Here is a 288,358-nt window from a genome sequence, read left to right as displayed (position 1 = left end):
AATTCTACCAAAGACGCCTAGAAATAAAGCATCTTAAACCGGTGTGCAGGATTTTAGACCCAGAGAAACTTTTCATATCCTCCTGAATAGATTCTTTTTTAAAAATATGTTTTTATTGATTTCAGAGAGGAAGGGAGAGGGAGAGAGATACTCATCAATGATGAGGGAGTCATTGATCCGCTGCCTCCCACACGCCCCCTACCAGGGATCGAGCCCACAACCCTGGCCAAGTGCCCCGGCTGGGATTTGAACCGGGAACTCCTAGTTCATAGGTCAGTGGTCAACCACTGAGCCACACTGCCGGGCCTGAGTTGATTCTTAGAAGGAGCTGCTACTTGTCCGCACTCTCGTCACCCAGGGCTGACCATTGTTTCCTCATTTCTGCCAGTGGTGGGTGGGCCTTCCTGAGGCCGTCCTCAGTGAGAGGAGCGAGCAGGGCAGGTGGAGAGAAACGAGTTGGCTTTAAAGATGTTGTTTCTCTGATTTTTTTTTAAAGGAAATGCTCACTGTACACATGAGAGACTCCCAGGCTGAGAGATGCCGTGGCAGTTGAGATGCACCTGGGAGCTCCTAACTGTTCCCTGCCTCCGCCTGTGGGTGAGACAGCAGCCACTGCCCTCAGCCCCCACGGCCCCCACAGCCCCCACGGCCCCCACGGCCCCCACGGCCCCCACAGCCCCCACACCCCCCTCAGCCCCCACGGCCCCCACGGCCCCCTCAGCCCCCACAGCCCCCACAGCCCCCACGGCCCCCACACCCCCCTCAGCCCCCACGGCCCCCACACCCCCCACGGCCCCCACGGCCCCCACAGCCCCCACAGCCCCCACACCCCCCTCAGCCCCCACGGCCCCCACGGCCCCCACACCCCCCTCAGCCCCCACGGCCCCCACACCCCCCTCAGCCCCCACAGCCCCCACACCCCCCTCAGCCCCCACACCCCCCTCAGCCCCCACGGCCCCCACACCCCCCTCAGCCCCCACACCCCCCTCAGCCCCCACGGCCCCCACAGCCGAGCCAGCACAGAGCTGGTCAGGTCTCCCGCCTGTCTCCTCCCCGCCAAGGGCTCTTCCTCTCCAGGCCCAGGCCTTCCCGGCCTCTGGTGCCAGCTCTGCCCTTCCCACCCCAGGACGGGACGGGACCAGGTGTCCTCCTTGGTGTCGGCTATACTTCTGCCTTCCAGGCACACTGTGTGTGGACCTGCCAGCCCTGAGCAGGCTGCCTCCCCGCCGGGCAGAGAGACACCTACTGCCCACAGCCCTGCCTGCCTTCTGTTTATGAGTCTCAAGGTCCAGCCTCTGCCCTGGAGCCCCTCATGGAGCTCGGGAGTGAACCAACCTTGCTCCATTCACAAAGAGAATGTTAAAACCTTTGGGGCATGAATGAATGTGTGTCTCTGCAGCCTCCTTCCCACCAGGTAAGCGTCTGGCCGGGCTGTGCCGGCTCAGCCTAAAGGGGTCTCTGCGCCACGTCCCTCTCCCAGCCTCCCGGGCCAGGCCACGCTGCGAGCAGAACTGCCAAGGCCCACTTCCAGGTGAGGAAGCGGAAAAGCAAACAACGGGAGTCATGCTATGAAGCATAAATGTATGAATAGTGTCCTGCATTTCGCCCAGTTAGGTCTTCGTCCGTTCAAAGAGGAGGCCAGGTCCAGCGGCCCTTTCCTGGCAAACTGCCTTCCAGCCGTGTTCCCTGAGGGCCATTCCTGGCCGTGGGGGGCCCCCTGGCCAGCGCTGGGATTTGAGTAATCACAGGTCCCAGCGGGGTGTGTGGGAAGGTGTGTTGTTTGGTCTGGCTCACAGCCCTTGACACTCTGTTGCTATTTTAAGCAGATCCCACAGCCTTTCATTTGCTTCACTAATTTCTCTAAAATAGAACTGTTTATTTGTGGGTCAAAATTGAGGAAGCTTCTTGTTCATCACCAAACCGCTCTTTGGCAAGACTGGAAACAAGGCAAGCCCCAGAGCCCCAGAGGGCTTGGCACATGGCGAGCGCTCGGTCAGTGTTAGCTAAAGAGAAGTCGCGTGTTGCACTCTGACTCCCCAAACCAGTACAGGCCACTCGGTAAATGGGTACCTCTCCTCCTGCCTTGCCTTCATCTACACTCCCCTGTCTGTGTTTTCACCGTCTGCGTGGTGTTGCCACACAAATGTATTGTTTGAGGTAATGGCACGACAGACAGTATCTATTTCCTCATTTCTGCCAGTGGTGGGAATTATACCAGCCGTTGCTATTATCATCACATACCCTTCAATCTCAGTAGCTCACAACATCAGTTCTCACTCCTGCTACGTGTCCATCAAAAGTTGGGGGCTCTACTCTCCATGGTTTTTACTCGGGGACACAGGCTGGGGAGCGTTGCTGACTATTGCAGCAGAGGAGAATGATATGGTGAACCACATGCTGGCTCCCACAGCTGCTGCCAGGGACTTATATACACAATCACTCCCAGTCACATTTCAGGGGCTGAGGTATGTCACATGACTAAGACTCCCCCAGAGAGAGGCAATGAATATTTGGAAACAGAGTACTTAGGTTTGTGCTAACAACTAGTTTAAGTACATTTTTAATTCACACAACATTAAATTCAGCCTTTTAAAAGATACAATTACATCATTCTTATGATATGTACAGAATTGTGCAACCTTAACCACTAGAGATTATGGCTCACACCATTCACATCAATATCATCATATTTTCATCACCCCCCAAAAAAGGATCTCCATATCCGTTAGCAGTCACTCCATACTCTCTCCTCCCCACAGCTTTCACTGTTACTAGGCAACTACTCATCTGCTTTGTTTCCATGGATTTGCCCATTCAGGACATTTCACATAAGTGAATTATCTATACTACCTTTCTGTTTCACTTAGCATAATGTTTTCGAGACTCATTCATGTTGTGGCATGTATTAGTACTTTATTCCTTTATTTTTGCTGAATAATATTCCAGTATATGGGTACTCCACATTTTGTTTATCCATTCATCAATTAATAAACATTTGAGTTGATACTAGTTTTTAAAAAAATTTTAATTGATTTTTAGGGAGAGAGGAAGGGAAAGGGAGAGAGACAGAAACATCAATAATGAAAGAGAATCTTTGATTGGCTGCCTCCTGCACGCCCACTACTGGGGCTCAAGCCCACAACACAGGCATGTGTCCTACAGGGAATCCAACCATGACCTCTTGGTTCCTGGGTCTGCACTCAACCACTGAGCCACAATGGCCAGGCTGATACTAGTTTTTTGCTGTTGTGAATGATACTGCTGTGAATACTCGTGTACACGTATCTATGTGGACATAGGTTTTCAATTCTCTTGGGTATATACTTGGTAGAATTTCTGGATCATATTAACATTCTGAGGAACTACCAAACTGTTTTAAGTGTCTGTAGTATTTTACAATCTCACCAACAATGTATAGGGTTCCAATTTCTCCACAGCCTCATCAACATTTATTATTGTCTATCCTTTTTATTTTAGGCATTCTAGTGGGTGTGAAGTGGTATTTCTTTTCTTTTTAATATATTTTTTATTGATTAAGATATTACATTTGTGTCCTTGTCCCCACGTTACCCTCTACCCCCCACCCCCCCCCCACCCCCGCTCATGCCCTCACCCCCCCGTTGTCCATGTCCATTGGTTAGGCCTATATGCTTGCATATAAGTCCTTTGGTTGATCTTTCCCCCTTACCCCCACCCTCCCCTACCTTCCCTCCAAGTCCCGACAGTCCAATCAATGCCTCTCCGTCTCTGGATCAGTCCTTGTTCATCAGTTTATGTTGTTCATTATATTCCACAAATGAGTGAGATCATGTGGTATTTATCCGCTCTCAAGTTCCATCCATGCTGTGGCAAATGGTAAGAGTTCCTTTTTCTTCTTCCTCTTCTTAAAGAATACCTTTCAGCATTTCATATAATGCTGGTTTGGTGGTGATGAACTCCTTTAGCTTTTTCTTATCCGTGAAGCTCTTTATCTGACCTTCTATTCTGAATGATAGCTTTGCTGGATAAAGTAATCTTGGTTGCAGGTTCTTGCTATTCATCACTTTGAATATTTCTTGCCAGTCTCTTCTGGCCTGCATGGTTTCTGTTGAGAAATCCGCTGACAGTCGTATGGGTATTCCCTTGTAGGTAACTGACTGTCTTTCTCTTGCTGCTTTTAAGATTCTCTCTTTATCTTTTGCTCTTGGCATTTTAATTATGATGTGTCTTGGTGTGGTCCTCCTTGGATTCCTTTTGTTTGGGGTTCTCTGCACTTCCTGGACTTGTAAGTCCATTTCTTTCACCAGGTAGGGGAAGTTTTCTGTCATTATTTCTTCAAAAAGGTTTTCAATATCTTGCCCTCTCTCTCCTTCTGGTACCCCTATAATTCTGATGTTGGTACGCTTGAAGTTGTCCCAGAGGTTCCTTACACTATCTTCATATTTTTGGAATCTCTTTTCTTTTTTCTTTTTCGGTTGGGTATTTTTTGTTTCTTTGTATTTCAAATCTTTGACTTGATTCTTGGGATCCTCTTTTCTGCTGCTGGATCTCTGTAAATTATTCTTTATTTCAGTCAGTGTATGCTTAATTTCTAGTTGGTCCTTTTTCATGTCCTCCATGGTCTCCCTATACTTATTGAGGGATTCATTAAATTTATCGGCGGTTTCCATAAAATTCTTGAAAAACCTTATAACCGTGGCCTTAAACTCTATATCCAATCGTTTGCTTTCCTCCATTTCTGCCATTTGTGACCTGTTTCTTTGTCTCCGCATTTTGGCAGCTTCCCTGTGTTGATAGAGTGGCCCTGTGCGCCAGGTGTCCTGTAGGGCCCAGTAGCTCAGCCTCCCCAGTTACCTGGGGTGGACACTCTTGGTGCACTCTTGGTGCCTTGGTTGTTGTAGAATCACTGGGAGGAATTGACCTCCAGGCCAATTGGCTGTGAGAATCAGCTGTGTCTAAAGTGGGAGAACTTCTGTGCTGAAGACACCCTTCTGGGGCAAGACTTGCTTCAGTGGGGCTTTGGTGCTCACTGAGTCTGCTCCCTGAGTGCGTCCCTTATGGATCTGAGGAGTTGCAGTCTGGATGGACCCCCTCTGACCACTGGGTACAGTGGCTCCTGGATCTAAGGAGGTGCTAATTCAGCCTCTGCCTGAGGCCACACAGCAGGAGCCACGAAGAGGCTCAGCTGTGAAGCAATGCAAGCCGCTGCGGGGCCTTGGGCCTTCTCTTGGAAGTTCCAGGTCTGCCTGGTTCGGCTGCAGTTAGGTACATTCACATGCAAAAGCCTCTGCCACAGCCTGGGTGGGGCGGGGTCTCAGGGAGTCAGAGGGCGGAGAAAGCAGCCATGGCCGATTCTCCGCCCGGAGTCGCGCGTCTCAGTGTTCCGGTAACGGCTGCAAGCACCTCTGAGGGAAAGCCGCCCTCAAGTTCGCTCGCTGCCGGACAGACCAGCTTCTCCCCGTGTGAGACCTGGGTCCCCAGAGACTTCCCGGAACCGGAGTTCAGAGCCGTTGGGAGTTTGTGATTCAAAAAGACAGCCGCGTCCTCAGGCGCCACCCCCTTTCCTCGCGCGCGTGCGCGCGCGCGCGCGCGCGCCGTACCTCTGCACTTCACCTCCGCAGCGCCTCTGGCTCTCAGCGTGCTTTTCTTTCCTTCTAGTTGTAGAATTTACACTCAGCCAGCCTTCCTGTTGTTCTGGATGATGTTTGCTCAGTCCTTTGTGGTAATTTTCAATTGTTGTGTGAGGCAATAATTTCCCGGTGTTTACCTATGCCGCCATCTTAGTTGCTCTCGTGAAGTGGTATTTCAATGTGCTTTCATTTTGCATTTCCATAATGACTAATAATATTGACCATCTTTTTATGTGCTTTTGATCCTTTGTTTATCTTCTTTGGAAATGTCTATTTAAATCTTTGCCCATTTTAAATTGTTTTTTTTTTTAATTGTTAAATTGTGAAAATGTAAGCCGTGAAACCATAAAAATCCTAGAAGAAACGATAGACAGCAAAATCTCAAGATATCTCTTGTAGCAATATTTACAGATACATCTCCTAGGACAAAGAAAATTAAGGAGAAAATAAACAAATGGGACTACATCAAAATAAAAATCTTTGGCACAGCAAAAGAAACCATCAACAAAACAAAAAGGGAGCCTGCTGTATGGGAGAACATATTTGGCAATGATACATCTGATAAAGGGTTAATATCCAAAATATATAAGGAGCTCATACAACTTAACAGAAGGAAGATGAACAATCCAATTTAAAAATGGGTAAAGGAATTAAATAGACACTTCTCCAAAGAGGACATATAGATGGCCAAGAGAGATATGAAAAAATGCTCAAAGTCACTGATCATCAGAGAGATGCAAATTAAAATGACAATAAGTTATCACCTCATACCTGTCAGAATGGCTATCATCAACAAATCAACAAACGACAAGTGCTGGAGAGGATGTGGAGAAAAGGGAACCCTAGTACACTGCTGGTGGGAATGCAGACTGGTGCAGCCACTATGGAAAACAGTATGGAGTTTCCTAAAAAAATTAAATATGGAACTCCCATTTGGCCCAGTGATCCCATTTCTAGTAATATATCCTAAGAAACTCAAAATACCAATCAGAAAGAATGTATGCACCCCTATGTTCATAGCAGCACAATTCACCATAGCTAGGATCTGGAAACAGCCCAGGTGCCCATCAGCAGACAAGCGGATAACAAAGCGGGGGTATATTTACACCATGGAATACTACGCAGCAGTGAAAAGGAATCTCTTACCCTTTGAGACAGCAGGGAGGGACCTGGAGAGTATCATGCTAAGTGAAATAAGTCAGACAGAGAAAGACAAGTATCACATGATTTCCCTCATGTGGAATCTAAATAACAAAACAAACCGATGAACAGAGTGGATCCAGAGACATGGAAGCATGGAACAGAGTGCAAAATCTCAGAAGGAAGGTGGGGGAGGATGGGTGGTTGGGAGGTAATAAACCAAAGACCTTGTGTATATATATATATATGCATGGCCCATGGACACAGACAATGGGGTGGTGATGGCCTGGGGGAAGGGATGGGGAGAGGCTGAAGGGGGTCAATGGGAGGAAAAAGAGAACATATGTAATATTTTCAACAGTAAGGAATTATTTAAAAAATAAAAATTAAGCCAGTAATGGCAATAAATAAATTGCCAGAAGTCTTTATGTATTCTGCATTTAAGTCCCTTATCAGATATATAATTTGCAAATACTTTCCCATGAACTATCTTTTCACTTTCTTTTTTTTCTTTTCAGTTTCTTAATGGTGTCCTTTGAAGCACAAAGGTGTTTAATTTTGATTAAGTCCATTTTGTGTATTTTTTCTTTGGTTGCTTGTGCATTTGGTGTTACAGCTAAGAAACCATTGCCTAAGTTTTCTTCTAGGAGTTTTATAGTTTTATTTTGGAATAATTTTAGATTTACAGAAAAGTTACAAAGTGTGGGGAGCCACTATAGGGTTAAACCTCGGACTGACCTGTTGGCAAAGTCACAAACAAGTCCCAGCTTAGAGGGCACAGTCCTCTTAAGCATAATTAGGCTTGACCTTATGAGCTCCCTAGATCTTACCTGGGAAGCTAATGGGCTGAGGGAAGTGCAGAAAGAACAAGAACAAAGACAAGTGAAACTCACAAGAACAGTGTAAACAAGTGAAACTCACAAGAACAGGGTAACTTTGGTAACCACTACCTTGTTTACCTCTGACTATAAAAATAAAGGCTCAGCTTGCCTGGGGATCTTTCTCTATGGCCTCAGCCAGGCACAGGAAGATCCACGGAGACTAAAGAGAGCTAGAGAGTTCTGAACGCTGTCTCCGTGTAAAACATTCTTTGCCGACTCCGTCCACACCTTGGGGAACCCCTGGACCTGCTGGGGCTGGACCCCAACAACAAAGATTGTACAGAGTTTTCACACAACCTTCACCTAGCTTCCCTATGTCTAACATAACTGTAGGACACTTGTCAAAATAAGAAATTATTGATGGTACTGTAGTTTTAACTAAATTACAGACTTTATTCACATTCCACCCGTTTTTCCACTAATGTCCTTTTTTTTCTATTTCAGGATTTAATTCAGGATACCATATTGCATTTAGCTAGGTACTTTTAATATAGTAAATAATTTAATCCTCAAAACAATATAATATCTTTTCGTTACAAATGAGAAAATGAAGGCATTGGAGAGCTTAAGTAACTTTTCCAAGGCTATGTTGCCAGTAAGTGATGGATTTGCTCTTATCTTCATCATTAATCCCAAATTCTAGGTAAATTGCACTACATCCTCTGGTTGCCTCCCATGGAAGAACCAGGGGAGTTAAATTTTGTGATATGTTGGTAGCCTGAAAATGTTTTTATTCTCTTTTACTGATAGTTTGGGCAGTGGCAGAGACTGCCTGATGTCTGCCAATACCTTTGGCTTCTGAAATTTCGCAATGATGTCCCTTCATAGGGCTTTCCCCCACTCATTGTGTTGGGCCTTCCCTGGATTCTCTCAATAGGGAGACGTATGTCCTTTAGATTTAGGAATATTTTTCTTATCTCTGTGATAATTTCCTTTCTCATTCTGTTAGTGAGCTGTTGGGGCCACGGCCACTGGGTTTTTGCTCCTCTAATTTTCTTGTCTTTTTCTCTCCTGTTTGTATTATTTGTTTATTTAGTTTTTCAAAATTGGGAATATAGGTATACATTGTTATGTGACCTGATTTTTCATTATTATTATTTTATTGTTTAAACTATTACAAATAGTAGTACATATGTCTCCTTTTCCCCCATTGACTTTCCCCCAGCCTCTCCCACCCCCCAGCACTTGCCCTCACCCCTCTAGTGTCTGTGTCCATTGGTTATGCTTATATGCATGCATACAAGTCCTTTGGTTGATCTCTTACCCCCCCCCACCCTCCTCTGCCTTCCCCCTGAAGTTTGACAGTCTGTTCAATGCTTCTTTGAGTCTGTATCTATTTTTGTTCATCAGTTTATGATATTCTTTATACTCCACAAATGAGTGAGGTCATGTGATATTTATCTTTCTCTGACCGGCTTATTTCACTTAGCATAATGCTCTCCAGTTCCATCCATGCTGTTGCAAATGGTAAGAATCATTTCTTTTTTATAGCAGCATAGTATTCCATTGTGTAAATGTACCACAGTTTTCTAATCCACTCATCTGTTGATGGGCACATAGGCTGTTTCCAGATCTTAGCTATTGTAAATTGTGCTGCTATGAACAAGGGATGCATCTATCCTTTCTGATTTGTGTTTCTGTTTTCTTGGGATATAGTCCTAGAAGTGGGATTAGTGGGTCAAATGAAAACAGTATGGTGTTTCCTCAAAAAATTTAAAAAATGACCTGATCTTTAAAATTTACCATTTTCTACATATTTTAAGGGCTGTACATCATATAAACATTATTTAATATGTTTAACCAACATTCTGTTGTTGGGCATGTGTTCCTTATCATTGCCGTGAAACTGCTTTAAAGTAAGCTTGACACCATCTTTGTTTCCTTGTGATATAGTACTTAAAGTAAAACTCCCAGAGTAGAGGAGATATATATATATTTAATACTTTTTTCTGATACATATTGCTAATATACCCTCCACAAATTAACATGTTCACTAGTAATATAAAATAATGTTCTTTTTCCTATAGAACATACTTTTGGAAACAATAATCTAATTTAAACTAAAGTTGTATATTCATTATAAACAGAAACTTGTGATATTAAGCAACATTTGAGGGATTTTTCCCCTCTAATCTGAGAGACAGCTTCAGATATTATCATATTCATAAAATTATCCATATATTTTCACTCTTATGCATCCAACCATTCTTAGGATAAATACTCTGGCTTCCATATAGAGTTATCTTTTCTCTGGCTTAGCCGAGAGCATCACTGTCCTAGAGCCATAACACGTAGGGATTAGATGAGGGTGGTCGGGCACTGAGAGCTTTCAAACACCTGGTGATTTATCATTGGCTGAATTTAAAATAAGCTGATTTAAATGTCGAAAACTCATAACCAGGACTGCTGGGTAGCCAAGAAAACCTTAGTAGGATTAATGAAAAACCCAAATTTGGAATGGCCACCTAACCCTTCTTCTATAATTTTTTTCTTTGCCTCAAAGGCTTTGCTAAGAAGAAACCTTATTCTTTATGGAGACATCTGAAATATTTCTAAAAGAAATGATACGACATTTGGGTTTTACTTCCTAAGAGTGAAGTGGAAGAGGGGAGTAGTGAGTAGAGAAATAAATGAAACAAGTTTAGCCATAGATTTACTATTGAAACTGGCTGATGGATACATGGGGTGCAGTTTACTATTCTATTTGTGTATGGTTGATATTTTCCAGGAAAACAAAACAGAACAAAACAATAAAACCTTTATTGCATTCAACTTATGGAAAAACTGAGTTGGACTATTAGGTCTGGCGATTTGAACACAGTCTTCATGGCGAGATAACATCTCAGATGTGAGTTGGTTCCTGGGAGGCTCACTTACTTCTACAACCATGGTCAGTGGCCTAGACTTTTATAGCTCCCAAGCCAATTTCTTGCTAATTTCTACCCAGAGCTTAGTAATGATGTCTCACTTTAAGCAACTAATTAAAAAATACAAATTCAATCAAGCACTGGGGTGCTGGAACTATTCTAGATATCTATAAAATGTTAACTAAGCCCTGCTGGTGTGGCTCAGTTGGTTGGGCATCGGCCCATGCACTGAAAGGTCGCTGGTTCAGTTTTCCGGTCAGGGCACATGCCCAGGTTACGGGTCTGGTCTCCAGACAGGGTGCATGCACCTTTTAACTAATTCATAACATTATAACAATGTTATATAAGTAACTTTGTGTAATTACTGCCATGAATATCACAAATACTTCATCCTGTAGAGTGAGGCAGGAAGTAGCACTACTCAAAGTTACGACTTCTGGGGGTGTTAATTAAGATTTTATTGTGATGTTAATATTTTAAAATTTTTTACATTAAGGTTATGTTCATGTTGAATCTAGTTGGAATTATTTAGGTGTTCATTGTACTATTCTTTAAACTTTATATTTTCTTCATATTGAAAATATAAAGCTGGAAACGTATTTTGGCCACTTTCTATGAATATGACCCTTAGGGTCTCATGTGTGTGCTACTCAAACTCAAAACAATTTCTTCAGGGAAAGCTTACACCTGACTTTGGTTTTCCCTTATAGGTGATAAAGGCCTTTTTATACAGTCAGCTGTCCTTTGGTACCTTGACTCTCAAAACAGGTCAAATTCTACCCTTGAATTGTCCATTAAGGCATATGAGTCTGAATTCAGATAACTCAGAGTAGCTGCATTCCAGAATTTAGCTGAGAGTATAATCTCATCCTGTCATCCAATATTTATTTAAAATACTCAGTAGGGCCCTAACCGGTTTGTCTCAGTGGACAGAGCATCAGCCTGCGGACTGAAGGGTCCCAGGTTGCGGGCACATCCCTGGTGGGGAGTGTGTAGGGAGAAGCAATTTTCAGGGAGGATTATTGAAGCTTGCATCCGTTTATGAACGTTGTCAGTCTAGTCTAAAGCATCCATGGGTTAAACCAGACCAGTAGACAGTTGGCACCTTGCCAGACAGTGCTGGAGTTTCCTAAAGTATAATTTTTACCAAATTGTACTTTTATATGAATGTCAACAATATATATTGAGTGTTGTGAGAAACAACAACTTATGTTGCATCTATTTTAAGGATGTATGAGAGCATTGCTCACTTCCTTCACACAGTAACCATTTTTTTTAGGATCCCAGAGAGAAATACTATATCTAGTCTTGGTACCAAGAATAGTTAATAGAAATAGTTAATCTCAAATTTATGATGAGAAAGAAAGGAAGAAAGGGAGATAGAGAGAAAGAGATAGGGAGGGAAAGAAAGAGAGAGAGAGAGAGAGAGAGAGAGAGAGAGAGAGAGAGAGAGAGAGAGAGAAGAAAGGAAGGAAGGAAGGAAGGAAGGAAGGAAGGAAGGAAGGAAGGAAGGAAGGAAGGAAGGAAGGAAGGAAGGAAAGGAAAGGAAGAGAAAAGAAAGAAAGGTAAGGTTCTAGCTGGTTTGGCTCAATGGGTAGAGCGTCGGCCTGTGGACTGAGGGGTCCCGGGTTTGATTCCAGCCAAGGGCACATGCCTGGGTTGCGGGCTCGGTCCCCAGTGGGGGGTGTGCAGGAGGCAGACAATCAATGATTTTCTCTCATCATTGATGTTTCTCTCTCCCCTTCTCATTTCCTCTCTAAAATCAATAAAATATTTTTTTAAAAAAAAAAAAAAGAAAGGTAAGGAAGAAAGAAAGCACATTTCCACCTACCCTCTCTCTTTCCTCAGAGAATCCTAAGCAAAAGAGATAAATTTTCATTAGAGAAGCATGATAGAATATCCCAAAATCAAATGCCTTTCTTTGATCCAAGCTGCAAAATGATTCCCAAGCCAGAAGTAAAAATGTCTTTGAGCAAAAAGCAGATCAGTTTCTTCTGCAACTGGTAGAATATGTCGATGCTCCAAAACCCTAACCCCAGCCTCACATGACATGAGTGTCAGATTTCTAGCAGAAACTGTGCTGACAGGTTGTATTAGCCAGGGTTCTCCAGGGAAACAGAACCAATAGGGTGTAAATATAAATGAGGGAGGTTTATTATAGGAATTGGCTTACTCAGCTACAGAGGCCCCAAAGTGCCACCATCTGCAAGCGGGAGAACCAGGAGACCAGTGGTGTAATTCATAGAAGGGCAGGGCAGGGGTGATGGTGGTGGTGGTGGTGGTGGTGGTGGTGGTGGTGGTGGTAGGGGTGTGTCCAAGGCCCGAGAATTGGGAGATCCAATGTCCACAGGCAGGAGAGGATAGACATCTCAGATCAGGATGGGTGGTAGGGGGCCCTGACCAGATAGCTCAGTCGGTTAGAGCATTGTCCCCATACATCAAACTTGTGGTTTTGATCCCCGGTCAGGGCACATACAAGAATCAACTAATGTTGCTCAATGGTTGAGCATTGACCCATGAACCAGGAGGTCACCGTTATATTCCCAGTCAGGGCGCGTGCCCAGTTGGTCAGGGCACATGCCCAGTTGGTCAGGGCACATGCCCGGGTTGCGGCTCAATCCCCAGTAAGGGGCCTGCAAGAGGCAGCCGATCGATGATTCTCTCTCATCATTAATGTTTCTATCTTTCCCTCTCCCTTCTTCTCTCTGAAATCAATAAAAACATTTAAAAAGAAAAGAATCAACCAATGAATGCATAAATAAGTGGAAGAACAAATTGATGTTTCTGTCTCTCAAAAAAAAATCAATGAAAATTATTTTTTTAAAAAAAAGATGGGAGGCGGGGGATATGAATTCACCCCCCCCCCTATTGTTCTATTAGGGCCCTCAGTAGATTGGACGATGCAGCCCTGATGCCGTCCCCACTGGTGAGGGCAGACCTTCTTCACTCAGTGTACTGATTCAAATGCGAATGTCTTCTGGAAATACCCTCACAGACGCAGCAGAAATGTTTTCCCAGCTCTCTGGACATCAAGCTGATACATAAAATTAACCATCACAGGGACTAAAGAAAAGTCCCCGTGTGCCAGGCCCGATGGCATCTCAGAGGTCTGGGATACAAGACAAATATTCTTTATTCACTGTCTCCTTTATTCACCTTCCCTGCTATATTCACTTCTTGGCTGGTTGAAGGAGAGCAGAGTACCCCCATATCCTTCTCTGTACCCACATATGGCATGGTACATGACATTCAGCCAGTGTTTTGTGAATACTTGTTGAATTAAAATGAATTGTACAGTTGAGTCCACAAACCTCACCCTCCTGTGGGACCACCGTGCCAGCACTGCATCCATCAGGCCCCAGCAGCTGCGTCTGAACTCAGCCTCCACACTGGTCACCAGGTTGCTGTCTGAGGCAGAGTTCATTCTGTGCTGTCCTTAGTGTTTCCTTGTTGCCGCCAGGGCATTCTCTCTCCCATGAGTGAACAAAGGGACTGTGAGGTGCACAAGCTAATCCCTGACTTGTACAGAAGCCCTGCTCATTCTTTCATCAGACAGGGTGTGTGTGTGTGTGTGTGTGGTCTGTGAATGTGTTTTAATTAAAGCTCAAATGAAAGCTCATGTGGCCCCTACACTGCTTTGGCCCTTACCTGGCAACAGGAACAGTTAGAATACTTCAGGAAGGCAATGACCCTTGGGCACCTCTCCACCAGCCTCAGCCTCAGTGCTCCATTTGATGGGGACTAGGCTGTGAGGGTTGGAAGTGATCTTGGGAAGCCCAGACCCCAAGGACTCCTGTGGTAGATGAGGCCTGTGAGCCAGGGAAAGGAGCCTGAGTCTCTGAGGAGGCCTGTCTGATTGGGGATGTCGGAAATTTATATTAAAATGCTTCCTGGCAAGTCCTGGGCGCTGCCTGGAGTGGGCAAGCGACTGCTCCCACTGTGAGGCCTTGAGGCCTACCTCCTGGACCCCGCCCAGGGTCTGCAGCCAGGTTTGCATCTGAACTCTGTCCTCTGGCTGTGTGATCCAGGGAAGGCAAGCCGTCTATTTCCACAGGCTGTTTACCGGGGTGGTTGGAGACCATGTATGAAAGGGCCTGGGAGAGTGCTTGGTGTATCGTGGTGACTAACGGTACACACCTCCGCTGTGCTTTACACCTATCAACCTGTTGAATCTGTGCAGTGCAACAACCTAGGAGGCGGCGGCTAATATTGTGACTTTGTTTACAGATAAAGAAACTGAGCCACAGAGACGTTAAGGCACTTGTCTAACAATAACAAGTGACAGCAGGATTCCCAGCCTGTGGCCATCTGGCTCAGAGTTCATGCCTTCAATTACTACGTTAGGCTGCTACTCGGTTATTACGGTGTTTAAGTTTTTCCTTGGCAAAGGTGTAATTATTACAGTCATTTGGGAAAATAATTTGTCAATATGTGTTCATAAACTTTAAAACAAGTAAAAATAGCCCAGCCAACTTGGCTCAGTGGTTGAGCATTGATCTATGAACCTGGAGGTCACAGTTCGATTCCCAGTCAGGGCATATGCCTACATTGCAGGTTCGATACAGGAGGCAGCTGATCAATGATTCTCTCTCCCTATCCCTTACTCTCTGAAATCAATAAAAATATTTTTTAAAAAGAAACAAGTAAAAATAAAAGGTTCCTTTGAGGCAGAAATTCCACTTCTGGCAATCAATCATAAAGAGAGAATTATCTAATCTAATAAAAGAGAAACATGCAAATTGACCATACCTTTGCTATGCCCCAAGCCACACCCACCAGCCAATCAGAGCGACTATATGCAAATTAGCCCAACCAAGATGGTGGCCGGCAGCCACGGAGCTGGAGCAAGCAGGAGGCTTGGTTGCCCCGGCAATGGAGGAAGCCAAGCTTCCTGCATGCCCTGGCCAGCTGTGGCCTCCGCTGAAGGCAACAAAGTTTCAATTATAGAAGATAAATAAATCCCAGATACCTGCTTCCAGCCAGCCTCCACTGGGAGCTTGGGTGGCTGGGGGCCGTGGCCAGACTGCAAACAGCCATCAGCACCGCACCCAGGATGGCCACACCCTCATGGGGTGAGGGTCCCTGCTGGGGGCCTTGGCCAGCCTGCAAACAGCCATCAGCCCCTCACCCAGGCTGGCCAGGCACCCCAGTGGGGACCCCCACCCTGAAGGGGCTGTGGCCAGTCTGAAAACAGCCCTCAGCCCCTCACCCAGGCTGGCCAGGAACCCCAGCGGGACCCTCACCCTGATCTGGGACACCCTTCAAGGCAAACCAGCCAGCCCCACCCATGCACCAGGCATATAATAAAAGGATAATATGCAAATTGACCCTAACAGCAGAATGACTGGGAATGACTGGTCCTATGACACACACTGACCACCAGGGGGCAGATGCTCAATGCAGGAGCTGCCCCCTGGTGGTCAGTGTGCTCCCACAGGGGGAGCTCTGCTCAGCCACAAGCCAGGCTGACAGTTGCCAGCACAGCAGTGATGGCGGGAGCCTCTCCCGCCTCCTCAGTGGCCCTAAGGATGTCCGATTGCAGCTTGGGCCTGTTCCCCGCTGGCAAGTGGACATCCCCCGAGGGGTCCCAGACTGCGATAGGGCACAGGCTGGGCTGAGGGACCCCCCCTCCCCCCCCTCCCGAGTGCACAAAGTTTTGTGCACCGGGCCTCTAGTACATACATAAAAAACCCAAATGCAGGTTTAAAAAAATCACAGCATCATTTATAGTAGGCAGAAAGAGGAAAAATCCAACAGTCCAGTAAGAGATGAATAAAAAATCATAACACATCATCTAAATGGACAATTATACAATATGACCATAGTATGCAAAATATACAACTAGACTCTTTTTTTTCTTTTGGGGAAAAAAAAACACCCAAAATAATACTGGTGCTTTAACTAAGGTGGTAGGATATGGAAATGTGTTTTAAATTTTTCTTTCATCTACTTTTCTTTTTTAAAAAATATAGTTTTATTGATTTCAGAGAGGAAGGGAGAGGGAGAGAGAGATAAAACATCAATGATGAGAGGGAATCATTGATTGGGGAACAAGCCCACAACCCTGTGAGCTCCTGCTTCCGAGGTCACAGCTCAACCACTGAGCCACTCTGACTGGGCTCATCTACTCTTCAAATGTTCTATCATGTAGCTGTGCTGCATTCAGCAACTTGCCAAATGCTGTTTCTGGGCTTCTGATAATGCCAGATAACCTCACGCTGCCAGGTTAGAAGCTGGCAGCAGGGGTAAGGAAATGTGTCTATGCTGTCCCCCTGGGCACTTGCCTCTGAGGGAGAGCGTAGGCTGAGTCTCCCAGACTCACAGCTGGCCGGCCTGCGGTCTCCAGGAGCCTTAGCTCTAGGCATAGGGTCAGACATGCCCTCCAGAGGAGTTGTGTTTGGTGAGTCATTTTAAAAAGTTACAATATATAGGCTTTACTGCTTTAAAGTGAAGTGTTTCATCTGAAGTAGGGTAAAATGGTCACCACACATCCTGGAGGAAATGATGAAAAACTTAAAAAGAAAAATAATTTTACATGTTCTCTCTCATTACATTTTCCATTCACCAAGTAACATCTACTCCTCCCACCCCATCCCCCCTCATAAAAGTTCATGCTGGGTCTGTTTCTATGAAGTGTCATCTCATGCAGCCCACACATAAGATGACGCTTTATTCAGTCAATCTGTTCTTAGGAACAATGTAAAAATATATATGTGGGGAGGTTAACAATTTTCTTATTTGAACTCTGAACACTAAAGCTAACAGCCCCCTCCCTCTTCGGATGTTTGAAATCCTTTCTGTAAAGTTTAATTTAAAAATTTTATAGCAATAGTGTATATTTTATAATGTGTCAAGATTTAAGTATAACGGTCCCAAAATGTTTATTGAAAGAAAATAGTACTTTTATTATGTTTGAAAGGTTCCGAATATAATTACGAGACTGGGTTTTACTCATAGTGTGAGTCTTATACTAATTTGTTTATCTCCAAATTTCTCCTTTACCCCATTTCCCAATTATTGCGCGTTAGTAAAAAAGCATTACCAACTTTCCATAAATGATGATACCATCAAATCTTATTCTGACTTATAGTGTCATTTAAATTTTATTTTGATAGCCTGCTCCTTGTAAGAGTAGAAGGGAAACAATTATATCACCTAACATTTGAGTTGTCATCACACAGTTATCATTCTGCATTTATTCTCCTTGAATTCATACAATTTAGAAAAAAATATATAACTCATTTCTGTCTACCTATACCCACAAAGACAGCTCATCCAAAGACAAAAAGTAAATAGGTTTTTGATACCATGAGGACAAAACCATGGCAATATGACAGGGTGTGGTCACTGTCTAACAAATACTTCATGTGCATCAAATAAAGACTTGTTCTATGTCTGGTCTTTAATAAAAATCTAGCTTTTCCATAGTTGATTTTTATAATCTTTTAACTGTTTGTTAAAGTGCTATAAATTCTCTTGGCTTATGCGTTACATAAACATGCTATCCAAAACACTTTTTCTGGTATGTATCAAAGGCCTTGAAAATATTCATTGTTGGATCCAGAAATTCCACCCCTAAAAATATGCCCTAAAGAAGCAATTTAAAATGTGGGCAAAGCTATATCCAGAAAACATTTTGTTCCGTTATTTAAAACGGTGAAAAATGAAAACAAGCTAAATACTAAGACAGGGCGATTGAGTAAATTATAGTAATCTAGCTGATATAATCCTTTTTATAGCAATCGAGAATGATGAAAGATAACAGAGCAGGGAAGATGATTGTCATGATTTTTATTTAAATAAATGTTACTATAAAATAGTTTTTGTTCAGTTGAAGAAAATTTGAAAAATAAAGAGAACAGAAAGAAATATTGTACTCAGTGAAAAAAGCAGATTACACATTTGTACCTACATGATTAAAATTATGGGTGTTTTTTTAAAAAAGAAGCAGAGCAAAAATACTGGAAAGCTATTGCACTGGAGTTTCCTCTTTTCTTTCTTAATCGAATTACACCTAATAAAATTTACAATGAGCCGAAACCGGTTTGGCTCAGTGGATAGAGCGTCGGCTTGCTGACTGAAGGGTCCCAGGTTCGATTCCGGTCAAGGGCATGTACCTGGGTTGCAGGCACATCCCCAGTGGGGGATGTGCAGGAGGCAGCTGATCGATGTTTCTCTCTCATCGATGTTTCTAACTCTCTATCTCTCTCCCTTCCTCTCTGTAAAAAATCAATAAAATAAAAAAAAAAATTTACAATGAAAACATATTTAAAAAATAAACCACCACCTTCATATAGAAAAAATCTTGTCTGGCTTACAGAGGACCTTCATGCTCAGTCCCACCCTGTGGTCCCGCCCCCCTTTTTACAGTGTTTATTAAACATTGATTTTACTTTCCGTGTATCTCCCATAGCTACTCTTTAGCCTGTAGCTCCTGGTATTTGACACATGGAAGGCATTTCCTGTTTAAAGATGGGTAAACTAAGTCCTGAAACAAATAGTTACTCATTTAACTCCCCCCGAATAAATTCATAGACTATCTAGAAATGAAAATAGATCCTTCGTTCATTTTATCTGACCTTTGATTAAAATATATATATATATATGGTCTCCAAGTCCCTGCAAATTGCTGTAAGGCGGTCTGCTTATCTAAAGTTGAATAAATCAAAGCAGGACACGGAACAAGGAGGTTAAACCTAGGACACCCTTCCTGAGAGCACTCTTCCTTCCTAGGTGCCCAGAGGAACCTGTGAAGAGTGGCAATCAAAGGACTGTCCCATGGTCTTGCAAGGTAGGCAGGTATTCTGACTTTACAAGTGAGAGACTGAGGCTGGGAGAGTTGCGCTGAATTCCTCAAGGCCACAGGGGTGGTAACAGAGGTAGATACCCACAAATGATTGCCCATGAAAAGCAGGGACTCTTTCCCCTCCTGGTAGCATCACTGAGCCGATCAAATGAGGCAAACATTACAGAAATGTATGCTGGATGGGGCACTACCGTCTCTGGGATTCCTGGATCACCTACTCTTCCTGTGCTTCCCCCAGATAGAGCAGAGATGGTAACTGTAAAGCTTTGTGGAAAAAATAAACAAGAAACTGGTAATATCCTGTTACAATTTTCTTTTTTAAAATAGCTCAGATCTTTTATGGTAGGGAAACTCTGATCTATGAGATGCTGCTTGAAATAAATGGGCCACTGGCCAGAACTTGGAAATGTTAGCCATATAAAGAAGGTCATGTGTTATTTGGCACCTATGGATACATTATTATTATTATTATTATTATTATTCAATCTTTAATTTCTTTATTGATTAAGGTATTACATATGTGACCTCATCCCCCCATAGACTCCCCCCACACACACACACACACTCATGCTGGATACATTATTATTGTTATGTAATAGCAATTAGTAAATTACTGACAATACTGGTAAATTCAACATCTTTTTTTGGTGAAAGTCAGTATTTATAGAAAATTATGCCCAAGCCTACATTCTGTCTATGATTAGATTTATTTCGGTAGGGATTCTTTCTAGCTTTTAAAAATGTGCACTTGGTGTATGGGGTGGGGTCTTATTCTCTTTACTCTCAGGTTAGTAGTAAATGAGGGGTGGTTTGGAGTTATGGGAAATCAGGTTCATTCTATCATCATTTCCAGTCCGGCCTCCTGGCTCCTCTCTTGGAAAGTTTCTTAACCTCTCTGGGTGCCCCTCTTCTTACTTTTCTCTCTGCTCCCCCTGAGTGTGGGAATCACATTTCAACACTATACACATGCGAAATGACCTGATCTTGCTAGTTAAATATTTCAATGTGTATTTCTTCAGTTGAGTTGGTAATACAGTCACATGGTTCAAAACATATAAAGGGGGATCTGTCGTCATCTTCCTCCCACCTGCCTCTCCCTGGATGTTCTTGTCCCCACTTTTATTTTGCAAACTCAGAGGTTGGAAAGGGCAAACAAAGCAAGCCAACTAGATTTAATCTGAATGAAATGGATGCTGTGCTGGGTGATTAATTGCCCCCTTCATAGCCTCCCCACCCATGTTTTCTAAAACCTTAAACAGAAACACTCAACTAAACTACTAGTCACAGTGCCTTCTTAAGAAATCTTAACTTTGAACTTGCTAATGTGCAAAGAAAATGGTCTTTAAGATTTTAGACCTTGGGCCAAGACAAAGCACACAAGAAATAAAAATTTTAAATGCACTTAATTTTCCTTTAGCTAATTCAATATTTGTAATTCTTTTAATTGAGGTTGATTACCTCTGCATTTATTTATAAAAGGGTATGTTGAGTAAAATAATAGTAGTGTGAGGGGGACAGCTAGACACATAATTTAAGCACTTGTCACACAGTAGGTGTGCAATCATTGCTGTATAAAATACAATTTATTAAAGCATGCTTAAAGCACTGCCTTGGTAACCAAATATTTTCTGCAAATCTTTAGATTTACAGTGCAAATTAAAAATCACTTTAAAAAGCATTCTCTAGGAAAAGGGCTCTAAGGGACTTTTCCCCCCATGACAACTTTTAGTTAATATAATACATGCAAAAATTGAGGAGCACTATCTCCTTCTCTGGGTATCTAACACTGGAGACTTATTGTGCATGAAGTAGTGACCAAAATCTAAGTCACCCATTTAGGAAAGCAATGAGATTACACGGATATCCACCCTTACCAGGGGAGGGTTTATGCTTAGATGCACACAACAGGCCACACTATAGATCATGACATACAGTCTAGCGCTGGAGGTTGCTGCATTTGTTTAATTTATGCGTGAGATTTTGGCTTTTCCCCCATTCTATTAATAGAATTAACCAATTAATGCCATTTATTCATTGACTCCATCCACAGACATTTGTTGAGACTACCAGGGACTTAATGTAGATTCAGATGCCCGCTCTCATGGAACACAATCCCGGCGAAGATTAAATTTTAATAACCATCAGGTATTGCTCTTATGGCGCTTTACTGTTCCCCTTAGGACCAGGTGCCTGGATGTGACCTCCGGCTGCGGCAGCGCCCGCGCCTGAGATCTGGCTCTCCCTGGCTTTACTGGGCAGGGCGGGGTCTGCAGTTTCGCAGCTCAGACCACCGGAAATTTGCCGCAGGCAGAGCGCACCGGGCACCACGCGGGGGAGCGTGGCGTGGGGAGGGTGCGCCCTCCAGTCCAGCCGGGCGCCCGGGGGACGCGCCGCCAGCGCCCTCTCGGCCCGGGGGCTCGGCGCTCGCCCACCTTTTCCAAATTTAACCATTACCTAAATCCGAAGGGAAATGAGCAAACCTCTCGGATTGGGTGTCAAGGTATTTTCAGCCTCGCTGGGCGTATTTATCCCCAAGTGTTTCCACAACAAGCTATTTCGGGGCCGCGGGGCAGGTTTCGCTCTGCGGACGCCGCGGCCACTCGCCGGGCTCCAGGCCGGCGGCACCGCGGGCGGGTGATTCACGGCCCCAACCCCGGGGCGGCGCAGCCCAAGCGGGCGGCGGTGTTGGGGGGCGGAGGGGGGGGTCCCGGGCCAGATGGGTCGGGAGACTTCGGAGCTGGGCTCTGCCAGTCCCGACGCTCCAGTCAATCTGTGTCCTGAATCTGTGACTTCTTCTTGCCGCGGAAGTCTCCCAGGAGCCAAGAATAGTTCATTTTCTTTCGAGTCATTCCTAGTGTCTGAGTCCTTCGGGTCTCCCCACCCCCGCCGTCCCACAGAGAAAACGGGGAGGGGCGCTGGGGAGGGAAGCTGGAAAGGCCCGGTCCCCTGTCCAGCTAGTCCCTTGCGCAAAGGAAGAGCGCGCCCCGCCGCCGGACTCGGGGGTGGTGGGGGGAGGTCTGAGAGGGCTCAGCGAGTTACTCCTTAACGCTCAGGAAGTGAAGCTTGTGGTTTTGGGGGCTGAGCTCCGAAGGAGATGAGAGAGAGAGAGAGAGAGAGAGAGAGAGAGAGAGAGAGAGAGAGAGAGAGAGAGATCCGTCTGGAGAGCAGCTCAGTTTGAAAACTCTCCGAGCGCGGTGCCCGCGCCTTGACCCCGCAGGTAGGTTCGCTGCTCCTGTTTTGCACGTCCCTCCCTGGCGGGGGCGACCACGAAAACTGGCCGGCACGGGCACTGCCGGGGCGAACGGAGGGCGCCGCTGGGGTCCCACCCTCCGTGGGCAGCTGTGCGGGAGCGCGGAGAGCTCTGTCCTCTGGGTCCCGGCCGACCCGCACGGCAGGGCTGGGGACACGCGCCTGGACGTTTGCAGGGGAGCGGGATCTACCCGGGAGGGAAACATCTGCTGGGGAGGCGGCGGCTGCTGAGCTCTGTAGGCTGCCCGCTCGGTGCCTCCAGCTCCCGTCTTCCCAGGCCCTGACCGTGAACAGAGGCCCTGCGGACCCGCGTGCGCTGCGAGGGCCGCCCCGCCCCCTGGCCGCCAGCTGCTAAGCGAGGTCGCCTTCCCACGCGCTCAGTGCTCGGCCCTACCCCCCGCCCCCCACTCCACCCTCCCAGGAACCCGCAGAACCAGCCAGGATGCGAGAGAGGCGCGGGGCTGTGGCAGGGGCGGGGAGGCAAGCTTCTCGCCCGTCGGATCCCGCGCGGCCCCGGTCAGTCCAGAAGAGGGGACGCGGACACCTCAAACCCTGCCCCGACCCCCGCTGTTCGCCTCTACGCCAACGGGTACTCAGGATGCAGTAGGGCCCGCGGGACCGTTTCGCCTCGTTTACCTTTTCCTTTTAGTTTCATGGTTGTTTAAGGAATCGGGTTTTTTGCGTTCGTAGTGTGTCATTACATGGTCGAAGGGCAGCTCACGCCGGGCGCAGGGAAACACTGAAGCAACAGAACTGCGCCTCAGCTCAGTCCAGCACCCCGACCCTCCGGGCCGACCCGGTTGGAGGCGGGAAGCACCCTCACCCCTAGGGGGCCTCCTGGAGCTTAGGACGCGGGAAACGTCGATTGGGTTTATGCTACAAGTCTCAGCCTTCTTTCCTCCCAAGCCCGTCCCCACTCCTCTCCCGGGGAAGGAGACACGGTGGGACGTGGAATGCCCTCCAGGGAACGAGTCCCCTAGAATTACGTTTATGCCCGGAGCGCCAATGGGCAGACTTAGACGGCGTCCTGCGTCCTGCCCTGGGAGCCGCTGACGTCTAGTCGGGCGGTCTAAACCTCGTAAAGCGCAAGGACCATCATCATCCCCAGAGCCCCGTTTCTGAACTAGCTAAGACCACGGAGCGCTGTCGCTCGAAGCGCCTGCAGCTCACAAGTGTACCCAGCCCCCATCGCCTTCACCCCGGGAGGAAGGCAGATTCATTTTCTCCAGACCTCCTGAGCCACCCTAGTCCCGCCCCCGGAGAGAGACCCGAGCAGTGCAGAGGCGCTACCCCGCCTCCCCGCCTCCCCGCCGGGCTCAGGTTTCGACCCCGGGATTAGGTGAACTGATTGGGGGGTTAATGAGAGCGGCAGAGCGGGCAGTGAGCTCTCTCCCAGGCCCGCGCGCGGACCTCGACTCTCCCGCGCCCACTGAACTGTTGGTTCTCTGCGGGCTCCTAGGAGGACGCCGCGCGCTTCTCAGCCAGCGCGCGCCGTTAGGGCTCGACCTCCCCAGGACAAGGTTTTTGGTGAGCAGAGTGGAAAGTGGTTTTCCCCGGGACTTGGTTTCCAAGGTTAGGTCTCCAGGGTCCGGGGTGTCTGGCCCCGGACCTTGCCTGCTTTCGCCGCACCCACGTCTCCAGGTTTAACTTTTTCCCCGCGTGGAGCATTGAGTGTGGGACGAGTAAGATTGCCAGGATGCGAGTTCCTCCCAAGGCCGGGCATGGTCCTCTGCCACTTCCCCCGCCTCCCCTTCTGGTCCCCCTGCTCTCCTACCTTCTTTCTCGGACCTCTGCTGCCCCGGTCCCCCTCTGAGGCCCGCCCCGACCCCAACCCTCATCCTGCCCAGTGTGCCCCGCCCCTGCCCCCCTTCCCTCCAGTTTGTAGCTGGTTCTCGAAGGGCTTGGCTACTTGCCTCTTCCGGGTCCTCGACCATCGACACACCCCCAGTCCCTAAATTTGTCCTCGCGCCCCCGCCCTCGTCTCCAGCCCGAAAGCAGAGCCCAGCGGGTCGAGTTGGAATAAGCGGCCCGTTGGGTACTCGGGCTCCTGGGAGGCTTTGCTGAACAGTGTTGCTGGAGAAGGGGAGGGGCCGAGGGGCGTGGGCGAGGCAGAGGAAGAGGCCTGAGTCCCGGCCGGGGTGAGCCGTGGCGGCGGCGGCGGGCTCGCGCCACCTGTCCGAGTGCCACCTGGTGAGCGTGGCGCAGCGGGGCCAAGCCCCTCCTCCCGCGAGCCTGACTCGCTCCTCCCTGGCACGAGCTCTATCTCTGCTTGGCTGCCCGTTCCCGGGCCCGGAGCGTGCTGACCCGGTTTCCACCCGGTTCTCCTCTCGCAGGTCTCCGCCTAGCTGGGGCTGAGCAAGAATTCGGGGTGACAGCGCGGGGACGGAGACGCCAGTGGCCCTTGCAAACGGAGTGGGGAGCGCAGCCCGCCCCACCATCATGCCGCGTTCGTTCCTTGTTAAGAGCAAGAAGGCTCACAGTTACCACCAACCGCGCTCCCCGGGACCCGACTATTCCCTCCAACCGGAGCACGTCCCGGCGCCAGGCGGAGCAGGTGCGGGGGGCGCGCGCGGGCGGGCGGGGCTGCTCCCGGGACGTAGACCCCGAGCCCCCAGCCACACCAACCCCCGGGAGCCGGGCAGGGAGGCCCAACGCCCCCTTTGCCGCCTGCTTTGGTTTCTCTCGTCCGGGTTTTATTCCGGGCTTGTCGCTTCGGTTCCACGACCTCCCTGCCCTCGCCCTCCGATCCGGGAGGGGTGCGGGCCAGGGCCGGGGAGAGAGGAGGACGCCCGGGCCTTGCGGTCTGAGGAGCGCCACTCCAGAACCGTCGGGCCCAGCCAGGCCCAGCCTGAGCACCGATCCCGCCTCCTCTCCGCAGGCAGCACCTCGGGCGCAGCGGGGGTGAAGGTGGAGCCCGGGAGCCGTTTGTCTCCCGAGTCGCAGCTGACGGAGACCCCCGACGGAGCCTCCGCGTCCCCCGGCAGCAGCGAGGGCAGCGGCTGCGACCGCAGCTCGGAATTCGAGGACTTTTGGAGGCCGCCGTCGCCCTCCGTGTCTCCGGGTAAGGACCCGCTGGGAGCGCCAGGGTCCGGGGCGCAGGGACCCGCGCGGCTTTGGGCGCAGAAATGCTAACTGGGCGGCGGAGGGTCCTTCCTAGAGGAGGCAGAGTTTTCGTGGGGGATAGGGCCGCAAGGGAGGCACCCGACTTTCTGGGACTGTGGCAACCTGCTTGTGGGACGCGCTGCGTGGACCCGAGGTGGCGGGACCCGGGCTGTTCATCCCTACCCGGTTTGTTTGTGCAGAGTGGGTGGGTGAGAAAAAAAAAATAAATGAGTCGTCTCCAGCGTCAGCAACGTCGACATTTCGTTTTCAGGCCAGAGTTCATTGTTTAGAAAGAGCTGGGATCCCAGAATCCAGAACCCCGAGTCTCCAACAAATGGAGACCAGGGAAGTCTGAGAGGAAAGTGTCTTTGGCTTTAAAATGTACTCTCGCTTCCGCGGCGTGGGGGCCCCCCGCAGAGCTGGGCGCCCAGCGGGAGGAACCCATCCCGGATGAAAATCTCGGCCCCGTGCTAGGGTCTTCCGAGGCGGGATTGGGGGCCCGTTTTATTTTTTTGTTCTGCCTGGTCGCTCCAGTTCTGGGGACCAGCAGGCTGGTTTCATTTCCATCGGGGCAAGTCGAGTTTCGAGAAAACTGCGTGAGAGCACATCGGGTGGGGCCTGGGGAAGGAGAGCGCAGACCAGCCGGACCTGCCAAGGGTCGGTTATTTAAGGTTGTATTTACTAGTTTTAAAAGGAACCTCCACCCCCACTCCCACCCCCGCAACACACACACACACCCTCCCGCACTCGGTGCGTTGACTTGGTTAAAGACGGAGCTCCAGCGCGTGAGTCTGGGGGCCAGCAAGCCGAGGTTTCTTCTTGGCTGTGCTGGACACCACCCGCAAGGTCTGGGCACCGCCGCCTCTCTCCCTCGGGAGCTCGGAGTGCTGCAGCCTCCCTCTGAAGCGGTTGGCTCGGAGAGGAGTCTGCGGTGCCTGAGCAGATTGGCAGGTCCGTGTGCACTTACAGAAAGTCTATGTTGGGGATTTGGTTTTTAGCAAGATTCTTGTTGGTTGGGGTGGATGCAGAAAGCTATGAGTTTGCAAAGTTATTCCCCTTAGAGTTGGTGGCTAAACCTTAGTTGTAAATTGTTTTCTAAGAAATTTGGATTTTTCTTTTTCCTGTCAAACTATGATGGAAATGGGAGTAGTATTTGGCAGGCAGTTCAAGCCCCAAATTCCCTTCCGGCTGCTCCTTCGTTACCTGCACTGGGTGAGCCCTTAATACCTTTAAGGAATGTAACGCCTTCCCTTTGCAGTTGTTGCGGTTGTTTTCCCAGGAAGGTAGGTCTTGGGTAGGCCGGGCCACATTTGATTGGGCCTCTCCTTCCCTCCTTATCAATCTCAGGAACGAAAAGGGACTGAGTGGGGACAATCAGGGCCCGGGTAGCGCCGGAGCTGGGTCCTCTGCCCACGAGTGCTGCCCAGGCCGCCCTCTCCTCCCTCACAGCTCGGCTCAGAGCATTGATTGCGCACAGGCAGCGAGGCGCGCCTTTCTCTGTGGGAACACCCGGTGCGCCGGCGGAGCCGGCAAAGACCCTCTTAACCTCGTGCACTTCCGCTGTCCTGGCACAGAATGACCGACCTCCTCGCCCGATGTCGTTTACACGATCTGTTTGCCGCCTCCAGCGGTCCTCGAGGCCTCAGGGACCGGGACTGCGTTTTATCCTGCGGGCGTCCCTGGCATCTAGCGCGGCAGCGGGCGCACGGGGTGCTGCACAAATGCTGGGGGCCTGGCAGGCCGTGTTAAGCCTGACCGGACGCCCTCTCGTGTCTCCTCAGCCTCGGAGAAGTCGGTGTGCCCATCGCTGGACGAAGCTCAGCCCTTCCCCTTGCCCTTCAAGCCCTACTCGTGGAGCGGCCTGGTGGGTTCTGACCTGCGGAATTTGGTGCAGAGCTACCGGCCGTGCGCGGCCCTGGAGCGCGGCGCAGGCCTGGGCCTCTTCTGCGAGCGCACCCCGGAGCCAGGCCACCCCGCGGCGCTGTACGGCCCGGAGCGGACGGCGGGCGGCGCGGGGGCCGGGGCGCCCGGGGGAGGTAGCGCAGGAGGCGGCGCGGGCTTGGGGCTCTACGGCGACTTCGGGCCGGCGGTGGCCGGGCTGTACGAGCGGCCGACGGCGGCGGCGGGCGGGCTGTACCCGGAGCGTAGCCACGGGCTGCACGCGGACAAAGGCGCTGGTGTCAAGGTGGAGTCGGAGCTACTGTGCACCCGCCTGCTGCTGGGCGGTGGCTCCTACAAGTGCATCAAGTGCAGCAAGGTGAGGCTCCCGCGCTCCCGGCTGGGCCTGCCCAGCGCTCGCGCCCCCAGCCCGCCCCCAGCCCGCGCCCGCGCCCCTGGGCCCCTCTCAGCGACCTTTCCCCCGGCCCACCCGCCTCAGGTGTTCTCCACGCCGCACGGGCTCGAGGTGCATGTGCGCAGGTCTCACAGCGGCACGAGGCCCTTTGCGTGTGAGATATGCGGCAAGACCTTCGGGCACGCGGTGAGCCTGGAGCAGCACAAAGCCGTGCACTCACAGGTAAGCGGGGCGGGGGGCGGGGGGCGCACGACGGCCTCGCACGATCCTGCTTGGGCTTTCGCGTTTGGAGGTCCTCAGGGTCTCTGCAGCCCTGGCCCCTCTCCACCTGGTGGTTTTCTCTTTCCGTATCCCTGGCTGCCCTGTCTCCTCGGCCATGTCCCCTTGCCGAGGTGGGTAGGAAAATGTGGGTGGCCGGCCGCCTCGGCAACCCTAGAGTTTGGTGTCATGTCACTGGGAGCCTCCAGAGCGTGATCCTGATCATTACCTTGAGTTTGAGGAGCGTTTGTATGCACCCTTGCCGCTGATATGTCGGATTTATTAGCTCGGCTTCATTCTCTCAGCTAATCTGCATTGACCCCCGGCCATTTAGAGCATCCAGTAGCATTCTTGTCCTACTATGCTTTCATTGATTCGTTTAAAATATTTGTCGCCCAACTTACAGGTGCTAGGCACATGCGAGTGCTATAACATACCGGGTCCCTGACACAATGCCCCCACGGAGATTACAGTTTAGCCGAGAGACAGAAGGTAGATAAGCAAAGTAGTGCGAAGTAACTATGACAGAACAATGCTTACGTACAGATACTTATTTACTGAAAAGAGGATTCTCTCATCTCTCTCAACATCCATGGCTGGCTGGAGGGAAAGGGCATCTCAAGCGACTGAGGTCGAAGCCTCCTGTTGAAGAGGGTGGAGAAGTTATTATAAATGGGTGTCAAAAAAGCAGGGTGGGGATACAGTTTTGCCCTGGGGCGTGGAGGGTTGTGGGTGAAAAGTGTTTGGGTAGAAAAAATGTTAAAGGGGAAGAGGAGAGGGGTGGGGAAGGTAGAAGTTGGAAGTGAATGGGAAGGGAGAGGATACGGGGCTCAGGCTATTCGGAAAGGGAGTCTGAGAGAAGGGAAAGCCCTGGTTTTGAGTCAGGTCCGTGGTAAGCAGAATGGCAGCCTAGACGACTGCAAGCAGAAGGCCACACGTTTGTCTCCACAGGAAAGGAGCTTTGACTGTAAGATCTGTGGCAAGAGCTTTAAGAGGTCATCGACGTTGTCCACACACCTCCTCATCCATTCAGACACCCGGCCCTACCCCTGTCAGTACTGTGGCAAGAGGTTCCATCAGAAGTCAGACATGAAAAAACACACCTTCATCCACACTGGTGAGCTAAGGCCCTTGGCTTGTAGGAAACACCCAGTGAGGGATAGGGTGGGGGCGGGGGGAGGGGTACGTTCCTCCCCCTGAGGCCAATATAATTCACCATCTTTGTGGGAGTCTGCCCCCTGGAATGAGTGGCAAATGAGGCCTAATCACTGCAGAGTGTGAAAGAAAGCAAAGCAGATTCTCTGAGGTTCATTTGCATACATGGTTCTCCCCAGAGGGGGCCTTGATTTGGGATTGTATCTGAAGAACCACTAGGCAGGTCAGCTGCAGTTCCCCTATCCTTACAAAGAATATTTTCCTCTAATTTAGCAGCTGCTCCAACTGCTGCCTGCTCTGGGTGAAATGGGAAGCCCCAGGGTCCTCTCAGAGCCATTGCTCTAAATGTTTACCTAGAGATGGAGGACTTTCTCTAGGGCTCCCACCCAGCCTTTTGGGGGCAGGATTTATGTGTGGCCTCTTGGCTGCATTTTTAAGAGTCTGAGAGCTTATTCTAGTGAGGAGGGAACAACAATGGTAAATATGACTGCACTGTCTGCTAAGCACTTTGTAAATGCGTTACTATTTTATGCTCACAACAACTCTGGGAGAAAGAGACTATTCTTTATTCCCATTTTAGAGATGAGGGAAGTGAGGTCTGTAAGGGTTCATTAACCCGCCCAGGGTTATGTTGCTAGCAAGTGGCAGGGCCAGGACTTACATTCTGCTCTGTCTGACCTCAGGTGTCTGAGCTCTTGACCACTGTTTATTGTATTCTATTTTCAGAGTCGTGGGGGTTGGTAGATATAAAAAGCTTCTATTCGCTTATTGCCCTTTTAAGAACATCAGCAAGTTCACGACATAGTCATGATAATTCTTTGTCTATTACAATGCTTTATAATTTATAAAGTGCTTTTAAGTCTGTCACTTTACTTGATCCTTACTGCCGTCCCATAAAGCAGGAGCTGAAATCACCACCCTGGAATTTAGAGAGATGGGATGATTTACCAAAGGTCAGGGCCCATGAAATGCTCTGGCTTCCAGTTCTGTACTGTTTCCCTGAGGTTTGGATTGTGTGTAGGTGGCAGTTTTAATGCCAGGAGCACTCTCTTTAATAGTCCACAAGACATTAGAACCAGAAATCTGACTACTTTATTTCAGAATATGAATACTGATTTAAAACAAATTGCCATGTGTCCCAAACACCTACCATTAATGTTTACAGATACGCGTGAGCACTGTAGATGGCCCCGCCAGAATGCGCAGAAAAACAGCCCATTTTAACCATGCCCTCTTGCCTGAAATTTCCATGTAACCCACTCCTTTTAGTAGAGGCATTCAAGACGCTTATCAAAATGCAACTAAGATCTCGACTGAATGGAACAGTAAGCCCTTATCAAACATTTACATTATAGCTAGAATTCGTTTCTCAGATTTGTTTGACCCTAAAGGGATAGGATACATTTTGATGGGTGGTTCCTTATCAAGGAAATCTGAAGCAGGAAGACAGAAAGAGGTGCAGCAAGAGGGACTGAGGGTTTCTCAAAAACAAACGTCATCTCTTTTGCATTTTTTCCAGGGTCCAGCCCTATGCCATGCTGAGACTATTTGGAAATCCATGCTATTTCCCCAAATGTTAAACCAGCTCATGAACTGGGGGAAAATACAAAACTTTTTCAATGGTATTTATTAATCTATGGTGAAGAGTTGCTAGTATATAAAGAACCCTCTGATTAACCTCGTAAAAAGAAAGTAAAATCAAGATAGAAAAGGATCAGCTACCTTAAGAAATACTTTGTGGCCCTAGCTGGTTTAACTCAGTGGATAAAGCATCGGCCTGCGGACTGAAGGGTCCCAGGTTCGATTCTGGTCAAGGGCACATGCCTGGGCAGGAGGCAGCCAATCAATGATTCTCTCTCATCATTGATGTTTCTATCTCTCTCTTCCTCTCCCTTCCTCTCTGAAATAAAAAAAAAGGAAAAAGAAAGAAATACTTTGTGGCCCAAATGTGGATTTTAAAAAACAAGACTTTAAGAAATCCCCATGCTTCAGATGCAGTCTATTGTCCTTCAAGAGCAGGAAAGAAGGCAGGCTCACTGGTCCATACAAACCAACACCTGCTTGGAAACTCAGATTTGAAAACTTCCTCTGAATTAGAACAGTCACATGGTTTGAAGAGCCACCCCCACCCTTCTCCCCAGCCCTCCTGCTGACCATCTGCTGTGGGAGCGCTCTGCTTCTAAAGTCACGGGAGTCCTCCCAGGGTGGCTTCAGCTGTGAGCTTGGGGAGGACACGTGGCCTTTGCTGTTTCCGTTTAGCAGGAAACGGTTTGAGGCCTTTGGCTGGGAACCCCCACTCAGAAAGTCTCCCTTTCACCTGGTGCCCCCCTGGCTCCCGGGGACTTGCGTTGCAACATATCACCCTCCACGTCACGTGAAGGCTTTAGACCGGGTGCTGCCAGCTGCCGTCAAGAGCATGTGGGTCACAGAGAGTCCCCTCTGGCTTCATCACAGACTCATACTTCCTCCCCTCCCCCCTCCATTCCTGCAGGTGAGAAGCCCCACAAGTGCCAGGTGTGCGGCAAGGCCTTCAGCCAGAGCTCCAACCTCATCACCCACAGCCGCAAGCACACAGGCTTCAAGCCCTTCGGCTGTGACTTGTGTGGGAAGGGCTTCCAGAGGAAGGTGGACCTCAGGCGGCACCGGGAGACGCAGCACGGGCTCAAATGAGTGCCCTGGCGGGCCACACACAATCACACAACACTAGGGAGGGTGGCCTGCCCACTGGCCAGCAGCCACTTCTGACTTCTCAGGCCCCCGAGGCTGCAGATCCCACCTGGGTGATCCCCCTTCACCTCACGTCCGGGAGCCCCTAGAGGGGATGTTACCTTTTCAAGGTTCATCCAGGAGTGGGATCCAAATGACTCTGGGTGCCTTGGACACAGGGAACAGCCTCTCGAAAAGTGAAGTCTTGTATCTTGGGACCCTCTGTCCTGCTCCCAAGACAGGAAGGCCCTTCAGGTTTCTTCACTCCTCCTCCTGCCCCACCCAGACACTTGTGTGGAAAAGGAGGAATCACTATTTACAAGGTGGACACGCGTTAATGCCGTTGTCGTTTTAACTCCAGAATGAAGAAGGAGTGTTTTTATTTTCATTTTGGGGGGTCCGCTGACCCCTTTCTGTGAGGTGCTGCCTGTAAATCTTGGAGGAATCATTTCTCCCACTTGAAGACGGTTTCAGAAACTGATTTGGGGAAGTAGTTTCATACTTTTGAAGTGACAAGACACACTGAACAGCCTGGCCCCAAGAAAGAGTTCAAGAACGGTGGACTTGGTGATGAGAAGAGATTAGAGGCCGGCGAAGGCTTCATCAAAGGCTTCATCGGGGAGGAGGTGAAAGCACAGAGCAGCGCCCTTACAAGATAGCATCCATTTACTCAGCAAATGTTTGTTGGCCACCCGTTACCATGGTACCAGGCCCTCGCTGGATACGGGGGAACCAGATACCAAGGTCACGCCCCGGGCTAACAGTCACACCTCCAGTGGCTGGGTCTGTTCTTTTCCTCCGAAGGAATTCCGAGAAGACAAAGCAGAATCGTGAACCTTCCCTTCTGACCCCTTTGGATTTTATCAACCACAAACAAAATATAACTGAACAGATACTTCAGAGATGTGTGTGAATACTCAGTTTTTTACTGTTCAGTTGAATTTTTTTAAAAGATGCCTAAACTAGCAGGCGTGGGGGAGTGAAGGCTCTGTCTTCAACACTTAGCCCTTCCACGTGCACCATGGAGAGAGAAAAAAATGCTATTTTCCTTTGGTGAGGTTTATAAATGTTTTTTAGGTATTCTGGAGTGCATTATGTTTGTTCATACATATTTATTAGAGTGATGTTTTAAGTTAATAAAGTATTGAGACGCTTACATAGTGGTTTTTTATTTTTATTTAGGTAGGGGATTTGTGGAAGTCCTTTGGTTTAGTCTGTAGGGGGAGTTGGCACTGAAGTAAAGCAGACGAGCCACCATCCAGAAGCGGGTGGAATTCAGTTGCTCTGGTTTTCCGATGCTTCTTTTCTTTTCTTCTCTGCCTCAGAGGGTCTTATTTCTTAATAGAAAAACGAGGCGCACAATACGAGGCTCCCACCTTGTAGAGTCTCTGACAGTCGAGCATGTAAAGGGTGTCCCAAAATCCACACCAGAAGTAATTTTGATAGAAAACACAGGTTTATAATCAAAAATTGTAAATTTTTTATTGATTCATAAAGTATACAGTATAGGGTTATGCATGGAATAGGACATCAGGTAAATGGCCTTCACGGCTTCGCTGGCACATACGCAAAGCCGTGGTCTTCATTGGACTTCATTGTCCCTGCTCCTGGGCCATAATTGGTACTTGGTAATGCTTATCAAATTGAAGGGATTGAAATCAAAGGGCAACAGATATTAGAATCTGATTCAATAAACCAAGTAAAATTAGGCTTTTATTTTTGTTGTTGTTATTGTTAATGCTCACGCAAAATTCAAATCTTGTGTGAATTTCGGGACACCCTTTACATAGGCTCTTTTTCCTGAGAGTTTCAGAAGGAAGGACAGAGGGTTGCAAGATGAATAAAGAAATCACAAGCCTGAGGTCTAGAGATTGAGTCTTAATCGCAGTTGTCACCAACACACCATGGGACTTGGGCAAATCCTTTGACCTCCCTGATACCAGTTTCCGTGACTATAAAATGTAGATGTGGTTGTATCATCCCAGTATAACCCTGACTACTTTGATTCTGTGGAGATTGGAAAGATGGTATCTGAGATTGGTTAGCTGCTATGCTCAAGGTAAGTTACAAATGTAAAGATGCATGAGGGGCAGGGAAATTGCTCTCTGGGTTATTTCTGGCTCTATCCACCTACGGGAATTTCTTGCACAAATCAATTCCTTAAACCAGAATAAGGTGCTGGCCTGAATCCCAACTACCTGTAGCTTTTTTAAAACATCTCCAGCCAAGGTATGCATGACTCATGGTGACCACCATCAGACTGTCCATTTCTGTTCAAATCAACTTCACACATACTGATCGAACACCTAGTATGTGCCTTGCACTGTCCTCAGTGCTGGGATACAGAGGTGAGCGCAGTATCTTGTGGAGCTTTATTTATTTGGTCACTGCTGAATCTTCCAGAACAGTGCCTGGCACACAGTAGGAGATCAATAAATATTTACTGTCCGGCCAGTGTGGCTGAGTGGTTGAGTGTCGGCCATGAACCAGGAGGTCATAGTTTCTTGATTCCTGGTCTGGACACATGCCCAGGTTGTGGGCTCCATCCCCAGTAAGGGGCGTGCAGGAGATAGAAGATCAATGATTCTCTTTCATCATTGATGTTTCTGTCTCCCTTCCTCTCTCTGAAATCAATTTAAAAAACACATATTTAATAAATATTTGCTGAGATGTTAACTGAATAAGCAGACAATGTAAACTCCTGCTTGCTCCAGGCTGGCTCTGTTCCTTACAGCACAAAAGGAAGAGAAATTGCAGGAAATAAACAACAGATAGGACTCTGAGTTGGTGGGTCACGGGGGCTTTGACGCTGCTTTTTTCCAGTTTCTCCAAAATCTCAGTCCTCCATGTCAGTTTATTCTCATTCAAAATTTAAATTTGTTTGGTCTATAATACAAGTTTAAGATAATTTTCCAGAACTGTTGGGTGAACAGTTGCAGTATCCAGGAATCTCTTCCTAGTGTCCTGAGAAGCAAAGTTCTCAGTGAATAAATACCAAAAACTTCCTTTCCACAGAATTCACCATGTACACTGGTTGAGAATTTCCAACCTGGTTTGAAAAGTAAAGAAGGTGCATGGAGAGGTAAGTAGAACTGACTGAAATCTAGTTGTTTGTTTAAAACTTTTGGTCCATTTTCATAATCCCAGTTTATGCTATACATGAGGAGTTTCAATTTTTATGTTAACAGTGTGCCTTTTTTGGGGGGAGGGGGGGAGGGGAACATACCTTGATATCCCCAGTGCAGAATCAAAACAAATTACTGTGCCTGGTACTGTGTGAAATTTGAAGATTGCAAATATCTCTCTTAATGTTATTACTTGACTCCATTAAAAATAGATTGTGAATATTCCATGTCACATTATTCATGAGGCAGGCCCTATGTCTTTTGTCTGCTGGAGTAACAGTAGAAAGGGTAACAGGAGACACCAGAGCACACCTTTGTTTCTTTCACTAAATTTTTAATAGCCCCTCCAGCCAGCCAGTTGGTGAAGCTCAGCGCTTGCATAAAAGTGGAAAAGCACAGCTATCTCACAGAAGACCAACTCTTTCAGTGGCTAATTCGAGTTTGCCTTCATCTACACCAGAGATGATTAAATTACCTATCAAGTGTGCTGAGCTATCAGGATTCAGGCCACCACGTAAAAGGTGAATTTCATCTGATTGATTTGAGACATGAATGGAACAACTGAGTTTTAAAAGCCCCGCCTTCGTTAAAGGCACAGCAAAGTATCTCCCGGGGGCCAGTCCTTGACTGCAATTGCCCTTGAAAATTGGGTGGCAATAGTGATTTGACCCTAGTCATATTGTTGTGTGCCTGTTTGTTTAACTGGATTAACAGAAAGACATACATTCAGTGGAAGGCCCGAAAGGACTCGTCTACTGTCCACTGTGCATGTCTAGAGCTCTATTTGTCTAAATCTCTGCTGCTATATTATTCCTGACACTTGTCAGGAAGTCCATGATATAGTTCATTCATTGAGTCAAATTTTAAAAATAAAAAATAAATTTTACCCCAAACCCTTCTAGCTTAAGTCCATATTTTTTCCTTAATGTCCTTCCTGATAGTTACCTACGCATGTGTAGATGCACATTTTACATTTTTACCGTGATCAGGGTATTTACAGTTTATGTCTAGATAGCTCTCTTATTTATAATATGGACACATACTCAAAATTGAAATACGTATTTATATTTCACAATGAGAACTTAGACAATTTTTTTGGTTAAGATTTATTGAAATCTGAGCATTTCTTAGGAATTTTATCAGCCATTAGCATAAAGTCTTTTCTGAAGTTTTACCTTAAAGTTATTTACTTTTTTAAATAAAACATTTCAAGCATATGGGAAATTACAGAGCATAATATAGTAACCATCATTCTACCATATTTCTTCTGATTTTATTTTTGAAATAAAATATTACAGGCATGGTTGACTATCTTCTGGAAAATGTTCTTCCCTAACCTCATTTCCTTTCCGCTTTCTGCAGAGGCATCCACTATTCCAAAGTTGATACATGTTATTGACATGAATATTTTTATGCCTTTCCTTACATATGTCACCATAAATAATATGTAATACTATTTAGCATATTTTAACTTAATACAAGTATTATTGCAGAGTATATATACTTCGCATCTTACTTTTTCCCCCCCTCAACACTTTGTTTCTGAGGTTTATCCATGTTGGTACATGAAGTTTTGATCATTTATTTTAACTGCTGCACGTAGAACGCCATCGCAGGATTACTTGGTGATTATTTATATATTCTGTTGGAAGAGTTTTGATTATTTCCAGTTTTCCCTACCACAGTTCTGAAGTGAGCAATCTTGTACTTGTCGCCTTGTAAAGAGATTTTGTTAGGATATATTCCTGGAAATGCTGGATATTACCAGTGTTCTCCAAAATAATGATATCAATTTATATTTCTACCAATAGTATAGGAGAATTCCTTTTGCTCTATCTTTAAGCATTGGTATTGTTAGACTTTTAAAATGTTTGCCAATCAGATGGATGTGAAATATTATAATTTGCATTTTCTGGTTGCTAGTGAGGTTGACTATCTTTTCATAAGTTTATTGGCCTGAAAGGTTTCCTTTTCTGTGAATTGCCTATTCATGTACTTTATCCATTTTTTTTAGTTGGGTTGCTTGCTTTTTATCAATTTATTTAAAAAAAATATATTCGAAGTACTTACTGTTTTGTTAGTTAAGTGTGTTGATACATCTCCTAATCTGTAACTTGCCTTTTCACTTCGGTTAAAGAGAGAATTTTTTAAAATTTTCTTTAGTGTTATTGTAGTCAAATGTATGAGTCTTTTTCTTTATGCTTTTTATAGCTTAAAAAAAACTTCCTTAGTTGGTGGTCATAAGCTCACCCCCTGTATTTTCTTCTAGAAATGTTAAAATGCTTGCTTATAATATTAGCTTTTAGTCCACTTTTGTGTATATGATGTGAAATAGGATCTAATTAAAAAATTTTTTTCCGCCGAAGCCGGTTTGGCTCAGTGGATGGAGCGTCGGCCTGCGGACTGAGGGGTCCCAGGTTCGATTCCGGTCGGGGGCATGTACCTGGGTTGCGGGCACTTCCCCAGTGGGGAGCGTGCAGGAGGCAGCTGATCGATGTTTCTCTCTCATGGATGTTTCTGGCTCTCTGTCTCTCTCCCTTCCTCTCTGTGAAAAATCAATAAAATATATTTTTTAAAAAAAATTTTTTTTCCCACATGGATAACAATTATTCCAACATTATTTATTGCAAATTACATCCTTTTCTCTGAGTTTGTAATGCTCTGTCATATGTCAAGCTCTGTACAATTCTGTCTGTGGACTTCTTGATCTTTTCCACTGGTCATTTTGTCTATGTCTATGCAAATGCCGTAGTGTCTTAATTAAACTTATAATAAAATCTTAGTAGCTAGTAGGGAAGGTTTCCCTCTGACTTCTTTCAACCTCTTCAGCAAAATCTTGGCTACATCTGGCCCTTTACTCTGGCTTGTGAAAACCTCTGTTGGAATTTTTATTTGTACTACATTTATTATTTAACTGGGGAGAACTGAAATCATTTTGATATTGAGTCTTCTCATCCATAAACATGGTACATTGTTCATTTATTTAGGTCTCCTTTTATGTCTTTCAGTAACATTTTATAATTTTGAAATAATTTTTTTTTTCTTGTGTGCGCATTTTTTGTTCATTACTCTCATAGTTCTGTCTGCTGCTGTTGTGTGGGAACAAAGCTATCATTTTTTTTAATATGTTCATTTGTATTCTGCAACTTTGTTGCACCTTATTTTTGTTTGTTTCAGATTGTTTTAGATTTTTTTATGTAAGAGAATCATAAAGTATGCAAATAATTGAAGCTTTGTTTTGTTGTTTCAATGTACTCTTCTTCACTAACTGTGAAAGCCATGACTACAGTGAGTAAGGGGAGAAAGTAGGCATCCTTGTCTTATTCCTAACTTCCAGGGAAATGCTTTTAATTTTTCACGGTTTTGTGTGATTTTGGTATATACCTTAAAAAATAAGGTTAAGAATTTCTGTTTCTCTTTGGTAAAAATTTATTTTTGTGTGCATGGGTATTTAATTTTATTGTATGATTTTTGGGCATCTATTGAGAAAGTGTTATTTAGTTTCTAAATCTTATGACTTTTACTAGAGGCCTAGTGCACAAAATTCATGAGTGGGTATGGTCCCTAGGCCTGGCCTGTGATCAGGGCCACCTTCCCTGGCTGCTGGCAGCTGGCCTCGCCTCCCCTGCTGCCACCCACCACTGGCTCCCCACTCGACATCTAGTGATCAGAACCTGCTGACCAGGGGGAGGGACCAAGAGGTCGGGCCGTTCCCGCCCCCACCGTTGGTCACCTTCTGTGTGTGGGGCAACCGACGGGGCAGGGGCCTTGGCCTGGCACCGCCTGCATCCCCCACCACCCACCCCCACTTTCCCATTTGTCATTGGTTTATGGGAGCCTGCTGGCCAGGGAAAAGGACCAAGAGGTGGTCAGTGCATCTCATAGTGACTGGTTGAGTGGTCGTGTGGTTGTTTCGCTGTTAGGGTCAATTTGCATATTACCCTTTTATTATATAGGATTCTTTAATTTGTAAATATGGTGAATGACATTTATAGATTTTTCTCTTTTTATAATATATTGTTATTGATTTCAGACAGGAAGGGAGAGGGAGAGAGAGAAAGAGAAACATCAATGATGAGAGAGAATCTTTGATTAGCCATTTCCTGCACCCCAACCTGGGGAACCAGCCTGCAACCCCAGGCATATGCCATGGCTGGGAATTGAACCAGTGACTTCCTGGTTCATAGGTTGATGCTCAACCACTGAGCCATGGCAGTCGGATGACATTTATAGATTTTCTAATGTTAAATTATTTTTGCATTGCTCAGGGTAACAGCTCCAACTTGGTCATTTTGAAAAACTATATTGCTGATTTGGTTTGCTGAGGTTTACTTAAGATTTTTGTGCTTATGCTTATTAATAAAAGTGGCTTATAATCTTTCCTTTTTATTGATTTTATTAGAGAGAGGAAGGAAGATAGAGAGATTGAGAGAGAGATTTGTTTTTCCACTTATTTATTCATCGGTTGATTCTTTTATGTACCCTATCTGGGAAATGAACCCACAACCTTGGCGTATTGGGATGCTACCCTAACCAATTGAACTACCAGGCCAGGGCGCTTATACTGTCCACATGTGGTTTTGATGTTAAGGTCTAACTCATTTCAAAATGAATAGGGCAAGATTTTCTCTTTTTTCTGTTTTCTGGAACAATTTGTGGATTCTTGGAATTATATGTTCTTTGTTGTTTGATAGAACTCATTTGGGCCTCACTTTTTTTTTTAATATATAAAAGAAGACAAAGGGGATGGTACATGACTTTAAGCTTTCATGACTCTACGAATATTTAAGTTTTCACTTTCTTTATAAATCAGCTATAATAGATTATATATTTTATAAAATGTTCTGTTTCTTACTAGTTTTCAAATTAATTGCCACAGTATTTAAAAATTAGTATGAAAACAGTATAAAGTAGAATAAAAATCATAGTATTCTGATTTTTAAAATCTCTACTGCTTGGCCAACTTGGCTTGGTGGTTGAGTATACACCTATGAACCAGGAGATCATAGTTTGATTTCCAGTCAGGGCTCATGGGTTTCAGGCTTGATCCCCAGTGGAGGGCATGCAGGAGGCAACCGATCAATTATTCTCTCTCATCATTGATGCTTCTCTCTCTCTCTCTTTCCCTCTTCCTTCCTCCCTGAAATTATATATATATATGTATTTTAAAAATCTCTACTATTCCTCTAATTATATTTAATAGTTTATTGTGATATTATTTACGTGTGCCTTTACTTTTTTCTTGATTAATTTTGCCAGAGGTCTCTATTTTATTAGTTTTTGCAGCATGTTTGCATCATCATTTATTTCTATATCTTGTTTAATAAGATTTCCTACTTGAAAGATGTATTATTTAGAAATGCATTTAAAATTTTTAATCATTTTCTAGTAGTTTTTATTCTTTTTTTGATATATATTTATTGATTTCAGAGAGGAAGGGAAAGGGGGAGAGAGAAACATCAATGATGAGAGAGAATCATTGATCAGCTGCCTCCTATACTTGCAACCCAGGCCTGTGCCCTGACCAGGAATCGAACTGTGACCTCCTGGTTCATAGGTTGATGCTCAACCACTGAGCCACATTGGCCAGGCAGGTAATTTTTATTAATGAATTATAATTTAATTACACTTCGGTTGGAGAATATAACCTGCATGATATTAATTCTCTCCTAATTTTTGAGATTTATTTTGTAGCTTTATCTATGGTCAATTTTTATGGAGAATGTGTGCTTGAAAATAATGTAAGTTTTCTAATTGCTGATGATAATATGGTTATCCCAACTTTCCTTTGATTGTTTTTTACATAGTATTTTTTCTATTCTCTTATTATAAATCTTTCTATGCCCTTATGTTTTAGGTGAGTATCTTTGTAAATAGTATCAACTGAATATTGTTTACCTTTTAATGTTTTTCAGACATGACTTAAATATAATTTCTAATCAACACTTTAATTACTGATACAATTTGATTGTGTGTGTGTGTGTGTGTGTGTGTGTGTGTGTGTGTGTAGTAAAGTACCTGATCACACACACAGGAGAGAAAAGTATTCAATTACTCTGGCAAAAGAGTAAGATACTACTTTATTCAGCCAGTTCATTTTCTGGTATTCGAGGAAGGATCCTAATTTGCAAGGTTTTTTTTTAAGCCTGGATCTGTTGTAACTGTAGAGGAGAAACAAAAACAGGAAGTTAGATTTGCTTCTTGATTCTGGTTTTACAAACTTCATTGAGAATTTTTTATTTTTGGTAAATTAGGAAGCATAGTTTCAATTCTGTCTTTTAACATGAATTAGACAATTTCCTAGGTTGCCCTTTCTGAGAAGTAGAACTGGTTGGCATGCCTATGTAAGATTTTGCTGCATTGGCAATTCCTTAGTTGTTTGTGGGGTAAGGAAGGCTGATTGGATATCTCCTATGACTTTTTGGAAGAGCCAGGAACCATCCTTTCATTACCTTTTGCTACACCTGTCCGCACATCATTTCTTGGAAATACCTTCCCAGAGACTTCACACGAACTCAGCTTCCTCTTTCCTTGTTCTGGAACTACAGTTCAGGGGACTCTAACGTAACACGTTCTTAACTCAGCCAAAGGAGTTCCACCACAGTATCATATTTTGGCATGCCATCTTTCTGACTTACCTTTTGCATGGTTATTGGTTACACCATGTGTTTAGGCGCTAATAAAAATGTATAAAATAAAAATTTTTTAATTTAGATGCAATCAGATGAATTCCCATTTTTTTCAATCCAAAAGTTCTCTGATTTTAAGTCCTTCCTTTCTTTCTAAGAGTTTGCCATCTAAACTGACAAATGTAGAGGCACATTGCTAGTGTGTCCTTTCACTCAGAAGAAAGCTAACATTAGGAAGTTGTGGAAAAGAGATCCAGACCATTCCATTCATCTGCTGCCCAAGGATGGAAGCTTGTGACTGGCTGGTCCATCTGGAAATCTATCTCTCCATCTGTGATTCTGAGAGGACAGGAATAAGCAATTGTAGTCAGTGGGTGTTTATGAGTTTGTGTCAATGGACTGTGGTTTTATGTTTATACCACATATAGATGATTACATTAAAAAAATCAGATTATAGCAAAGTCATACAACACCAAAACTTAACTTTTATTTAATGATTCACAAGTCGAGCTTTAGGTCATTATTAGGTATGTAGAAACACTGATCAAGATAGAGTTCTCTGGCCCTGGCTGGGTAGCTTATTTGGTTAGAGCGTTGTCCTGATACGCCAAGGTTGCAGGTTCAATCCCTGGTCAGGGCACATAGAAGAAGCAACCAATAAATGCACAAATAAATGGAACAACAAGCTCTCTCTCTTTAAAAATATCAGTCAATAAATACAAAATTATGAAGAAAAGATGGAGTTCTCTGGCTGACAGACAGCTGAATACATATGCTGTTATCAGACCCATGAAATAGTGGGTAGTTCTGACAGGGAGACACATTGCAGTCCTAGCAATAGTGCCAGAGGTTTAGCTGATCCCAGGGCACCCACAAACTTATGCATCAGTAAGGATGCCCTACTGTCCACATGGAGATTTCTTTTTCACTTGCTCACTGTTGGCCCAAAACTGGGATGTTCAGGTATGGTTTTGCTCAGTGGATAGAGCGTCGGCCTGCGCACTGAAGGGTCCCAGGTTCGATTCCGGTCAAGGGCACATGCCCGGGTTGCAGGCTCAATCCCCAGTAGGGAGCGTGCTGGAGGCAGCTGATCAATGATTCTCTCTCATCATTGATGTTTCTATCTCTCTGTCCCTCTCCCTTCCTTTCTGAAATCAATAAAAATATTTAAAAAAATAAAGAGCACTAGTTGCTGTAAGAAATAACTTCAAAATCTCAGTGGCTTACACAATGCAGTTTATTTGTTGTTGATGTCACAGTTGGTTTGGGTATGCTCAGGTTGCTGCCTTCACAAGTGATTGAGAGATCCCAGATCCTTGTATGTTGTGGTGCTGCCATCTTCTAGAGATTTCTTGGAATCCTCTGCTGGATTGTCTGCATTCAGCAGGCGAATGAATGAAGATAGATAGTGTATAGAGGATCAGATGGACTTTTATAAAGACAGACTGGGCAACCTGGATGGTGTGGCTCAGTGGTTGAGCATCGACCTATGAACCAGGAGGTCACGGTTCTATTCCCGGTCAGGGCATTGCCTGCAGAATGTTTTGTGTTTTTTTTTGTTTTTTTTAAAATATATTTTATTGAATTTTTACAGAGAGGAAGGGAGAGAGAGAGAGAGTTAGAAACATCGATGAGAGAGAAACATCGATCAGCTGCCTCCTGCACATCTCCTACTGGGGATATGCCCGCAACCCAGCTACATGCCCTTGACCGGAATCGAACCTGGGACCTTTCAGTCCGCAGGCCGATGCTCTATCCACTGAGCCAAACCGGTTTCGGCATGCAGAATGTTTTTATCTCTCTCTCTCCTTCTCCCCTTTTCTCTGCAATCAATAAAAATGTGTATTTTTAAAGACGTGTTTAAAAAACCCTCACAAAGACAGACTGGGTAATTGATAGATCACTTCTATTCACATTTCATTGGCCAGAACACCAACAGGTGATCTCTGTGTAACTGTAAAGGAGTCCTGGAAATGTAATTTTCCTTTGTGTCAAGCAAGAAAAAATGGGACTGGTGAACATCTAGCCAATCTTTTCAGAAACCTAACTAGCTTTTAAATTTGGGCTTATTCCCTCTCTGAGCCTGTTTCCTTTTTTATGAAGAGAGGAGGGTAGATTAATGCTCTCTAAGGGACTTTCCAGCTCTGACCATCTAAATTCTATAATTGTCCAAACCCTGGCTGGGCCCTGGAAACACCCAGCTCGGACATGATCTCTCATACTCCAAGAGGGAAGAACAATGATCAGGGTTCCCCCAAGGATTTTCTAGCTCCCACCTGCCTATACCTGCAGCCTCTGGGAAGTTTGTTTATTTCCTGAAGTTCCCTGGAATCAAGATGATCCTGTTTCCCAGGGTGTAGTCTTAACCTAGGTCATGGTGCCAGCACCCCAAACTCCTCACAGGGTGTGTGTGCAAATACTAATGTGGCCAGGAAACGTCCTCCTTATCTCCTCTTTCTGTTCTCATGCTATGAAAAGTGATGTCCCCTTGGGCTCCTTCCCAAAGACTCTAGGGTACCAGCAGAGAGAAGCCAAGGCCAGATGGTCTAGAAAAGGGCTTCACCAATGGCTGGGCTGTGTCAGACTGTGTTCACAAGTTACCTTCTTTTCTGTATTTTTGGATGATTTGTAGTTTATTTTCTTGTTTATTATGTGACTCCTTATTAGATACTAGGGTCTTCAGTAAGATCTTGTCTTCTTTATTTACTACTGCATCCTCAGGGCCTATAACAGTGCCTGGCATAAAGTAATTATTTTTTGAGTAACCATAACTTGAAATTGTTTAATTTCATTTAAGTTCAGAGCAATAGGATTTCTTGGGGGAAGTATGTTAGTAAGTACATCTATCTATTTACCTACTCAGTAATGTTTTTATCTTACCTAAGTCTACTTTCAACATTAGGAACTTCAGAATAACAAACAAGAGGCCAAGACAGACTATCCCTCATGGATTAATCTAAGCGTGGGGACCCAGGAAGGTTAAACCTGAGAATGTTAGTGCTGTTTGTCCAGGCCAGCAAGCATCTGCTGTCGGCATTCCGTTGAGCTACACTTTCTCCACATTCTCACAGGTGACGATGTGCCAAACTATACTTACGTGGTCGGTGGTCAGTTTCAGAGAATGAGCAGGCATTTCTACACTGGCGAGTGTAGCTGTCTCTTCACAGTCCCGTGGAGTATAGCAGTCAGCTTTACTCCTTACTTGTATGTCAGATGAAGTCTGGAAGTCCTGAAGCTCTTCCTGTCCCTGAAAAAAGGTGTGATCGACCTCTCCTTAGTTTATGCTTTCAGTTTCACTGTGATCATTGTCTCTCTGAAAAGTCTGATTTCTTTCACCTCACCTTACAAATTAAACATGATTTGTAAGACAAATCTGAAGCAAAAAAAGGGAGCAAAGTTATACCATATACGTCAGAGTAGGCACTCAATAAATAGTCCTACTGTTGTTAATATTTTCATCATTATTATCTTACTAGAAGCCTGGTGCACGAAATTCGTACGTGGGTATGGTTCCTAGGCCTGGCCTGCGATCAGGGCCATCTTCCCCGGCTCCCCGCAGCCAGCCCTGCCCATCGCCACCACCCACCCCCGGTTCCCTGTTTGCCATAAGGTGATTGGAACCTGCTGGAGGGAGGAACCAAGAGGTTGGCTGTTCCTGCCTGCTTGCTGGCCCTGCCCCCCACTACTACCCACCATAGTTCCCTGTTTGCCATCAGGTGATCAGAGCCTGCCAGCTGGGGAAAGGGACCAAGAGATGGTCAGTGTGCCTCATAGTGAGTGGTTGAGCCGTTGTTCTGGTCATTCTGCCATTAGGGTCAATTTGCATATTACCCTTTTATTATATAGGATAGAGGCCCAGTGCATGGGTGGGGGCCAGACAGCCTGCCCTGATGGGGCCTCCAGATCAGGAGGTGGGGCCGGCTGGGGTGAGGGGCCACAGTCATTCTGGTCTCTGGTCGTTCTGGTTGTTCTACCATTTTGGTCACTGGGCTTTTATTATATAGGAGGATATCGGTAACTGCCACTTATTAAGACTTTACTCTGAACCAAGAACTGTGCTAAGTGCTCTGCACACATTTTCTCATTTCATCCTAGCACTATTCCTATGAAGCATTGAATTTCTGTTTCCAGAGAAATAGAACCAGGCAGTCAAGGCTGTTCTCAGATTATTTGCATCCCTCTTTGCAGGCAGCTCATGTCATTGGTTGATTTTATTTCTCAATTAGATCATGACAAATTTTTATTTATTAGTAATAATCCTACTATTAAATCATATACATTCAATTAAGAGGAGTATATTTCTTTTTTCAAACAACTCATGAGGATATTTAAGAGATTAGCCATTTGTTGCCGAGGACTACAATGTATGGTCCACCTCTCCCAAGCCTGAGACTATTCCATTACTTGACGCCCTTTGATGCCATCACCCAAGTAGTTTCCGACTGCCTGGTGAAGACCAGGCTTCTCTGTGTCCCTGAATAAGTACTATTGAATGAGACACCTGATCTAGCAATTCACTGATGTCCACTAATTTACTTATTTGAAAATCAGAAATGCAAACATGTTTTCTGGCAGCATTTGGGAAAGGAATTACATATGGTATCTTTGAGTATAGACGGAATCTCATCACAGATATTAATTAATCTCTTTATTGCTGTGGAACTCATGGAGCAATTTCCAATTTACTTAAATTTTTTTACTATGTAACATTTGTTCTGTAAAAAAGAATATATGTAATGAAACTGTAAGATGTGAGTATAATAATAAAATGGAACAACCATGATCCCAGCCCAAGTTTAAAAACGAGAATTTCATTAATACCACTGACATTACCATATACTGCCTTAGCCCATCCCCTTCAGCATCACTCTTTATTACTTTTTATTTGCATACTTTTTGGATAATACTAGAAAGACCTAAAATATTTTGTGATTAAAAAAAATAAATCAGCCCAGCTGGTGTTGCTCAGTGGTTGAGCATTGGCCATATGAACCAGGAGGCTGAAGTTCAATTCCCAGTCAGGGCACATGCCTGGGTTGTACGCTTGATCCCCAGTTGGGGTGTGCGGGAGGCAACCGATCAATAATTCACTCTCATCATGGATGTTTCTCTCTCTCCCTCTCCTTTCCTCTCTGAAACCCATAAAAATATTTTTAAGAAATCAGTTCTAGTTCTCTCCACAAATTTTGAAATAATACACATGATCTCCATGGCAGGCATGTCCCTTCCCGTACACTTAAATATAGACTACAATTATTACTTCTCCATTTAGATATTATTGTGGTTTCAGTTTTCATTGTGTCCTTGTGGGTTTTTCTGTTTTGGTTGCCATTATAAATGTCTCTTTTATTCCCCCATGTGGTCACTTTCTTAAATACCTTGTCTAGCACATCTTCATTGGAGTGTGGTTTGACTACATATCTGTCAGCCTCAGGGATATTCGGATACTTTTGTTCCATTCCAAGTATAGAAGACATGCAATGGTAATTTAGGCTCTGTGAACTGTGGGAGAAAGGAAGGGAACATTCATTTCTTAAACTCCTATAATGTGTCAAGTTTTCCCCCCTGTATTTTCCCAATTCAAAATTCCTACTACGTAATTGTCATTATGTCTGGATTATAGATGAGAAACCTGAAACTCAGAGAGGTAATTGCCCGGGATCACACAGGTACTAAGTGGGGGGCCAAGATTTGAATCCAGGTCTTCTGTAGGTACGATGGTGGGAGACCGTGCCACCTCCCTGGCTGGTGGAAATGGCTGTGCCAGTCCTCCTCTTCACTTCACAGGGACTGGGTGGGCTCAGTGAGTGACCCTGTCAGAAGACAGGTGCTGCAGCCACCACAAGCATTGTTTCTGTTATTTTCTGGTGGCCAGGCAGGCAGCGGGGGAACATTCAGAGACTCTGGACCATCGTTGGGTGTGGAGACCGGCCAAGCTGAACGCCTCTAAATCAGACTCATCCCAAAGCTCAGGCCACTGCTGTGCTGACCATTTTTGTTTACCAAATCTGCTCACACAGAGCTGGCTTGTGGACTCGTCCCTCTCCTCCCCTTCCAAGTCCTCTCACCAAAATGATACAAAGAAACGAGACTCCCAGCACACAAACTCAGTGCCATTCCTGACTCTATTGTTTTTGGCCCAAGGATCTGAATGTCTAAAAATGAAGATTCTCCTCCACCTTCTCTCTGCCTCTGGTGTTAGGCTGGTTTTCCTCCACAACCCATGGCAGTGAGAAACCGTGTGCGTGTTAGCCTTCGAAGGTGGTTTGGAGATTGACTCCCACTGAGTTGGTAAACTTCCTCCTTCTTAACGGTTTTCTAGACTTCAATCCTAATCATCGCCTTCTTTCCAAATTCTCCACGTATGTTGCTCAGGAAGCACAAGTAGCTGCAAACCACAGGTTTGTCCTCACCAACTGCTGGATTCACCCTGCGGAGAGCTGGACCAAGCACCGCCAGCCCTCCCAGGAGCCAGAGCAACTCCGACGTGAGGAAAGTGAACTCAGTTTGTGTTGTGTAAAGTGTACCCCGAACAGTCTCAGGAAGTATCACAGCTTCCTGATTGCAAACCCAGATAAAGTAAAAGGCCACAGCTGCTAAGGACAAAAGCCACCAACCCCCAAAAATGAAGAAAAACGACATCGCCGGGCTGCCGTTGTGAGAAAGTCTCATGAGGTACTTCAGAGTCTAAAAGAGAATTCAGACGAAGGAATTCATTGGGCTTGTGTCTCACGCAAAAAAAAAAAGATCACCTGGCGCTTGGGAAACAGTAGGGAAGCAGGGAGGTCTGAGAGTTCTGATCACCAAAGCCCTGAAGTCAGCTTCTGTGTGATGGCTTCACTACAGAGCATTTTAAATCCGATGGAGAATCATGTCGGGGATAGGGGTTGAGATGATGGGAGCCTGTATGCTGGGACATTAAGTGGAAAGTCTTACCCCTTAAAATCTGCTGTTAAATATAGAAGCCACTGTGTAGTCTCAGTATTGAGAAAAAAGATTCTTTAGGTTGAGAAGGAGATCAGAATTGATTGCAAAGAGTAAAGTTCAAATTTCTTTGCTGACTATTTGTGTGACTTTGGACGAGTTAATCCTAGTTACTTTATCTGTTAAGTGAAAAAAATAATACCTACTTGTAGGGTTATTGTGAGGATCAGAGATTATACATGCAAAGTGCCTGAACCAGAGCAGGTGTTCAACATATAATAGTTATTATGCTATTATTGTTCACCAGTGACTCTGAAATTCATCAGCTAGCACCCAATTTGAAACATAACAAGGCTGAAACTTCTATTTCTGTAAAAACCCTTTAGGTCAGCGATTTTCAACTGGTGTACCGCATAATTTTTAAAACATGCAATACCTGACTGTTTAGTCAGAGGCACGGACCTCTTTTCCCTTAGATTGTCAAATAAAAAAATGACAACAGCCAACATGATAATAGCTGTTTGGTGAGAATGAATAAAAAGGATATCTATTTTTTGTCAGATCGGCAAAAAAAATAATGTATTTTTTGGTGTGCTACAGAATTTTAGTCATTAGGTTCTGTGTGCCATGAGATGAAAAAGGTTGGAAATCACTGCTCTAGGTGGATGCAACTAAAATTCTGGGTAAAATATTTTTAGATTCTTGTAAATATGTCTAAAGTAAGGAATTGTTGATTTCAAAACCAGTAGTGAAAGTAGGAAATCTGGTTAGGAAACAAGCGCCAGCTACCAACCAGAGCTTTTTATCCAACTCCAGAGAGTCCTCCCTCCCTGAGGGTGTTGCGAAGCAGAGCATGGAGTCAGGATGAAGCCCAGGCTGACCAAGGTGAGGAATCTGATAGGAAACCCACCCTGCTACACCCCAGGTGCAAGGGTGAGCGAGAAATCACGCTTGGCAGAAGACAATGAAGAAATGCCTGCTTTCACTTTGGTGCTGAGAAGTCTCCCTTGAGAATTCATAAGCATGTTGGTCCTCACATGTGTCTTCTGTTAGAATTCATTTTAAGTTAAATGGGGAATTTTAAGCTAAAATTATAATCTAACTATAGTCTCAGATTGGTAGCACCACAGTCATCTGATAGAAACAAATGCAAATTTCTCTGGAGGAATTTAACTTTAATTCAGATTTCAAAGAATTTCTACATGTTGAATTCCAGGGAAAATGGGCAGAACATGAAAAGATGCTCAGTGTCATTAGCCATTAGAGAAATGCAAATTAAAACTGCAATGTAATGCAGCTACATTTCTACCAGAATGGCCCTAAGTAAGAAGCCTTATAATACTACATGCTGAAAAGGAGACAGAGCAACTAGAAATCTCAGTCAGCACTGGTGGGAATGTGAAATGATACAACCACTTTGGAAAACCCTTTGGCAATATCTTAAAAAAAATTAAACATACACCTGCCATATAACTCAGCTATTTCACTCTTAAATATTTACCCAAGAAAAATAAAAACACATGTCTATAACAAGATGTACATGAATGTTCATAGCAACTTTATTTGTAATAGCCAAGACCCAGAAATGTCCAAAAAGTGACACAATAAGCAAACTGTGGTATATCCATACAAAGGTTATACTATTCAGCAATAAAATAAATGAACTACTGATAGACCTAACAACATAGATGAACTCAGAATAATTTTGTTGAGTGAAAGAAATCAGACCCCCCCCCAAAAAATACAAACCCTTATACTGTATAATTCCTTATGTATAAGATTCTAGAAAATGCAAATCTACACTAATAAAAGAGAAAGATGCAAATTGACTGTACATTCGTGACACCCACCAGCCAATCAGGAGTGAGTATGCAAATTAACCCAACAAAGATGGCGAGTTAATTTGCATACACAGGTGCTGAGCGGCTGGGGGCGGAACAGGTGTTCTTCACTGCCCCAGCTGCTCCGGGCCTCTGGGCAGCATGGGAAGGCAGAAAGGCGGCTATGGGCCGGAGTGAAGGCGGTGCTGGCAGCCAGGGGAAGGAAGGCCCATTCTTGCACTAATCTTCATGCATCGGACCTCTAGTTAATCTATAATGATTGCTTGAGGAGAGATCATGGTAGGGAAAGACTGGAGAAAAGCATTGCAAAGGGGCATAAGGGAACTTTTGGGGGTGAAGGGTTGGCTTATTATCTTGGTTGTGGTGATGGTTTTATGAGTGAATGAATATGTCAAACTTTATCAAAGTATACACTTTGAATATGTGCAATTTATTGTATGTTGATTATTCCTCAATAAAGCTGCACAAAAAACCTAAATGAATTAAAAATAAACTAGACATAGCTGAAGAAAAAATTAGAAAACTGGATTTGAAGATATTATTCACATACATTCGAGTGAGATAAAAAGAGGGACATGTTACAAAGAGACTAGATTGTGACAGTCCAACAGACAGAGTTCCAGAAGGATATAATAAGGAGAATATAAAAGAGCCAGTATTTCTTGGATCCAGGAAACCCAGTGAATCTCAAACAGCATATATGAAAAGAAATTCTCCCCTAGACACATTATAGTGAAACAGCAGAATACAAATGTATGAGGGAGAGAGAATTTTAGATTAACCAGAGAGAAAAGAAAAATCACTAAAAATGGGCAATTAGACTGACAGTTCATAAGAACAACAAAGGAAGAGAATACGGTGTACTCATTTCTTCAATGTGCTGAGAGAAAACAGCTATCAGTCTGGAGTTCCATATGCAATGAAGCCATATTTCAAGAAAGGGGATTCTAGAAAGACTACGCCCAGGCAAACAAGACAGAGAGAAATAATAAAAACAACCCCGCCCCCTCAATAACCTGAGAGAAGGTATCACCCAGAGACATTCACAGGAGGAAACCCTAACAGATGTATTTTAGCAGAATAAAAAGTGAAAAGCCTGGGATGCAAGAAGGAACGTTGAACAAACATATTGGTAAATGTGAGGACATGTCTCAGCTTACACTGACTATAGAACGACATCCTCTAAGTATCTCTACATTTTGGAGGGGAAATAGACTGGAATTAATACTGTGCTTATACTGGAATTATAATTGTCCCTGGACCTTGATTATTTAGGAACAAGGTAAAGACATTAACTTCAGACTTTATGTTAAGCCTGTGTGCTAAACTATTTAGTTTAATCCCTGAAATAATCAACATAGTGAATATACTTTCTATACAATTAGAAAGACATGAAATTAGGAAAAGAAAAAAAAATCATTTCAAGAGAAGGCAAAGCAAGAAAGAGAAAAAAGGTAACAGATAGTAACAGGATCTAGAGCATTTAAAGCAGTGCCTGGGATATTATCATTATATTAGAGGCCCGCTGTGCAAAATTTGTGCTGCGGGGGGGGAATCCCCTCAGCCCAGCCTGCACCCTCTCCAATCTGGGACCCCTTGGGGATGTCTGACTGCCGGTTTAGGCCTAATCCCAGATATTGGGCCTAAACTGGCAGTCGGACCTCCCTCTCACAATCCTGGACTGCTGGCTCCTAATCGCTCACCTTCCTGCCTGCCTGGTCACCCCTAACTGCCCCTCCTTGCTGGCCTGATCACCCCTCACTGCCTCTGTGTGCCGGCCTGATCGCTCCTAACTGCCCCCCACTGCCGGCCAGGTTGCCCCCAACTGCCCCCCCCCCACTGGCCTAGTTGCCTCTTACTGCCTTCCCCCGCTGGCCTGATCACCCCCAACGGCCTTCCTCTGCCGGCCTGGTTGCCCCCAACTACTGACCCCCCTGCTGGCCTGGTCACCCCCAACCACCCCCCCTGCCGGCCTAGTTGCCCCACACAGCCTGCTGTTCAGTCATTTGGTCGTCCCTCACTAACCCCCCTGCTGGCCTGGTCATAGGCAGCCATCTTGTGAGGGCATTAGGGTTAATTTGCATATTACCTCTTTATTATATAGGACTAGAGGCCCGGTGCACAAATTCGTGCATGGGGGGGGGATGGGACTGCAGGAGGTTGGCCTCCAGCTCCAAGGAGGGAGCCAGCCCTCAGCCCCTCTGGGGAAGGGGCCTTGTCCGCTGCCACCCACACCTAGTTCCCCATCCCAGCCTGGGGTCCAAAGGCCCTGGTGGGGTTGGGAGAGGAGGCAATGGTCACTGGGCTGGGTGCGGAAGAAACAGACACTGAAGAAACCGACACCAGGTGCCAATGCTGCCCCTCCACTGCGCGGTTCCCTGCCTCCCTTCCTCCTCCTTCCCTTGCTGCTGTGCCACCACCGTGGCAGGCGGGTGGCCTCTGGGGAAGGGAGAGGATGGGAGCGAGACAGAGCCTTGTGTTGAGGGCTGACTTTCAATCGATTGCAGTGAGGGAGCTGCTCTGCTACGTACGAAACCCCAACCCAGAAGCAGGTTGTCTACAAATGGTTTACCACTAGGGGCTGATGGGGGCCAGCCGGCTGCGGGGAGGGACCGCAGGCAGTTGGCTGGCCATGGGAGGTTGGCTGTGGGAGCACACTGACCACCAGGGGGCAGCACCTACACTGATTGTCTGACCCCTGGTGGTTGTCATAGCGACTGGTCAACCCGTCGTTCTGGTCGTTCCAGTTGATCTGGTTGTTCTGTCATAGGCTTTTATATAGATAGATTATATACTATTTATAATATAATAATTTTTTAATATTATAACTTTAATTCCTATTTTGAGAAGCCTCTCTGAAGCATTCACGATGAGGACCCTTTATCAGACAAGTTCTCCTTGTGATAGTTTGTGATAGCTCCTTGATGTTAACAAGTTGATATACTAATGAAAAGACAGCGTGGTCTGGAGGAAACAATCTGGCCTTTGAGTCCTCATCTGTAAAATGAGGGAGTTGAAGGGATTTGGAGAAGTTCAAATTGGATGGTTCTGTATTTTTAAATCCTCATTGACCAAAAGAAAGAGGAAATCTGCTGACTCAGGCCACAAAAAAACCCAGTTCAGAATTGGTTTATCTGGGTGAGTGGCCATCTCACCACAGGCCCTCACAAGTCTGTTCCCACCCAGTAGGAAGCAGTGGCTCTTCTCTCTCACAGCAGAGCCTGATCAGTGTGGAGGCCACTGAGCAGGGATGAAGCAAAGCCCCCACATAGAAGAGACTTATCAGAGGCACTTTCCCAGCCCAGATGGAGGGAATTCCAGAACCTCCCAGAGCAGCTGGCAGGCTCAGAGCTCTGCACCAGGGGACTGGAGCGAAGCTGCCAGACAACGGGAAGTGATCAAACAAACCCACTCTCTTTCCCCTGATTGCACCAAGACTTTGTAAATGCACCGCCTTCCGCTAAAAGTTTTAATGGCGCATTCCTTGCATCCCCTTACCTGTCATCCCATAGTGATATGATCATGCTTCCCAGATCTACGTGTTGTACGGTGTTGCAGAGGGAACTCAGGTATGGCTCAGCTTCCAAAGATATACCTGGTCTGTGGGATGGCTGCTGAGAAGGAGGGCAGAGAGCCTCTTGGGAACTTCCCTTGAATTAGGGTGTGGTGTGATTCCTTCTGCTCCCAAATGTGTGAGTGTGTGTGTGTTAAATTTTATTGATTTTAAAGAGGCAGGGAGAGAGAGAGAGAGAGAGAGAGAGAGAGAAACATCAATTGGTTGCCTCCCTAATGTGCCCCAACTGGGGGGTCAAACCGACATCTGGGTATGCGCCCTGACCAGGGATCAAACCTACCATCTACCACCTTTCTGTGTAGAGGACGACACTCCAACCAACTGAGTCTCCCGGCCAGGGCAAGTGTGCTTTTATCTAATCTGCCTTGAAACTGCTCTGTTGACTGACTCTTTTATTACTAAAAAAATAAAATAAAATTTAAAAATGCTGAACTTAAGTTCCTCCTCTACAGCATTTGAGATGGGCTTGGCCCTGCCTGGAATCCATGTCATAAGCAAAAGGATGCATGTACAAGGATATTCACCAGAGCATTATTTAAAACTGTGAAATATCAGTAAAAGCCCTTCTGCAGAGTCATGGGCACATCCATATATCATAATACCAGACTTTGACATGTAGCAAGGCAAGGCACTGAATGGTATATAATGAATGGCCCCATTCTGGGAGAAATCCATGGTAATGATAACAATGCTAGTATACGCAGGGAGAAAATTTGGAGGAACATGCACCAAAATGCTAACAATGATTACTTAGGGTAAAGTGGGATGGAATTTGGGGAGCTTTGTATGTGTTGTATCTGCAATGTTTCAATGCTACACGACTTTGTATTGCTTTTGGATGAGAAGGAAGGGAAGAAGGGAGGGAGGAAGGAAAGAAAGAAAGCCAGTGTTTGAAACATTTCTCCATTCCTTGGCCCCTGGTCTGGATGTTGTAACCTCTCATTAGCCAAGGTGAAGATTTGGTGCTGAGTTGCATTCATGGTCAAATGCTTTTTTCTCAAGACAGAGACTCTTTCCATAGCTGCAGACAATCCCACCACAAGTAACAGCCGTTTATTGCCTTCATTTATTTGTTGTAATGGCCCTGTTGTCATCAGGATATATTATTGTACCTGTAGACATTTATTTAGTACAATACTTGGGGAGTTCACTGTAATATTTGACTACTGAATTTGAAATTTATTTATAGATAATTTTTAGTTAAATTGATAAAAAGTTGTATTTTTCTACCTTAGAGTTTAATTTTTTAAAAAGTACTCAAGGCCCTGGCCAGGTAGCTCAGTTGGTTAGAATGTCATCCAGATACACTAAGGTTGTGGGTTCACTCTCTAGTCAGGGCACATACAAGAAGCAACTAATGAATGCATAAATAAATGGAACAAGTCTCTCTCTCTCCCTTTTCCTCTCTCTCAAATCAATAAATGAAATGAAAAATTAAAAGGTACTCAATATGTGAGGGTATTTATTGCAACAGAAAGAATAGAGAACTTCAAGTTACTGAGATTAAAATCTGACACAGACTACCCATTCAAAACTTTAAGGTTTCCGTGCCTTTCTATTTTATTTGTTAAAATAAATATATATTTTTATTTCAGAGAGGAAGGGACAGGGAGAGAGAGATAGAAACATCAATGATGAGAGAGAATCATTGATTGGCTGCCTCCTACATGCCCCCTACTGGGGATCAAGCCTGCAAACTGGGATGTGTCCTTGACTGGAATCGGACCTGGGACCCTTCAGTCCACAGGCCAACGCTCTATCTACTGAGCCAAACTGGCTAGGGCTCCCATGGCTCTTTAAATTTTAAACATGTATACACACATACAACTGGAAATTTTGACCCCAAACATTGCCTCAGTTTCCTGGGTATGTATGTTTTTTAATTTTATATCTAGAAACCCAGCCTAACAAAAGTTAGAATATTGTAATAGGTTGTTTGGTTTGTAATTTATTTCATTAATTCACTCATTTAACAAACATATATTTAATAGGTATTCACTACTCGCCGATAGTTAATACCAGCTAACATTTAATTCCTACTTATGACCTGCTGCTCTCTTTAATTAAATGCCGTGCCCCAACCCCACCCGCCTTTTTTTTTTGGGGGGGGGGGGTCTGGCATTGGGAAGCATACAGAGATGACCTGGACCTCAAAGGTATAGAAATAATCCAAATATGGCTCTGTGTTCAAAAGGAGGGAGAGATAATAGGTTATGTAGTTCCTTGACGAAATAAATGACTCCCCACCAAGGAAACTGAGGGAGCTTCATGAGGGCATGGCATTATATTTGAGTCTTTAAGCAAAGGTTTTGGTCATCTGGAGAAGTAGGAGGGACATTCCTGATAAAGGCAGAGATAGGAATGTGCAGGGCATGTACTGTGGCTGGAGCCTGTGGTACATGAAGGGAAGACAGAAAGAAGGTGCAGTTGGCAAGAATATTCCAGTTATAAGGGCCAGTGAATCATTTGCCCCAAACCCTCATTTTACAGATGAAGGCACTAAGGCCCACGAAGGGAAGTCCCCTCAGTTATTCAGAGGTGGGGATGTCATTGGACCCCAAGCTCTCCTGGCTCCCCCACTTGAGTTTCCTGTTAGGCTGGGACAGATCAAGGGGTGCCTGGAACCTAGCCTAGAGCGAGGTGGTCCTCTCAATGCTGCGGGGAGCCACTGACAGTATGAGCAGGATGTTAGTGGGAAAGGTGAGGCAGGGGCTAAGATAATTTGAAGGCTTCTAGGCTATGGGACTTGGAAGCTGGAAATTATATTTTGGTAACTCTAATTTCATATCACATGGCTCCTGTTAACACAAAATCAGATCTACAAAAATAATGATTAGTTTAATGAACAACAATACGTTGTCCTCAAATAACTATTTAATTGAATGTAGCCTCTTTTAAAAAGTCATGTCTTTAGGCCCTGGCTGGGTAGCTCAGTTGGTTAGAGCATCATCCCAATAGTTTTCGGGTTCTATCCCCAGCCAGGACACATACAAGAACCAAGCAATGAATGCATGAATAATTGGAACAACAAATCAATATTTCTCTCTCTCTCTTTTCATTTCTCTCTCTCTCCCTTTCTCTCTCTCTCTCAAATAAATCATTTTTAAAAAGTCACATCTTTAGTCACAGACTCTAGTTTAACAGTGGTTCTCAACCTTCTGGCCCTTTAAATACAGTTCCTCATGTTGTGACCCAACCATAAAATTATTTTTGTTGCTACTTCATAACTGTAATGTTGCTACTGTTATGAATCATAATGTAAATATCTGATATGCAGGATGGTCTTAGGCGACCCCTGTGAAAGGGTCGTTCGACCGCCAAAGGGGTTGCGACCCACAGGTTGAGAACCGCTGGCCTAGAGTGTTGGAGGTTTGGAGAAAGTGGACACCTTCCTCCTGGGTATCGGGTGCTCTGAGGTCTCCGAGTCTTCATTTCTGAACTTTGGGAGATGAGGACTCTGTCACTTGAGTCCACGCCCCCATATACCTTTTATTCTCTTTACATTTGACAAAAAGATTAAATACTGACTCCTTTTTTTTTTTTCCGTTGGGTTCTTTACTAGAGGCTTATTTTAGTTATATTTATTTTTAGTTTTACTTTCCTCAAAAGTGGTATCTCCCAGCACCATATATGATAAAAGGGATCAACCAAAAAGGTTCCCTTTGGCCACAGCACAGAGCCTCCCAATCACTGTATGAATCCCATTCCCTGCGCCTGTAGAGCTGCCAGCCAGAGCCCGCCTTCCGATCACCCACCCGAGCTCTCGGGGGAGGCAGACAGCAGAGGGACTGTGGGCTCCGTCCCGGCTCTACCTTTCATGAGTGGTAGGAGCTTGGGCAAGTCATACAGTGTTTCGGCAGCTGATTCTCACCTGTAAAATGGAGCTAGCTACTGACGACGCACCCGGGGTTGCGCTGGTTGTTGGAACTGCAAGACATGGGCCAAGGGAGCTGACAGTGTGCCAGGTAAGCATCTTGTTTGGGAGTAAGCTTTAGGACTCGCTCACCCACACGCCAGGACTGGCGAGCCGCTCAGAGAACAGCAGCGTTCCTGAGAGTTGTCGGTTCCTAAAAAAACCAGCGCCCGTATTTTAGATGAGCTCCGGAAACAAAGATGTAACAAGGCCACATCACAGTATCTTTCCCCAGGGTCCATTGTTTTGAGAGCGTTACCGAGAGCCTTTAAGGAAGATGTGTATTTCCACACCTCTGATTTATGTAAAACCATCCGCCCCAAACCAAAACAGACCCTCTCCCTCCCGCAGTCTGGCCTGCTTCCCAGCTGTTCACAGTCCCTCCGGGATTGATAGAGGCCCCCTGGCTCCGCAGGAGCCGGAGGAAAGCAAACAGCTCCACCAGACAGGCACCCCACCCACCATATTATTTTCCTAAATCACTCCTTTAGCTAATGTTTCAGGGACAGACACGCGACGCATCTGGCTCCAACCAAATATTTTCAGTCACTCGGATTCCAAGGTAAATATTTGCCAATGCGATGGCAGTAGTATTGGTAGCGTGAAACTGGGAGCCATTTATCAATTTCCAATTAGGGCAGGCGCGCCTGCTCCCTGTTTGACCCCGCCCTTCCTGCGAGCCCCGCCCCGCCCCGCCCGAAGCCCCGCCCCCTTCATTCTCTGTTTTCCCTGGTTTAGGGTCTCAGCCTTCGTGAGGTTCTACAAGGCAAAGCCTTGGATAAGAAAGTCAGCACGGGTTGCTGAGTTGCTACCTTTCAAGAGAACATTTCTTTTTCTTTATTTTTATTTTAATTTTATTTTTTTTCCTAATTATGCTGGCATCCTGGTATAGTTAACAACAGAGTTGGCAGGAACCAGGCCCAGGATGCCAGCCAGCTTCGGCTGCTGTTCTCCCAGCAGTGTAAGAACATTTCTTTTTCAACAGAAATGTACTGCTTTGCCTTATGCTCTACCACTTGCCTTAGGGGGTGTGGCCAGGCAAGATTTAGGAAGTCTCCCAGAAGGACTCATGGGGAAGGGCCAGGAGATGGCTGCTAAAGCCTGTTGTTCTATGGCATAAATTACCACTTTAAGAGACTCTTGACATTGGCCCAAGGTGTTGAGCTACCATGAATAAACAGTGCCCTGGGCTTTGTGTCTTAAGTCATTTTCACTTCAGTCAGAAATGAATATATTAGCCTTTTTCTTTCGTGTGTTTTTTTTAATCCTTATCCATTGATATGTTTTTACTGATTTTAGAGAAAGAGAAAGGGAGAGGGAGAGAGCCAGAGAGAAACATCGATGTGGGAGAGAACATCCATCAGTTGCCTTTTGTTTGAACCCCAACTGGCGTATGTGCCCTGAGTAGGAATTGAACGCTCAGCCTTTCAGTGTAGGGGACCAGGCTCCAACCGACTGAGCCACATTGGCCAGGGCTATTGGCCTTTTTCTGAAAGAGGCACATTTTATGTAGGAAGAATAATGAAGTGGGATGAGGACACAGGAAACTTGGGCCTAGGGTGGGTGTGTATTAGAAGCAAACTTCCTGCCTCATTCTCTGATAGAGGTTCTTTACCTTTATGGGGTCCTTTTGAGACTCTGTGAAAACTAAGGACCATTTATTTCCCCAGGAAAAGAGTTGTGAACTCGGTATTTTGTCTATAATCTAAGGAGATTCATGGATTCCCCAGAACTCACCTACAGACTCTATGGGAGAGCCATGGACCCAGGTTAGGAAGTCTTGAAATTCAGGGACAGGTTGCCCTGGTACAGAACTGGGGCAGTCCTTGTCTCACCCAGGGCAGGGCTAGTGTGAGGAAAGTGAGGCACTCACCTTGGGCACAAACTGTAAGGGGGCATCAGAAAGTTCAGAAATCTAAGTAAGTAATGTTTTAATGCAATATTTTAAACAAACTATGGCTGTGGTTTGTCGCCTCCTTTTGTAAACAAAACTATTCTAAGCAGGGCTAGGACGAGGATGACATGGGTGAGGCAGGGCTGCGCAAGTGCAGGGGCAAATTCTGTCTTTATTTAAAATTTAGGTATTTTGTTTATCATGGATTTTTTTCTTTTTAAAATAGAGAATTATGATATTGTTTTGAATACTGAGTTTTTTGTGCTGGACACTAATACCCTCTTTGTCCTAACCCTAGCCCAAACCCTGCTTGTGTCCAGGATGCTGTTCAACAACAAAAAAATGTAAGTGATCACTTGATGTGTGCTAGGCCCTGAGTACCCACCCTCTCCCATTCCCAGACAGCAAGAGTGGCCCCGTAACAACCAATCAGGATGTGGGAAGCCAATCAGGACAGTGATATTTTGACTAATCAGATTGTGCAAAGTTGGATTCCTCATTTGCACAAAAATGGACCAATCTGGAACCTGGGTGGGAACTTTTTAAAAATAGGCCTCCTGCCTTAGCTGGGTTGCTCAGTTGGTTAGAGCATAATCCCAATACATTGCAGGTTCCATCTCCGGTCAGGGCACATATAAGAAACAACCATCCTATATAATAAAGAGCTAATATGCAAATGGTCATCACACCCTCACACCATCATGCTGTAATGGCTCAGACACTCAACACTGGGGAGAGAGGAATGGGGACCAGCCAGGCTGTGGCCCGGGAGAGGGACAAGCCACCTTTCCCACGGTCCTGGGCTCCAGCGGCTCCACCTGTGTCTGCAGCCCGGGAGAGGGAAAAGCCACCTGCCCTGCGGTCCCAGGCGCCAGCGCCTGCGGCCCTGGCGAAGCCACCCGCCCATGGTCCCCTGCGGCTGCGGCTGTGGCCAGCCTGGGTGAAGCTGGCCCGGGTCCTGGGTGCCTGCAACCGGCTGGAGGAGGGAATCCTGGGTCCTGGGTGTGGGGCAAGGCAGAGGCGGTTAGGGGTGATCAGGCTAGCAGGGGAGCAGTTAGAGGCGATCAGGCCAGTAGGGGAGCAGTTAGTGGTGATCAGGGAGGCAGGCAGAGGTGTTTAGGGGCGATCAGACAGGCAGAGGTGGTTAGAGGCAATCAGGTAGGCAGGCAGGCGAGCAGTTAGGAGCCAGCGATTCCAGATTGCGAGAGACAGTTGGACATCTCCCTAGGGTTCCTGGATTGGAGAGGGTGCAGGCCGGGCTAAGGGAACTCCTCTGTGCACAAATTTCATGCACCGGGCCTCTAATCTATCTATCTATATATATATATATATATATATATATATATATATATATATATATATATATGTATATATATGCCTAATATGCAAATTGTCCCTACAGTAGTTCAACCGGGAGACCATTCACTTGCTATGACAAATGCTGACCACCAGGGGGTGGCATGGAACGAAGGAAGGCCCTGGCTGGCAGCTGGCAGCTGGAGAAGGGAGGCCACGGCCAGCAGCCAGAAGTCCCCGATTGGCCCAGATCACCAGCCAGGCCTAGGGACCCTACCGGTACATGAATTTTGTGCTCTGGGCCTCTAGTAAATATATAAATAAATGGAACAACAAATAGATGTTTCTCTCTCTCTCTCTCAAAAAAAAAAAATCAATAAATTAAAAAAAAAATGGCCTCCTGTAGGCCATTTCGCCTCAGCTTGCACAATTCCTGTGATGGGAAGCAGTCTCAGGCAATCCCTGTTCTGCTGGTGGGCAGCTTTATCAGTTAGAATGTTTTCCTTTTATTTGTTGGTATAAGCCACAGACAGTTGTCCAAAAATAGTTTCCTACTACCTAAATAAGAAGAAAGGTAAAAAGGAGAGTAAAGGACACAAAAATAAAATCCCTCACTGCTCTGCCTCCATCAAACATTCCTGACCCACTTCAAGTCCTATGGGTTTCCTGGAAAGAGGCAAAGTTCCCTCTTTCAGTTGTGTCTTTTGAAAGTCAAATCCCCATTCTATGTGTTCATACCTTGTTCCAGGAAAGATTTAAGGTGGCCCAAATAGATTATAAAATACTAGAGGCCTGGTGCACGAAATTTGTGCACAGGTAGGGTCCCTAGGCCTGGCTGGTGATCAGGGCTGATCAATGGGGTGGCCGGGGGGCCCCCACTGGCACCCGCCTAGGCTGGCCTGGCGCCACCTGCTCGCCAGCCTCACCCCCTGCCACTGTTGCCACTGATCGCCTCCCTCTGCGGAGCAACCAGCGGGGTGATTGGGGGGCCTCCCACTGGCACCTGCCTTGGCTGGCCTGGGGCCTGTGGGCTGGGGGAAGCTCCTGCATTGAGCGTCTGCCCCCTGGTGATCAGTGCACATCATAGCAACCAGTTTGCCAGTCGTTCTGCCATTCGGTAAATTTGCATATTAGGCTTTTATTATATAGGTCTAGAGGCCCGGTGCACAAAAATTTGTGCACTTGGGGGGGGGGGTCCCTCAGCCAGGCCTATGCCCTCTTGCAGTCTGGGACCCCTCAGAGGATGTCCACCTGATGGCTTAGGACCGCTCCCTGGGGGATTGGGCCTAAGCTGGCAGTCAGACATTCCTCTGGCAGCCCAGGACCCCTCAGGGGATGTCTACTTGCCAGCAGGGAGCAGGCCTAAGCTGCAGTCGGACATCCTTAGCGCTGCTGAGGAGGCGGGAGAGGCTCCCACCACCATGCTGTACTGGCAGCCATCAGCCTGGCTTGTGGCTGAGCAGAGCTCCCCCTGTGGGAGCGCACTGACCACCAGTGGGCAGCTCCTGCATTGAGCATCTGCCCCCTGGTGATCAGTGTGTGTCATAGTTATCAGTCATTCCCAGTTGTTCTGCTGTTAGGGTCAGTTTGCATATTACCTTTTTATTATATAGGATAGAGGCCTGGTGCATGGTTGGGGGCCGGCTGGTTTGCCCTAAAGGGTGTCCTGGATCAGGGTGGGGGTCCCACTGGGGTGCCTGGCCAGCCTGGGTGAAGGGCTGATGGGTGTTTGCAGGCTGGCCACAGCCCCTTCGGGGTGGGGGTCCCCACTGGGGTGCCTAGTCAGTCTGGGTGAGGGGCTGAGGGTCGTTTTCAGGCTGGTCAAATCCCCAACGATGGAAGCTCCCAGCCTCTCCTTTTTTTCTTTTTTTTTCCTTTTTTTTTTTTATTCTGGGATTTATTTACCTTCTATAATTGAAACTTTGTTGCCTTGAGAGGAGCTCAGAGCCAGCCAGGGCAGGCGGGAGGGAAGCCTCCTGCTCGCTCCAGCTCCGTGGCCACGGCCGGCTGAAAGCAGGTATCCGGGGTTTATTTATCTTCTATAATTGAAACTTTGTTGCTTTGAGTGGAGCTCAGAGCCGGGCTGCGGCAGGCAGGAAGCTTGGCTTCCTCCATCATTGGGGAAACCAAGCTTCCTGCTTGCTCCAGCTCCATGACTGCCAGCCGCCATCTTGGTTGGGTTAATTTGCATATAGTTGCTCTGATTGGCTGGTGGGTGTGGCTTAAGGCATAGCAAAGGTACAGTCAGTTTGCATGTTTGTCTTTTATTAGTGTAGATGATTAAGTAGCATAAATTGAACATATATGAACATGATCCAGCAATTTCACTTTTAGGTATTTGTCCTTCAGAAATATAGTTATAGGAGCTTACAAGCTTAAACATTCAAGGATATTTAGTGTATTATTTTTTTAATTGTACAAAGAATTGTAGGAAATTTAAATTCACATCAATAAGGAAATGGCTAAATAGATAATAAATAATGGAGTAACTTTACTTTGAAAACTTTATGACTATTCAAACAAAAGGAAGCTTTTTATGTACTAACATGGAAAGATGTCAGTAACAGTGTGGAATTTAAGAAGTAATTTTTGTGACTATTTGTACAAAAAAAAGTTTTTATATGGTATGCATTGAAAATGATTGGAAGCATATACTCCAAATTATTAGCAATGGTTACCCCCTGGGGTGGAAGTGATGATAGAAAAGGGTGAGAAAACCTGAGTAAGTCATGATCACCCCATTACCTTTAGGATTTTCTGAGCACCTTGGCTCAGATCCAGCACCTCCTGAATGTTCAGCTACTGCTTGTTGAATGGATTAGGAAGCTGGATCATATATTCAGTATGTGTTGGTAAGTTAAAGTTTATTGCTGGCACAGTAAATTATCATCTTAAGAAAAACAACTATTCCAAATCAGCCTCTCCCTAAAGAGTATCAACATTGCTTCTCTGCTATTCAGATTACTTCTTTAAAAAAGTAGTTTATTGGGGTGACATTGGTTTATAAAACCATACAGGTGTCAAGTGTATAATTCAACAAAAATCATCTGAACACTGCATCTTATGCCCATCACCCAAAGAAAAATCTCTTTTTGTCCCCATTTATCTCCTCTTTTGCCTCTTCCTCCTCCTCCAATCCCCCTATCCCACTGGCTATCGCCAAACTGTTGTCTGTGTCTGTTTTATATATAAGGTTTCCCCAAAAATGTATATACACTCTAACAGCTAATTTTTATTACATTTTGATAATGAAATGTATTTTTATAAATAGTGCCTTTATAATTATTTAAAGTGTGTATGCATCTAGGGGACATCCTATATATAAATTTCTTTTTCCTTAATATCTTTACTTTTTTTTTCATCCAAATCCCCTCTCCTCTGACAGCTGTCAGTCTGTCCTCTGTATCTATGAGACTGTTTCTATTTTGTTTATTTTGTTCATTAGATTCCACATATAAGTGAGATCATATGGTATTTATCCTTCTCTGACTGGCTTATTTCACTTAGAATAATACCCTCTAGGTACATCGATGCTGTTGCAAAAGGTAAGATTTCCTTCTTTTTTTTTTTTTTTTTTTTTTTTTTACGGCTGAGTACCATTTCATTGTGTAAATGTACCACAGCTTTTTTATCCACTCACCTACTGATGGGCAGTTGGGCTGTGTCCTGATCTTGGCTATTGTAAATAATGCTGCTGTGAGCATAGGGTGCATATATTCTTTCGAATTAGTGTTTTGGGTTACTTCAGATATGTTCCTAGAAGTAGAATTGCTGGGTCACAAGGCAGTTTCATTTTTAATTTTTTGAGGAAACTCCATACTGTTTTCCACAGTGGCTGCACCAGTCTGCATTCCCACCAGCAGTGCACGAGGGTTCCCTTTTCTCTACATCCTCACCAGCACTTGTGGTTTGTTCGTTTATTATAGTCATTCTGATGGGTGTATTCAGACTACTTTTAACGATTTTCAATGCATAGTATTAAGATAAAGTCCATATTTACTCTGGAGAAAATCATTATTAACATTTAAATATTGGTGCTCGGTGACCTATTATATCCCTTCCATTGTCATCCCGGTGGAGGCACAACAGTCTACAGATTTTCCCAAAGGTTCATTGAAGAAAATGTGGAAAATAAAAAGTATAAAGAAGGAAACAAAGAAGCTGTTATCCCACTCTGTAAATAAACTTTAAATGTGCTTTATATACAACATAAAATTTTCCATTTTAACCATTTTTTACGTTAAATAGATATGTTTTTATTGATTTTAGAAAGAGGAAGGGGAGAGGAGGAAAGAGAAAAAGAGAGAGACACTGATCAGTTGCCTTCCGAATGTACTCTAACCAAGAATCAAATTTGCAACCAACTGAACCACACCAGGGTTATCATTTTTTACTTTTTAGAACTGAGGTAAAATTGCATATAACATTGTATTAGTTTTAGGTGTGCAACATAACAATTCCATCTTCGTATACATTACAACGTGATCACCACAATATGCCTCGTTACCATCTGTTACCATACAGATGACTCCCTTTACTCATGTCATTAATCCCCAACTGCTCTACCATCTGATAACCACCAGTCTGTTTTCTGTACCTATGGGTTTTGTTTTATTCTTTTGTTTTTTTAGATTCCACATATAAGTAAAAGTATATGGGATTTGTCTTTGTCTGACTTATTTCACTTAGCATAATGCTCTCAAGGCTCATCCATGTTGTTACAAATGGCAAGGTTTCCTTTTTTATGGCTGAGTAGTATTCCATTGTGTGCATATTGTAATGTATATATCTCCATATATAGGTATTATATATGATATATAATACATATAATATATATACAATATATATGTATCTCCATCCATCAATGGATATTTAGTTTTTTTTCATATTTTGGCTATCTATATATATAAAAGCCTAAGTGACTGGAATAACTGGAATGACCGGTTGCTATGATGTGCACTGACCACCAGGGGGCAGGCGCTCAACACAGAAGCTTCCCCCTGGTGGTCAGTGTGTTCCCACAGCCAACTTCCCCCAGCCGGCCAACCTCCTGCAGTCCCTTCCCCCCCACCCGCTGGCCAACCTCCCGCAGTTCCTCCCCCTGGCCGGCAGACCCTGATCAGCCTGCCACCTGCCCATTGACGATGGTGGTGTCGGCATCCGGTGTCTGTTCCTTCCACACCCATCCTGGCAACCATCACCTCCTCTCTGGCCTGGCCCTGGTTATCCTGGCCCCAATCGGCCATGATCACCGGCCAGGCCTAGGGACTCCACCCATGCGCAAATTTTGTGAACTGGGCCTCTAGTTGTAGATAATGCTGCAATGAACATAGGGGTGTATATTTCTTTTCGAATTAGTGTTTTTGTTTTATTACGATAAGTACCCAAAAGTGTAATAGTTGGATTATATGGTAGTTCTCTCTTTAATTTTTTTGAGGGAACTATGCTGCTTTCCATAGTGGCCACACCATTCCCACTAATAGTGTATAAAAATTCCCTTTTTCCACATCCTCTCCCACACTTGCTATTTTTTGTCTTTCTGATAATAGCCATTCTAACAGATGTGAAGTGCTATCTCATTGTGGTTTTGATTTGTTTTTCCCTGACAATTAGTGATGTTGTGCATTGTCTCACGTGCCTGTTGGCCATCTGTGTGTCTTGTTTGGGAAAATGCCTATTAAGATTTTTTTTTCTTGCATAAAGAGGGCACCATATTTATTCTTTTTTTAAAAAAAAATAAATCTTCGAAAAAGAAAAAAAAAATCTTTATTGTTCAGATTATTACAGTTGTTCCTCTTCCCCCCCCCCCCATAGCTCCCCTCCACCTGGTTCCCACCCCCCCACCCCCCGTGTCCCTCCCCCGTCCTCATCCATAGGTGTACAATTTTTGTCCAGTATCTTCCCGCACCCCCATACCCACTTCCTCCCGAGAATTGTCAGTCCACTCCCTTTCTATGCCCCTGATTCTATTATATTCACCAGTTTATTTTGTTCATCAGATTTTTTATTCACTTGATTTTTAGATTCACTTGTTGATAGATATGTATTTGTTGTCACTTTGCTGTTCATAATTTTTATCTTTATCTTTTTCTTCTTTTTCCTCTTCTTAAAGAATACCCTTCGGCATTTCATATAATCCTGGTTTGGCAGTGATGAACTCCTTTAGCTTTTTCTTATCTGTGAAGCTCTTTATCTGACCTTCAATTCTAAATGATAGCTTTGCTGGGTAGAGTAATCTTGAATGTAGGTTCTTGCTATTCATCACTTTGAATATTTCTTGCCACCCCCTTTTGGCCTGCATAGTTTCTGTTGAGAAATCAGCTGATAGTTGTGTGGGTACTCCCTTGTAGGTATCTGACTGTTTTTCTCTTGCTGCTTTTAATATTCTCTCTTTGTCTTTTGCCCTTGGCATTTTAATTATGATGTGTCTTGGTGTGGTCCTCTTTGGATTCCTCTTGTTTGGGGTTCACTGCACTTCCTGGACTTGTAAGTCTCTTTCACCAGGTAAGGGAAGTTTTCTGTCATTATTTCTTCAAATAGGTTTTCAATATCTTGCTCTCTCTCTCTTCTTCTGGCACCCCCATAATTCAGATGTTGGTATGTTTGAAGTTGTCCCAGAGGGCCCTTATACTACCTTCATATTTTTGTATTCTTTTTTCCTTTTGCTTTTCCGGATAGGTGTTTTTTGCTTCTTCGTATTTCAAATCTTTGACTTGATTCTTGGGAATCCTCTTGTCTGCTGTTGGATCTCTGTGTATTATTCTTTATTTCAGTCAGTGTATGCTTAATTTCTAATTGGTTCTTTTTTGTATCCTTAAGGGTCTCACTAAATTTCTCAGAGGTTTCTAGAAGATTCTTGAGTAACCTTATAACTGTGGTTTTGAACTCTATATTCAGTAATTTGCTTTCCTCCATTTCTTTCATTTGTGACCTGATTCTTTGTCTCTGCATTTTGGCTGCTTCCCTATGCTGATAGAGTGGCTTTGTGTGCTAGGTGTCCTATAGGGCCCAATAGCTCAGCCTCCTCAGTTACCTGAGGTGGACACTCTTGGTGCACCCCTTTGTGGGCTGTGTGCCATAGTCTTGTTGTAGTTAAGCCTTGATTGCTTTTGGTATCACTGGGAGGAATTGACCTCCAGGCCAATTGGCTGTGAGGACCACTTGTATCTACAATGGGAGAACTTCTGTGCTGGAGACACCCTTATGGGGCAGGACTTTCTTCAGTGGAGCTTTGGTGCTCACTGAGGCCAGGCCATTCATATGCAAAAGCCTTTGTGCACAGCTTGGGTGGGGGTTGTAAATTGGGTAGGGCGGGGTCTCAGGGAATCACCTGGGTGGAGCAAACCGCAATGGCTGACAGTCTGCTCTGCCTCGGAGTGGTCCTGGGGTCTGTGTCCAGTGGCCCTGTGCAGGAACAATGACCGCTGCAAGCACCTCTGCGAGAAAGCTGCCTTCATGTTCCGGCCCGATGCCAGATAGTCCAGTTTCTCTGTGTGAGTCTGGGTCCCCAAATTCTCACCCGGAACTGGAGTTCAGAGCAGTCGGGAGCTTGTATCTCCCTTCTGATTGCAAAAGACAACAGCGTACCCAGCTGCCAGCCCCTTTCGCACGCGCCTCTGTACTTCTCCACTTCCACACCTCTGCACTTCCTACCGGACTCAATATTCTTTTCTCTTTCCTTCTAGTTGCAGAATTTCCACTCAGCCAGCCTCCCCATGGTTCTGGATGATATTCGTTTTGTCTTTTAGTTGTAGTTTTAATGTGGTTGTGCACGGCAGCAAGTTCAGGTGTTTACCTACGCTACCATCTTGGTTGTCTCTGCTATTAAGATATTCTGTCGATTATCGAACTAAGATGGCGGCATAGGTAAACACCGGGAAATTGTCGCCTCACACAACAATTGAAAATTACCGCAAAGGACTGAGCAAACATCATCCAGAACAACAGGAAGGCTGGCTGAGTGTAAATTCTACAACTAGAAGGAAAGAAAAGCACGCTGAGAGCCAGAGGCGCTGCGGAGGTGAAGTGCAGAGGTACGGCGGCTCGCGCGCGCGAGGAAAGGGAGTAGCACCTGAGGACGCGGCTGTCTTTTTGAGTCACAAGCTCCTGACTGCTCTGAACTCCGGTTCCAGGAAGTCTCTGGGGACCCAGGACTCATACGGGGAGAGGCTGGTCTGTCCGGCAGCGGGCGAACTTGAGGGCGGCTTTCCCTTAGAGGTGCTTGCAGCCGTTACCAGGACACTGAGACGCGCGACTCCGGGCGGAGAATCGGCCATAGCTGCTTTCTCCGCCCTTTGACTCCCTGAGACCCCGCCCCACCCAGGCTGTGGCAGAGGCTTTTGCATGTGAATGTACCTAACTGCAGCCGAACCAGGCAGACCCTGAACTTCCAAGAGAAGGCCCAAGGCCCCGCAGCAGCTTGCATTGCTTCACAGCTGAGCCTCTTCGTGGCTCCTGCTGTGTGGCCTCAGGCAGAGGCTGAATTAGCACCTCCTTAGATCCAGGAGCCACTGTACCCAGTGGTCAGAGGGGGTCCATCCAGACTGCAACTCCTCAGATCCATAAGGGACACACTCAGGGAGCAGACTCAGTGAGCACCAAAGCCCCACTGAAGCAAGTCTTGCCCCAGAAGGGTGTCTTCAGCACAGAAGTTCTCCCACTTTAGACACAGCTGATTCTCACAGCCAATTGGCCTGGAGGTCAATTCCTCCCAGTGATTCTACAACAAGATATTCTGTCAATTTTTTATCAGTTTTTTTGTTTGTTTTTTTGCTGTTGAGTTGTTTAAATTCTTCATGTATTTTGGATATGTGAGTCTGATAAGAAGTTAATATCCAATTCAGAATCCAAAAGTTTCTCCCATTCAGAATGTTGCCTTTCATTTTGTTGATAGTTTCCTTTGCTGTGCAGAAGCTTTTTAATTTGATATAGTCCCTCTTGTTTATTTTTGTTGCATTTGCTTTTAAAATCAGTTTTAAAAATTAAACACTAGGACTGATGTCAAGGAGCCTACTGCCTATATTTTTCTTCTAGGATTTTTATTGTTTTGCAACTTACATTTAAGTCTTTTATCCATTTTGAGTTTATTCTTGTGTGTGATGTAAAATATTGGTCTAGTTTCATTCTTTTGCATGTGGCTGCCCAGTTTTCCCAACACTGTTTATTTATTTTAATATTTATTGAATTTATTGTGGTGACATTGGTTTCAGGGGTATAATTCTATAAGACATCATCTGTAAATTGTATTGTGTGTTCACCACCCCTAGTCAAGTCTCTTTCCAACACCATTTATTAAAGAGACATTTTCCCTGCATTGTATATTTGTGGCTCCTTTGTTGTAAATTAATTGACCATATATGTGTGGACTTATTTCTGGGCTCTCTAGTCCTTCCCATTGCTCTATGTGCCTTTTTATGTGAATAGCATACTATTTTGATTACTATAGCTTTAATATAGTTTAAAATCAGGGATTGTAATACCTTTGTTTTTCTTTCTCAAGTTTGCTTTGGCTGTTTGGGGACTTTGTGGTACCATACACACTTTAGAATTGTTTGTTCTATTTCTGTGAAAAATGCCATTGGAATTCTGGTACGAATTGCACTGAATCTGTGGATTGCTTTGGGTAGTATGGATATTTTAACAATGTTAATTCTTTTAAAAATTAATTAATTTTTCAGTTACAGTTGACATACAATATTACTAGTTTTGGGTTTACAACATAGTGAATAGACATTTATATAACTTATGAAGTGATCACCCCAGGCAATGTTAATTGTTTTCAATTAACCCTTTAAAGTGAATTATAATGATTGTACTGGTCACATAGGAAAGTCTGATGCTGTTTATCTATGAGACGGGAATACCTTGTAATCACCTACTTGGAAAGGCCGAAGTGAAGAGATGGTTTATTATCAGACACTAGGAAGACTTCTACAGTCACTCATCTAGGAAAACATAGTACCAGTGGCCCAGGAAATAGCTGGCTATGTATTTTGGTCCAATATGTTAGCAATGTTTTAACACTTCATCATTTTGGCTGATAAAATGCCATTTCCCTAAACCCCTTTTCATTTTACAACCTTTGCTCATCTTCTTTATTGATTTTTTTTAAAGTAATGATTACAGTGAAGATGTACAACTGCCTGAGACCAAACTGCAAGAGGCAAACAGGACTTAAATTAGTTAGTACATTAGTATAGTCCTTAGTGATTATGTTACTCTGGGTCACATTTTCTGGATATTATTTAGACGTTCATTGGATGGGTTCGGGCCACACTTTTCCTCTTTGGCTGCAGCTAATAAATTAACTGGCAGTGGGATCAAGTCCTCGTCCCCAGTGGCAGGTGGGCCTTCCCTCGGGGCCTCTCTACAATCCCTTCATTTATTGCTAATTGACTTCCTAATTCCCCACAGCAGCTGCTGTGAACCTCTTCCACTCTCCTCCATCCCCTTAATCTCTCCCTGCTCCACACGCGGAGTGGCAGGTGATCATGCATCCGTGCATCTGTGCATCCGTGGTCAGTCCTCTTTCCCACGGCCTTTGGGTCCTCTGCATCCTCCCACCTCTCCCTGGGCCGTCATCCTCAGGACCCCTTTCTCTCAGGCCTGGCTCCCTCATTTACTCATTTCTAGCTTCTCCTCTTGGTTTCCCTTCACCCATGAACAAGCTCAAATCTTCCTCAACCATATTTCCATATTTCCATATTTCTGGCGTATTCCAGACGCCAGACCATATTTCCCTTGAAGTTCATTCCTTCCTCCTTTCGTTACTGGCAAGCTTTTAACTTTTTATTTTCTTATTCCAAAGAAATATTGTAGAAAAATTGGGAAGTAAAAATAATCCAACATGTTTCAAACACCCATAATCACACTTCTAGAGGTAACCACCCATGCTCACATTTGGTTTATCTCCTTCCAGTCTTGTTTCTAGTCATAGATAATCGTCACTTATTTCGACATTGAGAGCATTCTGGATGTTCTGTTTTGTAACCTGACACTTTCTTTTACAACACAATTTTTAATCATTACAATAACATTTCCATTGTGTGGATGCATTGTAATTTATTTAGCCATTTTAAGCCATAATCATAAGGTTATTTCCAATTATTTCCTATAATTAACATTACATACAACCTTTGTTAATGAGTCTTTGCACATATTCCTGATTATTTCTTTAGTACAAATTTCTGAACAGAGGTTCTTGAGTGCATATGTTAAGTATTTGGATACATGTTTTATTGCAAAATATAAACATCTTGGGAGAGTAGCCTACTATTACCACTTCAACTTTAACTCTCATTCACTAAATCCCAAGTGGTCCTGGCCCTTCACCATCACTGAAGCCGCTCTGTCAAAGGTCAAGGTCACCATCAGTCACAAAACACAAGTCTTCTGAGGCCTTATCCTGCCCTATCTCTTCACCGGAACAGCCACTTTGTCTCCTTTTAAAAATGTTTTCTCCTTTTGTTCACCTGAGCCCTTCTACCTCCCTGGTAACAAACACATTTTCAGGCTCTTTCTGGTTTGCCTTCTGCCCGATCTTTTCGCTATTTTCTACTCTCCTCCCAGCTTTTCAATGATCGAATGCATGCCAGTGCCACATAGATCTCAGCGTAGGTCTGTCCTGATTCGGGGCCTGCGGGCCTCTGCAGCCTGCCTCTCACCACCCTTCCCCACTGCTTCCGCCTCCCTCTCCCTCTGCTTCATGCCTCAGTCATCCCGCACCGCTGTGTCTCAGTGCCTTTGGCTGTGCGGCGCTCCGTGCTTGGAAATTCCTTCTCCCCTTCTCACTTGATAAGGCTTTCCTTACCCTTCAAGGTTCGCCTCTTTGGGGAAGCTCCACGACAACCTTCCACTCCCACTTTTATGCCTCTTTGTCCCTTGGCCTGGCGGAGTGGGTGAGTCTGTGCTACGCTCCCCTTTTCATGCTTCTCTCTGTGCAGTGTCAGATGCTTGTCTCCGCCTCTAGGCCTACATCCCCAGAGCACAGTCTGGTACTTGTCATCTAGCAGAGACCTGCGGTGTCTGTCTGTCAGCCCTTGGTCAAATCACACTCTGGTCTGTCCTCTGCCTTATGCTCAAGTCATAGGTTGGGTGGGTCTGACTTAAACCCACCCTAATCCCGCAGGGGTGGGTCCTTACTGGCCATACTACCCAAGGACAACAAATGACAAGAAAAACCGTCTTGCTGTTCTGTGACAGCTATTCGAAGAGACGTGTTCCTCTTTCCCTACGTGACATAAAGACCTGAGGTAGAATGGTTCCTCCGTTTTGTGGACGTGGAGGGTGCCTGGGCCCGCCCGAGAGCCGTGCATGGAAGATGAGGGTAGTGTCCTGGAGGACAGAGCAGAGACGCAGTGAATCAGCGTATGCGTGTGTGTATTATTATTTGGTTTACAATCGTGTGTGTGATGTTCCTTACGTGCCAGGTGCTGTTCTATGGGCTTTATAAATATTAACTCATTTAATCATCATATAAATCTGACGAGGTAGATACTATTATCAGCCCTATTTTATGGCAGAGAAAGGCTGTACATAGAAAAGCTAAATCACTTGCCCCAGGTCACACAGCTCATATGTGGGGATTTAAAGCCGGGCTTAGTCACCGATCCTCTGCTGTCTGTCATTGTTTAGTGGCACCACAGAAGGGCTTAGCCAGCAGGGCTTACTCTGCAGTGAGCGGTCCTTTCTTCATTGTGTTAGAAGCCTGGGGACTCCAGGTCCTGCACCCAGGTACGAGTGAGGGGGTCTCTCGGGAGGCCTCTGCTTTCTTGCCCATGGCCAGGAAGCTTTTTACACCAGAAAGCCAGAGTTTCAAATGCTCCCTGCTCAGGAAGAGCTAGGCAGGAGTCTGTCTTTCCATGTGGTTTATTGGGTTGTGGAACATGAGAGTGGAAGGGGCCCCTTAAAGACAAGCCCCTCTGACCCTGTAAGTTACTGAGGGGGAAGCTGTGCCTTGCTTAGGGTCAAAGGGAGGGACGGGTGGCACCAGGACCGGTGCCTTTCCCAGGATGCCCAGGTGCAGTATTCTTGCTGTTCTGCTGGTTGTAGCCCTTTCTATTTGAGGAGACTTCCTAGAACTCAGAATGTCCCTGGCAGGGCTGAGAGCGTATAGTGACACAGACTCTTCAGCTTTTCACTTCCACAGCCCTGAGAGGGGTGCTAAGTGAGGCTCTAGTTCAGTGATGGCGAACCTATGACACACGTGTCAGAGGTGACACACGAACTCATTTTTTTCGTTGGTTTTTCTTTGTTAAATGGCATTTAAATATCTAATCTAATAAAAGACAAACATGCAAATTGACCGTATCTTCACTACACCTTAAGCCACGCCCACCAGCCAATCAGAGCGACTATATGCAAATTAACCCAACCAAGATGGCGGCTGGCAGCCACAGAGCTGAATCAAGCAGGAGGCTTGGTTGCTCCAGTGATGGAGGAAGCCAAGCTTCCCTGCCTGCCCCAGCCTGGCTGTGAGCTCAATTCAAAGCAACAAAGTTGCAATTATAGAAGGTAAATAAACCCCAGATATCTGCTTTCAGCCGGCTCGTGGCCACAGAGCTGGAGCAAGCAGGAGCTGGCTCTCAGCTCCACTGAAGGCCACAAAGTTTCAATTATAGAAGGTAAATAAATCCCAGAATAAAAACAAAAGAAAGAAAGAAAAAAAGGAGAGGCTGGGAGCTTCCATCGCCAACGGGCTTGGCCAGCCTGCAAACAGCCATCAGCCGCTCACCCAGGCTGGCCAGGCACCCCAGTGGGGACCCCCACCCTGAAGGGGGTGTGACCACCCTGCAAACAGCCATCAGCCGCTCACCCAGGCTGGCCCGACACCCCAGCAGGACCCCCACCCTGATCCGGGACACCCTTCAGGGCAAACCAGCTGGCCCCCACCCATGCACCAGGCCTCTATCTTATATAATAAAAGGGTAATATGCAAATTGACCCTAACAGCAGAAGGACTGGGAATGACTGGTCACTATGACACACACTGACCACCAGGGGGCAGATGCTCAATGCAGGAGCTTCCCCCTGGTGGTCAGTGCGCTCCCACAGGGGGAGCTCTGCTCAGCCACAAGCCAGACTGATGGCTGCCAGTACAGCAGTGGTGGTGGGAGCCTCTCCCGCCTCCTCCTCCTAAGGATGTCCGACTGCAGCTTAGGCCTGCTTCCCGCTGGCAAGTGGACATCCCCCGAGGGCTCCCAGGCTGCCAGAGGTATGTCTGATTGCCAGCTTAGGCCCAATCCCCCGGGGAATCAGACTGCGAGAGGGCACAGGCTGGGCTGAGGGGGCCCTCCCCCCCGAGTGCACAAATTTTTGTACACCGGACCTCTAGTATAAAATAAATATCAAAAATATAAGTCTTTGTTTTACTATGGTTGCAAATATCAAAAATTTTCTATATGTGACACGGCATCAGAGTTAAGTTAGGGTTTTTCAAAATGCTGACACGCCGAGCTGAAAAGGTTTGCCATCACTGCTCTAGTTTATGCTGAAGGGAATTAGTCTCCCAGGCAGAGGCCTGCAATGCTTTGGGAAGCCTCTCCCAGCCCAGCCTTCCCCAAACCTCCCTAGGCAGCCTGTCTCCCTGTCTCCTTCTGGCCCCTCCAGCCAGATCAGCCCTGGTTGCTGTGTCATTTCAGGAGCTGCTGGCCAGATCACACCTATGGGACAGTCATCTCTGGAGGCCCCACAGCCTGGGGCCCCAGCCCTTTGATGCTTGAGCTTTGGGTACTTCTTAGCAGCTCTGAGCCCCTTGAGATTGGGGAGGGCACCATGGGACGGCTGGGGGCTAAGAAGCTATGTCCATGGGTGAGACCAACTCACAGGGGTTGCTGTCCTTCAGTCCACAGAGGTTTACTGATGCTGCCTAGGCATTGTTTGGTCTTTGAGGGCAGGGATGCCAGGCCCGAGAGAGGCAATGATAATAATAAGAACCACTTTCTACCCAGATCAGCTCTATGCCTGAGGCCATACACAGTCATTTAATTCTCCAGCAACTCTGAGAGCCCTATTAATAGTTTTATTTTATATGTTAGACAGTAAAAAAAAAAAGATTAAAAAAAAGCTCAGCGAGGTTGCCCATAACTACTGAGGGAGTTGAGATCTGAGCTCAGTCCCAGATCTGTTTGTCTCAAGCCTGCTAAGCTGCCTCGGGAATATCAACTCCATCCCCACCATCAGAGAGCTCACAGTCCTTACTGCTCTCTGCCCAGCCGCTCAACACCCTCTCTCGTCCTTGTCCATCCCACTCTGCCCCAGGGACACGGAAGCGCCGCTGCTCCAGCGCGCAATGAGGCGTCTCAGTCTCCAGAGCCTTCCACAGGCTGTTTGCTTTGCCCAGAATGCCGTCTGCCCTCCTTTCCCCTGCTCGCTCCCTTTCTTCTCCTGGTCTCAGCTTGCGTGTCATCTGACTCTTCAGGGCTGGGGACTTCACACCTCTCTTGGGTAGAGGGCATTTCCTGGTTAGCTCTGCATGTCCATTTCCCCTCTTCCCTTGAAGGAAGTTCTTGGATTCCCCAGTTTATGAAATTCACTCCTCCATAGCTGCCTCCCCCCAGTCCCCGCCCCCCTACACACACACTCCAGGCATGGGTCTGATTGTTTAAGGCAGTGATGGCGAACCTTTTGAGCATTTTGAAAAACCCTAACTTAACTCTGGTGCTGTGTCACATATAGAAATTTTTTGATATTTGCAACCATAGTAAAACAAAGACTTACATTTTTGATATTTATTTTATATATTTAAATGCCATTTAACAAAGAAAAATCAACCAAAAAAATGAGTTCGCATGTCACCTCTGACACGCGTGTCATAGGTTCGCCATCACTGGTTTAAGTCAATCAGCATGTCTCATTCTGCCTGTCACTGGGATCAGTTCAGGGATGGGGTTACACTCAGAAACAATGAACCAAGGAGAAACTGGAGATTTAGCAGTTACCAGAAGAGTCACCTTCTTTTCTATGATATGGAATGAGGAAGGATGTAGGCATACAGCCTGGCTATGAGCAACCTACAGTTTAATAGAGGAGAGGCTAAGAGTTGACAGGCTGAAAAACAAACAAACCACACCATGCCTTGACAGTCTGGTAGGAATGCAGGCTAGGGGACTTAGCCTCTATCATTAAAAATAGGATATTCTGTCCCCCATATCTATGCTTTGTTTACTCTCAACTCTCAGAACCTAAGAAAAGAAGAGGGGTGCTACTCATGGAGGCCCCTTGGAGACCCAACATAATCTTTGTAGCCACACACCTACAGAGTCTTGGGTCATTTAATATAATATGCCTTGGATCATATTCACCTACCTTTTAAATAAATATTACCTTTTAAAATCTGTCTTACAACTATTTTATCTCAAACATTTTATTTCTCTATGGCCTTTGTTTATGGTATAAAAGTTGTAAACATTTATATAGTCAAATACATCTTCCATCTCTTTCAGAGCCTTCAAATGTCCCGTCTTTGTTGGGAAGGTCTCCCCTAATCTCAGTTTCTAGTAGAGTCTCCAAAGTTTTCTTGCAGTATTTTTTCACTGTTTTACTCTTTACTTTTTTAAAAATTCATTTGGAAGTTTATCCACTTGGAATTGTGTGTTTGGGGCACGGTGTTAATAGGTGTCAGTCCCACTGTGAACAGCTGTAACTGAGACCTAAAAAACAGCGGGCTAAACAGAATAATGCCCTAACCGGTTTGGCTCAGTGGATAGAGCGTTGGCCTGCAGACTGAAGTGTCCCAGGTTCGATTCCAGTCAAGGGCATGTACCTTGGTTGCAGGCACATCCCCAGTGCGGGGTGTTCAGGAAGCAGCCAATCATGATTCTCTCTCATCATTGATGTTTCTATCTCTCTCTCCCTCTCCCTTCCTCTCTGAAATCAATAAAAATATATATATTTTTTAAAAAGTAACTTTAAACAGAATAACATTTACTTCCCTTTTACATGAAAGAAATCTATTGCAGGCCGTTCAGATGCTACAGTCCTCAGGAACCCGGTGCTTTTAGTTTTATATTCTGCTTCTTTCAGGTGTGGTCCTCACATAAGGTCCAAGATGACCTCCAGGCATCACATCCGTGTTTCGAGCAGGAGGATGGAAGAGACAAAGGGCACATCCTGGTTTATCTTAAAGGAATTTCCCAGCATAGGCCACACAATAATTCTACTCATCCTGTTGGCCAGGACCAAGTTATATGGCCATGTCTAGCTCTAGGCGATGAGGGGAAATATTTTTATTTAAAATCAAAATTCTAGAGACAGAAGATGGCGGCGATGTAGGCAGACGCGTCCCAGGTCGTGTCCTGGAGCAAATGGAGTGAGCAGCTGAAACTAATAACACCCACACCGAACTGGAGAAATTGCTCAGCTGGTGAGACGGTTTGCAGCTGGGAAGAGCAGAACTCCCCTGGAAAGGTAAAAAAAAAACAGGGATTTGGGCAGGAAAGTTTGCCAGACCTCTGAGCCCAGAGAGTCGGAGGGAGACCGCGTGGCAGACAGCCGCGTCCCTTGGGACAGGCACAGCCCCTGACGGGGGAAAGGAGAACCACGGGATTCCTGGTGCCGCCAGGGGAATTGAGAGCTGGGTTCTGTGATCACAGAGGACTGAGCCTAAAGGGGGCAGCCTGAAGAGCTGACCAGACCATGCAGTCCCGGTAAGAGAAGAAGCTTACAGAAACCAAGCCTTCCCAGTTTCCGCAGCCGGCGTTTGTTTGTTTGTTTTCACTGAATCCTGTTCACGAGGCATTTCGGATACAGACACTCACCTGTGCTGAAGAGAGGGAGAGTGTGCGGAGGAGTGGAATCTGGGGAGAGACTGAGGAGAGAAGGGGGGCCGGGAGAGGTGGCAGCGAATTGAGTGCTGAGACACCCCTGAGCCCAGGACTGGGGCAGCCATTCTCTCCGGAGAGTGAGACTCCTCCCCCAGCCCCCAGGCAAGGAGCACAGCCACACCCAGATTCCACCCTGTACGAGATCAAGGATTAAAATAACCTGATCAGTCCCTGGGAGTTAACAGGGTCTGGCCTATAGAGGGATTTTCAATCCCAGCAACAACACAGCGCCGGTAACTAACTATTACACAGCCAGCTCTGGGCAGTGAACTTCCACTGGACAGAGAGGCCCTATAGCCTCAGAGGCCAACCCCAGAACACTGCCACCCAGAGGCTGACCCACAAACTGACTCTTTGCTAAACACAAAATAAGGCAGTCTGGGAAACAAATGCGGCCTGCTTTAAAATAAGGACTGTGGTTTATAACACAGAGGAACAGTGTATCGCAGGGAAACTCAACACTCTCCTGAATACCTGGCAGGTCTAAGGCGAGCCACACTGAAGAATAGAAGAACCGAAGGACCTTCACTACTGCAATTTTTTTTTTTTTATTTTTTCACCTTTTAACTAAGAAACCAATTTTTTTTTCTTTTTTTTCTTCTTCTTTTTTTTCTTTTTTCTTTTTTTTTCTTCTTTTTCCATCACCTGATTTTACCTTTTTAATTACTACCTTCTTATTTTTAACCAGTATTATTACTGCTACCATTTTACCATTTTTTAAAGTGCCATTTTATTCTCTCTTTATTTTATTTTGGGATTAGTGTTCTCCATTCTATTTTCATCGTTATATTATTGGTTGTTTCTAGTTTGCATTCATCTCCAGGGAGCTGTTGCTGGAATTTGTTGGGATTAGTGGCTGTTCTATAGGAGTATTCTCCTCATATAAAAAGTCTCTTCTCCTCTTCCACTTCATTCTCTCTTTTCACTCTTTTTTTTTTCTTTTTTCTTTTTTTGCTTTTCTCGCTTTTATTTTCCCCCCTCCTTTTTCCCAATTTCATTTTTGCACTCCTTTTTTTGGTCCCTACTTTTCTTTTCTTTTTTCTCTTTTATCTTTTCCTCTTCCTTCTTCCTTATCCCCTAATTCTCTTAATTCGGGTGGTCACCTTTATTTGGGGTTATTAATATCGTGAATATATTTGTGTATAGTGCCTGGTACGTGGTGCCTTGTTGTGTTGTATTTTGTGCCTTTAAATCAACGCAGCAGATCCAAGCAACAGCAACCTCCTGAGCACCACACCCTCTGCTGAGGAACAGCAGCTGTACGTGAAACCTCGCCCCACCAGCCAGAAGAGCCACCACAGCTGTGAACAGCACCCACCAGAGGAGCTGCTGCCAACTGAAGAGCAGCTGCTACCGCAACCGCCGAAAGAGCAACCACAGACCAAGGAGTTACTGCCACCAAGGGCGCAACCACTGAACGACTCAACGTCTAGATATGTCAGTGAGATCAAACATGGGTAGACAAAGAAACCCCCAAAGGAAAGAGAAGGATTCTCCAGAAAAGCAGCTAAGTAATACAGAGGCATGCAACATGACAGAAAAAGAATGCAGAATAAGGGTCCTAGAGTGCATAAACCGGATGGAGGAAAAAATCGACAACCTCTGCAAGAAGCAAGAAGAAACAGATGAAAAAATCAACAACTTAAGTAAGACCCAAGAAGAAATGAAGAGTGATATAGCTGCAATGAAAAACTCCATTGAAAGTATCAACAGTAGACTAGGAGAAACGGAGGACCGAATTAGTGAACTAGAAGACAAGGAAGCAAAACACACCCAAAATGTACTGCAATTGGAGAAAAAAATGAAAAGACAGGAGGAGAGCCTAAGGGAGCTTTGGGACAACATGAAACAAAATAACATATGAATAATAGGGGTACCAGAACAACAGAAGGATGAACAAGGATTAGAAAACCTATTAGAAGAAATAATATCAGAAAACTTCCCTGAGGTGGGGAAGAAAAAAGTCACACAAGCCCAGAAAGTCCCAAACAAGGTGAACCCAAAAAGACCCACACCAAGACACATCATAATTACCATGGCAAATGTTCAGGACAAAGAGAGAATCTTACAGGCTGCAAGAGAGAGACGGAAAGTTACATACAAGGGATCTCCCATTAGATTGTCAAATGATTTCTCAACAGAAACACATCAGGCCAGAAAAGAATGGACAGAAATTTACAAAGTGATGCAAAGCAAAGGACTGAATCCAAGAATACTCTATCCAGCAAGGTTATCATTCAAACTTGAAGGGGAAATAAGAAGCTTCACAGACAAAAAAAGGCTAAAGGAGTTTATCACCACCAAGCCAGCAATGCAAGGAATGCTAAAGGGACTGGTATAAAAATAAGAAATAAAAAGCTCAGAAAGAAAACAGCCACACAAAAAAAGAAATGGCTACAAACAAGTACCTTTCAATAATAACTTTAAACGTAAACGGACTAAATGCTCCAAACAAAAGACATCGAGTGGCTGAATGGATAAAAAAACATGACCCATACATCTGCTGTCTACAAGAAACCCACCTCATTAGAAGGGACTCACACAGACTGAAAGTGAAAGGATGGAAAAATATCTTTCAGGCGAATGGAAAGGAAAAGAAAGCTGGGGTAGCAATACTTATATCAGACAAAATAGACCTCAAAGTGAAGGCCATAACAAGAGATAAGGAAGGCCACTTCATAATACTAAAGGGATCAATACAACAAGAAGATATAACCCTGGTAAACATATATGCACCCAATGCAGGAGCACCCAAATTCATAAAAATCTCCTGGAAGATATCAAAGGAGAGATCGACAACAATACAATCATAGTAGGGGACTTTAATACACCACTGACAGCACTGGATAAGCCCTCTAGACAAACAATCAGCAAAGATACAGCAATCCTAAATGACTCACTAGATCAGATGGACTTAATAGACATCTTCAGAACACTTCACCCCAAAGCCAGGGAATATACATTCTACTCAAATGCTCATAAGACATATTCAAAAATAGACCATATATTGGGTCACAAGCAAAGTATCCCCAAATTCAAGAAGATTGAAATCATAAAAAGCGTCTTTGCAGACCACGATGGCATAATATTAGAAATAAACTACAATAAAAACAACCCAAAATACTCAAACACCTGGAAGCTGAATAGCATGCTATTAAATATTGATTGGGTTACCAATGAAATCAAAGAAGAAATTCAAAACATCCTGGAAACTAATGACAATGAAAACACAACAATCCAAAACCTATGGGACACAATGAAAGCAGTCCTGAGAGGGAAGTTTATAGCTCTACAGGCCTATCTCAAAAAACAAGAAAAAATGGTAGTAAATCATCTAACTCTACAACTCAAAGTATTAGAAAGAGAGCAACAAGAAAACCCCAGAGTGAGCAGAAGGAAGGAGATAATAAAGATTAGAGCAGAAATAAATGACATAGAGACCAAAAAAACAATACAGAAAATCAATGAAACCAAGAGCTGGTTCTTTGAAAGGATAAACAAGATTGACAGACCTCTAGCCAGACTCACCAAGAAGCAAAGAGAGAGGACCCAAATAAACAAAATCAGAAACGATAGAGGCGAAATAACAACAGACCCCACAGAAATACAAATGATTGTTAAAAAATACTATGGACAGCTCTACTCCAACAAACTAGACAACATGGAGGAAATGGACAAATTCCTAGAAAAATACAACATTCCAAAACTCAATCAGGAAGAATCTAAAAATCTCAACAGGCCAATAACTATGGAAGAAATTGAAGCAGTCATCAAAAAGCTTCCATCAAACAAAAGCCCAGGACCAGACGGCTTCACAGGGGAGTTTTACCAAACATTCAAGGAAGAACTAAAACCTATCCTCCTCAGACTACTACAAAAAATTCAAGAGGAAGGAACACTTCCAAGCTCATTCTATGAAGCCAGCATCACCCTAATACCAAAACCAGGTAAAGACAACACAATGAAAGAGAATTACAGGCCAATATCCCTCATGAACATAGATGCCAAAATCCTCAACAAAATCTTAGCAAATCGGATCCAGCAATACATCAGAAAGATCATACACCATGACCAAGTAGGATTTATCCCAGGAATGCAAGGATGGTACAATATCCGCAAATCAATAAACGTGATACATCACATAAACAAATTGAAAGATAAAATCAAAATTCTAAGGATTATAAGATTTTTATTCGAGATTCTAAAATGGTGGTAATGGATATAGGATTAGCTCTCAGCAGTGCAGGCACGTGGGGGTGCATGGTTTCTGTAGCTCTCAGTACCAGGGCAGAGAGGAGGAGAAGGTGGATGGCACCTAGTACAGAGGGTTGAGAGGCAGCAGAAGAAGAGGGTGCCAGGCATGGATGGTATGGGTGAGTGAGCAGTTTCAGCTTGATCAGAGAGCAGGTTGTTTGGGGGATGATGGACCAAGCGAAAGAGGGAGGGATCGAGGGATTAGTGATCTCGGAGAGACTGAAAGAACAGACACACAGCGAGCAGCTGGAAGGCCGTGTTAAAGAATGGCATAGTTGGCTGTGACCAGATGAGCAGTGTGGTTGTGGCGGTGGGTGATGGATATGGAAGGGAGGTCGCGGTCACTGGATGTAAGGAAGGTCAGGCCTGGCATGGAGGGGTCTCCCCCTGCACACTGAACTGCTCCAGGAGATGGCAGGAGTGGGGGACAGGAATACAGGGAAGCTGGTGAGCCACAGAGTGTGAGCCCCACGAGTCACCTGGGAGGAAAGCAATGGTGTCCAGGCACACGGGAATGTGAGGACACTGACGCCACCTCATGGCTTCATCTGCTGACCCTGCAGACACAGGTATGAGAGAATGAAAGGTCATCATTGAGATGCCTGTGGTCAGGGATGACCGTGTCTCAGGGGCGTCCAGGAAGAGGAGAAAGCCTTCTGTGAGGAGGTGAAGGGTAAAGGGGGTTGATTTTCCATGGAATGAGGGGTCCAGTGGGCACAGAGGAACCCTTTGAAGGGAAGAGGAGCAGCTGGCATTTGGGAGAAGAGACATAGAACAGTCTCTACAGTCTCTTTGAGCTGACCATGAGAGAGAACAAATGAGAAGGCTTACGTTTTGGGCAGTGACTTGTCTACGAGATGTAACATCTGGGCTTGGAGGATCCACACAGATCATTGGTGTCAGGTTGTCTTGGGGACCCAGACTGTGGCTGTAGAGTGAGTTGGGCTGGTGCAGGACTGCTGGCTGTGGGCTAACCCAGGGATGGACTCTGGGTGGTCAGGGGCCAACAGGAAGTTCCACAGGCTTAAATATAGAACAGTACCGGCCCAAAGAGATCTTTTTCTTCCTTGGAGGCCTCCCTTGCCTAGCTCTCTGGCTTCTAGGATAAAGCTGATCCCAGAAACAATGAGCTGCCCAGCAATGCCAGGAATCATGCTCTTCTAACATCCATTTTGATTTTAAATCTTTTCTGTTTGAGATGGACTTTTTCTCTGTTGACAATGGGTTGGGTTTTGCCTGTTCATTAGGTGTGGAACGCCTGGCTTGTGGTAAATCCTGATTGGAAAACAATATAAACACATTTCCTGGTAAACGTATAAATATATATGGATGTTGGTTGTTCCCCTCCCTGCCACCAACACACATGATAGAAGCAATTCGAAGCAATTTAGGCGTGCTCAGCATCTGGCCCTCATAAAAGACCTTGGGTGAGTCATGATCTTGCACCAACAGAGAAGGCTTGTCTTGCTTGTGGAGAGAATTATATTTGCCTCCCATTCTGCCCCTGACCCTCTCTATTGCTTTATGATGATCAGCCTGATTTGTATGCAAAGAGGCTGGTGAGATAAGAATTTGAGGAAGGGGAGCAAGACGAGGGGAAGGACCCAAACAGCCACAGATTCAAGGCAAAACCAGCAGGTTGGGGGACAATGATCTGCTTTTGCTTTTGAAGAGCCAGCAAAAAGCAAACAAAACAAAACCCCAAATCAAACAAACAAACAAACCAGTGGAAAGAGCCTTGCCTTGGGAGTTAGGAGAAGCCGCTACTACCAGCTGTCGGCTGCTCAACCTCTTGGCCCTCAGTTTGCTCATCTGATAAGTGGGACCAATACTGGCGGCCCCACGCAGCTGAGAGAGGAGAGGAGAGCTCTCCGTGGGAGAACTGTTGGGTGCCAGTTGAGGGGTGAGCTTCAAATGCCATCTCGTTTAATGGCCGAGACAACCCGTGAGGACAGTGGCATCAAACCATTCTCCAGCCGAAGGAACTGAGCCCTGGAGAGGCCAGGTGGCTTGTCCAAGGTCACGGAGCTCATCAGGACTCAAAGCCACATCCGTCTGGCCCCAAGGCCCGTGTTGGTCCATTACCTCAGGCTGACATGCGGTCAAGGGACACTACAGTCTCCCTGCCCCCCCCCCGCCCCCCCAGGGAGGGGAAAAGCACAGGGTGGCTTCCCGCTCCAAGGCCCGAGGTGTCCCTGTGTCCTTGTCCCCATAGAAAGTCCAGCCAAGCCCAGTGGTGTTTCCTCAGAGCCCTGCTCTCTGCTGTGGGAGCAGGTGGGGTGCTAATCTGATAAACGGCTTCCTTCGAGGGTGGTGTGTGGGGGGGGCGAGCTAACGGGCTGCTGCATTGCCCCTCAGAGTGGCAGGTGGGAGACGCCAGTGCCTGCAGCCGAGGAATCCTCCAGGACTGAATGATCGGAAAGGATGAGGGCTTTGGATCACTCAGCCCTGGCAGGGAGGGGAGTCCTGGCTCTGCCTCTTGCTAGCATGTGACCTTAACTTGCCCAACCTTCAATTTCCTTATGAGTAAAATGTGGAGAAGAAGGCTAGCCTTAGTTGTAATATTAAGTGAGATGATGTGGGAAACGTGCCCAGCACCTCGTGTCACATACACGTTATACACAACCAAGTAAAAAGCATCTGCTGTTCCATGGAGGGGACCTCTCGAGGCATCGAGTGGTTTTTGTGTCCCATCCCCTAAGTCCACATCATAGTTGATCATTTATTCATTTGTTCAGGGAAAGTGTCTGACACACTCAGTGGATCAGCTTCTGGGGAGAAGCAGGTATGAGACAGGCACCTTGCCCTTGTGGTGCTCACAGTGACCTGGAACCACGTGGCGGGGGGTCGGGGGGGAGGGTGGGGTGTCTGCTGCAGTCACAGAGGGACCGGGGGACTGGGAGGCAAGCCTGACCACCCAGCGGCACCTGCTAGAGAGTCTGGCATTTAGAACCCAGGCCTCCTCTTTAGGTGTTAACAGGGGTCCTAACTATTTGTGGGTCACGCCCCTCCCTCCATGGAGACAGAAAAGGCTGGGCTGACAGACTGCTGAGCAAGGAGGAGGCAGAGCTCTGGGGTGCGTGGTCCCCAAGGCAGTCAGTCCTGGGGGTGCTTTCCATCTGGTGCTGACAAAACCCGCCACCTTTGGCAGAGACAGGCATGCCTCTAGCTCAGCGTGTGTGGGATAACTTGCTTGTTATCTGAGGCATTTACAGCATGGGAGGTGCCGCCTATCTACCGTGGTGGTAAGCATGTCAGGGACCCGTTGTTGCTCCGGCCTGGCTCACAGGCCACGTCGATGGTGGCTGATCAGTGAGCTCTCCCGGCAGTGGGTGCTGGGTCCAGGCACGGAGCTTGGAGAAAAGGCTCATTGATCTCATTAGAATCACCTGGGAATCTTTTTAAAAGATGAGGATGAGGCCCAGAAATCAGGATTTTAAAAAGATTCCCAGGTGATTCTAATGTGCAGCCAAGGTTGAGAACCACTGTTCTAGTAGCTTCCCTAACTCCTCACTCACTACAGCCCACAAGGTTCTGCTAATCTGGCACTTGAGTGCCTTCTCAGCCTCTTATCCAAACATCCCTCTTGCTCATTTTGCTTCAGGTGCCTCAACCTTCTTTCCGTTGATCCAAAAGGCCAAACCATGACCGCTGTCTCCAGGCCTTTGCCCAGCGAGGGCCTTCTGCCCAGAATGGTCTCAGCACCGCCCTCCTTCTCAGCATCCTGCTCACCCGTAACCTCCTCAGTGCGATCTCTCCTCAACACCTCACCTAACGCAGCCCCTGCCCTCCTCAAGCCACGTGTTGGCTCATTACCCTAGTTCCTTTGTGTCATTAACGTTTTCTGAGCCTGTATGATCTGCCTCTTTCCATCAGAGAGGAAGTGCCCCGGAACAGAAACAGCATCTGTCTCAGTCACTGCTATATCCGTAGAGTTTGGAATAGTGTGTAACATTTATGAAACCAAAATATATTGCTGAATAATGTATTATATGGGCATTACATATGTTTTATGTCTGAAGCATCAAAAATCAGTGATTATTACCACTGAGTAGAGCTACAAGGGCTTATCCTTGAAACAGGGTTTCTCAAAGGTGACCCTTGAGACTCTGGCGATCTGTGAAGGAGTTTGCAAGTGTCTTGATGGTTTTAGAGGAAAAACTGATGAAACAATTTTTAACGAATTTAAAGTGTAAGATTAATTAATTAAGATTTTCATAGAAATTCTGTTAATTTCTTAATAATTTTATGAAATTCCCTGCAAGAACTGTATTGGTCAGTTCACCAGAGCTAATCTCAGTTATCACTTATAGATTTTTTGGATAATGTGTTTCACATCATGACAGTTTAAAATTCTTAATTATAAAAATCTACCAAGCCGCTGAGGCTCAGAGTAGTTAACCACCTGTCCAGGATCAAGCAGCCAGTTGCTGCCAATTGCTGTGCTGTTAGCATTTCAATTGGGTCAGTCTGGCCACCAATCCCAGCCTTTTCCCATTTTGCCTCCTGTGCTCGCAGGTTTTCGGAATGTTTTATAAGCTGGAGCTAAACCAGAAGCTCCTGTGGGGAAGGGGGAGCGAGCAGGGTGCCTCTCTCTCTCTCCCTCTCTACTTGACTCAGAGAAACTGCACTGGGCACTCAGTCCAGGAGGGGAGTCCTGGCCCATGGTAAGTGCTCAGTGAATATTTGCTGAATGAATGAATGAATGTGGGTGGGTGGTTCTGAGGCCTGGGCAGATGTTAGGATGCTTCCCAGGAATGCAGGTTGTGTGTGTGGGCAAGGATGGGGGAGGGGAAGGGGGAAGAGGGGAGATGCCCAAGATCTCCCCGCTGCCCATGCTCCAGGTTGTGTAGACTCTAAAGAACTCAACTGCCCTCCTCCCAGGACCTGGAGCTGAACAAGACTGAGTGTCTGCATTTATTCAGGCAGTAAATTCCATATATTCCTGAAAAGATATCCAGACACCTCCACAGACCGTCATATTAATGCTTTTATTACCGCCCCCTCCCCCCGCCCCTGCAATGGCTCAGAATCCTACTTCTGTGGGCATATTACTTCTCTCACCCACACGAGCAAGCTGGCTTTCTCGGTCTATGTGTGACTTTCTACAAGCGCAGGCTTTAATCACAGTTGTGATAGGCGTGTTTGCTGGTTGTATTTATGGGCCTCACAGAAGTGGGTTAGAAAGGTCTTCAGGAACAGCTTCCTCTCCCTTAGTAAACAGTCCTCCTCGGCCCTGGAGGTTTTTCCTGGGAAACGCCCAATGAGCCCTGACCGGTTTGGCTCAGTGGATAGAGCGTCAGCCTGCGGACTGAAGGGTCCCGGGTTCGATTCCGGTCAAGGGCATGTACCTTGGTTGCGGGCACATCCCCAGTGGGGGGTGTGCAGGAGGCAGCTGATCAATGTTTCTCTCTCATCGATGTTTCCAGCTCTCTATTCCTCTCCCTTCCTCTCTGTAAAAAATCAATAAAATATATTAAAAAAAAAAAAAGGAACGCCCAATGAGACCCAGTAGTTTTCCCAAACGGAAAAGCCAAGGGCTGCTCAGTGGCCCCGGAGTCTCTCCACCTCTAACCAACCCGGAGGCTCCAAACCCGAACAGTTCTGGGCCTCACAACTAAATTGTGCTCTGACTGCAACCAGCTCCTGTCCACAAGGGTGCTCCCCCACAGTGACCCTCGCTCTGCAGCGGAAGTGGGGGTGGGGCGTGGGGGTGTGCATGCAGGAATCTCAGTTTCGCTCACCCAGGCGGGCAGGCGCTGCCCCCATCCCAGGTGGGTTTTGATTGAAAGAGTCCCATGTGGAGCTCCTCTCTCTTCAAAGCTCATGGGCATGTTTGGTGCCTTAGATTGGGAGGTTGAGACTTGGATTCTGGCCATTGCTCTGCTCACAGTGTCTATCTGACCTCCTGTCCCGGAAGCCTGTTTTAAAGTGAGAGATTTAGACTGGTCAGTGATTTTCAGGCCTTCCCTGGGAGCAAGCGTTTGTATAAAGGAAATCTACCGGGATGCCCCATGGACTGAGGCAGAGCCGCTCTGCTGGACTCTCTCCCCGGGTGTGGCCGGACTGAGTGTGGCTTCAAAATTCTGTTTTAACCCCCCTTCCCTCCAAAAGATGGATAACATATTAATAGGACAATGGGGAGAGAACATGAACGAGGATGTGGGCGGGAGCAAGATAGCAGATTATCGGCTATGCTTGCCCATATCAAAAATGAAGATATGGACGATATTCGCGGTACATTTTCTCTGAAAAGTCTTACAAACTATGACATGAAACTCTATGAAGCTGTATGTGTGCTAACTTCAAAAGAACAACGTTTTAGTGCCTTAAATAGAAACCGGCTCGCTTAGTAGGTGAGAGGTCAGATGAGCACCCAGGGGTCTGGCTCTTCCTACTCACCTAAATGAGAAAAGCTTTCCCGGTGGCAATGCCACTGTATTCCTCTTATCTCTGTCGCAGGCCCTGTGAGCTTGGTTGGGTCAAGGGTTACCCAGAAAAATAACCAGCTTCCACTTTCTTTAATTATGCAAACCAGAGCGAGGTGGCTGAGACCCAGCCTGTCGTCTGCAAGACAGAGGGAGTTTTGCAAGCCCAGGGGAGTGCAGAATTTCCTGGAGATGTTGCAAGGTGGCTGGCTTTCTTCTGAAGTCAGACAGTATTCTCCTTCAGTTTGGTTATGACTGCAGAGGTGCTAGGAAGCAAAGTGAAAACTAGCACCTTGGAACGGCTTCTCTGTCGGCCCAGAGGTGAGGCCAGCTCGCAGAGCGGGGAGGGCCCGTTCCCACGCTTGCTCGTTTGAAGGCATTTTGATCCAAAGCCACTGCCCAGCTCGTTTCCTCACACACAGGTGTTTTTGCGGAGGGGAGGAGGCTTGGAAATTGATAGAGCGGATAGCTGGATGGACCAAATTCCCAGAGAAAATGAGCTATGTTGAGAAGGAGAAAAAGCAATCGGGGTATTTCATTAGCAACCACACAGGGCGTACCCTTAGCCTCCAGGCTGTGCTGCAGTCGGAGGGGCCTGGACGGCAGTGGGCTCCTGGGCCAGTCCCGCCTCCCCCCTCACTGGGGCCTGCCTCGGCACATTGCAGTGGGCCCGGTGGGCTTCTAGACATCGTTACTTTCCCTTTTTTACTGGGCTTATAATGTGAGGCTATCAAACATTTTCAAACTTCAGAATGGCATCACTTTCCTTGGGAGAAGGCAAATACTTACAGAACTGGCCCTGTTCTCCAGGGAGTGGGATCAGCTGGTTTTGGACATGAGTATAGGCCAGTGATGGCAAACCTTTTGAGCTCGGCGTGTCAGCATTTTGAAAAACCCTAACTTAACTCTGGTGCTGTGTCACATATAGACATTTTTTGATATTTGCAACCATAGTAAAACAAAAAATCATATTTTTGATATTTATTTTATATATTTAAATGCCATTTAACAAAGAAAAATCAACCAAAAAAATGAGTTCGCGTGTCACCTCTGACACGCGTGTCATAAGTTCGCCATGACTGCTAGAGGCAGAAGGCGCTAAATAACGCCTTGGAGAGACTCCACTCAGTCGATTAAGTCTGGTTGGGTTTTTAAGTGTTTGAGAATCTCATGGGAATGAAATTATTCAAAGGGCAAGATTAAAAAAAAGAAAAAAGCTCGTTCTCTGAATATACCAGCATATGAACTGGTTGTTTCTGAGATATTTAAATAGAAAGTGAAACTGAGTCACACTGTTTACTTGTCACAGTAAAAATTCAAGTCTTCTTGCCCGAAAGGGCAGCAGGGTTTCCTTCAACCTTTCTTTCCATTCTTTGAAATCTGGATTCACAAGAAAACCTGGGGGCTCTGCTCTCTGGAAGGTGACATTTACTTCAACAGGGAGGCGTGCACGTGGGGCCAAGGAGTGGCCTCTGGCAAGGGGACAGGGCGGGCTCTGAGTCAGCCGAGCACATGACTGAACAACAGACGGGGTCTGGGGACGCCCGGATCTTTCTCAAGAAAACAGAACTCACGGGTTCTTCCTCTGCAGGGTGGTGTGGCCACTCTCCCTCCTACCTGCTTGACAAGACATGAGTGCTCCGATGGAGTCCCAGTGCTTTTAGCCTGTTCCCAACCCTCATGGTCTCCATCTTCTGAATCATGTTTGTCGCTTTCCTCAGTCTTCTCCAGCTTCAGGCTTGTCTTAACAAGGACACACCCTGGGTCCCACCTGCCTCAGGGCCTTTCCTCAGGAGGCTGCTCTGCCTGGGCCACGCCCCCCCCCTTCCTGTCCCCTTGACTACCTCCACTCATCGCCCCCATCCATCCTTCCAGGCCACCATGAGGTCCCCTCCCATCCCTGACCACCACGGCATACCTTCTGCCTTTTAGGTGATGGGACCATATAATTTAATGTCCAAATCAGAATACTTTTGAAAGTAAAAGTTTCTAATTAATAATGACGCTGAGCTAACGGGTATAAACTGGGGACTGTCCCAGGCAAACCAAATGGATATTCCTTTTCAGGGTATTTACCCTCATTGTGCCTCCTTCCCAATGGCAGGCTGAGGATTCTGAGAAGAGTGACTGTCTTGTCTGCACCCTTCTCATGTCAAGTCAGTAATTAAAAAATATAAATCTATATATCTATGTATCTATATATCTATATATATACATCTCTCTATCTATCTATCTATCTATCTATCTATCTATATATATATATATACATACATATATATATAATTGATTTCAGAGAAGAAGGAAGAGGGAGAGAGAGAGATAGAAACATTAATGATGAGAATCATTGATCAGCTGCCTCCTACACGCCCCCCACTGGGGATCAAGCCCAAATCCAGGCATGTGCCCTGACCAAGAATTGAACCATGATCTCCTGGTTCATAGGTCGATGCTCAACAACTGAGCCACGTTGGCCAAGACCAACCAGTAATTTAAAAAAAAAACACACCTTTTTTTGGAAACACACACACACCTTACATTTACAAAAGGTTGCAAAAGTAGTACCCCTCCCCCAGTTTCCCCATCATTTACACTTTGTATTTTCATGGCACATCTGTTAAAACTAAGAAACCGCATTAGTTAATTCAATTGACTTAACTCCAGACTTTATTCAGATTTTCCCAGTTTTCCCATGAATGTCCTCTTTCTGTTCCGATCCAGACCAGGACACAGTACTGCATTTAGTTACATGTCTCCCTGGTGTGTGACAATTTTTCAGCCTGTCTATTTTTTTCATAACCTGACAGTCTTTTTTTTAAAAAAATATATTTTATTGATTTTTTACAGAGAGGAAGGGAGAGGAATAGAGAGCTAGAAACATCAATGAGAGAGAAACATTGATCAGCTGCCTCCTGCACACTCCCTACTGGGGATGTGCCTGCAACCAAGGTACATGCCCTTGACTGGAATCTAACCTGGGACCCTAGATTCCGCAAGCTGATGCTCTATCCACTGAGCCAAACTGGTTAGGGCTAACCTGACAGTCTTGAGGGGGTACTGGCCAGATTTCCTGTAGAAATATCCCCAAACTGGATTTGTCTGTTTTCTCATGATTAGACGAAGGCTGTGGTTTTGGGGAAGAATGCCCTTCTCATCACACATACCAGGGGCACATACTGGGCACAGGACATCACTGGGGATGGGGACCTTCAGCATGTGAAGGTGGTGTTTCCCTTCCCCATTCTTTGGGAGCAAGTCACTGAGTTTAACCCACTCTCCTGGGAGGGATAGCATCTATATGTAGTACTAGTCATTTACTTCTTTCAAAACTGATATTTATTTTCTGACAACTTCATTTCCATTTTCTGTTCAAGAGCCTGTGAAGAACAACTTGAGATCACCCAGCAGCTTCTCCTACCCACTCAGTGGTCTGGGCAATGGGAGCTGCAGACCAGTCTCCAGCAGTAAGCACTTGCTTCCTTTCTGGTGCGACAAGATGCTCCAGGCTTATCTCTTGTTGCTGCCCCAGCCTTAGAACTAGCAATTTCCCCAAGAAACCTTGGTTCCTTTTACTGGAAAATGACATTTAGAAACCAAGATCTAGCACAGTTCTTTGTGCTGAACTAAATTCTGCTCCAGTCCTCCCAAGCTAACATAACTCCTGCAGGAGTGTGAGAGGCAGGAGTGTGAGAGGCAGGAGTGTGGAAGGCAGATGCAGCGTCCAGAAAAGCTGCCGGCCCTGCAGTGACCTGGTGGCAGAGGTGGTAGTGGTCTATCTGGCTTCTTTATTTATTTTATTTTTTTTTAAATATATTTCTTTATTGGTTTCAGAGAGGAAGGGAGAAGGAGAGAGAGATAGAAACATCAATGATGAGAGAGAATCATTGATCGGCTGCCTCCTGCACACCCCCTCTGGGGATTGAGCCCACAACCCAGGCATGTACCCTTGGCCGGAATTGAACCCGGGACCCTTCAGTCTGCAGGCCGACGCTCTATCCACTGAGCCAAGCCGGCTACGGCCTATCTGGTTTTTTAATCTATACTAATAAAAGGGTAATATGCTAATTAGACCGGGAGACCTTCCGGACAAAGTAATGAGGGCGGTGCCAAGGAAGAGGCAGTTAGTGGTGATCAGGCTGGCAGGGGAAGGCAGTTGGGGGCAATCAGGCCAGCATGGGGGCGAGGGGAAGTTGGGGGTGAGCAGGCAGGTGGGGGGGCAGTTGGAGGCATTCAGGCCAGCAGTGGGGGCAGTTGGGGGCGAGCAGGCCAGCAGAGAGAGCAGTTGGGGGTGATCAGGCTGGCAGGAGGGAGGGCACTTGGGGGCCAGCAGGCCAGCGGGGGGGGGGTGTCAGTTGGGGGCAAGCAGGCCAGTGAGGGGGTCAGTAAGGGGCGATCAGGCAGGCAGGCAGGCGAGCGGTTAGGAGCTATCAATCCCAAATTGCAAGAGGGATGTCCAACTGATGGTTTAGGCCCAATCCCACAGGGGACATCCCCTGAGTGGTCCTGGATTATGAGAGGGTGCAGGCCGGGGTGAGGGACACCCACCCCCATGCACAAATTTCGTGCACTGGGTCTCTAGTCTAGTATATATAAAAGGCTAATATTCAAATTGTCCCCATGGGAGTTTGATCTCTCGCTATGATGTGAGCTGACCACCAGGGGGTGGTGCAAAATGAAAGAAGGCCCTGGCCAGCAGCCAGAAGGCCCTGATCGGCCCTGATCACTGGTCAGGCCTAGGGACCCTACCCGTGCACGAATCTTATGCACCAGGCCTCTAGTTGACATATATTAGTTTTAGGTATACAACATAATGGTTTGATATTTGTATACATGGTGAAATGATCACTAGAAAAGTTGTTAACAAATCACCATACATAGCTACAATTTTTTTTATGATGAGAACTTTCAAGATTTACACATAGCAACTTTTAAATATGCAATATGGTATTAACTATAGTCACCATATTGTACATTACATCCCCATGATTTATTTATGATTGGAAGTTTGTACTTTTTGACCACCTTTACCCGTTTTGCCCACTCCCCACCTCTGGCAACCACCAATCTGTTCTCTATATCTGTGACCTTGGGCTTTTTCATTAATTAATTTATTTTTGGTATCCACATATAAGTGTGAGCATATGGTATATGTCCTTTTCTGCCTGACTTATTTCACTTAGCATAATGCCCTCAAGGTCCATCCATATTGTCAAAAAAGATAAGATTTCATTCCTCTTTATGGCTGAATAATATGCCATCATATTCTTTTTTTTTTTTTTTTTTTTTTAATCCTCACCCGAGAAGTGAGGATATTTTTCCATTGATTTCTAGAGTGGAGGAGCGGGGGAGAGGAAAGGGAGAGAGAAGGGAGAGGAAGAGGGATGGAGGGGGGAGGGAGAGAGAGGGGGAGGGGGCGAAAGACATCAATGAAACAGACACACATACCCCAACAAGGGGTGGGGATTGGATCTGCAACCTAGGCACATGCCCTTGACCAGAAATCGAACCCATGACCCTCCAGTGCACAGGCCAAAGCTCTAACCACTGAGAGCACTGGCCAGAGCTCCATCATATTCTTTATCCACTTACCTATTGATAGACATATAAGTTGTTTCCATATCTTGGCTATTGTAAATAATGCTGCAATGAACATGGGAGTGCATGTTTTTTCAAGTTTTTTAAAGGTTCCCTTTTCTCTACATCCTCTCCAACACTTATTTGTCTTTTTGATAATGGCCATTCTAATAGTTGTGAAGTGGTAATCTCATTGTAGAGATTAATGCAAATTTAATTTGCATTTCCGCAATAATTAGTGTTGCTGAGCATTTTTGCACATGCCTGTTGGCCATTTGTATGTCTTCTTTGGAAAAATATCTATTCAGATTTTCTGCCATATATATATATATTTTATATATATATATTATTTTAGAGAGGAAGGGAGAGGGGGAGAGAGAGATACAAACATCAATGGTGAGAATCATTGATGGGCTGACTCAACTCCTGCATGCTTCCTACTGGGGATTGAGCCCACAACCTGGGCATGTGCCCGACCAGGCATTGAACCATGACCTCCTGGTTCATAGGTCGGTGCTCAACCACTGAGCCATACCAGCTGGGCTCTGCCCTTTTAAAAAATGGGTTGCTCTTCTTTTAGCTATTGAATTGTATGATTTCTTATATATTATGGATATTAACCCCTTATCAGAAATTCGATTTGCAAATATCTTTTCCCATTCCATAGTTGCCTTTTTATTTCATTAGTTTCCTTTGCTGTGCAGAAGCTTTTTAGTTTGGAGTTTAATGGTTTCATGTCTTACATTCAATACTTTAATACATTTTGTGTATGATAGATGCATGTGGTTGACCAGTTTTCCCAAGGGTACTTATTGAAGAGACTATCCTTTCCCCATTGTATATTTTGGCCCCTTTGTTATAAATGGACCCATATATGTGTGGGTTTACTTCTGGGCTCTGTATTTTGTTCCACTGATCTATGAGCCTGTTTTTATGCCTATACCATATTGTTTTGATTACTATAGCTTTAATATAGTTTTAAATCAGGGAGCATGATGCTTCCAGGTATGTTCTTCTTTCTCAAGATTGCTTTGTTTATTCGAGGTCTTTTGTGGTGCCATACAAATTTTAGGATTATTTATTCTATTTCTGTGAAAATGCCATTGAACCTGTAGATTATTTCAGATACTATGGACATCACCTTTAACACCTTTATTGAGATAATGTATATACATAACATTCACCTGTCTTAAGTACACAAAGCAATTATTTTTAAAGTTTACAAAGTTGTACAAAAATCATAATTTAATTTTAGAACATTTCATCACCCCCATTTGCAGATGATCCCTGTTCCCATCCCTGCCCATGCAACCACCAATATAGTATCTAGCTGAGGTTTTTCTTTTTTTATATTTTATAAAATGGAATCATACCTTGTATGGTTTATTGTGTCAGACTTATTTCACTTAGCATAATGTTTCTGGGGTTTAGCTGTGTTATAGCATGTATCAGTACTCCACTGTATGGATTTTTTGTTTATCCATGTACCAGTTGATGGTCATTTGGGTTGCTTACCTAATATGAACAATGATGCTATGAATATTTGCCTGTAAGTCTTATAAACATGTTTTCCTTTTTTGGGGGGGTGAGACACCAAGTGTAGTGGTGAACTTATAATTAACTTAGGAAACCTCCAGATTGTTTTTTGAACCTGGCTGCACCATTTTACATTCCCACCAGCCATGTATTAGGGCTTGTTTCTTCACAGCTCACCAACACTGCCTTTTTTTCTTTTTTTAGGAAGAGAGGGAGAGAGAAGGCTAGATGGAAACAGCCATCAGAGAGAAACATCATCAACTGGCTGCCTCCTGCACGCCCGCTTCTGGGGATTGAGCACACAACCAAGGCATGTGTCCTGATTTGTTTTGGGGATCTTATCTAAGAACTCTTTTCCTAAACCAATGCCATGTAGGTTTTCTCCTAAAAGTTTTACAGTTTTAGCTCTTATATTTAGGTCTCCGACTCATTTTGAATTTACTTTTGTATATGGTAGGAGGTAAGGGTCTAAATTAATCTTTTTTGCATCTGATATCCAAATGTTCCAGCACCATTTGTTGAAAAGACTATCCTTTCTTCATGGAAATGGCTTGGCACCTTAGTTGAAGATCAATTGACCATAAATATGAGGGCTTACTCCTAGACACACAAGTTCTGTTCCACTTATCTTTCTGTCTATCTTTATATCAATATCACACTGTCTTGATTATTGTAGCTTTGTAATAAGTTTTGAAATCAGGAAGTGTTCCTCGTTTTCAGAACTGTTTGGGCTATTATGGATCCTTTGAATTTCCCTAGAAATTTTAGGATCAGCTTGCCAATTTTTCAAAAAAGCCTGCTGGAGTTTTGATAGGGTTTGTATTGATTTTTAAATAAACTTTTAAAAGACAATTGCCATCTTAACAATATTAAATCTTTTAATTCATGAACATGGAATACCTCTATTTACCTCCCTTAATTTCTCTGTTTATAGTTTTCATTGTACAAGTCTTGTACTTCTGTTAAATTTATTCTTAAATATTTTTGTTAGTATTTTGGATGGAATGATTTGCTTTCTTTTTGGGGAGTTAGGTTTATTAAAATTGGGGACAGTGAAAAAAGGAAGGGCCTAGGATAGAAGGGTCAACAGGCGAGAGCCTAGGCAGGGCTACTTTGGTCTCTAGAAACGTTATAGGAAAGAACTGAGGTTAGGCAGGGCTGCTGTTGGCTCACTGGAGTCAGAAAAAAGGGGGTTTGGGGGACAGGTTCAGGGTATTAAACCAAGATGAGCTGCTGCCCATTGCTCCCTGGTTGCAAATCTCGTGGAGTCCCTTTGAGTTTAGGAAATGCGCACCTGTGGGGGAAGAACAGCAGGAGGAGTGTGGGCATGCTCCCGGAAGGAAGAGCATGCCTAGAATTATTTTCTTAATTTCATTTTTGGAATTTTCATTGCTAGTATACAAAAACAATTGATATTTGTATATTAATATTGTAGCCTGTGACCTTGCAGAGCTTGTAGATTCCGGTTTGTTGTGTACCAGGCTGCTTTCTGGTCCTTTCTGTGGCTGGGCATTTCTTCCAGTGTCCCAGAGTACAGATCTGATTTTGTTTTTGTTTCTTTTCCCTCCAGTAAAGCTGCTCAAATTGTCTGGGGCCCCTTTAACTACCCTGAAGGCAAGCATACCCTTGCATGCTTCAATACACATTTTGAAAAAGCAGTGTAAATTCTAGAGATGGTCTCTCTTGAAAACAAACTCTAGATTCCACACTCTGCCCCTCCCCATCCCCTTGCTTTTTTAAAAAAAATCGAGTCCAGAAAGTTCTGGGATACTTCTGTTTTGGACGGGTGAGGTTAACCACATTACACCACAGTCAGCTTCTTTAAAAGACTAATGAATAGGCTTCCAAAGGGCTTTTTCTCCAATTGCATTTATTGACTTCTTTATTGTTCTTTAGAATCTAGAGTTTAGACCAGCGTGGGCAAACTTGGGCCCTCGGGCTGTACCCTTTTATGTAATGACTAGGGGCCCGGTGCACGAAATTTGTGCACTGGGTGTGTGTGGGGCGGGGGGGGGGGGAGTGTCCCTCAGCCCAGCCTGCCCCCTCTCACATACTGGGAGCCCTCAGGCGTTGACCCCCATCACCCTCCAATCGCAGGATCGGCCCCTTGCCCAGGCCTGACGCCTCTGACAGAGGTGTCAGGCCTGGGCAGGGGACCCTCATTTCCCCCCATCACTGGTTCTGCCCCCAGCCCCCTCTGACTGCTGGCTCTGCCCCTTGCCCAGGCCTGACGCCTCCGCCAGAGGTGTCAGGCTTGGACAGGGGACCCCCATCTCCCCCCGATCACTGGCTCTGACCCCCGCCCAGGCCTGAGGCCTCTGGCCCAGGAATCATGCCTGGGCAGGGACCCCCATCTCCCTCTGATCGCTTGCTCCACCCCCCGCCCAAGCCTGACGCCTCTGACCCAGGCGTCAGGCCTGGGCAAGGGGACCATCATATCCCTCCAATCCCCGGCTCCGCCCCCCGCCCAGGCCTGATTCCTTGGCCAGAGGAGTTGACCCTCATCACCCTCTGATCACCAATCACCGGATCGGCCCCTTGACCAGGCCTGAGGCCTCCGGCAGAGGTGTCAGGCCTGGGCAGGGGACCCCCAGCTCCCCGCGGTTGCAGGCTGCCGGGGTCCAACCCCAGCAGGTCCAGGGGTCCCCAAAGGTGTGGCCGTAGTCGGCGAAGAAGGAATGACATGGATACAGCGTTCAGTTGATCAGCAGCCTAGCCAGGATCTCTAGCCAAGTTCTGGTCAGGATCTCCAGCGAAGTTCTGGTTTGGATCTCCAGCCAGGTTCTGTGTCCATGTTCTCTTGCTAGGTTCTCCAGCCAAGTTCTCCAGGTTCTCCAGCCAGGTTCTGTAGCCATGTTCCCCCACTAGGTTCTCCAGCCAGGTTCTGTCACCAGGTTCTAGTCAGGTTCTCTTGCCAATTTCTGTAGTCAGGTTCAGTCCAGGATCTTTTGCCATGTTCTCTCCAGCGAAGTTCTTCTGTCTCTAGTTCTGTGTAGGTTCTGTGTTCTAAGTTCTGTGTTCTAAGTTCTGTCTCTTGCTGTCTTGTTACATCTGTATTTATACCAGTTGATTCAATCCTATCAATCTCTATTACAAAGGTTAGGGCATTTCTTATCTCCATTCCAGGGAGTAAAGATTATGTAGCTTAAGCATGATTGTTCGTAGTTAAAGTGATTAATTACCCGCCTGGCACTTAGTTAAGAGGTTTTATTCCCTCCCTAACTTCAGGGGAAAATCCCTACCTGGGGAAACAACCTTTCTCAGAGACCTTGGTTAAAACACATAGTGCCAAGAAGGTGAGCAAACATATTAAGAACAGCATGCCATATATGCCAGGTCCCTTGAAACAGCAAGGATGGACCGGCTCCCGGCAGCAGGCTCCGCCCCTGCCCAGGCCTAATGCCTCTGGCCAAGGCATTAGGCCTGGGCAGAGGCCTCCCAGCTCCCCGCGATCTCCCGCTCTGCCCCTGCCCAGGCCTAACGCCTCTGGCCTAGGCGTCCGGCCCGGGCAGCGGGGACCCGCAGCTGCAGCGGCCCCGCGATCGTGGGCTCCGCTTTAGGCCCAGGCAAGGGACCTCTAGCTCCCGGGACTGCCAGCTTCGACCGTGCCCAGCTCCCATTGCTGGCTCCACCCCTACTTCCTGCTATCACTGGCCAGGGCGGCAAAGGCGCCTGATTCTCCGATTATGGCTGGGGGGCAGGGCAAAGGCGGCCCCCCACCTCTTAGCCCCCCCCTGGGTTTCCGATCACTGTCAGTGGCAGGGGGCTTCTTCCTGCTTTCCCTTTTGCCTCCCTGCATTGTGCCTACATATGCAAATTAACCGCCATCTTTGTTGGCAGTTAACTGCCATCTTAGTTGGCAGTTAATTTGCATATAGCCCTGATTAGCCAATGAAAAGGGTAGCGCCGTACGCCAATTACCATTTTTCTCTTTTATTAGTGTAGATGTTTACTTTGAATTTATATTAGTTCACACAAACACTCCATCCATGCTTTTGTTCCGGCCCTCCGGTCCAGTTTAAGAACCCATTGTGGCCCTCAAGTCAAAAAGTTTGCCCACCCCTGGTTTAGACTATGAGGCCAAAATAGAACTTTTCTCAATTTTTTTTTTTTTTTTGTCAAGTGTTGTGATGGAATCATCCAAATAAATAAATAAACAAATGGACATCATATTTTCTTAAATATTTATTTTCAGATAAAAATCCTATGTCTTATAGCCAAGGATGCAAGGACTTTTATATCCTTGTTGGAATAATGGTTCCTCTATACCTGGGAAGTCACTCTGTATAGTTAGGGGCTGGGAGGGAAGGGGTTGAAATCTGAGAAGGTAAAGGTTTTTCTTGGAACAAAGCTAGCTGTCAGTCATCACCAGACCATTATTGTGGCCAGAATTCTAGAAATGGTGTACAGTTCATTTTCTATTCATTCTTCATGAAGTACATCTGTGAAGCAAAAAAAGAGTCTGAATAAAACACCTAAAATATTTTACCAGCTTTTGAAAAAACTCTGTTGTTTTCCCAGTACACACTCCATTTTTCATTATGTAGCAATAATGGTTTGAGTGAAATAGACCCAAGTTCATAATACAGCTTGAGGGGTAGGCTTTCATGGGTCCAGGTCCGTGGCCGGCAAACTGCGGCTCGCGAGCCACATGCGGCTCTTTGGCCCCTTGAGTGTGGCTCTTCCTAAGCCTTAGGAGGACCCTAATTAAGTTAATAACAATGTACCTACCTATATAGTTTAAGTTTAAAAAATTTGGCTCTCAAAAGAAATTTCAATCGTTGTACTGTTGATATTTGGCGCTGTTGACTAACGAGTTTGCCAACCACTGGTCTAGGTCAATAAGAAAATCCTCCTCTGCCCCATCCCTTCACAGAATGAATGGGTTAGCTTATAGATATACCTGTGGCCACATGGATTGGTTCAGGGGTGCCCTGAATTTAGTGTGAAGTTCAAGACTCTCACTTGGACAGTGAGTATGGTATATGCAGGGTGGGACAAAAGGAGGTTTATAGTTGTGAGTACACAAAACAGTTTATTCTTATTAATTATTGTATTTCCCATATGAACTTTAAACCTACTTTTGCCCCACTCTGTATAAAACTGGGAACTTTGCCATCTATAGTAGACTGCTTCTAAGTTGGCCCCTAATGATCCTTGCCTCTTGGTATTCATATCCTTATACAATCCCCTCACCTTAAGTGTGGGCTAGACCTGGTGATTAGTTTCTAACTGGTCATGGTACAGCAGAAGTAATGGGATGTCACTTCTGAGATTAGTTACAAAAAGAGTGTGGCTTCCACCTTGGGTACTGTCTCTCTCTGAGGGAAGCCACATGCCAAGTTGTGAGGTGCACTGTAGAGATCCATGTGGCAAGGAACTGGAAGAGGTCTCTAGACAAGGTTCAGTGAGAAACTGAGGCCCTGAGTTCAATAACCTGTGAGGAACTAATCCTGCCAACAACCACATGAATGAGCTTGGAGAAGGGGATCTTCTTCCATTTGGGCCTTCAGATGACATCATAGTCCTGGCAGATAGCTTAACTGCAACCTCATTGAGAGACTCTGAGCCAGAGGCTCCATGTTAAACTATGTCCAGATTCTTGATTCATAGAAAAGATAAGGTTAAAAAAAAGGTTTGTTGTTTTAAGACATTAATATACCATAATAAGAAAAATGTTTGAGCTGGATTTTCCCCCCTGCTATTTGTAAATAAAAGCATATTTACATATACTAATTAGTAGTAATTTAATCTTGAAAAGGTTCTTAGACAGCCCTGGCTGGGTAGCTCAACTGGTTAGTGCATTGTCCGGATAAGCCAAGGTTGTGGGTTTGATCCCCGGTCAGGGCACATACAAGAATCAACCAATGAATGCATAAGTAAGTGGAACAACAAATTGATGTTTCTCTCTTTCCCGCCTCCCTTCATCTCTCTCTCAAGTAATAAAAAGAGGTTATTAGACATTAAAATCTTTATATGCAAATAAATTTACAGCTTAAAAATTCAAGCAAACAGAAAAAATCCATCTGTTTACTCACAACCATCTCCATTTCTCATATGGAAAATTAAGTAATAAGACTCATTCAGAATTCTTATAATACTAACAAAGTCTGGGCAAAGGTTTACTTTGATTATTTACACAAATAAATGATGTAAATAATTAACAACAGGGTAACTATTAATTCCAGTTGAAACATTTTGTTGGAAGTCCTTAAAAGTACTTTAACACTATCTGTTTATATACAAGTTTTAAATATGCTAATTAAAAATGATTTTTAATTGCTACCTATTTATTAAACTAGGTCTGGAAGGACCTCTGGCTAGGCATTCTTTGTTTTCAGTCTATCTGGAAAAACCCCCACCTTTCATTTCATGGAGAAAAGGTGTTTTGAACCAAAGGGTACGATTAATTCGATCCTCTATATCTGAAGCCCAATAAAACAAAAAATCTCCAACCTCACTATATTCTTAGTAGAGGTTTTGAATTGATACTTACACAGGCCATTTTGAGCTCACTGCTAAAACCCTTTGTTTTATAAGATCTTCAGGGGAGCGGGATCATTGGAAAAGGTCACTCTGGGTATAAGTTGGGAGGCAGGTACAGTGCTTATTCCTTATACGTTATTTCCTTATATTTCATTTTCTAGAAGGTTCAGTAAAGGAATACCATTTTTTCTTGCTTACCAAAAATATCTCTCTCAAATATCCTTTTCATGTATTAGAAGATTTGCTTGAAGGCCGTGTTTTTTCTTTTACAAAAATTCGAATAATAAAAAATAAAATGACAGACATCAAGTGTGCTTCTGGAAAGAAGACAGGACAGGATTGAAGGCAGAGGTAAGGGGGAGTTTTTCTTTTTTAAATCTTATATGCAATTATTTTAACTTTTATAACAAGGTTGTATGTTTTTATAATTTTAAAAATAATTGAAAGTTGGAAAAAAAAGAATGCTTCCTGAGAAGATCTCATTTGTAGTTTAGGATTAATTTCTTCAATCACAACATTAAATCAAAACCTATCAGGCGGGTCCAAACTGGTGGCATAGAAAGAAACTAAATTGCCCCCTCCCATGAACACATCAAATACACACCCACATTTACAACAATTCCTTCTGAGAGACAACTCAGGGCCGACTGAAAAGTTTCTGCACATCAAAGGAGAGAGAGAGAGAGAGAGAGAGAGAAATCGCGCATGCGAGCACATAAAGGTTGAAGAATCATGACAGCGCTCTGGGATCAGCGGTGCCAGGTGAGTGTCAATGTTTACATCCCCCCTCCAGCTGGATAGTGCAGGGGGGAGTGCTATGCAAGTGCTCTGGTGGACCTACAAGGCTGCTGCAGTGAATTTCCAGATGCCCTGTCCAGAGCTTGTTTCAGTGAACCAAATGGTGCTGTAGCTGGCAGCCTAGCCTGGATCTCAGCTCTGGCTAGACAACTGGATCAACAGGCTTTGCCTCATCCAGACCTCGATCCTGTGGGAACTGAAAGGTCACCAAAATATGCATGCATTGGGGCTTCCCTGCCAGTACTTCACTCTGTCCAGGACAGCCAGACCAATAGGGAGCTACTATATGCATGTGTATGCACTGGGTCACTTCACCCTGGGCCAGCACCTCCCAGGCAACTGACACCAGACACTGTAGGCGTCCTCCCTGACTCCAACCACCTTGCCAAAACCCAGCACACAGTCTATACCAGGGGTGGGGAGCCTTTTTGTTCCGCCAAGGGCCATACAAAATTATCAACTTAAAAATTAGCCTGCTATATTTGGTCAAACATTTAAGTAACTCACCCCTAATGACTTTGCAGGGCCAGGCCAAATGATTTCATGGGCCTTATGTGGCCCGTGGGCTGGACATTCCCCACCCCTGGTATACATACACAGGAGTTGCTTCTACACAAGGCCATCTTTTCAAAATTGGAAGAGATGGGTATTGCATCTACTTAACAGGAACAAACACTGAAAGTCAAAATGAGAAACCAGGAACAGGTTCCAAATGAAGGAACAACAAATCCAAAAAAAAAAGGCTGAATGAAATGGAGATAAGTAATTTGCCTGATAAAGATTCAAAGGAATGGCTATAAGCATGTTCACCAAATTTGAGACTGGAAGAGAGGAACTCAGAACTTGAACAAAAAGTTAGAAAATAAAGACTAATCATAGCTGAAGAACAATATAACTGAAATGAAAACTACACTAGAAGAAATTAGCAGATTAGATAAAACAGAAGAATGGATTAGTGACCACGACAGAATAGTAGAAATCATCCAGCCTGGATGAGGGGATGATGGCTGTGTGCAGCTGGTCACACCCCCTTCAGGGTGGGGGTCCCCACTGGGGTGCCTGGCCAGTCTGGGTGAGGGGCTGAGGGCCGTTTTCAGGCTGGCGGGTGACTGAAGCTCCCGACCTCTCCTTTTTTTCTTTTTATTCTGGGATTTATTTACCTTCTATGGCTGTCACTGGAGCTGAGAGCCGGCTTTAGCTCTGAGGCTTGGCTCCAGCTCTGAGACCTCAGCTGCTGAAAGCAGGTATCTGGGTTTGTTTGGGTTCTATAATTGTAACACTTTTGTGGTCCTGCTCGCTCCAGCTCTGACGCTGAAAGCAGGTTTCTGGGGTTTATTTACCTTCTTTAATTGCAACATTGTTTCTTAGAGTGCAAGCTCAGAGGCCGGCAGCGGCAGGCGGGGAACCTTGGCTTCCTCCATCACTGGAGCAAGCAAGCCTCCTGTTTGCTTCAGCTGCCTGGCTGCCGGCCGCCATCTTGGTTGGCAGTTAATTTGCATATCACCCTGATTAGCCAATGGGAAGCGTGTCGGAGGTGCGGTTAATTACCATGTTTCTCTATTATTAGATAGGATGGTCTGGCCCTCTAGCAACTTCAGTGCGAAATTATAGCTAACTTGCCTACAAACATCAGGTGGTCATAATAATCTGGCCACTCAGTGTATACAATGTAATATTACTCAGCCATTAAAAAGAATGAAATCTTGCCATTTGTGACAACATGGATGGACCTAGAGAGTATTGTGCTAAGTGAAATAAGTCAGACAGAGAAAGACAAATACCATATAATTTGCCTTATATGTGGAATCTAAAAAACAAAGGAACAAACAAACCAAGATTCATAAAAATGGAGAATAAACTGATGGTTGCCAGAGGGGAGAAAGTAGGGGGATTGTTAAAAAAGGTGAAGGAAAATAATAGGTACAAACTTTTCAGTTATAAAATAAATGAGCCACAGAGATGTAGTATATAGCATAGGAAATACAGTCATAATATCATAATAAGTTGGCATGGTGACTGGTGGTTACTAGCACAGTGTGGTGATTACATCATAAGACATATAAATGTTGAATCATTATGTTGTACACCTGAAACTAATATACTATTGTATGCCAACTAAACTTGAATTAAAAATTTTAAAAAACTATCTGAGCACTTGAGAGTATGTGAAATGAGAAGCAAAGAGAGGAAAAGATGAAGAGTTATGATTAAAACAGCACGATGGAGGTACATTCTGATGGGCAGTTCTGAAGGAGGTGTAGGGGAGGGCTATGCATCTGGAAGCAGGGTCACAATTCAACAAAGTCAGACTTGTAAATTTATCTGCTTATCTGTACAAGAGAGTACTAGGGTGTTGACTGGGTTGGGGGTGATTTCTTTGAAGAGGGAAGTAAGATGAGGATGTTCTCAATGGTTCATTGCAGTAGTTGAGTTGAAGTTAGTTGCTATTTCCTGGGAAGAAACTTACCAGGTTGGACATGGCGGTTTGAGTATGAAGGTCATAGTGGATTGCAAGAAACAGAATTAACTATGGCAAACCTATATAGGGGGAATAATAACAAGGATGGGGCACAAAGTAACAAGAGTGGATAGGAAGTGAGTGTGGCAGCTGAGAACTAATGGATGTCATGTTCTCCGTTAGCAAGCTGAGGATATACTGATGTCTATACTTGGTTTTTATTTTTATACTAGAGGCCCAGTGCACAAAATTAGTGCACAAGAGTGTGTGTGGGGAGTCCCCTCAGCACAGCCTGTACCCTCTTCAACCAGAACCTCTTGGGGGATCTCCAAATGCCAGTGTAGGCCCGATCCCAGGGATCGGGGGATCAGGCCTAAACTGGCATTCGGACATCCCTCTCATAATCCTGGACCACTGGCTCCTAATTGCTCACCTACCTGCCTGCCTGGTCACCCCTAATTGCCCCCCCCACCTGCCGGCCTGATCACCCCTCACTGCCCCTGTGTGCCAGCCTGATTGCCCTTAACTGCCCCCGCTGCCAGCTAGGTTGCCCCCAACAGCCCCCCTGCTAGCCTAGTTGCCCTTCACTGCCCCCCCCCGCCAGCCTAATCACCCCCAACTGCCCCCCCTGCTGGCCTGGTCACCCCCAACTGCCCCTCCTGCTGACCTGGTCGCCCCCAACTGTCCCCCCTGCTGGCCTGGTAACCCCACGCAGCCTGCTGTTCAGTCATTTGGTTGTCCCTCACTAACCCCCCTGCCGGCTTGGTCATAGGCAGCCATCTTGTGAAGGTGTAAGGGTTAATTTGCATATTACCTCTTTATTATATAGGATTGATGCTTTTTAGAGAGGGGAAGGGGGGAGGGAGGGAGGGAGGAAGAGAAAGGGAGAGATATCAAAAGAGATTGATTTGTTGTTCCACTTATTTATGCATTCATTGGTTAATTCTTACATGTTCCCTGACCAACCTTGGTGTATTGGGACGATGTTCTAACCAATTGAACTGCCAGGGCCTGTACTTGGTTTTTAAAATTTCCATACTAAAAAAAGAATCTAAACAGGCAAAAAATGAAAAATAAACAAAAGTAAAGCACAATCCAACTCACCACTCAATTTAACAGCCGGTTCTAAATATGATGGTTAAATTTTCAAGGTCTTCATTTTTTAAATGTAATTCTTCAAGCAGGGTAGCTAGAAACTGTGTAAACACCATATTTTCCTGAGAATGCTTCTGAATGCCAAGAATCGGCGTCAGTCTAAAACAACCAAAAATATTAAATACATATTCATGAAATGGGAAGGAATAAGGGGGCTTCAGTCCTCAACATGTTTTTGTCATGGCAGAGATGAAATCTTTCTGATTTATCAACATCCCCAGGGAGAGGCTTTCCTAATATAAGCAGAAGAGAAATCTCAGAAAAAAACTGGAAAGATCAAATATATTATTAATTACAGAAAGAAGCCTAAAAGTCTGGATCTATAACATGTTCTTCATGGCAGCAAAACCCACCAAAATTCTGCTCAGAAAGGAAAATTAATGAAGTCTTTTCTTTCCACTTGGGGAAAGGAGGTTGTGGGGAGAAGCTTGAAGCTGAGAATTGCTTTAAAAACATCTATAATAATAAAAGTGTAATATGCTAATTAGACCGGACAGCTGAACGACCTTCTAGACATCATTCCAAATGTCCTTGAAAGATGAAGCCGCAGTGGTGGGGGCCGAGGCAGAGGTGGTTAGGGGTGATCAGTCAGGCAGGTGAGCAGTCAGGGTCGATCAGGCAGGCAGGCAGAGTGATTAGGGGATATCAGGTAGGCAGGCGAGTAGTTAGGGGTGATCAAGCAGGCAGGCAAGTGGTTAGGGGCGATCAAGCAGGCAGGCGAGTGGTTAGGGGCGATCAGGCAGGCAAGTGAGTGGTTAGGGGCAATCAGGCAGGCAAGTGAGTGGTTAAAGGTGATCAGGCAGGCAGGCGAGAGGTTAGGGGTGATCAGATAGGCAGGCAGAGTGGTTAGGGGCGATTAGGCAGGCAGGCGAGCGGTTAGGAGCCAGCAGTCCTGGGTTGCGAGAGGGATGTCTGAGGGGTCCCGGATTGCAAGAGGGTACAGGCTGGGCTGAGGGATCCCACCACCCCATGCATGAATTTCGTGCACCGGGCCTCTAGTAATTTATAATGAATGTTTGGATTATATCACCTGGAAAAAGACAATAAATAAAAAATAAGATTGCCTTTTAGATAAAACCTTAACATTTTTATTTTTAAAACACTAAAGAGATGAATTACATAAGGCACTTAATATAAACTTTATAAGTAACACTCTGCTTTTTTCTTTAATCATTTATAGTAAATACCCCTAAAGATTGCATGTAATAGATTGTTAAAAGTAATTTAAATTCAAATGTGATTAGCAAGTATCATTTTTAAAAAGTGACTAATCTAATTACAAATACTCAAGACCATTACTTTTCATAAATATTTTAATCTCCAGAGATCATGATTTGTAGAACCTCTGCAAGTTACTTACATTCCTGGAAAGCTTTTTGGAGAGAAAATTCTTTTTTCCCCAAATAGTCTTATACCTTGCACAAAGCTCTTCCAGACGCTTAATCGTTTTAAAAAATATATTTTTATTGATTTTCAGAGAAAGGAAGGATGAGAGAGAGAGAGATAGAAACATCAATGATGAGAGAGAATCATTAATCGGCTGTCTCCTGCATGCCCCCTACTGGGGATGGAGCCCACAACCTGGGCATGTGCCCTGACTGGGAATCGAATAGTGACCTCCTGGTTCATGGGTCGACCCTTAACCACTGAGTCACACCGGTTGGGTGATGCTTATTTAATCTTGGTCATTGCCACTGGGCACATAAAATATAAATAAGATAACTCTGATTTAAAACAATAACAGTCAAGAAATCAGAGCAGAGCAATTCTGCAGCAGTGTGTGTAGAATGGGAAATGTTATTTTTCGAGAGACAGATTTCATCTTTGTTTAGCCATTTCATAGAGAATACAAAAGTAAAAATTTGTCAAAATTGTTCAGAAATGGCCAGGACTTTGAGAAGGTGGTAAATTCTCTATCTCTCTGAAGGTGTCTTAACAAGAACTAGAGGTTAAGCGACTCCAGTAATAAATATTAGTAGTCTAGTGAAATCCACAAAGTTCTAAATGGGAAAACTACTGTAATGTGTACTTCCCCCACCTCTCTGTATTTCTGTAGAGGTAGGGGATGGAGTATCAGGTCTCATACTTCCTGAGCTTTGTCTGCTGGTATTTCTCACAGGTAGTTCATACTGGGAAATAGGACTACCCAAGCCTTCCAAAGCCAAACCTAACCTGGGCACTTGGTTGAATGTAGGCAATTGCAGCCAGCTTTTCCTGAGGCATCTTGTTGCAGAGAAGGTGGAATCCAGAAGTCAACTCTGCCTTTTCCCACACTTAGGTAAGTTGATATTTAAAATACAAAGTTGCTGCTTTCCCACAATAAGACTAAAGATACTGGGGATAGAATAATATTGGCTAAAATAAAACCAAGAAGTCAGAGGAGGTAGATCAGATATGTCAACTCCACAGAAACCTAGCTTTTGTGTGTTTTTAAAATGGTACTTATATGACACATCTTAGGCAATTTCTCTCAGTTTCAAGGAGACTAATATTTGGTTCATATATGAAAACAAAGTTTTCTCAATTACTTCTTAGAGTGCCATGTTTTAAACTTAACCCTCAAATTAGAAGTAAATGGTGACTACTAGATTTTTTCAACCTGTGTGCTCATGAGAGCAGAAAATGAGAAGATTTATAAACAGCTTGTAAGAGAATTGTTCCATCAATTGCCCTAGTTAGAAACTATTTTAGAAAATAGTAATACTTCTTTAGCAAACTTATAAGGATATATTTACTCTATAAATTAGTAAGTTTATTAAAAGATGTGTTCAAATGTACCTAAATGTTTTGTTTATAAAGAAAAACTAGAGTTCATGGGAAACTTTAGCTCGGAGTTAGAAAAAAGAAAAGAAAAGAAAAGAAAAGAAAGCAACAATGCAATCCTGCTCCATGCTCCTGGGCCCATGGCAAACAAAGCTAATCAATCAGGTATTCTCTTCTTAATGAGCTGGACCTGCTTTGAGAATCCTCAAAACAAAGCTCTGAGCACCCACTCTGACTGTTTTAGAGCTGACTCACCCGATGAAACCTGTTCCCTCCTTAGTCTAACTGCAACCACTAGAACTCTGTCTCTACGCAACAGAGTTCTAATCCTAGATCTGTCCGGAATGCTTGTTACAATTTTGGGCAAGTTGAACATCAAAGCCTTAGGATCTATTATCTATAAAATGGGGCTAATCATACTTAAGTTCCTTAAAAGTTATTGCAAAATTCAAGTAGGATACTGTAGATGAATAGGCTTTTTAAAAAATAGTATGATAGCGCATTTCTGATGGTGACGACCTCCCCACAACAACATGCCTCTTGCTAAGGATTTCCTTCATCCCTCTCCAGAGAGAAGAAGAGAAACAGAAGCAGCAGTTCCTGGTGTAGAGTCCGAATTCCTACTGCATGGATGTGAAACACCAAGGATGCTATAAAATCATCACCGTCTTTAGCCACGCACAAACAGTAGTTTTGTGTGTTGGCTACTCAGCCTACTGGAGAAAAAGCAAGGCTTCCAGAGGATGCTGCTTCAGAAGGAAGCATCACTAAAAGCATCCCGAATCAAAATGAGAGGAAAGCCATCCCAATAAACACATTTGGGATTAAAAAAAAATTAGTTATGGTAATGACTATCAATTAACATTTACCATGTGTTACCTATAAATACTTACTATTTACATGTTCTGAGCATGAATTATGGCTCCCATTTTATGGATGAGGAAATGAAGGCACACAAAAATTGAAGTACCTTCCTCCCTTCTTCCAGGTCACAAAGATAGTAAGTGGAAAGTCAGAGCTTTGCACCTCGGCAATTTATCTTAAAAAATCCCATGCTTCTGGCTAATATGCTAGCTTTCATTCTTTGCAGTCTGGAGAGCACCCTAAGTTTAATCTTTACCTGACTGATGTGTACTGAGCCCTGGATGAAAATGCAGAAAGAACAGAAGGTTTTAAGTTTGCTTTAGAGAACTAAAGGACTACACATATAAAAATGACAGTACCTGGCAGGCAGAAGGAAGTACTGATAGAGAAATCATACAAGGTCTGGTGTTTGTTGGGAGAGAATATCAACCTGGTGCCTGGAGATTTCTGCAGCAAGCCATCAAGTGGATAAACAGCAATCCTTAGGCTTCTGGAGCCTCTTAACACTGGAGCCCACAAGTTTTGTTGCATAATTAATTATACTCCTGGAAAGTTAGCCAATGAGATTTCTTTTAACCTTATTTACTCCTTTGATCTTTAACTGAAAAGACTACTTCTTCCCCATCCCCCAGTTTCTAACACAAAATGTAAATGATTATAGAAATATATATTATTAACTTTCTAAAAATTTTAAGTTGACTTAAATCCTTTTTGGAATAAGGTGAGGTGTAAATGAATAAATACTCTCATAGTTCCTGTGTACCACTAAACATTAATAATCCAGTGGAGAGTCATGTAAAAATTCTGTTTTCCCTTTAAAATTATCCTTTCTAGAAACCAGGCTCATGAGTACAAAACCTGAAGATTGCTTTGACAAGTTATAAAGTCATAATGAATAATATATCAAGAAAGATGATGAACCCTGAAAAATCTTTTCCGATTCATTAAAAAGAATTATGATTTGCTTCTATCTCCAAAGTAATTTACAATTAGAGTGGAATAAGGACTATATATAATCTTTATGTTTTCCAGATTCCTTGGCTCATCTACTTTAACAAGATTTTATTACTTCATAGCAAATGACTACAAGCCCGCTCTAGTTTAGCCTGCTGCTCACTGGCCATCTGCTGAATTTCCATGTGATCTTCATAGCCAGAGGCTTTTGTGCCTAATTGCACGGATGAATCAGAAGCAAGATCAGAATGTTTTATCAGTTTATTATGGTTTTGGACAATGATAAGAATTGGTTATAGCCACTGCCAAGGTGTTACTGGGATTTTTTTTAGAATATACGATGCCCTAACGATAGGTGCTGTTGGGCTGAGTGGAGTTTGAGGACTGATGTGATGTAGAAGAGCACTGTACTGAGCTTGGAGACAGGGTTCTATTGTCTGCTTCTGTTAGGAATATGGACGAGGGCTTTGGAAACCACAAAGCACTAAGCAATACAGTCCCTACATGTGTTACAACTAGATGCTTAAAATAATTCCTAAAACCTTCTGGCTAGGCCCAATGACAAATGAATAAAGACTTATTACAGGAATTGCTCCTTTCATGGCCAATAACAGTTTCTTAATTGGCACATCCAAAAGCCCCCTCTTAGTTCTCTTCCCAGTTGACTCAATCTATTTTGTAGGTATTTCTTTTTTCAGCAGCCCATGAATGATAGGTCTTACCTAAGGTTTCATAATGACCTTCTTTTTGTACTACATTCCATCTTATGACTTTGACTATCAATGACTCAAATCTCTAACTTACCTTCTAGGATTTTTCTCCCCCTGGGTGTCCAAAAGGTACATCAAATACATTATGTTTAAAGCTGAATTTCTGACCTCTTAGTTTCATAGAAATCTTATAGTATTAGAAACTAGTCATCTTTAATTGTTACCCCTTAATGTTCTTTGTCCAATTAGTTACCAAGTCCTGCTGATTCCCCTCTGAGGTGCCTCTTACATTCACTTCACCTTCTCCATTCTCACTGTCCCTCTCCTAATTGAGATGAGTTACCTCTTCCCTGGATTACAGCAACACCCTCCTGAGTGGTCTCTCACTCCAACCCATGCTCCACATTGCCATCACAATCCTCTCTCATAACTCTGATCTTTTTGTTCTCTTGCTTTACTAACTACTTATAGAAGAAATCCAGTATCTTTGGGATTTTTTATTTCCTTTTATTTTGTTTCAATCACATGAATACATTCTTATAAATACTTCAAATAATATTAAAATGTGTATTGTTAGTTGTATATATTTTTCTCATCCCCCAGCCAGATGGATGACTGGGATCACATTTTAGTCACCCATCTTTGTATCCCCCACAGATGAATGATTATAGAACTAAAATCACTGCTTTCTGATATCAGCACTTCTTAATGTACTAGAGTGGGTTTATGGACTAAAGGCTGCTTCCTGCTTATTTCTGTAAATAAAGTTTTATTGAAAACTGGCCATGCTCCTTTACTTATACATTTTATGGCTGCTTTCATGCTACAATAGCAGAGTTGAGTAGTTGGGACCATAAGGGCCAGCGAAGTTGAAAATATTTACAATTGGGCCCTTTATAAAAGCTTTGCCAGAGAAAGCAGTTAGTTAGTTACCTACAAGGGAATGCCCATAGGACTGTCAGCTGATTTCTCAACAGAAACTATGCAGGCCAGAATGGAGTGGCAAGAAATATTCAAAGTGATGAATAGCAAGGACCTACAACCAAGATTAATCTACCTAGCAAAGCTATCATTTAGAATTGAGGGTCAGATAAAGAGCTTCACAGATAAGAAAAAGCTAGCCAAGTTCATCACCACCAAGCCAGTATTATATGAAATGTTGAAGGGTATTCTTTAAGAAGAGGAAGAAGAAGAAAAAGATAAAAAATATGAACAAAATGGCAACAAATACATACCTATCAACCATTAAATCTAAAAATCAAAACGAATAAAAAAATCTAATAAACAGAATAAACGTGAATAAAATAGAATCAGAGGCATGGAAATGGAACAGACTGACGATTCTCAGAAGGAAGGCAGATGGGAGGGTGGGAAGAGATTAAACAAAGATCTTATATGCATATATGCATTACCTATGGACACAGACAATAGGGTGGTGAAGGCCTGGGGTGGGGTGGGGAAAAAAGAGGGACATCTTAAATAATTTCAACAATAAAGATGAAAAAAAAAGTTCCCAAACCTTATACTGGAAGAGTATTATGCACCAATTTTAATTTAAAACAAACACTATACAATGCTTTATATACTACTAGAGGCCTGATGCATGAATTCATGCACAGGTGGGGTCCAGCCGGTCTGCCCTGATGGGGGCCGATCGGGGCCAGGCCATGGGGGGGAGGGCGGTGGAAAGGGGATGTGGGCGGTTGGTGGGGGAGGGCGATTGGGGCCCTGATCAGGCCAGCTGGCCGCCACAGTGGGTATCGTAGCAACCAGTCATTCTGGTTGCTTGGCTTTTATATATATAGATAACTCTGATGATGAGAGCAATTAAAACAGGAGCTGAGAAATCCAAAGGAACCCTTTGGCTCTAGAATATTCAGGTTCTGCCTGTGAAAGTATGGAAGATGCTTAAAGAAACCAAAAATAATTCCTAAAACCTTCTAGCCAGAAAGAGAACTTTTCTGGTTACTCCGCTCCGGTCGAACTGACCAGCCTTGCTTCAAAGATGTCAGGGTTTAGTCTGCTCCCACCTGAGGGCTAGATGTTTTCTTTCCTGGAGAGGCTCTTCCCCAGATCTCTGCATGGTGGGCTCCTTCACGTGACACAGTTTTGTTTAAATGTCACCATCTGAAATTGATCCTCACTCTCACCTTCTACTTATTTTACTTTATTTGTCTACATAGTCCTTACTCTTGTCTAATTTTGTATCACCAGTTTGCTTGTTTACTGTCTATCTCTGATCCAAGGTGAATCTCATGAGGGCAATGACTTGTTCACTGTATCCCTAGTGCCTGGCACACTGTAGATGATCAATATTTCCTTGTTGAATGAAAAAAAAAAAAAAAAAAAAACCAGTTTAAGAGGCCACTTTTTTATTATGTTTACTGAAATGTTTTTTCTTCATAAAATTTTCCACCTTTCCTTCTTAGAGAAAGGAAGGGAGGAAATCTTTTTTTGACTCCTCCTCCTGATCGCACATAGTGGCACCTTCCTGCCAGAATGTTACAGAAAATCCATCAGACAGACCAAGCATTAAAGATCTACCACTTGTTCCTGCATTTCCCGCCTCACTTCCACTTGTCTTGGAACTTTGTTGTCAGGGAAGTGCTAAGATTGGCCAAGCGTGAGTAGTGCTAAGTGCCACAGAGCTGGCTCAGTTTATAGTTTTAATTCACTTCCAGTCCTGAAGAGGAAACTGTGGAGCAAGGAGTCAGCCCTGAGTGGGTGCTTGGTAGTACCTTCCTCAGGAGCAAACGTACTGTAGTCTCATAGGTGAAGCATAAAAGGAGAGGAAATTCTTTTCACTCTAAATGAGATGGGATTTATTTGGCCAAGAGAAAGAGCAATTTAGGATATCTACAATCCAACTAATATAGGTCTTCATTTCTGTGTATTTCTGGCTATTTCTACTGTTCCTGACTGGGGCGTTTTCTTATTCTTCTTAGGTCAATGCAAATAATAGAATGTAGCTGCAAAACAAGAACTTAGCTGCTTTTGGAATCTATACTTCCTTTCAGTCTCCTCTCATTAAGAGTTAAATGATCTAAGAAAAGAGATTCAAGATCCTTTCTTAATGTAGTGATTTGGTTCCTTTACACAGACTGCAAATCAACTATCTCTACTATCTTGAAGGAAGGGGATTCTACACTTCTGTGTGTATTATGTTGCAATGGTTAATAAACTTCTAGCCCTAACCAGTTGGCCCATGGACTGAAGGGTCCCAGGTTTGATTCCGGTCAAGAGCATATATCTTGGTTGCGGGCTCGGTCCCCAGTGAGGGGCGTGCAGGAGGCAGCTGATCGATGTTTCGCTCTCATCGATGTTTCTAACCCTCTATCCCTCTCCCTTCCTCTCTGTAAAAAAATCAATAAAAACATACTTAAAAAAAAATGAAAAAATAAAAAAACTTCTAGACATTGTACCTCATATATAATCTAAATATCTCTTACAGAATTTTATTTTCTCCTTCATAAAAATATTTGGGGAGGCATGGTCTTAAAAGTTATTCCTTTAGCCCCTGCCGGTTTGGCTCAGTGGATAGAGTGTCAGGCCACTGGTCCTGGGTTTGATTCCAGTTAAGGGCACATACCTTGGTTGTAGGCTCAATCTCTGGCCCTGGCCGGGGTGCGTGCAGGAGGCAACCAATCGATATGTTTCTCTCACATTGGTGTTTCTGTCTGTCTCTCGCCCTCCCTTCCACTCTAAAAATCAATGGAAAAATATCCTTGGATGAGGTTTTTAAAAACAACAAAGTTATTCCTTCATATTCTTGAAAATGGTTCTAAATTAATTGTAAGTCCTTTTAATCTTTCCTCATAGATGCCATCTGACTACTCATTTAGATGGTATTCTTCCTTATAACCTCTTCTAGTTTCTCATATTCCTAAAATGTAGTGCCCCAGAATATAAATATTATCCAAATTCATTAATTCAAAACATAAAATAACATTATCTTCCACCTCGCAGAAGGATATCATGAAATAAAATCTTGCTCCTCTAAGTTATTTCTGAAGTACACAATCTCAGGACCTTATCCAACACTCCCCTTTTTTGTTAAGGTTCCTTTCCCCTTGATCCTTTATCCATACACTGTTAATTATGATATGGTAATAACTTATCTGTTTAACCTTTTCGAACTCCCACCCTATTATATATTGAAAAAGAGTCTAGCATCTATTCCAGTCCTGCAACTTCTAGTAGTGTATATCAAAGAAAGCCACAATAAACTGGGCCCAAATAACTACTTCTACTTTAAAAACAGCAATATACCACAGTTGGTATTTAACAATGTGTTTTATGTAGGAAATACCTTTAAAATAACAGAAATGTGATTGGCCATGCGTAAAAACAAAAAAAAATTGTTATGTTTCAATTTATTTCTTTCAAGTTCTTTTAAGTATGAATAAAAACCTCTAAAGGTGGCACTAACAGGATGGCTTACCACCAACAATTTGTATGCTGGAGAATATAATTTGAAAAAAGGAATTACATAACTTGCAATGTATAAATCACAGACAAGAGAGGAAATTTCTCATGAAAACGCCACTGATTCAAATCTCCATTCTGAAAAGACAGGCAATCTTCTATAACTAGTTCTTTACCATATGGTAAATGGCATGACAACACAAGCAAAAAGCCAAGTATCAAACTGTATCTTAATGATAAGACCTTTATTTAGCTGACTGCTCCACATATGCTGCACATCAAAAAAAGAGAATGCAAGACAGGTTAGGACATGTACTCTCCATTTGTTATTACTGAGCTATCAAACAACATCTGGTTAACAGGAATTATTATACACAGTAGTAAGAGGAGTTTCAAAGTTTGACAACTAAAACAAGAGAAAGATTTTTAATTAAAAAGTGGCATTAAAAAAAAAAATAGATCCTTACATCCCAGGATTTAGAGCTGTACAAACTCTTGATTGAGCCTCAGAGTAACTTATCACTGGTTTGAATCTTACCAACAGAGAAAGCAATAGAAAGAGTTCAAGTTGTGGTTTACTGAGCAAGTGGAGCTAAACAACTTATGGAACTCTGTTGTCCATCACCCATATGGCAATAAAAATCAATGGAAAATATCTTTGGATGAGGTTTTTAAGAACCACAACAACAAAAACATTATTCCTTCATATTCTTGAAAATGGTTCTAAATTAATTGTAAGTCCTTTTAATCTTTCCTCGTAATGCCATCTGACTACTCCTCATTTAAGTCAGTAATGAACTTGGATTTTTAAATGGCCTTCCTAATAATGGTCCCTGTTGCTTTCCTCACTGCCCTCATTCCCACCGGGGAATACACAGCGCAGCTCCTGGAACACTGGAAATCACAGCATAGTCTGAATTATCCTTTTCTGAATAATCTGTGTGAAATACTGAAGATCACATCAGCCACTTGCCTGAAATGATAGAGCACAGACATCCTTTACTCTGACCCTCAAAACTAAGAGAAGCAAGCACTCTTGGAGTTTTCTGAGAGTTATTAATTTCCAAACTTGCAGAATCAAACTGCTAGGCTGTTGTAAAATGACAATGAACAACACTCCTCATACTCAATCTTAAGGGAAGAAAAAGCTGTGAGAACGTCAAGCAGAATAAATGTAACCAGAAAGCATGCTTCTCTATGGTTTGGGGTTGGAGGAAGGGACAGGAAGTGAAAAGCCACACACTTTCTGTACCTATCAGATTTGAGAAATCGCTGGGTTCACACAGAGTTCTGGTGCAGGAGGGAAACTTGTTCTGCTGATTACCGTGCATAAGGGTGATGACATGCAGAGACTACTAAAGATAATGTTGGGCTTAAAAAATTTTTTTAACACTCTCTCATCCCTCAGAAGTTAGGGCTGGGAAGGAGAAGGTAAGAGGAATATTTCTGTTAAATACTTTATCAATTAAAACAGAACAGATAATACAATACCAGACATTTTGGGAGCTTAGAATCAAACAAAAACAAAAGTCTTCTGGGAAAGATAGGCATCCTTATTAATAACAGCCTGGGTAAATGAAGAATCTAAAAGATGAGGTTTAACTGCATAGTCTTATTTTATGAGGCTATACCACCACCTAATTTCCCCAAGTGTGACTTAGTCTCAACCTAGCTAGTTTCCCTTTGACAGCTGAAGTAACTGAGGCTTTGGACAGAGTAAGGGATTTATCAGGGTCACAATGGTTAAGAACAGTGCTAAAAATGGACACCTTTATCACAAAGTCATCTTGTTTATTATCAAGTCTTACTATTCCTTTCTTCCTGCATGGCAATAACAACTGTCACTTCACCTATATTTTGTCTTCTTATAAAACATGAGTTGGGATTTTCCTTCTTTCTCTATATGAGCAAGTGCTAAATGATAAAGGATTAGACCAGAATACCTCTGCACAGACATACACTCAAAACTGAAACAGAGAGCTGTGACCAGCAAGTAACACAATAGGTCAAAATGTCATCTATTTTCAGAAATTTGAGGGCCCACACAAACCCAAGACATTTTGCAAAATGCCTGTCTCAGATAGTAAAAAATTTTTTTTTTTAATTTTAGTACAAACTTTCAAAAGGAATTGTAGCTATGTATTCTTTATCATGAAAGTAATTAGGATTACATATTTAACATACTTTTTTCCATCTTGCTTTTTTCTTACTGGGGAGAAGGCAGAAGAAGATTCAACTCTGTCAGCGATTCTCTAAAAACATTTGTCTAATCGGTGGCCCCTTGGCTTCCTCCCTGAAGTACCGCAGCCACGGGGGCACAGGGAAAGAACGAAGAACCCTGTGGAAGAGCTTTTCTTTTTCCAGATAAGAACACGGACTGGGCCATGTGCAGAGGTAACTACTTTCCTACGCTGTGTTGATGTTGTTTTTAAGTAAACAGTAAACATGTCTTTATAACTGACAAGGAAACAGATGCCAAGTGGTCAGAGCTGAATTTAAAAGTCAGATACTTTAAAATGAGTGGTGGGTAGGTTTCTAAATGGAAGGAAATGCATTTGTTTCCTTTAAAGAATGCCAGTTCTTTTTCCCAGTTCCCTTTGTGGCAAGATCTCAACCACTAAGTCAAACATAAGAAACATCAGTGATTTCCAAGTTTGTAAAAAGATTTTTTCCTTTATGAAACTAACTTGTTGATTGTCAACCTTTATGTGAAATTGCATCAAGTATTAACTCCAAAGTGAGGTTCAGGAGACTTTCTTAAGGTCATGTAGTCAGTAATAGATGAGCAACTAACCCCAGAAGCACTCCCCACCAGTCTACACTTCTAACCACTATACCACACAAGCTCATGTCTGATTCATTTTAAGAAGTGAGTATACCTTATGATTTCAAATGCTCACTTGTATATGTTCTTCAAATAATTTTTGAAATCTATCATTACAAAATAAAATGTGCCAATGAAAACTGACAATTCTATTGTTTCTAATTCATCCTTTCTCCTGACAGCCAAGAAGCACTTCCAACACCATGAACTAAATGAAGACTTTAGAAGAAAGCTAATTAGTGCCTCTAAGCAAGCAAATCCTGGCAGACATAGCTAAATTAACTGAGTTAGCAAAGCTCTATCTAGTACACTAATAATTGCACTACAATTAAAGGACAGTGGTTCTCAATTGTGTCTGCACAAATTGCAATCACCTGGGGAACTTAAAAACATACTTATGTCCCGGCCCTACCCCAAACCAATGCATCAAAATCTTCGAATCAAGTATTAGCATTTTTAAAAAGCTTCCTACGTGATTCTAATGTGCAACCAGAGTTGAGAACCACTGTTAAATTTTTTAAGTGAATAAATTTGTCAGTTCTGATCATTTGTTATACTTGTTGGAAAAAACTGAATAGCAGAGAAATTGAGATATTTACATAAATACCTATGTAGGGAAGCAGAAGATAATATGGTCCAAAAGAGAGGTCTTCTCTATAGGAATTTATACAAGTAAGATAATACTTCTGCCTCTGGGGGTTAAGGAAGGCTTTTAAGGAGGTGGTGACATTTGAGCATTTGAAGATTAAGAGAGACAGATACAAAAATGAAAGGCATTTTAAGCACAGTGCTAACAAAGATGCTTGCAGGGGGAAATAGATAGTGGACACAATGTAAAGACACATAAGAGAAATAAGTTAGATATGCAGGTTCGAGCCACTTTAGGAGTGAATTTCTTTCTTTGTTTTTAAAAATATATTTTCTATTGATTTCAGAGAAGAAGGGAGAGGGAGAGAGAATCATTGATCAGCTGCCCTTGCACACCCCATACTGGGGATTGAGCCCACAACCCCAGCATGTGCTCTGATCAAGAATTGAACCATGACCTCCTGGTTCATAGGTTGCTGCTCAACTACTAAGCCATGCCAGCTGGGCTAGGTGTGAATTTCAAGCAAAATTACGTGGTAGAAACTGGAGCATCACTAGGTTTCTGAACCAAGGCCTACCCTGCTTAGAATTAAGCTTCAGTGAGACTAGTTTTATAGCGGGAGGAAGGTTGGACTAGTTGAGGCAAGGAGACCTGTTTAAGAAGGCTATAGCCCTAGCTGGTTTGGCTTAGTGAATAGAACGTGGGCCTGCGGACTGAAGGGTCCTGGGTTCCATTCCAGGTGAGGGCTCATGCCCGAGTTTCAGGCTTGATCCCCAGTAGGGGGCGCGCAAGAGGCAGCCAATTAATGATTCTCATCATTAATGTTTCTATCTCTCTCTCTCCCTTCCTCTCTGAAATAAAAAATATATATCTATTAAAAAAAAAAGGTTATAATTGCAGCAGTCTAGGCAAGTAAGGAAAGCCTCATGTGGGCTTAGTAGCAGTGGAAAAATGAAAAACTGGGTAAAGAGAATTAAAAAGGCAGGTTTAGTAATTGAGTAGATATGGGAGATAAGGGCAAGAGAAGCACCAAAGACAAATCAGACTTCAATGCTGGATAATCAGGAAGATGGAAATACGACCAGAGAAAAAGTAATATTTGAAAGAGAAGATGAGTTTAGTTTCCAATATGTGAGTTTGAATTGCCTGAGGGATATCCAAATGGAGATGCCCAGAGAAAAAAAAGGGCCTTCAATCTTAGGAGAGATGTCAGAGTTGAATATACAACAGTTTGGGGGAAGGGACACAAGATATACTTGATTGGGAAGACCAGTTGTTTTCTCTAAGATCACTTCATTATGCTGTACTGTCTGTCCTGATTTCTTGAACTAATCTCTTTCACTACCGCTCTCCTGAATCTCTTGCAACCTTCTCTTAGCTTTCCTATTCATCAAAACTACAACCTGAAGTCAATACTAGGACCTGCTTTCTCCACCCTTGCAATAGGATAACTGAAAACTACTGGGGGTAGGGGAGTGGAAGGAAGAAGGGAACTTAGAAGGTTGATACCACTACAAATCCAATATCTTGGGCCTCACCTGGGCACTCAGTGTCAACTTGTTAATTTTCTCTGGACCTTGGTTAGTTTCTGACCCAGATCCTCTCAATGATGACTTTGTTACCATTTACACTCTATACCCAATGTCATATCCTACTTCCTTGAAAAATGAAGCCAGGCATTTAAAAATCTCTTCCTGCGACTTACAAACTTACCTATAACCACATATTCCTCACTTTTTTTTCTTCCTGTCTCTCCTGTTCAAGCTATTCCATCTGCCTGTGACCAGGATCCCATTTCTTTGTCCCTCCTCTATGACTCTGTTCCACCATATATATCTACCCCTCACCCCACCTGTTTCACATTATTTTTCTTTACTGGCTCCTTCCCCATACCCCATCAACATGCTTAAGTTTCTTAAACAAAACGAACTGTTACTGTTCAATCCTCTCCTACCCTTACCAAGTTTCTCAAAAGAGAACTCTACATTTGCTGACTCTACTTCCTCACCTTAATAGGATATAAGCGTTCATATATCCCTTCAAATTATATAAATTGTTTTCCCAAATGTTCACTTTTTTCCCCTTGAGGAAAGAATGCATATCTTTATTCCTACTTTCAGTGTGTGTGTGTGTGTGTGTATATATATATATCTCAATGTATAACCTTAGCTACAGAGAATTTGTTAATGGCATTTGATTTTACAGTTGGGAATTTTGAAGCATGTGTAAGTCTTAATGTTTCAGATAAGCAGCATTTCTCTTTGCACTGAAACCATAGGAATTCTAGTTACAACCTGGTGGTTGCTCTGTTATTACAAAACATTTTTGCAGTGTGGTTGACTTGTCACTCACTGAAATTAAAAACCTCCAGGTGATGCACAACATCACAAAGTGGGGCCTGAAAAACTCAACGGAAAGAAAATCAGTAAATAACGAAACTGAAACAGTGCAGGCAATTCAGTTACTGAAATGTGATTTCACCTCCACAGAAATTGCAGGTGTTCACCAAACAGTTTGTAGTAGTTTTCTAAGTACTTGTGCTCCATGGGAATACTGACATTAAGTCTTGTGTATTTTCATATGTCCCGTCTTTAAAATTTTTTAAAAAATATTTCTTTTTATTGATTTCAGAGAGGAAGGGAGAGGGAGGGAGAGAGAAACATCAATGATGAGGGAAGCATTGATTGGCTGCCTCCTGCACGCCCTCACTGGGGATCAAGTGCAACCAGGCATGTGCCCTGACCTGGATCAAACTGTGACCTCCTGATTCACAGGTCGATGTTCAATCACTGAGCCACACTGGCTGGGCCATAAGTCTCCCCTTTTAAGGCAGAGTATACTTGAGCTGCACTAAAATGACAAGAAGCCAACTCTGAAAATCTTTATTCAAAATGGATAGTGGGACAAATATACATTATATATATACTAGAGGCCCAGTACACTAATTTGTGCATGGGTGGGGTCCGGCTGGCCCGCCCCCATGGGGGGGGGGCAGCGATTGGTGCGGGCTGGTCAGGAGGAGGGGCCACAGACGGTTGGCTGGCTGGCCTTGCCCCCTGGTCAAACTCCCGGTCGAACTCTTGGTCGAGGGAACAATTTGCATATTAGCCTTTTAATATATAGGATACATATACATATATCTTCTATAATAATAAAAGTGTAATATGCAAATCGACTGAACGACCAAACAGCAGAATGACCATCCAGATGACCTTCCAGAAGACCAAGCTATGACACACACTGGCGCCAGCCCAGACAAAGCGGGTGCGATACGATTGGTCAGGGGACCCCACCATTACCCCACGATCACCCCTGCAGAGGGAGGCCCAAGCCACCCTCTGTAAGGCAATCGACCAGGGGGGTTGAGGGGAAGGGCTCCGTGATCGATCACTCCAAAGAGGGAGGCCCAGGCTACCTGGCCAGCGGCACTGCAGCAGGTGGGTGGGGCTTACCTCTCCACAGTGATCAATCGTGGAGCCCCAGCCGGGTGGCGGGGCCTCCCTCTGCTGGGCGATCAATTGCGGAGTCCCGGACTGCGAGAGGGCACAGGCTGGGCTGAGGGACCACCACCGCCCACCCACCCCGAATGCACAAATTTTGTACACTAGGCCTCTAGTACACACACACACACACACACACACATACACACACACACACACAGTGTGTGTGAAATACACATATACGTTCCTAACTCTGGTTTGTGGGTCATGAAAAATAAGAAGGCAGGGAAGGTAAAAAGCAGCAATAGAGAGAACTAGACAATACCAAGCCTCATTTTATTCTCCAGGCCTTATCATTTGCTCTAAACTTCTGCAAAAATATTTAAACATTGAGTAAAATGGAAGCACTTAAATGTTGCCTACAAGAACCATAGGACTTTATTGTTAACTAGGACTATCAGAATGAGAAGAGTCAGAGGCAAAAAGAATATTAAAAAGGTGTTAAGTCTCCAAAATACACAATTTAAGTGGAAATGTTTAAAGACAACGGAGGAAAGACATACTAGCCAAGTAGGAGCTTGCATTTAATAAGTACTCAATACGCCCGAGAATAATCGCTTTTTTTCTCTTTATGACTTTCAAGTTTGCAAGACTAGTTAATACAATACAGTCAGTAAAACTAGTTAAAGGAAGAGTTTGCCTCTAGAGTGAAATTTTCCATTAGGATCCATTAATATTTGATAAGTGCTTCCACTTCAATGAACAAGTAAAACATTTAAAGGATTCTCCAGAATTGTGTCTGTGATGCATCAGATAAAGGAAAGATTTAGTGCCATATGTACATACTTGGTAATTAACTGCCTTTTAACAGAGTTTTATTTTATCATCAGCCCACAGAAGATAAGAGAGCAAGTCCATGGTAGACAAGAGAAAAGTAATATTTGGAATAAAGTTTTTAAATCAAAGAAACATTTAAAAAAATTAAAATGTTCACTAATTTTATAATTATGAGTTAAAAGATAATCTTACAGTTACATCTAGCTTTGATTATATTAATTTTATTAAAGATTTTACAAAAATATATTTGCAAAAAAAAGCAATGTTAGATTTGGTTAAAAGTAGCAATTATTTTTTTTATTTGATTTTGAGAGAGAAAGAGATCAATTTGTTCCATTAATTTATATATTTACTAGTAGCCCGGTGCACGAAATTCGTGCACTGGGGTGAGGGGGTGGTGGGGGGAAAGGGCCCCTCAGTCTGGCCTTCACCTTCTTCAATCTGAGACCCCTCAGGGAATGTCCAACTACCTGTTTGTGCCCACACTTTTAACAGATAACAGCTCCATTGTTGTTTCTTTCTTATGCTTAAAACCATTGGAGTTAGTAGGTATTCAAAGTGTGTATACATTTTGGGGGGACACCCTGTATATCTCTAGTCAGCAGTGAAAGAAACCAACAGCAGATTTGGAACCCCCAGACAGGGAACCTCGCTCACTCCCCACATGTCTCCCCACTTCACTTTCCACCTTCGTGGGCAGGAGAATCAACGTTTTCTCTCATTAATTTGGAAAAGCACGTCCTGTCACCCGCTGCCTGGCAGGAGTGCGCTAGGCCCCAAGCAAGCGAGGCTCAGTCAGGGCAGCCTTCGCTCATGGGTGCTGGCACCCAAAGTGCACATTCCTCCTCTACAGTCGCCCTGACTATCCCACTGTTTCACTGAGAGGACAGAATTCTGGACTGAACCTGACTACAGAAATTGGCAAGAGAACCTGACTAGAACCTGGTGACTGAACCTGGCTGGAGAACCTGGACAGAACCTGCCTGGAGAACCTAGCAAGAGAACATGGACACAGAACCTAGCTGGAGATCCAGACCAGAACTTGGCTGGAGATCCTGGCTAGAGATCCTGGCTAGGCTGCTGATCAACTGAACACTGTCTCCATGTCATTCCTTCTTCACCGACTCCGTCCACACCTTTGGGGACCCCTGGACCTGCTGGGGTTGGACCCCAGCATCTGGCGCCCGAACAGGGACCCCTAGGTAAGCGCCCCGCACTCGGGACGGATAGGACTCCACCGTAGGAAGAGGGTGGATAGTCTTCGCCGACTCCGTCCACACCTTTGGGAACCCCTGGAACAGGATTCCCCTAGGTAAGCCCCCTCCCCATTGAGAACCCCCACATTCGGGACGGATAGGACTCCACCAGGGTACTTTAGACCCCCCTATAGAGGATAAGTAGGGTAAGAAGGTGGATAGTACAGAACTTAGATTGAGAAGATGTGCCATACTGAGTCCAAAGAAAGAAGACTCTGTATTGATCTTTAGATTAAGAAAATGTGTCATACTGAGTCTAAAGAAATAAGACTCTGTATTGATCTTTTAACACATATGCTTGCTAGCAGAGAAATTAAGGTTACTCCCAGTCAGACAGAACGTTTTTTACAAGAAGTATGTCCATGCTTTACAGAGGAAGGAAAGGTAAATGTAAAGGCATGGGAGAAGGTAGGCCCAAGGAGCCTTATCCTTAACCCCACTGCAGCCTTTCCACCCCGGGAAAGTGCAGGATTGGCAAACTCTCCCTGGGGTGATAGATCAGGACTCAGGTAATAGCGGAAAGTGCCAATCCTACTCTTAAAATGGATACAAGAGAGCATTTCAGGTTTTTCTTTTTAATGCCTGGCTTTTAAAAAATAAAAAAGGGGGAATTTGCCGGGAGCCGGTCCATGCTTGCTGTTTCAAGGGACCTGGCATATATGGCATACTGTTCTTAATATGTTTGCTCACCTTCTTGGCACTATGTGTTTTAACCAAGGTCTCTGAGAAAGGTTGTTTCCCCAGGTAGGGATTTTCCCCTGAAGTTAGGGAGGGAATAAAACCTCTTAACTAGTGCCAGGCGGGCAATTAATCACTTTAACTACGAACAATCATGCTTAAGCTACATAATCTTTACTCCCTGGAATGGAGATAAGAAACGCCCTAGCCTTTGTAATAGAGATTGATAGGATTGAATCAACTGGTATAAATACAGATGTAATAAGACAGCAAGACACAGAACTTAGAATACGGAACCAAGAGAGACAGAACTTAGAACACAGAACTTAGAATACAGAGCTTAGAACACAGAACTAAGAAGACAGAACCTACACAGAACCTACAGACAGAAGAACTTCGCTGGAGAGAACATGGCAAAAGATCCTGGACTGAACCTGACTACAGAAATTGGCAAGAGAACCTGACTAGAACCTGGTGACAGAACCTGGCTGGAGAATCTAGCAAGGGAACATGGCTACAGAACCTGGCTAGAGATCCTAGCAGGAGAACCTGGACACAGAACCTGGCTGGAGATCTGAAGCAGAACTTCGCTGGAGATCCAGACCAGAACTTGGCTGGAGATCCTGGCTGGAGATCCTGGCTAGGCTGCTGATCAACTGAACGCTGTCTCCATGTCATCTCTTCTTCGCCGACTCCGTCCACACCTTTGGGGACCCCTGGACCCGCTGGGGTTGGACCCCGGCATCTGGCGCCCGAACAGGGACCCCTTAGGTAAGCCCCCCCGCACTCGGGACGGATAGGACTCCACCGCAGGAAGAGGGTGGATAGTCTTCGCCGACTCCGTCCACACCTTTGGGAACCCCTGGAACAGGATTCCCCTAGGTAAGCTCCCCCCCATTTAGAACCCCCACATTCGGGACGGATAGGACTCCACCAGGGTGCTACAGACCCCCCTATAGAGGATAAGTAGGGTAAGAAGGTGGATAGTACAGAACTTAGATTGAGAAGATGTGCCATATTGAGTCCAAAGAAAGACTCTGTATTGATCTTTAGATTAAGAAGATGTGCCATACTGAGTCTAAAGAAATAAGACTCTGTATTGATCTTTTAACACATATGCTTGCTAGCAGAGGAATTAAGGTTACTCCCAGTCAGACAGAACGTTTTATACAAGAAGTATGTCCATGCTTTTCTGAGGAAGGAAAGGTAAATGTAAAGGCATGGGAGGAGGCCCAAGGAGCCTTATCCTTAACCCCACTGCAGCCTTTCCACCCCGGGAAAGTGCAGGATTGGCAAGCTCTCCCTGGGGTGATAGATCAGGACTCAGGTAATAGCGGAAAGCGCCAATCCTACTCTTAAAATGGATACAAGAGAGCATTTGGGGTTTTTCTTTTTAATGCCTGCTTTTAAAAAATAAAAAAGGGGGAATTTGCCGGGAGCCGGTCCATCCTTGCTGTTTCAAGGGACCTGGCATATATGGCATATTGTTCTTAATATGTTTGCTCACCTTCTTGGCACTATGTGTTTTAACCAAGGTCTCCTCTCTGAGAAAGGTTGTTTCCCCAGGTAGGGATTTTCCCCTGAAGTTAGGGAGGGAATAAAACCTCTTAACTAGTGCCAGGCGGGTAATTAATCACTTTAACTACGAACAATCATGCTTAAGCTACATAATCTTTACTCCCTGGAATGGAGATAAGAAACGCCCTAACCTTTGTAATAGAGATTGGTAGGATTGAATCAACTGGTATAAATACAGATGTAGTAAGACAGCAAGACACAGAACTTAGAATACGGAACCAAGAGAGATGGAACCTAGGCACAAAACCTACACAGAACATTCTCTAGAGACAGAAGAACTTCGCTGGAGAGAACATGGCAAAAGTTCCTGGACAGAAACTGGCCTCAGAACCTAGAGACAGAACCTAGCGAGAGAACATGGCAAAAGATCCTGGACTGAACCTGACTACAGAAATTGGCAAGAGAACCTGACTAGAACCTGGTGACTGAACCTGGCTGGAGAACCTGGACAGAACCTGCCTGGAGAACCTAGCAAGAGAACATGGACACAGAACCTAGCTGGAGATCCAGACCAGAACTTGGCTGGAGATCCTGGCTAGAGATCCTGGCTAGGCTGCTGATCAACTGAACACTGTCTCCATGTCATTCCTTCTTCACCGACTCCGTCCACACCTTTGGGGACCCCTGGACCTGCTGGGGTTGGACCCCAGCAGAATTCCTCTCCACCTCTGGGTTCTTGATCTTGAACGCTGACCGAAGGCACCTCAGCGAGGGCCGCCCTCGCCCACCAGGTGTGTTTGTCTGCATCTGCTCCCACCTCAGCACCTGCATTAACCCCCTAGAGGTGATCTCGTAGTTGCACTGGCCTCCGTGGGAACAGGGCATCACCACTCCGCCCTCTCACTGTCATCTCACAGGCTCCCACCCTCAGCACCCAGACACCCAGACACTCTCCAAAGGACGTGAGCGCATCAGAGGGTATGTGTGCACATCCTGTGGAGGTGTTAGGCATGCTGGGTTGATGGAAGTGCGGTGGAGAGGCGGGGGGAACTTGTGCACGCCTTGGTTTGCAACTGTTGCAGGCGCAGGAGGGTGACAGTGTGCTGGGGGATGTTCGCAAGCCAGGGGGGGATGTGCACACCGGAGGCCTCTGGCTTTGCAGATCCGCAAACCCCTGTGGTGTGGCCAGGCGGATCTTGCACAGCCACTCCTGGGCGCTGATGGCCTGCAGGCGCTACTTCAGCTCAGCCTGCAGGCTCCACATGGCGCGCTCACAGCTGTCACCACTGCCATGTGGGGAGTACAGGCCGCCCTCTGCCGGCCTGCCTCCCCTGTCCAGAGGCTCTCTGCGCTGCTCACCTGCCCAGAGTGACTGGGGCTGGGTGGAAGCCAGGTGTCCTGCCCTGCCCAACCCCAGCCGATCCGTCCCTGTGTGAGCTGCTGCCCCGCCGGGAAGGGTCCCGGGACCGCGGACAGCCTCAAGCACTGCCCCCCGCCCAGCAGGGTCAGATCCGGGTCCCGGGACTGCGGACAGCCTCAAGCACTGCTCCCCACCCACCAGGTCACGGATCCGGGTCCCAGACCGTGGACAGCCTCAAGCACTGCTCCCCGCCCACCAGGTCACAGATCCGGGTCCCGGACCGCGGACAGCCTCAAGCGCTGCCCCCCGCCTGTCAGGGTCACAGATCCGGCCCTGGACCGCAGACAGCCTTGCCCACTGCCGCCCGCCTTCAGTATGCAAATTAGCCGCCATCTTGTTGCTTCAGGGTGGGGGTCCCCACTGGGGTGCCTGGCCAGTCTGGGTGAGGGGCTGAGGGCCGTTTTCAGGCTGGCGGGTGACTGAAGCTCCCAACTTCTTTTTTTCTTTTTTTTTTTATTCTGGATTTACCTTCTATGGCTGTCACTGGAGCTGAGAGCTGGCTTTAGCTCTGAGGCCCAGCTGCAGCTCTGAGACCTTGGCTGCTGAAAGCAGGGATCTGGGTTTGTTTGGATTCTATAATTGAAACACTGTTGCGATCCTGCTGGCTGAAGCCCGGCTTGCCGAAAGCAGGTTTCTGGGGTTTATTTACCTTCTATATTTGCAACATTGTTTCTTAGAGTGCAAGCTCAGAGGCCGGCAGCGGCAGGCGGGGAACCTTGGCTTCCTCCATCACTGGAGCAAGCAAGCCTCCTGTTCGCTTCAGCTGCCTGGCTGCCGGCCGCCATCTTGGTTGGCAGTTAATTTGCATATCGCCCTGATTAGCCAATGTGAAGCGTGTCGGAGCTACAGTTAATTACCATGTTTGTCTATTATTATAGAGGATTGGTTGCTTCTTGAATGTGCCCTGACCTAGGATTGAATCTACAACCTTGGCATATCAGGACAATGCTCTAACCAACTGAACTGCCTGGCCAGGGCAAAAGTGGTAATTCTTTTTAGCCTAAATAGTCACATTCCTTAGACTATATCCACCCTGGAAAATATGAAACATTACAGAGACACAGGATCACTGTTCTCCCTTTCATTCATAATAGTAAGCAACTATTTTTGTTTTTCCCTGTGTAATAAAACTTTACCAGTTTACCAATTCTGTGTTTAAGTCCATAACATTAACAATAAGTTATCCAAGTCTGTTCTATCCATTCATTTATTTGATTTATTCTACAAATATTAACTGAGAGCTTATGAAGTGCCAGATTGAGTGCTTGGCATCAGGGAGATAAAAGTAATCTAGGCAATGTCCTTGGCTGCATGGAGGCTATTCCATGTAATAGAAGCCTAGTAAGCTAAGTATCCAGTCATCCATTCAACCAATCAAAGCGTTGAATGGATGACTGGACACTTAGCTTATTAGGCTTTTATTATGCTAAGGCTGCTCAACCACTTGCTATGACATGCACTGACCACCAGGGGACAGATGTTCCAACCGGTAGGTTAGCTTGCTGCTGGGGTCCGGCTGATCAGGACTGAGCGAGACGGGCCAGACATGTCCTGAAGCCCTTCTGGGATCCCTCCCGGGCTGGCCAACCTCGCATGTCCCTCCCCAAACCCAAAAGTGCAGCGGTGGGGTCCCTTGGACTGGCCTGCACCCTCTCACAATCCAGGACCCCTCAGGGCATGTCAGAGAGCTGGTTTTGGCCCCATCCCACAGACCAGGCCGAGGGACCTCCACTGGTGTGCCAATTCATGCACCGGGCCTCTAGTGTTTTAATAAGAAAATAGTTTCAAATTCATCTCACTGTAGATATCTTTCCTGACTTAGTACTGTTCACACATTATCCAAACACAATTCTTTGATAAATTGGAAAATCTCTTATTCTCATGTAGAAATCTGTGGTGTGTGTGTGTGTGTGTGTGTGTGTGCGCGCGCGTGTGTGTGTGAAGTACATGTATACATCCCTAACAGTGATTTGTGGGTCATGAAAGATGAGAAGGCAGAGAAGGTAGAAATCATACATATGAAAAAAAAAAAAGTCACCAGAATTAGACATTTAGGTCAAATGCTGCCCTAAATTAATTCTCCTAGGGCACATTACTGACCTGTGGTGGAGGGGGTAAGAATCAGAGTAAGTAATGGAATAATATTACTAATATGGGTTTTCAGAAGGAGACATAAAAGGTTTGATTCATTCATTTTTTAAATTAAGTACAGGAGACAAAAATGTTAAGAAATAACACTGACATTCAAGGCGAAAGGAAAGAAATGTGTGGAGGAAACAACGGGAAAGAAGATGGGTGACAGGGATTAGGGAAGAAAAATGAAAACCTAAATATTTCTTTGATGGCATTTCTGGTTTCTTCATGGGCCACCTCCTGCCAGTCACCCTATGTCTTATTAGTAATCCCAACCCTACCTAATACCTCCTGCCCCTGCTTCCAAGATGCTTAAGCCTCCACTATCCTGAGAAGTCTTCTGAAGATCTGCCATGTCAGATCAAGTTATAATCCCTCTCTCCTTTCCTTTTCTGCCCACCACATGAAAAGAGTGGTCAACATTTGCTACATGTACTATTTTTACAACTGCTTATTATAGCAGCCCTTGTAATTTACTCCCATCATTCTATAGAAACTGCTTTCTTCAAGGTATTCTACAACCACCTAATTGCCAAACTACAGCCAGTTTTCAGTCCTTCTTCATGTTTGGCAGAGAATAAGCACTGCTTCTCAGAAAGGTAGTTACCACCTCTTTTGAACCTCAAACCCACTTTGGATTCCTCGATAGTGTTCTGGTTGTACACATACCTTTCTGAGGTACACTGTGCAGTGGAAACTGCACACATTTTGACCTCTGACAATGTGCTTATCTTCCCAGAGTCTGTTTCCTTCCTCTGGGAGTCAAACATGACCACAGACCTCACTGTTATGGGGATCAAGTGAAATAGCATATATAGAGAGTCTAGCAAAGTATTTGCACATAGTTGATGTTCAGAAAATGTCCGTCTCTTCTTTCTGCTTTGCAGCACTTGCAGGAAGTAGGGAAGGAGTCAACAAAGAGCAAGAAATGACTGTTTCCTAATTAATCACATTCACTCATTTTCTGCCAGATATTGTAAATCTATAATATTCTAGGCACAATGCTAAGTGTTGGGTATATAATGGTGAGTAAAATCAGATATAAAACTAGTCCCTAAAATCTTCAAGTTGAGGGAGGGAGACAGACATCAATAAAGTAATCATACAATTAAATGTGAAACTGAAAATAGGACAAGTGCTAGAAAAGATAAGTGCCTGGTGTTACGAAGGCCTATTTATAAAGACATTTAATCTAGTCGAGCAAATCAGGAAAAGTTTCTTGAGGAAGAAACACTTCCTCAAGTTCTGAAAGATGAAGACAAATTAACCAAAGGAAATGGGGAAGGAAAAACATTCTGGATAGAGGGAACAACCTGTGTGTTATGGTAAGAAAGAGTATGAGAAGGACTGAAAGAAGGTAAGAGTAGCAGGAATGGGGAAAGCATGATAGAGTGATGTGAGAAAGGCTAAAGAAGGGGCTGGACCACTCAGGGCCACCTAGGCCACATGGCAGCCTTTGAAGGAATCAGTACAAGGTGGAGGACAGGAGTATATATGCCTCCAGATCTCTGCAAGACTGATCTTCCCAAAGATCGTAGGCACAAACCTAACGTCCCCAAAGCACAGGCTGCATGATGATACCCTCTGCTCAAAATTTAAGTGACTCACTGTCCACTGAAATAAGTTTAAAATATCTATCTCTACAACAGACCCAACTTCCCAAACACTCTTTCCAGTTACCTTGTACTTTTACTACAGCTCTTCTTTTTTCACGCTATAGGTACCCCCTAGAACAGCGGTCGCCAATCTTTAGGACCTCACGGACCACCAGTGGTCTGCTGCCCTACAATGCCCCTATCTTTTCATTTCTGTTTTTTAAAACCCATTCTATCTTTGTTGCCCATCACAAATGCTACTTCTGTGCAACCTCCTTTTGATGTTCCTAGTCAAGATCTGTGCTTCTTTGAACCCCCACAACAGTTTGTGCTTTTTTTTGCCACTTAATACATTCAACTTTTTATTGTAGTTAGCTGTCCACAAATTGATTTCTCCTTTTCTCAATCTCCAGCAGGCTATAAAGTGTTTAAGGGCAAGAGCTTTGTTTAACCTTTGTATTACCCACAGGGCCTAAGACACAGTCTTACCCACAGCAGCTGTTCAAAAAACATTTGCTGGCTATTTTTTGAGTGAGATGTCTATGTATTTGAGAACATTGCCATTATCATCATTATCATGTAGATGACAGCTTCTACACTGATTTATAGTTATGATACTATAGCAAAGTGTGAGCCTTATTTCCTTTTCTGGTATACATAGGCACTTCTTATGATGGTTTTCATGACATGATATTAAAGACAAAAAAAAAAGTTCAAACACACTCTTTAGAAGAAAAACCAGGGCTGCAAGTAAGGTACTTATTAATCTGTTAGTTAACAATCAGATGATACTATCTCAGAGGAGAAACTCAAGTTACTCTACCATACCTAGTTCAAAGAAGATGTATTAAGGAATTTTTGGGATCTTTTCATCAATAAGAAAAAAAGTAGGAAGCCAAAAAGGAAAACGTTATTCTAGAATTATTTAAAAATTTTCCTTAAATGTGATCTGAACACAGAATAAAAAACTCTCACAAGCCGAAACCGGTTTGGCTCGGTGGATAGAGCGTCGGCCTGCGGACTGAAGAGTCCTAGGTTCGATTCCAGTCAAGGGCATGTGCCTGGGTTGCGGGCACATCCCCAGTGGGAGATGTGCAGGAGGCGGTTGATCGATATTTCTCTCTCATTGATGTTTCTAGCTCTCTATCTCTCTCCCTTCCTCTCTGTGGAAAATCAATAAAATATATTTTCAAAAAAAACAAAAAAACTCTCACATAAAGTAATAGCTTTTGAGACATTCCTATTCATTGATAAGATTTATTTCTAGAATAAAATATAAAAATAATGTGGAATGGAGAAAAAAAGGTTCATGATTGTGGTGAGAATTCTGTAAGCAAAATATTTCAAAGTATATTTTTACATTAAAAAAAATCAACTTATACATTTCATTTTGCTCTTCACCACTTTAGTATAATGCAGAGGTACTAAACCACCCAGTTTCCTTCTGCATCCAGGGAAGGTTCCCCATCTTTGATGTAGAGAGCAATGTACTGTCAGCTAAGTCTGTAGAAGGAGAGTAAAGGAATCTTGGGGGTGTTCTTCCCATTTACCTAATGAGTAATCTGTAATCCTTCCTCAGAAAGAGTGACTAACCATATCATTCCATGCATATCTTTGTCAAACTTAAAAACTAAGATACCTAACAAAGCAGTAATACTTAGGCAGTGTCACCATGGCTCTCTATCAGCAAAATCCAATTGTTTCCTGTGCTAACTATGTTCCTCTTCCTTGTCTCTTTCAGTAGCCTTGGACATACTGCATTACTGAAAGCTCCTTACTTATAACATCTCAAAGTTGAATTCATACTGCCAGGTTGATTTAACATGGGTTTAGTTCAACCCCTCATTTTGCCAACAAGAAAAATAATGCACAGTGAGGTTAAGAAATTTGTGCAAGGCTACACTGCTAGTGCAAGGGAAAAAATAGGATATCATACAGAACGAGACTGAATTTAGGGTTTTAAGAAACCCTTGCATAGCTAAAAGTGGTTGCTGGGGTTAGGGAATTACATATAATAAAATATATGTAATATATGTAAATAAAAAATAATAAAAATATAATGCTTGATAAAAATTATTTGAATAAATTTAAATTGCACTTAATTTTATCATAGGCACAAACCTAAAGTCCCCAAATTTGAAAACCAAGAGGCGTGTGAGGCTATTACTATTAAAAACTTCTAAGAAAAATAAAGTAGACAAGAACATACCACAAAGAAATATGCCATTATGGGCTTTCTATTTTAGAACTATTATGTAGAATATTGAGATAAAAACTTTGATTATAAAAGACTATGGATAGCCAAATAAAATAAAATGTTTTTCTTATAACAGATGGTTTATATCCTGATCATGTTTGCATTTAATGCTTTAGGATTACCTATTAATAAGGAAGCAGGGATGCTTTCCATTGATATTTCTAATTCAAAAGAAACAAGTTCTTTGTAACTCACTTTGTAGTGATATATTACACGCAGGTTTGTTTAAAGGGCTGGGCTGTAGTGACTTTAAAACTTTATATCTAAATCCTGTTTGTGACAGATCTATAGAGGACCTTTGTAGATCAGTGTTGGAAAGCTTTTTGTCATAACTGTTGCTATGTAACAATTTTCTCAGAATAGTGGCTCCAACTTTTTCCCCAACGCTCTAAGATTGAAAGCATGCTCACATTCTTATAGGGCAGAGCCCTCATGCTTCTTGGCCACCCTGCCCTGTCCTGTCCTCTCAGTGAGCTCAGTCGGGTTGTAAAGATGCCATGGCAGACATGGTGACTGACTCCGTAGGTCAAGGCTGTGACTTGCAAGGGCAAGTGCTACTTGCTACTTACTGTCACAGTGCTGCTGCCACTGCTGCTGGGATGGGGCAGTTGGAGAGCACATGTTTTTGCTGAGAATCCTTGGGAACTTTAATATGTATTGTGGCCAGAAGTTAAAAAAAAACGAAACACCTAACATCCTCAATAATAAACTTTACAATGAAAAAAGTACGTGATAGTATACACCATAAGATAAATCCAAGATTAACACAAGCAAGAAAAACAAAAAACAAAAAAAATGTTATAGATATGGAGTAATCCAAAATAAATACCGCTAGTTACAGTTCAGACATTTAACTTATATGGTCTCACATTCAGTACTATTATCTGTTTCAGTATGTGTGGAGGTGCTCATACGTACTCATTTTGCATGTGTAGTAGAAATTCCTAGAACCTAAGAATTTGATATTATAAGTCCATGAAAGTATACAATCAAATAGAATAGGCATATTTAAATTAGAAAAAAATTTGCAAATATAAGCCTCTATGACTACTGAGTATGAGGCAAGAAGAGATGACCTTTAAAGTTCAATCATGGAGCCTTATACATTGCCAGTGGAAATTAAAAACAGTGCAGCCACTGTGGAAAACAGTATAACACTTCCTCAAAAGGTTAAACACAGAGTTACCATATGACCTAGTATGTCCACTCCTATATAGTACACCCAGAGAACTGAAAACATATGTTCATACAAAAACCTGTACCAAAATATTCATAACACTCAAAAGGTAGAAACAACCCAAATGACCATCAACTGATAAATCAATAAATCAAATGTTGCATTATCCATAAAATGGAATATTAGTCAGCCATAAAAAGAAATGAAGTACTGTTGTATGCTACACTATAAATGAACCTTGAAAACATGTCAAGGGAAAGAAGTAAAAAACAAAACACCACAAATTATATGATTCCATCTACATGAACTGTTCAAATAGGTAAATCTATACACAGTAAATTAGTGGTTTCCAGGGGATGCAGGAAGGGGAAATTGGGACTAAGCTTATATATCTGAGGTTTCTTTTTGGGGTGATAGAAATGTTCTGGTTTTAGAGTATGGTCATAGTTGCATATATAATGTAGTGAATATACTAAAAACCAGTTAACTGTATACTTTATTTTATGTTATATGAATTACATCTCAATAAAAAATTCATTTAAATATAAAAAAAATTCATAATTATAAGGCAACATAAAATTTTTTTTCCAATGATCTTCTATTATGGTTTCAAATACTCAGAACTAAATAGGGAATGTTAAGAGAAAGGCTTTGGAATACTTCTGAGAACCAATAAATTTCTAAGGAACCATCTCTTCATTTTTCATTGTGTGTTCACACATTTTTCCAAGGATATTAGTGATGGGGGAGGGAGGGCTATAAAAAACAATATGCTGAGGCAAAAAGCCTTAGTCACATCTTTCCATTCATGCCAGGTACCCTAGGGAAGCAACTCTCCCAAGTATCTATCTGGATGATGGTTACATAAAGTGGCTGCCCATGTCCAGTGAAGGCTTTTGTTTAGTGATCATGGTTAAGTTGAGCTTGTTTAAATACCATTTCCCAGGACTAACATGCTACTCCCTCAATGACTGGAATACCCAAAGCTTTTAGAGGGAATAAACTATTGCATGGTCTCTGCCTAGGAAGTGGGCCACAGTTCATTGGAAACAGACAGTTCACATAAATAAAATGAAAGCAGACATTTCTGAAGATGATCTTGAAAGCTTTCCATTAGAGAACATCAAGGTCATAAAACTAGGAATAGCATGTATCTACGTTAGACCATCAAAAGTCACTGTCTACCCTCTATTCTTTCTAAAACAAAGTATTAATCTCCTTCATTAGATAAGCAAATCATTTCCATAGAACATAACACATACCTCTTTCCCTGGCTACCCATTAAGAGACATTAAAAAAACAATCTTTATTGTTGAAAGTATTACAAATGTCCCCTTTCCCCCCCTTGACCCCCTCCACCTTACTCCCACCCCATCCCTAAGCCTTCCCCTACTGTTTGTGCATGGGCTATGCATATATGCAAATAAATTCTTTGGTTAATCTCTTCCAGCACCCCTCGCTCCTTCCCTCTGAAATGTGTCAGTCTGTTGCATGTTTCAATGGCTCTGGATCTGTTTTGTTCCTCAGTTTATTTTGTTGATTAGATTCTACATACCGGTGAGATCATGTGATACTTGTCTTTCTCTGACTTATTTTGCTTAGCATAATACTCTCCAGGTCCCTCCATGCTGTTTCAAAAGGTAAGAGATCCTTCTGTTTTACAGTTGCATAGAAGACATTTGACTCCTATCTACAATTAACCATACATCATCAAAATACAAAGTAGTGGCCTATTTACATAGGTTCCACATTAAACTTGGGTGGAAAAGTTACATTTTTAAATACAAGAAGTCAGGGGCTGGGAGGAGGGCAGAGAAATGGAGATATCTGTAATACTATCAATAATAGAAAACATTAAAAAAAATATAAGAAGTCTTTAAGGAAACTGATTCCCATTTCTGGTATGTGGACTGCACATAAAGAAAGTCAGGCTTAGTCTACTTGCTTCTCCATATGCTTCTCTATTGGCTTCTCGTGGGCTGTCAGCCTTGGCCTGAATCTTTCTCTAGATTTCTCAGCCTTACGTCAACATCTGCATAGTCCCCTCTTGTGTTATAGGTTCAAGTATAATGACAAAGATCAAAGAAGATTGGGAAGACTAAAAGCAAAGGGAATATGTGTGTGTGTATGTGTGTGTGTGTGTGTGTGTGTGTGTGTATAAATACATAAAGACATTAACTAGCTTCACACAGCAGAGTACAGATACTGAAATATTTATAGCAGACTATATATATTTATACAAATTTTTATGAAAAATCATGCATCAAGACTATGAAAAGAGCCTAATAACATGTGGAAAAACTAGATTCAGCTTTGTATTATTTCAACATATAGTATGTCAGAATCATGACATACTATGATCAAGTTCAATTAAGATATAAAATTACTATAATCAAGTGCTTATGCAGTAATACCAAGTTTGTTTATTGCACTTGTAATCAATTATTTTAAAAAAATTAAAAAACTGGGTCAATTATTATCTATCTATCTATCTATCTATCTATCTATCATCTATCTATCATCTATCTATCTATCTATCTATCAAACCCTAGTATGCAAATAGACCAAATGGCAGAACAACCAAACAACCGGTCGCTATGATGTGCGCTGACCACCAGGGGGCGTGTGTAGAACATGGCGGGCGTCAGCTGTGGTGGGGTGGTGGAGCAGGTGAGTGAGGGCGCCAGACCAAGGCAGTGCGGAGCGCCAGTTGCTGTCATTGGGGCAAGCCTCTGGTGGTTACTCAAAATTCTTTGTTCCTGCACAGTGCCACAGTTCCGCCTAGAGCTCACACCTGCTGCCGGCGCTGGCCCCGCTTGCACGTGCTGCTGACACTGGAGCCGCCACTTGCACCTGCTGCCAGCGCCTGGCGCTGGCCCCGATCACTTGGCTCCAACAGTGGGTACTAGCGGTGGCTGCTAGCCCCGATTGCTCCTCAGGGCTTCTCTACCTTCCCTTGCTCCTAAGGGGTGATCAGGGCCAGCAGCCACCTCTCACACCCACTGCCAGCGCTGGCCCCAATTGCTCCACGCCATCAGCGGGTGCGAGCGGGGCCGGCGCCATTAGCACATGGGAGTGGCGGCGGCAGGAGCAGGGCTGCTGGCACACAGGGGACCAGGGGCCATGGTGGGAGGGGCCAGGCAGGGGCGTGGAGGATGGGCCAAGACCCGCCCCTGTGCCCACCACAGCCTCACGACCCACAGATCTTTACAAGGTGCACAAATTCGTGCACTAGGCCCTTAGCTATAGATATTCTATGTGTAAGGAGTTCTTAAGAACCTTTGTTAACTATAACATTAAATAAAAAATTAAGAGAATTTAAGGGACATTTATTCCTTTAGTGTTAAATAAATGTACACTGCTTCCCTATGTTTTTAGAACTATTTAGGGTTTGAATAGATAGTATAAATATCAAAAAATGTTGCAGTTCCACTGGCCATTCAAATCCCATGAAAGTAAATGAAGTGGGAATGGATCATAATGTCTTTTTATAGATGCATTTCATTGAGTGTGCAAAGATCAAGTATACCAATTTGATCAATTTCTTTCTTAGGTTTTATGGATATAACATTCTCATCAGTATATACCAGTGGTCGGCAAACTGTGGCTCGTGAGCCACATGTGGCTTTTTGGCCCCTTGAGTGTGGCTCTTCCACAAAATAACGACTTCTGGCATGGGCCACGAAGTTTCAATCACACTGTACGTGTGCGCCTGCACGTGGTATTTTGTGGAAGAGGCACACTCAAGGGGCTAAAGAGCCGCATGTGGCTTGCGAGCCGCAGTTTGCTGACCACTGGTATACACTGATAAATTACACATTGTAAATTTTTAAAAAATGTTCATACATCTGTTAAAATACAAGGGAAGTAATCAGGAAAATATGATTAGCTACAGAAACACCTATTACTTTTTTTTGTTTTGTTAATCCTCACCAGAGGATACTTTCTTATTGATTTTTAGAGAGAGTGGAAAGGAAGGGGAGAGACAGAGAGAGAAAAGCATCAATGTGAGAGAGACACATCAATTGGTCTGCAACCAAGGTACTGCCCTTGACCGGAACTGAACCCGCAACCCTTCAGTCCACAAACCAACGCTCTATCCACTGAGTCCAACAGACCAGGGCCTTATTTACTTTCAAGAATGCAAATGTGAAAATTCAAGATTCAGCTTTCTTTCTTTCTTCTGGACTATTATGTTTTGCTAAAAATGTTGATTCCATCTCCCCCCCCGCTGCCCAACAAGAGTTAGACTTGAGCCAGTATAGCTACATATTAATAAAATTATATAAGTGTATCCAAGGTAGGGTAAAGGTAGGCTTACAGTTGTTCCTATGGAACATAATACTATCCTATATAATAAAAGGCAAATATGCAAATTGACCAAATGGCGAAACAACCAGTTGCTATGATGCACACTGACCACCAGAGGGCAGACACTCAATGCAGGAGCTGCCCCCTGGTGCTTAGTTCACTCCCACAGGGGGATCGCCACTCAGCCAGAAGCTAGGCTCACTGAAAGCGCAGTGTCCGTGGTGGGAGCCTCTCCCGCCTCCGTGGCAGTGCTTAGGATGTCCGAGTGATGGCTTAGGCCCTCTCCTCCCAGGAGCGGGCCTAAGCCGTCAGTTGAATATCTCGCAAGGGCTCCCAGACTGTGAGAGGGCACAGGCTGGGCTGAGGGGCCCCCCGAGTGCACGAATTTTGTGCCTCGGGCCTCTAGTAATCTATATATATAAAAGCCTAAGTGACTGTTGTGACCGAACAACTGGAATAACCAGTTGAGTTGACCAGTCACTATGACGCACATTGACCACCAGGGGGTAGACGCTCAATGCAGGAGCTGTCCCCTGGTGGTCAGTGCACTTCCACAGTCAACCTCCTGTGCCCCGCCCCGCCCCAGGCCAGCCAACCTCCTGCAGCCCCTCCCTCCCGCTAGCCAACCTCCCGTGCCCGACCCCCTTGGCCAACCTCCTGTGGCCCCCATGGCCCCGATTGCCAGCCAAGCTGAGGGACCCCACCCATGCGTGAATTCATGCTCTGGACCTCTAGTTAATAAATAATACTATACGCATAAACTGTTTTATGTACTCTATAAACCTATAAACCCTTTTCTAAGTTCTTATGAGAAATGTTGAAAATAGCTTTCATGTATTAAACAAATGCTAGTAATAAAAAACTTTGCAATATTCATATATAAAAAATAGTACCATTGTTATAAAAATACTGAACATATTATCTTATACTCATTTCAGTGACTACACTTGCCATTCAGAATCTTTTTCCTAGCTATTAAGACTTTTAAGTTCATTTTTAACATAAACTCCAGAAATGTCTACAAATAATGACTAAAAAAATTCCACTGAAAGTTTAAAAGTAGATGTGAAGGTTTTCCAAATTGTTAGATAATTATTTTTAAAAAGGGTAATCCTATGTATGCCTATGTTTAATCTTAGTGGTGATAAGTTAAAAGGCTGAATGGCTGGGTTACTATTCCATAAATATGTATAAGTGTATTACCCCCTTTCTCTATATGCGCATGTCTCTTTCGGTGTCTAAAATCTCCATACTTTTCACTGTGTTTAAGGCACTTTATGCAATGCTGGCCTTATGCCTGCTTTTTCTTTCCCCAACGAAGTGCCTTCTTACGCAATTGTAAACTGTAAGTGGTAAGAAAGAGGGGTACCAGTATTAAGTATAATTATACTTTATAGAAGTCAATGGGATTAGTTTTAACATAATAGATATGTATTTTAATTTTATCCGCATTTCATATTTATTCTAAATATTTATTCTAAAAAGGTGACAAAAGAACAAGTTGAGAATGAAAGGGGTTTCAGTTGAGCCATAGATTCTTTGGGGGGGGGGGCGGGGAGAAATATGAAAAGCCAAAGGGGACTTTCTGAGAAAAGAGGAAATAAGAAATAAAATAATATGGGAGCAGGAGATAGAAGTCTTAGAAGCTGACAACCAAAGCATAAGGAGATTTAGCTAATGAAGATATAGAATGCAAATGCAAAATGGAAAGGATCAGTGATAACTTATAAGGAGGGCCTAAGGCAAAAGTTAGAATTATGAGAAAAGATTTGAAAGACAAAAACTAAGAAAGTGCCATTGACTTGGTGTCTATAGTGACTGAGGATTTAAAAAAAAAAAAAAAAAAGATCTAAAGGGCCCTAATTAGAAAGTAGTTTAGTTGTATAGGTATCAAAAGGACCAAGGACTAGGACAGTAGTTCTCAACCTGTGGGTCGCGACCCCTTTGGCGGTCAAACGACCCTTTCACATGGGTCGCCTAAGACCATCCTGCATATCAGATATTTACATTACGATTCATAACAGTAGCAACATTACAGTTATGAAGTAGCAATGAAAATAATTTTATGGTTGGATCACACATGAGGAACTGTATTTAAAGGGCCAGAAGGTTGAGAACCACTGGACCAGGAGAAGATGGGTATATCTAGCTGTAGGGGTTAGGGAGTAATGAAAGGATTCAAAAAGAAAGAGCGTTTACTACTATAACCTCAAGATTGATTGCACAATGTGAAACTTGCAATACATCTAAGATATGTGCAGCTTGTTTCTTGAATTAAGTTACTATTTTTATGAGACACTGACCCCTGAATAAGAGGTTCCCTACATTACATCCAAAGTTAGGAAAGTCAAATAGTGCATCAAAGGACTAGGAAAGCTTTCAGTAATTTTTGCCACATGGATGCCTCTATTAAAATCAAACACTAGAGGTTTATTTTTGTATGGAAAAATCATGAAATTTTATGGTTGCCTTAATATTTAATTTTCCACACTTTATTTGTTCCTTGCTGTACATTTTGGAGATGCAGCAAGAGTCTGACAGACAAAAAAAGTAGGACTTAACATTTGTTCTCAGTAAGCAGCTACTCAATAAGATAATATTTCCAGTTACTGGCTTAGAAAGCAAGATTCTGAGATTACTGCTGGACGTAAGCCTCTGACTTATCAACCAAAAAAGTTACTTCCTCTTTAGTATAATGAATTGCAGAAGTACAGTTAAACAGTTATCTATGAGGGTTTATTAGCAGGCATCGGATATGGTGGGTGAGCAGATACTATTTTTTTTTCGCCAGTGACCAAAATATTTACGAGTTTCATAAAATGGAAAGAACTTTCTAAAAAATTACTAAGATCTGTTTCACAAATAAGGAACTCAACTGGAACACTGAGTAGTAGAAATGATAAAGATTTGTTCTTCTGGTTCATAAAAAATTTATATCAGGGCATTCAAGTAAAGTTATTTTCTGTGTTCTGATTTAATGAATCATGTGAGTTGTATCTGGTTGGGTGACACAAATGCTGGCTCAGTGAAGCCTACCCTAATGTCTCCCAGCACAGCCTTCCTTGGGACAGTAAAGCCAGAATAACATGTCTGACTAAAATAATATCAGAGAAAGAGAAAGCAGGACTGGAGATGCTGTGAGGCTGGCTCATAACATTTCTTGACCTGTGAGTGTCCAGTATGTATTCAATGTCCTATGGGCTTCAATGACCTAACAAGTACCAAATAGCAACAGTAATTAAGTAATGAATGGTCCTCAAAAAAAAAAAAAAAAAGACTTTTGCAATTCAAGCTGAAAAACACATACTTACTAGATGGTTTTAACCCTACTGAAAGACATCCTAAGAAACCACTAGTGATTTCTTTAACCCTTTGTATGCCATAAGCATCTATAGACACAAGGATGGTTTCTGTTTTGGACGCGTAGCAGTTAACTGGCTATGGATGAGTGAATATTAAATATTTTATATATGTTTGTGTAGTATCTATTTTAGTTCCTTTAAATGTTTGATTTTAAAGATATACATTAATTTTGAAAATGAAACTTTTCTTATGCTATTAATGATAAAATATGTTGAAGAAAAATAAAATAGCATTAGATATGTTGATAAAAATAGAGATTTAAAATAATGTGGTCTATTTACTGTTAATAAAATACACTGTTAAAAATGAAACTAAAGAACCCTCTGCATATATCCCACACAGGGATGTTCTTCTCTTTCAAAAGATAAGTAATATTTGCAAAGAAAAAGGCCATCAGAAAAAAAGACAATAAAAATATAGAGAATGATTATAACATATCAAAATATAGCATATCACTTTACATAAAAGTTATTTTATTATAAAGGAAATAAAAATAAGACACAAAATAGGGGTACAAGATTTTCTAAGGATGTTTACAAAATCAATGAACAACTCTGTTTTTCCCTAATCAAAGTTCTTTATATTTAGTATTTAGTTAAAATCTAAAAGAGTACTTACAATGACAGCAACACCATAGCAATTAAGGTCCATTCTGCAGGTTTGTGTATAATATTTCTATTTGTTAATCTGAAAGACAGTAAGATAAAATTTACGAAAGGATTGTTATATTTTTCTATTTATAGAAAAGTCAGAAATATGACATCATGTGTCAAAGAGCACTATTTTTTTATTTTTGTTAGATAAGAGTCAATCCTATATAATAAAAGGCTAATATGCAAATTGTCCCCTCAATCAGGAGTTTGACGGGGAGTTCAACTGGAAGTTCGACCAGGGGGCAGGGCTGGCCAGCCAACCGCCTGTGGCCCCTCCCTCTGGCCGGCCCCCCCTGACTGCCCCCCACCCCAACTGCCCGCCGCCCCTCTCCCCAGCTGGCCTGGCCCGATAGGCCCCGATGGGGGCTGGCTGGCCAGACCTCACCTGTGCACGAATTCGTGCACCGGGCCTCTAGTAGCATAATAATATGGCTTGATATTCACTATCTAATAATGACTGTCTCAAAAGTAAATATTCCAGTCCTACTATTATGTATTTATAACAATACTATTATATAAAATGGAAATAAAGGAACAACATGGGAAACTAAATTGCATGGTTTATTAAAATACAGACATCCCTATAACCATATGATCTGTTTTCCCCAATCAAACATTTTATTAAAGCTAACAAGGTAAGCAATTTTTTATTTTAATTCATCTTTCATACTTTTCTGCCTCATGCTAGGTTGCCAGTAGGCAATTAAGGGATGTCATAATCCATAATATACAGAAATGAGCATTCACTTAATACATTTTAAGGCTAGGTCTCTATAAAGAAAACTTAAGTTTTAAAAAATCAGCAGAAAATTCTACCACTTAGCAGTTGATGACAATAAAATATTTTGTAATCATCTTAGTTTCTCAGAAAGCATTTAAAATGATTACTTTAACTAAAAAATAGTATCACTCAATCGGGAAAAACCAGCCAATAATATCTGATAAAAGAATGTTATCCAAAATATACAAAGAATGCTTAAAATTTAACAATAGGAAAACAGCCCAATTAAAAAATGGGCCAAACATGTTAATAGACACTCCACAAAAGATAAACAAATGACAGATAAGCATATGAAAAGATGCTCCATATCATGTTATCTGAGAAATGCAATTTAAAACAAGTTATCACTATATACCTATTAAAATGGCTAAAATCCTGAACATTGACAAAACCAAATGCTGATAAGCATGTGGAGCAAAAGGAACTCTCATACATTGCTGGAGGGAACGCAAAATGGTACAGCCACTTTGGAAAACAGATTGGCAGTTTCTCACAAAGTAAACATATTCCTACCATATGACTCAGCAATCATGCTCCTTGGTATTTATTCAAAGGAGTAAAAAAATCATGTCTACACAGAAACCTACACACAGCATTCACAGAAGTTCTATTCATAATTGCCAGAACTGGAGACAACCAGAGTCTTTCTGTAGGTGAATGAATGCATTGTGGTATATCTAGATGAGGGAACATTATTCAGCTGTAAAAAAGAAACGAGCTATCACACCAGGAAAAGACATAGAGGTACTTTATATGCATATTACCAAAGTGAAAGAAGTCACTCTGAAAAGGCTACATACTGTATGATTCCAACTATACCACATTCTTGAAAAGGTAAAACTATCAAGATAGTAAAAAGATCAGTAGTTGCCTCGGGGGGAGAGGGGAAAGGGATATGGGTGGTAGAGGAGTAAATGAATAGGTGGAACACAGAATTTTTAGGGCAGAGAAAATATTCTATGATACTAAAATGATACATTTGTCCAAACCCACAGAATATACAAAATCAAGAGTGAACTATAGACTCTAGGTGATAATGATGTTGTCAATGTAGGTTTACCAACTGTAGCAAATGCATTACTCTGGTAGGGAATGTTGTTGATAAGGTGTACATCTAAATAAAATATTACAAAATGCAATAATCCATTAATTCTGAGTAGAGAATATGTGTATCTTTGTTAATCTAGATTTTTTCCATAGTTAAAATGTTTTACAAAATTTTGAAAATTCTAGATGATATAAAAAATACAGTACAGAGGCTAAAAAGTTTGACAGACATGGACTCAGTACACATATCTATCACTTAGTAGTGTTTTACCTTGGGCACATTCAACAGCTGTAAAACTTTTTTTAATTTAGTAAAACAGGAACAATAGTACTACTTATCCCAGGGTTTTTATGAGGATTAAGTGTACAAAAGACGTTCACGTTGTCAAATTCAACAGACATCTCTGAGTCCTCTATCTTAATCTATCAGCAGCATTTGACACAGTTGATCACTCCCTTCTCCTTAGAACATTTTCTTCACCTGGTTTCCATTTGCCTGATTTCCCTCTCTCTAAATGGCCTCTTTAAAACACACACACACACACACATACACACACACACACACACACACACACACACACACACATTTATTGATTTCAGAGAGGAAAAGAGAGAGGGAGAGCTAGAAACATCAATGATGAGAGAGAATCATTGATTAGGTGCCTCCTGCACGTCCCACAATGCAGTCATGTGCCCTGACTGCCTTCCCAGACCTTTTAACTTTGGTTTGCTCCAAGGTCTCAGGTCTCCTATAAATATGATCATTCCCTTAGTGATGTCATCCAATCTCATAGCTTTAATATTAAATAACTATGTGCTGTACTGAAACAAATGTTGTATTTGTTTCTTAATTAAGCATCTTCCTGTAATTTATTATAAAGTAGAAATTAAATATAGAGAATGTTTTAACAGTTTTTAAACTCAAAATTTGTCAATCATTTTTAATAGTTCTTTTTTTATAAAAAGAAAAAGGAATTTCAGGACAGGCAGTAGCTTCTTTTAAAATTTATACACAAAGAAGCATTAACTGCACAGTTGCTGTTAGCTGCCTGTTCTAAAACAATAGTCTTTTTATTGAAACACAAACTTTTCTGTAATATTTTATGGAATATAAAGATACTTTGACTTGTTTAACTTGGCACTGTGAGTTTTTATTAATAAAACTAGAGGCACGGTGCACAAAAATTTGTGCACTCGGGGGGAAGGGAAGGTCCCTCAGCCTGGCCTGTGCCCTCTAGCAGTCTGGGACCCCTCAGAGATAACGACCTGCTGGCTTAGGCCTGCTCCCGGGTGGCAGAGGGCAGGCCTAATCCCTAGGTGCAGCCCCTGGTCGGGCTGAGAGCAGGGCCAATTGGGGAATTGGGGCGCCGCCCCGTCATGCACAGAGCAGGGCGGATTGGGAGGTTGCGATGCCACCCTCAGTCACACTCAGGGTAGGGCCAATTGGGGGGTTGGGGCACCGTCCCGGAACACTCAAGGCAGGGTCGATGGGGAGGTTGCGGCGCCACCCCCTGTCACACACAGAGCAGGGCCAATCAGGGGGTTGGGGCGCTGCCCCCTGTCACGCACAGAGCAGGGCCGACCAGGGGGTTGGGGAGCTCCCCCTGTCAAGCACAGAGCAGGGTCAATCAGGGGGTTGGGGAGCTCCCCCTGTCACACACAGAGCAGGGCCCATCAGGGGGTTGGGGAGCTCCCTCCTGTCACGCACAGAGCAGGGCGGATCAGGGGGTTGGGGCACCGCCCTCTATCACCCACAGAGCAGGGCCGATCGGGGGGTTGGGGCGCTGCCACTGTCACACTCAGGGCAGGGCCGATGGGGAGGTTATGGCTCTACCCCATCACACACAGAGCAGGGCCCGTGGGGAGGGGGGGTGGGGTTGGGGCGCCGCCCTCTATCACCCACAGAGCAGGGCCGATCAGGGGGTTGGGGCGCCGCCACTCTCACACTCAGGGAAGGGCTGATGGGGAGGTTATGGCTCTACCCCGTCACACACAGAGCAGGGCCCGTGGGGTGCAGGGGTTGGGGCACCGCACCCTGTCACACACAGAGCCGCAGGGCGATCAGGAGGTTGGGGAGCTCCCCCCTATCAGGCACAGAGCAGGGCCGATCAGGGGGTTGGGGTGCCTTCCCCTGTCAGGAACAGAGCAGGGCCGATAGGGAGGTTGTGGCCCCGCCCCCTGTCACACACAGAGCCACAGGGCGATCAGGGGGTTTGGGCGCTGCCCCCTGTCATGCTGATCCCGGTGCCAGGAGACCTTGCGGCTCCGCTGATCCCGGTGCTGGGAGGCATATTACCCTTTTACTATATAGAATAGAGGCCTGGTGCATGGGTGAGGGCTGGCTGGTTTGCCCTGAAGGGTGTCCTGGATCAGGGTGGGGGTCCCCACTGGGGTGCCTGGCCAGCCTGGATGAGGGGATGAGGGGATGGCTGTTTGCAGCTGGTCACACACCCTTCAGGGTGGGGGTCCCCACTGGGGTGCCTGGCCAGTCTGGGTGAGGGGCTGAGGGCTGTTTTCAGGCTGGGACTGAAGCTCCCAACTGCTCCTTTTTTTCTTTTTTTCTTTTTTATTCTGAGCCAGCTTTAGCTCTGAGGCTCCAGCTCTTAGGCCTCCACTCCTGAAAGCAGGTATCTGGTTTGTTTAGGTTCTACAATCAAAAACTCTGTATCAACTCCAGGTCAGAGATCCCAGCTAGCTGAAATCTGGTTTCTGGGGTTTTGTTTAGCTTCTATTTTTGTAACTATGTTTCAAACTGACAGCTCAGAGGCCTGCAGCAGCAGGCGGGGAACGTTGGAGTCCTCCGTCACTGAAGCAAGCAAGCCTCATGTTAGTTTCAAGCTGCCTGGCTGCCGGCCGCCATCTTGGCTGGCAGTTAATTTGCATATCTCGCTGATTAGCCAATGGGAAGGGTAGCGGTCGTACGCCAATTACCATGTTTCTCTTTTATTAGATAGGATGCACGTGGGCATTTAAAAAACAAACCAACGAGGGGAAAACCAAGATGGCGGCATAGGTTAACGCCGGAGTCTGCTGCCTTGAACAACTACTTCAAAAGTGAAACTAAAAGACGGAACGGACATCACCCAGAACCACAGGAACGCTGGCTGAGTGGAAGTCCTACAACTAGGAGGAAAGAGAAACGCATACGGACACTCAGAGGAGGCGCAGTGCTGAAGTCAAATACTGAGGTGCGGAGTGCGCGGTTGGCGTTTTCAATCGGGAGGGAGTCGCAGACTCTGAGCTCCAGATACGGGCGAGTCTTTAGGGACCCAGACTCAAACGGGAGAAGCGGGACTGCCTGGCTTCGGTCAGAGCGAGTGCAGCTTTCTCTCCGAGGTTTGCAGCGGTTGCTGGGACTCAGAGAGGCAGAGCCCCTGGGGACAGGACTGAGAGCCGCCATAACTGCTCTCTCCGGCCCACCCTGTTGATCCTGTGCGACCTGCCCCGCCCAAGCCCTGCACAGAGGCATTTGCCGGACAGCCTCAGGCAAAGGCTAGATTAGCACCTCCCTAGAGGACAGAAGTTCTCTCACTGCAGACACAGCTGATTCTCACAGCCACTTGGCCTGGAGGTCAAACCCTCCCTGGTATTAGCTACAACAATCAAGGCTTAACTACAAGACTGCGCACAAAGACCACTAGGGGGTGCACCAAGAAAAGATAAAAAAATGCGGAGACAAAGAAACAGGACAAAATTGTCAATGGAAGATATAGAGTTCAGAACCACACTTTTAAGGTCTCTCAAGAACTGTTTAGAAGCCGCCCATAAACTTAATGAGATCTACAAGAAAACTAATGAGACCCTTGATGTTATGATGGGGAACCAACTAGAAATTAAGCATACATTGACTGAAATAAAGATTATACAGACACCCAACAGCAGACCAGAGGAGCGCAAGAATCAAGTCAATGATTTGAAATGCGAGGAAGCAAAAAACACCAACCGGAAAAGCAAAATGAAAAAAGAATCCAAAAATGTGAGGATAGTGTAAGGAGCTTCTGGGACAGCTTCAAGCGTACCAACATCAGAATTATAGGGGTGCCAGAAGATGAGAGAGAGCAAGATATTGAAAACCTATTTGAAGAAATAATGACAGAAAACTTCCCCCACCTGGTGAAAGAAATGGACTTACAGGTCCAAGAAGCGCGGAGAACCCCAAACAAAAGGAATCCAAAGAGGACCACACCAAGACACATCATAATTAAAATGCCAAGAGCAAAAGACAAAGAGAGAATCTTAAAAGCAGCAAGAGAAAGAAACTCAGTTACCTACAAGGGAATACCCATACGACTGTCAGCTGATCTCTCAACAGAAACTTTGCAGGCCAGAAGGGAGTGGCAAGAAATATTCAAAGTGATGAATACCAAAAACCTACAACTAAGATTACTTTATCCAGCAAAGCTATCATTCAGAATTGAAGGTCAGATAAAGAGCTTCACAGATAAGGAAAAGCTAAAGGAGTTCATCACCACCAAACCAGGATTATATGAAATGCTGAAAGGTATCCTTTAAGAAGAGGAAGAGGAAGAAAAAGGTAAAGATACAAATTATGAACAACAAATATGCATCTATCAACAAGTGAATCTAAGAATCAAGTGAATAAATAATCTGATGAACAGAATGAACTGGTGATTATAATAGAATCAAGGACATAGAAAGGGAATGGACTGACTATTCTTGGGGGGAAAGGGGTGTGGGAGATGCGGGAAGAGACTGGACAAAAATCGTGCACCTATGGATGAGGACAGTGGGTGGGGAGTGAGGGCGGAGGGTGGGGCGGGAACTGGGAGGAGGGGAGTTATGGGGGGAAAAAAGAGGAACAAATGTAATAATCTGAACAATAAAGATTTAATTAAAAAACAAACAAAAAAGAAAAAACAAACAAACAAAAAACTATGTGCTGACAATTCTCAAATTTATTCTCTCTAGCCTGGGCCTTTTCCTTGAATTCCAGACTTCTGTATCTAATGGTCTAGTTGACATTTCCACTTGAATATAAAATAGGCTTCTCAAACATAATACAGCCCAAACCGAGTTCCTCATTTTTCCCCTACAAACTGATCCTTCTGCAGACAGCTCCATCCTAGTAAACAGCTACCCAATCCTTCCAGAATCCAGTTGCTCAAGCCAAAATTCTCATGCTTAAACTTGTCTCTCTTCATGTCCTATGTCCAATAAGCCATCAAGTCCTTATGGTTCTATCTTCAAGAAACAATGTGATTACTTATTACCTCCACTCCTTTCATCTTGGTTCATATCATTTCTTGTTTAGATGACCAAAACAGCATCCTAAAAGGTCTTCCTGCCTCTGCCCATCTATTTTAATTCTGAAATTATCAGCCAGAGTGCTGCTGTTAAAAATGTATCAGGTACTGTGATTCCTCTGTTCTGAATCTACCAACTGTTCTCCATCTCAGAGTAAAAGTCAAAGAATGACCATGGCTACAAGGCCTATATAATCTGTACCATACCCACTCCCATCCTGTATTTGTTTGACCATATCTCTGTAGCTTTGCCTCTGCTCATTTTTCCAGCCTCATCAGCATCCTTAATATTCTTTGAATATACTAGGCCTGCTCCTGCTCCTGCTCCAGAGCTTTTGCACCTTCTGTTCTGGTCTGATGTATTTTTACAGATGGCTTGCTCTTTCACCACCTCTTAGATCTTTGTACAAATGGCATCGTCTCAATGATGTATTCCCTGACCAAACTATTTAAAATGACTTCTTCCCTCGTCAGTACCACCCCCCTTTCCTTCTTGGGGGAAAAGGAGGAGAATGAACTGGGAAAGGGGATCACCACATTATTATCACCACATAATAATATACATATTGTTTTTAAAAATTTACATATCCTCTTTATTAGAGTAGTTCCACGAGAAAAGGAATTTTTGTGTTTTGCTCACTGCTTTGTTGGTAGCAAAACAGAATCTAGCACATAACCAAAAAAGGTTAAAGAATAAGCATGTGAGGGGGGAAAAAAGGCAAATATAGTTAAGTAGAAATTTCCTTTTCTGTGGTACTCAAAACCTCTAAAATTAAAACAAATTTAAGATTTAATGAATTCCTTTATTCATTCAGCAACAATGCATTGCATGCCTGCTTTATCTACACCATTTCAAGCACTGAGGAAAAGCATGACAAGGTCTTTGCTTTCACTTCAAATACTTCCAGTGGCAGACTCACAATATTTTACTTGCTCTCATATTTTTCCTTTTGCTGAGTCAAAATACGTAATTTCAAGCACAGATGCTAAATAAATATATTTATTATTGTCTGAGTAATAATTTAAATATGAAAATAGGAATATTTGATATAAAGCATTTAAAAAGCATGGTTTCAAAATATAATTTAAAATTCAATACAAATATTGGAAAAAAGCTTGATTTATCACTGATGAGATTTAAAAAGAACTTTTGTGTCAAAATATAATTTTAATTAAAATCCAACTTAGAAAAGTCTCTTGAGTCAACACTGAGGACAGTGAACTATTACTGAACAACTTCAGATGTAACTACTATGACAGGAAAATCAATATAACATTCCGGATAAATGACTGTGATGCAATTCAGTGGAAAGGACAGCTCTAGTCACTGGGGAAAGATTCTTCAAAGAGCTGAAAAAGCTGCTTGATGTTTAAGTTGTAACAGGCTTTCAACTCTGGCTGCACATAGGAATCACCTGGGGGGCTTTAAAAGAAATACTAATGTCCAGGCGGCAGAGTCAGAGGATGCTGCATGGGCATACTTCCAGAAACAAGCTGGAATTACAACTGAAATATGGAAAGGCTTCTGAATAATCAACAGAAAACTCAAAGGAGAGAACCCTGATACCCAAGGACGGAAGGTGGAGACCACATAGAAACTGGTAGGAGGGGTGGAGGTGTGAAAGGGCTGGCCGGGCACCCACAGATGGCAACTGAAGTGCCAGAGAGATATCTCAGCTGTGGGGGTGGGGAGAGTGCCACTGAGAACTCTGGGATCTAATCCTCAAGCTGGGCTCCCCAGCAGAGAGCACCAAACTGAGGAGGGTACCCACATAACATCTAGCTGTGTAAAGCAGTGGGGTGATGTCTGCTAGGAAGTGGCAGCTGAAAGTTTGGGCACCCTCTTAAAGGGCCAACGCAAAAAAAATTCACTGTGGAACCACCCACCTTGTGCTCTGGCAGAGGGAAGGTGAAGTGGAATGGCGCTATGAGAGCAGAACCCAGGGCTGAGGACTTGGGGGATAGAGCTCAGAAGGCACACACCCTAAGTTTCCTGTGTTGAGTCATTCCCTCAGGCAGCAGAGGACATCTTTCCCACATAGACATCTGCCTTGCCTGGGGGGAAGACAGTTGACACACCCTATTGGAAAACACCTTGCCCTGAGGCCAGTTAAGAGATTAAAAGTAACAATTAGCCTCCAGGCAGAAGCAACCACCCCACCCTGTTGAAAAAACTCTTGCCACACCTGAGGATGATTGCCTGGGGGCAATTCAAGTCAGAATCCTATTAGTCTATAGACCAGTGGTTCTCAACCTTCCTAATGCCTCGACCCTTTAATATAGTTCCTCATGTTGTGTTGACCCCAACCATAAAATTATTTTCGTTGCTACTTCATAACTGTAATTTTGCCAGTTATGAATCGTAATGTAATTATATATGTGTTTTCCGATGGTCTTAGGTGAACCCTGTGAAAGGGTCGTTCGACCCCCAAAGGGGTCGCGACCCACAGGTTGAGAACCGCTGCTGTAGACAGAGGCAGTCTCTGGAGGCTTTGAGTCTTTGCCTGATCCAATTAGTCAGAAACAGCCTTTAACACTGTCCTGCACTAGAGATTGAGAGGTATAGAGGACCTATCTAAAACATAGTCACAAACTCAAACAGACAAACAAAATGAGAAAACAAAGAAACAACTCCCAAATGAAAGAACTAGTGAATTCTCCAGAAGAAGAGATAAATGAAGCAGAGATAAGAAATTTATCTGAAACAGAGTTCAGAGCAAAGATGTTAAAAATGCTCAACAGTATGAAAAAAGACATAGTAACTATGAAAAAAGAACAGTCTGAGATAAAGAATGACATAACACAAATAAAGAACACATTGGAAGGAATACACAGCAGATTAGGGGAAGCTGAGGATCGAATCAGTGAATGAGAAGACAGAGTTGAAAATATCACTCAATTAGATAACCAAAAAGAAAAAAACAATTAAAAAAGAGGAGAGCTGAAGAGAGCTGTGGGAAATGTGAAATGTAACAATATTAGAATAGAAGGTGTCCCAGAAGAGACAGAAAGGGAGAAAGGAATAAAGAAGGTGTTTGAAGGAATAATGGTAGAAAACTTACCTAACTTGGTAAAGAAAAAAGTCACACAAGGTCAGGAGGCACAGAGAACCCCATACAAGAAGAACCCAAACAGACCTACGCCCAGACACATCATAATTAAAATGCCAAAAACTAAAGACAAAATCTAAAGGCAGCAAGGAAAAAGAAAACTGTTACCTACAAAGTATTTCTTATAAGGCTGACACCTGGTTTCTCATCAGAAACTCTACAGGCCCAAAGGGAATGGCATGAAGTATTCAAGGTAATGGAAAGCAAGGATCTGAGACCAAGATTACTATATCCAGCAAGGCTATCATTCAAAAATAGACAGTCAAATAAAGAGCTTCCCAGACAAAAAAAGACTAAAGGAGTTCATCACCACCAAGCCAGCATTACAAGAAATGCAAAAGGGATTGCTGTAAGGGATTGCTGAGAAGAAGAAACAGAGAGAGAAACCTATCCATACAGAATTAAAATGGCTATAAATAAGTACCTCTCAATAATAACCCTACTAGTAAATGTAAATGGATCAAATGCTCTAATCAAAAGGTGTAGGGTAGCTGAATGGACACAAAAACATGACCCAACTATATGCTGTCTACAAGAGACCCACCACAAAACAAAAGACACACATAGGATGAAAGTGAAGGGATGGAAAAAATTTTTCCATGCAAATGGAAAAGAAAAAAAAAGCTGGAGTAGCAATACTCATATCCGACAAAAGAGACTTTAAAAGCATCATGCTAAGTGAAATAAGCCTGTCAGAGAAAGATAAATATCATATGATCTCACTCATTTGTGGAATATAATGAACAACATAAAATGATGAACAAAAATAGAGCCAGAGGGGGGAAAAATATTCTAGAATATAATAGAAGTAATCCTGTTATTTGCAGATTTTTAATATTTCCTACAACTTTTGTGATATCATACTATGTTAGTACAGTTTTGGTAATATTACTATACTTAAAATCCTTGTATTCTTGAAATATTAATGTTTATTGCATGTAATATTATATGTAAGATCATTTTTCTTGAATAACTGGTGTTTATTGCATGTAACATTATCATACTAGTATTTAAAATCATTTTTCTTGAGATATTAATGTTTATTGCATGTAACATTTTACTTAAGATCGTTTTTTCTTGAAATATTAAGGTTTATTGCATGTAACATTATATTTAAAATTGTTTTTCTTGAAATAAAAATAAAAAACTGGAAAAAGAAATATTAATGTCCTAGCCCAACCCTAACCAAAGGAAATTCAATCTGTAGAGGTGGAGCCATACATCTGGAGTGGTTAAAAGATCCCCAGGTAATTCTGTTGCACAACTGGCTTGAGAATCACTGTTCTACAAATGCTATTATTATCATTTCAAAGAGAAGGATATGGTTATTTATGTCAACTCTTTTCCAATGAAAGTATTGACTGAAAAGATCTCTCAATACTAGTTGCTGTCATCAATATGACCTTTTTTCAGACTCCACTTATAAGCCCTCGTCTACGAATAGTCACATGCTGAAGTCGTCCTGCCAGAATCTCAAGATCCCAAATGAGTTATCTTACCAGAGGTCATTCTGTACTCTAAGTAATCAACATTTTTCTAAAAAACAGCAAAGGCGAAGTAATTTTTGTTCAAGCTATAGATTTTTACCTGCAGATACTGAAGAGTAAAGACTTGAAAAATAAATTAACATCAAGGTTTTTGTAACATTCCCTACACCAAAATAATGCTTTGGGGGCTTATTTCTCCCAAACTTTTAATGAAAAAGATATAAAAGTAGAGAGAATATAAAATATACTCCCATATACTCAGCACTACTTTGAGAATTAATAACTCCTGGCCAATCATGTTTTATCTATATAACCCCATATTCAATACCCCCTAATCTGGATAATTTTGAAGCAAACTATAGACATCATATCATTTACCTAGGCTTTAATTTAATGCAAATTACGCAGAAAGTAACTTGAAAGAACTTACACAACAGGAATTACAGAAAAAAGGTGATAAAACAAGTTTGTAGCCCTGGCCAGCCTGCTCAGTGGTTAGAATGTCACCACTCGTACCAAAGGGTCGCAGGTTCAATTTCTGGTCAAGGGCCAGGACCTGGGTTGCAGGTTCGATCCCTGGCCCAGCGTGAGTGTATGCGGGAGGCAACCAATTGATGTGTCTCTCTCACATCGATGTTTCTCTCTCTCTGTCGTCCATTCTCTCTAAAAATCAATGGAAAAATATCATCGGGTGAGGATTAACAAAAAATAATAATAGTTTATAAACATAAAAGAAATATGACATTTAAAGTCTTCTCACATCTTTAGTCTGTCAGCTACCTCTTACAGGCTGATGAACACTGTGCCTCTGGTTTTGGCTAGCTTAGGTGTCACAGAAGACTTAATTTCATAATAGAACACTCTTTTTTTAAAAAAATATTTTTACTGATTTTAGAGAGGAAAGGAGAGGGGGAGAGAGAGAGATAGAAACATCAATGATGAGAGAGAATCATTGATTAGCTGCCTCCTGCACGCCCCCCACTGGGAAATGAGCCCACAACCGAGGTACATGCCCCTGACCGGAATCGAACCCAGAACCCCTCAGTCCTCAGGCTGACGCTCTATCCACTGAGCAAAACCAGCCAGGGCAGAACCCTCTTAAATAGAGTTATTATTTGGGATCTACGGAGATAAGTGAAATAACTATTTTTTTATTTTTTTTTTACATCTTTGATACTAATGACTACCAAGACAACAAATGGTAGATTTCTTTTTAATTCTTGTGCCCCCACTCCAGTTTTACTAAGGGGGGGATGCAGAGTAATTGTATACATTTAAGGTATACAGCTTGATATTGATATGTTATATTGTGAAATTATACTATAGTCAAGCTAGTTAACATATCCATTATCTCACATATAGTTATCTTTTTCTTTTTTTTTTTTTTTTTATGGTGAGAACACTTAAAATTTATCCTCTTGACTTTGACTTGGGGTCTAAACCCAGCTACTAGTTGTGTGACTTGAGATTATCCCTCATTTGTAAAATGGGATAATACCACTATTTTGGGACATTAAATGAGATAATATATGTAAAGTGGCAAGTACAACCTGGCACACAGTGAGTAATGACCACATGTATTGACATGGGCTAAACATTATTAACAAAAGACCAAAAAATAACATACTGGACAGTGGTTTCCAACTCAAAATGCCTAAATTCCTAGAGCATATTATAGTAATAATGGGTCAATCTTGCAGTTGTAGTCTAACATTTTTTCCAGTGGGTTTCTATTAAGTGCTGAGAACTTCAAAACAGTTTAAAAATACAAGCTATCCAATTAGATCTATAGAAAGATAGCTCTAGAAAATATAGTCAAAGTAAATTAAATTGCTAGTTAATCTATCCTAATTGAGTGGAATAAAAAAATGAAGTACAAACTTTGTAATTATAATACAAGATTAAAGGTCTTATTCTAGTATCTCTTCTGATATGTCTTCAGTGACTTTACCAGTTTGCTCAGAACAATGATTACATAAACACTGTCTTCAAGAAACTGTATGGGAGGTCCTTTTAAAATCAATGAAACAGGACATCCAGTCTTCATCTTCCTTCAGCTAACCTTTCGGTTAATGACATTCACTTTCTGAGAAATACTGAACAAATCCTAATCTTTAGTGCTTCCACATTGTATATATCTATTCGAACTTTATCATCAATGCAGACAATTAAAAAACAACCCCCTCCCCCTTTTGGATGCATGGTACTGTGATAGGTATGAGAGAGCATCTAAAAAGCAAGTTATCTCTCTCTTCATCACTAATAGGGATTCAGAAGTTCTACTTTAGTCTTGATATTTGGCCAAACTCTTTTTGACAAAGCATTTAGTTAAGTATTCAAAAGGCATAGGCCCGTGGTCGGCAAACTGCGGCTCTTGAGCCACATGCGGCTCTTTGGCCCCTTGTGTGTGGCTCTTCCTAAGCCTTAGGAGTACCCTAATTAAGTTAATAACTATATAGTTTAAATTTTAAAAATTTGGCTCTCAAAAGAAATTTCAATTGTTGTACTGTTGATATTTGGCTCTGTTGACTAATGAGTTTGCCGACCACTGGCCTAGGCCAATTTGAACATCACTTGTGGCATTCCTAAACTTGTATGTGATCAGTGATCTTGTGATTGTGTAGATTCCATGATATCTAACAATCTCAGTAATGAGAACAATCACATCATTCAGATTTACCTCAACATTCACTTTCAGATATAAACATTCTAGATGAAATGAACTGAAAATGTCCTTACATGTTTGTTTTATCAATCAATAGCAGAATAAAATGTTGCAGTAATTAATGATGTTTGGGAAGTTAATTTTATGTATAAAATAGTGACATATTTCAATTATTTAGCAAAATAGATTGCTACTTAATAGTACTAATATATTTAATAGATTACTTTCTCAATAACATTGTATCTTTAAAAATTTTTATAAAAATTCAAATAATATAACATAATAGATTTAATCATAATTCAATCTTTGCAGAGCTATATTATGTACTAGCATGTATATTAAAGAAAATAACATTTAAGAGCTGTATTTAAATTTTAGTTACTTCCATTTAAGTCATAAATCTTTTAAGAAAAAGTCCTATTCGGGAATTCTCCACATCTTGTAAGATGATGAATTAAAAACAATGTCACCTCAAAATACCAAGAGTTGGATAATATATATGAATTATGTAAAGAACAGGTGTACAATAATACAAATATAATTTCTAATCAAAATAATAAAATATGTTAAGACCAAACTGTTAGAGAAAACTGATGTACATCAAACATTTTGGGGGTCAAATTTCAAAATAAAAACCTATAAGAATGTCTTAAGATAACTCCTATAGTCTTGAGTCTATGAAGGCTAAACATATGAAATATAAAATGTAATACATGATCCTTTTCTGTACTTGAAGATGAATTTGAGATTTGCCTAAACTGTGAATCCTACCGCCTTCTAGTAAATACGAGCTGAAAAATGTTTTCCTAAACTATCTTTTGGCACACAAAAAGGTTAGTGATGCTATTAAATGTGCAGGTTGAAAGTTGTCTATTTGGTATTTTTGATGTACAGTATAGTGATTGCAGGAGAAATATAACAGGTCACAGTGAAGAAATTGTTCCTGTACTATAATCTTAAACTTTTCAAATCTTACTATTACTGTTGACAACATAAACCACAATGATAATTTATTTTTTGGATGAAATGATCTTCTACCCTAGTTCATTTTATGTTAGTGGTATCTGGCTTTAATCATAGGCAAATATTGATTTTACTATTTGGCCATTTACATTTGGCCAAAATGTATATTTGGTACATCTGTACTAATAGGTATTTAGAGGTCTATCTCTATGCTTCTTGGTAGAGGATCTAGTCTTAGGCTGGTTGAATATTTTTACAATGACAGTTTTAGAAAAATCCCAACTGCTCTACTTCATAATTTATATTCTCTATTCTCCCTTTATTCTTCTTATCACTTCAAATCTGTTCTACACAATTCAATATTAAATTATTCACTGTTTGTACTGTTCACTGTGCTCACCTTATCTTCTCACAGGAGAGTTTTTCCTCAAGGATGGATAATTTAATATTTCATGATGCTTCTTTTGTATTACCCATGGTGCCTAGCACAGTGCTGGTCATTTGATATGTATTTACTAATTCACTAAGATCCAAGATTAGTAACCACCTTTGGATTTTCATAATTTTCCTTCATAGTTTAAGCTATTCTATAAATAAACTAGTCAAAGCTAAATATCTCACAGTTTGAGCAAATAAAGGATTTCATTTAATAAAACACTGAAGTAATATTGTTTAGTGGTGGAGAAAATAGACACTGTATTTAGATTTAAGACACTATAGGTAAGTCACTTACTGTCTTCATGCCTTAGGTAGATCTACCTATGGTTTCTGCAAGGCAATAACACTATAGTTAAAATAACTGAGAAAAAAAATCATAATATTAGCACCAACCTGAAAGTTCGAACAAGATTTTTAAGTTGTGTGTAAATATCTCCTAATGTAATCTGAAGAGGCCCCAAAAGTCCAGGCAATCTGAAAGTAAAAAAAAAATTACATTTCTTTTAAAATATAATTTAATTATATAGTTTTTTTTGGCGGGGGGGGGGGGGGGAGGACTTGTCTAAGTCTGGATTTTCCATAGGTAATAATGGCACTCAGGTGAAGGCAGTTAAGCTACGTTATAACTGGTAAGACGTCATAAGGAAATACTTCATAATAACTCCACGACTTTGCTACAGTGTGAGGTTATGAAATATAAAAGTATCATTTTGGCTGCTATCTATATTCTTGTCTCTAGTTTTCTTATCTCTTTACTTTCAAACATTAGGCCAAATGGAAAAAAGACTAGGCAAGAGGAAATGCCCTCCAAGTGAGAGTAAAAATTGGTATATTTCTAGAAAGCAAGTTGACAATATATACATTTTTTTAAATGTGTGGATACTCTTTGATCCACTAACTTTTTCCCCCCCAAAATATTTATTCTATAGAAGTCATCAGATAAACATAAAAAAGATGCTTGCTGCAGGAATATTTTTAGTAGTACCAAAGTGGAAACAATGTTCATCAATACATGATTGGTCAAACACATTATGACATACACATATACATAATGGAATATCATAGAACGTTTAAAATGATATGTGGCCCGGCCAGCATGGCTCAGTGATTGAGCGCTGACCTATGAACCAGGAGGTCATGGTACAATTCCCGGTCAGGGCACGTGCCCGGTTTACAGCTCAATCCCCAGTGTGGGCGTGCCGGAGGCAGCCGATCAATGATTTCCTTTATTGATGTTTCTATCTCTCTCTCCCTTTCTGAAATCAATAAAAATATATTTTAAAAATGATAATGTGAATCTATTTTCTTAATGTAGAAAGATATTCATGATAAATGTTAAGTGAAAAATGCATGGAATATTGTCCAATTTTTACAAAAAACCCCATAAATATTATATAATGCTATTGTATATAATACATAGTATACATCAATGTTTCATTTCTTCCAGGTTTATACTATAATAGAAGTAATCGAAGAGTATAGATTCACATATACACATATATATCAAGGATAAACATCAAATTATTAACTATATTTATTGCTGAGTTGTGGGATTACAGGTGACTGTCACTTCTTTATAGCATTTTGTAATGCTTAAATTTTCTGCAATAAGCATGTGTTGCTTTTCTTTTTAAAACTTATTATGAAAGTTTCAAACATGTTCCAAATAGTGGTAACAACCTCATATATCTGTTCTCAGATTTTCTTACATATGCTTCATTTTTCTTCTTTCCTTTTTTTGCTATAATATTTTAAAGTGAATCCTTGACATGTCACTTGACCCCTAAGTATTTCCTCAGGTATCTCTAAATACAAAGGCATTTTCTTATACAACCACAATAAAATTATCATCGTAATTCCTTATTATTCCAAATTAAAAATAATTAATACATTAATAATAATTCCTCAATATCATCAGTACATCTTTCATTTTCTTTACTTAAAAAATGCCCTTTTGCAATTGGTTTGTTTCAATGAGAAACAAAAAAAGTTTCATTTATTTTTTCTGCTCATCCATTTCATATAGGAAGAGGACACAAATCCTTCCTCTTCAGATCATGGCAATTATAATCTCTCCATAAACACAGCCACTAAAATTTATTATTAGGAGAAAATATGGTAGTCAAATGGGAAGGAAAGTCTTACTTTTATAATGGGAAAAATCTCAACTGCTTTTATGAACAACCAACCATCCCTAAACCGCCTATGCCACCATAATTATTCTGTTTTCAGTGTCCTTTGTGCTTCTTTTTCTGTAAGTTATTCCAACTCTTCTGAAATTTATTTCTTGTGCTAATTCAATAATTTGGTCTTCGAGCAGGGGTCCTTTAGCATGTTCTGTTGCAGCCCAAACCCAGAAGGAACAGAATTTCTTCAATGACATGTCTACATGGTCTTAAATTTAAAACTGGGTACTTTTATTAGCTAAAATTCTAGGTAACTATTTTCAGATAAATTCCTTTCTACTGATTATATACCAGTATGAATAACCCATGCCCACTTTAAAAACTCTGTAACTAAATTTAAGGATTCTTCTATAAATCAGATAATGGTGACTTACATTGTTTTCTAACCTAATATTCAACAGAAATGTATAAGTATGAAAACACATAAATGGCAAAATTAATAACAGATTTATCATATATGAAGAGCCTAACATATAAAAGGCACTCAATAAATATTATTTTAAAGAGTTATTTAAAATGTAAAACTTAAAGGAAGGAGTAAGGTCCTCATAATACTATGGCTTCCAAAATGTTTTTGTTATTTTGAATAAACCACATAATTAAGACTTCTCCACATACATACCACCTTAAGCAAGGACTGAAAACACCTTTCCATCTTTTCTATTAAAGAAAGAAAATGCAGGCTAAAAAGTTCAAAACAGCTCTCATACCTCTGGAAAAAAGATTGAAAGCTCCTTTTGAAAGAGAAACCAAGGTTGCAATTTTTAAATGTCATTTATGACTGGGCTAATTACAAGAACAGTAATTTCCACCACAGGAAGCTTAAAACTAAAGTGCAAAGTTGAATTGAACAAAAACTCAAGTTGCTGAGTGTGAAAATGTTCTATGAATATGTATGCAGAGTGAGTTAACAGACTGTTAAAACTTTACAAAGTCTTATTCACATGTGAAACTGATGTGACACATTTACCACAAATCAGTAATTAAATGGGTCTAGCTTTGATATTTTTTCCCCTCTGACTCCATTGGATTATTAAATTAAAGTGAGGTAGTTTGGTTTTCTACTCTCATAATCTCAACCTTCCTCTTTACTATGTGCATCTTGTACACAAAACTTAATTTCAGTATTTCCTTGGTAGGATATCTTAAAAATCAAAATTTCTCAGGTGAAGAAATCCATGTAAACCTTTCACATTATTCTTCACTGTTCAAAATTCAATAACACCTATATATTATGAACCCACAAATACCAAGTCAACTTAAAAATATTGTAAAAGTGGAATGACAATTACATACTTACACTTTACTCAATTTTTCGAGTACGATGCGTTTTCTAATCTGGTTCTGAGAACTTGAATCTATCAGTGGAAAGGTGGGATCATGCTGAATCACATTTTTAAACAAAGCAAAATAAAAACATGAATTTACATTCTTTCTTTGATTAGAATAATTAACATTAAAATACAAAAGTTAATACCTGTGGTATGGTAGAATGAAACCTAGACTTGAAATTTATAAAATTTAAATTTGAGTATCAGTTCAGGCTTATGTGAACTTGCCTGAATCATTTGCCCACTTTTGAGTATTTTCTCATCTGCATTAAAAGGAATACTAATTAATACCTTCTTCATTGAATGAGAAAATGCATACAAAAAGACTTTGTAAACTACTAAATGCTATGTAAATGTAGGAAATTAAAAGATAAAAATTAGCAAATAATATAAATATATTATGGGGAATTCCGCTTCTAGAAATGGCAGACAAGAAATGGCAAACCACTCCTCCTGCTGAGAAGTGAAAAAGCTGGGGGGAAAAACACGTTCGAAAGCATCAGATTGCTAACAAGGCAGTAAATAATTATGGCCTGAGATTCTGGAGAAGGTAATTCCAGAGAGGCCACTGACTAATTTCAGAAGAGACAATTTAGATACTGAGAACCCAAGCACTGCTCTTCTAATAGACATTGGGGCATGCCAAGAAAGGAGAGGCACTAACAACACTCCCCAAGTTAGAGACCAGGACTTAAAAGGATCACACTCTAGGAGTAAGAATGAATAGGAAACAGACTGGCTCTTACAGGGACTGAAGCCCATCACCAAATCATCATAACTCCTACTTGGATTAACGAGATTTGGCACTGATACAAATTTGCCAGAAGCAAACATAAATCCATTCTAGAGGAAGATGCATTAGCCTGGGTCTCAAATTATCTCTGTAACTTTTAATATACAATGTTTGCCACATAATGAAACACTAAGACAATGTGATCAAAATCGGAAACATTAGTCCACAGAAGTCAATCCTCAGGGAATCCAGATAATGAAGTTATCAGTTTTATTTAAAATAAATGTTCAATATATTCAAAGAAATGACAAGCTTGAAAATTTCAGCAGAGAACTGAAAACTATATAAAAGAACTAAATGAAAATTCTATAAGTGAAAAATATAGCATTTTAAAGACTCATGGATAGATTTAATAATGTGGAAATAACTGAAGAGAGAATGCTGACTTGGATAATACCTAGAATGAAGCACAGTCACACCCAACACCCTTCTTTCCCCTCCACATAATGCAAAGCACAAAATAATGTAAGAGACAAAGAAGATACAGTGAAAAAGACTAACATAACTACCTGGAGCACAAGGTAATATTTGAGAATATTCCAAAACTGATGAAAGAAGTCAAGTCATAGAATTAAGTATTACAACAAACAAAAGAACAAATATAACCATACCTACACAAAGGATTTTAAAATTGAGGGTAACCAAAGGAAAATAAAAAGGTCTTAAAAATAGCTAAAGGAGAAAACATGATATTTGAAAAAAGAAAGACAGCAATAACAGAAGTAAATGGAAGTCAAAAGACAAGGGAATATTTTCAATGGGCTGAAAGAAAAAAAACTCTAATCTAGAATTCAATATCCAGAAAAATATCTTTCAAAGGTAAAAGTAAAAGTGAAATAAAAAATTTTGTTACAAACAAAAACATAAAATTAATCACTATAAAATGGCACTAACAGAAACAAAAGATATTCTGTAGGCCCAAGGCAAATGATTCCAGATGAAAGAAAAGAAATTCAGTAAAATAATGAAAGAGTAATTAATTAGACAAAACCAACTGAATATTGACTATAAATAATTCTGTAGAACTGAAAATATAAAGAGAACAAAAATACACAACAAGAACACATAAGTAAAGAGCAGGTAAACTGAGTTACAGTTCTAAAGTTCTAATTGTCCAGGAAGGAATAAAAGTATTACATGACATTAGACTTTAATAAGGCAAAGACTCAGATTTTAATCTTTAGAGTAACCACTTATTAATTAGCAAAAGAATGTATAAGAAGCTAATGTAGGGTAAAAAATGGATTAATGATATTTAACACAAAGAGAGCAAAATAGGAAAGAAAGAGGAACACAGAATAGGTGGAATGCAGCAAGCAACGAACAAGTGAGATGATAGGTTTAAAACCAAACATCATATCAATTATGACATTAAATGTAAATGGACTAAATCCTCCCCATAAAGGATAAGATGATCAGCCTATATTTAAAATAAGATAATCCTTGAAAATACTAATAAAAGAATGATAGTGTTAGCAAAGTAGACTTTAAGGGGAAAAATAATCAATGTAGAGAAAGGTTACTCCATAATGCTAAAAGTTTAATTTTCCAGGAAGGTATACAATCTTACATTTGCAACCAATAATGTGGTCTCAAAATATTAAAAGTAAAATTCATAATACTAAAAGGAGAAATAATAAATCCATAATTAGCCCTAGCCAGTTTTGCTCAATGGTTAGAGTGCTGGCCCATGGACTGAAGGGTCCCGGTTCCATTCCCAGTCAAGGGCATGTACCTTGGTTGGAGGTCTGATCCCCAACCCCTGTCGAGCGGTGTGTGGTGGAGAAGGGAGGAAACCAATTGATGTGTCTCTCTCATGCCGATGTTTCTCTCTCTCCCCCTCCTTCCATTCTGTCTGAAAATCAGTGGAAAAATATCCTTGGGTGAGGATTTAAAAAACAATGTAAATAAATAAGTAAATAAATAAACCCATAATTATGGTGACAGATTTTGACCTACCTCTCTAACGGATGGAATGAGCAAAGAAACAACCAAAAAAAAAAAAAAAAAAAATCAATAGTGCTTCTCAAACTTTGATGTGCACACATTTCCCAAAAAGGAAATAATACACTTGTCACCATAAACAAAAATCAATCCCAGATGAATTGCAGATCTTAATGTGAAAGGAAAAACAACATAGATTCTAGAATATTAAATAACCTGGGCTAGGTAAAGATTTCTTAAAGAAGTCACTAAAAGGAGGAATTAATAAACTAGACTGAAGACACCAGTAATGAGTGAAAAGGCAAGTCTCAGAGTAGAAGATGGTATTCACAATACACATTAACTAAAAATGGGCTTGAGCCCTGACTGGTTTGGCTCAGTGGATAGAGCGTCGGCCTGCAGACCAAAGGGTCCCGGGTTCGATTCCGGTCAAGGGCATGTACCTTGGTTGCAGGCCCATCCCCAATAGGGGGTATGCAGGAGGCAGCTGATCAATGTTTCTCGCTCATCGATGTTTCTAACTCTCTATCCCTCTCCCTTCCTCTCTGTAAAAAATCAATAAAATATATTTAAAAAAATAATAATAAAAATGGGCTTGAGTCCTGAATACATACAGAATTCCTACAGATCAACAGAAAAAAAACAAAAAAACCTACATATATTCAATAGGTAAATGGGGAAAAAAAAGACACCTCAAAGCATTTCACAAAAGACTATCCAAATGGTCAATAAGCAAATGAAATAGTGCTCAACTCATTAATCATCAGAGAAATGTAACCAAAAAGCAATGCCACCAGAATGGTGAAAACTAACAATATCAAGTATTGTGAAAGTGTGGAGTCATGGAAACTCTCATAGTATGGTAGGGGAATATAAACTGCCACAGCCATTTTGGTAAACTATTTGTCATTATCTAGTATAGTTGCATGTATACCCATACATTATGACCCAGAAATTCTAGTCCTAGATGCATACCCAACAGAAATGCATGCACATTAGCAGAGACATATATAAGAAAGTTCATACAGCAGTTCATAATAGCCCCAAACTGTAACAGCCTAAATGCTCATTAATATAAGTAAATTGTGGTACATTGCTATAATGGAATACTATGTAGCAATAAAAGAATAAAACTAGAGTTAACAACACAAGTGATTCACAAACATAATGTTGCATGAACTAAATTGGACACCAACAAATATATACTGTGTGAATCCATTTATATACAGTTCAAAATTGGCAAAACTTATCTGTGCTATTATAATAGTCATTCATTCTGGAAAGAGGTAATGGTCAGGAAAAGATATAGTGTGGCTCTGGTTTAGTTTTATCCTGGGTAGTGCTCATTTGTGATAATTCAATGAGCTACAGCATCGAGTTATACTTCAATGGAAAAGTTCTAAAACGTTATGCAACAGAGGAGCAGTCAAATTTCAGGGATTAATTTTTCCTTCTTAAGGCTTATAAGCACAAAAATGATTAAAACAAGTTATGTACTAAGATAGGTTTATGCAGCTGACAGAAATCAATGTTTCTCCATACTTAAGATAAAAGTTACAGATACTGTCTAAGAATACAGTTGAAGTGATTTCAAATACAGTACTGAGTTGGGTAATATTCTCTAGAAATATAAAATATTTCTAAATTTTTACTATATTTTCACTTTCACCTTCTTTATAAATCTCCAAATGTTTTTACAGCCACATTTACTCAGAAATCTTTAGTAACAAAGTTTTGTGGTTAAAACCAGACTATTGCCTACTCCTCTTCATATCAAATGACTTCATTTCCCAAACTACACATCAACCAAAACGGGGTATTAGAAATACTGAAAAATCTCCCTAACCCTCAGTGGCATACATTCAGTCTCCACATATAATTGCTATTTACAGAGTACCAATTATATGACAGGCACTGTGATAAATGCTTTATATATGTTATCTTTAAAACGTGTAACTATTAAGCAAGGGAAGCTACTTATGATCCCATTTACAGATAAGCAATCAAACTCAAGAACTAACTTTTCATACAGCTAGTAAATGACAGAGCAGATATTCAAATCTAAGTCTTGCCTGAATGTGCTATTTCCGTTTTCTCTATTATTTCCCAATAAGTCTCCTTTAATATATTATTTTCATTTATAATATTTTAAATGGGCATGTTTGCCAAATATTATACAAATATTTTACCATTCAACTAGTAAGTCTACTCCACTGCATACAGTCCCACTGAAAATAACACAAAGATATGTATTCCATGTAGAAATCAGAAATAATACATATAAATGAAGAAAAAACAACCTCTTCAGAGGTTCTACATATATGAAGAACTAGGTTTAAAGAAAATTCTGCCCCACAATTTGAGCCTATTTCTACATTACAGAAAAATGTTCCACATTTATGAAAATTTTCAGGGGCAAACTTCAACTTATTTGGAAAATAGTAATGCCATTACTGGAAATGGCATTTTAAACGAAAAGACTGACAAGTAAAAAAGTCTTCTGAAAATTTAACAATTATCTCCAGTATTTTTCTTCCTACTCTAAAATTTGCTATAATGAGTATTCCATATGTTAGCAACATAGAAAACTCATCACCATTAAGACGTACCTCTTCTGAGTCTTGTGATTTGGTGGTTTCTTCATTTAAAACATACTGTCCTCTATAAAACTCTCTGATCCTTAGGTTTAATGTTTCAGTTTCCTTTTTCAAGCTCTCATAACTTGGCAGTGGTTTAATGGCTGTATCTGAGGCCCTGAAAGGCAAAGACTCATCCAAGCTGTCCTGAGATTCCCGCAAGGTGGGGGAATGACTATCTGGGTCAGAGTTTATGTCATCTTCATCAAGCTCTTCTTCTTTAACCAGAGGGTCTGAAGAGGGTTTTGGACACACAGAAGCATAATTCTGACCATATAAAAACCTCAAAGTTTCTTCTGTCTTCCACTCAATCAAAGTCTCCTTCAGAACTTTAAGTAAGTTTGCCTTCGCAACTTCAGGACACACCTGCACTGAACTAGAAGCTGACCTAGAAACTTGGTTTGATTTGACAAATTTCCTCTTAAAATGTTCAGCACTTTTCTTACTTATGCCTACTAAAGTTATTTCTGAACTATTGTATTTATTTTCAGGAATTTCTGAAGCATCTAAGTTTTCTCTCGAAGGACTATTTAAAGAAACCAGAGTATTTTCCTTCTGTAAAGGAAGTTCACAAGTAGCAGCTTTCTCCTGACTATCTAATCTGCAATTGCCTAACTGCTCAGTAATACTTATTACTGCCTGTTTTTTGTCTTTTTGCTTGAAGTTAGATTTTTGACGAGCTTTCTTTTTCATGATGCTTTTTATGTGCAGCTGTTGCCTTGTACCCATTGCATTTGGTCTGTTTCCTGGTAGAATGGAGGAAACAAAGTCTTGCTCATTATCACTGCTACTATCACTATGAATGCTAGAAGAATTAGATTCATATTGCTTCTCAATATGGCCAGGATTGTCAACATCTGATGTTTTAATGGTCTTACTGCATAACTGTACTTCTTCTCCAGAATGGCCACTGTAGAAGAAAAGAAACAAACTAACTGTAACAGAAAAGCAGAATGTCCCATGTATTTACACTTTGTACCTTTCAAGGTAGGTATTTTTATTCCCTATGCAAAGCCTTATTTATAGGCTTATATAAGCCTGTACACACACACACACACACACACTTCAGAAGAAAGCTATAATTACATAATTTCTTCAGTTCTTATTTATTTGATATAATTATCTTCTTTACCCCTAATTATTTTAAAAATGTTAAAAGAGCCCTGGCCAGTGTTGCTCCGTGATTAGCACATTGGCCTGAGCACCGAAGGGTCACGGGTTCAATTCCTGCTCAAGGGCACGTACCTGGGTTGCAGGTTCAACCCCGCTAGGTTGGGGTGAGTGTGGAAGGCAACCAATTGATGTCTCTCTCTCACATCAATGTCTGTCTATCTGTCTGTCTGTCTGTCTCTCTCTCTCTCTCCACTCCCTCCTTCCCTTTCTCCCATTTCTCAAAATAAATAAATAAATAAGAATAACAGCAACAACAACAACAAAAACAACCTACTGAACTATTTTTTATTTTAGCCTGTTCCCTTCTGTTTCATATATCCTTTTTGAAAAAAGGTTTTCTTTTGAAAACTTCATTACTGGTTTCTCAAACAAGCATATATGTATGTATGTACACACACACACACATATACACACACACACACACACACACACACATTATAGGGAGCTTTGTTTAGGCTTTGAAAGATCTATATAAACAAAAAGCTAGTGACCATAACGCCATAACGACCGGAACAACCAGTTGCTATGACGCCCACCGTGGCCAGCGAACCAGCCCGATCCGGGGGTGGGGCCGGCCGGACAACCTCCCGCAGCCCCTCCCCCCGGCAGGCCTGCCCCTGATCAGACTCTCCCACCATGACCAAAGGCGGGGGGCGGAGGGGGGGGGGGAGGGCTTGCCAAACATCCCCCCTTTTTTCCCAGCTGCCCCGCCCCTGATTGCACCCCACATCCTAATAGGGGCCGGGGCTGGCTGGCCAACCTCCTGCAGCCCCTCCCCCTGGCCGGCCCCCCCCATGAGCCCTCACCACTCTGATTGGCCCATAGCCTCTCCCCCAGGCCAGCCCCACCCCCTATGGACCCCTACCACCCTGATTGGCTTGCAGCCCCTCCCCCTGGCTGGCCCTGCCCCTGATCAGCCCCCCCCACCCTGATCAGAGGCAGGGCCAGCCAGCTAACCACCCATGGCCCCTCCTCGGCACCCCTCACCCCATTTGGGGGCGGGGCCTGCTGGTCCACCACCCACGGCCCCTTCCTATGGCCGGCCCTGCCCCCAACCCCAATTGGGGGCAGGGTCCACCAGCCTATCACCCAAGGCCCCTCCCCCAAGCCAGCCCAGCCCTGATGGGGGCGGGCTGGCCGGCCAACTTCCCACCATCTCCTCCTCCCGACAGGCCCAGCCCCAATCTGCCCTGATTGGGGCAGGGCCGGCTGGACCCCACCCCTGTACGAATTCATGCACTGGGCCTCTAGTATAAATATAAAAAGAGATGTTTAAACATTTTCCAACTCTAGTTCTAACTACAGAAAGTTCCAAAGAATGAAAAACACAAGGAAGTCAGTCACAATAAAAAAATCAAGTTGGAAAAATCAACATTTATCAATGAGAGATATTTACATTTTAAACTCTAGAATTACAATATAATGCTCACAATAAAAAACAACAGTTTTCCCTTTGACTATATTCAATTTTTAGGTTTAAAAAAAATTAAGAATTATGAAAGAGTGAAGGCAAAGATTAGCTTTGTCTATACAACCTTGAGGTAAAGAAGGATGTTGAACAGTTACTCTTAAGCAAATGCAACGATAAGAACTTTAAAGATTCAAATGAGGAGAATTCTGGGTCAAGAAGCATGTACAGGGTAGTGTGTATGGGAACTCTACTTTCTGTGCAATTTTTCTGTAAACCTAAAACTGCTCCTCCAAAAGGCTATTACATTTTTAGAAATGATTTTTAAAAATGAAGAGAATGCAGCAGTTTAATAAAAGCATGTGGGGTTGGGGGTAAAAGAAGAAAAACAGAGTTGAAGGTAAGGTTGTGATTGGAAATGGAGAAAAGATGACAAGTTTATTCAGTAGTAGATATAATTTTTTAGTTAGAATCTATACTATATCATCAGGGACTTGTCTCTTGTAAGTATAATTTTTTAAAAAATAGAACAATTAAACTTTCATATATTTCAGACTCTCCCCTGGAATTTGAAGTTATTATGTTTTTCTGTACTACTTTGAGCTATAAATTAAAGAAACACATCAATAAGTCAGTGTCTCTCACTTATGGCTCAAGTCCATGTAACTAAGGTAGTGACTAATAACCAGGAAAATTTATTCTCGAGATAAAAGGACATGTTTTGAGAGATGATTAAGGCTGGGAAAGCAACATCATAAGGGGATTTTAGAAAAAAAAAAATCACAACTTGGAACCTCTATTAATGCTGTAAATAACAGATACATTAATGTTTTGAAATTCTATAAAATAAGACTATAAAAACCTTTCAACAAATGTTAATTGGCACAATCTAGTTGACAAAGCAGCATATTATCTCAGATGGAAGCTGTGTTTGAGTCATATTTCAACAGGTTCAATTAGACTTCCTTGGTAGAAAGAGCTGTACAATAAATCATACAGAGCAAACACATCATCTTACCATCAGAAAAGAAAAAGCTGTACAAGGCAAATATTTCTTTGTGTGGGCTAGAATGGGCACTAACATAATGCATCAGTACAGGAAGTCCAAGAGCTCATACCACCTGGTTTACTCTTAATGTTTCTATTAACATGAATATATAGAAGGTAAGTGATACTGATTCAACCATACCTTTGTCCCTCCTGTAGCAGCTGAAAATCAGGGTGCCTGTGACAAACACACAGAAATAGAAAATTGAAGGTAACTGATATGTCAAACACTTTCAAGTGTTTACTATAATTACATTGGCTAGAAAATATAAAGATTTTTTTAAAGAAAAAATTAAGGGATAAATTACTATGAAACTCATCCACAAAAAATCTGGATTAATATCTCTACCCAAAATTTACTAATATTTTAAAACTAAGTTCAAATTCTATGAGCCCGATAAAGGTTTCCCTGTCTAACCTTCTCTAATCACTTCCCTGTCTAATCACTCCCTTCTCTAAATTGCAAAGTATGTACAATTAATATATATTAATCATGTCCTCTTCTATGACCTAATACGAGAATTATTATCTAAATGTGTTACTTTTCATATTTAATTCTGATTTCTTAAATAGACCACAAGCTCTTTGAGGGCAGAGATTATAGAAGCTCTTGTATTTCCCTTATATGGTTAGTAAAACTTTTTGCCCTAATTTCTGAGGAAGTAGTTATATTACAGTATGGATGTAAACTATGTATACAGATTGTTTAATTTAACTTGAGGAATAATTTTGCTATTCAATAACAGAAATCACATTTGGCTGAGCATCATGATATTAAAAATGGGAAGAAAAAAGCTCTTAGGAAGCCAGATATAAAAAGGAACAAATATAAAAGCAAATGAATCCAAGAGAACAAGAAAACTGTAACATAATTCTGAAGTGACTCAGAAAAACTGCCTTATGAAGACTACAAAATGGATTAAACGAAAGTAAGTTTACAAAGAACTAAATAAATGAGGTGATATTCCATGTTTATCAACAGGAAGACTCAATATTGCTAAGATGCAGTTCATCTCAACTTGATCTATAGATTCAATGCAATCCAACCATAATCACAGCAAATTATCTTGTGGATGTCAACAAATGTATTCTAATGTTTTTATGGCGAGGCAAATACCCAGATTAGTTAACACAATATTGAAGGAGAAGAACAAAGTTGAAGAACTAACATTACCTGACTTCAAGTCTTACTATAAAGCTATAATACTCAAGATAGTATAATTATTGGAGAAAGAACAAATAGGTAAGTAGAATAGAATAGAAAGTCACAGAAGTAGACCCATCCTATATAATAAAAGCCTAATATGCTAAGTGTCCAGTCGTTTGGTCGGCTGTTCAACCAATCAAAGCGTAATATGTTAATGAATGCTAAGGCTGCTCAACCACTCGCAATGATGTGCACTGACAACTAGGGGGCAGACAGTCGACCGGTTGACCAATTGCTATGATGTGCACTAACCACCAGGGGACAGATGCTCCGACTGGTAGGTTAGCTTGCTGCTGGGGTCTGGCCAATCGGGACTGAGCGAGACGGGCCAGACACGCCCTGGAGCCCTCCCATGGTACCTCCCAGATCCAATCATGCACCGGTGGGGTTCCTTGACCTGGCCTGCGCCCTCTTGCAATCTGGGACCCCTCGGGGGATGTCAGAGGGCCGGTTTCAGCCCGATCCTGCAGGCCAGGCCAAGGGACACCACTAGTGCATGAATTCATGCACCAGGCCTCTAGTGTGAATATAATCAACTGATCTCTGACAAAGGAGCAAAGGCAACAAATACAATGGAGAAAAGGAAGTCTTTTCAACAAATGGGACTAGAATAACTGGACATCTATATACAAAAAATGAATCTGGACACAGACCTTACACTTTTCACAAAAATACTAGTAACCCAAAATGAATTACTGACCTAAATGTAAAATGCAAAAATATAAAACTACTAGAAGATAACAAAGCAGAAAAACTAGATGACTTCTTAGATCTGACACCAAAGACATGATCCATGAAAAAAAAAAGTGATAAGCTGGACTTCATTAAAATTAAAAATTTCTGCTCTACAAAAGATACTGTCAAGATAATAAAAAGACAAGCAACAGAGTAGGAGAAAATAATTACAAAAGGCATATCGGATAAAGAACTATTTTCCAAAATATGAGAACTCTCAAAACACAACAATAAGAAAACAAACAACGCAATTAAAAAATGGACCAAAGACCTTCACAGATACCTCACCAAAGAAGATACATGAAAAAAGAAAAAGAGCCCAGCCAGCATGGCTCAGTGGTTGAGCATCAATCTATGAACCAGGAGGTCATGGTTCAATTTCGGGTCAGGGCACATGCCTGAGTTGCAGCCTCGATCCCCAGTGTGGGGAATGCAGGAGGCAGCCGATTAATGATTCATCGTTGATGTTTCTATCACTCTCTCCTTCCTTCCTCTCTGAAATAAAAACATATTAAAAACAAAACAAAAAAAGAGAAAAAGAGACCTGGTTGGTGTGGCTCAGTTGGTTGGAGTGTTGTCTATACACCAAAAGGTGGCTGATTTGACTCCAACTAGGGGGTGTGGAGGAGGCAACTGATTGATGTTTCTCAAACTGATGTTTCTCTCTCTTTCTCTCTTAGCCCCCCTTCTTCTCTCTCTCTCTCTCAAAAAAAAAAAAGAAATATATACATATGGCAAATGAACATATACTAAGACATGCACCAAAGACCTTAACAGAGACCTTACCAAAGAAGATATACATATGCTAAATAAGTATATGAAAAGATGCTCCATCTCATATGCCATCAGAGAAATGCAAATTAAAACAAAAATGAAATACCACTCCACACCTATTAGCATAGCCAAAATCCAGAACACATCAAATGCTGAATTGCTGGTGAAATGCAAAATAGTAGAGCCACTTTGGAAGACAATTCAATGTTTTCTTACAATACTGAACATACTCTTACCATACAATCCACAAATTATGTGCCTTGGTATTTATCCAAAGAAGTTGAATACTTATATCCACACAAAAACCTGCACATGGATATTTATAATAGCTCTACTCATAACTGCCAAAACTTGGAAGCAACTAAAATGTCCTTCAGTAGATGAATGGATAAATAAACTGTGCTACAACCAGACAATGGAATATTATTCAGTACTAAAAAGAAATGAGCCATCAAGCTATGAAAAAACATGGAGGAAACTTAAATGCATATCACTAAGTGAAAGAAGCTAGTCAGAAGGCTATATACTGTTAATAATTCCAACCATATAACATTCTGGCAAAGGTTAAACTATGAAGACAGTAAAAAGATCAGGAGCTGTGGGGGTGTGGGCAGGGAGGGGAGAAAGGACTAGGTGGAGCACAGAGGACTTTTAGGACCTGATATTATAAATGGTGGATACAAGCCATTATACATTTGTCCAAACCCATAGAATGTACAACACCAAGAGTGTACTTTGGGTGATAAGAACATGTTGATGTAGGCTTGTCAAATGTAATAAATGTACCATTTTGAAGGAGGAGGTTGCTAATGGGGGAGGGTATGATTTATGTGGGGGCAAGAGGCATATGGGAAATCTCTGTACCTTCTTCTCCATTTTATTGTGAACCTAAAATTGCTCTAAAAAGTTAATTGTTAGAAAAAAAGAGTAAATATAAGGAAGCAGTATGCATTAAAGGGAAGCTAAGACACTGAGCATAAATTCCATTTAAAGGGCAAAATAGGGCTGCAATGAAGATCATATTACAAAAACTTTCAATTAAAAAAAGTCAAGCTAAATGGCTAGCTAGAACCAAAAATCATTTGAGTTATAACATTTAAAGACAACCAGAGAAAAATCTCAGTTACAAGTATACATACATATATAGGTATATAGATATAGATATAGATATAGATATAGATATAGATATAGATATAGATATAGATATAGATATAGATATATATCCTATCTAATAAAAGAGAAACATGGTAATTGGCGTACGACCGCTACCCTTCCCATTGGCTAATCAGCGAGATATGCAAATTAACTGCCAGCCAAGATGGCGGCCGGCAGCCAGGCAGCTTGAAACTAACATGAGGCTTGCTTGCTTCAGTGACGGAGGACTCCAACGTTCCCCGCCTGCCGCTGCAGGCCTCTGAGCTAGCAGTTTGAAACATAGTTACAAAAATAGAAGCTAAACAAAACCCCAGAAACCAGCTTTCAGCTAGCCGGGATCTCAGAGCTGGAGTTGATACAGAGTTTTGATTGTAGAACCTAAACAAACCAGATATCTGCTTTCAGGAGCGGAGGCCTAAGAACTGGAGCCTCAGAGCTAAAGCTGGCTCAGAATAAAAAGAAAAAAAGAAAAAAAGGAGCAGTTGGGAGCTTCAGTCCCAGCCTGAAAACAGCCCTCAGCCCCACACCCAGGCTGGCCAGGCACCCCAGTGGGGACCCCCACCCTGAAGGGTGTGTGACCAGCTGCAAACAGCCATCATCCCCTCATCCCCTCACCCAGGCTGGCAAGGCACCCCAGTGGGGACCCCCACCCTGATCCAGGACACCCTTCAGGGCAAACCAGCCAGCCCTCACCCATGCACCAGGCCTCTATTCTATATAGTAAAAGGGTAATATGCCTCCCAGCACCGGGATCAGCGGAGCCGCGAGGTCTCCTGGCACCAGGATCAGCATGACAGGGGGCAGCACCCAAACCCCCTGATCGCCCTGTGGCTCTGTGTGTGACAGGGGGCGGGGCCACAACCTCCCTATCGGCCCTGCTCTGTTCCTGACAGGGGAAGGCACCCCAACCCCCTGATCGGCCCTGCTCTGTGCCTAATAGGGGGGAGCTCCCCAACCTCCTGATCGCCCTGCGGCTCTGTGTGTGACAGGGTGCGGTGCCCCAACCCCCCCACCCCACGAGCCCTGCTCTGTGTGTGACGGGGTAGAGCCATAACCTCCCCATCAGCCCTTCCCTGAGTGTGAGAGTGGCGGCGCCCCACCCCCCTGATTGGCCCTGCTCTGTGGGTGATAGAGGGCGGCGCCCCAACCCCCCCACCCCACGGGCCCTGCTCTGTGTGTGATGGGGTAGAGCCATAACCTCCCCATCGGCCCTGCCCTGAGTGTGACAGTGGCGGCGCCCCAACCCCCCGATCTACCCTGCTCTGTGGGTGATAGAGGGCGGCGCCCCAACCCCTTGATCCGCCCTGCTCTGTGCGTGACAGGGGAGAGCTCCCCAACCCCCTGATGGTCCCTGCTCTGTGCATGACAGGGGGGAGCTCCCCAACCACCTAATGGGCCCTGCTCTGTGCGTGACAGCGGGGAGCTCCCCAACCCCCTGATCGACCCTGCTCTGTGCGTGACAGGGGGCCACGCCCCAACACCCTGATTGGCCCTGCTCTGTGTGTGACAGGGGGTGGCGCCGCAACCTCCCCATTGACCCTGCCTTGAGTGTGACAGGGGGCGGTGCCCCAACCCCCCAATCGGCCCTACCCTGAGTGTGACTGAGGGTGGCATCGCAACCTCCCAATCCGCCCTGCTCTGTGCATGACAGGGGGCGGTGCCCCAATTCCCCAATCGGCCCTGCTCTGAGCCCAACCAGGGGCTGCACCTAGGGATTAGGCCTGCCCTCTGCCACCCGGGAGCAGGCCTAAGCCAGCAGGTCGTTATTTCCCGAGGGGTCCCAGACTGCGAGAGGGCATAGGCTGGGCTGAGGGACCCCCCCTCCTCCCCGAGTGCACAAATTTTTGTGCACCGGGCCTCTAGTATTCTAATAAAAGAGAAACGTGCAAATCGACCATACCTTCACTATGCCCCAGCCACGCCCACCAGCCAATCAGAGAGACTATATGCAAATTAACCCAACCAAGATGGCAGCTGGCAGCCACGGAGCTGGAGCAAGCAGGAGGTTTGGTTGCCCTGGCGATGGAGGAAGCCAAGCTTCCCGCCTGCCCTGGCTGGCTCTGGCCTCAACAAAGTTTCAATTATAGAAGATAAATAAACCCGATACCTGCTTCCAGCCAGCCTCCACTGGGTGCTTGGGTGGCTGGGGGCCATGGCCAGCCTGCAAACAGCCATCAGCCCCTCACCCAGGCTGGCCAGGCACCCCAGCGGGGACTCCCACCCTGAAGGGGCTGTGGTCAACCTGCAAACAGCCATCAGCCACTCACCCAGGCTGGCCAGGCACCTCAGCGGGAACCCCACCCTGATCCAGGACACCCTTCAGGGCAAACCAGCTGGCCCCTCCCATGTACCAGGCCTCTAGCCTATATAATAAAAGGGTAATTTGCAAGTTGACCCTAACAGCAGAACAACTGGGGATCACTGATCACTATGACACACACTGACCACCAGGGGGCAGACGCTCAATGCAGGAGGTGCCTCCTGGTGGTCAGCGCACTCCGACGAGGGGAGCTCTGCTCAGTCACAAGCCAGGCTTATGGCTGCATTACAGCAGTGGCGGCGGGAGCCTCTCCCGCCTCCTCAGCAGCACTAAGGATGTCGGACTGCAGCTTAGGCCTGCTCCCTGCTGGCAAGTGGACATTTCCTGAGGGCTCCTGGGCTGCCAAAGGGATGTCTGACTGCCAGCTTAGGTCTAATCCCCCCAGGGAGTGGGCCTAAGCCAGCAGGTGGTTATCCCCCGAGGGGTCCCAGACTGCAAGAGGGCACAGGCCGGGCTGAGGGAGCCCCCCCATCCCTGAGTGCACAAATTTCTGTGCACCGGGCCTCTAGTATATATATATATATAAGCCTAAGCGACTGAACGACTGAATGACAGGTCAACTGGTCGCTATGACGTACACTGACCACCAGGGGCAGATGCTCAACATAGGAGCTCCCCCCTGGTGGTCAGTGTGCTCCCACAGCCAACCTCCACTGGCCAGCCAACCTCCCGCAGTCCCTCCCCCAGGCCAGCCAGCCCCAATTGCCCCGATGACCCCGATGGGGACTGGGCAATTCAGCCCTGATTTGACCCGATTGCTGGCCAGGCCAAGGGACCCCACCCATGCACGAATTCATGCACTGAGCCTCTAATTTTTGTATATAATTAAAACATCACAGCATCAACCATGTAACTGTTACCTAGATAACCCATTCATCTTTTGTTCAGTTTCAAGCATAGGAGGCACTGCAGGCTCTCTTGGCAATCCTCTTCTTAGTTATACAAGATGAAACCAGTATTTGGCATCCTGCTCTAGAGATTGCCCTGCAGTTCAGGAATTCCCCAAGAAAGATAATAAAAACATTTAAAAGGAAAAGGCAGAATAAGGCAAAGGCAGTGAGTTGCCTGAGACTAAAAAGTTAATCTCTTTTCTCTCCTTCCTTAAAGTCTCTCAGCCAACTGAGGAGTATCCTTTCCCAATCATCCAAATTATTCTGTTTACCCTACTTCTTTCCACTCACTAAAACTGTAATCATAGAAGCTACCATGGTTTGGTGTTTCTCAAAGAAAACAAATGACACTGCTTGGGTGGTGAATAGCCTTGACTGCTACAGGGATATTTATAACTCCCATGAGGAGTTTTTTTTGGCCTAAATAATATGCTAACGTTTACAATTGTGTTTTATTCCCGGTTGACTATGTTCTCCCACTTCCACTTGTAGTTCTCTCACTCTTCTTTTCCCATTTCCTGGTCCAAGTCTTCGTGCCTAAAATTATGAAGGTTCAGTACCATGTAGCTGTCTGGCATTTGGTCCTATCCTGGGGTCTGAGTATCACTGTAGGGAAGAAAGTATGTGCAGATACAGTGGTTCTCAATTGGATTCATACACTAAATGGCTAACCTGCAAATATAGAGTATATTCCATCATTCAACAAATTCCTAATTATGTAAAATTATGAACTATTATATGTATGGACAATGAGGGCTATGGTAATACAAAGAATAGTTACCGATTCTTAAGGATCGTATAACTTAGTAGAAGGAAAACGCATGTTCTAAGAGCTTTACAAATATTAATCCTTGTAAGAATCATGTACCGGCTACTATCATCCCATTACAGATACAAAGACTGAGTACCAAAGTCATTGCTGAAAGTCACACAGCTCATAATTGGTAAAGCCAGGAATCAAACCCCAACAGCATGGCTCATGAGAACTACACTGTTGCATCACATAATTCAAGAGAGTACTTGATAAGTACCAGGAGAGATATATGAGCTGCCACAGGAAATTAGAGAATTTTGAAACACTTCCTGCTGAGCTAACGAAGAAAAGCTTCAGATTCAGCTGGGTCTATAAAGATAGATATAATTTGTACAGTAAGGCATTTGAGGCTAATCCTATGGATTTTACTTAGATGTTTTACTTCACAAACCTCTCCTTTTTCCTCTTTCCTTTTTTTATGCTTTCCTTTTAGTAAATGTATTCTATCTTTTAAACCCTGTTCTTTAATCATACAGCCCTGCCTCCTTTCAATGTAAGCCTTCTTTAAAGAAATCTGCACTCATCATTTTCAATTCCCTATCTCCTATTCAATCATCAACCCTCTGCCTCCTGGAATTTGTAGGCGTTACTCTACTGAAATAACTCTCGATAACATCACTAGTTATTATAGGAATACTAAATTTAAAGAATATTTTTTCAGGATTCTTTTCCTTTTTAAAATAGAGGGAAAAGAATCAATATGAAAACAGCATTAAAGATGAAGAAAATAGGAATAAATCATAAAGCAAAGCTTTGGTGAGAAGAGAACTGAATCAGTAACATAAGAGGTCGTACATTAGCAACAAAGAGGTAGAGAAATGAGAGAGCATACAAAGAAGATAATGTTGAAGGAGATTCTGCTGGATGCCCTCATTGTTTCAGTTAAGGAGTAGGTTAAATTATGCACTATGAGTTGGGGGTTAGGTTCAAAGTTTAAGGAGAAGAAAAAAAGGTGTGAATGTATAAGAGTTATTAGCAAGAAACAAAGTTGGGGGTGGTTGTGGTAGAGGGATTGAGCAAAAAAAAAAAAAATAGAGAACTCATGGACATAGACAACAGTGTGGTGATGGTGGGGGGTAGGTGGAGGTGGAAGAGAGCACAGAGGGGATCAATGGTGTTGTGGGGAGGGAGAAGAAACAAACACACAGATGAGCATACAGTTGAGAGGAGATAGAATGAACTGGAAACAGGGCCAAAGAATGGAAAAAGAGCAGGCAGGCTCTGGGCCAGACAAATCTAGGTTTAAATCTGAAATCAATATATGAGCTAAGTGTGAGTGACTAAACCTTCAGGGTGAATCACTAAACCTTTCTGAGCCTCAGTTCCACTATCAATACGGTAGGTAGCAATATTTCCCCAGGGATGTTGTGAAAACTGAATTAAATAAGACAGCTTGTCTAAAGTGCTAACGGTCTTATTTGAGGACTTTACCCAATAATGGTCAGCATCCTAAGCTCAGAAAAAAAGGATGACATGTGAAGGTGGACATGTAGTAAGTTAAGGGAAAAAGAATCTGGGATTACTTGAGAGGACAATACTGTAACTGATAACTGTACAACTCAAGAAAACAAATTTAATGAGGGTCTGCCAACCTAGAAGAACAGAGCTAAGGTAGAGGCAGGAGGTCAAAATGAGGTCACAAAGCACACTTAGGAGTGATAGCTGTAGATGAGATAGAGGTTGTGGTCAGAGACGAAAAGCTCTTATTTTAAGATCTTGGAGGCAGAATAGTTCCAAATGATGAGGTTCAAGTATGGCTGAATCATGGGGTAATCAAAATGTAACTTTATTCTAAATCATGGATACAATTCAAGATAGTTTTATGAGAAATCTCCAGCTACACAATTTGATATTCTTTTAGAAAAAAACTGAGTTAAAAGAAAATTCAATCTCTAAAGAAGGCAAGGGGAAAATTAGAATATAGTAAGTGCCTACTATATGGTAGGTAGATTTTTAAAAATTGTGATAAAATACATAACAAATGTTACCCTTTTAACCATTTTTCATTTTTAAGTGTACAGTTCAGTGGCATTAAGTACAATCATATTGCCCTTCAACTATCACCACCATCCATCTCTAGAACTTTTTCATCTTCCCACACTTTCTGCTACGTGGTTTTATATATTATTTCATTTAATCCTCACATAACTTTTTATAGAGGAGGAAATGGAAGCTTTCAGAGGTTAGCTGACTTCCTAAGGTCACTACAGCTAACAAGTAGTAAATCTAGGATCTCAATTTAGGTCTTTCAAAGTCTAAGCTCTTTCTATAATATGCTGCCTCTAATCAAAGTCAGAAAATACCCCAAAAAGTTGTGAGAATACCACCTTTGCTTAACCCCTGTTGTAAAAACTCAATATAGTTTACAAGCTCCTATTTTCCAAATCTCCTTTGTTTCATTTTTCTGTCTATTGGTTAAAAAAACAACAACTAGTAAATGTTGTTTCTAGATATTTTATGAGTGATGTTAATACTCTCCCTGATTCCCAATCTATAAAATAGAAATAGTACCTAACACAAAAAATAAACTAAGTTTAAAGAGGTAATAAGTTCAATACAGAGCTTCAGTTTGTTTTTGCTAAGAGCTGTTTTAAGCTGTTTTAAAAAGGAGGCACCAAGTTAAGTTGCTCTTTCTTTGCTATTCTTTCTTAGATGAAAGTCAAAAGCTTTGCCCCTAGCCCAAGCATGTCAAACTCGTGGGCCCCACGGAGCCCACAACAAATATTTTTGCGGCCCAGCCAACATAACGGTATGTAAGAAACATTTTAATAAAAATTTTGTCACTTAATTTTTACAATATCCTGTTATACATAATTATTAATAACGAACTACAACGTTCACTAATGACTGATTACTATAATTGTGATGCATTCATTTCCCTTACGCACCTTACGCGCAGGCGCACCATTTCTCTCCACTAATACTAGCAGCGAATATTTTATCAGCCGATTGCCACGTCATTAGTCTTGTACTGATTTGTTTGGTGTGTGCAACAGGAAATATTTTGCTTTCGGAGACCAAGAAAAATAGGTTTATTTGAGTTACACTTCTTAATTTGTGCAGTTATTCAGTGTCTGGTAAATTAATGTTCAAGAAAAATACTAATTTTTATTAAAATGTTCTATTATTTTATGTTTAACAATTACTCATTTATTTCAGCCCTTTGTATTCAGCATGTCTCTATCGAAATAAACCTACGTTTCTTATGAAAATTGAAGCTTTTGTTTTTTTGCAGCCCACATAAACTTAAACCTTGTTTATTTGGCCTGTGTTAGCCTTTGAGTTTGACATGCTTGCCCTAGCCAGTTTGTCTCAGTGGATAGAGCATTGGCCCAAGGACTGAAGGGTCCCAGATTCGATTTGGTCAAGGGCATGTACCTTGGTTGTAGGCTCGATCCCTGGCCCTGGAGAGGGTGCATGCGGGAGGCAACTTATCGATGTGTCTTCCTCACATCGATGTTTCTCTCTCTGTCCCCCTCCCTTCCACTCTCTCTAAAAATCAATGAAGAAATATCCTCAGGTGAGGATTAAAAAAATAAATAAATAAAGGAAATTCAAAAGTATTTTGTTTGTTAAAAATGTCATTCGTCTTCTAAGTATCTTCTATTCCCTTCAAAGTTTTTGTTGCCCTGGAGATTATTCTCAACTTGATATAAGCTCAATTCAAAAAACAAAAATAAGTAATCATGTTAGTTAAGGGTATTATTTAATACCCTTCAAGCTTGTTCTTCATAAATGTTTTCATATTATTTTACTAAAGTATAAATTAGATTAATTGTATAAATTAGATGATTAACTAACGTTAGCAAAATAAATCTAAAACTAGAAATAACATACTGAAAAACCTTTTGTATGTATGTTTGTATGTATGTCTGTTTATCGCTTAGAATATGTACCCTATATGTATACTACAGGCCCGATGCACAAAAATTCGTGTGAGAGTAGGCCTTCCTTTCCCCTGGCTGCTGGCACCGGCTTCCCTCTGGCACCCAGGACCTGGGCTTCACTCTGGCTGCCAGCAGGCACCCAGGTCCCGTGCTCCAGCCCCGGCTTCATCCGGAAGGATGTCCGGAATGATGTCCAGAAGGATGTCCAGTCTAATTAGCATATTACCCTCTTAATACTATAGATAAACCAACAGAAGCAACAGGCTACAATTGCTCCTTGTAGTGGGAATTTTTCAAATATAATTTAAGACATGTTAAATTTTGTTTCAGAAAGTTTTTCTTCTGTATATCAAGCAAGAGTTGGCTGTTCAGGAAGAGGTTATAGAAATTGTTCTGCAGAGGTTTTTGGCTTCCGCACATCTGAGATTACATTATGTTTATTGCCAAGAAGTACGTGTGAAAATCCCCCACACTGAGCCACATGATGGCGCTTTTAGCTCTGTCAGCATTAACCATTCTTTTCGCACCAATTGGATCTTTTAAATCACAATTTGATTCTGAACATTTGTCCTTCTTAGTTTTAACTCCTGATTTTTTCCATTACAATTCAAGAAACTTCCCTTTCAAAAATTTGTCAGAGCTTGCAGTCAACCAAACAGAATTTATAAATGTAGCTATGCAACTACCTAAATGAATACACTGTCTCAGAGCAACAAAACTGTATGCGGTCTGTTTCTGGCCACCAAGTGGGTAAAAAGTCTCTAACTCACAACATGAGAAGCATCATACTGCATCAGGACCCAGGCCATCTAGGTCAATGTTTTGTTTCTGACGGGGCATCAGGAGACATTTTGTGAGAAACACTACTGTTCTCTGTGATATTAATATACTTCATGTATCTTTTTATACCCAAATAATAGAAATGAGGGTCTAGAAAACCTCTAAGGCCCTTTATGACTTCAAAGCCTTGATAGAAATATGGAGCTAGAATTCATAAATTTGTCTAAATGTTTCGTGATACATTTTTTATTGTCATAGTGAGATTATGATATAAAACAATCAAATTTTGAGACACTATAGGTTTTAGTATTTTAGAATCTGGTGAATATGTTTATATTTGCTTTCACAGTAATCTAAGAAAGACCAAACTCTGTCAAATTCAGTATTCTATTTCCAAATGGTGTGTAACACCATGGTGTTCCTGCAGTTGTCAACTTCAAGTTGTCCTGGACATAGAATAAAGCATTCCCGATTCCTCATAATTTAAAAACTTTGATCCAATTCTTTATCAGTCTTCATCTTCACAAACTGAAGTAACTTTTATTCTAAATTCTTAAATGAGAGAGACTTCCCTACAAGGACAAGATAGTATAAGTTTCCCTAGTCTTATGCTGATAATTTAAATTTTTATTATATTTATAAAGAAGACCTTTCCTTACTAGAAGACTTTCACTATAGCAGCAGACTAACTGAGAACTGTAAAACATCAGAACTAAAGGGAACTAAGACCGCAAATGCAACTTTCTACTTTACAAATGAGGAAACTGAGGCTTAGTGTTGATAACAGGCTTTTCTATAGTATAAGAAGAAACCCTAAGCTAGATCCAGTAAAGCAGTGCTCTTAAAACTGCAGATCAGGACCAACCAATTCAGTGCTACCAGCATTTTTAAAAAGCAACAGAGTACAAAATATCAGAGGCTTTTCATGTAGTGAAGACAAGTATTGTTTCATAAAACTTTTGTTTCCGTTATATGAATGTGATGAATCATAATGTAAAATGCATTTATTATAGTAGTCAAAAATTTTAGAAGTCATTGCAATAAAGTATTAATTCTTTGAGTGGATTTTAAAATTTATTCTTATTTTAAAATTATTATTGTTAAATAAGTATTCAATAATTAATAAAGTAATATTAGTAATAAGATAACTATCATTAAGCGATTGTGATGTGACTTATTATTTATTACGATGACTCACTTTTAAGCTAATAAAAATATCTCTGCATTAAATACTAAATGCCACCATTTAAAAGAAGCATTTTTTCCTGCTTTAAAAGAAAACAGATTCTGAATGTTATACCCCTGTATCATATTTGAATAGACTTTTTTTAAAGTATCACATTCCTGTTGAGCTTATTATATGTGCAATAGCTACACAAACTCTTTAAAATACTGAATTCTAGAATGCTGATCATTAGCACATAAAAATATCATTCTCTGTGAAAACACAGTGACCTCTAGTGGACTCATTAAATAAACTGACATAATTCTTGCCCGTAAGAATTTAGAAATCAAGGTAACACTGACACATCTAGGTATAAAATACTAGTACACTGATACGGTTATATACTAAAAAGCATTATACATAAATAAAGGCTATACTTGCACTATGTACAATGTGACAGTGTATATTATAGATTGGTTACAATCAAGTGGAATATGATGAAAGAATTCTGGCATGGTCAGAATCTATCAATAGCTTAAGAAATTAATACCCTTTCTGAGCTTATTTGATAGCAGTTGGATTAAATTACCTCTAAGGATCCTTTCGGCTCTTTAATTATGATCCTTTCTTTAATTTATTTTGTACACCAATGCCAGATTAAATTCGGTTCAAAAACATTTGATGGCTCCCCAGTACTTGAGGACATACCAAACTTAGCTTGGCCTCTTGTTATCTATCATTATCTTCTATTTTTTCCTAAAACATACCCTTTTTTTCAAGTGAGTTAATGTTCTCACTATCTACTTCCAACATCCCAACCCACTCCTGTAAGTTTATTTTCTCATATCTGCTTATAGTTTCTCATTGTGTAATGTTTTATTCTCACTACTTACATAATAGGTCGCCATTAGAATAAGTACAAATTTGTTTCACTCATGGATATGTATTTGGCCATCCCAATGAGATTTAAACTTATAGGTTGGACTTTATACATGTGTGTAATCTGCCATGTACTAAGCACATACTACACATTTTGAATGTAAACTCAATTGATTAGCTTAGATTAGGGAAACCAAGGACATTTTCATGTTTCTTTTTACTTTTTTATATTTTTATTATTTTTTAAAACATATTTTTATTGATTTCAGAGAGGAAGGGAGAAGGGGCAGAGAGATAGAAACATCAATGATGAGAGAGAATTACTGATCGGCTGCCTCCTGCACTTCCTATTGGGAATTGAACCTGTAACCTGGGCATGTGCCCTTGACCTGAATCGAACCCGGGACCCTTCAGTCCGCAGGCCAAGGCTCTATCCACTGAGCCAAACCCGCTAGGGCCATCTTTCTTTTTTAGTGAGGTAGGGATGTACATATAGGTAAGGTAGAATTTCAAGAACCACAAATATAAAGTGACAGGGTTTCATATTTCAGGAAAAAGTGGGCATTCTGAACATAGGATGGTAAGATTTTAGAAAAAAATTAGAGGGAAGAACTATTTTAAATTAGCTAAAGGAAGTAACTATGACTAAATTTGAAGAAAACAGAGATGACAGAAAAGGTGGTTTGGTAAACGGTTTTGAAGCAGTTGAAGCAGATATGATGACTGGCTAAATGAAAGGGCTAAATTTAAGTAGAGAAGATATCTTTGGATGTAGGGGTAAAGACAATGTAAGGAAACAGCAGTTTTAACAGCGGGGAATGGAATATATTGTTGATGTAGGGCTAAGGAAGGTGATGGACAGCTCTTGTGATAGAAATACTAAGAAAGGAGATAAAGAGCAATAGTTTAAAAGGTGCTCTCAGCTTCCCAGTCAACTTGGACAATGCTACAATCTTTTATCCTCCAAAGAAGAAAGTCAGATAGGCTGGTAGAGAAATGAGGAACAATTTAGTCTTCCTTATGTTTAATTCAATTAACAAAGGCCATAGGGTGATATATTTTACATATTCTAAACCACACAGGAATGGATCATCAGGCAAAGGTGTCTGCCAACAAAGATACTGTCATCAGTACAATTAGGGCTAAGTGAACCTGCAGTAGCATCGCATTACACCATTCATCAGATAAGACTAAGAGTTTTGTTTTGTTTTTTTAGGTAAATATCTTTCATCAACTTGCATCTCAGTACATTTATGTCATTGACTCTATTTAGAAAAGATCCTATTTTACCACAAATAACAATGCCTAGTGTTGTTATAATATTGTCTATCAAATATGAATTACTTGGTATATTATCTCATTAAGCCTGTGTTTGGAATTTCTAGATAATATAGCTTAATTATATATGTATATGTATGTGTGTGTGTGTGTGTGTGTGTGTGTGTGTGTGTATATGCCTAAGTGACCGTCGCAACCGAACGGACGACCGAACAGGCTGTGTGGGGCGACTAGGCTGGCAGGGGGGTTAGTGAGGGGCGACCAAACATCCGAGCAGCAGGCTGCATGGGTGACCAGGCCAGCGGGGGTGGGGGGAGGCAGTGAGGGACAACCTGGCCAGCAAAGGGGGGCAGTGAGGGGTGACCAGGCCAGTAGGGAGGGCAGTTGGGGGTGACCAGGTGAGCAGGGAGGGCAGTAAGGGGCTACCAGGACAGTAGGGTGGGGCAGTTAGGGGCGACAAGGCCCAGTGGGGGGGGGGGGTTGGGGGGGAATAGGCCAGCGGGGGGGGGGGGGGCAGTTGGGGGTGGCCAGGCTAGCAGGGGGACAGTTAGGGGCAATTAGGCTGGCAGGCAGGTGAGCAGTTAGGAGCCAGTGGTCCGGGATTGTGAGAGGGATGTCCGACTGCCTCTTTAGGCCCGATCCCCAAGATCGGGCCTAAACAGGCAGTCGGACATCCCCTGAGGGGTCCCGGATTGGAGAGGGTGCAGGCTGGGCTGAGGCCCCGCACACCCCCCGCACGAATTTCATGCACTGGGCCTCTAGTATAACAATAATTTTTGTTAGTCTTTTTATATTATTATGCCATTTGTCCCCACAATAATAAATTTTCTCTCAAATTCAGCAACTACTAAAATGTTGTAAATGCTTAAACATTTCCCAAGAGGCAAAATTCCAGGAATGTCCATAAACCTTTTTGCTAAAAATGACTCTCAATTGGGGTTCTTTAAATTTATAAAATATTATACTGATGTTTAAGAAAATTGAACAAATTAGTAACGTGAACTTTTAAATCTTAGAACATAGTTTCCTAACAACAAACTGAGATGAGTTGGATTCCAAGATCCAGTATATTCTGAAAATATTTAACATTCTTACTCCAGGACTACTATATTAATAGAAATATTAAAAGAAATAACTGGCCGAGAGCACCTTTCTATTTACTAGATGGGATGCTACCTGATTCATGATTCATTGAAAAAGCCAATTAAATCTTTTAAAAAGAAAGAATGAACCAGTGTAGCAGGAAGCAAAGTTCAAATTTTGTGATTAAAGCTAAAATAATACACAAAACATTTGCATGTATTAATTTTCTGATTTTAAGTGTAAAATCCCTAATAGTTATTCTTAAAATATAACCATTTCCCCACAATTAAAATGTATACAGTGGTATATTCCAAAGAGACTTAGATCTATTTTCTGCATACCTCAAAAAGCAGAAGGAAATTTTTAGAATATACGGACAAATGTATATACAATGATTTAAATTACCTTTCTTCTTCTCGAACCCATACTGGAGTTTTAGGAATTTGTGCTTCAAAAAACTTAGATGCTTTATAACAAAAATTGCTGCAAAAACACTGAAAAAAAAGTAAACTAGTTAGTTTTTTTAATTGTGAAACACAGCATATGTACAAAAGAGAGTATAAAACATAAATATGTAGTTCAAAGAAAAAAATGAAAACCCATGAATCTACCACCCAAGGTAAGAAATAAGGTAGAATACCTTCGAAGGCCTCTATGTGCCCCTCTCTGATGGCACCACGTCCCACATTCCCCAGAGGTAACCAGTATTATTAATTTTATTGCTCATTTCTTTGCTTTCTCTTAGTTGTGCTGCCTATACATATCCTATCCTATATCTAATCTAATAAAAAACAAACATGCAAATTGACCATACCTTCACTATGCCTTAAGCAACGCCCACCAGCCAATCAGAGCGAATTAACCCAACCAAGATGGCGGCAGGAAGCCACGGAGCTAGAGCGAGCAGGAGGCTTGGTTGCTCCAGTGGAGGAAGCCAAATTTCCTGCCTGCTGTGGCCGGCTCTGAGCTCCACTCAGGCAACAAAGTTTCAATTATAGAGGTAAATAAATCCCAGAATAAAAAAAGAAAAAAAGGAGAGGCTGGGAGCTTCCATCACCGGGGGCCTTGGCCAGCCTCAGCCCCTCACCCAGGCTGGCCAGGCATCCCAGTGGGGACCCCCACCCTGAAGGGGGTGTGACCAGCCTGCAAACAGCCATCAGCCCCTCACCCAGGCTGGCCAGGCACCCCAGTGGGGACCCCCACTCTGAAGGGGGTGTGACCAGCCTGCAAACACCTATCAGCCCCTCACCCAGGCTGGCCAGGCACTCCTCTATAATAAAAGGGTAATATGCAAATTGACCCTAACAGAATGGCTGGGAATGACTGGTCACTATGACACACACTGACCACCAGAGGGCAGACGCTCAATGCAGGAGGTGCCCCCTGGTGGTCAGTGCGCTTCCACAAGGGAAGCTCTGCTCAGCCACAAGCCAGGCTGATAGCTGCCAGTACAGCGGTGGTGGTGGGAGCCTCTCCCGTCTCCTCAGCAGCACTAAGGATGTCAGACTACAGCTTAGGCCTGCTCCCACTGGCAAGTGGACATCCCCCGAGGGCTCCCGGGCTGCCAGAGGGATGTCTGATTGCCAGCTTAGGCCCAATCCCCCCCCGGGAGCGGGCCTAAGTCAGCAGGTGGTCATCCCCCGAGGGGTCCCAGACTGTGAGAGGGCACAGGCCGGGCTGAGGGACCCTTCCACCCGCCCCCCCGCCCCGAGTACACAAATTTTTGTGCACCGGGCCTCTAGTACTAGTAATAAAAGACTAATATGCAGATTGACTGAATGGCAGAACGACCAGTCACTATGATGCACACTGACCACCAGGGGGCAGACGCTCAACGCAGGAGCTGCCCCTTGGTGGTCAGTGCACTCCTGCAGGGGGAGCACCACTTAGTCAGAAGCCAAGCTCATGGTTGGCGAGTGCAGCGGCATTGGCGGGAGCCTCTCTTGCCACTGCAGCAGCACTAAGGATGTCCGACTGCCGGGTTAGGCCCACTCCCCTGAGGGCTCCTGGACTGTGGGAGGGTGCAGACCAGGCTGAAGGACCCCCCGCCCCCCACCCTGAGTGCATGAATTTTGTGCACAGGGCCTCTAGTATATATATATTCTTATAAAATCTGTCAGTTTTGCCTACTTTTAAACTTTGCCTAAATGGAATCATATTGTTATATATTCTTGTCATTTTTTTTAATGTGTTCTTATTGATTTCAGAGAGAGGAAGAGATAGAAACATCAATAATGAGAGAGAAACATTGATTAGCTGCCTCCTGCACACCCCTACTAGGGATCAAGCCTGCAACCAGGCATGTGCCCTGACCAAGAACCAAACTGTGACCACCTGGTTCATGGGTCAACGTTCAACCACTGAGCCACACCAGCTGGACATATTCTTGCCATTTTGTATTCCACATTACGTTTTTTGAGATTTTTTCACGAAATTGTAGCTTATTCAGTTACACTATGTAAGTACTCTACCTTTTATTATTTATGGACAATTGAGTTGTTTCTAATGTTTTTGCTATCACTACAGTATTACTATGAACTTATTTTTTTCAAATTTTACAATTAAAAAATGTAGTAAAATATGCCAAATTTACCATCTTAATCATTTTTTTAAGTGTGTATTTCAGTGACATTAAGTAACTTTCTCACTGTTGTGCAATCATTGCCACCGTCCATCACCAGAACTCTCTTCATCTTGCAAAACTGAAACTCTACAACCATTAAACAACTCCCCATTTCTGCCTCCTCTGACAACCACCATTCTACTCTCCCTCTATGAATGTGATTACTCTAGTTACCTCATATAAGTGAAATCAGGTATTTGTCCTTTTGTGCTGGCCTGCTTCACTTAGCATGTCTTTAAATTTCATCCATGATGTAGCATGTGTTAGAATTTCCTTCCTTTTTAACTTTTTAAGGGGAATAATATTCCATTTTATGCATACGTAATATTTTGTTTATCCATGTAGGAACATTCATATACACATACAGAGTGTCCCAAAATATGTATACACACTTTATCAACTAATAGCTCAATTTTGAACATGAAGTGTATTTTAATAAACACTGCTTTTATAATTATTCAAAGTATATATATATTTTTGGGGGGACACCCTATATACTTGAGGAAGAATTTCCTTTGGATATATACCAAAGAATAGAAAGGCTTGGCCATAAAGAGCATGAAAATTTGACTTTACTAGATAATGCGAAACAGTTTCTCAGAGGTTGTACCAATTTTTATTTTATCAGCAGAATACAGAGCTATTAATATTGTCAGATTTTTATAATTTTGTCACTTTTGAGGCTGTGAATACATAACTCAATGTGTTTTCATTTGCTATTTTCCTGGTTACTGATAAGACTGAGCACCTTTTCATACATTCATTAACCATTCAAGTTTCCTTCAGAAAATTTTTCTATCAGGTAGTTTGTCTTTTTCTTATAGATTATATTTTTTGGTTATGAATCTGTGATCAGATATGGCAGAAATATAACTCCTGATTTGGAGCTTATCTTTTCACTCTTTTTTGGAAACTTCTAAGGAGCAAACATTTTCAATTTCAATGTAGAAAAATTTATCACTTTTTCCTCTATAGTCTATAACTTATTTACTTTTAATCCTCACTTGAGGACATGCTTCTATTGATTTGAGAGAGAAACATCAATGTGAGAATGAAACATTGATCGGCTGCCTCCCACAGGCACCTGACTGGGGATTAAACCCACAACCTGGGTATGTGCCTTGACCTGGAATTGAACCCGAGATCTTTTGGTGTACGGGATGATGCTCCAACCAACTGAACCACACCAGCCAGGGCAGAGTCTATAATTTTTACCTTACTTAAAAAAATTCTCTCTAGTGGAAGTTTATAAAAGTACTAGAGGCCCGGTGCACGATATTTGTGCACTCGGGGGGGGGGGGGGCGGTCCCTCAGCCCGGCCTGCGCCCTCTTGTGGTCTGGGAGCCCTCAGGGGATGTCCGACTGCCAGCTTAGGCCAGCCATGAGCCCAGCTTCTGTCTGAGTAGTGCTCCCCCTGTGGGAGCGCACTGACCACTAGGGGACAGCTCATAGTGACCGGTCGTTTGGCCATTCAGTTGATTTGCATATTAGCCTTTTATTATATAGGATTTTCCCATATGTCTTTCCAAAGGTTTGTCTTTTACACTTAGGTCCTTAATTAACCTAACATTGATCTTTGTATGTACATTGAGATAAAGGTCAATTTTTATTTCTTACATATGGGTAACTAATTGTGCCAGTGCTATTTACAGAGTAATCCATCCTTTCTTCACCAATCTTTAATATTGCCGTAGTCATATATCACGTGTCCACATATGTGGTGAGTCTGTTTCTTCTTCTCTATTCTGTTCCATGATTTACTTGCCTGAATTTATTCCACTTTTAACTTTTAAATGTTTAAAGATTAATTAAAGAATAAACGAAGAGTTTTTTTATAACACCTTAAATGAAATATCTATAAATGAAAAACTTTTAATGTGACTATTTTCTAAAAGGCAAAATTTTCAAACAGTTGTGTGTGTGTGTGTGTGTTTTGTTGTTGTTTTGTTTTTTTTGTTAATCCTCATCTGAGGATATTTTTCCATTGATATTTTTAGAGAGAGCGGAAGGGGGGGGGAGACAGAGAGAAACATGGATGTGAAAAAGACATATCGATTGGCTGATTAAGCTTGCCACCAAGGTATATGCCCTTGACCAGAATCAAACCCGGGACCCTTCAGTCAGTCAGCAGGCTGACACACTATCCACTGAGCCAAATTAGCTAGGGCTAAACAGTTGTTTTTAGAATTTCATTTAGTATAAGATTAAAAATTAAGTGCTAAATTGAAAATAAACTTTAAACTTACCTTTCTTTCAGTAATATCATAAACTTTATTGGTTTTGGTAGAAATTTTATATTTCTGTTTTGGTACCTAAAGAAAAAAATGTATGGCTTACAAAAGAATTCAAGTAATAAACTTGAACTTATGTTACAAATTATCTATATATCATGTCATTAGTTTATAACCTCAGTTTCTTGTTCTTTCTACAAAGAACTTCATTAAATATAAAAATTAAAAGTATATATGTTTTAAAATTACTTACTATTCCTAGCTTCTTGTGACATAAGGGATAACCACAGAGCTTGATAATAGAACGTTCATCCACGACATCGCTGTAGTGAGCAGGTGTGATACACTTCCCCTGTAATGAAATAAAAGGGGCATCCCCCAATCCCAGATTATTGGAAAAAGTTCCTATCAGCTTTCTAAGCCCCATAAATGTTATCTGAAAATACGAAGATAATAACACTACCTATCTCATAGGTTTGATATTAGAATCAGAGGAAAAAATACAGAATAAGAACTCAGAAGAGTGCTCAACATGTAGTAAGTACTCAAAAAATAAAAAAAGTTCTGCCACAGTAGACTATGCATCTTTGTAGATTACATAGTTCATGAAAAAATTCTGAGGCAGGAGGAAGAGATGGTGTTATAGTGAGTGTTATACCAAAGCAAAATACTGATAGTACATTTTATTTTAAAAAATTATTATTATTAAAAAAATAAAGCACATAAAATAACAAGATATAATTTTACCTATTTTTAAAGCACAATCTAAAAAAATAAAGTATAACAAAGGTCAAAGTGACTCCTGACCAAATTTTTGTGCAAAATCTTCCAGCTTCTGAAAAACTGTACAAGAGAATGCTGAAGTGATAGTTATAAGCTAACACCAAATTTTTTTCCATTGGTATCTTCCTCTTCAAATAATCTCACTTCTTGAGATTATTTTTGAAGAATTTTTTCTGTATTAGCAGGGACTGAACAATTTTTTATTGAGAGTACTATAAGGTACTTATTTCAAATGAAGCATTTCTGGTTTAGAGTCATCATGGTACACAGATTTTTATGCAGTTACTTATATCAATTTAAATTTATCACATTTATATTCCTCTTTAGAAAAATCTAAAAATTACTTCTGCAATAGAAGCTCTGAGTTTTAATTTTCCATTTTTTTTTTCTCTTAAGGATTATGAGGACATAATATAAATTTCCATTCAAAAATTTCATATAATAGAGCCATTAAAGAAAACAAGCAAAGCCGAAACCGGTTTGGCTCAGTGGATAGAGCATCGGCCTGCAGACTGAAGGATCCCAGGTTCAATTCCGGTCAAGGGCATGTACCTGGGTTGCGGGCACATCCCCAGGGGGTGTGCAGGAGGCAGCTGGTCGATGTTTCTCTCTCATCGATGTTTCTAACTCTCTGTCTCTCTCCCTTCCTCTCTGTAATAAATCAATAAAATATATTAAAAAAAAAAAAAAAAAGAAAACAAGCAAAGCAAAAATGCAGATTATAATTTTCTTGTTAAGTGTTAAATCATAAAGGATCTATATTTGAGGTTTTAAAATATCCAAATTAATGGAATTACATTAACAAATACGATCTCCTGTTACTAAAATAGGACAACATACAGAACATGGAAAATGACATTGGAATCATTAGTGCAAATGATGAAAATAAAATAAGAATAGCAGAGTGGTTAAAACAATTACTACTAAGGGGTGAAATATTTATGTTATTTTTCATTAGTGCATTTAACGTCATTATAAAAGAAATACATGTGATTATTTTTTAATGCACAAATTATATAGCATGTTACCTGCATGTGGTGACTAAGAACAGATTCAAAGATTTCAATAATGCAAGTTTCATGTTGCACATATTTAAAGATTTTCTACTACAAAAATAATAATCTGTGAATACATACACACTCCATTAAGAATTCTTCTGTAATATTCTCTTCTAAAAGTTGTTCAACAATATGTAGAGCTTTTCTCTCAAACTCAATCTTCTTTCTCACAGTCTCTTTTAGTTCTGCTTTCCTAAAATTAAAAAAGAATTATTTAAAATGTAACTTATTGAACTTGTAAGTTTTATATAGCCAATTTTCTGTTTTAAAATACACTAACAACTTACTATTTGCTACCTAAATTTATGTTTTTAATGCTGTTACTTTTGACTCAATACTTTTCGAAAAGGAAACAAGCTACTTGTACTGGACACATAGAAGGTCAGTCACAAAACTAGATTTGCAGAACCCAGAGTACAAGGAAGAATTTCAGAAATTCCTACAGAAAAGAAAATGAGGTGAAATCTTTTTGCCAATTATAAGTTTATACTCGATTACTTCTGTGGGTAACTAAAAAGGGAGGCTTATCCCCTGAAATATTTATAAATAAGAAGAGATCAGAGAGGAAAAAATATAATTTTGGCTCTTCTTACAAGTAAAAATTTGTGTCAAGTCTCAAGGTCAACAGATGGCACAGTTTGACAAGAGAGAGTCATATTTGCAAAGAAGTGTTTACTTACTTTTGTTGTAAGTTTCATTAAATAACTATATTGATATGACTATGGTTTAGGAAAATAGCAATCTTCCTTGGAAGACTGGTCCTTGTCCTGGCACCAATGGGGCTCTGTCAGCTTTTGTGTGTCCCACACATTATGAACATAAAGCACGGGTTATCAGATCAAACAACGGCCCCAGGACAGTGGTTCTCAATCATAGCTCCACCTGATGAGATTTTTCAAAAAGATACTATGCCCAGGTCCCACTGCAGGCTCATTAAATCATAATCTCTGAGGATGGGGTCTGGTTATTGGTGTTTTCTTAAAAGTGATCCAAACAATCTTTGTGTGCGACTGGATTGAGAATCATTGTCACAAGACCAAAGATACCAACTCTCTTGGTGATGCATTTGCTCCTACCTAGCATTGGTGTCTACTTGCCTCCTAAACCAACCTTTGCTGACCTCCTGGACCTTGACTTGGCTCTCATATCTGGACCTAGAATATACTCACCTTTTCTCCCTACCTTCAAAATGTTAGATTCTAATTCCTTCCCTGAAACAATATCTTACAAAACAATTTTGAGGACTGGCACAGGATTGCTAACTAGGAACACATAAGGACATTACAACAAGAATAAATTTACAACTAACACCTGTTCTCCCATCATTTCATAAAGGCCATGCTTACATCAAATAAGTATAAAAGACACGGACACAATTAAAAAAGCAGTTCTTCATACTGACTATATTTATATCTAGCTTTATGAAAAACATTTTATTTTTCTCATTTTGCTGCCTACCAATAAAAGCTATGTATGTCAGGTACTAAGATCAGTACATAACTGGCATTAGGAATTGCTGACTTAGCATTAACTATCTCAACCCATAATAACTTCTATTAACTGATAGATACCTACAGCTGCTTCCCATGGATACCCAAGTCTCACAGCTGCCCTCTCTCAGAAATAATGACAGGTAGTGTGGTATACAGCAGTGGTTTTTGGTCTCACCATTCCTTTACACTCTTAAAATTAGAGCTTTTGCCTATGTAAATTATATCTGCTGACACCATATTAACACATTGTATGAGGGAAATGTATTTATACATCTTACTTTTACGTTTTACGTTGACTGGTAGTAGAGCGCGGGACATGTATTAATACATTTTTTATACACTAGCGGTAGAATGCGTGTAACGTATAAATACGTAAACTAAAGTTATCGTAATTTTACTGAACGTTGCCATTTGCGCAAAAAATTAGCAAAAATGGCCCCCGCCACCTGTTAGCGCGCGATAAAAACTACCCGCAAACAATGTGTTAAAAGTGAGAAAAATTTAAACCATTTATTTAATATCTAAATAAAAAATTTGTGCACTTGGGGGGAGGGGGGAGTCCCTCAGCCCGGCCTGTGCCCTCTCGCAGTCTGGGACCCCTTGGGGGATGTCCACCTGCTGGCCGGGGAGCGGGCCTAAGCTGGCAGTCAGACATCCCTCTGGCAGTCCAGGAGCCCTCGGGGGATGTCCACTTGCCAGTGGGAGCAGGCCTAAGCTGTAGTCGGACATCCTTAGTGCTGCTGAGGAGGCGGGAGAGGCTCCCGCCACCACCGCTGTACTGGCAGCCATCAGCCTGGCTTGTGGCTGAGCAGAGCTCCTCCTGTGGGAGCACACTAACCACCAGGGGGTATCTCCTGCATTGAGCGTCTAACCCAGGGGTGGGCACACTTTTTGACTCGAGGGCCACAATGGGTTCTTAAACTGGACCGGAGGGCCGGAACAAAAGCATGGATGGAGTGTTTGTGTGAACTAATATAAATTCAAAGTAAACATCATTACATAAAAGGGTACGGTCTTTTTTTTCAATAGTTTTATTCATTTCAAATGGGCTGGATCCGGCCCGCGGGCCGTAGTTTGCCCATGGCTGGTCTAACCCCTGGTGGTCAGTGTGTGTCATAGTGACCAGTCATTCCCAGTCATTCTGCTGTTAGGGTCAATTTGCATGTTACCCTTTTATTATATAGGATAGAGGCCTGGTGCATGGGTGGGGGCTGGCTGGTTTGCCCTGAAGGGTGTCCCAGATGAGGATGGGGGTCCCGCTGGGGTGCCTGGCCACCCTGGGTGAGGGGCAGAGGTCTGTTTTCAGGCTGGCCACACCCCCTTCAGGGTGGGGGTCCCCACTGGGGTGCCTGGCCACCCTGGGTGAGGGGCTGATGGCTGTTTTCAGCCTGGTCAAGCCCCCCAGTGGGGATCCCAGTAGGGACCCTGACCCCATGGGAGTGTGGCCAGCCTGGGTGAGGGGCTGATGGCCGTTTTCAGGCTGGCCATGCCAGCGGGCTAGAAGCAGGTATCTGGGATTTATTCAACTTCTAAAATTGAAACTTTGTAGCCTTGGTCCAGTTCGAAGCCTGGGTTGCCCAACCCAGGTTCCCAGCCCCTTCTTGAACGGAGGCCACACCAGCTGGAAGCAGGTATCTGGGATTTATTTATCTTCTATAATTGAAACTCTGTAGCCTTGAGTGGAGCCCAGTGCCAGCCAGGGCAGGCCGGGAAGCTTGGCTTCCTCCATCGCCAGGGGCAACCCAAGCCTCCTGCTCGCTCCAGCTCTGTGGCCGCCACCATCTTTATGAGGGAGTGAGGGAGTGATGGTTAATTTGCAAATTACTCTTTTATTATTTAATAATATACCTGTTACATGTTAATATATATATATATATATATATTTAAATATTTTTATTTATTTCAGAGAGGAAGGGAGAGGGAGAGATAGAAACATCAATCATGAGAGAGTATCATTGATTGGCTGCCTCCTGCATGCCCCACACTGGGGATGGAGCCTGCAACCAGGCATGTGCCTCCACCACGAATTGAACTGTGACCTCCCAGTTCAAAAGTTGACACTCAACCACTGTGCTACGCTGGCCAGGCCATGTTAATATATCCTATATAATAAAACCCTAATACGCAAATCAACCAAATGGTGGAACAACCGGTCGCTACGATGTGCACTGACCAACAGGAAGCAGATGCTCAATGCTGGAGCTGCCCCCTGGTGGTTAGTGCGCTCCCGCAGGGGGAGCACTGCTCAGCCAGAAGCTGGATGCACGGCTGGCGAGCACAGCGGTGGCGGCAGCCTCTCCTGCCTCCACTGCAGGTGAGCGGTAAGGAGAGAGGGGTCCTGGACTGCGAGAGCCCCAGACTGCGAGAGGGATGTCTGACTGCCGGCTTAGTCCTGATGGGGATTGGGCATAAGCTAGCAGTCAGACATCCCCCAAGGCGTCCTGGGCGTCAAGAGGGCACAGGCTGGGCTAAGGGGACCCCACCCCACCCCCAGTGCATGAATTTTGTGCATCAGGCCTCTAGTTTTTAAATAAAAAATTTAGTGTGAATAGTGGAATTGTTTTATATTTTTGAAAACTTTACTTTCTGGCTTAAAAGTATTCACCTGGATTGAATGTGGAAGTATTTTATAGTTGGAATAAATTTATGAAAGATCACTCCCCTCAACAACTATTTGGTTATCCCCATGGCTTTTTAATTGTTTCATCATCTTGAATGGTCTGCTCAAAATACATTTCAGCTTGTCTATATTCTGCAATTTATAGTGCTCAAAATAAGACAATCTCCTTAGGTTTGTGGTCAGATCAGTGTTGAAGACAGTTGCAATATTTCTTAAAACGAAGACAGTATAATCATGCTACCCTACGGGAAATGCAGGCATCCCTCGTTTTATGGCACTTCACTTTATTGCACTTGACAGATGATGCATTTTCTACAAATTGAAGGCAAGATCTCCACTAGCAAAAAGGATTATGACTTGCTTTATTGCGGTGGTCTGGAACTGAACCTGCATTATCTCTGAGATATACCTGTAGTCACCAAAGCAGATCTCAAATCCATCCAATTTCTCCATTCCAGATGATTATCATCCTTAACATATTAAAACTTAAATTTCATCACTTTATTCAAGGTTTCCCATTTGCACGTAGAAAATTTAAATTGCTCTCACAGCCTACCAGGTACTGTATGAATGGAATCCTGCCTTTCTAACCTTTTCCTGTGCTCTGTTCTTGCCTTGCTCAGAATGCTGCACACCACCCTGGATATCTCTCCTTCCATTAGGCAACCAAACCTTTTCCTGTCACAAACACACTGCATCTCTGGCTGGCGGTCTCTCCCCTCACTACTCTGTCTAGTGAATGCCTACTTAGCCTTCAGGACTCAGGTTAATTATTACTTTCTGAGAAACCCTCCCCTGAAAACCCACCACCTTCCCAGCCAACCTACAGCTAAATTAGATTCTGGTTATGAGTTCTGACTCCTTTATAGCGCTTATCACAATTTGTAATTACGTATTTATTTGTGATAATTTAATTGGTATGTCTCTGTTCCGCTAGATAGGAACTGTGTCTATTCTATTCAAAATTATATCCCCAGGTCCTAACAGGTCTGGCGTATCTTACACTAAGTAAATAACTTGAAAAAAAATTAGTAAATTAAGGCCAAAGCCAACACTTCATAAAATACCACAGAAACGTATTTTTAAGTTCATCCTCACAGACTATTCCTATTCTAGGAAACTTTTGTGACAAAGAGATAAATCCAAGAGACAGCACAGGACAACATTTTGCTGAAAATATGCACTTTTCTACAGACACTCATACCTTCATTAGAAATCTAAAAAGTGTCTGATGCTGGTTTTCTGAAAGCGTGGAGCAGGGGGCTGTAACAGTCGAAGTGAGAATTTATAATGCTTCCCAGGTCTCCCCTTCTCATAATAATTTTCTTTTAAGGTAGCACCCATTACTGTTTTTAAAAGTGGTTCAATTAATAGGAGGTAAACAGTCAAATGAATACAGCTGTCCAAATACTAGTAGTTGTCATACCTTTTAGAAGCATCTTCCTGTTTCAAGGTACTTTTCTGTTTAGTACCTAAAATAAAAAAAACCAAAAGACAGTAGGTCAAGTTCTACCCGAATACATTAGGTTCCAGGGCAGATTCCTGCCCAAATAAAGTACCATCTTTTCCACATATCCCATTTCCGATCCTGTGGAATGGGAATCCAATTTGTATCTGTAAGTTAATGACTCCAGAATCGTTCCCGGTTAACACGTATCTCTTTCGGGGTTGAATTTTCTCCTGTAACACAGTTGCAGTGATGCACTCCTGAAAAATCTAAGATGTGGGTACTTTTAGGGGTAACCTCTCTCCGACCCCCAAGTAATTCACTCCCGGGGCCAGGAAGCGACTGGAAGGAGGACCAGTGCCGGGTTCCAGGGCAGCTGCCCACGTCTGCCCACGGGGCCCTGATCACCTGCCCAGCCTGGCGGCCCCAGCCCTAGGCCCCCGGGGCCTCCACTGCCCTCTCCCTCCGAGCCAGGGCACAGCCCCTTCTGGGACACCCTAGATTCTAGGGGGCCTGGAACGCCAGGGTAGGGAGCTGGGGGTCCGGCCACAAGGGAAGGAGCCGGGGGTCCGGCCGCAGGTCTTCCCCGGGAGGCGCGAGGCGGCGGCGGGCGCGCTCGGCCTTCTCCTGCCCTGCGGAGCCTCTCGGGGCGCCCCGCGCGCCTCAGTCCGGCACTCAAGGTGGGCAGAGGCCCTGGAGCCTACCTGCGGCCTTTCGAGAGGCGCGGTGGGCCCGGGCCTTGCGGCCGGCCGGTGACTGCCCGGCAGACTCGGCCATGGGGCGCGACGTCAGGCGCTCCGGTCCGCCTCGGGGTCTCCCTCCGAGGCCCCGCCTCCCTACGCAGCGTGGGGCGGGGCTGGGGCGGACCAGTGGGCGGGCCCGGCTCGTGGGCGGGGCCTGGGGCGGGGCCCAGAGCGGCTGCGCGGCCGGAGGAGGTGAGGAAGACGTAGGAGCGAGAGAGGCCCGGCCGGTAAGTGGGCGCAGGCAGAGGTCCTCGGCGGCCGGGGCCCGCGGCAGACCTTGGGGCGCGGGGATGCGGCACGACGGGCGGATGAGGCCCCGCGAACTGGTGGGGCCCGAGCGCCGGGGCGATTGACAATCGGGAGAAATGGCTTCCCTGGATGCCGCCCGCACGCGCATTGGGGTTTAGCCGCCCCGCTGCGGGGCTGGGGCCGGGCTTCCACGCCGGGAGGAACGATGGGATGGGCTGCGGGAACGGGGCGGGGTCCCCCGAGTCCACGGGCTGGATTCGTTGTTTGAGGGACTGCACTTAGTAAGGAAAGTGCCCGATCACTTGGCGTGGAGGGCATCCGAACTTTCCCCACCGCCGCGTGAGTGGTATTGACTTCAATTTTTGTCAAGTGGGGACATTAAAATATTAAAAACTCCCTATTGATTATAAGTGATTTCAAGCCCAACTTTTGGAAATAGTTTCAGAAATGAAATACTTTGCATTTTTAATGCACTTTGTATAATCCATACTTGCGATCCTTTTGGGAGTGCTCCAGATGATTTTTTCCCCCCAAGTTGTATCTTTTAGAACTATTCTAAGCAAAACCATGATTTTAAGAAAACCTGAAAGATGCAACAGGAGGTTTTTTTTAAAAAAAAGATTTTTATTTTCTTAGGCTAACATACAACTAGCTTTCAATAAAAGAATTTCAGCTTTAAAACTTTTTTCTTTATTGTACTTACTAATTCATCAGAATGAAATATAACATTAATACTTCAATGTACTATCTCTGGTAGTTAACAGTGTGCTTCAGAACTAGGAAAAACAGCGAGGAATGGCTGTGGAAGAACTTCAATCCATAATAAAGAGATGTGTAAGTAATTTCTTCTTTTTTTTCTTTTTGCAAAGATAAATACCTGCCAAAATACTATGGGAAGGGCACAGATTATTTTTAATTACATTTTCTGTCACTCAAATTGTTTATCTTCTTTAATCCTTGCTTTTTTTGACCTATGAAAAAGCATGAGGGCAGAAAGGCAGATTGGATTATTTGTCCATGTGACATACTCCTCTAAATAACCTTTAAAATATTTAATACTGGTCTTATAGATTTTTTGACACAAGATTTCAAGATCATTCATTAGAGTATTTATTAGGTTAATCATAATTTTCATATATATGTGTATGAAACTTAGGCAACTTACCTAGAATTTTCAGAGATAAAATAAATCAAGTAGTTATTGCATTTTTATTTGCCTAAACATGTTTTGTTTTGTTTATTTTGTTTTTGCCAGCAAATCCTAGAAGAGCAAGACTTCAAAGAAGAAGATTTTGGCCTTTTTCAGTTAGCAGGCCAAAGATGCATAGATGAAGGGCACATAGACCAGCTATTAGAAGTTATTCAAAATGAAAAGAATAAGGTAAGTATGATCTTTGTGTGTACTTTTCAGTCTTTTACTAGGAAGGGAATAGTCATATGATGCTATTATTATTGATCCATTCATTTATTCATCATACATTTAAAAATCAACTTAAGCCCAGCTGGTGGGGTTCACTGTTTGAGCATCAACCTATAAACCAGGAGGTCAAGGCTTGATTCTGGTCAGGGCACATGCCCGGGTTTTGGGCTCCATCCCCAGTGAGGGGCGTGCAGGAGGCAGCTGATCAATGATTCTCTCTTATCACTGTTGTTTCTATCTCTCTCTCCCTCTCCATTTCCCTCTGAAATAAAAAACAAAAACAAAACAAAAAAAACCTAAAAAATAAAAATCAACTTAAATTTCCATAGTAGGAAACTGGAAGAAAAAAAAAAAAGAATTAGGACTATTAGTATATTTTAAGATACAGTCTGGTGGAAGAGATAAACATGTAAACAACTAGAGAATAACTGAAATAAGTGCTACAGTTAAAGTATAATTAAAGTACTTTAGAAGAGCAGGGATTAATCCTGGTTAAGCACCAAAAGTGGCATTTGGATCATTAATTTACTTTGAGAAATATAAATATCAGGAAGGCTAGAAATTCATTTTTGGTAGTTAGCACATTTTTTTCCTCCAGCCAGTTATATATAGAAAACCAAATATCAAGTAAGTTAGTATTTTGACATAAGGAGAGTTGGATAATCTTACTGACCAATATCATCCAGCTACAGTTGTCTGAGAAGTCCATTCCCCACAATGGAAAAGTATGTTTTTTAGATCAGAAACAACTTTTTTTCAGACACAGTTTTGGCAACACTGGTGAATTTTGTGTCTTTGGACTTCTCTTACACAAGGGAAGACTATCTTTCCAGGAACACACTTTGTTTTTCATTTATAGTCCTGTTTATTTATACAGAAGTTTTCTTTGTTGCTATTGCAATCTAGTCATGCTGACCTGTGATTATATCCAGGGCACCTTGATTGTGTTTAGGAGAAAAAAATTAGGACATTTTATTTAAAGCATTTATTTGTTTGTTTTTTAAATATATTTTTATTGATTTCAGAGAGGAAGGGAGAGAGAGATAGAAACATCAATAATGAGAATCACTGATTGGCTGCCTCCTGCATGCCCCCCATTGGGGATCCAATCCAGGACCCTTAAGTCCACAGGCCGAGGCTCTATCCACTGAGCCAAACCAGTTAGGGCTAAAACATCTGTTTTTGATGTGTTTACAGTTCCTTTGTAGCCCAAAATAAAGTAAATGTAATGTTTTCTTTAACTCCTTGAGGATAATCTTTGAAAGTACCTTACTTTTAGCTAATAATAATAAAATTAATAATAGCTAATATTTATTGAGTATTTACTATGTGCCAGATAAGGAAACAGTTGCTGAAGGGTAAGTGACTTGCCCCAAATCCAGGATTTAGACCTATGCAGCCTGGTTTCAGAACTCCTCACCACTCTGCTCTGCCTCCAGTTATCACCATATCGCACTTGCAAGGAAGTTTTAGAGTACACCAGAGGGAATTCATTGATTGTGGGGGTGAGAGAGAGTGAGGCATCAAAGATGACTGGGTTTCTTGCCAGGTGACAGAGTTAAGATTGATTAAGATTTACTATTAATCTGCTTTATGTGAAATGTTTTTCTGAGAAAGCCATATAGTTTGTCCTAAGACACTGTAGTGCCAGGGTTTCTCAATATTGGCACTATTGATGTTTTATAGCAATCCTTACCCCCATTAAATGACAATAAAAAATGTCTCCAAACTGCCACATATTCACTGGTAGGTAGGGAACAAAATTGCCGCCATTGAAAACCACGAGTATAGTGGGAAAAACATGGGGTTTGCAGCTGGCCAGACTTGTATGTAAATCCTGGGTCTACCTCATGTTAGTTGTTGGACATGGGCATGTCAGTAATCTCTAAACTTGAGCATTCTCTTTTGTCAATTAGGGATAATAAGCTTACCCTATAAGTTTATTAATATTAAACTAAACAAGTTTTAGCTCGTGGATTGTCATTATTTTCCCTTCCTCTTAACTATTCACTATTTACATAATGACTGGATACTTGCAGCTAATATTTTATTTGTAAAATATTTTATCAAAATTCTTTTTTTTAGCTCAGTTACACAAATCTTATTCAAATCTTAAATTTATCTTACAGTTAATTATGCTCAGAGACTCACTTATAGGGAAGAAAGGGAAAGAAGTACTTAGTTGGCAAAGTAGTCTCATAACAACTAGTTAAGTTTTAAAAAGTGAGATAGGCACTCATTTGTGGAATATAATGAATGTTATAAACTGATGAACAAAAATAGATACAGAGACAAAAAAGCATTGAACAGACTGTCAAACTTCAGTGGGAAGGCAGGGGAGGGGTGGAGGATGGGGGTAAGAGATCAACCAAAGGACTTGTATGCATGCATATAAGCATAACCAATAGACACACACTAGGGTGGTGAGGACCTGTGCCAGGGGGTGGCGTTGGCCCCAGGGGGAGGTTAATGGGGGGAAAAGGAGACATTTGTAATACTATATGTAATACTTTAAACAATAAAATGAAACTTTTTTTAAAAAGTGAGAGAGGCTTATTTAATAAGTAATGGTGGAGTAAATATTTAGTAATTTTGAAAAAATTAACTGCATAACAAATGCCTGGTTAGTAAGGACCTAAATATTAAAATCCAAGCTATACACACAAAAAACCCCAGAATAAAACAGAACAGAATATGAAATCTTTCATGGGAGGATACTTTGTTACACTTAAAAAGTAGCAGACATCTTTCAACCTGTATTTATGGAATACCTATTTTGTAATAGGCCCTACTCTAGATACTGGGAATAGAAATAGCAGAACAAAAATCAGTGCTCCGGTGGATTTATGCCAAGGAAGATAAGATATGTACATGATAAATAAATTATATAGTATGTTAGAAAGTGATAAACACCATAGAGAAAAATAAAGCATGCTTAGGGCTTGGACTGTTACATAGAGATTTAAAGGAAGCAGGGGTATAAGCTATGGGACTATCTAGGAGAAGAGTGTGCCAGGTAGAAGAACTAACTAGTAAGAAAAGAATATTCAGAGAGATCAACTGAGCTGTTTTTCCATTTAGGTAAGAAGCATGATTACTTTACTATTAGTTTTTAAAATATTTAAGTCTTCATTTTATACCATAGTTCCAACGTAATTCTCATTAAATAAAAAGAAAGATGAAATAATTTGTTTTTTAAAAACCTAAATGAATGTTTATAGATCTAAAGAGGGAATTTCATTCTAGAACTAAAAGAAGAAAAGGGACCAACAACAACAAAAATCAATATATTTTGCTATTTAAAAATAAGGACCAAAACACCAAATGATTATTTGTCATAAATACATCAAAATGAATATTAACATCTAGGAAAAGCATGCAGATTGATAAAAGTTGTTTTTTTTAATTGATTTTAGAGCGGGAGGAAAGGAGAGAGAGAGAAAAAAAACATTGATGTGAGAGAGATACATTGATTGGCTGCTTACTGTGCCCCCACCGAGGATTGAACATGCAACCAAGGTATGCGCCCAGACTGGGAACCGAACCCATGAGCTTCCCGTGCACTGGATGATGCTCCCACCAACCGAGCCACACTGGCCAGGGTGATAAGTTTTTTTTAACTAAAATGTCCATTTAATAAATGAGCGAAGAAGGAAACATAATATTTCCTCTCAAGAACTGTGTGTCCATGTACACTAACATCTTCTGTAGCTTGTTCTCTAGGACATGTCAGATCTTATACATTTACACATTGACTTTGCAGAGCCTTTAATGTATTTCCCACCTATTTAGGCCTGACAGACTTCTCTGTTTCTCTAACAAGTCTTACCTTAGCCATTGCCTCTTCTGGGAAACCTCTCTTGCCTTCCCCAGATGGAAGTGACTATTCTCCTGCTATACCTTGTACGCTATGATATTACCTTACAAGGTTGGGGTGACAGAGGAGGTATTGTACCTATTTGTCCTCTTTTTAGATATTTCTTTTTTATTACAAATGAACTAGAATGTGAACTGAGGAGAGATCTTAACTGATGTGTTCCTTGCTTTATTGCTAGCACGTAGAATATTCTAGGGACATGACATAGTACATGCTTGATAAATATTGATGAGTTGAAGTAGAATGCCGGCCAGAGAAGTGGAATATATTGTTGATAGTTTTGGAACTCAGTGATTTTGATAATGAATGTGAACCACTAATTATAAAGATAAACTTGTACTTGTGTGGTAAGCATTCTGAAATATCTTTAAAAATAGAAGCACTGTGTATGTAGGAGAGAAAATTAATGAAATGGCACCCTCTCCTTTTACATAAGTTACATGATTATAATATATTTAGAGATTGTCCAGGGAACTTTAAAAGGTTTGTGATCATTGGCTAGATTTCTTTGTGGTAAGGGAGTAAAATTCTCCATGAAAATTAAGTACTTGCTCATATTAAGCTAATGAATTCAATTGTTGGAAATAGAGGACTTATTTAAATCTTGGGAAAAACCAACTTACCTGATTAAAAGTTAGTCTGCCTTTTCTCAGTGAAAGTTTTAAAATATTGATTATCTGTTAGTAGCCAACCCTAGGAATTCAGTGGTGAAATGTAGGATCTGCTTGCTTCATCTTTTCTACTTAGAGGAAATTCTAAACTCCAAGTTATGAAAGTTTTTTTTTTTTTTTTAAATACATTTTTATTGATTTCAGAGAGGAAGGGAGAGGGAGGGAGAGAGACAGAAACATCAATGAGAGAGAGAGAGAGAATCATCAATCAGGTGCCTCCTGCATGTCCCCCACTGAGGATTGAGCCTGCAACCTGGGCATGAGCCCTTGACTGGAATCGAACCTTGGACCTTCAGTCTGCAGGCTAACACTTTATTCACTGAGCCAAAGAAAGTTCACTCTGAGCATCCTGTAGATGGCAGTATTTGTTTTACTTTGAAAATGTTATTACAGGTCATCATCAAGAATATGGGCTGGAATCTTATTGGTCCTGTTGTTCGATGCCTTTTATGGAATAATAAGGAAGATGATAAAAGAAAATATTTTTTGATGCTTGATTTGTTGGTAAAGGTAAGTTAACAAAACTAGATTTTCTGTCACAATATGCATCAGTATTTTATAATTTTATTTACTGTTTAATACCTGTTTTGTTTTTGGTGAGAAAGCTTTTAGTTGATGAAAATGCAGGAGGGAACTCTGAAGAAAGGTGCAACCTTATTGATTGGATGGACAGGTCCATTTCAGTTTCCCCAAATTTTCTGGATATAAGAATTGTCTAACCTCATCTCAGACCCACTAATGTAGAATCTCCAAGAAGAGACCTAAGAAGCTCTATTTTTAATAAGTAATTTATTGTATAGATGTGGAACTCAAAGGTACTTCACGGCCACACTGATCTTTTGGCAACATTGGAACTAGATTCACATTTCAGTGCTCTCTGCTCTGTGATATGTTCCCTAAAAGTACATGAAAAACCCAGTCACAGTGAAAATAATAGGAATAGGGAGTAGATTAGTTGTGACTGACAACTTTAGAAAGCAGCTCTTGACAAAAGGTTTGGAATTATAAGTAAAAACTGATGATCAAGAAAGATAAATTCTGAGAAAAATGACATTATAAGACTCAACTTAGACATCAGTGCAAATAAATAAAAATATATACCTGGAAAGAGGGAACTCCATCTACATATTAAGTTATTAACTAAAAAGGCTCTTTAAAACACAAAGCAAGTGAGGTCATAAGACACAGCCATGCTCAGAAAGGACAAAAGAGACTGCGTTTATTTAAATAACATGACAATGTGAGATAAAAAAGATCCACCCGCTGGGAGCTCTGGAGGCACCTTCAGAGTAGACAGGCAAAGCTCAAAGGAAACAGCTCTGGTGATCAGACTCCCTTCACATTCCTTTACCTTTTCCTTTGGCCAGGAATTTAAGTCTCAAAAATGTAGTTGTCTATTTATAGACCCTTTAACTTTTGACTTCTTGTTTTACATTGATTTGACAATCACAGATTCGGTTTTCTGTTAAATTTTTTTAACAAATGTATGAGGTGTTTTACTATTAAGCAAAAAGTAATTATATTTTCTCAGTATATGCCTTCTTTTAAAAATAGTAATCATGTGGCTTTAAATACAACTTGTATTAAACAGGTTCAATTGTGAATATTTTTGTAGTTATGTAATCCAAAGGAATTATTGTTGGGTTTGCTTGAACTGATTGAAGAGCCCTCTGGAAAACAGATATCCCAAATTATTCTTCTTTTACTTCAGCCATTACAAACAGGTAATGAGTATTTTGATATCTAAGTGCTTTTTATTTTCTGTGTAAGCACCTTGATGTTACTCCAAAATGTTAACAGTATACCAAAGTAAAGTTTATGGCTAATTATTGAATACTCTGCTTAAACTAGTCATAGCAATGCCAAGTGGAATCCAACTGCTCATAGAAAGATAACAATACCTGACTCAGAATGGGTACCCAGTAAATATTTTGTTGACAGGCATGCTGGTTTTCATGTACTATGTTGTAACTTAAAGCTTTTTGTCTAACCTTCCTATCTGCAAATTACATTCTACAATTTTTTCTGTAAGCACATTTAGAAGATTGCCTCTGTGGCATCTGCAGTGCTCAGCCTAACAGTGTTGTGATAGTATGTTGGTTAAGAACAATATCAGGCAGGGCATTACTCACTCTCGGTATTGGGAGGTTAGGGTTGAGAACAGCAAGAGTACTACTATGAAGAATGAAACAACAGGTGTGGAAAGAAAAGGCTTCATGGCTAAGTTCCATAACAATATTGGTAAGTAAGGGATCTTGGCAAAGGCAGGCAGAATTTATGCCTGGAAACAGGCTGCTTTTTAATTTTATGACCTGCATGTAATTTCAGAGTCTGATAGAGGGGCCCAGAATTAGAAATTAGAGTAAATTTGTTTTAAATGTGAATGCCTAGCAGCTTTATACCATTTGAAACATTCAGTATTCTAGAAATATTCAGTTTCCTATTTTTACAGTGTCTTATAGTTTACAAGACACTTTCACTTATTTTATACTTACAATGCCAAAATATATGGGAAAAAGTGTTTCCATCTTAAGTATGTAACCTGTTGTAAACATACCTAAATAAAATTTCATGGCATCTATTGTAAAGTGCCATAATTGTAAAATGCTCCATTATTTTATGCACCACTAAGAAAGGGAATAAAAACACTGCCAATTAAGCTATCATGTCATCCTGATTCCAGATTTGTAAAATATGAAAAAAAGTTTTATAATTCTACATTAACTGTATTTGTCCCGTGTTCAGGGTGCTTGATGAGGTTGCCTCAAGTAACAACTTGGTCTCTGTTTTAGTGATACAGAAACTTCATAGCAACAAGTCATATTCAGTTGGATTAGCATTGTCTACCATTTGGAGTCAGCTATCTCTTCTTCCTGTTCCGTACTCAAAAGAACAAATACAAACAGATGACTATGGCCTTTGTCGGTGTTGCAAGGCCTTAATTGAGTTCACAAAGCCTTTTGTGAAAGAAGCCACTGATGACAAAGAAAACTCACTAGAAAATCAAAGGTTAAAGGATGAATTACTGAAATTGTAAGTATATTTCTAAGAACATTTCACAATGGACTTTAGTTCAGTTATCTTACATTTCTTTGTTTTATTTGCAATGAAAATATAAATCTAGTTTCAAAATTTGAATTTTCAAAGAATATAGGGTTCAGTTGCTATAACATGGGCATTTAATGAGGCATTGTTATTTTTTAAAATTAAAAACCAAAATCCATTTATTTTGTTTGCTTTATATTTTATAAACTGCTTTTACTCATCAGAGTAACAGGGGTGGCGGAGGGTCCCTCAGCCCGGCCTGCACTCTCTCCAATCTGGGACCCCTTGGGGGATGCCCAACTGCCTCTCGCAATCTGGGACCACTGGCTCCTAACTGCTCGCCTGCCTGCCTGATCGCCTCTAACCCCTCTGCCTGCCTGCATGATTGCCCCTAACCACCTCTGTCTACCTGCCTGATCGGCCCTACTGCTCCTCTCCTGGTCTGATTGCCCCTAACTGCCTCTGCCTCGCCCTGTACCTGGGACCCGGGATTCCCTCCCCCTGGCCAGCTGCAGGCACCCAGGACCCAGGCCAGCTTCACCCCGGCCACAGCCTCAGGGGACTGTGGGCGGGCGGCTTTGCCCAGGCCACAGGCACTGGCACCTGGGGCCACGGGGCAGGTGGCTTTTCCCTCTCCTGGGCCGCAGGTGCATGTGCTGGCGCCAGGGACTGCGAGGCAGGTGGCTTGTCCCTCTCCCAGGCCACAGGCACAGCTGCTGGCGCCCGGGACCATGAGGCAGGCAGCTTGTACCTCTCCCGGGCTGCAGGTGCAGGTGCAGCCACTGGCACCTGGGACCACGGGGTGTGTGGCTTGTCCCTCTCCTGGGCTGCAGCCTGGCTGATCCCTATTCCTCTCTCCCCAGTGTTGAGTGTCTGAGCCATTAAGGCGTGAGGGCGTGATGACCATTTGCATATTAGCTCTTTATTATATGGGATGATGCACGGTTCAATATGGCTTTCAAGTACTTGACATATGGCTAGTCCAAATTATGATGTGCTGTAAGTGTAAAATACGCTTGGATTTCAAATACATGTTATAAAAAAATACTAAAATACCTCAATAATTTTTATACTGATAGCATGTTGAAATGATAATATTTCAGATATATTTGGTTAATGAGATAAATTATTAAAATTAATTTCTCTTGTTTCTTACTATTTTTTTAATTGACTGCTGAAATATTTTAAATTATATATGAGGCTTGCATTCTATTTCTGTTGGACAGTGCTGAACTAGATTATTGAATTACATGGACCAATAATTTTATTTTTAAAATTTAAGAGACTAAAACTACTGTTAGCTTTCTACTCTGTCAGGTTAGGACATTAAAATGTATTTACTATTTATGAAACCCATTATTTCATGAGAGAAAAGGTATCTTAACTAAAAAAATAGGAAAGGCTATATCACAGAATAGTTTGGTTTTTTAAATAAATACAGCTTTATGAAACATTACTACATTGTCCTCATTTTCCCTTGAGCTAACAAAAACTACATCATGGACTAGCATTGGTCCTCAGACAAACATTCAGTATCCATTGGTATGGTCCAGACACAAAACTGAATCCTACCACATTGAGTCTGGTGTTCTCATGCTCTTCCCATTACTAGAAAGAAGGATCTTTCCTCACCAGTTTGACAAGTCATTGAGTTGTTGGTGCTTATGTTATTTTTTCATGTTAAATTAACTTAGATATGTTTATCAAACTAGGTATTTTATACTTAGGAAGTGTTATATTCATAGTTACCCATTTCTTATACCTTAGTTGTTTCAAAAGCTTGAAATGCCCTTTGCTGACAGCACAATTCCTTGAGCAGTCTGAAGAAGCTGAAAATGATCCTTTAAGGTCTTTTGCATCTGAAATAATAGTAAGTACAGCTAAATTAATCTGTTATAAAATATTCTGTAATCTAGAATGTCATCCTGCTGTATACTCATGTACCTTACCTGAGCATGTAAGTTAATATATTTATTAGTAATATGTATTTTTTTGTGGAACACAGGTAAACAAAAAGAAAATAAATAACATTAATGTCATTACCCAAATATAAATAACTAGAGGCCCGGTGCACGAAATTCATGCGGGGTGGGGGTGGGGGGGTGGGATGAGAGGTCCCTCAGCTCGGCCTGCACCCTCTCCAACCTGGGACTCCTCAGGGGATATAAACCGGCAGTCAGACATCCCTCTCACAATCCGGGACCGCTGCTCCTAACCGCTCAACTGCTAGCCTGCCTGATTGCCCCTAACCCCTCTGCCTGCCTGCCTGATACCACTCACTGTTCCCCTGCCAGCCTGATTGCCCCTAGCTGCTCTCCCCTGCCGGCCTGATCATCCCTAACTGCTCTCCCCAGCTGGCCTGATCGCCCCTGACTGCTCTCCCCTGCTGGCCTGATTGCCCCTAACCACCCCTGCCTTAGCCCCTGCCATCTTGGCTTTGTCTGGAAGGATTCTGGAAGACATCCGGTCTAATTAGCATATTACCCTTTTATTAATATAGATATAGATTAATACCTTCCAGACTTTTTTTTGGTTTTTATAGTATAAACAAATGAACACTTAAATAATATATAATTTTTTCAAAAATTCTATCATATGTATGTACTCTTTTGTAATTACTTTGTTTCTTTTAGCATATTATGATTATTTTCCCATTGGTTTAATAGTATTCCATGGTATGAATTTAGCATAACGTATTTAACCTGGGCCATGTAGTACAACACGTAGATTTTTGAAATTTTTTTCGTTATTATAAAATAATCCAGCCCAGCAGGCATGGCTGAGTGGTTGGGCGTCAACCTATGAACCCAGAGGTCACAGTTTGATTCCCAGTCAGGTCACATGCCCAGGTTATGGGCTCAATCCCCATAGGGGGCATGCAGGAGGCAGCTGATCGATGATTCTCTCTCATCATTGATGTTTCTGTCTCTCTTTCTCTCCCTTTCCTCTGTGAAATCAATAAAAATATATTGAAATAAAATAGTCCAACTTTCTTTTTGTAACTAAGCCTGTGATAAGAATCTTTGCATATTTTTTGGGGGGTGTGGCTTTTTTACATATCTCGTTAATTATTAAAATGAATTCCTAGAAGTGGAACTTCTATGCCAAAGAATATCCTCACTTTTAAGGCTCATGATAAATATTTTCAAAATAACTAGAGAAATAAGTAAGTTTTATTTTAATATATTTTTATTGATTTCAGAGAGGAAGGGAGGAGAGAGAGATAGAAACATCAATGATGAGAGAGAATCATTGATTGGCTGCCTCCTGCACGCCCCATACTGGGGATTGAGCCCGCAACCCTGGTATATGCCCTGACCGGGAATCGAACTGGTGACCTCTTGGTTCCTGGGTCGACACTCAACCGCTGAGCCACACCCAGCGGGACAGTAAATTTTATTTTAAAAGCAACTTGTCTTTATGCATAAACAGTATTTAAAAATGTTCTGGGATTCTGTATTAGGGAACTAATCTGAATTATAGAAAAATATGTACTTGAGATAGAGTCATGAATTTCAAGTTAGAGCTTTCATTGTGGCTGTTAATTTTCTTTACCATGTTCATCTGCACAAATACAGGTGCAGTGTAGGAGGAAAGTTGGATTTAATTAGTTCGGGGTATTGAGAACTATTGAGCTGTACAAATCAAGGAGAGGCAAGAACATTGAGCATGTGTGCAAAGGATTTAAGCAAAGTAGGGGAGCTAGGACAAACTAAAAGTGAGAGACAGTGAAAAGATGATAGGATCACTAAATTGTAAGTTCACAAGATGTTGGACTTAGGTTAATAAAAGGACTGAGCTTGAAAATATCAGTGGTTAAACAACAGGATGCTTGAAATTAATATTTTGGAAAGGTTATTTACTAATAATAACGTCCGGATATGACCATGGGAGTGAGTATTGTAAGGCTAGGATGGAAACCAAGATCACTGGACTAGAAAAAGTAAAGTACCTGAGGTTCAGGGTGTTAGAAGCTCTTTGGTTGTACACGTAAGCCATGTCAGAAAGCCAGTTAATGGAGTGACGTTTGGGTCTGCTGGTGACTGCAACAAAGAAGAGTAGAGGTGATATATTCATATACAGTGAGTTTCAGAGCTGAGGGAATTTTAGAGAGGAGAGAGAATGGTCTAGAACAGGGGTGGGCAACCTTTTTGTGAGTGCGTGCCAAAACCAGCAAAATCTCTGACTCAAAATTCTTCTGCGTGCCAACCCTAATTTTTCGAGAACATGTTACGCCTACTTGATATCTCTTAAGGTGTACATATGTGAAGAACTTTGAAGAAATAATAAAATTCATTCGCGCGACAAAAACACAGTATATGATGATGAAAAATACATTTATTTTTTAATGTATACATGTACACTGATAGTCCGACAGAAAACTTTATGACTCTGTTTGATATTATCAGTGGGACTTTTGCTGCTGCATCACTGATGACAGAGATTTTACATCAGGTTTATATTTCGTGACCTTCAGAGATATGCACGAGCTACTACTTTCATCTGTCAGGCTACTCCTATTACGAGACTTAACAAAATTCATCACTGAAAACAAAGATTCACAAGCGTTTCTGGATGAAACCAAAACACTGGTCGGATCTAGGAAGGCAGGGAGAGTTAAGGCAGAGGCATAGAAATTGCTCTTCCCCTCTCTCATCAATCCATGTCTATGGTCTTTAAGGTAACTTGTTATGTAAAATTATTTATCTAAGATGCACCTACACTGAATTTATCTGAAAATGAAAAAGTCGCTATTAAGAAAAAAATTGTAAATGGAAGATTATAAGCGAGGGTTTTGCGTGCCAGCAAAAGTTATTGGTGTGCCATGTTTGGCACGCGTGCCAGGGGTTGCCCACCCCTGGTTTAGAAGCAGCAATAGAACAGATATTTTGATTTTAGGCTCAGTGGTACAACGAATGTGGATGAAAAAAATAACCCTTTGAGAGCATTGCAGAGAAAACAGGTGTTTTCAGAGAACTAGATTTCATTTAGAGCAAAGGAGGTGAGAGATCATTTATAGAAGAATGAATTTTGCTAATGATAGTGAGTTCCACAGGCCATAATTAAAGGATATCTGAAATTTTAGGAATTTGAGAGGGCTTAAGAGAAAAAGTCAGAAGAAGAGATGCCAAAATTTTAGGGTAACTAGATTCTGAGGATGAGCAATGATTTGATGACTGATATGATTTGGTGACTGATATAAATAGGGATGCATCCTTTAGTGGGGTGAATGCTGGTGTCAGGATAGTAGTGAGGAGATTGAGTAGTGAGGAGGGGGGGGGGAGGGATTTTCCCAGGAGCACATAAGAGTATGGAGCCTCTTCATTGTTGCCCATGCTAGAGTACAGTGTAATCTCCTGGATGCAGTATAAAAACCATCATATATGTATGTACCCAATTTTAAGAGATGGCTGTGGAAGTTGGAAACAGTTAAAGGTTATTAAGCCTGGGAATGATGTAATTAAATTGTGTTTTGTATTCATCACTTTAGTGGAGGATGGACTTAACTGAGATAAGATTGGAAGTTAGGTGTCTATTTGGAGTTGTGTAAGAATGATGAGAGCCTGAGTATGGAAATGGTGGAGATGAACAAGAGCAGGCAGATTTGAGAACCTAAGAGTAGGTAAAATAAATGAAATTTGGTCAGTGATTCAATTTAGAAGAATAGTAAAAAGGTTGAGTCATGGTAAGATTTTTGCTTGGGAAACGGGGCAGGTGAAGCTGTCAATAATTGAAATAGAAAATACAGAGCAAGGATCCAAGAGAATTTTGTGCTTTAAAAACATTTTTTTTAATTAAAGAAATTATAAAAAAATTCAGAAATTAGAGAGAACAGTATAAAGTACCCTCACATACCCATCATCCAGCTTTTAACAATTATTCTCAAACATCTTGCCAATCTTGTTTTATCTCCTCTCTTTATTTTGTTGTAGTATTTTATAGCAAGTCCTAGATATATAATTTATCCATGAGTCTTTAAGTATGTGTCTCTAATTGGTAAGAACTTTTTAAAAAACATAACCAGTGTTGTTATGACACCTAACAAGATTAATAATAATTTCTTAATCTATATCTGATTCCCAGAGAGAGCAGATTTTTAAGGAGTAAATTTTTATTAAGAGTAGATGAGATTTTAAAAAAAGAACATATTACATTAAATAAATACATTATTAAAATTTTTTTTTAAAGAATAGATGAGATCACCTAAAGGGGTAAATCATTGTGAAAAAAGAGAAAAGGGTTCAGGACTGAACCCTGCAGAGTACCAGCTAAGATGAGACCACGAAAGGGACCAAGGAAGGAGAGTGGAAAAGGTGATAGAAATATTACAGAAACTGGGGTAGCAGGATTTCGGGAAGAAAGTACTTGATACTGTTAAGTGCACAGAAGGAGCCTGTGAAGTAAGAGTTGAAGAGCATCCATTGGATATCTATACTAATAAAAGGGTAATATGCTAATTAAACTGAGTCGACCGGCCATTTTCCAGATGTCCGACTTCCTTCTGGACAAAGCCATGGTGGTAAGGGCCAAGGCAAAGGCAGTTAGGGGCGATCAGGCCAGTAGGGCAGAGCAGTTGGGGGTGAGATCAGGTTGGCAGGGGAGAGCAGTTGGGGGTGATCAGGCAGGCAGAGGCAGTTAGGGACAATCAGGCCAGCAGGAGAGGGCAGTTAGGGGCAATCAGGCAGGCAGAGAGGGTAGGGGCAATCAGGCAGGCAGGCAGAGGGGTTAGGGGCAATCACGCCGGCAGGAAGAGGCAGTTAGGGGTGATCAGGCAGGCAGGCAGGTGACTGGTTAGGAGCCAGCGGTCCCAGATTGTGAGATGGATGTCTGACCGCCGGTTTAGGCCCGATCCCACAAGGGTCCCTAATTGGAGAGGGTGCAGGCTTGGCTGAGGGAACCGCCCCCTCCCCCCCGGGTGCATGAATTCCGTGCACTGGGCCACTAGTCTATATGTATAAAAGGCTAAGTTTCCATCCTTCCCTCCAACCAGGGAATGCACACTGACCACCAGGGGGCAGACTTTCAAATCAGGAGCTGCCATGACGCACACTGGCCATTTAAAAATAAATAGCACCATGGACCTGGCCCCAACAAACCAACACTCAGCTTCCCCCAAGTGGGACACACACCCCGCCACCACCCCGAGCGATACCCCACCAAATTGCAGCCTACGCGGCCAAGACCCCATAGTGCAAAATACAGCCCCCAGCCCAGACCGGAAATGGTTGCTGTGGGTGTCAGGATGGATTTAGGTGCCCAAATGGATTAGAAGTTAAGGTCACTAAATTTAGAAATCAAGAACCATGAGGCTGGCCTATTAGAAGAGTTATCTGCATGAACATTCAACTTTCCCAGAATCCTAGCAGGAATTGGATAGAGAAAGATTGTGAGCAGGTACCAAAATTTCCAATAAATGTTGAGAAATGACCAGGAAGTCAGCATGTGACAGAGATAAGGACAGATAAAGGGCAGTATGGTATCTGCCTCAGGAAAAATATGCTTTTCCTTGAGAGTACTGGAGAAACCAAAATAATACTAAGCGTTTACCCATACCACCCTTCTCCATTGCTACCTTCATAGCTGTGTGATGTAAGGTATGAGCAGCTCCCACCAAAGATCAGTCAGGTTCAATTAAATCAGTGAGATAGAGCAAGCATCCTGTGCAGAGGTTGAGGGGTGTGGGAGAGTTCCTCAGATCACAGTGGAAAGAAGGTGAAGTCAGGATAAGAGATGAAGTGAGGAGATACCTTCTGTTCTATGCTCAGCTAAGTGTGGCATGCCTGAGGTTGATGGTCTCAGCCATCCCTCCTTTGGTACAAATTTTTTTAAAATATATTTTTATTGATTTAAGAGATGAGAGGAGAGGGAGAGAGCGATAGAAACATCAATGATGAGAGAGAATCATTGATCGGCTGCCTCCTGCACACCCCCTACTGGGGATCGAGCCCGCAACCTGGGCAAGTGCCCTTGACCAGGAATTGAACCTGGGACACTTCAGTCTGCAGGCCAATGCTCTATTCACTGAGCAAAACAGCTAGGGCTCATGGCACAAGTTATTTTGATATAGAACTGCTTGAATGTCCCAAGGACTGTGGCATAGGAACATTTCTGAAATTTCAGAAGCTGACATGAAAAATTGTAGATGGCAGGTATGTCCTGGGATGAGAAAGACTGTCAGACAGTGTGTGGATAGGTAGTGAAGGCCCTGATTTGGACACAGGTGGACCCCCAATATCCAGAGCAGCACATAGAATCTGGTCACATATGATGATTTTCAAAGAGGCTAACCATACTCCAGGGAAAACCATGTGTAGCATCGGCTGAATGAAGAAATGGAGCTTCATGATTTGGAGGACATTTGAAATCTGAACATAGGAAACTTTTTATGTTATAGCTATAACAAGAAAGTATGGCTTTGAAAATCAATACAGCAGTATCTACCTATATATATAAAAGGCTAATATGCAGAGTGTCCCCTCAGGAGTTTGACTGGGAGACCAGGAGTTCGATCGCTTGCCAAGATGGGCGCTGACCACCAGGGGGCGGTGCGGAATGAAGGAAAGCCCCAGCTGGCAGCCAGAAGGCCCTGATCGCCAGCCAGGCCTAGGGACACTACCCGTGCCCGAATTTTGTGCATCAGGCCTCTAGTATCTATATATAAAAAAAGCCAGTGACCAGAACTCCATAATGACCAGAACGACCCGTCACTATGACACCCACTGTGGCCAGTGAACCAGCCCAATCGGGGTGGGGCCAGCCGGCCAACCTCCCACGGCCTCTCTGCTGCCCCTCTGGATGGCCCTGTCCCTGATCAGCCTCTCCAACCCGATCGAGGGTGGGGCAGCCAGCCAACCGCCCCCCCCATGGCCCTTCCCCATGACTGGCCACGCTCCTTATTGCCCCCCCAATAGGGGGCAGGGCCGGCTGACCAACCTCCTGCAGCCCCTCCCCCCCAGCCCTGCCCCCAATGGGCCCCTACCACCCAGTCGGCCCACAGCTCCTCCCCCCAGCCGCCCTGCTCCTGCCCACTGCCTGCAACCCCTCCTCATGGCTGGCCCCACCCCCGATCAGCCCCCACCACCCTGATCGGCCCGTGGCCCCTCCTCTGAACCAGCTCTGCCCCTGACCGCCTCCCGCACCATACCAATTGGGGGTGGGGCTGACCGACCAACCTCCCACAGTCCCTCCCCCAGACACTGACCCCCGATGGGCCCCCCTACCCTATTCAGGGTAGGGGCCCGCTGGCCAATCGCCTGTGGCCCCTCCCCCCAGCTGACTCGGTCCTGATTGGGCCCGGATCGGGGCAGCCAGCTGGCCAACCTCCTGCCATCTTCTCCTCCAGACAGGTCTGGCTCTGATCCGCTAATTGGGGCCAGGCCAGCCGGACCCTACCCATGCACAAATTCGTGCACTGGGCCTCTAGTATATACATATTTAGCATCTGGTAGCTGAATAATAGACTGTATGACAGAGGATGATTTTCCATGCTTCCTTTTTGTGTTTTGTAATGACTTATAGAGCCATCTGGGATCAGCAGATTTTAACTCCCTGAAGGCTGGAAAATATTTATTTGGCTTTATAATTCCCAACTATGTCTGGTCCCATGTCTGGTACTCAAGCATTTATTGAATAAATAGGTGAATACGTGGCCAAGGACCACTTCTGATTTAGCTGTTTTTGTCATTCCCTTTTGACTTCTATTAATAATTTATTGTGACCTTAACTTTCTTTGGTGGAGCTTCTTAGTAAATATTTGACATGGGTATTATGTCATTTTCTAGATAAGGAAATAGGTTAGGTAACTCACCCAGTGTCTCACGGCTAGTAAGTAGTAGATTCTGAAGGTCGGCTGCTTTCTGGTATATCAAAAGTAGAAATAGTGTAAGAGGCATAGGAGTGACGTTATACTTTCTGAGTCTCTTTTTCTCTATCTTTCCCTCCTTAATAATAATAATAATAATATAAAACTGTAATCCTAGCCACTCATGCAGAAATGCTTCTCTTTCTCTTATGACACAACAGCCCTTGGAACCTGAAATAATCAGCAATGTTTCCTCAACCTTTGCTTCCACTGAGCAGTATTCCTCTTGCTCACTCTATCTAGGTAGACAGTGGTCAGTGGTTCTAGAGTATTCTTCATCTGAGTCATTAATTGTCGTTTTATGATAGTTGTATGTCTCACATTTCCAGATTGTTTGCAAAAATCTCTGAAGCACTTAAAAAATTGTGATAAAATATACATAACATAAAATTACTGTTTTAACTATTTTTGGGTATACAGTTTAGTGGCATTAAGTAGATTCACATTGCTGTGCAACCATCACCACCATCCGTCTCCAGAACTTTTTCATCTTCCTGCTCAGTTCTTTCAGATTGTTGGCAAAATTTACTTTCTTGAAACTATAGGATTGAGGCCCCCATTTTCTTGCTGGCTCTTGGCCAGGGATTACTTCCAGCCCTAGCAGCTGCCAGTAGTTCCTAGTCACACAGCCTTCTCCATAGGCCCTCTCATAACATAGCAGCTTAGTTCGTTAAAGCCAGCAGTGGTGGGTTTCTGACTCAAGGAGAGCCTGGACTCTGTTTTTAAACCTTCTAGCTGATTAAGTCATGCCCACAAGAATAGTCTCCCTTTTCAGCACCTCAAAATCAATGGACTGGGGGCCTTAATTGCATCTGCAAAAATTCCTTCACTTCTGCCATATAACATAAACTAATCATGGGGAGGCATGCCATGTTCTTTTGGTTAAAAGCAACTCAAGGGGAAGTGATTATACAGCATGTGAATATGGAGGCGCACCCTAGAGTCTGTTTACTATAGCTTCCTTTTTTATCCTTTTCACAGGGTTTTTTATCAGCAATTGGGTACCCTTTCCCCAAAATGATTTTTAATCATGGAAAGAAAAAGAAGACTTGGGATTATCTTGAATTTGAAGAAGAAGAAGACAAACAATTAGCAGACTCTCTGGCTTCCCTGGCATATCTAGTATTTGTACAGGGCATCAGCATTGATCAGCTGCCAATGGTCTTAAGGTAGGAGGTTGGTTTATTCATGTATTCTAAAGGGAATATCATCATTTATCTAATGTCCAATATATGTTTATTAGTGTACTAATATATTTTAAATGAAGTAGAAACAAAAGCTCTCTTTATTTTAAGTAATACTGTCTATAATCTGTTAAAGCCAGTAGTCAAGTAGTGAAAAGGGGGTGGGGGTGGTGTTGAAATAGACATAAGGGACTGACAGGGACAAGAGTGAGTAAGTGTTAAATTGGGCTTGGTTTTGAAGCTGTTGGGACCACCCTGGACTATAAGGGAGGGAACTAGCCAGTTACCCCTGGGTGAGTCTAAATCAGCATCATCTTTTCACTGGATTACTGATGTAATCCTGAGTGGGTGTTTATCAGTACCCTAAAGAAAACCCTACAGTGGCTTCTTACTGCTCTAAGAATAAGGTCTACTAGTAAATGCCTTCACATGAGACAAGCTTCTGCATGATCTCCTGCTTGATTGTTTTGATTCATCCCCCAGCAACTTCTTGTTTACTACGCTCCAGTAACAGACCTTCTGGTTTATTGTTTGTATGTGTCATGAACCTTCCTGCTGTAGGGCCTTTGTGTATGCTTAGGACCATTTTTATCCTTAAATGTCACTTTCTGAGGAAAGCCTTCTTTTACCACCCTATTTAGGTTGAATCTTCCTATTATAATTAAGTTGACCTCCTTCTTTTCCCATAAATTTAATCAAAATTATTTTTTTAAAAAATATATTATCTATCCTTCCTATGTAATAAAAGAGAAACATGCAAATTAACCATCCCTCCACTATGATCAAGCCACACCCACAAGCCACACTCACAAGCCAGTCAGGAGTGAGTATGCAAATTAACCCAGCTAAGATGGTGGCAGCCACCGAGCTGGAGTGAGCAGGAGGCTTGGGTTGCCCCCGGCTATGGAGGAAGCCTGCCCTGGCCGGCCCTGGGCTACGCTCAAGGCTACAAAGTTTCAATTATAGAAGATAAATAAATCCCAGAAAAAAAGGAGAGGCTGGGAGCTTGGGTCGCTGGGCGGCGTGGCCAGCCTGAAAACGGCCATCAGCCTCTCACCCAGGCTGGCCAGGCACCCCAGCAGGACTCTCCCAGCCTGAAGGGGCTGTGGGCAGCCTGAAAACGGCCCTCAGCCCCTCACCCAGGCTGGCCAGGTACCCCAGTGGGGACCACCACTTTGAAGGGAGTGTGGCCAGCCTGAAAACGGCCATCAGCCCCTCACCCAGGCTGGCCAGGCACCCCAGCGGGACCCCCATCCTGATCCGGGACACCCTTTAGGGTAAACCAGCGGGCCCCCACCGTGCACCAGGCCTCTATCCTATTTAATAAAAGGGTAATATGCAAATTGACCCTAATAGCAGAGCGACTGGGAATCACTGGTCACTATGACACACACTTGACCACCAGGGGGCAGACGCTTAATGCAGGAGCTGCCCCCTGGTGGTCAGTGCACTCCCACAGGGGGAGCTCTGCTCAGCCACAAGCCAGGCTGCCAGCTGCCAGCACAGTGGTAGTGGCGGGAGCCTCTCCTGCCTCCTCAGCAGCGCTAAGGATGTCCGAGTGCAGCTTAGGCCTGCTCCCTGCTGGCAAGTGGACATCCCCCGAGGGCTCCTGGGCTGCCAGAGGGATGTCTGACTGCCAGCTTAGGCCTGATCCCCCGGGGAGCGGGCCTAAGCCAGCAGGTGGACATCCCCAGAGGGGTCCCAGACTGCAAGAGGGCACAGGCCGGGCTGAGGGACCCCCCCCACACACAAGTGTACAAATTTTTGTGCACTGGGCTTCTAATATATATATAAAAGGCTGTGTCCATCCATCTGACCAGTAGCCATGACTGGCACTGACCACCAGGGGGCAGACTCTCAACGCAGGAGCTGCCATGATGCACACTGGCCATTTTAAAAAAATGGCACCATGGACCTGGCGCCAACAAACCAACATTCAGCTTTCCCCAAGTGGGACACAGACCCCAGCACCACCCCGTGTGATATTCCACTGAATCGCAGCCAACGCTGCCAGGACCCCATGGTGCAAAATGCGGCCCCCAGCCCAACCCAGAAATGGTCGCTGTGGGCACTGGATAATGACATCACATAGCAACACCCACTTCCTCTCCCTAGCAACTAGCCTCCTTGGAGTTTCTTCAGCCCAGGAACCCGACTTGCTTTAAAATCAGGTGCAAACATTTTACAGTTTAACCAAATGTTTTGTGAAGCGTTTTCACGTGTCTCATCTCATTTGATCCTCACAGAAGTACTGGAGTAGGTCAATAGGAGACTCGGTGGAATCCTATTTTCGTTTCATTAGCTGGAAAATGGAGATTTAGAAAGTTTAGAAACTTGACCCGACTGAAAAGCAGTAAGAAATGGTGGAACTTGAAAACGACTAGGTTTTCTCACTGCGCAGAATATAGTCAAACACTGCTACAGATAAATATTTTACCCTTTGCCCTGACGGGTTTGGCTCAGTGGATAGAGCGTCGGCCTGCGGACCGAAGGGTCCCAGGTTCAAATCCAGTCAAGGGCATGTACCTTGGTTGCGGGCATATCCCCAGTTGGGGGCGTGCAGGAGGCAGCTGATCGATGTTCCTCTCTCATTGATGTTTCTAATTCTCTATCCCTCTCCCTTCCTTGCTGTAAAAAAAAAATCAATAATTAATATATATATATATTTTAATATTTTACCCTTTGTTCTCCCTGTGTGATCTACAATAATAATCGTGTTAATATTTACTGCTGTGTTGCTAACAATTACCTGAAAGAGAAGTTGGGGTGCTTCATTGGGCTTGAAAAGTTTAGCTAAATCAGAAAGCAGGTCTGATTAAGCAAGTTTATTCTGTATCTATAAAAAGTTAAGTTGATTCGCGCATGCGCGATACATATAAAGCTCTCACTGGCACCAATCGCACGTGTGTGTTTCGATCTGTCATTGTAGATCGTGAATTTGGTTGACACGTCTATTACAGAGAAAGGGTGAATAGTGATATTAAAATATTTCTTCTAATTAATTTCCTTTCAATGTGCACAAATCCGTGCACCGGGACACTAGCTTTATAATATACCTTTTGGACATTAAACTCCATAATAAGGATTATATATATGCCTTACATGCCTTGGGTGTATTCCTTTGTGTACATTTATATATTTATGTATGGCTATACCCCAGATTTATTTGTATGTAAATATTACAATAACGGCTACCACTTGCATGTTCACCATGTATTAAACATGGTGCTAACAGCTTTATATACGTTACCTAATCTGTATAGTAACACAATGAAATAGAGCATTATTCATTTTATAGATGAAAATAACAGGCTTAATTAAACATGCTAAGATACTACCCAATACCATAGAGGGAAAGGTAGAATTCAAACAGTTCTGTCTGACCCCAGAGCCTATACTCTCAATCACACTGTACCACCAAAATGGCTTATGTATGTGTATTAATTTGCTAGGGCTACCATAACAAAGTACCACAAACTGGATATCTTAAAATAACAGACATTTATTTCACAGTTCTGGGGGCTAGAAGTTGAAGGTCAAGAGCAGAATTGGTTTCTTCTGGGGGTTTTGAGGGAGAATCTGTCCCACGCCTCTCACATAGCTTTTATGGTTTGCTGGCGATCTTTGATGTTCCTTGGCTTTAGATAGATGCATTACTCCCTTGCCTTTGTGTTCATATGGCACTCTCCCTGTATTCATGTCCCTCCACATTTCCCTTTTTTGTAAGGACACCAGTCATATTGGATTAGGACTCACACTAATGACCTCACTTTAATTTGATTTCCCTCCAGAGTAGGGAGTCCTGCTCTGCCCTTGCCCATTCCTACCCCAAATTTTTTTTTAAAACCCTTATCTCTAAATAGCAGTATATATGTAAAATTTCTAAAAAACACATGCACATTCATGTGTGTATTCTTTTTTCTTCCCTATTTTAGCCCATCGTACCTTTTGCAATTTAATATGGGGCATATTGAAGTCTTCCTGCAAAGGTAAGATCATATGCATGGCATCTCAAAATTAAGTAGTGGTACTAAAATAGTCCTTGTCAAGATCAGGGGAGACTACCTTCTCTTTGCCAAACTTTAATTAATTGGTTATTTTATAAAACAATGAAGCAGATATGCACAACAGAGACAGAAATGAGTCAAAAAAGTTTTAAAGAAAATCTCTTTCATTTTAAACCCAGGATAATATAAAAATATTGTCATAAAAGGGGATTTCCAATCTTCTGCTTCTGAAGTTTCTTCCCTTATTTCAAAAGTTGGCTAATTAAAACACCTTTATTCTACTGTAGCCTTCTCTATCTAAGGAGGAATAGTCAATAAAAGCAGTTAATCCATGGTTTTGCTTCATGGATACAATCTGAACTGCATCAAAAGGAAGGAGGTGTCTTGAGTCCACCTGTTAAAACTTAGATTATTGACAGTGATATCATTCAACAACTTTTTTTCATTTGAGATGCTAAGAAGCAAGACTTTCTCTTTAAAAAATTATGAAGTAACAGGCATTTAAGAATTTCGCAAAACTCTATGCTTTGTTTTCTTTTCCTATAACAAGTTTAAATTATCTCTTGAGATCAGTCAGGGCCTTTCAGTACTATCCTCCTGGAATAGTAGTGACAGTTTATCAATCCCGTCTCTTCCCAGAAGGGAAATTTGTAACATGGCAAATAACCAAAGCCTCGACCTATAAGGCAGGACTTTCCAAGGGTCTCCTGGCACAAGTGGTTATTAACTCTAAATCTATGTCTTAAAAGATTTTACGTTCTTTTCACTTAGTTTCTGTTATATTCATACAATGAGAATACAGGGTGCCCCCCCCCCCAAAAGGTATATACTCTTTGAGTAATTATAAAAGCAGTGTTTATTAAAATACATTCAATTTTCAAAATGTAATAGAGTCACATTAAATTTGGGGGGGGACACCCTGTATGTATGAACTTAAGATTTGAATCTTAAGATTTCCAAACTGTTTAGTCATTAAGCCAAAAACATAACTTCTAACTCCTTGCAGGGTTCGAATAAGAACTGAGAGCCTGAGATAATTAAGTCTTTAAATTTCAATTTTTGGTTTATTTTTCCTAAAATGAAGAATCATTCTAAAGAAATGTAGAAAATCATGTCAGTAAATTTTAATATTCTCTTCCAGAACAGAAGAGTCTGTTTTCTCCAAAGGACTGGTAAGATTTGTTTGCACCCATCATAATTTAATTACATAGTCATGCCAACAAATAGAGCTGTTGACTTTACTATATGTGTATGTATGCATATATTTTAATATAGGATCTGTTGGAGAATAGTTTGTTGAGAATGGAAGACAATAGTCTACTTCACCAGTACTTAGAAATCAAGAGTTTTCTTACTGTTCCTCAGGTAAGTGAAATGTGGATTCTAATCTTAAAAATAACCCCTTCCCTATTCTAAATTTAATTAAAGGTCTTTTCAGATTCCTCTCCCACCTTCTTTCCAATATCCTTTGAAAACTTTAGTGCCATGCTGTCCAATAGAACTTTCTGTTATGATGAAAGTGTTCTATTATCTGTGTGGTACAGTATGAAAGCCACTAGCCTCATTGAACACTTGAAATGTTGCTAGTATGACTAAGGAACTGAATTTTAATGTAATTTAAATTAATTTAAATTTAAATGACTTCTGTGTGGCTAGTGGCTACCATAGTTGACAGCATTAGTATCTAGTGGAAAAACATACTTTCTTCGTGAACACTTTGTTTTTTTAGGGACCTTGGAAAGTGAAGCTCCTTTACTTTTATAATAACTGAGGTCCTCAAGACTTCAAGGCATACATTGACTGCTTACTAGAAAGACGTTTTATTTTCCCTCCTGTGATAAATTTTGCCTAGTACTGTTTGTTATCATAACAAGTAGGTCCTTAGATATTGATGTAGAGACTTGTTCTTCCACTATTTAAAAAGCAAACCATGGCTTTTGTTAGTATATTAAGCCTAAAAATTTTTAATAATGGATTATATTTCTGCATGTTTGATATCATTTTTTGGCTACTCAACTCGTAATTGAAAATTAGCATTCGCTTCTAAATTTACAACTTTGCAACACCACACTCAATTTCACTTAACCAAATGGAGTATAGTTAGTTTCCTATAGATATAACAATAGGATGATAGGCTTGGGGGGAAATTTACTTCATTTTTAAATCTCCTACTCTCACTTTTCTGAATTTTTAGTATCTACCATTGATGATATAGTTGTTTCTTTGCTGTCAATGTAATCTATTCACATATGAATTAATTTTTATTTTTTTATTTTCAGGGCCTAGTCAAAGTAATGACGCTTTGCCCTGATGAGACATTGGTATGTAAATGTTTTAGGACTAAATAATGAGTTACAATAAGCAATTTTAATAAACAATTTAATCTTTATTCAGCTTATGTAACAATATTATTTCTTCCATTTTAGAGGAAAAAGGGTTTAGCTATGCTTCAGCTGTATATTAACAAGTTGGATTCTCAAGGCAAATATACATTATTTAGGTATGTATCAAGAATGGTTAATTGTGAAGTGTATGGTTGATTAAAAGTCAGATTAATGCCATTTAATCCAGGCTATAGTATTTTAGTATTTTTTAAATGTAATTCAACTCTACTTGGAAGCCACCTATCTATATATATAAAAGGCTAAGGGACCGGCCAACCAGCCAGTAGGTATGACACGCACTGACGACCAGGGGCAGACGCTCAATGCAGGAGCTGCTGAGCGACAGCAACTTTGCAGAGTGCCCTCTTGCACTCTGGGACCCCTTGGGGGATGTCGGACTGCCAGTTTCATCCTGATCCCTGCAGGCCAGGCTGAGGGACCACAGGAGGTTGGCTCCAGGGCATGTCTGGCCCGTCTTGCCCAGTCCTGCCCCACCAGCCACCTTCTAATTAATTTCCTTTCAATGTGCATGAATCCGTGCACTGGGCCTCTAGTATTATAATAATTCTCTTATCTGTGATGGATAGAGAAGGGTTTAATTAAAAATTATGGATACATATACTAGTATATGTACATACATATATATTACATGAATAATAATATATTTTATTCAGTTAATTAAATTACTCTAAAATTAAAAAGGACTTAAAATATTAAACAAATTGATAAAGCTCCTGCATGTGTCAATAATTTCCATTATTCACAGTTGAAATTAATGGCTCAGGAGTCATTGACAGGCTATTCATTTTAAGTTAATAGTAGAGCTTATTAATAGTGTTATTTGAGGGTAAAAGTAACCATCTGAGTTAAAGAAGAACCAACTTTGCCCTGGCTGGTGTGGCTCAGTTGGTTGGAGCATCATCACATGCACCAAAAGGTGGCGGGTTCGATCCCCAGTCAGACTGTGTATGGGAGGCAGCTAATCGATGTATCTCTCAGCGATGTTTCCCTCTCTCTCTCTTAAAAAAAAAAAAAAGAAAAAGAAAAAGGAAAAAGAGTCAACTTTCTGTAGAAGGCCAAATAGTAAATATAAGCTTTATGGGCCAGTCTCTATTTTAACTGCTCAATTTTGTCTTTGTATCGAGGGTAGGTATGTTCTAATAAAACGGACAGCACGTTGAATTTGGCCTGCAGATCTTATTTTGTTAACACCTATGTAATAAAAATTAGTTAAGTTGAAAATAGATTTGGGCATTGATAAAGTGCTAAGAAGTCTTCTTTGGAATTGGCCAGAACTAACATTCTTAAGTCTATCTTTTCTTCATTTCTATTGATAGAGTCAGAGAAGGTTTATGAAATCTCTTTATGCATAGGTCATACCTGTATTCCTACCAAGAAACCCCCCTTTTTCCTTAAGCTAGTCAGATTGAATTATTTTCTTTGCAACTAATTAGTCTAACCAGAGTAGTGTGTACTTTCACAGGGAATAATTGGGGAGATTTTAGGTGATCATACTAGTTCCCATTCTTGCCGTATTAAATCATTGCAACTAAATGCATAAAAAGATTCAAATTTGATTTGATAGAAATTTCTTGTTGGAAAGATCCAGTTCAAATAGAATTTGCTAGTCAGAGAAATAACTATTATAGGTGAGTTTGTAATTGGTTAATCATCTTGCCAATTGTCTTCGATGGTTTTTGTATTCTTAGAAATAATACATGGCCCATTTGAATTTGTAAAACTTGTGTCATCATTATAATGCAATCCAGGATAATTTCAAATGCATTGTAATTTTGTTTTCAAGGTGCTTATTGAATACAAGTAATCACTCAGGTGTGGAGGCCTTCATTATTCAGAATATCAAAAATCAAATTGACATGTCATTAAAGGTAAGAGCATAGCTAAGGTATCAATTATCAATTTATTTTCTTTTGTAGGATGTATTTTTTGTGTGGAATACATTAATATGGATTTCATCCTATGGATTTTTTTCTCTTTCTAGTATTAGGGTATATATTTTTTCTAATTTCTACCATTTCTTTTTTTTCTTTTAATATTTATTGTTGAAAGTATTACATAGGTCCTCCTTTTCCCCCCATTAACCTCTTCCAGCCCGCTCCCGTCCTCTCCCTCCCCACAACTCCAGGCTCCCCACCCTATTGTCTGTGTCCATGGGTTATATATATAAGCATACAAGTTCTTTGGTTGATCTCTTCCCACCCACCCTCCCCTGCCTTCCCTCTGAGGATCAACAGTCTATTTCTTTTTTTTTTTTTAAACCTTAATTTTGAAGTTTCCTTGATTATAGATTTAAATTGTGTTCTTTGTGCTAATAACATGATTCCTTTTTGTTTTGCCGTACACTTCGGAAATAGTAATGGAAACTGAATTCTCATCTGTTTGTGGACACTCAGTGATTCCATATAAATAAAAGAGAAAAAGAATGCACCAGTGTTCACAAACTGGCAGAGTTTGTTCCAGATGTCTGGAAATAGTAAATGACAGAATGGAAATTAAAGTTAAAAAGTATATATTTTAAATGTGTAATAGTTTATTTTTGCAGTATCAAGGTATTAGAAAGCACATTTATCAAGCTGCTAAAGCCTTTTTCAGTTTTTCTTTTGCTTTACAGAGAACACATAACAACAAATGGTTTACAGGACCACAGCTAATTTCCCTTCTAGATTTGGTACTCTTTCTCCCAGAGGGTGCTGAAACAGATCTACTGCAAAACTCAGATAGGTGAGGTGATGACTACTAAGGTTCACATAGTAAATTGAGAAGTAATAAGCCATATCTTCCTATGATTTTATGTTATCTATGGTTAATTCATAAAAGCACATAAAGATTTTTATATTTAAGTAATTAGGTATTATGTAAAACCAAATTAAAAACTCTTTTTTTCCACTTTTTATTTATTCAAATTTGTTTAATAAACTTAATACAACTTTTAAAAATAAAGGTCATGCATCCTTGCTAAAAAAACGAAACAGCCCTTCTTTCCAGAAGTGTAACCAACAGTATAATTTTGTGCCTTCAACGTACCCAGCATTCCAGTACAGCTAATAGACATTTACAACTACAAAGCATATGTGTACAACTTATACAAAGCGTATGTGTGTAGGTTTTATTGTTTTGTTTTCTAGGACATCATGTTTTTCATATAGAACATGTAATGTCACTTTCATTATACTCACATGGATATAGAGAAATGGTTATAAATGGAACCTTAAAATTCAGGAAGCAACAGGTGATACTCTCAGATATTAAGGTTAATAAGGCTTCCTTGGGGGGGAAAAAGATTAGTATTTTTCACAGCTATATTTTTTGAACTTGGAGAACAAGAGTAATGAGCTATTACAACTCCAAAAACTATGATGAAGGGAATACATAGTTATACACAGATTTTCAAGCGTGCAAAGTTTGGCACCCCGAGCTCCTGCATTGTTCAAGGGTAAATTGTGCTTTCAATGACAAGCATAATTATAAGAATATAGCCAGAGTTTTAGCTTACTTTTTCATTGAAATTGCTGTTGATTTTATAAAACTGTACTGTAACACATATTTTTAATTAACAGGATAATGGCTTCATTAAACTTACTGAGGTATTTGGTTATCAAAGATAATGAAAATGACAATCAAGTAAGTGAATTTTTTGAAAAAGAAACTGTGAGTATATTAACAATATATAAGAAGTGTTTCAGATTTCATGTCAATATCCACTTAAGCCAATATTTCATCTCTTACCCAGCCACAGAGGCTGGAGGAAGTGCCAACAATTATTCTGAAACCTGAAGTTCATTCCCAAGAGCCCTTACCACCCCACATCCAGCTTCCCTTTCCTTTTCTATTGTACCTTTCCTCTTTTGCTGCAAGCACTGCTTAGACCTGGTAGGCAGATAAGTTGGAAGCCCTAAGCCAACTAACCTTGAGCTCAACATATATTTATTTGGGTATCTTGTTCAGTTGCCTCTACCTATAAGTCATGATTTTAGTCTGAGCTGTATAAAATAAAACCATCTGATAATTTGATGTCCCCTCATTAGACTTGACAAAATAAAGCATTTTTAGCATTAAAATCTGTTAACAGCACCTTTTGGATAATGTGTAGGAAGTTGTATTCATTTTTAATAGTGTATCATTAGAGGTATTCAAGAAATAAACTATTTGAGGGAGATTTGTCACACACTAAAGTTGTATTTGCTTTTTATCTTCTCTCTTTCTACCTACTCTATTCTAATAGCTGGTTTCCCTGTGTGTCATGTCTATTAACTTTAGCTACCTGAATCATATGTGTTCTTAATCTGTTTCTTCTTTTAGGAAGTAATTAAAGAAATGAAAATCATTGACTTATATTTATACTAAAGGCCCGATGCACGAAATTCATTCAAGAATAGGCCTTCCTTCCCCCGGCTGCCAGCACCGGCTTCCCTCTGGCACCTGGGACCTGGGCTTCCCTTGCAGAGGGTGGCCCCTCTCACCCGCCGCAGCCCGCTGGTTGGTGGCCTGGGCCTCCCTCTTTGGGGTGATCGTGGAGCCCCCCGATTGGTCGCCCTGCCGGCCAGTGGCCTGGGCCTCCCTCTGTGGGGCGAACATAGGGCAATGGTTGGGCCCCCGACCAATCGCATCACACCTGCCTTGGCTGGCCTGGGGCCAGTGGGTGTCATAGCGTGGTTGTCCGGAAGGTCGTTTGGTCTAATTAGCATATTTTGATTTTATTAATGTAGATAAGATGCCAAAGAGTTTTTTAGTTTCTTTTTTAATTTAAATAAATGATCATTTAAAATGACAGTTTATGGGAAAAGTAGCATTTTGCTTCTCTTTTGATTAAATCTAGTCGATTCAGTGATTTGACCTCCTATTCATCATCCCTTGTCAGCACAAAATACAGGGTGTCTCCCCAAAAAATGTATACACATTTTAAATAATTATTCATTCCAATGGGTTAAATCTGAAAAGAAAGAAATATCAACTGAGCTACCAGCTGTAAAGTGTGTATACATTTTTGGGGACACCCTATAGTTATTTGCACTCATTGACTAATGCTTACTCTGTACTGGGGGGTGATTTTTTCTATTTTACCATTGTAACGTTTTTCAAACATACAGCCAAGTTGAAAGGATGTTACAGTGATCACTGATTTATCTACTTATTTACTCTATTTTTATCATGTATCCATCCGTTTCTTAAATATTTTTATATATTTCAAGGTAAACTGCAAACATTAGCATAATTTCCCCTAAATATTTCAGCATGTATTTCATTAAGTAGAGTAAAATATCTGCCTATAGTTTTTCTTTGAGTTAAAATTTACATAAAATCAAATGCACAGATTTTACTTGTATATTCACCAGTTTTAACAAATAGATCTATATTATCCAAATCCTTAACAAAGATAAAACATTGCTATCATCACATGAAGTTCCCTGTTTCCCTTCCCAGTTAATTCTGACCTCATTACTCCACAGTCCTCCCTCCCCCCTGCCAGTGGCAACACTGTCCCGACCAGGTGCTGCGTATCATTTACCTTTACAATGCTATAAGCATTCTTTATTTTTCACTTTTCATAGGTAATGTAGGCACAGAAAGGTTAAGTTGCATAAGGACACACCTAGTGGCCAGAACCTTTGAATCACAACTAACTGCTAAAGGAGCTTCTTCTGGAAGTAGAAAATTTAACAAGTAAAATTCAGCCTTGGTGGAGGCCCTTCTTTAGGAAGGTACCCTTAGGGTGGAGTATAAGTTTTTACTTTTCCATAATCCAGAAAGGCCATACCTACAGATGATCTGCTTTGCCTGATTGGAAGACAAAAAATCCTCTTGAATAAGAGTTGACAGATTATAACACGTGGAGCACAGGGGCAGCATATGGGCCTCTGCCTAGACAGGGAAGGCAGCAGTTTAGCACTGTGCAATGTCATGCCTCACTTTTATTTGGCTTGAACATATATGGTAAAGAAAAGGGTATAACCAGCTTATAAGATTGTTTTCTTACTTAATGGTTTTTAAATTTTTTTCTTAGGGGTCAAATATTCCCAAGTATTTCCATGCAAGTTACCATAAGAATTATCATACCAAGGAAATTAGCAAAAAAAACCCAGTCCATGATGGAAACCTGACATCTTTCAGGCAGTGTAAGAGGCTGTTCACTATGGAAGCATTTCTTCCAGTCCAATAGGTCATGTGTGTAAATGAGAGGTAAATCTGTTTGTTGTGGTTAATTAAAAACTGACAGCTTCTGAGTTTTTAGAAATTTTGATTAAAGGGGAAACAAGATATTCTAGTGATTCTGAATTGTGGGTAGTTCTATTCAGAAGGACTCCTACCAGAACCTATTTTTGAGCAATGAAGTGTGCTGAGAAGGTAACTAGTCAGATGAAAAGCTGAAAAGCAATTCAAAAAGGTGTATAGAAAAATAAGAACAGAATCATTCAATACAAAACGTGATTCATAATTGAATGATAATCCATTTCTTTTCCTGCTATTTTGGGTCACTGTCAACTGACTTATTCTTTTAATAATAAGAATAAGTCATTCCCCTCCGCATCCTACTATTTCATGCCTATTTATCTCTCTGCATAAATGATAGGCACCTTCTCCTACACTTTGAACCTTGAACCTCCATCTCTGCTGGTAAAATCAACTTAGCTTTTATACCTAATGTTCTCTCTTATTTGGTAGGTGTCTTTAAATATGAGTTAGTTGTTTGTTTTTGTCTTTTTATTTTTATTTAATCTCACCCAAGGAGTGGGGATATTTTTCCCATTGATTTTTTAGAGAGAGAAGAAGAGAGGAGGGGGAGAGAGAGAAACATTGATGTGAGAGACACACATCCATTGGTTGCCTCCCACTCGTGCCCTGACTGGGGCCAGGGATTGACCCTGCAACCAGGAATCAAACCGGAGACCCTTCAGTGTACAGGCTGATATTGTAACCATTGAGAAAACTGGCCAGGTCTGGATTTGTTGTTTTGAATTACAATAATATTCTAATACATAGCCTATAATAATTATATCTCTTACCTTTGTATTTTCTACTCATATCCTTTCCAATCCTCCTGCTTACACCCATTCTTTTCTTAAGTTGTGATTGTAATATGCAGAAAGAAAACAAAGTCAAGGGAGGCAATATAAGTTTGTAAAGGCCACAGGTATCAGGAATTTTTAAAAATTCAATTAGGCACTGTGTGCATATATGCTTATTTAGGAAAACTAAATATCTGGCATATATGCATATAATCTATGTAACCAATATTTTGGATTCTCATTTAAATTGTTTCTTTCTCCAAGATTAAAGCATGCCCTTTTTGTGTCATTTGCAGAACCAAATTACTTAAGGTGATAAATGTTACTTGATATTACAAGTGTTAGAAGTTCTACAATAGTACTTCATAAATAACAAGTCACATACAAATTAGGAGAAAGGGGGAAACTGGGTCTCATGCATTTCCGTCTTTCCTCCTTTGCAAGGTCCTATTTGTTCTGGCAATAAATTTCATTGTGGTGTAGAACTGCCTGGTCTTCCTTTTGTAAGATAGGCTGCAGTGAATTTTGGAATATATAGTTAAGCTTTATAACTGAAAAGATTTCAGAACTATTTCATCAGTGAGACTACTTGGTATAAAATTAAAAGCAAGTATTTGTGAACAGTTCAAATTGTTATCCTTATAACTTTAAAATATTAAGTTATTTTTTTCTAGACATTTGATAAAAGAAATTTTAAAATTATTTTCTTTGTAGTTTTTTAAAAGATCTAGTACCCTTAATGTTAAAGAGAAAATATTCTTTTTTCCATAGCTTCTTCCCTCCTACATACTTCTAAAAATATTACTGTTGTTCATCATGTGAAAGATTGTGGAATTATGCTGAACAAAATTGGCAATTTAGCCTAATTTTGGCACATGATTTTATTACCTTGTTTTAAGTGTTATGGTTATGGGCTATGTATTAAATTACTGCAATTAAAAACAACTAAGGTCTTGATAAAGATTGATTTGCACTGTCCAATATAGTAGACAGTAGCCACATATGACTAGATTTTAAATTAATTTTTTAAATTTTAATTAAAAATTTAGTTCCTTATTGGCATTGGACCATTCTAGATCATTGTTTCTCAGCATATGTTCCTAATCAAAATTACCTGGGTATTTTTTAATGTATATATATGCAAATTCCTGAGTTCAGCCCAAATCTTATCAATCAAAGCCTGTGATAAAGCACAGAAATCTGCAATTTTAACTTAGTGAAGTTTGAGAACCTCTATATATTATGAATTATGAATAAAATCTATTTTATGAGATAGTTGTATATGATAAAAGAATATTATAAACTTTTAACTGAATGATAATGAAATGCTATATGTTAAAACTTGTGCGATATGGCTAAGAGTGGTACTTAGAAAAAAGTTTCCAGCTTTAATGCTTATTTTAGAAATGAATATAAAGTTATTAATGAATTTCTGGCAAGATTTCAAAAATTCACAAAGACACAGTATGTTAATTAAAAAGAGTATAATTATTAATAAAGCACAGATTGAAAAATAGTATAAAAATTACATGAAAACATATCAGTAAATTTGAAAACTTCAGTGAAATGAAATACCTTAGAAAATATAATTTAAAACTGCCACAAACAGTCTAAGAGAATCACAAGGTCAGATAATTTTACCATAATTTCAAGAAACAGATACTCAAATTTTATATAAAATGTTGCAAAGGCTAGAAAAAGAATAGTTGTTCTGAGTCTATTTAGAAAGATATGATTTTAATACCTAAACAGACAAGAATAGTATGTACTAACAACAAAAAGATTGATAAACATAAAAATTTCAATGAAATACTATTTCATACCCATCAGAATGGCAAATGTTAAAAAGGTAGATACCATAGATAAGGATATGGAACAGTGATGAAGCAAATAGATATAATCACTTTTGGAGAGTAATTTGACATTATCCAATAAAGTTGAAGAATGACAACTCTCACTCAACAACTTCTCGTATAGGTATGTAACTTAGAGCAATGTTCTTCAAACTTCTGATCATAACCAAACATATTGAGTCATTAAATCAGTTTAATTGGTCAGACCAGCAATTTTTACAAAATGGAATACAGTATAATTGAAAACATCAGGTTGCTTATTCAGATTTTTAATAAAGGTTATGGGTATTGAAACCAATTTTGTGGCCAGTTACAAAGAACAATGTGAGAAAGTGGAGGGGAAATGACAAATTGGTTAGGACTAAGATTAAGATGTTCAGTGTATTGCTTACCAACATCTCTTATGTGTTTAATGGTCAGCTCGACTGTTACCAGAGAAGAGCTAACATTGTACATTTAATTTTTTAGTAATGTAATATATAGTTAGTTGTGGAGCTAAATGCGCCCAGTGTCTGTAAAATTGTTAAGTTTTACAATCAAATTATTTCAGTAATCTATTTTCAGAATGAATTTTATTGAGATACCTTTTATCTCAAATTCATGGCAATTGCAAAACTCTCATCCAGCATGTATAAAATTGCACTCAAATATTTTTATTAGAAGAAAAATAGTAAGGAATAAAAAATACAGAACCATGTTTCAGATGAACTGTTGATCTCGAATTGTAAATAGTGACAATATTCAGAAATATCCTATATAGTAAAGAGGTAACACGCATAATTTTTTTATTTTTCAGTTACAATTGACGCACAAATTATATTAGTTTCAGGTGTATTAGACATTATATAACTTACTAAGTTATCACCCCAATAAATCTGGTACCCATCTGACACCATAGTTATTACACTACTAGAGGCCCGGAGCACGAATTCGTGCATGGGTGGGGTCCCTTGACCTGGTCAGTGATCGGGACCCATCCGGGCCAGGCCGGCCATGGGGAGGGACAATGGGAGGTGGCCCAGCCAGCCCCCCCTCCATCGGGCTGATCAGGAGTGCCGGCCAGCCAGGGGGAGGGGCCACAGGAGGTTGGCTGTGGGAGTGCACTGACTACCAATGATCAGCTCCTGCATTGAGTGGTCTGCCCCCTGGTGGTCAGTGGTTGTCATAGCAACAGGTTGTAACGGTCCCTTAGGCTTTTATATATATATACTAGAGGCCCGGTGCACAAAAATTTGTGCACTCGTGGGGGGGAGTCCCTCAGCCCAGCCTTTGCCCTCTCGCAGTCTGGGACCTCTTGGGGGATGACCACCTGCTGACTTAGGCCCTCTTCCCAGGGGATTGGGCCTAAGCTGGCAATCAGACATCCCGCTGGCAGCCTGGAAGCCCTCGGGGGATGTCCACTTGCCAGCGGGGAGCAGGCCTAAGCTGCAGTCGGACATCCTTAGCGCTGCTGAGGAGGCGGGAGAGGCTCCCACCACCACCGCTGTACTGGCAGCCGTCAGCCTGGCTTGTGGCTGAGCAGAGCTCCCCGTGTGGGAGTGCACTGACCACCAGGGGGCAGCTCCTGCATTGAGTGTCTGCCCCTTGGTGGTCAGTGTGTGTCATAGTGACCAGTCATTCCCAGTCGTTCTGCTGTTAGGGTCAGTTTGCATATTACCCTATTATTATATAGGATAGAGGCCTGGTGCATGGGTGGGGGCCGGCTGGTTTGCCCTGAAGGGTGTCCCGGATCAGGGTGGGGGTCCCACTGGGGTGCCTGGTCAGCCTTGGTAAGGGGCTGATGGCTGTTTGCAGGCTGGTCAAGCCCTCCCCAGTGGGGACCCTCATCCCATGGAGGTTTGGCCAGCCTGGGTGAGGAGCTGATGGCTGTTTTCAGGCTGGCCACACCCCCCGGCGACAGAAGCTCCCAGCCTCTCCGTTTTTTCTTTTTCTTTTTTTATTCTGAGATTTATTTACCTTCTATAATTGAAACTTTGTAGCCTTGAGTGGAGCTCAGAGCTGGCCAGGGCAGGCGGGAAGCTTGGCTTCCTCCATCGCCAGGGGCAACCCAAGCCTCCTGCTCGCTCCAACTCTGTGGCCATGGCCAGCTGAAAGTAGGTATCTGGGGTTTATTTATCTTCTATAATTGAAACTTTGTTGCCTTGAGTGGAGCTCAGAGCCAGCCGCGGCAGGCGGGAAGCTTGGCTTCCTCCATCACTGGAGCAACCAAGCCTCCTGCTCGCTCCAGCTCCGTGGCTGCCTGCCGCCATCTTTGTTGGGTTAATTTGCATATAGTCGCTCTGATTGGCTGGTGGGCATGGCTTAAGGTGTAGCAAAGGTATGGTCCATTTGCATGTTTGTCTTTTATTAGATTAGATAGGTTATTGATTTTATCCCCTGTTCAGTACTTTATATCCCCATGACTATTTTGTAACTACCAATCTATACTTTTAAAAAAATATATTTTTATTGATTTTGAGAGAGACCGGGAGAAGGGAGAAGGATAGAGAAATAGACACATCAATGAGGAGAAACCAAGATGGCGGCATAGGTTAACGCTGGAGATTGCTGCCTCGAACAACCAATCAAAAATACAACTAAAAGATGGAACGGACATCATCCAGAACCACAGGAAGGCTAGCTGAGTGGAAATTCTACAACTAGGAGGAAAGAGAATATCATACCCAGACTCAGAGGAGGCGCAGTGCTGAAGTGAAATACTAAGGTGCGGAGTGTGAGCGGAGCGGGCTGGCGGTGGAGAGCACGGTTGTTGTTTTCAATTGGGAGGGAGTTTCAGACTATGAGCTCCAGATCCGGGCGAGTCTTTAGGGACCCAGACTCAAACGGGAGAAGCGGGACTGTCTGGCTTCGGTCGGAACTCAAGGCAGCTTTCTCTCTGAGCTTTGCAGCGGTTGCTGGGACTCTGTGAGGCAGAGCCCCTAGGGACAGCACTGAGAGCAGCCATAACTGCTCGCTCCGCCCGCCCTGTAGATCCCCCAGGGACCTGCCCCGCCCAAGCCCTGCGCAGAGCCATTTGCTGGATAGCCTCAGGCAAACGCTAGATTAGCACCGCCCTAGAGATCCAGCACAGAAGCTCTCCCACTGCAGACACAGCAGACTCTCATAGCCAGTTAGCCTGGAGGTCAAATCACCCCCCGATATTGCCGACAACAATCAAGGCATAACTACAACAAGACTGCGCACAAAGACCACTAGGGGGTGCACCAAGAAAAGATAAAAAAATGCGGAGACAAAGAAACAGGACGCAAATGTCAGAAATGGAAGATATAGAGCTCAAAACCACACTTTTAAGGTCTCTCAAGAACTGTCTAGAAGCTGCCGATAAACTTAGTAAGGCCCCCGAAAAGACTGGTGAGACCGCCGATAAATGTAGTGAGATCCTCAAGAAATCTAATGAGACCCTCGATGTTATGATAAAGAATCAACTAGAAATTAAGCATACACTGACTGAAATAAAGAATATTATACAGACTCCCAACAGCAGACCAGAGGAGCGCAAGAATCAAGTCAAAGATTCGAAATGCGAAGAAGCAAAAAACACCCAACTGGAAAAGCAAAACGAAAAAAGAATCCGAAAATACGAAGATAGTGTAAGGAGCCTCTGGGACAGCTTCAAGCATACCAACATCAGAATTATAGGGGTGCCAGAAGATGAGAGAGAGCAAGATATTGAAAACCTGTTTGAAGAAATAATGACAGAAAACTTCCCCTACCTGGTGAAAGAAATAGACTTACAGGTCCAGGAAGCACAGAGAACCCCAAACAAAAGGAATCCAAAGAGGACCACACCAAGACACATCATAATTAAAATGCCAAGAGCAAAAGACAAAGAGAGAATCTTAAAAGCAGCAAGAGAAAGAAACTCAGTTACCTACAAGGGAATACCCATACGACTGTCAGCTGATTTCTCAACAGAAACTTTGCAGGCCAGAAGGGAATGGCAAGAAATATTCAAAGTGATGAATACCAAGAACCTACAACCAACATTACTTTATCCAGCAAAGCTGTCATTCAGAACTGAAGGTCAGATAAAGAGCTTCACAGATAAGGAAAAGCTAAAGGAGTTCATCACCACCAAACCAGTATTATATGAAATGCTGAAAGGTATCCTTTAAGAAGAGGAAGAAGAGGAAAAAGGTAAAGATACAAATTATGAACAACAAACATGCATCTATCAACAAGTGAATCTAAGAATTAAGTGAACAAATAATCTGGTGATCATAATAGAATCAGGGACATAGAAAGGGAATGAACTGACTATTCTTGGGGGGGAAAGGGGTGTGGGAGATGCGGGAAGAGACTGGACAAAAATCGTGCACCTATGGATGAGGACAGTGGGTGGGGAGTGAGGGCGGAGGGTGGGGCGGGAACTGGGAGTAGGGGAGTTATGGGGGGAAAAAAGAGGAACAAATGTAATAATCTGAACAATAAAGATTTAATTAAAAAAAAAAAAGAAACATCAATGAGAGAGAAACATCATTAATTGGCTGCCTCCTCCATGCCCCCTGTTGGGGATCGAGCCTGCAACCTAGTCATGTGCCCTGATTGGGAATTGAACCGGAGACCTCTTGGTTCATAGGTTGATGCTCAACCACTGAGCCACACTGGCTGGGCCCAATTTGTACTTCTTAATCCCTCTTTAACCTATCTCCCTAACCCCCATCCCATCTTAAAGAAGACCTTTAACATTTCTTCTAATACTAGTTTTGTGATGATGAGCTCCTTTAGCTTTTTCTTGTCTGGGAAACTCTTTATCTGTCCTTTGATTCTAAATGATAGCTTTGCTGGGTAGAATCATCTTAATTGTAGATCCTTGCTTTTCATCACTTTGAATATTTCTTGCCAATCCCTTTTGGCCTGCAGAGTTTCCGTTGAGAAATCAGCTGACCATCATATGGAGGCTCTCTTGTAGATAACTAACTGCTTTTCTCTTGATGCTTTTAAGATTCTCTATCTTTAACCTTTGTCTATTTTAATTATGATGTGCCTTGGTGTGGGCCTCTTTGAATCTTATTTAAGATTCTGTGTTCCCAGTACTTGTTATCTGTTTCCTTCACCAGGTTAGTGATGTTTTCCATCATTATTTTTTCACATAGGTTTTCAGTTCCTTAAACTATTCTTTTAGCACCCCCGTAATGCAAATGTTGGTACACTTGAAGTTGTCCCAGAGGCTCCTGACATGATCCTCATTTGGGGGGATTTTTTTTTCCTGTTCTGATTGGGTGTTTTCTGCTTTCTTGTCTTCCAAATCTCTGATTTGCTACTCTTCTTCAGATACTCTACTTTTTGTTTCCTGTAATGTATTCTTCGTTTCAGTTAATGTATGCTTTGTTTCTGACTGGTTCTTTATGTTTACTAGTTTCATTTTTATGTTTCCTATCTCTTTGTTGATATTCTCACTAAGATCATCTATTCTTCCTGTAAGTTCATTGAGCATTCTTATACAGCATTTGGAACTCCGCCTCTGGAGGTTGCTTTTCTCCATTCTGTTTAGTTCTTTCTCTGGAGTTTTATTCTGTTCTTTCATTTAGGAAATGTTTCTTTGTCTCCTCATTTTGACAGCCTCCCTGTGTTGGTTTCTATGTATTAGATAGAGTTGCTGTATCTCTAGGGCTTGGTAGAGTGGCTTATATAGTATTGTCCTGTAGGGTCCAGTGGCACAGGGTCCCTGATTACCCAAGTTGGACACTCCAGGAGCACCCCTTCCCATATGGACTGTGTACACCCTTTTGTTATAGTTGAGCCTTGTTTGCTGTTGGCACATCAACAGGAGGGATTTATCCCCAGGCTGATTGGCTACAACCATTGTGGAGGATCAGTTGTGCAGTGGTGCCCACTGAATCTGCCTCTTGAGTGTATTGTTACAGAAGTGGCTCTCGGCATCCTGGGAGGTGCAGACCAAGATCAGCCACCACCTATGTCCTGCCCGGGACCACCCAGCACGAGCTACAAAGTGATCAGCAGATGGATGCTACTTGTGTTAGGAATGGAGGTGTCCACGCGAAGCCAAGCTACTAACCAAGGCTACTGCCCCTAGTGCCAGGCCTGGGACCACTTAGCAAGAGGTACAGGGCATGCCGAGGGCAGATGCTGCTTGTTTGAGAGTTTATAAACTGCCAAGACAGGCTGTCCATATGGAAAAGCCACTGGAAACAGCTTGGGTGGGCCCACAAGTGGGGTGGAGCAGGGTGTCAGGGAATCACCAGAGTAGGGCAAACAGTGTGAGGCAGGTTAATGGTGCCTACTTGTTGGCTCTGTGGTGGAAGGACTCAGAAAAGGAACAATGGCCTCTGCCAGCACTTTTATCTGGAAGAATACTGCCCTCTCCCAGCTCTTGCCCTTATGCCAGACAATTCAGTTCCTCCCGTATGTCCCTGGCACTTTCCAGCTGCTGCCCCAGTACTGGAGCTTAGAGCCAGTGAGTCCACATAAGTCCATGCACAGGCCCTTTGAGAGAAACACCTGGGACTCCAACAGCCTTTCCATCTCACTCAGCTACAATCCCTGCTGGTATTTATAACCAGAAGTTAGGGGGACTTCTGTTCCTGATATTAGAACCCTGGGCTGGGGGGGAGAGGAGGGCTTGTGTGGGTATGGGACCCCTTGCTACTCAGGGAGCACCTCTGCAGCCGAGATATCCCTTCCAATTTTTATCTGCTACAAATGGGTGTGGGGCCAACCATTCCAACTCTCCACCCCTCCTACCAGTCTCAATGCAGCTTCTTTATAATCGTAGTTGTAAGACCTCCATTAAGCTAGCTGTCGGGCAGTTCTGAATAGTTGTTCTGTAATACAGTTGTAGTTTTGATATAGTTGTGGGAGGATTTAAGTATTGTGTTTACCTATGCTACCATCTTTTTTTTTTTTTTTTTTTTTTTTTTTTTTTTTTATGCTACCATCTTGACCAGAACTTCCAAGGTTCCTTTTTTTTTTTTTTTTTTTTTAACCTTTTTGCCTAAGACATTTTCCTTTGTAAAGAGTGCCTGGAAATTTAATAATACCAATGAACTTTATGATTCTCCACCTTTAGAACTATGGGAAGAAATGCTCTTGGAATAAAATCTAATATGTAACAGCAAGTAAACCTAAACTGTCGTAGGCAGGTAAAATCTCCATCTGCACTTAACACCAAGAATGTCCATATCAGCTTTGTGTTAGAAGTTTCCATCAACAGGGAAAGAAAAGAATCTTCTAGAACTAGATCTGTGACAAGGGTATCAACTGTAAGATCAAGAGTTGAAGAGATATATAATGTAGTCATTGTGAGAATGTTTATAGGCAACAGAAATGTCTTAGACCATGTGTATTGTCCTCAAATAACTTTCTCATGTGTAAAACTTGTAAGTTACCCATCTCAGAACCAAAAACTGCCCAAGTGGTACAGCACTGAGTATACTAACCAAAGTAAAGTTTTGTTTTGATTGGTATTCACATAAAATACTAGATGTAGTAATCAATGTGTTATTAAACAGTAAACTCTACCTTGAAAGGCAAGGATCATGTGATTAATTTGTGTTTCTCCAACTCTCAAACACATCTGTCTATAATAATAAAAGCGTAATATGCTAATTAGACTGGACAGCCAAACGACCTTCCAGATGTCATTCTGCACGAAGCTGCAGGCGGGGCCAAGGCAGAGGCGGTTAGGGGCGATCAGGCAAGCAGGCAAATGGTTAGGGGCGATCAGGCAGGCAGGCAGGCAAGTAGGGGTGATTAGGCAGGCAGGCGAGTGGTTAGGGGCAATTAGGCAGGCAGGCGCGTGGTTAGGGGTGATCAGGCAGGCAGGCAGAGGCAGTTAAGGGTGATCAGGCAGGTAGGCGAGTGGTTAGGGGCAATTAGGCAGGCAGGCAGGTGAGCCGGTTAAGTGCCAGCGGTCCCGGATTACCAGAGAGATGTATGACTGCTGGTTTAGGCCTGATTCCCCCTAAACCAGCAGTTGGACATCCCCCAAGGGGTCCGGATTGCGAAAGGGTGCAGGCTGGGCTGAATCCCCACCCCCGTGCATGAATTTCATGCACCAGGCCTCTAGTATTTAATAATATGCAATCAGTAAATGTTGAGCCATATAACTAATTCTTTCATTAATTCTTCTGAACAGACTGGATTATGGACAGAACTTGGAAAGATTGAGAATAATTTCTTAAAGCCACTCCATACAGGACTTAATATGTCAAAAGCACATTATGAAGCAGAAATTAAAAATAGCCAAGAAAATAGCCAAGGTTAGTAATGTGCAATTTCATTTTCACTTAGGTCTAACAATTTAGTCATTTTTTTAAACTGCAATTTATATTAAAAATCTTAATCTTGTACTTGTCTAATTTATAGCAAACAAGAAACCATGACAGCTAAGTCATTTTATTTATAATTAAAATTATTCTTAGCAGAACTTTAAGTCAGTTAACACTGAAATTGGATTAACAAAGATTTAAACCAAACTGAAATATATTCTGGTTTTAAAATCTCAAATCCTAATTAGGAATCTAACTGTATTACAAGTATTTCTGTTTAGATATCATTGTATTTCTTTTGGTATTGTTTGTTCCACCTTCTCCCCACTCCCCCCAAATAAATCTGTACAAATTACGAAAAAGAATCTTAGGTCCAAGATTACTTTTTAAAGCCAGCAATTCTACAATAATTTTGTGATCTTTTCCATATAGCTATGGTAATATTTCTATAGACATTACTAGATTTTTTTCTTTTTTAGTGTATAATTCTGATTATATACTGAAGAAAAAAATTTATAAGTTTTCATTCATCCTGTACATGCCAAAATAATGCTAGTCACTTAAATAAACATGTTACAGAATTTTGATATTTTTATTTGCTAATTGCTTGACTTAAGCATACCCTGAGATATTAAACACTAAGACTTAATTTATATAAATAAAGGACATATTTTTAAAGTAATGGAATGATGAAAGTAGCTTATTAATACATTACTGAGATCTGAGAGTTGTTTTAAGATTAAAAACATGACATGATTTTTTTTTTCTCTTACAGAAGTCCAGAGGTCCAAAGATTTTTGTTCTGTAACCGTAGGTGGAGAAGAGATGCCTAAGATGCCTCCCGAAATGCAGCTTAAGGTAGATGTGAAATTTTTCTAAGCTACATCCATTTGAGGTCTTTTGTTTTTTTACTTCTTTTGTTTTAAATGCATACTTAATTAATCTAAAATTTCTTGGCATTGCAGGTCCTACATTCAGCACTTTTCACATTTGATTTGATTGAAAGTGTTCTGGCTCGAGTAGAAGAACTCATTGAAATAAAAACAAAGTCTACCTCTGAAGAAAATACTGGGATAAAGTGAAAGCTCCATCTCTTAAATAAAAATTAGTAAAATACTGTTTTTCATTATGATTTAATACCTTCACAAAAATTTTTCTGTAAAACACCAATAGAAAAAAACACGCCAATAGAAAAATAAATGTAGCTTTTCTCATCTGTTTCTGTAATGACACATGGATGAATAGTATTTGGTTTCAAAAAGATAATCTCCATGACAAAGAATGCCCATATATAATAAATACTATTGTTAAAATTCAATACAAATTAATAATTTTGTATTATAAGTTTATAAAATGTAGTTGAATTGCCTTCATTCGTATAGTTATAATGAGTTTATAAAAATGCTGATGCACTTTATGTTCCAGTTTGAAGCTGTGTTACATTTTAGAATTCCTAGTGATAAACTGAATATCACTCCAATTTTTTGTGAACATTAAAGGAATTATTCAACAAAACTCTTGAAAATAAAATCACTTTTATAACTGTATATATTTTATTTTTAAATCTTTAAATCTTTAAAGTAAATATATATTTGAACATTATAATTCAACAAGTCTAACTTTAATAATCTTCCAAAAGAACATTTATAATTGATACTCTAATTTGGGTTAAATGAGTCACTGAGATTTATCTGTTGAAGTGTTTTCCAAACAGGACTTTGCTCAATGATGTAAGCTTTAGTTGTTATCATTCTGTAGCAGATGCTATCTATGTATGGTTTGGAGGTGATCTGGAAAAAGATAAAAATATGCAACATTATTTATATTATTAAGTATTGATCACTTTCTGTGTGCTCAACACAACATATGACTCATTAGTGTAATAGATACCTGGTCTCTGTCTTTAAAGAATTTCAAACATGCAAGCCAAAATGTAGACTACTGTAAGAACTGCTTTAATGGAGGTCTCTTCCAAGTGTAAGAGTAAGGAACGCCTAACTGCTAGAGGAGTTGGAGGCACACTTCACACAGGAGGATAAGCATGAAAAGTATGTTTGCACTCTGACAGTTGATAACTACAACCTGACCGATATCTATACTTTAGAATTTGATGGAAAATTTAAGTAACCAATATGGCTAACACAGTGTGTTTATGGCCAAATACTCTTTTGGCCCAAAATGAGTCATTCTGGTAGTGGCTACCAGAAATAAATTGAAAAAGACTTGAGAGGCTGAGTTCAGGCATGGGGAAGGGTTGCACGCTGAAAGAGCAGCTTCTCTGAGGGAAACTAAAGCAGAGTATTTGTCAATCATGCTCAAGAGGGGGTACATTTGAAGTCAAGAACAAAGTATATGTCTGTGTATATGTATGTGTCATTTTCTGTAGGTAACTCACCTTAGCTATAGTGCACATAAGATCAATAGCATTTACTGCGTTGTGTACTGGAAGTATCCTTAAGTTACTACCCAGGAATCTGAAAAACAATTCATAAGTTAAACAGATCATATGACTTTTTATTAACATCTGTTATCTTAACACCTTGCTGACTGGTCACAAGATAACTTGTGTTTGCACTTACATTAATGTAAGTAATTTTAAGGTCTGAAAGCAATGTAGAGTTTTAAAATTACTTAATCTAAGTGCAGACCTGAGTTATCTTGTGACCAGTCAGCAATGTCCAGACATGGAAACACAAGTTATCTCATGACCGGTCAGCAAGGTGTTAAGTGGAAAAAAGAGACAAACTTCTTACTGCTTCTCTTTTGTTTACTCATTCAGGCCCTGCCTTATTTCACAGAGGAACTGACATGGCTTTGTAGTCAGAACTTTAATCAATAAAAAGTGTTTACTTTTGGGTTGATTTTGCAGAAGAATCCCAGAAAACAGCATGAACTTTGAAACTTGTCACCCTGATTCACAGAATAGCCATTTGGCCTGCATTTTATCAAATTTGACAGGCTAACATTATAAAGTTTATCTTTGGGAAAACATAACTCATCTGCCTAAAAGAATTAAGAACTGAAGTAAACACAATATAACTTAACAAAAATAAATTTAGTGCTTTTCCATACCTCTGCTGAATCCTGAACATCAGTTTCCATTCCTCAAGTCCATGGAGGGCAGCAGACAGAACCAAAAAACTATTTTGGTGAATGTTAATAAACTTCTCAATTTTGGCTAGAAATGTTTTTTCAGCTGACATAAAGCATTCTTTAGCATCCATCAATAAAAATGCAACTCCTAGGAAAGGTGAATGTCACTTCATCATTAGAAATAAAAAAATGTAAAAAAAACACCTCAGTAAAATAAAAAATAGCTGTAAGTATAACATAGGTATAAGTGTCCAGGTCCTAAACCATGAGTAGAAGTCACTGTAACAAAATTCTTAAAACAATGTAGGTGGTTCTCTGAAGTGCTCTGTATAAAAGGATGACTTACTCTAAATATTTAAAGGGGGAAAAAAATCTTTTTCAGACTAAGGCATAAAGAGGATAATGCCTAATTTTACTTAAAAGTTAACTTTCCATGTTATAATGATATTTATAAAATATATTATTGAGAGTACTACAGATGTCTCCCCTTTTTTTCTTCCCATGTTCCCCATAATGATTTTTAAAGCTGGAAATCAAGAAACATAGTTTTAGCAAGCCAATTATTTATTGGAGAAACCTGTGTACCAGAACACAACTATTACTGTACATAAATTAACTAGGGGCCCGGTGCATAAAAATTCATTCACTGGAGGAGGGATCCCTCAGCCCAGCCTGCCCCCTCTCACAGTCCAGGGGGCAACCCATCTATCAGGGGAAGGCAACGCCCCCATCACACCTCTGCTGCTGCAACTGCCGGCTGCACAAGCCTCGGCCGGCCCTGGTTACCTGAGCCTCAGGCAGCCCTGGGCAGCTGAGGGGACTGGGGGACTCCAGAGGCAGGCGCGCCACAAGGCCGGGCCCACCTGGGGATGGGCCTGACCTTGCTGTGCACCTGCCGCCCCGGCAGGGCTGAGGGGACTGGGCACTGCCATCTTGTGGCTATGGGCGCCGCCATCTTTAAGGGTGTGGCAGTCAATTAGCATATTCCCTCATTGGCTATGGGCGCTGCCATCTTTAGCGATGGTGTGAGGGTCAATTAGTATATTCCCCTTTATTAGCAAGGATACACAGTAAGCAGGTTCCTAGGATCTCTGAAATAGTATCAGGCCTATAAGAATGGTTCAAAAGAAAAGCTTGATCTAATTAGCTCTTTAAAAGATGATAGAATTAGTTCTTTAAGAGATATCTAAGGAAATTGTTTATGCTAATTGAGGAATTTGGTCAATTTATATAACTAACCTCTCTGAAACTATATTGCCTCATCTGTAAGATTGGAATAATAGTTTTTCAATAGATGTGTTGAAAGAATTAAAAGTTAGATAATGTATATAAAGTGGTCAAGGCACATAGTAGGTATTTAAAAATATTTTACTTCTCACAGCAGTTCTCAACCTGTGGGTCGCGAACAATGAAAATATATCCTGCTATCAGATATTTACGATTCATAACAGTAGCAAAATTAGTTATGAAGTAGCAACGAAAATAATTTTATGGATGGGGGTCACCACAACATGAGGAACTGTATTAAAGGGTCACGGCATTAGGAAGGTTGAGAACCACTGCAGAGGAATTTAAGGTGGTACTGATTAGTTTCATCCTGGAGGTCTATTTCTAGGAGCTTTTGAAAGCACCTGTCTTCCAAACCTTCCGCTAGAGTACAGGTCTATTTGTAATCCTTCTAAAAAAATCACCTTCACCTCTTTTTATCATTCTCATTATTTCCCAAGCACAAATAGAATTGTCCACTTCCCATGTCCCCAGCCTTCTCATATCCTAATCTAATTCCTTTAGTACATTGGTCATGACTCACAGTTGTATGGTATTATGATATAAGGGGCATTTGCATGTCTCCATTTGATTCTTTTAGTTATTATTTGTTTATATTATATTCAGCAAAATCTTGTACAAAATCATGAAAAACACTCTATATTGTTTTTGTGAATGGATTTTGACCAATATTGTGATGTTGGCTTCTTTGTTAATATGGGTAATACTTTAATACAAGTATTGATTATTGGGGGGATGGTTATGTTCTATTTTTCATCTTAGTTCGAAAGCAAATAGTTTTTACCATCCTCTACCAGACTCCACTGGTTCAGTTTTAGTTCAACAATTATAATCTTGAAAAGGGATATATTTTGTAATTGGCTAGATGTGCTTTTGCAGCAGTAACCAAGTCTTATACATTGACCTCTCCCAAAAGATAACATCTTAAGCTTATTACTTGGTTAATGAACTACCAAATTATTAGAACTTATACTTACATATTTTATAAGAAACTTAAATCAAGGCAATTAGCAAATATACTGTACCAGTACGAGAAAATATAATTGATCCATTTTCCACTGACGCTGAATACCGAACCTTGTGACTTCGGTTTTCCAGGGCAGTTGCAATTTCACAACTCTTCAAAAAAATTTTCAGAAATACAAACTTAAGACATGCTTAGAATAGTTTTTATTAAAGCTAATACATTAAAATAAGTTTAACAGCTTCTTTTATTACTAAACCACTTAAAGATTTGATCATCAAAAGATACACTAAATGTTCTCTATGGAGAAAAAAACCCAAAAATATTTAGTTCAGCTCAAACATTGCAGGTTTGGACATGAGTTGTGTACTACAGTTACATTACTTAGGGAAAGAAATTAAGGACATAATTAAAGAACTGAACTATGAAAGCTAGAGTAAATGAAAACTTTAGAAAAAATCCCGTAGAGATGGATTCTGACATGCATTAATGTATAACAGATTGTGGGTGGTGGTGTGTTTCTTAGATGGTTAACAGAAACATGAAGTGCCAGGCCTAGAATACAACAAAGACACCAATTCTCAAATTCATCTGTTTACTTTACAGTTACTTTTAGTGTACTTTTAAAATGTCTTAATCCTTAGGTGAGTCAGAAAACAGCAACCAAACTTTTGGTTTCAATAATAACCATTTCAAAATTCATCTCATTTCTGATTCTACCAAGTAATTAGATCATAATACCCAAGACACTAAAACATAAGTGGTTAATAGTTTTTCCTGATTGTTATTCTCAAAATACATAAAAATCCCTTAGGTATATTAATTTTATTTTATATTTTTCCTCAGATCATGTATATTTTAAGCACACAGGCAGAAATTAGGTATAAAATATATACTCTCTTTCCTTCCTAAAGGAGTATTTTGTGCCATTCAAACAGATCCTGATGTCGAGTTCAATTATGACACTTCCCCTGAGCTGCTCCTGCTGTTTTAAAATTATACATTGCTTCCAGTGATGGCAGACTAAGTAATTTAGGCCAACCCTCCTGCTGAAGGCAATTGGGAAGCTGGACAATATTTTTTCTTCCTTTTTTTTTTTTTTTTTTTTTTTTTTAAGAGAACGCTTATTAAAGCTAGAGGCAGTGAAACAAAAAAGGGCCTAGGATAACAGGAGAGGGACTAGGTGTTAAAATGAGCCTCAGTGTCTGGTCAGCGGTTGAGCATCAACCTATGAACCAGGAGGTCACAGTTAGATTCCTGGTCAGGGCATATGCCCAGGTTGCAGGCTCAATCCTTAGTGTGGGGCGTGCAGGAGACAGCCAATCAATGATTCTCTCTCATCATTGATATTTCTATCTCTCTCCCCCTCGCCCTCTCCCCTCCTCTCTGAAATCAATAAAAATATATTTTATAAAAATAAAATAAAATAAGCCTAGACTGCTGCCCGGCCAGTGTGGCTCAGTGGCTGAGCATTGACCTATGAACCAGGAGATCATGATTCAATTCCAGTCAGGGCACATGCCTGGTTTGGGGCTTGATCCTCAGTAGGAGTGTGCAGGAGGCAGCCAGTCGATGATTCTCATCATTGATGTTTCTATCTCTCTCTTCCTCTCCCTCTCTGAAATATTTAAAAGAAGGAAAGAGCTTAGGCTGGGCTGCTATGGCTCACTAAGAAGTCAGAGAAAAGGGGGCCCTGGGGACAGGTTCAGGGGGTTTGCCCAGACGAACTGCTGCTGCCCATTGCTGTTCTGGCTGCAAATCTTGTGGGGTTCCTTAGAGTTTCAGAGTTGCACTCCTGTTGAAGAAGAAGAGGGAAGAGGGACGGCCATGGGCGTGCTCCTGGGAGGAAGAGCGTGCCAAAGCTAGACAATTTTTAAAAACTGCTTGAATGCATCAGAGAGCTAGCAGGATAGTGAAAAATTACAAGACCAAGATCTATACAGAAATTTACAGATATGAGACCAGCATTTAGGCCATATTTTCCCTGAGGGCATCTAACTGACAATTAAGGAAGAGACAGATGAAAGCCTGAACAGAGCCTTTGATAAAAGTAGAACAGCTCTCACAGGGATTTCGGCCTTGCTTCAAATCATTTCAATCCCTGAAATTGTATTAAGTTAATACTGTATTACTAATGCTCCCAAGCATCTTGCAGAAGCACTTCCTAGAGCAACCTTTCTCAATTAGGTCTCCTCATTTGAACTACAGAACAAACAAAACTGTTTGGGTGACTATTTTCTCACTTTTCCTATACCAATACCATTCTAGATGCACAGAAAATAGGTTCATTTTTACATACAACAAACACCTTAGGGGTTGGGTTACTAGATTAACAAATAAAACTATAGAACACCCAGTTAAAATTGAATTTCAGGTAAAAAATATAATTTTTAGCATAAGTATGTCCCATGGAATATTTAGGATGTACTTATACTATAGTCATTGCTTATCTGAAACTCAAATTTAATTGAGTGTCCTGTATTTTATCTGGCAACCCTCTTAGGGCATTAGGGATTTAATTATCTTGCAGAATTAAGGCTTCGCTAAAGAAATAGAATACTATTTTAGGCCTCAAACTATTTCTAGAAATAATTTTTCAAATATAAAGTCCAGCCCTAGCCGGTTTGGCTCAGTTGATAGAGCGTCGGCCTGCAGACTGAAGTGTCCCGGGTTCAATTCTAGTCAGGGGCACATGCCCAGGTTGCAGGCTCAATCCCCAGTAGGGGCATGAAAGAGGCAGCCAATCAATGATTCTCTCTCATCATTGATATTTCTATCTCTGTCTCTCTCCCTTACTCTCTGAAATCAATAAAAATATATTTTTAAAACATTAAGTAAAATAAAAAATATAAAGTCCAACACAATAAAAAGTAATCAGACATACAAAGAGACAAGATTACATGAAAGAACCATCAGAAACATCAGGAAATATAAACAGACACATAGGGGATACATACACTGAGTGACCAGATTATTATGACCACCTGACGTTTGTAGGCAAATTAGCTATGATTTTGTGCTGAAGTTGCTAGAGGGCCAGATCATTATAAACGTCTGAATAGCACAACATACCTAAGTATCATTGCTGATCAAGTTCATCCTAACAGGTTGATGGTGTATCCCAATGGAGATGGCTTCTTCCAACAAGACAATGCGCCATGCCACGGTGCTCGTGTTGTGCAGGAGTGGTTTCAAGAACATGAGGGAGACTTTACCTTGCTTAGGTGGCCCCCACAATCACCAGATCTCAATCCAATTGAGCATTTGTGGGACGAAGTTAAAAGAGCCATCAGGCAGCTGGTTCCACAACCATCAAATCTCACAGAACTGTACAGTGCTATTCACCAGTCATGGTGTCAGATTCCTCGCATCACCTTTCAACATCTCATGGAGTCAATGCCAAGATTCGCCACAGTATTGAAGGCAAAAGGTGGCCCAACAAAGTACTGATGGAGTGGTCATAATAATCTGGCTGATCATAATAATCTGGCCACTCAGCGTATAGTGAAATTAGCAGATATACTAGAGGTCCGGTGCATGAAATTGATGCACTCGGGGGTGAGGGGTGGTCCCTCAGCCAGGCCTCCCAGAGGTCCTCAGGGGATGTCTGACTGATGGCTTAGACCAGCTGTGGGCAAACTACGGCCCGCGGGCCGGATCCGGCCCGTTTGAAATGAATAAAACAAACAAACAAAAAGACCGTACCCTTTTATGTAATGATGTTTACTTTGAATTTATATTAGTTCACACAAACACTCCATCCATGCTTTTGTTCCAGCCCTCTGGTCTAGTTTAAGAACCCATTGTGGCCCTCGAGTCAAAAAGTTTGCCCACCCCTGACTTAGACCCTCTTCTGGGGAGTAGGCCTAAGCTGGCAGTCGAATATCCTTAGCATTGCTGCAGAGGCGGGAGAGGCTTCTGCCACTGCCGCTGTGCTTGCCAACCATGAGCCCGGCTTCTGGCTGAGTGGTGCTCCCCGTGAGAGCACACTGACCACCAGGGGGCAGCTCCTGCATTGTGTGTCTGCCCCCTGGTGGTCAGTGTGCATCATAGCGACCAGTCATTCTGCCGTTCGGTCATTTACATATTAGCCTTTTATTATATAAGATACCTTTAAATAGCAAATGTTCAAGAAGATAAAAGACATGGTTGAGAATTTTGACAAAGAACCAGAAAATATATTAAAAAGGGTGTGTTGTGACAGATGTGAGTCAGGAAAGCTTCATAAAATTTGAGTCAAATCTTTAGTGGAAAGCAGTTTATTAAGTAGATAAGTGAAGGAAGAAGACAAATGTGAGAACAGCCTGGACAGAAAAAGTAACACAGGCAAAGGTATTCCGATCTAAAAATATGATACTTATATGGTAAGTATGTAAGCTGTATATGAGTCAGTTAATTTTAGGACAGTATTAGAATAACTGAGGACCCATATCTGCCATGCTAATAAATTTCAATTCTATCCTATTGGGGGAGCCCAATTATAACAATAAAAATAATAGAAGAGTTTAAAATAGATATATATATATATATATATATATATATATATATATATATATATATAATGATATATCGTGTTCACAGAAATAAATTTTTCCCTAATTTAATTCAATTCAAAATAAGTGTGGCACTTTATGAGCTTAAAGTGATTTTGAAGTTCATCTAGAACAAAGTTTGGCAAACTTTTTCAGTAGAAGGTCAGATTATAAATATTTTAGGCTTTTTAGGATGTATATGATGTGTCACATTTTTTTCTTTTCTTCCTTTCTCCCTCCCCTCTTTACCTCCCCTTCCATTTCCTTGCCCTATTTCCTTTCTATCCAACTTTCCCTTCACTCTTTCTTTCTTTCCCTCCCTTCCTCTCTCTCTCTCTTTCTTTCTCTCTTTTTTACAAGCTTTTAAAGATGTAAAAACCATTCTTTACTCATTGGCTGGGCAAAACTTGGCTTTAGGCAGGCCACGGTCATAGTTTGCTGATTCTCTGCTCTAGAAGAATACATATATTTTAATAAACATAAAAGTAGTATGGAAAGAACATGCCTTACCAGGTTTTTATCACAAAACTCCAATGAATTGAAAAGTGTGGCAAGAATTCAATATTTACTATACAAATCAAACAAACAGAACAGAATGAGACTCAAGACTATATAATATGTAATGGTTATTTGTATGTGAACATGTGTATATATGTATCACATACTTAAGCTTAAAATATGAAAATTTTATAAGAATAAGAGCTATTTAACGAATCTCAAAAGAAAAAAGGTGTAAATTTGACTTTATAAGAAAAACAGCTGCCTTAATTCCTCAAGATTAAATAGAAATAAAAACTTGCATTTTATGTCATAAATACCAAATAATACTGAAAAGGAAAAACTTGAGAACATTAATAATCAATGTTATAATACAAATGTGTACTATTTTTAATATTTTGAAAGACTAAAAATTTAGTTTTTATACCAATAGAAAAAGAAAAGGCACAATTATTTAAAAAAAGGAAAATAATAAATCTTTATATGAAAAAATGTTTAATCTCTCTTGTCATCCAATAAATCTAAAATATAAGCTATCAAAAAAAGATTTTAATATGATAACATGTGGAATTGTCAAACTTGAGAGTAAGTTGACCCTCCTATGTACTGCTGATGGGAGTGTAAATAAAAACATTCTGCCCTAACCGGTTTGGCTCAATAGATAGAGCGTCGGCCTGTGGACTCAAGGGTCCCAGGTTTGATTCAGGTCAAGGGCATGTACCTTGGTTGCGGGCACATACCCAGTAGGGAGTGTGCAGGAGGCAGCTGATTGATGTGTCTATCTCTCTATCCCTCTCCCTTCCTCTCTGTAAAAAATCAATAAAAAAATATATTTAAAAAAAAACATTCTGGAAGATAATTTGACAATACATATCAAAAGTCCTAAAATGTTCATGCCTTTTTAACCCAACTATTCTACTTCTAATAATTTTTCTAAAACAATGATTAATAAAAAACAAAAAAGATTTATGAGTACAGGTGATGTAAAGCACCATCCTATCTAATAAAAGAGAAACATGGTAATTGGCGTATGACCGCTACCCTTCCCATTGGCTAATCGGGGCGATATGCAAATTAACTGCCAGCCAAGATGGCGGCCAGCAGCCAGGCAGCTTGAAACTAACATGAGGCTTGCTTGCTTCAGTGACGGAGGACTCCATCGTTCCCTGCCTGCCTTGCCGGCCTCTGAGCCTGCAGTTTGAACATTGTAACAAATAAAGAAGCTAAACAAAACCCCAGAAACCTGCTTTCAGCGAGCCGGGATCTCAGAGCTGGAGTTGATACAGAGTTTCGATGATAGGACCGAAACAAACCAGATACCTTCTTTCAGCAGCAGAAGCCTCAGAGCTGGAGCCAAGCCTCAGAGCTAAAGCTGGCCCAGAATAAAAAAAAAAAAGAAAAAAGGAGCAGTTGGGAGCTTCAGTCCCAGCCTGAAAACAGCCCTCAGCCCCTCACCCAGACTGGCCAGGCACCCCAGTAGGGACCCCCACCCTGAAGGGTGTGTGACCAGCGGCAAACAGCCATCATCCCCTCATCCAGGCTGGCCAGGCACCCCAGTGGGGACCCCCACCCTGATCTGGGACACCCTTCAGGGGAAACCAGCCAGCCCCCACCCATGCACCAGGCCTCTATCCTATATAGTAAAAGGGTAATATGCCTCCCAGCACCGGGATCAGCGGAGCCGCGAGGTCTCCTGGCACCGGGATCAGCATGACAGGGGGCAGCGCCCAAACCCCCTGATCGCCCTGTGGCTCTGTGTGTGACAGGGGGCGGGGCCACAACCTCCCTATCGGCCCTGCTCTGTTCCTGACAGGGGAAAGCGCCCCAACCCCCTGATCGGCCCTGCTCTGTGTCTGATAGGGGGGAGCTCCCCAACCCCCTGATTGCCCTGCGGCTCTGTGTGTGACAGGGTGCAACGACCCAACTCCCCCACCCCACGGGCCCTACTCTGTGTGTGACAGGGTAGAGCCATAACCTCCCCATCGGCCGTGCCCTGAGTGTGAGAGTGGCGGCGCCCCAACCCCCTGATCGGCCCTGCTCTGTGGGTGATAAGCGGGCGGCGCCCCAACCCCCTGATCCACCCTGCTCTGTGCATGACAGGGGGGAGCCTCCCAACCCCCTGATCGGCCCTGCTCTGTGCGTGACGGGGTGGCGCCGCAACCTCCCCATCGACCCTGCCTTGAGTGTGACAGGGGGCGGTGCCCCAAACCCCCAATCGGCCCTACCCTGAGCGTGACTGAGGGTGGCATCGCAACCTCCCAATCCGCCCTGCTCTGTGCATGACAGGGTGCGGCGCCCCAACTCCCCAATCGGCCCTGCTCTAAGCCCGACCAGGGGCTGCACCTAGGGATTGGGCCTGCCCTCTGCCACCCAGGAGCAGGCCTAAGCCAGCAGGTCGTTATCTCCCAAGGGGTCCCAGACTGTGAGAGGGCACAGGCCGGGCTGAGAGACCGCCCCCCCCCCCCCGAATGCACAAACTTTTGTGCACTGGGCCTCTAGTATAAAATATTTAAAAAAATAGGCCCTGGCCGGGTAGATCAGTTTGTTAGAGTGTCATCCTTATAGGCCAAGGTTGCACGTTCTATCCCTGGTCAGGGCTCATACAAGAATCAACAATAGAATGCATAAATAGGTGGAACGACAAATTGATGTCTGTCTCTCTCTCCCTTCCTCTTTTTCTAAAGTCAAAAGAGAAATTTTTAAAAATAGGAACTATTGGAATAAAAATTATGATTTCCCCTTCTTTCTTTAGAAAGTACACAAAAGCCAAAGGAGAATGAGAAACAAAAGGATACTTTATATTTTATAAAACTAAGAGGTATATATAAACCCAAATAAAACACATAAAAAAGAATAGACCCTCTACCAAGGGGACATTTTTTAAAGCCATGTATGAGAATTTTGGCTCTTCCAGGGAAAGAACATTTCTTCTATGCCTAAAGCTTATCTGATGGATCATTACAAAAGTTAGGTGTTGAAAAGACACATCTTTTGCATAAAAACTAGAAGTGAACATTGAATCCATTTAACTGTGTAACTAATATTAAAATAAATGTGAGAATTATGGTTATAAAAATTGTAAATATTATTCACATTTTATACAATAAAGATTATATAAATATATAATATGGTTAGTATTTGATCATTGATATGATTAATAAAAGTCCTGAGGAAAAAGGAAATTAGTAGTGTTCATTTTGTTGATGTGATTAACTACATAGTATTCTCTCGATAATAAGTATATTAAATGGTTCACATACATTTTTATGTACTTTTCTCTATGTATATTTTGTAATTTGAAAAAAGTCAAACAAAACTGAATAAAAACCACAAAAAATCCCCACAAAAGTTCTCAATGGCTAAATTTATCAGGATTAAAGAGATAAATACTGATATGAAAGACAGATGATTGCCGGAAGCCGGTCCATCCTTGCTGCTTGACACAGTCGCTGCAGGAAAGAAACATCTGCACAGCATATGTTTCAAGGGACCTGGCGTATATAGCATACTGTTCTTAATATGTTTGCTCCCCTTAGTGCTGTGTGTTTTAACCAAGGTCACCTCTCCGAGAAAGGTTGTTTCCCCAGGTAGGGATTTTTCCCTGAAGTCAGGGAGGGGATAAAACTCCTTAACTAAGTGCCAGGCGAGTAGTTAATCACTTTAACTACAATCACGCTTAAGCTACATAATCTTTACTCCCTGGAATGGAGATAAGAAACGCCCTAACCTTTGCAATAGAAATTGACAGGATTAAAAACAACTGGTATAAATACGGATGTAACAAGACAATAAACACCAGAACTTCGCTGGAGACCCAGACCAGAACTTGGCTGGAGATCCTGGCTAGAGATCCTGGCTAGGCTGCTGATCAACTGAACGCTGTCTCCGTGTCATTCCTTCTTCGCTGACTCCGTCCACACCTTTGGGGACCCCTGGACCTGCTGGGGTTGGACCCCAGCAGATGATGAAATTACCCAGATTGCAGCCCAAAGACACAGTAAAAGTAAAAGAGCTCAAAATGAATAGAAAGTATTGTGAGATGATCTAGCACATCTTTATATATAAAAGCCTAAGTGACCATTTCGACCAAATGACTGGAACGACTGGTGGACCAGTTGCTATGATGCACACTGACCACCAGGGGGCAGGTGTTCAACGCAGGAGCTTCCCCCTGGTGCTCAGTGCACTCCCTCAACCAACCTGCCGCTATCCCTCCCCCCGTCCCTTCCACCCCATCAAGAAGGCCCTGGCCAGCAGCCAGCAGGCCCCAACTGGCCCGGTCCTGATCGGGACTGGGCAAGATGGCCCTGATAGGCCCTGATCACTGGCCAGGCCCAGGAACCCCATTCATGCATGAATTTCATGCACCGGACCTCTCTTATGTAATAGGAGTTAAAAGGGGAAGGAGCGAAGGAATAGGACAGGAGTAATATTAAAGGAGATGATGACTAAGAACCTGATAAATGAAACCAATTCACAGATTTATGAACTTCAAAGATAAAAAGAAATTCATAATTTAAACTACAAAATGCCAAAATCTGAAAAGCAGTCAGAGAGGAAAGAAAGGTAATCATCAAGGAAGTGACAATTAAGCTGACAGCTCCTCCCAATGCCATTAAATCAGACAAATCAGTTTCTGTTTATCTTTGAAAAATCTATAATAATAAAAGGGTAACATGTTAATTAGACTGGATGACCTTCCAGACAATGGGGCTGTGAGGAAACCCTGGGTCCCGGGTGCCAGAGGGAAGCTGGTGCCAGCAGTCAGGGAAAGGAAGGCCTATTCTTGCACAGATTTTGTGCATTGGGCCTCTGGTCTTAAATAAATAATTATTATGTGCATGTTTTATAGTTTCTGGAATTCCTTAAGATCTCTACTAGAATAGGCTTAAAGAGAAAAAAATAACTTTAGAAAATTCCCTACCTTCAAATATTTAAAGAAGTAGGGTGTTGAAAATGGATGCAGTGAAGATTATAATTTAATCTTTAACACATTGTATGCGGGAAACGTATTTATACGTTCTATCAGTGTAGTAGAGCGCGGGACACGTATTAAAACGTTTTTTTATATACTAGCGGTAGAATGCGGGTAACGTATAAATATGTAAACTAAAGTTATCATAATTTTACTGAACATTGCCATTTGCGCAAAAAATTAGCAAAAATGGCCCACACCACCCGTTAGCGCGCGATAAAAACTAACCGCAAACAATGTGTTAAAATCCATACAACTTTGGATAATCAAGCTAATGATCTTATAAATTAGTGTCCTATCACTTTTAATATTTAAATCAAAGATCAGAGGGAGAGACAAAATGGCAGCGGAATAGGCAGACGTATCCCGACCCCTATCCCAGAGCAAATAGAAAGAGCAAATACATTGAATAACATCCACCTGGAATCGGCGAAGTAGACAGGACTGGTGAGACAATTCACAGCCGGAAGGGCAGAGGATGCCTGGAGAACAGTAAAATCAGGGATCTGGGCTGGAGAGAATTATGAGACCTCCAAGCACAGAGGGTCAGAAGGAAGCTTCACGGCACCAAAGCTGCGTCACTTGGGACAAGCATAGTGTCTGACTGTGGAAAGGAAGTTCACAGGGCTGCTGTTGGCAGGGGATTCTAGATCTAAGATCACAACCACGAGAGGCTGAACCCAGGGGGGGGTAGCCTGAACAACTACCCCGCTGACATCACTGGATAAATCCTCTAGACAAAAAAAAATCAGCATAGAAACAGCAAGCCTAAATGACTCACTAGATCAGATGGAATTAATAGACACCTTCAGAACATTTCACCCCAAAGCCACGGAATATACATTCTTCTCAAGCGCACATGGGACATTTTCAAAGATAGACCACATATTGGGTCACAGGCAGTCTCCCCAAATTCAAGAAGATTGAAATCATATCAAGCATCTTCTCAGACCACAATGGCATAAAATTAGAAATACACCACAATAAAAAAAAAAATCAAAAAATTCAAACACTAGGAAGCAGAATAGCATGCTAGTAAATAATGATTAGGTTACCAAAGAGATCAAAGAAGAAATCAAAAACATCCTGGAAACGAATGACAATAAAAACACAGCAATCCAAAATCTATGGGACACAGTGAAAGCAGTCCTGAGAGGGAAGTTTATAGTTCTACGGACCTACCTCAAAAGAGAAGAAAAAAATGGTAAAAATTATCTAACTCTACAACTTAAAGAATTAGAAAGAGAGCAACAAGAAAAGCCCAGAGTGAGCAAAAAGAAGGAGATAATAAAGATCAGAGCAGAAATAAATGGCATAGAGACCAAAAAACCCCCACAAAAACCAATATAAACGATCAATGAAACCAAGAGCTGGTTCTTTGAAAGGATAAACACGTGCTGGCAAGGATGCAGAGAAAAAGGAACCCTTGTGCACTGCCAGTTGGAATGCGGATTGGTGCAGCTACTGTGGAGAACAGTATGGAGTTTCCTCAAAACTAAAAATGGAACTCCCATCTGACCCAGTAATCCCACTTCTAGGAATATATCCCAAGAAACTAGAAACACCAATCAGAAAGTATATATGCACCCCTATGTTCATAGCAGCACAATTTACCATAGCTAAGATTTGGAAACAGCCTAAGTACCCATCAGCAGATGAGTGGATTAAAACACTGTGGTACATCTACACAATGGAATACTACGCTGCTGTAAAAAAGAAGGAATTTTTAACATTTGCAACAGCATGGATGGAACTGGACAGCATTATGCTAAGCAAAATAAGTCAGTCAGAAAAAGATAAATATCCCATGCTCTCACTCATTTGTGGAATATAATGAACAACATAAACCGATAAACAAAAACAGATCCAGAAACAGAGAAGCATTGATCAGACAGTCAAACCTCAGAGGGAATGTATGGGAGGATGGGGGTAAGGAGGAGAGATCAACCAAAGGACTTGTATGCATGCATATAAGCCTAACCAATGGACACTGACACCATGGGGGGTGAGGGCATGAGCAGGGGTAGGGGTGGGGGTGGGGGGACACTGGGGGGTTAAGGACACATATGTAATACCTTAATAAATAAAGGGGAAAAAAAGATCAACGGCCCAAATGCCTCTTTACCTTAAGAGATGAACTAATAATAATGGTGGTTGTCCATTTTATATTTTCTTCTTCAGCACTTTCAGCCATCTGTCTTTGGATCAATCCGTTTTCTAATGGTACCACAAACTAAGAAAAATGAGAGCAAAAAGAACACAAAAAATGTTTGTTTGATAAATAAGTAAATTAAAGACAGAAATAAAACTAGGGTAATGGAGACATTCTTAAAAATATCTGAAAGTCAAAATTGGACATTGAAAAGTATCTGTCTTATATATATTAAACTTATTCAATATTATGCTTTCTATTAACAATTATTAAAAGCAACGATTCCCACTTCAGACAACTCACATTTTTCACCTTGAGTGTGTTATTATCTATGGGCTTGTCATACATTGCCTTTATTATACAGTCATGCACCACAAAACGTTTTGGTCAACACAGACTAAATATATGGTGGTGGTTCCATACTCTATAATAAAAGGGCAATATGCAAATAGACCAAATGGCAGAACCGAACAACCAATCAAAGCATAATATGCTAATGATATGCTAAGGCTGCTCAACTGCTCGCTGTGATGTGCACTTGTCATCAGGGGGCAGACAGTCAACTGGTCAACCAGTTGCTATGATGTGCACTGACCACCAGGGAGGCAGATGCTCCGACTGGTAGGTTAGCTTGCAGCTGGGGGTTTGGCCGATTGGGACTGAGCGAGATGGGCCGGACATGCCTTGGAGCCCTCCCGCGGTCCCTCCGTGGCCTGATCGTGCACCAGTGGGGTCCCTCAGCCTGGCCTGAGCCCTCTCACAATCTGAGACCCCTCAGGGGATGTCAGAGAACTGGTTTCAGCCTGATCCCTCAGGCCACTCCCCTTGGGAGGGCACCAGACGCAGGGCTCATACCTGGTGAGTGCTGCTGCAGCAGCACAAGCCTCTCCCGATCAGGACTGATTGGGCACAAGCCCGCAGCAGGCAAGTGGGGCCAGGATGAGTGGGATCAGCAGGTAGGAGCTGCAGGTGGTGTTGGACTGCAGATTTCGGACCAATCCCTGCCGGCCACCCAGAGGGACCCCACCTGTGCTCAAATTCATGCACCGGGCCTCTAATAAGATTATAATAGAACTGAAAAATTCCTATCGTGTAGTGATGTGATAACCACTTTTTGGTTTTGCAACCATAGCATAAAGTTTGCAAAAATCAACAAGGCTGTGGTGACATGGCAAACAACTTTAACTTGGGTATGGATGACAGTGACACTGAGGAGCTCCTAGAGGTAGTTCCTGAGGAATTGACTACTGAGGAGTTGTCCAAACTGGCACAGAGACACATCACTTAAGAAGATGCAAGAAAAAAGGAAACTGCAGAAAAAGAAAAAGAACCTCCAGAAAATTGACAGTGAAGGCTTTAGCAGAAGCTTTTACATAGCTCAACAAGACCCCTAAAAAGTTTAAAACATGGACTCCCAACACTGAAAGGTTTTGATTAATAGAAAAGAATGTTTGTGGTACCTTATATGCTTATAAACAAATCTATGATAAAGAGAGAAAAACTAAGCAAACCACTATAGATGTATTTCTGAAAAAAGTGACATCTCCTTAAGAAGAGGAGCAACTTCCAATCCTACAAGTTCCATTCATACTAAGTGCCCTATACAGGTGGTACCATTTTTTAATCTTTTATTCTATACTAGAGGCCCAGTGCACAAAAATTTGTGCACTGGCGGGGGAGGGAGTGGGCGATGTCCCTCAGCCCAATTTGTGCCCTCTCACAGTCTGGGACCCCTCGGGAGATAACCACCTGCTGGCTTAGGCCCACTCCCCAGGTGGCAGATGGCAGGCCCGATCCCTCGGTGCCTGCCCCACCTCCCCAGGTGGTGCACGCGGCAGGGCCGATCCGGGGGTTGGGGCACCGCCCTGGGTCGGGTCATACACAGTACGCCCGGGCGGGCCGGCGGATCGCTGCTGCCCGGCCCAGCCGCCCCGGGTTGGGTCACACACAGGATGCCCGGATGGCGGCCAGGCGGGCTGGCCAATCGTTGCTGCACTGCCCAACCACCCCAGGTCGGGTCGCAACATGGGCACCCACCGCCCCGGGTCACAGCAGGCCCGGATGGCGACAGGGCAGGCAGGATGGAGCTGTCCCACCCGGCCTGCAGTATGTAAATTAGCTGCCATCTTTGTTAGCGGTTAATTTACATATCATGCTGATTAGCCTATGGGAGGTGTAGCGAAGGTACGGTCAATTACCATGTTTGTTTATTATTAGATAGGACTAGAAGCCCGGTGCACAAAAATTTGTGAACTCGGGGGGGACGGGTGGTCTCCTCAGCATGGCCTGTGCCCTCTTGCAGTCCCAGGACACCTTGGGGGATGTCCCTCTCCCTGGGGGATCAGGCCTAAGCTGGCAGTCAGGCATCCCTCTGGCAGCCCGGGAGCCCTCAGGGGATGTCCAACTGACAGCTTAAGCTGCAGTCGGACTTCCTTAGCGTTGCCTGCCGCGGAAGCAGGAGAGGCTCCCACCACTGCCACTGTGCTCACAGCCATTAGCCCAGCTTATGGCTGAGAGGAACTCTCCCTGTGGGAGTGCATTGACCACTAGGAGGCAGCTCCTGCATTAAGCATCTGCCCCCTGGTGGTCAGTGCGCATCATAGCAACCGGTTGTTCCTGGTCGTTCTGCCATTAGGGTCAATTTGCATATTACCCTTTTATTATATAAGATTTTTACTGTACCTTTTCTATGTTTAGTCTTCCACTCAGTGTTCCCTCTCTGTCAACAAAACCAACTGTATATGCATCCATCTAGGTCCACTTGAGTTTTTCCCACACATCTAACCCCCTGAGAGAGAGTCAGGGCAACCAACAGGAACCTGAAACTTTAGCTATTGCTTTCGCCTGAATTTTAAAAAATCCTTTGTTTCTAATCCAGGCATCTTGTATCTTCTATCAACATCAATAAAACAGTAACAGGCTAGCTTGTTAGCTTGCAAGTAGGGTAAAATCTCAGACTTTTCATAGTTCCTAACAGGTATTATTCTACTAAATTGAAGATACATAAAGTATAACCCAGCAATTCCACTCCTAATTTGATATTCAAAAGAAATGCATGTAATGTATACTAGGAGACATATTTAAGAATGTGACAGCATTTTTTTACTTTAGTCCTCATATTTGTGTTTACATTTTCTTTTTATTCCTCTCTCTCAAGGCTAAAATGATCCATGTGGTAATCAGTATGAACTAATTGTTAGCTTGATATAGATACAGATGAATATACATAGAAATACTTATACATATATGTATATACATGGATTAGTATACATGCATTAATTTCTTTGCTTTGTCAGTTGAAAGAGGTCTAAAAGAAATGATACGCTAGCCAGACTTTGGTTTCTAATACCTTTCTCCGATAAAAGGAATGATGGTTCCTTGGAGAAATGGTTGATTCTAGGATGGGAACAGGAAATATGCATGATGAGCCTAGAGTATTTTGTAATGCCAGAAATTAAGGAAGTGATTTAAAACAAAAACAAACAGAAAAAACCCACATTGAGAGGGGTATGTCAAAAGAGTGGTGGAACAAACTGAAAGTGATCCCAATAGTCAAAGTTGGAACAATCTCAGCAGCAAAATAAAATACTACTACCTTATAACTCCAAGTATAAAAAAAATACCCATAAGTCCATACTGATATAAATGATTAAATAAATAAATGGGAGACAAAAGATAAATCTGACACTTTCCACAAAACACTGGAGAAACCTGACAAACACTACCCCAGCCACGTGGTCAAAGTTGTCATCAACATTCATAAATCATACTGATAGTATGTACCCTTGATATGATGTATTTTTCCTTTCAGTAACCCAAAACCCCAGTCCCATCTTGAGAAAAACACCAAACAAATTCCAGTAGTAGGGCATCCTACAAAAAAATCCAACCAGCACTCCTCAAAACTGTCAAGATGATAAAAAACAAAGAAGGTCTGAGAAACTGTCACAGCCAAGAGAAATCTAAGGAAACTCTGCAACTAGTGATATACTAGTTGGAATCCTGGAATAGAAAACACACACACACACACGAAATCTGAATAAACTATGGACTTTGGTTAAAAATGGTATTGGATCATTAATTATAACAAATGTTCCATAGTAATGTAAGATGTTGTTAACAGAGAAAACTAGTTATAGAGTATGTGTGAATACACCGTACTCTCTTCTCATTTTTTTTTTCTGTCAATCTAAACTGTTCTAAAAATAAAATCTATTAAAAAATATCCTACCTCTCTTTCAAGGCCCATTATAAGTCCTGCCTCCTGCAAGAAACTATCCCTCAAACTAAATGAGACCTGTCCTTCCTCAGAATCCACCTTACAAGTCCTCTGTTGAGCACTTACCATACCTGCCTAGCAAAATTATTTAAAAACATATTTCATTTCCTCTAATCCATAAGCTTCTTAATGTCAACCAAAATTATATTCGCCATGTTAGTCAATACAAAATTAAGTCAAAGCAATATTTAGAAACCAACTAATCCAAATGAAAGTCACTTTCAGTGATGGTGAGTTAATATCTCCTGGGTGGTTTCATGCTCCTTATGAACAACTCTAATAATTAGAAAGTTCCTCCTGCTGAGTTGAAACCAGCTGCTCTATAATCTCCCCATTTATCGCATGAATGAATGAACAGCAAGTTAACTGGCTCTAGGAGAGGAAGGACACCTTCTGTTTTATCTAATACTATATCTCCAACCCCTGGTACACAGTAGACATTCAAAAAGTATTTGTTTTGAATGTTTTGCTAGCTGGCTGGGGGAAGGACTGTAAGTTTTATTCCCCCAGCCCCACTGAATTTAATAAACTGTCTATCTGATGACAATCCACTGTGTATCTGATGACCAGAGCGTAACATATATTCATTTAGATCTTTTCTTTTATTCCTCACCCAAGGACGGAGAATATTTTTCCCATTGATTTTTTAGAGTGGAAGGGATTGGGGGGGAGGAGGGAAGGCAGAGGAGGAGGAGAGCAAGAGAAAGACACATCAAGGTGAGAGAGACATCCATTGGTTGCCTCCTCTTCCCACCAGACAGGGGCTAGGGATCGAACCTGCAACCGATAGGTGCCCTTCACCAGGAATCCAATCCCCGGCCCTTTGCCTCCCCTGCTCTAACCACTGAGCGGGCAGTCACATATATTTAAATCTTTACACTCGTATATGTAGGTGTTTTTAAATGTATATATTTGTATTGATTTCAGAGAGGAAGGGAGAGAGAGAAACATCAATGATGAGAGAGAATCAGCGATCCTGCCCTGACCGGGAATCGGACCGCGATCTCCTGGTTCATAGGCCGAGGCTCCAACACGGCGCCACTCCCACCCGGCTGTAGGTAGGTTTTATAAACCATTTTAACTAAAGCTCAAAGAGGCGAGGTGATTCCGAGCACTGAAGGAATTGGGACCAGTAGATCCCCAAGAGTGTACGGTTAGCGGCCAGGAATGAATCCTTAAACCAGGGCTGAGCCGGGGCTCCCTCGGTATCGGAAACGCCCCAGACCCGCCGCCGCGGCCGCACCCTCCGGCACTTCGTTGTTATGGTTTTGTTCGTTTTCCCCCAAGTTTTCAGTTTTAAATAAATTTAATGCTGCGCAATAATCTCCCGTAAATCCTTATCCCGAGCAGTCGGCTCAGTTCTCAAATGAGAGAGGTTGGCCTACAAAGGCCTCTTCCATTCTTTACTTTCAAAAAATTGTTTTTCTGGGGGCGGGCGTGCAAAAGATTATGAGCAACATCTATACATAAAATAAATAAAAATATAAATCCGCAGGTGGATGACCACGTTTCTCAAAAAGAAGCCGGTCTACAAATCCTCCGGGAAAAACCTGAGGAAACCCCTTTCCGAACACCCGACTCCAGAGGAAGAAAAGGGCGGGAAGGGTCCTCTCTCCGCCCCCCCCCCCCCCCCCAAGGCAAAGGTGTGATCTTGGCCAGTCTGAGGAAACACGCACATTGCCAGAAGCACCAGGCATGAAGAATGTAAAGTGCCTGGGCCTCAGGAGCCTCCTCCCCAAGCTGCAAACATACCAGGTCGGTAGGTCCTTGAAGCCAGCTCGCTGCTCCCAAGCTTCCAGAACTTTCTATTGGAGCGAGAAGCACTGCCGGCGGAGCAGAGAGGCCGGAGAGCCTCTCTAGCCCACCGAGCGCCTTCTCCACTCTTTGGGCTTCCGCGCAGCCGCAAACCCTGTTATCATGGCCCCGCCCCCTCTGCCATGGCCCCGCCCCCTACCATGGCCCCGCCCCCTCTGCCAAGGCCGCGATCCACGTTTCTTGCTCTTCAGGTCGCAAATTTGCACCAACTGTCATAAGGAAGAAAATGCAGGGTGGTTTTTTTGTTTTGTTTTGTTTTGTTTTTTTCCGGTCAGACTTAATTGCCTGGAATTGATTTTTCACAATTTTCTAAATTTTTTGTCCTACTACTATAAACAACATAAAACCAAAGTGCCCTTTGGTTTATCAAATTATGAAAAAATAAAGACTAACATTTTCATTAATGCTTGTAAGTATAACATAGAGAAGCCTGTGTGTTTTCAATTTGGGACGTAATTGTTTTTAGGCCTAACTGAAGCTCAGCAAGTTATTATGCGCTGGTGCTCACAATTGTAAAGATTTAACAAGGAAGAAAAAAAAACACACAAAACACTTGCTTGAAGCCTAATAGGGTAGAAAACTGTCTATGTGTCTAACTTTATAAAACATGTATTCCTGAAAAGAAAAGAAAAGTGCTCCAAGAAAAATCCTTTGAAGTACACTTGTAATATGGATTAATTATTCCACAATAATTAATGAGGATACTCATTTTGAAAATTTGGAGTTTGGTATAACTGATTCTATTAAAATTAAGTGCACTCTCTCGCTGCCTCTGTTGGACAGTTTGTTAGGATAGATCACACCTGGGTTTGGGAACTCAAGGAATTGACTCAATGGCTATTGTGGGCAGAAGAGGTCGGTGTTGCCAGAGGCTCCTCCTTGGAAGGCCCTCACTGTTTCAGAGAAGGCTAATAGCAGAGGGGTGGGGAAGGCATCCCAGATTAGGCACCAGACAGTCCAACAAGTAAAGTGCAAGACAGCATTCCCTCTCCACCTGTGATACTACAAGGACGACTTCACTGGGTTGCCAGTAGAAACTAGTTCTGGTAATGAAGCTGGCAAGAGCAAAGAAGGATCCTTTCTGGGGAGGGAACTGAAGGTCTGGGCAACTCACCGGAATAGGGAGGGGGAGGAAAACTCATCTTATTCAGAACCTACTTTGTATCAGGTACTGTACCAGAGACTTTACATACACTCTGTTAATCTCCATAAATGCTGTAAGTGCATGTTATTCTCATTTTAAAGATGAGGAAACTGGGACTCGGGGATTAAGTTTTTTGGCCAAGGTAACATAGCACGTGAGAAAAGAGCTGGGATTCAAACCTACATGTGTCAGATGTCTAGGCCACAGCTTCTTCTCCACACATGGACCCAGTTACAAGATCTGGAACACACCATTTAGGTCACATGAATAGCAAAAATGACTTAACAGAAATCCACAGACCACAGAGATAGCATTGATTGTTTAGTCTTCCTTCCTTTCTTTAATTTATCCTTCATTCAGTCAATCAACAAATATTTAATTGTGTAGAAGAAAGAGACTAGTGTCTGGAGTCCAAAAGCCCGGCTTCACAGCATGTCTCCACCATTTACTTAGGTTTGTGACCACAGATAAGCAACAACTCAGTTTACTTATCCAAAAATAAGGATAATAATTATGCCAGTTCATAGGTCGATATATGTTAGTTTTTTAAAACAGTGCCTAAAACATAAGCACTCAATATGTTTACCTGCCATTATTATTATTATTATTCAAATGTTCGCTTAATGTTATCTGCCAATCATACTATTATCTGGCCAGTCCATTAATTCTTCCACTCTCCCAGATAACTGCTTCATTCTTTCTCCTCTCTTCAGATCTCCAGCACTTCTTCTTCATCCTCACTTTCAGCTGAAAATCTTGCTTACTTTTTAAGTGAGATAAAAGCATCCAAATGTGAACTTCCACTGGTGCCCACAAGCACATTTACCCACGTACTCTTAATTTATACCCACAGAGTTTGCTTTTCCTCCAATTATAGTAGATGAACTGTGCACGCTCTTATATAATGCCACTGTCCAGGTGGACACCGGGTCCCACCTCTTCTTGTTTACTCAAGAACATAGCTCTAACAATTCTCTCCTGTCGTTCTTACAACATCAATTTTCTGCTCTCCACTGACCATTCTCAAGCACAAATAAATATGCTCTTATTTCTCTGATTTAAAAATCTCTTGATCTTGCTCCCACTCCAGCTAACCATCCCATTTCTCTGCTCTCCTTCACAGTAAAATGCAAAAAGATTGTCTAACGTTTGTACTTCTAATGCCTCTTCTCCCATTCTTTCTTAAACTTACTCCCATCAGGCTTGTTCATTTTCACTTTGCCACAGAAATCGCTCTTGTCAAGGACATTGCTAAATCCAGCAGACAATTTTCAATACTAATTTTACTTGGCGAGTCAGTAGCATTTGTTGCAGCTGGTCACTTCCTCCTCTTGGAAACACTTCCTTCCCTTGGTTTTCCCATACTGTACTCTCGTGGTTTGCCTCTAACCTCACTGGCCACTTTTCAGCAACCTTTATTGTTTTTCCCCAATTCCCAAACTCTTGGAAGCACCCCAAGTGCAGTCCTTGGGCCTCTTCTCTGGCTATATTCACTCCCTCAGTGACCTCATCAACTCATGGTTTTGCATATACTTCACATGCTAACAAATCCCAAATGTCTATCTCCAGTCTTAGCCTTTGCCCTAAATTCCAGATTGTTATAAGCAATTGCTTATTAAATTTCTACTAACAGACGTCTCAAATTTCAGATGTACAAAACTGAACTTCTAATTTCCCTTTGCAAACTTGTACCATCCAGTCTTTCTCATCTCAGTTAATAACTCAAATTTTTCCTGTTGTTAAATGAAAATACCTTGCCTGTCTCTGATCTACCCCATCTCATCCATCAGAAAATCTTGTTGCCTGTACCTTGAAAATATATCCAGAGCCTGACCACTTGCCTGGTCTGAATCACCATCAACTCTCACCTGGATTATTGCAGTAGCCTCCTAACAGGTCTCCCTGTTTACGTGTTGCTCCTTACAGTCCCTTTTCAACATAACAACCAGGGTAATCCTGTTAAAATAGAAGTCAGAATTAAGCTAAAGTTCTTATGATGATGTACAAGGGCCCAACTATCCAATCCCCGTATTACCTATCTAACCTCTTCTACTACTCTCTCTCTCTCACCTGTTTCCTCTGCCCAGCCACATTGGCCCCTCACTGTCTCATGTTGTAAATGTTTCCCTCCACGTCCCGCGTGGTTCAGGGTTCAGGATCTGGAAGAGGAGCCGCACACAAATGAAAGAGAAAAGACAAGAGATAATTTGGGAATATCGGAAGGCCAGGCGGGTAAGTCCAACTCAAGAGGAAGGACTTCCACAGGTGTTCATGCCGTACCATCCTTTTTTTTTTTAATTAAATCTTTATTGTTCAGATTATTACATTTGTTCCTCTTTTTCCCCCCCATAACTCCCCTCCTCCCAGTTCCCGCCCCACCATCCGCCCTCACTCCCCACCCACTGTCCTCATCCATAGGTGCACGATTTTTGTCCAGTCTCTTCTCGCATCTCCCACACCCCTTCACCCCCCAAGAATAGTCAGTCCATTCCCTTTCTATGTCCCTGATTCTATTATGATCACCAGATTATTTATTCACTTGGTTCTTAGATTCACTTGTTGATAGATGCATGTTTGTTGTTCATAATTTGTATCTTTACCTTTTTCTTCTTCTTCCTCTTCTTAAAGGATACCTTTCAGCATTTCATATAATACTGGTTTGGTGGTGATGAACTCCTTTAGCTTTTCCTTATCTGTGAAGCTCTTTATCTGACCTTCAATTCTGAATGATAGCTTTGCTGGATAAAGTAATGTTGGTTGTAGGTTCTTGGTATTCATCACTTTGAATATTTCTTGCCATTCCCTTCTGGCCTGCAAAGTTTCTGTTGAGAAATCAGCTGACAGTCGTATGGGTATTCCCTTGTAGGTAACTGAGTTTCTTTCTCTTGCTGCTTTTAAGATTCTCTCTTTGTCTTTTGCTCTTAGCATTTTAATTATGATGTGTCTTGGTGTGGTCCTCTTTGGATTCCTTTTGTTTGGGGTTCTCTGTGCTTCCTGGACCTGTAAGTCTATTTCTTTCACCAGGTGGGGGTAGTTTTCTGTCATTATTTCTTCAAATAGGTTTTCAATATCTTGGTCTCTCTCATCTTCTGGCACCCCTATAATTCTGATGTTGGTACGCTTGAAGCTGTCCCAGAGGCTCCTTACACTATCTTCGGATTTTTGGATTCTTTTTTCATTTTGCTTTTCTGGTTGGGTGTTTTTTGCTTCTTCACATTTCAAATCTTTGCCTTGATTCTTGCGCTCCTCTGGTCTGCTGTTGGGAGTCTGTATAGTATTCATTATTTCAGTCCGTGTATGCTTAATTTCTAGTTGGTTCTTTATCATAACATCGAGGGTCTCATTAGATTTCTTGAGGATCTCACTACATTTATCGGCGGCTTCTAGACAGTTCTTAAGAGACCTTAAAAGTGTGGTTCTGAACTCAATATCCTCCATTGACAGTTTCTTTGTCTCCGCATTTTTTATGCTTTCTTGGTGCACCCCTAGTGGTCTTTGTGCGCAGTCTTGTTGTAGTTAAGCCTTGATTGTTGTTGGCAATACCGGGGGTGATTTGACCTCCAGGCTAACTGGCTATGAGAGTCCGCTGTGTCTGCAGTGGGAGAGATTCTGTGCTGGATCTCTAGGGCGGTGCTAATCTAGCGTTTGCCTGAGGCTATCCAGCAAATGGCTCTGCGCAGGGCTTGGGTGGGGCGGGTCCCCGGGGGATCTACAGGGCGGGCGGAGCGAGCAGTTATGGCTGCTCTCAGTTCTGTCCCTAGGGGCTCTGCCTCACAGAGTCCCAGCAACCGCTGCAAACCTCAGAGAGAAAGCTGCCTTCAAGTTCCAACCGAAGCCAGACAGTCCCACTTTTCCCGTTTGAGTCTGGGTCCCTAGAGACTTGCCTGGATCTGGAGCTCAGAGTCTGAAACTCCCTCCCGATTGAAAACAACAACCGCGCCCTCCGCTGCCAGCCCACTCCTCCCGCACTCCGCACCTTAGTATTTCACTTCAGCACTGCTCCTCCTCTGAGTCTGGGTATGATATTCTCTTTCCTCCTAGTTGTAGAATTTCCACTCAGCCAGCCTTCCTGTGGTTCTGGATGATGTCCTTTCCGTCTTTTAGTTGTTTTTTGAAGTGGTTGTTCGAGGCAGCACTCTCCAGCGTTAACCTATGCCGCCATCTTGGTTTCTCCCCATACCATCCTTTTATAGTCAGAGGTAAACAAGGCAGTGGTCACCATAGTTACAAGTTCTTGTGAGTTTCACCTGTTTTGACCATAGTTACACTTCCTGCACTTCCCTCAGCCCATTAGCCTCCCAGATAAGATCCAGAGAATATTATAAGGTCAAGCCTAATTATGCTAAGAGGACTGAGCCCTCTAAGCTGGGACTTGTTTGTGACTTTGCCAGCAGGTCAGTCCGAGGTTCAACCCTATATCAGTTCCCCACAGTATCATACCTGTCAAGCATGCTCCTGACAGGACTTTTGCACCAGTTTTTCTGTCTAACGTGCTCTCCTTCCAGATAATTTCCTAGTTCACTCTCTCTCTCTCATCTTAGCTATCATCTTCCAATAAAGCCCAGCTTGACTTCCTAATTTAAAATATTGGAACCACTCTTGACTCCTTTTAGCTTGCTTTGTTTTTTAATAGCACTTGTCACCTTCTAACATATCATACAATGTCTGTACTTATTGTGTCTGGTGTTTACAGCCTTTCTCCTCTCACTAGAATGTAAATTCTACAAGAGCAGGGACTTTTGTCTGATAAATCTCTAGCACCTAGAACAGTGGTTCTCAACCGTGGCTGCACTTTAAAATCACCTGGGAATCTTTTTAAAATCCTGATTTCTGGGCCTCATCCTTGGATGAGGTAGCTGGGCCTCAGAGGATGAGGCCCAGAAATCAGGATTTTAAAAAGATGCCCAGGTGATTCTAATGTGCAGCCAAGGTTGAGAACCACTGACCTAGAATAATGATTGGTATCTGTTAAGCACTAATGAATAATGTCAAAGGTTGAAGTATCATTCATCCTCACATATAAAGCCCCTTCTGTTTTGTGCCTCAGTGATAACCTATCACACTTCATTGAATATTAGCATCTGTAAGTTAAATAGTAGGAATGGGAGCTTCTATTTTTATTAAAATTCTTAACCTTATTACTTTTAAGTATTAATTAATTTATTTCAACCTTTGGTTTTTTGGGTCTAAGCCAACTAATTTGTCTGATAGGTATTTGCTGGAAATAAATGTTTAACAACTTATTCTGCTAACCAGTTTTCTTGGGGGGGGGGGGCAGTAGCGCTTATGTATTACCATGATTTATTCATTAACAAAACAAATAAGGCTGTTTGAGTTGTGCTTTTAAAGGTGTCTGCATGATTCAGGCTCAAATATATTGAAATTGAATAAACATAATTTTGGCAACTCCATAACAGCCCAACTTCCTGATTCATTACTCCCTAGAATTCCCACACAGAAATATGTTCAATTTACATTCCTGCTTAGTGTCAGAAGATTCCTAATCCAGCAACTGTGAGAAAGTTATAATGAAAACTTAATTCCAGAAATTGTTGATTTCTGGATTGAAAAGGTAAACTTCAACTTGAAAGCATAGAATATATATGTATATATATGTAAATCTTGCAATGCCATATTTCCACATTAGTTGCAGAATAACAAGCTGTTATGAGACTGTGCAAAGGATAACTTAATGTTTTTTTGTGAGGTGCCTCAATTTCATAAGCAGCAACAAACCCTCTCCAGCAGTCGCCAACCAGTGGTCTGCGGACCACTGGTGGTCTGTGAGGTCGGAAAGGTTGGCAACCTGCTTTGATCGAGCTAGAATAACAAATGTACTTCAATATTTCCCCTTTTAGTCATTGAAGATATTGAACAAGCATTTTCTTTTGATGCTTCACTGCATATCCTTTTTGTTATTTGCTTCATTGCTGATGTTCTGACCTTGATGTTGTCACCTGTCCAAAGGTGACACACATACACACACATACTAAGGGAATTGGAGAGGAAATCTGATGAAAGAAAAGTGACTGTTTTTATTTTTTTTAAATATATCTTATTGAGAGGAAGGGAGACGGATAGAGAGTTAGAAACATCGATCAGCTGCCTTCTGCACACCCGCTACTGGGGATGTGCCCACAACCAAGGTACATGCCCTTGACCAGAATCAAACCTGGGACCCTTCAGTCTGCAGGCCAACGCTCTATCCACTGAGCCAAACCAGTTTTGGCAAAAGTGACTGTTTTAAAACTAGCCTTTCACCAGTTTTCTTTGATATGGAAACTGACACAGCACAGTGCCCTATATTTTCAGAACCTAACCAGGTATATGAATTCTTATTTTTCAATGATTGGACTTAAATGATTTATTGTTTTTGAAAACATAAGCTCAATTTAATTAAAGCATAGGATGATTTTGTTGTTGTTGTTGTTTTTTGGCTTCAAAAACTTTTCTATTTCCAAATAGGTTTGGGTATGCATGTAAATGGTTTATATAATCAAAGCAAAACATATTTAGTTCTCTACTCAGGCACTAAGAAAAAGTTTTCATTTTCCCGCCTCACTGGTCCTGTTCATTCTCTTTGAATTAAGTCTCTCCTGGTTCCCACCTGATTCTCAGCTGACTCTCAGATCCTTTGTGCTTTAACTACTGTTGGTTTGTTGTGATTATTGAACATAGCTGTAATTCAGTGGTGAATTCCTCAAAGTTGATATTTTGACTGATTGTGTTTGGACAAGGGAAGCTGTCTTCAGTCCTCAGTCATAATGTAAAACAACTACGATGAAAACTCAATACACCAGCAAACACTAACTTTGAGAACATACAAATTCTTAAATTTAAGGCATATTGAACTGGATAAAGAAATTCCTACCTAGGCTTCCCTTCAAAGCCTCGTCAGATTTTTATCATATGAATCAGACACTGTCTGAAAAAGGATAAAAGACACATAACATCTATCTCTTTGCCCCCTGCCTCAGATCAAGGTTTGCACCAACTAGAAATTTTGTGATTATTACTTTTCCAGAGACACATTGCTTTTTGAGGCAGCCAGAGTGTATTAATTACCCCTCCCTCTCTTCCTCTCTTTACCTCCATTATTTCTCTCCTGTTGTTCTACATTGATCGAGAGAAGATCTCCAAGAAAGCAGCTGGGCGGGAAGGAGGGCTCAGGCTGCATGTTGAGAAATGTAGTGTCTCAGTGATAACATTGTATACAGGAGCAGAGAGTGGATGAACTAACAACAATGCAAACTAAGAATTTTGTAGTTCTTCATGTGCTCCATCATTTCAAGGTAACAAATAATTAGAGAAAAGCCAGCAGAGAGAAACTGCAGTAGGTCAATGTCTAACAGACATGGAAATTGAAATAAGAACTGGCATACATACAAATGGATAAGACCCTGGGGGCCTAAGCCTTCAGTCAGACATCCTTAGTGCTGCCACAGAGGCGGGAGAGGCTCCTGCCACAACCACTGCGCTCGCCAGCCATGAGCCCAGCTTCTGGCTGAGCGATGCTCCACCTATGAGAGTGCACTGACTACCAGGGGGCAGCTCCTGTGTTGAGCTTGTGCCCCCTGGTGGTCAGTGCATGTCAAAGGGACCAGTCTTTCCACCATTTGGTCAATTTGCATATTAGCCTTTTATTATATAGGACTAGCGGCCAGGTGCATGAAAATTCATGCACTGGAGGGGGGGTCCCTCATCCTGGCCTGCCCCCTCTCACAGTCTGGGATCCCTCAGGTGTGGGAGGTGACCTGGAGATCAGGGGAAGGCGACACCCCCATCACACCTCTACTTCTGCCACTGCTGGCAGCGCAAGCCTTGGCCGGCCCTGGTTACCTGAGCCTCGGGCAGCCCTAGGAGGCTGGACAGCTGCTATCCGACGCTTGCCTGCAACTTGGGCCGGCCCTGGTCAGCTGGGCAGCCACCATCCGAGGCTTGCCTGTGCCTCAGGCCGGACCTTTGTGGCTGGGGGGCTGAGGGGACTGGGAGACTCCAGAGGCAGGCACATGGCAGGGCTGAGGAGACTGGGTGCCACCATCTTGTGGCTGTGGGCACTGCCATCTTTGTGATGGTGTGAGGGTCAATTAGCAAAAATTTGTGCACTTGGGGGGAGGGAGTCCCTCAGCCCGGCCTGTGCCCTCTCGCAGTCTGGGACCCCTCGGGGGGTGACCACTTGCTGGCTTAGGCATGCTCCCTGGGGGATTGGGACTAAGCTGGCAGTCAGACATCCCTCTGGCAGCCCGGCAGCCCTTGGGGGATGTCCACTTGCTAGCGGGGAGCAGGCCTAAGCTGCAGTCGGACATCCTTAGCGCTGCTGAGGAGACAGGAGAGGCTCCCACCACCACTGCTGAACTGGCAGCCATCAGCCTGGCTTGTGGCTGAGCAGAGCTCCCCACTGTGAGAGTGAACTGACCACCAGAGGGCAGCTCCTGTATTGAGTGCCTGCCCCCTGGTGGTCAGTGTGTGTCATAGTGACCAGTCATTCCCAGTCTTTCTGCTGCTAGGGTCAGTTTGCATATTACCCTTTTATTATATAGGATAGAGGCCTCGTGTACGGGTGGGGGCCAGCTGGTTTGCCCTGAAGGGTGTCCCAGATCAGGGTGGGGGTCCCGCTTGGGTGCCTGGCCAGCCTGGATGAGGGGCTGATGGCTGTTTGCAGCTGGTCACACCCCCTTCAGGGTGGGGGTCCCCACTGGGGTGCCTGGCCAGTCTGGGTGAGGGGCTGAGGGCCGTTTACAGGCTGGCGGGCGACTGAAGCTCCCAGCCTCTCCTTTTTTTCTTTTTTTTTTAATTCTGGGATTTATTTACCTTCTATAGCTGTCACTGGAGCTGAAAGCCAGCTCCAGCTCTGAGGCCCGGCTCCAGCTCTGAGGCCGGCTGGCTGAAAGCAGGTATCTGGGGTTTGTTTGGCTTCTATAATTGAAACATTGTTGCTTCCAGAGCTCAGAGCTGGGCCGCGGTAGGCGGGGAACCTTGGCTTCCTCCATCACTGGAGCAAGCAAGCCTCATGTTCGCTTCAGCTGCGTGGCTGTCGGCCGCCATCTTTGTTGGCAGTTAATTTGCATATACTGCTTATTAGCCAATGGGAAGCATAGCGGAGGTATGGTCAATTACCATGTTTGTCTATTATTAGATAGGATGATGACTAGGGGCCCAGTGCACTAATTTGTGCACCTTGAAAGGAACTGTGGGCCATGAGGCTGTGGTGGGCAGAGGCAGATCTCAATCCGTCCTCCGTGCCCCCATCCAGCCCCTCCTGCCACGGCCCCCCAGTCCCCTGTCTGCCAGCAGCCCCACTCCTTCTGCTGCTGCTCCCACATGCTGACAGTGCCGTCTAGCTCACACCCACTGACGGTGTGGAGCATTTGGGACCGGTGCCAGCAGTGGGTGTGAGCAGTGGCAGCGGCTGCTGCCCTTTAGGAGCAGGGGGAAGTGGAGAAGCCCTCAGGGGCAATCAGGACCGGCAGCCACCGCTCGCACCCACTGACAGCGCCGAGCAATTGGGACGGGTGCCGGCAGCAGTTGCGAACAATGGGTGGGACTGCAGCCTGTGGGAGCAAATAATTTTCAGTAACCACCAGAAGCTCGCCCCGATGACAGCAACTGGCACCCCGCCTTGGTCTGGCACCCCTGCTCACCTGCTCCACCATCCCCCATGGCTGACGCCCGCCATGTTCCATGCGCGCCCCTGAGTGATCAGTGCACGTCATAGCTACTGGTTATTTGGTTGTTCTGCCATTTGGTCTATTTGCATATTAGGGTTTTATTTTTCTTAGGGTTTTCTATATATATATATTCTCATGTATCAAATTTATTATTACTTGTTGAATCTATTCATATTTGTGAAAAACCTTTTCTTTATGGTTCTTTTTGTAAAAGTAACTCATGCAGTATTAAAATGATAAAAACGTACACTTCCTATATCTAGCGTAGCTGGATTCGAAGTAGTCTTGGTATAAAAATTAAAATATAAGCCCAGGCTGGTGTGGCTTAGTTGGTTGTCCCATGCACCAGAGATCACTGGTTCAATTCCTGGTCAGGGCACATACTGGGTTTCAGGTTTGATCCCTGTTCGGGCTGTGTTCGAGGTATATATGGGAGGAACTGATTGAAATTTCTCTCAATGATGTTTCTCTCTCCCCTCCTGCTCTCTCTAAAATCAATAAGAACATATTTTTAAAAGCTTATAATATGAAAACAATATAAATATTACTGGAGAAGAGCAGGCAGACAATATCAACTCCAAAATATCTCTTGCAATATATCATTAAACTGAGCCAAACCTAGTCCCTATCTCTCTCTGATAACACCCCCTCAAAAACAAGAACAACAAAGAAAACCTAACAGAAGATGGAGTGGGAGTGGAAAGACCATAGTGTGTTGGGTTTCTGAATTTTGAAAAGACATTATATTGCGTACCTTGGCTGTCTCAGTTGCACTCTAAATGTGACATGTAAAAATTTAAAATTATCTTTGTTTCCAACCAGGAACCATCAGCCTTCATTTTTTACCTATTAGAATTCTGGGATATGGGGAGGGAATCATCTTTATCCTTTCTTCCAACTTTTCACACTCAGTTGACATCCACATCTTATTCATTCTGTCTCCAAATTCTCTATTAAATCCATCCCCTTCTTTCTTTCTTTTTTTTACATTGCCTCGGAATTTTTTTTCAAGAAAAATGATTTTAAGTATAATAACATTACATGCAATAAACATTAATATTTCAAGAAAAAAATTTTAAATATAATGTTACATGCCATAAACATTAATATTTCAAGAAAAAAGACTTTAAATATTACCCAAACTATACTAACATAGACTAATATCACAAAAGTTGTAGAAAATATTAAAAATCTGCAAATAACAGGATTACTTCTATTATATTCTAAAATCTTTTTTCCTCTGGCTCTATTTTATTCATCAGTTTATGTTGTTCATTATATTCCACAAATGAGTGAGATCATGTGATATTTATCTTTCTCTGACTGGCTTATTTCACTTAGCATAATACTCTTCAGTCCACCTATGCTGTTGCAAATGATAAGAGTTCCTTCTTTTTTAACAACAGCGTAGTATTCCATTGTGTAGATGTACCACAGGTTTTTAATTCACTCATCTACTGATGGGCACTTAGGCTGTTTCCAAATCTTAGCTATGGTAAATTGTGCTGCTATGAACATAGGGATGCATATATCCTTTTTGATTGGTGTTTCTGGCTTCTTGGGATATATTCCTAGAAGTGGTATTACTGGGTCATATGGGAGCTCCATTTTTAATTTTTTGAGGAAACATACTGTTTTTGGAGTTGCACCAGTCTGCATTCCCACCAGCAGTGAAAGAGGTTTCCTTTTTCTCTGCATCCTCGCCAGCACTTGTTGTTTGTTGATGATAGCCATTCTGATAGGTGTGAGATGGTACGTCATTGTCGTTTTGATTTGCATTTCTCACCCATCCTCTTATTTCTATGCTCACTATTACTTCCTTAGTTTGGGCCTATTTCTTTTCTTTCTTTTTTAAAAATATATTTGTACTGATTTCAGAGAAGAAGCGAGAGGGAGAGATAGAAACATCAAAGATGAGAAAGAATCTTTTTATTCCAATGATTACCTTACATGTCTTCCTTCCTCCAGTCTCTTGACCTTCCAAAATATTTTTCACACTATAGAGCTAAAGTCCTATAAAGTATTTATTTGATTTAAAAACTTTTTAAAATATATTTGCCTAAATGGCTTGCTCACAGTCTTTGGCATGACTCAGTCTTTGGCCTGCCCACACTTTTTCAGCTTTACCTGCCACTGCTGTGTCACATGCATTCGGTGCTTAAATTATATTAGACACCTGAAGTTCCTAGAAATGCCTTTAATCAGTGAATACTCTTTGTGCTTGATCCTGCCTCCTGCCTTTTCCTTGATGGTCCCTGATTCATTGATTATTCCCAAATTATTTTCAAACTGCTTAAGTTACTTTTATCTTAAAAACAACAGTATCTTCACACTACCACTGTCTGCTTTCCAGTCAGGCTCCTTGAATAAGTTTTACCTCCTGCTCATCTTTCACCCACTGTAGTCTAGTTTTTGCCCTTACTACTGCTTTAAGAAACAAACACAAAAGCACCCATTGACAAAAACTACCAATAAAATCCTAATGTCCAAATCCAATGGACTAGCTGGGTACCTTGACACCTCAAATATAATTCGACACCATTAACTGCTACTATTTACCTATAAATAACACACCAACCTACTATTTTTCTGTGCTTTCTGAAATATGTATTAAAGGATAAAAATAAGCACCACTTAACCATTATCACCACTAATATTTTTACTTATTTCCTTCAAGTCTCTTTTCCTATTTACCCCAAAGTTTAAAAAATTGGATATTATATTTATAAATATACATTCTAGTTTTTTTCTTATAAGTATCTTCCCTTGGCATTAAACAGATATTTTGGAAATGATCTTAATCATTGCATAATGTTTTATAGATGTACCATAATTTATTTAGCCTTTCTCCTTTTGACATTTAGCTACTTTTCAATTTTCACTAATATGTCTAGTTCTCTGATAAACATATTTATAGACAAATCTTTGTCTCAGATTCTTATTTTTTAGTGGTAAATCTCAAAAGGGGAAGGAACTAGGTTAAGAATATGAAGTTATAAACATTCTTTTTAAAATATATTTTATTGATTTTTTACAGAGAGGGAGAGAGATAGTTAGAAACATTGATCAGCTGCCTCCTGCACACCGCCTACTGGGGATGTGCCCGCAACCAAGATACATGCCCTTGACCGGAATCGAACCCGGGACCCTCCAGTCCGCAGGCCAACGCTCCATCCACTGATCCAAACTGGTTAGGGCTTATAAACATTCTTAATATAGATTGCCTAACTTCCTGAAGAGGTAATTTACACTCCCACAGCATCATATGAGGATCCCAAACTTGTCATTCTCTTGCTAATATTGAATTTCTTAAAAACCTTTTAAAAGCCTTGCCAATTTGATAGGTGGAAGTAGAATCTCTTAGTTCATTACTCCTCCTCATCTTGGCCTCCTAGTTCTCTTATTTCCGAATATTCCTTTTCTGTCTCCTCCTCAGGCTTTTCTTTTTCTCACTATTTCATGGTATTCTGTCCTCTGCCCCTGAGTGTCCCACAGGCATCTCAAACTTAATAGGTCCTAAATTAATCTCATCCTCACTCTTAAACTTGCTTCAATTTTTGCTTAATGATATCAACCACCTAGGCGCCCCAATCAGAAACCTGAATCTTTTAAGATGACTCCCTCATCTCATCTCATCTCATCTCATCTCATCTCATCTCATCTCATCTCATCTCATCTCATCAGACACTGTTTTTCTAACCCACATCTTAAATCTCTCAAATATGTTCACTCCTCTCTATCTCCACAGCCACTGCCCGAACTCAATCCTTTATTATTGTAACACTCATCACCATGTCCCTGCCTTGTCACCCTGCTCCATTCCATCCTACATGCTTCCAGAGGGATCTTTCTAAAATGCAAACCTTAGACTAAACGTCCCTATCCAACTTCATCTTTTGCCCTTCCCCTCCATTCCCTTCTCCTCTCCAGTCAGAAGGAACAATCAGAATTCCCCAGTACCTCTAAACTCTTTTTCTGCCAATACTATGCCTCTTCCTTTGTCTTGTGAATTCCTATTAATCCTAAAATAGTGAGGTAGCCTATCCAATTGTCATTGCATCACTTCCTTCTCCTTTATCCACTGCTCACACTTTATACAGAGCTTTATTATGACAATTGACATCACAATTTTTAACCATTTCTCTCCCTCAACTGCGATACTCAAGGACTGATACTATGCCATTCATCTTTTTAAAAAAATATTTTTATTCATTTCAGAGAGGAAGGGATATAGAAACATCAATGATGAGAGAGAATCATTGATTGCTGCCTCCTGCACACCCCCTACTGAGGATCAAGCCTGCAACCCAGGTATATGCCCTTGGCCGAAATCAAACCCACAACCCTTCAGTAGGCAGGCCGAAGCTCTATCCACTGAACCAAGCCGGCTAGGGTCATTCATCTTTTAATCCTCAGCACTAGCATAGTCTGGGAATATCTTAGGCCCTCAAAATATGTGTAGGATAAGTGTTATTTTTGAGAGCAATTTAAAAATTCCTTTCCATCTTCTCCCATCATCTAATCCAGTGATGGTGAACCTATGACACGCATGTCAGAGGTGACACGGGAACTCATTTTTTTTGGTTGATTTTTCTTTGTTAAATGGCATTTAAATATATAAAATAAATATCAAAAATATTAAATCTTTGTTTTACTATGGTTGCAAATATCACAAAATTTCTATATGTGACACGGCACCAGAGTTAAGTTAGGGTTTTTCAAAATGCTGACATGCCGAGCTCAAAAGGTTCGCCATCACTGATCTAATCATTCACCAGTTCTATAATCTAGTCCATCTACTATCTCTGTAATCAAGTCCTCCTCCATTTCCCATTTCTAAAGTTGACAAAATGATTGTAATTGCATTTTGAGATTTGGGTGCCTCTACAAAACAGGCCATCTTCATTGCAGCTGATGGTTATCTTTCTAAAACACACGTGATTGTGATTACGTTACCTAACTACTGAAGAAACAACTTTGATGACTAGCCATTGTGAGTTATAGGTGGTTTATTTCCCAAAAAAAAGGAAACAGATTGTCCACTGAGAATTAAAAATAAATGAGTGCATAATGAAAAAGTACACATTGCCTACCAAATTTAGGGCTTTGGCTGCTTAAGCATAGTATTTAATAACTTTCAGAATCCAACTCCAGCTCAGCTCTTTAGTCCTTTATCCAACACACATCCTAGTCACCAAACCTTTAATGTGCGGTTGTGGCTAGAATGCCCTATCACCAAGCAAATTCCTATTTATCCTTGAAAGCTAGCATCAGATATTATTTGGTTGCTCCAAAAGATAGAATAAAGGAACTGTAGACTCTCTTCACCATCTTCATCAATCCTCCCCAAGCAACCCAAATCAAAATACATTTAATAATGAATTAGTTTTTACAATCTCAGGTAAACTAGTATAAAACCATCTTTTAAAAAACATTTCTATTTTTATTGACCTGTAATATACAATCTAAGTAAAAGCAAAGTACTCTCTCTCTACAAGCGCATCTTCAAGACAAGTGCGTGGCCTACACTTCCAAATAGATTGCAGCCACGAAGCCTCTTCTTTATAGATTCTGACGCAGTCACTGAATATCACTTGCTCTAAGCAGCTTTCTGTAATCTCTTCCTGTCAAGTTGTTCATAGCTCCTCTCTCTGGGCTCCCACAACTCTGTCCATATACAGCTGTTATCTTACCAACAATAAGATAGTGCAGTGGTTGGCAAACTGCAGCTCGAGAGCCACATGCGGCTCTTTGGCCCCTTGAGTGTGGCTCTTCCACAAGATACCGACTTCTGCGCATGGGCCATGAAGTTTCAATCGCACTGTATGTGCGCCCGCACGTGGTATTTTGTGGAAGAGCCACACTCAAGGGGCCAAAGAGCTGCATGTGGCTCGTGAGCCACAGTTTGCTGACCACTGAGATAGTGTACTCTCTTTTAGTTTCTTTTACTAGAGTAGCTCAACTAGGGTGAGGACACTACAACAGTTTTCTCATGTGTAAAATAAAGATAAGACATATCTTCGTAAGTATGTTATGCATATTTGAAACACTTAGCACAGTGTCCAACATATAAATGCTAAATAAATGTTAGCAATTATTTTTCAATATGTGTTTGTTGAATGAAGAATAAGTAGCCCGAAGAGTCCCACAGCAAACAGACTGGTAGATGTGTCATTTACAAAAGAGCATGGTAAGAAAACACACATGTCCTGAAATTACCTATGGGATCACTACTTAAGCAAAATGCCTTCCCTATTACCTGTTTAGAGATGTGAGATGAAATGGAATAGCTTTTTAATGTCCAGTAGTTTAAGAAAAAAGTTTTCAAGACCTTGACACTGGGAAGGAGATGAAGTTTCAATGATAAA

At 42.1% G+C, this 288,358-nt stretch overlaps 4 protein-coding genes and 1 non-coding gene across 23 annotated transcripts; 2 read left to right on the top strand and 3 right to left on the bottom strand.

Moving 5' to 3' along the window:
* The first annotated feature begins 22,447 nt into the window (after positions 1 to 22,447).
* GFI1 (growth factor independent 1 transcriptional repressor) lies at positions 22,448 to 33,216 on the top strand. Its single transcript, XM_036352562.1, has 7 exons — positions 22,448 to 22,520; positions 24,886 to 25,106; positions 25,431 to 25,613; positions 27,436 to 27,911; positions 28,032 to 28,169; positions 29,157 to 29,322; positions 31,852 to 33,216. Exons 2-7 carry the CDS (start codon positions 24,992 to 24,994, stop codon positions 32,028 to 32,030), a joined length of 1,257 nt encoding a protein of 418 aa, XP_036208455.1. The 5' UTR covers positions 22,448 to 22,520; positions 24,886 to 24,991; the 3' UTR covers positions 32,031 to 33,216.
* Positions 33,217 to 101,043: 67,827 nt separating this feature from the next.
* Positions 101,044 to 203,856, bottom strand: RPAP2 (RNA polymerase II associated protein 2). 16 transcript variants are annotated; one of them, XR_004974009.1, is made up of 14 exons: positions 203,737 to 203,856; positions 203,012 to 203,057; positions 197,551 to 197,665; positions 195,885 to 195,983; positions 195,647 to 195,712; positions 191,183 to 191,271; positions 173,953 to 173,988; positions 170,156 to 171,092; positions 164,779 to 164,861; positions 161,686 to 161,766; positions 145,503 to 145,571; positions 107,720 to 107,869; positions 102,070 to 102,474; positions 101,044 to 101,315 (listed from the first exon to the last, which is right to left on the bottom strand). XR_004974009.1 is itself a non-coding variant. In XM_036349236.1 (13 exons), exons 1-12 carry the CDS (start codon positions 203,807 to 203,809, stop codon positions 107,728 to 107,730), a joined length of 1,836 nt encoding a protein of 611 aa, XP_036205129.1. In that variant the 5' UTR covers positions 203,810 to 203,856; the 3' UTR covers positions 101,044 to 101,315; positions 107,720 to 107,727. The 16 variants fall into 16 exon arrangements, 10 of the variants coding, with proteins under 10 accessions (XP_036205129.1, XP_036205131.1, XP_036205134.1 ...); XR_004974008.1 differs by lacking the exon at positions 102,070 to 102,474 and adding an exon at positions 103,558 to 103,676 and having other exon boundaries at positions 101,292 to 101,315; XM_036349236.1 differs by lacking the exon at positions 102,070 to 102,474.
* Positions 163,292 to 163,426, bottom strand: LOC118678001. Its single transcript, XR_004974694.1, has one exon. It is a non-coding gene; the product is annotated as a small nucleolar RNA SNORA29 (small nucleolar RNA).
* Positions 203,857 to 203,913: 57 nt separating the features above from the next.
* GLMN (glomulin, FKBP associated protein) lies at positions 203,914 to 249,130 on the top strand. Of its 4 annotated transcripts, none has more exons than XM_036349400.1 (19): positions 203,914 to 204,002; positions 204,782 to 204,858; positions 205,280 to 205,405; positions 210,386 to 210,502; positions 211,608 to 211,716; positions 212,785 to 213,025; positions 214,805 to 214,907; positions 223,881 to 224,068; positions 228,019 to 228,072; positions 229,232 to 229,262; positions 229,366 to 229,455; positions 230,370 to 230,411; positions 230,517 to 230,590; positions 232,279 to 232,363; positions 233,107 to 233,216; positions 234,053 to 234,116; positions 247,451 to 247,574; positions 248,359 to 248,441; positions 248,549 to 249,130. In XM_036349400.1, the coding sequence occupies exons 2-19, from the start codon at positions 204,820 to 204,822 to the stop codon at positions 248,663 to 248,665; spliced, it is 1,797 nt and encodes a 598-aa protein (XP_036205293.1). In that variant the 5' UTR covers positions 203,914 to 204,002; positions 204,782 to 204,819; the 3' UTR covers positions 248,666 to 249,130. The 4 variants fall into 4 exon arrangements, with proteins under 4 accessions (XP_036205293.1, XP_036205295.1, XP_036205296.1 ...); XM_036349401.1 differs by lacking the exon at positions 203,914 to 204,002 and adding an exon at positions 204,009 to 204,101; XM_036349402.1 differs by lacking the exon at positions 229,366 to 229,455.
* A 72-nt stretch (positions 249,131 to 249,202) lies between these two features.
* CUNH1orf146 (chromosome unknown C1orf146 homolog) lies at positions 249,203 to 271,234 on the bottom strand. Its single transcript, XM_036349404.1, has 6 exons — positions 271,116 to 271,234; positions 265,058 to 265,165; positions 252,989 to 253,082; positions 250,656 to 250,824; positions 249,979 to 250,057; positions 249,203 to 249,373 (listed from the first exon to the last, which is right to left on the bottom strand). The coding sequence occupies exons 2-6, from the start codon at positions 265,124 to 265,126 to the stop codon at positions 249,242 to 249,244; spliced, it is 543 nt and encodes a 180-aa protein (XP_036205297.1). The 5' UTR covers positions 265,127 to 265,165; positions 271,116 to 271,234; the 3' UTR covers positions 249,203 to 249,241.
* Between the last annotated feature and the right edge of the window lie 17,124 nt (positions 271,235 to 288,358).

Source organism: Myotis myotis, unplaced genomic scaffold (genome assembly GCF_014108235.1).
Source record: "Myotis myotis isolate mMyoMyo1 unplaced genomic scaffold, mMyoMyo1.p scaffold_m19_p_2, whole genome shotgun sequence".
Taxonomy (NCBI): domain Eukaryota; kingdom Metazoa; phylum Chordata; class Mammalia; order Chiroptera; family Vespertilionidae; genus Myotis; species Myotis myotis.
This window is presented reverse-complemented; position numbering and strand designations above follow the sequence as displayed.

What these genes read in the sequence shown, in the direction of transcription:
- GLMN (XM_036349400.1), top strand. Translation starts at nt 204,820, where the DNA reads ATGGCTGTGGAAGAACTTCAATCCATAATAAAGAGATGT. An exon ending in ACTTCAGCCATTACAAACAG is followed by an intron (nt 211,717 to 212,784) that starts GTAATGAGTATT and finishes TCTCTGTTTTAG; the next exon opens with TGATACAGAAACTTCATAGC. An exon ending in CTTTTGCATCTGAAATAATA is followed by an intron (nt 214,908 to 223,880) that starts GTAAGTACAGCT and finishes TCCTTTTCACAG; the next exon opens with GGTTTTTTATCAGCAATTGG.
- GFI1 (XM_036352562.1), top strand. Translation starts at nt 24,992, where the DNA reads ATGCCGCGTTCGTTCCTTGTTAAGAGCAAGAAGGCTCACAGTTACCAC. An exon ending in AGTGCATCAAGTGCAGCAAG is followed by an intron (nt 27,912 to 28,031) that starts GTGAGGCTCCCG and finishes CACCCGCCTCAG; the next exon opens with GTGTTCTCCACGCCGCACGG. An exon ending in ACAAAGCCGTGCACTCACAG is followed by an intron (nt 28,170 to 29,156) that starts GTAAGCGGGGCG and finishes TTGTCTCCACAG; the next exon opens with GAAAGGAGCTTTGACTGTAA.
- RPAP2 (XM_036349236.1), bottom strand. Translation starts at nt 203,809, where the DNA reads ATGGCCGAGTCTGCCGGGCAGTCACCGGCCGGCCGCAAGGCCCGGGCC. An exon ending in ATGATATTACTGAAAGAAAG is followed by an intron (nt 191,272 to 195,646) that starts GTAAGTTTAAAG and finishes CTTTTTTTTCAG; the next exon opens with TGTTTTTGCAGCAATTTTTG. An exon ending in GCTATGGTGTTGCTGTCATT is followed by an intron (nt 107,870 to 145,502) that starts GTAAGTACTCTT and finishes TGGTTGTTTTAG; the next exon opens with ACTGACGCCGATTCTTGGCA.
- CUNH1orf146 (XM_036349404.1), bottom strand. Translation starts at nt 265,126, where the DNA reads ATGGCTGAAAGTGCTGAAGAAGAAAATATAAAATGGACAACCACCATT. An exon ending in AATTATATTTTCTCGTACTG is followed by an intron (nt 250,825 to 252,988) that starts GTACAGTATATT and finishes CACCTTTCCTAG; the next exon opens with GAGTTGCATTTTTATTGATG. An exon ending in TTATGTGCACTATAGCTAAG is followed by an intron (nt 249,374 to 249,978) that starts GTGAGTTACCTA and finishes ATCTTTTTCCAG; the next exon opens with ATCACCTCCAAACCATACAT.